This window comes from Anomaloglossus baeobatrachus, chromosome 1, assembly GCF_048569485.1.
Source record: "Anomaloglossus baeobatrachus isolate aAnoBae1 chromosome 1, aAnoBae1.hap1, whole genome shotgun sequence".
Taxonomy (NCBI): domain Eukaryota; kingdom Metazoa; phylum Chordata; class Amphibia; order Anura; family Aromobatidae; genus Anomaloglossus; species Anomaloglossus baeobatrachus.
In genome coordinates, this window is record NC_134353.1 from 966581748 (window position 1) to 966846830 (window position 265083).

At 48.1% G+C, this 265083-nt stretch overlaps 1 protein-coding gene across 1 annotated transcript; it reads right to left on the bottom strand.

Moving 5' to 3' along the window:
- Positions 1-83663: 83663 nt before the first annotated feature.
- LOC142263653 (uncharacterized) lies at positions 83664-236038 on the bottom strand. Its single transcript, XM_075332241.1, is given in 18 exon segments — positions 83664-85880; positions 121453-121561; positions 149774-149871; positions 150546-150624; positions 150702-150799; positions 151035-151155; positions 156083-156256; positions 156326-156407; positions 156579-156603; positions 183558-185180; positions 197118-197232; positions 204201-204298; positions 204984-205062; positions 205140-205237; positions 205474-205594; positions 233738-233911; positions 234199-234335; positions 235952-236038. Coding segments are annotated over 17 exon segments (5292 nt in total). The 5' UTR covers positions 234271-234335; positions 235952-236038; the 3' UTR covers positions 83664-83754.
- Between the last annotated feature and the right edge of the window lie 29045 nt (positions 236039-265083).

Sequence of the window (265083 nt, forward strand, 5' to 3'; positions counted from 1 at the left end):
ACAGTTCATGTAGGAGGATCACCGGGGTTTCCTGGAGATCCACCGCTGGGATGAACTCTTCACCTTACTCACCTCTCTGCAGTCTCCTGGGTCACATCCGATGGGCTTCAAGACCCGCCGGTAAGCAGCTGATTGTTTACGTTCAGCGGTGAAAAGCCTGCCGGCTTTTTAACAAGCAGATGATGAATCAGCTGATCTTCGCTGAACTTAAACGATCAGATGATGCTATCAGGTGATAGCATCAGCTGCTTACCAGCGGGTCCTAGAGCCCATGGGACTTTTAAACAATCAGCTGATGTGTAATCTGATTCAGGTCCTTGAACCTGTCTCAGGTTCAAAGACCTGAATCCAATATAATCTGATCGGAAGGCAAACCAATCAGATGATGTGTCATCATCTGATCAGTTTGCCTTCCGATCAGATGATATTGGATCCGGATTGGACATCGCGGGACCCTCGACCCAGGACTACGGCGGAGGGGGGTTCTTTAGTTCAATAAAGATGGAGTCACTAATTGTGTTGTGTTTTATTTCTAATAAAAACTATTTTTCTCTGTGTTGTGTTATTATCTTTACTAGAAATTCATGGTGGCAATGTCTAATATTGGCAGAACACCATGAATTTCAGGCTTAGGGCCAGCTGATAATACAAAGCTGGCCCTAACAGTATTATTACCCAGCGAGCCACCCGATACCAGGGCAGCTGGAAGAGTTGGATACAGCGTCAGAGGATGGCGCTTCCTATGAACGCGCCATTTTCTAGGGTGGCTGCAGACTGCAATTCGGGGGGGGGGGCAGAAAGCTTGGGCCACCCTGTGCTGCGGATTCCAGTCCCCAGCTGCCTAGTTGTACCTGGCTGAACTGAAATTCATTTTTTAATTATTTTATCAAATTCATGAAATAATTAAAAAGAAGGGCTTCCCTATATTTTTGGTTCCCAGCTGGGTACAAATAGGCAGCTGGGGGTTGGGGGCAGCCCGTACCTGCCTGCTGTACCTGGCTGGCATACAAAAATATGGCGAAACCCATGTCAATTTTTTTGTTTTATTTTTTTTTTTAAATTCATTAAAAAAAAAATAAAAAAAACAAACACATCACCCAAAAGGGTTAGGGGTAAAGAAAAAAAATGCGTAGGCTCCCGCTGCATTTTCTATTGCTAGCTAAGGATAACCCAAACGGCTACTAGCTGCTAACCCTTACTGCTTGGTGTTACCTTCACTGGCAATGGAAAATCCAGGGAAGCCATTTTTTCTTGAGTTTTTTTGCCAAAAATCTAAAAAAAATGACGTGGGCTTCGCCCAATTTTTGTGTCCATCCAGGTACAACAAGACAGCTGGGGACTGGAATCCGCAGCGCAGAGTGGCCCAAGCTTTCTGAGCCCCCTGCTACGTATTGCAGTCTGCAGCTGCCCCAGAAAATGGTGCTTTCATAGAAGTGCCATCTTTTGGCGCTGTATCCAACTCTTCCAGCAGACCAGGTGCCGGGTGGCACGCTGGGTAATAAGGGGTTAATACCAGCTTTGTTTTACCAATTGGTATTAAGTCCGAGATTTTTAATGTCAGGCCAAGTTTGACCCGGCCATTTAGAATCTCCAATAAAGAGTTAAAAAAAGACACCACACAGAAAAAATACTTTATTAGAAATAAATACAGAGACACACTTAGAGACTCCATCTTTATTACTCCCTCTCACCTCTCCTCGATCCTGGTCTTCTGTCACCGATCTAGCTCTGCTACATCAGAAAGCACGGGGGAGGAAGAACGCTTCTGCTCCTCGTGCTGTCTAATCACTCAATGAGTGAGCAGAGACTGCGGGTTGGTAAGCGGTGACATCACCGCTGCCACCGTTGCCATAGTAACCTAATGAGCGAGTTAGTATAGCAACAGTGATCTCTGAGTACCTGATTCCCGGCGCCGCTATTCACCTGCATGAGCCGGTGAATTGCAGCGCTGGTAAACGATCTAATGGATCGTCATTTTCCTGTCACTTTTATTCCAAAATGGAGATTGAAGAAAATGGGTTGAATAAGGAAATAACATCAGAACACTTTTTTTTTTCACATCCAACTTTAATGAGCTGAAACAAGCATTCAATAGTAACAAAAAAAGCATGAAAAGAAGCATGAAAAAGAGCAGGAAAACAAGCATAAAAAGAAGCATGAAAAAAGCAAGAAAAAAAAGCATGAAAAGAAGCATGAAAAGAGCAGGAAAAAAGCACGAAAGCATGAAAAGAAGCATAAAAAAGCATGAAAAGAAGCATGAAAAAAAGCAAGAAAAAAAGCATGAAAGCATGAAAAGAAGCATGAAAAAAAGCATGAAAAGAAGCATGAAAAAAAGCATGAAAGCATGAAAAGAAGCACAGAAAAAAGCAGCTTTTTTTGTGCTGGAAAAAAAAGCACCGTGGGCACATAGCCTAAACAAGAACATGCTTAATTGGGTGTTAGAAAAAGGTTTATTCCGTCTGGAAACGTCCGGCTGCATTGTGACCACGCCCCATCACGTGACAAATTACCTCATCCCTGGATGGAGCCCGTACACTCTACATACAACGTGGGAAGAAATGTCTGCTACAGCTACAGGACCTGTGATGATGTCACTGTCATGTGATCGGGGCGGAACTCAGGAGAAGCTTTTGTGAACGGAATCACTGTATCTCTTCAGCCACGCCCCTGATCACATGGTGCTAGCGTCCTCACACGCCCTTTACTGCTTCTTGTGAGCTCTACCCCTGATCACATGACAGTGACGTCATCACAGGTCCTTCAGCGACAACAGTGGAGCAGATCTGTTCTGTGTGCTCAGCTCTTGTTCTCTGTTATCAGCCAACAGCACATTCCTGCAATTCAGGTGAGGTGACAGCGGAGGGTTTGGTGCAGTGTTGTTGTGAATCTTTGAGGAGAGTGCGGAGGCTCCTGTGGCTGCGGGCCGAGCCGTTTCCCCGCGCGGAGGCTCCTGTAGCTGCGAGCTGAGCCGTTCCCCCGCGCGGAGGTTCCTGTGGCTGCAGGCCGAGCCGTTCCCCCGTGGAGGAGGCTCCTGTGGCTGCGGGCCGAGCCGTACCCCCGCGAAGGAGGCTCCTGTGGCTGCGGGCCGAGCCGTTCCCCCACGGAGGAGGCTCCTGTGGGTGCGGGTCGAGCCGTTCCCCCGCGCGTGGGCTCCTGTGGCTGCAGAGCGAGCCGTTCCCCCTGCGGAGGCTCCTGTGGCTGCGGAGCAAGCCGTTCCCCCGCGCGGAGGCTCCTGTGGCTGCGGGCCGAGCCGTTCCCCCGTGGAGGAGGCTCCTGTGGCTGATGGCCGAGCCGTACCCCCGCGAAGGAGGCTCCTGTGGCTGCGGGCCGAGCCATTCCCCCACATAGGAGGCTCCTGTGGGTGCGGGTCGAGCCGTTCCCCCGCACGTGGGCTCCTGTGGCTGCGGAGCGAGCCGTTCCCCCTGCGGAGGCTCATGTGGCTGCGGGCCGAGCCGTTCCCCCGCGCGGAGGCTCCTGTGGCTGCGGTTCTCACTATTCTTCCGTCCAGGCTCCTGCAATATTTGTGGTTTTCGTCATTCTCCTCTCTTCTGATTTGCAGCTTCTCTTTTATCACAGACCCCGGCAGCACGAGATCCCTGCAGCTGATCCAGTTTTCCTCCTTCTCCTGAATGATCCCGAGGATGGATGAGAATGAGATCAGCAGAAGATTATTAACCCTCTCCCTGAAGGTCATCTCCCTGCTGAGCGGAGAGGTAACTCCTCCACATTTCTATCAGGATTTCATTATATATCTGGGATTTAGTGATTTGTCACTTGTCTCCATCCACAGGATTACACAATAGTGAGGAAGACACCGGGGGACTGTGTGACTCCCATCATCCATCTCCAGGAGTCAGGAGGGCGGAGCCCGAACCCCATCACAGCCCCTCCCCCGATACATGAGAGGAGCAAGAAGACGATCCTAAAGCTCAGCAACAAGATGATTGAGCTGCTGACCGGAGAGGTGACTGCTGGGATATTATACAGGAAGCACTGGAGAATTCTGGGTGATGAGGGGAGAGGTGACTGCTGGGACATTATACAGTAAGCTCTGGAGGATTCTGGTTGATGAGGGGAGAGGTGACTGCTGGGACATTATACAGGAAGCTCTGGAGGATTCTGGTTGATGAGGGGAGAGGTGACTGCTGGGACATTATACAGGAAGCTCTGGAGGATTCTGGGTGATGAGGGGAGAGGTGACTGCTGGGACATTATACAGGAAGCACTGGAGGATTCTGGGTGATGACCGGAGAGGTGACTGCTGGGACATTATACAGGAAGCACTGGAGGATTCTGGGTGATGAGGGGAGAGGTGACTGCTGGGACAATATACAGGAAGCACTGGAGGATTCTGGGTGAGGAGGGGAGAGGTAACTGCTGGGACATTATACAGTAAGCTCTGGAGGATTCTGGGTGATGACCGGAGAGGTGACTGCTGGGACATTATACAGGAAGCACTGGAGGATTCTGGGTGATGAGGGGAGAGGTGACTGCTGGGACATTATACAGCAGGCACTGGAGGATTCTGCGTGATGAGGGGAGAGGTGACTGCTGGGACATTATACAGGAAGCACTGGAGGATTCTGGGTGATGAGGGGAGAGGTGACTGCTGGGACATTATACAGGAAGCACTGGAGGATTCTGGGTAATGAGGGGAGAGGTGACTTCTGGGACATTATACAGGAAGCACTGGAGGATTCTGGGTGATGAGGGGAGAGGTGACTGCTGGGACATTATACAGGAGGCACTGGAGGATTCTGGGTAATGAGGGGAGAGGTGACTGCTGGGACATTATACAGGAAGCACTGGAGAATTCTGGGTGATGACCAGAGAGGTGACTGCTGGGACATTATACAAGAAGCACTGGAGGATTCTGGGTGATGAGGGGAGAAGTGACTGCTGGGACATTATACAGGAGTCACTGGAAGATTCTGGGTGATGAGGGGAGAGGTGACTGCTGGGACATTATACAGGAAGCATTGGAGGATTCTGGGTGATGAGGGAAGAGGTGACTGCTGGGACATTATACAGGAAGCACTGGAGGATTCTGGGTGATGAGGGGAGAGGTGACTGCTGGGACATTATTCAGGAAGCACTGGAGGATTCTGGGTGATGAGCGAAGAGGTGACTGCTGGGACATTATACAGGAGGCCCTGGAGGATTCTGGGTGATGAGGGGAGAGGTGACTGCTGGGACATTATACAGGAAGCACTGGAGGATTCTGGGTGATAAGGGGAGAGGTGACTGCTGGGACATTATACAGGAAGCACTGGAGGATTCTGGGTGATGAGGTGTTAAAAAATATACTCTTAAATATATTTTTCTTCAAATACGTAAAGGCGCATGAAAGAAAGAACTTCAAAAATGTAAGAAATAAATGTATTTTATCTATTTAAAAATGGTTGCCAGGGTTCAGTTACAGAAAGGAAAAATAATATACTTCATTAGCTTACGGAAAAAGAGTTCATTTAGTCCATACTGATCAATAGAAAATCTTCACCCTTCTCTCCTTGGTTTCTGAATGGCAAAGCAGGGGTGATATCCCTTAGGCTGGACAGCATGTGTTCATCTTGCAGCCTCGGAGTCTTCTGGCAGCAGGCAACGTGCAGGAGCGAGCCAGTAGCCCCCTCCATCGTGTGTTATATGACAACTGTCCAGTCCATATAGGGTGTTTTAGTTGAACATAGTTCCATATGACATAATCTTCTAGAAGCTTCTAGAAGATTTATATATATCCTTCCATGTCAGTACTCGAGTATATTCAATATGGATATTTTAATATCTATTCCTTATAAGAACTTTATTAATAAACTATGCCCTACAACATAAATAGAACTGTGAACTTATATGTCCTACTATAAAATATTTGATAACTAGATGTATTAATTTTAATGTTTTTACAATCCCCCCTTGAAGCGGGTGAAGTATCCCCGAAAATTAATTAATACATCATTAAAATAACAAATCTTCTTTCCTTATTTGGCGATAATGGATTAATATCAATAATAATGATGAATAATAATTAATTTGCATTATTCATGTTGTAAGTTCAATAATATAATAATGTGAATTCATGTTATAATAGGCCGTGACTGATCACTCATATAAAAATATATAACTATACTTCGCTAGACCTAAAAAGAAATGCAAAAAAAACAAATCCGGTCACCATATGATGTCCTCTGAGTTGATGTCTTCTTATCTCCGATGTAATCTGGCATAAACACAGTCTCTTAGAAATAAATCCTTTGATAAAAATGAATGGTTATCAATTTAAACAGTCCCGTATTGTGTTTATCATCGTTAGATCAAGTCCATAAACTTTATTCTTTATTACAAAGTCCATAGCCAATGTTGATAAACCACAGTTCATGAGTGTAGAAGAATAGCAGAAGTCTTTGATGTCTGTGCAGTGTAATTTACATTAGTCACCTTTATCCTCCATGCTGCCTGTTGTCAAATCCTGGAACAGATGTTAAGACGTTCTTGGTCAGCACGACAGGGGTTAACTTTAACACGTCATTGCTCTTCTTAGTATCTGTAGTGAGGTCTTACTGCACAAACCATGTGTCATTGTCCATCCTGGAACCATAGGATCACTGTGTTTCTGAGGTGCAAACACGGTAAGTGTATTGTATGTTTCACAGTCTCATTTGAGACGTTACCTTTTGGACCTTTTTGCAGAATCCCTTTTAACTTTAGGAAAATTATAAAGTCTTTTTATCTTCTGTAATCTTGATTGAAGACTTCATTCCCTAATCTAGATACCAAATATGGCAATAACTATCACTAATAAATGTCACAGCGTATCATAACTTTAATACTATAATACCATGTCATTATTATTATCGTAGAAGTATTAATATAATTGATACTTAGAATGATGTAATAATACTGCATAATGGTATAGACGATAGTATTTCATGTAATAACCTTTTTGTCATTGGTGTATTACCCTTCCAAACCCATAGGTGGCAATGTGTTGAATGTAACCAAAATAAAATATAAAATATGGAACAATATAATAATAAATAATAATAATAATAATCTTTATTTCTATAGCGCCAACATATTCCGTAGCGCTTTACAATTCAGGAGGATCATATACAAACAAGTAACAGTTATAGAAATACAATATTTAGAGGGGAAAAAAAAAATACAACCCTGCTCGTGAGAGCTTACAATCTACAATGAGATGTGTACCTATAACATGTATCATATTATAAATATGAAAGGCAACAATGTGGCTTATTTAGTTAGATCATTTGTAAAATTATAAACCAAAGCAAATAACCTTTTAGAAAAGACTGGATGATTCCATCAAAACACAATAATACCCATTATAAATTATTATTGATTAAAAATATAATATTAATATTATTTGCAAATATAGGAAGGTAAACCTAGATGTACCTCGATCTTCCATCTTTATTACTCTAATTTAATTTATTTGATTTGTCTATTATTTATTAAATAACCTACTATAAGAAAATGTGTAACTATAAATAATATTTCATCCTTATTGTGTTAACATATTAATATAAACATAATGTATTACTAGGAAGTAAACAATTGTATATATTGATGAAGGAAGTATCTTTTCTTCTAAAAAATGGAACTTTCCCCTTTTTATATGATTCATATTTAATAAAGTAATATTCTTATATTAGATATTACTTAACTAAATATTGAAGTGTTTTCTCAATTGAGATATTTAAAATTTGAAGAAAAAATAAAAATTGTAGAATTAAAATTTTGATTAAAAATGTGAATATTAAATAATAATTAATATAAAAAATAGTTATATAAAGAAAAATGAAAATCGGAATAAAAATAAAAATTGAAATAAAAATAAGGCCTTCTATGTATATAACACCTATGTCTTTAATAATACATAACCTTAATGTTACCAGTATCTTATAGGATTTCCATAACCATCATATCAGTAACCTATAAATAATTAAGTCATGTAACCTTGCAAATAATACTCTTCTCTTAGTATATAAATGCATTATGATATACTTCAAATATATTTTTTATTCCCAATTCTTCCCTTATGCTTGAAATAGTAATTATTAAAGTATCCTGTAAACACATATATTTATCAAATATAAATGTGTGATTGAGACCAAACCTTTCCCTTTCAATATCATGAAATATGATATTATAAAAATTAATATGTCAAGATTAAATTAAATTAAAATTTATGTTATATATCTTCAAGACCATATAAAAAAATGATTACCAAAAGGAAGTAACTCATAACTGTATAAAAATCAAAAGTTAAAACCTTATTCTAGAATGTAATCCTTCAAAATAAACCCTTAATAAAAAATCCTAACATCTCTATACTAAAGAAATGTGTCTAAGAATAAGATATATTCAGTATAAGTTCCTTCATTATTTATACTTATGTACTATAACTTATTTATTCTAATAATATACATACATATTATAACCTCGGAGTTAAAACAAAAATTCCCTTTTTTTTTTTTCTGGATCCAAGTACTCGACATTGGCAGCTGCTCAGACAATCAATCATTCATAGACACATCTATGCACACAAGACTGTCATGGTTCTTTAACATATACTTCTACATAGAAACATTGACAGACACATATCCCTTTTTCCAATTATTCTATGCGCATTTCAAAAATTATGTTACTAATTTGAAGTACTTCTTGAAAATACAAATTCCAATGTATTACATACTGTACATTTGACCATAGAACAAACATTTATTATTAGCTTTAGTAATTCAAAAGTCACATGCTCTGGTCACGTGCAAAGAACACCATTCCAGAACAGCAAGCAGTTTACTACACTCCAAAGCTCAGATTACATTTCTAATAACTCTAAAGAAGATATATATATTCATAAAAGAAACATTAAAATAATAGTTCTCTGGCAATTGGTACCTGAGAAAATAATAATTATTATTAATCATGCTTTCGCGATTAACCTTACACAATAAGATATATGTTACCTGATTGAGGACAAGAACAAATGTATAAATAAAAAGTTAATACTTCGTCAATCTGCTTTACTGATAAATTCTGAGGGAAATAAAAGAATAAAATTATTATCATATTTATGATAAAAATGAAACACTTAGAATCTGTTACTTTCTCTTATTATTTCACTTTAAATATTATTATTCATATACAGAGATCAAATTATTAATTTATAACATTAAACTATCATTTTACTAAATGAAAATATGACCTTGATTTACTATCACTACTTTTAATATATATATATATATATATATGCATAGATTCACTGTATATGAATAATAATATTCATCAAACAATAAAATTAATTTACCCAGAAATCCACTTTGTTTAGCTGAAGACCAAACCTAAATGTTTCTTCAAAGATTCGTTGTAACTCAAGTTTTGTTCTTAAATGAGAAGGAACGTCTCCCAGCTGTCGCTGGCTATCGAATTCTAACCCAGGGAAAGAATCTGCACAAGATACCTGTTTCTGTCTTTCAAAGCTTTTACTCATCATTTGTCTGGGACCATCAATATCTGATCCTGTGACCAATCTCTTCACTGAAGACAAGGGAAACAAAGGTTTTTCCTGTGGAAAAAGATTTTTAGATGATAATAATTGGGATGGATTGTATGGTTTATAACACGTATGCATTTTCCTGCGAATTTCATACATCCTGTCACAGAAATATCTGGATCTGGGAGACACTGTTGGTTTTTCACAGAAACTCTCCCTTTTTCGTGTTGGTTTTTCAGAATTAATTAATTTCTGTTTTGATTGACTTTTCATAACAAAATCGATAAATATCGTACATTCGAATAGGGACTTTTTATTTAATGCCACCGCACAAGCTGCATTATCAAGGAAATTCAATTTCTTGATGAATAAACGTATCATTCCATCCAATCTGACATTTGGAATGACCGCCCTATACAAACGTTCGAAAACGGACATAAATGAGAACGTACTCTCATTCTGTTCAATTTGTAATTCCTTTAACATCTCATAATTTGGATCAGATTCATTCCTTGCACAGAAGATGAGATTTTCAGCCTTATGATATTGTTATCATTTGAACAATCAAATGTCTCATTGTCAGAAGACTTTTTTAATGCCAATTGTCTAAAGAAATGCTGAGGTATCCACATACGGAATAACTGATTCGTCTCACTATTGGTTAAATTTAACTTCTCAACGGAACTTTCAAATATCTCTGAATTTCTGCAAACATGTATTTTAGGATTATATGCGGGAATTAATTTGCATATGTCCAATAGACTCTTTCTAAGTTTAATTCCTAACTTAGTCTGTTCTATTTTTTTAAACTGATCGTCGCCATTTTCTCTCTGCACGTGTCCTTCTCTGACAACTTTCTGCACGTGTCCCACTCTGGCTCCTCCCCCTTCTGGCTTCACTACGTCATTTCCTGCTTCTTTCTCAGTATGCTGAAAGTCACCTTGATTAGGTAGCACGTGTCTGTCGCCATTGTCAAGGTTCTGATTTGAATTACAGTCTAAATCTGACTTTTCATTTCCAACATTACAGTCTGAATTCACAATATCACTGACTGACATTCCAGGTTCTAAGCAGTCTTTGGATCTCTCTGTCACTAACTCTCCTGACAATTCAGGTTGTCTATTTCCACCATTTTTACATTTTTCTACGATTAACTTGTGAAAATCATAGACTAAATGACAGACATTTCTGATTTTCTGTTTCTCTCTACTAAAAGACCTTGCACATTCTATACGTGAATTCTCAAGTTCACACTCCCCATAAAAGCGTAACCAAATCTCCTCCACATTAGAAATATCTGAATAAGTGAACTGAATTTTACTTTGCTTAACATATGAAGAGATAAAATCCATTTTCTTACCTGAAATGATCAGATGATCTGATGGATGATCCTCTAAGACTTGATTCACCTTGCCCAGCACGTCCAATACTTCTTATGGACTGACTTTATCTTTCTTGCTCAAAAAATACGTCAAAAGTTAACTTCTGTGGCTTTGTAAAGACTTTAAAGTTCATTAAAAAAAAAACATTCATGCAACTTGACTTCTACGTATTTCCTAGGTTCTGCGTGATTTTTATAAATTGTCGATTCCTGATCCTTTGCAGGAGATACTTGAGATACTTATTACTTCGACCCCCCTTATGCAAAGTGAAGGAACAACAAAAAACGTAAAAAAAATCACGAATGACTGAGCTCGCCAAATGTTAAAAAATATACTCTTAAATATATTTTTCTTCAAATACATAAAAGCGCATGAAAGAAAGGACTTCAAAAATGTAAAAAATAAATGTATTTTATCTATTTAAAAATGGTTGCCAGGGTTCAGTTACAGAAAGGAAAAACAATATACTTTGTCAGCTTACGGAAAAAAAGAGTTCATTTAGTCCATACTGATCAATGGGAAATCTTTACCCATCTCTCTCTGGGTCCTGAATGGCAAAGCAGGGGTGTCATCTCTTAGGCCGGACAGCGTATGTTCATCTTGCAGCACTGGAGTCTTCTGACAGCAGGCAATGTGGAGGAGCGAGCAATAGCCCCCTCCATCGTGTGTTATATACCAACTGCTCAGTCCATATAGGGTGTTCTAGTTCATGTGACATAATCTTCTAGAAGCTACCAGAGGATTTATATATATCCTTCCATGTCAGTACTCAAGTATATTCAATATGGGCATCTTAAAGTTTATTCCTTATAAACTTTATTAATAACCTATGCCCTCCAACATAAACAGAACTATGAACTTATATGTCCTACTATAAAATATTTGATAACTAGATGTATTAATTTTAGTGCTTTTAACACGAATGGGGAGTGATTTGAACTTAGGTTTTTTTTTTTAGTTTATTAAAACTTTTTTTTTTAACTAGTCCCCCTAAGGGGCTATAGGGATCAGCAGTCTGATTCATTTCTGTTGATCAGAGCAGCACAGCTCTGATCAGCAGATATCCTGCGTTCCTGTTAGTGCCGCTGCTCTGTTAGCTGTAAGAACTACGTCATGATAGTGACAGGATTCATCACATGATCCTATTCTACCATGGCAACCATCGGCTCCCAGTGATCGCGTCACAGAGCCTCTGACGGTGAGGAAAGGCGCATTCCCTACTGCGGCCATTAAAATCACGCTGTCACATTTTGACAGCGTGATTTAAGGGGTTAACAGGTGTGGGTGGATTGTGGATTCACCCGCACCTGATAGCCACGTCTGCTGTTCAAATCAGCAGACATGTGCAGGGATCGCCGCCGGCTCACTGCAGCAGCCGGTGGTGATCACCCCTTCATGGTTTAGGACGTACTGTTACGTCCTAGATCCTGACGGAGTTAAATGAGTACACCCCCCTTTAAAAGTAAAATTTTAATTAATATCTCACTGAACAAGAACTATTTCCAAAATGTTGACATCTCTTCTTTTCATAGAACATTATTTTTTTAACCCCTTAACGACCGGGGGCAGTAATATTACGTCCTAGCGGTCATAATGTTACTGCCCGCGGTCTGCCGCCGGCAGCATGCCGCGATCGGCACACGTCAGCTGATTTTCACAGCTGACATGTGTGCCTGCAAGGCACGAGCAAAATCGTTATCTGCTCGTGCCGTTTAACCCGTTAAATGGTGCTGTCAATATGTGACAGCGCCATTATAATGGCATCGGCGGTAAAGTTTTACTTACCGCCAGATACCGGAAGTCACTTGACATGATCACGTGACTTCCAGTGGTTGTCATGGTAGCACAGGGTCATGTGATGACTCCTGTAGCTCACATGAATTGCTTTCAGTTTCGCTCGGCCCGGAGCCGAGGGGAGCAAAAAGTGAGTGTATCTGCTGTTTACAATTGTATAGCTGTGATCAGCAGATAGGGCAGAGCCATCAGACAGCTAATCCATGTAGCCCCCTAGGGGGACTAGTAAAATTAAAAAAAAAGTAAAAAGTTTTAAAAAAATTAAAAAAAACCCCTAAAAGTTCAAATCATCCCCCCCTTTCGCCCCATTGAAAATTAAAGGGTTAAAAATATATATATATATATACAGTTAGGTCCAGAAATATTTGGACAGTGACACAATTTTCGCGAGTTGGGCTCTGCATGCCACCACATTGGATTTGAAATGAAACCTCTACAACAGAATTCAAGTGCAGATTGTAACGTTTAATTTGAAGGTTTGAACAAAAATATCTGATAGAAATTGTAGGAATTGTACCCATTCCTGGGTAGCTTTGGCTGTATGCTTGGGGTCATTGTCCATCTGTACTATGAAGCGCCGTCCGATCAACTTTGCGGCATTTGGCTGAATCTGGGCTGAAAGTATATCCCGGTACACTTCAGAATTCATCCGACTACTCTTGTCTGCTGTTATGTCATCAATAAACACAAGTGACCCAGTGCCATTGAAAGTCATGCATGCCCATGCCATCACGTTGCCTCCACCATGTTTTACAGAGGATGTGGTGTGCCTTGGATCATGTGCCGTTCCCTTTCTTCTCCAAACTTTTTTCTTCCCATCATTCTGGTACAGGTTGATCTTTGTCTCATCTGTCCATAGAATACTTTTCCAGAACTGAGCTGGCTTCATGAGGTGTTTTTCAGCAAATTTAACTCTGGCCTGTCTATTTTTGGAATTGATGAATGGTTTGCATCTAGATGTGAACCCTTTGTATTTACTTTCATGGAGTCTTCTCTTTACTGTTGACTTAGAGACAGATACACCTACTTCACTGAGAGTGTTCTGGACTTCAGTTGATGTTGTGAACGGGTTCTTCTTCACCAAAGAAAGTATGCGGCGATCATCCACCACTGTTGTCATCCATGGACGCCCAGGCCTTTTTGAGTTCCCAAGCTCACCAGTCAATTCCTTTTTTCTCAGAATGTACCCGACTGTTGATTTTGCTACTCCAAGCATGTCTGTTATCTCTCTGATGGATTTTTTCTTTTATTTCAGCCTCAGGATGTTCTGCTTCACCTCAATTGAAAGTTCCTTAGACCGCATGTTGTCTGGTCACAGCAACAGCTTCCAAATGCAAAACCACACACCTGTAATCAACCCCAGACCTTTTAACTACTTCATTGATTACAGGTTAACGAGGGAGACGCCTTTAGAGTTAATTGCAGCCCTTAGAGTCCCTTGTCCAATTACTTTTGGTCCCTTGAAAAAGAGGAGGCTATGCATTACAGAGCTATGATTCCTAAACCCTTTCTCCGATTTGGATGTGAAAACTCTCATATTGCAGCTGGGAGTGTGCACTTTCAGCCCATATTATATATATAATTGTATTTCTGAACATGTTTTTGTAAACAGCTAAAATAACAAAACTTGTGTCACTGTCCAAATATTTCTGGACCTAACTGTATATATATATACACACATTTGGAATAGTAACTATTCGTACTGGGATAATGCTTACCGAATACCGAGGACTATTCCAGTGTTTGTCACTGCAAGAGAAATGCTCGGGTTCCCCAGTGACTTACATTAGGTTCGTTATTTGTGATAAATACCGGAGAAGCGCTTTAGGAGTCGTTACGAATAATCTGAATACAAATACTCACTATTCGCTCATCACGATTAAAAATAGAACTTTCATTACAAAATCTCCAGTTTTACTCAGATTAGTTGATGAAATAATGAGTACACCCCACGTCAAAGCTGCTACATCTCGTGCTTTGTATGGCCTCCATGGTTTTGTAAGACGGCGCCATTTCTTCTCAGCCTGGAGTGAACACGTTGGTGACATTTTGCAACATCTATCATTTTTTACCCTTCTTCAAAAACAATCTGTTTTAAAGGCAAAGTGTCAGGTCCCCCGCGCCCCCAGACCACCAGCAGCTGTGTGCACCTGTCTACATTCCCTGCCTTACACTCCCTTTATTACATTGCACATAAACAGATCTTTAGAAAAGGTATTTCTAAACTCCATTTATGATTTCTAATTACCCCCTAGACAAGTCGAGGGGGAGTTAGTTCCTCAGAGTAGTCAGCCCACCGAGCATGTTATCACGCCCTTCTGAATGTGATAACGCCTTACAAATTGTGATGGGTGGACTCGCAGAATTTTGGGAGCTGGGGGTCCAAAAAAAAAACCTGGTTTGGGCCCGGAATTGATCCCGGATATCAGGCTGGACCCCTGTCCCCATTTCAGTTTATGGGGACCGGAATCTGGCTCTTACAAATTATGGTAGAAGGGATCGGGGGGATAGGAGCAGTCGCACTGAACCTACCGAGTCTCCAGCACGGCTCACCCCCACCCTGTGTCTGGCTGCTGTCAATCAGTCCACGGCTACAGGCTGCAGCCCCCAGCTGTGCACTTATCTTGGATGTGTATCAAAATAGGAGGAACCGAATGCAGCTTTCTAAAAATTACTTCACAAGAAACTATATCGTACAGGAGATTTGTGGGGAGATTTGTGACCGTAACGGAGCGCGGATGACATTATTATAATTTATTATTATAGCGCCATTTATTCCATGGCGCTTTACATGTGAACTGGGTATACATAATAAGGATAAGTACAATAGTCATAAACAATACAAGGCACAGACTGGTACAGGAGGAGAGAGGTCCCTGCCTGAGAGGGCTCACAGTCTACAGGAGAGAGGACCCTGCCCGCGAGGGATCACAGTCTACAGGAGGAGAGGGGACACTGCCTGAGAGTTACTGCAGGTTGTAGGCTTGTCAGAAGAGGTGGGTGTTCAGGTTCCTTTTGAAGGTTTCCAAGGTTGGCGAGAGTCTGATATGTTGGGTAAGAGAGTATGGGGGAGGCATGGGAGAAATCCTGTATGTGTAAGGATGGGATGGTGAGATGAGAGAGGAGTAGAGAAGGAGATCTTGTGAGGATCTGAGGTTACGTGCAGGTAAGTACCGGGAGACTAGGTCACAGATGTAAGGAGGAGACAGGTTGTGGATGGCTTTGTATCTCATGGTTAGGATTTTGACCTTGAGTCTTTGGGCAATGGGAAGCCAGTGAAGAGAATGGCAGACAGGAGAAGTCGGGGAGTAGCAGATTAATCAGGCATCATAGTGTACAATAGATTGTAGGGGTGCAAGAGTGTTAGAAGGGAGGCCAGAGAGCAGGAGGTTGCAGTAGTCCAGGCGGGAGATGATGAGGGCATGCACTAATGCTTTGCTGATTTTTGCTTATTATCAAAATTTACATCACAAAAGTGATAAAAGACATTGAGCCTGAAGAATAGACCTGCGTAGTCTGGAAAGCTGCTATTATTACCATCTTTTCAGTTAGCCATTAAAAGGTATCAACCACTGAGGACTTCAGTTCTTTTAAACAATTTTTCATCACAAAAGTGACATAAGTGGCAACACATCCGCCCTGCAGAGCCCCGAACACCGCACTCATAGTGCACATCATGACTACTGTCGGCCACGCTCTGTGACTCTTCTCCCCGCGAGGCTCCATCTGCTCTTCACAGATGTCAGTGCCGCGGCCAGGACTGGTAAAGTCACATTCAGGCTAAACTTCACAATCAGCACTGGAGGTGATTACTGATCTCACAAATATAGAGAAGGGGGCCTTCAGTGAGGAGATCCCGGAGTCAGCTCCAGTGTGGAGGCCTCAGTGAGGAGATCCCGAAGTCAGCTCCAGTGTGGAGGCCTCAGTGAGGAGATCCTGGAGTCAGCTCCAGTCTGGAGGCCTCAGTGAGAAGATCCTCAAGTCAGCTCCAGTGTGGAGGCCTCAGTGAGGAGATCCTGGAGTCAGCTCCACTGTGGAGGCCTCAGTGAGGAGATCCCAGAGTCATCTCCAGTGTGGAGGCCTCAGTAAGGAGATCCCGGAGTCAGCTCCAGTGTAGAGGCCTCAGTGAGGAGATCCCGGAGTCAGCTCCAGTGTGGAGGCCTCAGTGAGGAGATCCCGGAGTCAGCTCCAGTGTGGAGGCCTCAGTGAGGAGATCCCGGAGTCAGCTCCAGTGTGGCGGCCTCAGTGAGGAGATCCCAGAGTCAGCTCCAGTGTGGAGGCCTCAGTGAGGAGATCCTGGAGTCAGCTCCAGTGTGGAGGCCTCAGTGAGGAGATCCCGGAGTCAGCTCCAGTGTGGCGGCCTCAGTGAGGAGATCCCGGAGTCAGCTCCAGTGTGGAGGCCTTCAGTGAGGAGATCCCGGAGTCAGCTCCAGTACTGAGGTCTCAGTGAGGAGATCCCGAAGTCAGCTCCAGTCTGGAGGCCTCAGTGAGGAGATCCCGGAGTCAGTTCCAGTGTAGAGGCCTCAGTGAGGAGATCCCGGAGTCAGCTCCAGTGTGGAGGCCTCAGTGAGGAGATCCCGGAGTCAGCTCAAGTGTGGATGCCTCAGTGAGGAGATCCCAGAATCAGCTCAAGTGTGGAGGCCTCAGTGAGGAGATCCCGAAGTCAGCTCCAGTGTGGAGGCCTCAGTGAGGAGATCCTGGAGTCAGCTCCAGTCTGGAGGCCTCAGTGAGAAGATCCTCAAGTCAGCTCCAGTGTGGAGGCCTCAGTGAGGAGATCCTGGAGTCAGCTCCACTGTGGAGGCCTCAGTGAGGAGATCCCAGAGTCATCTCCAGTGTGGAGGCCTCAGTAAGGAGATCCCGGAGTCAGCTCCAGTGTTGAGGCCTCAGTGAGGAGATCCCGGAGTCAGCTCCAGTGTGGAGGCCTCAGTGAGGAGATCCCGGAGTCAGCTCCAGTGTGGAGGCCTCAGTGAGGAGATCCCGGAGTCAGCTCCAGTGTGGCGGCCTCAGTGAGGAGATCCCAGAGTCAGCTCCAGTGTGGAGGCCTCAGTGAGGAGATCCTGGAGTCAGCTCCAGTGTGGAGGCCTCAGTGAGGAGATCCCGGAGTCAGCTCCAGTGTGGCGGCCTCAGTGAGGAGATCCCGGAGTCAGCTCCAGTGTGGAGGCCTTCAGTGAGGAGATCCCGGAGTCAGCTCCAGTACTGAGGTCTCAGTAAGGAGATCCTGAAGTCAGATCAAGTGTGGAGGCCTCAGTCATGAGATCCCAGAGTCAGCTCCAGTGTGGAGTCCTCAGTGAGGAGATCCCAGAGTCAGCTCCAGTGTGGAGGCCTCATGAGGAGATCCCGGAGTAAGCTCCAGTTTTGAGGTCTCAGTGAGGAGATCCCAGAGTCAGCTCCAGGCTAGAGGCCTCAGTGATGAGATGTCTAGAATGGAGCAGATCCAGTGATGACCTGACTGCAGTGTCTGAACTGTGCGGAGAGGAGGCGGCGGGAGGTGCTGACAGAATGAACGCCAAACTACAGAGGTAACAGCTAAATCCCCTAAGGCTACATTCACATGACCGTTCCATTTTTGCGGTTCGCAAAAAACGGTCCTGTTTTTCCACGGATGCATCCGTGTAGTATCTGTATGACAACCGCATCTGTTCTGTTCCATTCCGTATATGGTCCGTGTGACTTCCGTCTTTTTTTGCGGACCGCAAACAAAACGGAAGGAGAGTTACATACAGTCCAGGGTATCTGTCCAGATGCTGCTTCTCATATAAAGTCTATGGGGAACAGAGTCTTGCACAAAGGGGTAGGAGCAAGCGCTACATACTCACCAATCAATGGCGAGGCTGTCATACTGCTCCTGCGGCAGCTCTTTGTTCTTCCTGAGCTGGCCGCTCATTAGGCCCATACATATTCACTGTCTGTGATTGGTTACAGTCAGACGCGCCGCCATGCTGAGTGACAGCTGTCTGACAACCAATCAAAGTTGCAGTGCGGGGAGATGATGACATTGCAGTGAGGGCAGGTGCTGACACGCTGTAGTGTAGGCAGATGATGACATTGCAGTGCGGGCAGATGATGACACTGCAGTGCGGGCAGGTGCTGACACGCTGCAGTGCGGGCAGGTACTGACACGCTGCAGTCTGGCCAGATGATGACATTGCAGTGCGGGCAGATTATGACATTGCAGTGTGGGCAGCCGCGGGGCTGGCAGGGAGTGGGACACAGACTGCATGGGTACCCGACGGAGGTCACATGGAAGTGCTTCTGTGTGGCTTTTGGGGATTTTGCGGAGCCATTGACTTGTATTGAGTCATGGTCCGTTATTACAGAACAGAATAGGACATGTTCCATAATAACGGAACGGACATACGGCAGCCCAGGTGTTTTTTTGTAAGACCGGACGGAAGTGCTTCTATGTGCATCTGATCCTACACAAAAGACATTGTAGAGATGGTCCTGTCCGTGGGTCCACAAAAAACAGGAACTGAACGGGACAAACCGAGCGGGACAAACCGAGCGGGACAAACCGAGCGGGACAAACCGAACGGGACAAACCGAACGGGACAAACCGAACGGTTGTCTGAATGAGACCTAAGGGAAGAGCCTAGAATGTACGGGCTTCTTTCAGATTAGTGGGCGTGACCAACGTGGTTAGGGGCGTGGCGGTTTCCTTCCGTCCACTTTAATCATGCAGGCCCCGGCCCCAATTGTGGTCCCATCCCCACTTCTATTATAAACCACTCCATGCTCAAGTGGACTTAGGCTGCTTTCACACATCAGTTTTTTGCCATCAGGCACAATCCGGCAAAAACATGAAAAAACGGATCCGGCGTCTGTTGCCGCCGGATTCGTTTTTTCCCCTATAGACTTTCATTAGCGCCAGATTGTGCCTGATGGCCTTGCATTTCATCCGTTTTTTGCAGAAATTTACTTGTCTGGCGGCTGGATGAAACGTTGAAGTGAACGTTTTTGTGTCCGGCAAAAAAAAGGACCGCGCCAGATCTGGCGCCGTACGGCATGTTTTATAATGGAAGCCTATGGACGCCGGAACCGGCGTAATGCGGCTACAACAGATCCGGCTGCCGGATCCGTTTTTTTTAACTAAGAATGCTCAGAATCACACCGGATCTGTCAAAAAACTGAAGGAACTGATTTAAAAAACTGATGCAACTGATCCGTTTTTTCGCCAGATCCGTCGCATCAGTTTTTTCGCCAGATCGTGCCTGATGCCAAAAAACTGATGTGTGAAAGCAGCCTTAGGCTAGTTTCACACTTGCGTTGAACAGCATTCGTTGCATTGCGTTGTGTGACGGATGCAACGGATGTGTTGCATCTAGTGGCACAACGGATGCAACAGATCGTACAAAACAACGGAATCTGCTTTTTTTTTTTTCTTTACAGTTTTACCGGCGGCAGACTATTGTGAACGATCAGATGATCACCCAGCCGCCGGGTGATCAGCTAATCGCTCACAGCAGCCGACCGGCGGGTGATCAGCTGATCGCTCACAGCAGCCGGTCGCCGGGTGATCAGCTGATCGCTCACAGCAGCCAGGCACCGGATGATCAGCTGATCGCTCACAGCAGCCGGCCGCCGGGTGATCAGCTGATTGCTCACAGCAGCCGGGCGCCTGGTGATCAGCTGATCGCTCACAGCAGCCGGCTGCCGGGTGATCAGCTGATCGCTCACAGCAGCCGGCCGCCGGGTGATCAGCTGATCGCTCACAGCAGCCGGTCAGCGGGTGATCAGCTGATCATTCGGCTGCCGAGAATGTCTGCAGGGGGCGGAATGCGGGGGGCAGAGTGCGGAGTTGGTGGAGCCGAGCGGGGCCATGGCGCTGAGGACGTCAGTGTCGCGGGGACTGCATCGCTGTGGACAGGTGTGTGTACATGAGAGTGCGGGAGGGGGCGGAGCCGAGCGGGGAAGTGTCGGGCTCCCTGCACACGTAGCCAGGGTAAATATCGGGTAACTAAGCAAAGCACTTTGCTTGGTTACCCGATATTTACCTTGATTACCAGCATACACCGCTTAGCGCTGGCTCCTTGCACACGTAGTCAGGGTAAATATCAGGTAACTAGGCAGAGTGCTTTGCTTAGTAACCCGATGTGTACCCTGGTTACGTGTGCAGGGAGCCAGAGAGACCATGCGCAGTGAAATCCTAAGGATTCTGCTGCTCAAAAAACGTTACATGCTGCGTTCCTTCCGCCCGGCGGAAGCAACGGAGCGTCAGCCAGCGGAAGCAACACAGGTACTTTTGGCACAATCCGTCATCCATACAAGTCTATGGGAAACAGCGGAATCCGTTAATGGATTCCGCTGTTTTCCAAAAAGGCTGATTGCGACTGAAGGTAATTAACGCAAGTGTGAAACTACCCTACGTTGTATGTAGAGTGTACGGACTCCATCCAGAGATGAGGAAATTCCAGACGAAATAAACCTTAGTCCCAAGTAGGCATGTACTTGTTTATAACAGAAGCGGGGTGGGCGGGGTGAGACCAGATGATTGGGCGGAGCCTGCATGATTATAGTAACCATGAGCAACATCGCCATGCCCTCAACCAAGCCGGTGACGCCCACTAACCTGGAAGGAGCCCGTACATTCTAGGCTCATCTCTCAGGTGATTTCTCAGTTACCTCTGTAGTTTGGCGTTCATTCTGTCAGCACCTCCCACCGCATCCTCTCCGCACAGTTCAGACACTGCAGTCACTTCCTCACTGGATCCGCTACACTCTACACATCTCCTCACTGAGACCTCCACACTGGAGCTAACTCTGGGATCTCCTCACTGAGGCCTCCAGACTGGAGCTGACTCCGGGATCTCCTCACAGAGTCGTCCAGCCTGGAGGTGACTGTGGCATCTCCTCACTGAGGCCTCCACACTGGAGCTGACTCCGGGATCTCCTCACTAAGGCCTCCAGACTGGAGCTGACTCCGGGATCTCCTCACCGAGGCCTCCAGACTGGAGCTAACTCTAGGATCTCCTCACTGAGGCCTCCAGACTGGAGCTGACTCCGGGATCTCCTCACTGAGGCCTCCCGACTGGAGCTGACTCTGAGATCTTCTCACAGACACTGGAGCCGACTCTGGGATCTTGTCACTGAGGACTTTAGACTGGAGCTGACTCCGGGATCTCCTCACTGAGGCCTCCAGACTGGAGCTGACTCCGGGATCTCCTCACTGAGGCCTCCAGACTGGAGCTGACTCTGGGATCTCCTCACGGAGGCCTCCACACTGGAGCTGGCTCTGGGATCTCCTCACTCAGGCCTAAAACTGGAGCTGACTCCGAGATCTCCTCACTGAGGCCTCAAGACTGGAGCTGACACCGGGATCTCCTCACTGAGGCCTCCAGACTGGAGCTGACTCCGGTATCTCCTCACTGAGGCCTCCACACTGGAGCTGATTCCGGTATTCCCTCACTGAGGCCTCCAGACTGGAGCTGACTCCGGGATCTCCTCACTGAGACCTCCACACTGGAGCTGACTCCAGGATCTCCTCACTGAGGCCTCCAGACTAGAGCTGACTCCGGGATCTCCTCACTGAGGCCTCCAGACTGGATCTGATTCCGGGATGTCCTCACTGAGGCGTCCACACTGGAGCTGACTCCGGGATCTCCTCACTGAGGACTCCAGACTGAAGCTGACTCCGGGATCTCCTCACTTAGGCCTCCAGACTGGAGCTGACTCCGGGATCTCCTCACTGAGGCCTCCAGACTGGAGCTGACTCCGGGATCTCCTCACAGAGTCCTCCAGCCTGGAGGTGACTGTGGCATCTCCTCACTGAGGCCTCCACACTGGAGCTGACTCCGGGATCTCCTCACTAAGGCCTCCAGACTGGAGCTGACTCCGGGATCTCCTCACTGAGGCCTCCCGACTGGAGCTGACTCTGAGATCTTCTCACAGACACTGGAGCCGACTCTGGGATCTTGTCACTGAGACTTCCAGACTGGAGCTGACTCCGGGATCTCCTCACTGAGGACTCCAGACTGGAGCTGACTCCGGGATCTCCTCACTGAGGCCTCCAGACTGGAGCTGACTCCGGGATCTCCTCACTGAGGCCTCCAGACTGGAGCTGACTCTGGGATCTCCTCATGGAGGCCTCCACACTGGAGCTGACTCTGGGATCTCCTCACTCAGGCCTAAAACTGGAGCTGACTCCGAGATCTCCTCACTGAGGCCTCAAGACTGGAGCTGACACCGGGATCTCCTCACTGAGGCCTCCAGACTGGAGCTGACTCCGGTATCTCCTCACTGAGGCCTCCACACTGGAGCTGATTCCGGTATTCCCTCACTGAGGCCTCCAGACTGAAGCTGACTCCGGGATCTCCTCACTGAGACCTCCACACTGGAGCTGACTCCAGGATCTCCTCACTGAGGCCTCCAGACTAGAGCTGACTCCGGGATCTCCTCACTGAGGCCTCCGGACTGGATCTGATTCCGGGATGTCCTCACTGAGGCATCCACACTGGAGCTGACTCCGGGATCTCCTCACTGAGGACTCCAGACTGAAGCTGACTCCGGGATCTCCTCACTGAGGACTCCAGACTGGAGCTGACTCCGGGATCTCCTCACTGAGGCCTCCAGACTGGAGCTGACTCTGAGATCTCCTCACTGAGGCCTCAACAATGGAGCGGATTCCGGGATTGCCTCACTGAGACCTCCACACTGGAGAGGACTCTGGGATCTTCTCACTGAGGCCTCCACACTGGAGCTGACTCCGGGATCTCCTCACTGAGGACTCCACACTGGAGCTGACTCCGGGATCTCCTCACTGAGACCTCCACACTGGATCTGACTCCGGGATCTCCTCACTGAGACCTCCACACTGGAGCTGATTCCGGGATCTCCTCACTGAAGCCTCCAGACTGGAGCTGACTTTGGGATCTCCTCACTGAGGCCTCCAGACTGCAGCTGACTCTGGGATCTTCTCACTGAGGCCTCCACACTGGAGCTGACTCCGGGATCTCCTCACTGAGGACTCCAGACTGGAGCTGACTCCGGGATCTTCTCACTGAGGCCTCCAGACTGGAGCTGACTCTGGGATCTCCTCACTGAGGCCTCCACACTGGAGCTGACTCTGGGATCTTCTCACTGAGGCCTCCACACTAGAGCTGACTCCGGAATCTCCTCACTGAGGCCTCCACACTAGAGCTGACTCTGGGATCTCCTCACTGAGGCCTCCAAACTGGAGCTGATTCCGGGATCTCCTCATTGAGGCCTCCAGACTGGAGCTGACTCCGGGATCTCCTCACTGAGGCCTTCACACTGGAGCTGACTCTGGGATCTCCTCACGGAGGCCTCCAAACTGGAGCTGACTGCGCGATCTCCTCACTGAGGCCTCCAGACTGGAGCTGACTCCGGGATCTCCTCACTGAGACCTCCACACTGGAGCTGACTCCGGGATCTCCTCACTGAGACCTCCACACTGGAGCTGACTCCGGGATCTCCTCACTGAGGCCTCCAGACTGGAGCTGACTCCGGGATCTCCTCACTGAGGCCTCCAGACTGGAGCTGACTCCGGGATCTCCTCACTGAGGCCTCCAGACTGGAGCTGACTCCGGGATCTCCTCACTGAGGCCTCCACACTGGAGCTGAATCTGTGATCTTTTCACTGAGGCCTCCACAGTGGAGCTGACTCTGGAATCTCCTTACTGAGGCCTCCAGACTGGAGCTGACTCCGGGATCTCCTCACTGAGGCCTCCAGACTGGAGCTGACTCCGGGATCTCCTCACTGAGGCCTCCAGACTGGAGCTGACTCTGAGATCTCCTCACTGAGGCCTCAACAAGGGAGCGGATTCCGGGATTGCCTCACTGAGACCTCCACACTGGAGAGGACTCCGGGATTGCCTCACTGAGGACTCCACACTGGAGCTGACTCCGGGATCTCCTCACTGAGACCTCCACACTGGATCTGACTCTGGGATCTCCTCACTGAGACCTCCACACTGGAGCTGATTCCGGGATCTCCTCACTGAAGCCTCCAGACTGGAGCTGACTTCGGGATCTCCTCAGTGAGGCCTCCAGACTGGAGCTGACTCCGGGATCTCCTCACTGAGGCCTCCAAACTGGAGCTGACTCCAGGATGTCCTCACTGAGGCCTCCACACTGGAGCTGACTCCGGGATCTCCTCACTGAGGACTCCAGACTGGAGCTGACTCCGGGATCTCCTCACTGAGGCCTCCACACTGGAGCTGACTCTGGGATCTTCTCACTGAGGCCTCCACACTAGAGCTGACTCCGGAATCTCCTCACTGAGGCCTCCACACTAGAGCTGACTCTGGGATCTCCTCACTGAGGCCTCCAAACTGGAGCTGATTCCGGGATCTCCTCACTGAGGCCTCCAGACTGGAGCTGACTCCGGGATCTCCTCACTGAGGCCTTCACACTGGAGCTGACTCTGAGATCTCCTCACGGAGGCCTCCAAACTGGTGCTGACTGCGCGATCTCCTCACTGAGGCCTCCAGACTGGAGCTGACTCCGGGATCTCCTCACTGAGACCTCCACACTGGAGCTGACTCCAGGATCTCCTCACTGAGGCCTCCAGACTAGAGCTGACTTCAAGATCTCCTCACTGAGGCCTCCACACTGGAGCTGACTCCGGGATCTCCTCACTGAGGCCTCCACACTGGAGCTGACTCCGGGATCTCCTCACTGAGGCCTCCACACTGGAGCTGACTCCGGGATCTCCTCACTGAGGACTCCAGACTGGAGCTGACTCCGGGATCTCCTCACTGAGGCCTCCAGACTGGAGCTGACTCCGGGATCTCCTCACTGAGGCCTCCAGACTGGAGCTGACTCTGGGATCTCCTCACGGAGGCCTCCACACTGGAGCTGACTCTGGGATCTCCTCACTCAGGCCTAAAACTGGAGCTGACTCCGAGATCTCCTCACTGAGGCCTCCACACTAGAGCTGACTCTGGGATCTCCTCACTGAGGCCTCCAAACTGGAGCTGATTCCGGGATCTCCTCACTGAGGCCTCCAGACTGGAGCTGACTCCGGGATCTCCTCACTGAGGCCTTCACACTGGAGCTGACTCTGAGATCTCCTCACGAAGGCCTCCAAACTGGTGCTGACTGCGCGATCTCCTCACTGAGGCCTCCAGACTGGAGCTGACTCCGGGATCTCCTCACTGAGACCTCCACACTGGAGCTGACTCCAGGATCTCCTCACTGAGGCCTCCAGACTAGAGCTGACTTCAAGATCTCCTCACTGAGGCCTCCACACTGGAGCTGACTCCGGGATCTCCTCACTGAGGCCTCCACACTGGAGCTGACTCCGGGATCTCCTCACTGAGGACTCCAGACTGGAGCTGACTCCGGGATCTCCTCACTGAGGCCTCCAGACTGGAGCTGACTCCGGGATCTCCTCACTGAGGCCTCCAGACTGGAGCTGACTCTGGGATCTCCTCACGGAGGCCTCCACACTGGAGCTGACTCTGGGATCTCCTCACTCAGGCCTAAAACTGGAGCTGACTCCGAGATCTCCTCACTGAGGCCTCAAGACTGGAGCTGACTCCGGGATCTCCTCACTGAGGCCTCCAGACTGGAGCTGACTCCGGTATCTTCTCACTGAGGCCTCCACACTGGAGCTGATTCCGGTATTCCCTCACTGAGGCCTCCAGACTGGAGCTGACTCCGGGATCTCCTCACTGAGACCTCCACACTGGAGCTGACTCCAGTATCTCCTCACTGAGGCCTCCAGACTAGAGCTGACTTCGGGATCTCCTCACTGAGGCCTCCAGACTGGAGCTGACTCCGGGATCTCCTCACTGAGGCCTCCAGACTGGATCTGATTCCGGGATGTCCTCACTGAGGCGTCCACACTGGAGCTGACTCCGGGATCTCCTCACTGAGGACTCCAGACTGGAGCTGACTCCGGGATCTCCTCACTGAGGCCTCCAGACTGGAGCTGACTCCGGGATCTCCTCACTGAGGCCTCCAGACTGGAGCTGACTCTGAGATCTCCTCACTGATGCCTCAACACTGGAGCTGACTCCGGGATCTCCTCACTGAGACCTCCACACTGGAGCTGACTCCGGGATCTCCTCACTGAGACCTCCACACTGGAGCTGATTCCGGGATCTCCTCACTGAAGCCTCCAGACTGGAGCTGACTTCGGGATCTCCTCACTGAGGCCTCCAGACTGGAGCTGACTCCGGGATCTCCTCACTGAGGCCTCCAAACTGGAGCTGACTCCAGGATGTCCTCACTGAGGCCTCCACACTGGAGCTGACTCCGGGATCTCCTCACTGAGGACTCCAGACTGGAGCTGACTCCGGGATCTCCTCACTGAGGCCTCCAGACTAGAGCTGACTTCAAGATCTCCTCACTGAGGCCTCCACACTGGAGCTGACTCCGGGATCTCCTCACTGAGGCATCCACACTGGAGCTGACTCCGGGATCTCCTCACTGAGGACTCCAGACTGGAGCTGACTCCGGGATCTCCTCACTGAGGCCTCCAGACTGGAGCTGACTCCGGGATCTCCTCACTGAGGCCTCCAGACTGGAGCTGACTCTGGGATCTCCTCACGGAGGCCTCCACACTGGAGCTGACTCTGGGATCTCCTCACTCAGGCCTAAAACTGGAGCTGACTCCGAGATCTCCTCACTGAGGCCTCAAGACTGGAGCTGACTCCGGGATCTCCTCACTGAGGCCTCCAGACTGGAGCTGACTCCGCTATCTTCTCACTGAGGCCTCCACACTGGAGCTGATTCCGGTATTCCCTCACTGAGGCCTCCAGACTGGAGCTGACTCCGGGATCTCCTCACTGAGACCTCCACACTGGAGCTGACTCCAGGATCTCCTCACTGAGGCCTCCAGACTAGAGCTGACTTCGGGATCTCCTCACTGAGGCCTCCAGACTGGAGCTGACTCCGGGATCTCCTCACTGAGGCCTCCAGACTGGATCTGATTCCGGGATGTCCTCACTGAGGCGTCCACACTGGAGCTGACTCCGGGATCTCCTCACTGAGGACTCCAGACTGGAGCTGACTCCGGGATCTCCTCACTGAGGCCTCCAGACTGGAGCTGACTCCGGGATCTCCTCACTGAGGCCTCCAGACTGGAGCTGACTCTGAGATCTCCTCACTGATGCCTCAACACTGGAGCTGACTCCGGGATCTCCTCACTGAGACCTCCACACTGGAGCTGATTCCGGGATCTCCTCACTGAAGCCTCCAGACTGGAGCTGACTTCGGGATCTCCTCACTGAGGCCTCCAGACTGGAGCTGACTCCGGGATCTCCTCACTGAGGCCTCCAAACTGGAGCTGACTTCAGGATGTCCTCACTGAGGCCTCCACACTGGAGCTGACTCCGGGATCTCCTCACTGAGGACTCCAGACTGGAGCTGACTCCGGGATCTCCTCACTGAGGCCTCCAGACTGGAGCTGACTCTGGGATCTCCTCACTGAGGCCTCCACACTGGAGCTGACTCTGGAATCTTCTCACTGAGGCCTCCACACTAGAGCTGACTCCGGAATCTCCTCACTGAGGCCTCCACACTAGAGCTGACTCTGGGATCTCCTCACTGAGGCCTCCAAACTGGAGCTGATTCCGGGATCTCCTCACTGAGGCCTCCAGACTGGAGCTGACTCCGGGATCTCCTCACTGAGGCCTTCACACTGGAGCTGACTCTGGGATCTCCTCACGGAGGCCTCCAAACTGGAGCTGACTGCGCGATCTCCTCACTGAGGCCTCCAGACTGGAGCTGACTCCGGGATCTCCTCACTGAGACCTCCACACTGGAGCTGACTCTGGGATCTTCTCACTGAGGCCTCCACACTAGAGCTGACTCCGGAATCTCCTCACTGAGGCCTCCACACTAGAGCTGACTCTGGGATCTCCTCACTGAGGCCTCCAAACTGGAGCTGATTCCGGGATCTCCTCACTGAGGCCTCCAGACTGGAGCTGACTCCGGGATCTCCTCACTGAGGCCTTCACACTGGAGCTGACTCTGGGATCTCCTCACGGAGGCCTCCAAACTGGAGCTGACTGCGCGATCTCACTGAGGCCTCCAGACTGGAGCTGACTCCGGGATCGCCTCACTGAGACCTCCACACTGGAGCTGACTCCGGGATCTCCTCACTGAGGCCTCCACACTGGAGCTGACTCCGGGATCTCCTCACTGAGGCCTCCAGACTGCAGCTGACTCCGGGATCTCCTCATTGAGGCCTCCAGACTGGAGCTGACTTCATGATCTCCTCACTGAGGCCTCCATACTGGAGCGGATTCCGGGATCGCCTCACTGAGGCCTCCACACTGGAGAGGACTCCGGGATCGCCTCACTGAGACCGCCACACTGGAGCTGAATCCGGGATCTCCTCACTGAGACCTCCACACTGGAGTTGACTCCGGGATCTCATCTCTGAGACCTCCACTCTGGAGCTGACTCCGGGATCTCCTCACTGAGGCCTCCAGACCTGAGCTGACTCCGGGATCTCCTCACTGAGGCCTCCAGACTGGAGCTGACTCCGGGATCTCCTCACTGAGGCCTCCAGACTGGAGCTGACTCCGGGATCTCCTCACTGAGGCCTCCACACTGGAGCTGAATCTGGGATCTCCTCTCTGAGGCCTCCACACTAGAGCTGACTCTGGGATCTCCTCACTGAGGCCTCCAGACTGGAGCTGAATCTGGGATCTCCTCTCTGAGGTCTCCACACTGGAGCTGACTCTGGGATCTCCTCACTGAGGCCTCCAGACTGGAGCTGACTCTGATATATTCTCACTGAGACACTGGAGCTGACTCTGGGATCTTGTCATTGAGACTTCCAGACTGGAGCTGACTCTGGGATCTCCTGACAGCCTGCAGTCTGGTGGAATAGGAATTCTTCATCTCTAGATTTGTGATATCAGTAATCCCCTCCAGCGCTGATCGTTCAGTTTTGTCTGAATGTGACTTTTCCTGTCCTGGCCACTGACATCTGTGAAGAGCGGACGGAGCCTCGCGGGGAGAAGCGTCACAGAGCGTGGCCGACAGTCGTCATGATTGGGGTCGCCATGTCCGGGGCTCTGCAGGGCGGATGTGTTGTCACTTATGTCAATTTTGTGATGTAAATTCTGATAATAACCAAGAATCAGCAAAGCATTAGTGCATGCCCTCATCATCTCCCGCATGGACCACTGTAACCTCCTGCTCTGTGGCCTCCCTTCTAACACTCTTGCACCTCTACACTCTATTGTACACTATGCCGCCTGATTAATCCACCTCTCCCCTCGCTACTCCCCGACCGCTTCTCTCTGCCAATCCCTTCACTGGCTTCCCAATGCTCAAAGACTTCAATTCAAACCCCTAACTATGACATACAAAGCCATCCATAACCTGTCTCCTCCTTACATCTGTGACCGAGTCTCCTGATACTTACCTGAATGTAACCTCACATCCTCACAAGATCTCCTTCTCTGCTCCCCTCTCATCTCCTCTTCCCACAATCGTATATAAGATTTCTCCGGTGCCGCCCCCATACTCTGCAATGCTCTACCCCAACATATCAGATTCTAACCTACCATGTAACCTTCAAAAGGAACCTGAAGATCCACCTCTTCCGACAAGCCTACAACCTGCAGTAACCCAATATACTGCTGCACAACCAACTCTGTCCTCACCCATCTCTTGTAGACTGTGAGCCCTCGCAGACAGGGACCTCACTCCTCTTGTAGACTAAATAAAAAAAAAAGGGATATCTGGCTGGTTTCTGTGTTGAGACTCCTAACAGAGGCTCCACGGACTTTTTTGATTTGCATATTTCCCAGGGGGCAATGTACCTAGGATTTCACTGTCTTGAGCGCCCTCGCTGGCTGCTGGCAGTGTTTTCTCTGGCTGGTCACGATCAAAGTATGGGGTGTCTGATCTGGCCCATACTTTGCACTGACGAGGGGCAAGCACCCCGAAACACCGTGTCTGTAAATTGGGATTCTGATCTGGCATATATATCCTGAGTCATATTGCAAAGGATTGTTAAAAATCCACTTGTGACTTTTAGGATTGCTACTTCCAATAGGTGGCGATGCGCTAGAGTTTGTCTCCTTTACTGGAGAGACAATTTGAATATTTCCCAGAGGGGCGTGGCAGCTATAAGTCCCCTTACTGGCAGCCAGACAGACTGGCTTCCAAAGTCTCCTTAAGGAGAATAGTGTTCTTCGTGGTCCCCACATAGCTTTCTCATGAGCCAGATCAGACACCCCATACTTTGCACTGACGAGGGGCAAGCACCCCGAAACACCGTGTCTGCAAATTGGGATTCTGATCTGGCTATATATCCTGAGTCATATTGCAAAGGATTGTTAAAAATCCACTTGTGACTTTTAGGATCGCTACTTCCAATAGGTGGCGCTGTGCTAGAGTTTGTCTCCTTTACTGGAGAGACAATTTCCATATAATGGTAACAATTATGACTCTCTTCATAGCCTTATAGATCTATAGTAAAACTCTGCACAGTACAGGCACAATACACACATATACACAGACACACCCACTGATGGCACAGCGACAACAGACACACACACACACACACAGAATGATGGCACAGCACATGGACAACAGACACACACACAGTGATGGCACAGCACAGAAGTAACAGACACACACACACACCGTGATGACAGCACAGGAGCAACAGACACACACACACACAGTCATGGCACCGCACAGAAGCAACAGACACGCACAGACACACACACCATGATGGCACAATACAGGAGCAACAGACACACACAAACACACACATGCATAGTGATGGCACAGCACAGGAGTAACAGACACACACACGGTGATGGCACAGCACAGGGGCGATACACACACACACACAGACAGAGTGATGGCACAGGGGCAACAGACACACAGAGTGATGGCACAGCACATGGGCAAAACACACACACAAACACTGATAGCACAGCACATGGGCAAAAATATACACACACACACACACACTGATGGCACAGCACATGGGTAACGCAAACACACTGATGGCACGGCAACACACACACACACACTGATGGCAAAGCACAGAGGCAACAGACACACAGAGTGATGGCAAAGCACAGGGGCAACAGAGACACACACACAGTGATGGCACAGCACAGGGGTAACAGAGACACACACGCACACACACACACACACATACACACACTTATGGCAAAGCAAATGGACAAAACACATACAAACACTGATGCCACAGCACATGGGCAAAACACACAGTGATGGCACAGCACAGGGGCAACAGACACACACACACAGTGATGGCACAGGGCCGACACATACACACAGAATGATGGCACAGCACAGAGGCAACAGACACACGCACACAACAAAATGATGGCACAGCACAGCGCAGTTTTTCTGTAGTGTTACAGGCAGACATTTGTACATCATAATACTCACCTGCTCCTGTGTTGTGACAGATGATGATAGTGGCTCCGGCCTTCCTGTTGCATGCACTTCCTGTCTCTCCTCCTGGCTGATCCTTCTCTCCTCTGCTTTTTCTTTCTATTCCTTCTGTTCTCCGCTGCTCACTCACTGTTTTTCTGCTCTCTGTTTGCTTTTCTCTCTTTTCTGTGGTCTATACCGCTCCTCTACTCCAGCAATGTTTTCCTTTTCATCATTTCATTCTCCCGCGCTGAACTGAACAAGTTCAGCCCCTTTTCCTGATTGGCTGTTCTCCTCCTGGCATCTCTGCCAGCTCTCTGATTGGAGGAAGAAGCTGCCTGGCCACTTTCTCCTCTTCAGCACAGGCCGCGCACAGTATGCAGTGTGGACGCGTCTGCATCTCTGCGTTGGCTAGTCTGCAGCTATACAAGCAGTGTTGGCACCCAGCGGCGTTAATCAGCTGCTAGGTGACGGCCCAGGGGCATGATGCATGAACGTGAAAACACACACATTGTAGGTAGCCGCCCCGGGCCCCTCCAGCTCACAAGCCCCGTAGCCGTGGCGTGGTCTGCCTCTATTGACGGTACGCCACTGGGCGGCACACGTGTTACTGAGGGGCGGCACACGAGTTACTGAGGGGTGGCACACGAGTTACTGAGGGGCGGCACACATGTTACTGAGGGGTGGCACACGTGTTACTGAGGGGTGGCACACGTGTTACTGAGGGGTGGAACACATGTTACTGAGGGGTGGCACACGTGTTACTGAGGGGTGGCACACGTGTTACTGAGGGGTGGCACACGTGTTAATGAGAGGCGGCACACGAGTTACTGAGAGGCGGCACACGAGTTACTGAGAGGCGGCACACGAGTTACTGAGAGGCGGCACACGAGTTACTGAGAGGCGGCACACGAGTTACTGAGAGGCGGCACACGTGTTACTGAGGGGTGGCACACGTGTTACTGAGGGGTGGCACACGTGTTACTGAGGGGCGGCACACGAGTTACTGAGAGGCGGCACACGAGTTACTGAGAGGCGGCACACGTGTTACTGAGGGGTGGCACACGTGTTACTGAGGGGTGGCACACGTGTTACTGAGGGGTGGCACACGTGTTACTGAGGGGCGGCACACGAGTTACTGAGAGGCGGCACACGAGTTACTGAGGGGTGGCACACGTGTTAATGAGAGGCGGCACACGAGTTACTGAGGGGCGGCACACGAGTTACTGAGAGGCGGCACACGAGTTACTGAGAGGCGGCACACGAGTTACTGAGAGGCGGCACACGTGTTAATGAGAGGCCAGCATACAAGTTACTAGGAGCCAGTGGGGGGCATACAAATAACTGAGGGTAGCTTACATGTTTAATGGGGTTTTTGTTGTTTTTTATTTCAACAAACCATTATTAAATCAAACAATGGGAACAAGAGATTCATGCAAAAAATATTTTTAATAAGATTTTAATGATACAAAGTAAACAAACATCACAAACAGAAACACTTCCTTGAAGAACTGAAATGTTTAATGGGGGTACGAGTTACTGGGGGGGGACACAGGGCCGGCTCCAGGTTTTTGTGGGCACCGGCCGGAAGAGTCCCAGTGGGCCCCATCCACACGCAGACACACATACACAGATACGTACATTTACATATACATATTTAAAGACAAACTCACAAAAATACATATAAACAGACAAATCTATACAGTCATACTGACATACATAGATACACATTATACATACATGCATACAAACAGACACACACAGCTCTGCTGCATACAGACAGACACACACAGCTCTGCTGCATACAGACACACACACAGCTCTGCTGGATTTATAAACACATAGACACACACAGCTCTGCTGGATTTATAAACACATAGACACACACAGCTCTGCTGCATACATACAGACACACAGCTCTGTTGCATGCATACAGACACACACAGCTCTGCTGCATACAAACAGACACACACAGCTCTGCTGCATACATACAGACACACACAGCTCTGCTGCATACATAGACACACACAGCTATGCTGCATACATGCAGACAGACACACAGTTCTGCTGCATACATACAGACAGACACACACAGCTCTGCTGCATACATAGACACACACAGCTCTGCTGCATACATACAGACACAAAACAGCTCTGCTGCATACAGACACACACAGCTCTGCTGCATACATACAGACACACACAGCTCTGCTGCATACATACAGACACACAGAGCTCTGCTGCATACATAGAGACACACACAGCTCTGCTGCATACATACAGACACACACACAGCTTTGCTGCATACATGCAGACAGACACACACAGTTCTGCTGCATAAATACACACACAGCTCTGCTACATACATACATACAAACACAGCTCTGCTGCATACATACAGACACACTGATCTGCTGCATACATACAGACAAACACATACTGCTCTGCTGCATGAATACAGACAAACACACGCTGCTCTGCTGCATACATACAGACACACTGCTCTGCTGCAAACATACAGACACACTGCTCTGCTGCATGCATACAGACACACTACTCTGCTGCATACATACAAACACAGCTCTGCTACATACAAACACACACAGCTCTGCTATATACATACAGACACACACAACTCTGCTACAAACATTCAGACACACACGCGGCTTTAGGGGGCCTACACACGTGGCTCTGGGGGCTCATACATGCGGCTCTGCGGGGCCCACACATGAGGCTCTGCGGGGCCCACACATGAGGCTCTGCGGGGCCCACACATGAGGCTCTGCGGGGCCCACACATGAGGCTCTGCGGGGCCCACACATGAGGCTCTGCGGGGCCCACACATGAGGCTCTGCGGGGCCCACACATGAGGCTCTGCGAGGCCCACACATGAGACTCTGCGGGGCCCACACATGAGGCTCTGCGGGGCCCACACATGAGGCTCTGCGGGGCCCACACATGAGGCTCTGCGGGGCCCACACATGAGGCTCTGCGGGGCCCACACATGAGGCTCTGCGGGGCCCACACATGAGGCTCTGCGGGGCCCACACATGAGGCTCTGCGGGGCCCACACATGAGGCTCTGCGGGGCCCACACATGAGGCTCTGCGAGGCCCACACATGAGACTCTGCGGGGCCCACACATGAGGCTCTGCGGGGCCCACACATGAGGCTCTGCGGGGCCCACACATGAGGCTCTGCGGGGCCCACACATGCGGCTCTGCGGGGCCCACACATGAGGCTCTGCGGGGCCCACACATGAGGCTCTGCGGGGCCCACACATGCGGCTCTGCGGGGCCCACACATGAGGCTCTGCGGGGCCCACACATGAGGCTCTGCGGGGCCCACACATGAGGCTCTGCGGGGCCCACACATGAGGCTCTGCGGGGCCCACACATGAGGCTCTGCGGGGCCCACACATGAGGCTCTGCGGGGCCCACACATGCGGCTCTGCGGGGCCCACACATGCGGCTCTGCGGGGCCCACACATGAGGCTCTGCGGGGCCCACACACGAGGCTCTGCGGGGCCCACACATGAGGCTCTGCGGGGCCCACACATGAGGCTCTGAGGGGGCCCACACATGAGGCTCTGCGGGGCACACACATGAGGCTCTGCGGGGCCCACACATGAGGCTCTGCGGGGCCCACACATGAGACTCTGCGGGGCCCACACATGAGGCTCTGCGGGGCCCACACATGAGGCTCTGCGGGGCACACACATGAGGCTCTGCGGGGCACACACATGAGGCTCTGCGGGGCCCACACATGCGGCTCTGCGGGGCCCACACATGAGGCTCTGCGGGGCCCACACATGAGGCTCTGCGGGGCCCACACACGAGGCTCTGCGGGGCCCACACATGAGGCTCTGCGGGGCCCACACATGAGGCTCTGCGGGGCCCACACATGAGGCTCTGAGGGGGCCCACACATGAGGCTCTGCGGGGCCCACACATGCGGCTCTGCGGGGCCCACACATGAGGCTCTGCGGGGCCCACACACGAGGCTCTGCGGGGCCCACACACGAGGCTCTGCGGGGCCCACACACGAGGCTCTGCGGGGCCCACACACGAGGCTCTGCGGGGCCCACACATGCGGCTCTGCGGGGCCCACACATGAGACTCTGCGGGGCCCACACATGAGGCTCTGCGGGGCCCACACATGAGGCTCTGCGGGGCCCACACATGAGGCTCTGCGGGGCCCACACATGCGGCTCTGCGGGGCCCACACATGAGGCTCTGCGGGGCACACACATGCGGCTCTGCGGGGCCCACACATGAGGCTCTGCGGGGCCCACACATGAGGCTCTGCGGGGCCCACACATGCGGCTCTGCGGGGCCCACACATGAGGCTCTGCGGGGCCCACACATGCGGCTCTGCGGGGCCCACACATGAGGCTCTGCGGGGCCCACACACGAGGCTCTGCGGGGCCCACACATGAGGCTCTGCGGGGCCCACACATGAGGCTCTGCGGGGCCCACATACGAGGCTCTGGGGGGGGGGCAGGGCATACATCTCGGCTGGGGGGGGAGAAGCCCAGACAGCTCACTGGGGCCCACACATACAGATCGATTGCGGGGGTGCAGCACATAGCACTCAGGTCACAGTGGAGAGAGGGCCCACATAGCGCCGTGTCTGACGCTGCAGAGCCCCCACCCGAACAGTACAAGCAAACACCAATGGCTGCTGCCTGCATCTGAAGCGCCCCTCTCTGGCGGGTACAGCCGGGGGGCGTGTCATTCACATACACGTTCAGCCAGAGAAGCAATAGAGCAGGAAGGGTTTCTGCGACTAACGGCGCTGAAGTGACACCCAGCCTGGCTGTCTGCCTGAGCCTGGATTGAATGATCATCATGAAACTAAAATGAGTGCCCCCCCTCAGCTCACGGGCCCCCTAGCATCACGGGCCCCTAGCATCACGGGCCCCCTAGCATCACGGGCCCCCTAGCATCACGGGCCCCCTAGCATCACGGGCCCCCTAGCATCACGGGCCCCCTAGCATCACGGGCCCCGTAGCATCACGGGCCCCCTAGCATCACGGGCCCCTAGCATCACGGGCCCCGTAGCATCACGGGCCCCCTAGCATCACGGGCCCCCTAGCATCACGGGCCCCGTAGCATCACGGGCCCCCTAGCATCACGGCCCCCTAGCATCACGGCCCCCTAGCATCACGGCCCCCTAGCATCACGGCCCCCTAGCATCACGGCCCCCTAGCATCACGGCCCCCTAGCATCACGGCCCCCTAGCATCACGGCCCCCTAGCATCACGGCCCCCTAGCATCACGGGCCCCCTAGCATCACGGGCCCCCTAGCATCACGGGCCCCGTAGCATCACGGGCCCCGTAGCATCACGGGCCCCCTAGCATCACGGGCCCCGTAGCATCACGGGCCCCCTAGCATCACGGGCCCCGTAGCATCACGGCCCCCTAGCATCACGGCCCCCTAGCATCACGGGCCCCGTAGCAGTGGCGTGTAGTGATGGGCAGTCCGGCTCTCGGCTCATTCGGCTCACCAAAAAGAATCGGCTCTTTCGGCTCAAAAAACGGCTCTTTTTTTTTAAAAACCCCTCTGCTCCACCTTGTGGTGATACAGAACCTCCCCTGTACATTGGGAACCTCATTGTACACCTTGTATGTATCTAGTGAAGCAGTAAAAACAGTTTTCAGCATTATTGTTTCCGTTTCCTCAGATTGTCAGCTCTTCTGGACAGGGCCCTCGCTCCTCTTTTATGTGGTGTTTTTTGTACATGTCCTTTCTACATTAGTCAGTGCTCTGATATGTGTCGCTCCTACAAAAGACTATAATTCCTGAAAATAAAGGCGAGTTGCAATTACTGTGCTGCCTGTCACTATATGTGCAACACACACACACTGTACACACTGAACACAAAGGACACACATACATACACACATTGTACACACACTGTACATACTGAACACAAAGGACACACATACACACACACATTGTACACACATACTGTACATACTGAACACAAAGGACACACATACACACATTGTACACACACACTGTACATACTGAACACAAAGGACACACATACACACATTGTACACACACACTGTACACACATACTGTACATACTGAACACAAAGGACACACATACATACACACATTGTACACACACACTGTACATACTGAACACAAAGGACACACATACATACACACATTGTACACACACACTGTACATACTGAACACAAAGGACACACATACACACACACACTGTACACACACACTGTACATACTGAACACAAAGGACACACATACATACACACATTGTACACATACTGTACATACTGAACACAAAGGACACACATACACACACACATTGTACACACACACTGTACACACTGAACACAAAGGACACACATACATACACACATTGTACACACACACTGTACATACTGAACACAAAGGACACACATACACACACACATTGTACACACACACTGTACATACTGAACACAAAGGACACACATACATACACACATTGTACACACATACTGTACATACTGAACACAAAGGACACACATACACACATTGTACACACACACTGTACATACTGAACACAAAGGACACACACACACACATTGTACACACATACTGTACATACTGAACACAAAGGACACACATACACACACACATTGTACACACACACTGTACATACTGAACACAAAGGACACACATACACTGTACACACACTGTACACACACACTGTACATACTGAACACAAAGGACACACATACACACACACATTGTACACACACACTGTACATACTGAACACAAAGGACACACATACACACACACATTGTACACACACACTGTACATACTGAACACAAAGGACACACATACACTGTACACACACTGTACACACACACTGTACATACTGAACACAAAGGACACACATACACACACACATTGTACACACATACTGTACATACTGAACACAAAGGACACACATACACACACACATTGTACACACTGAACACAAAGGACACACATACACACATTGTACACACACACTGTACACACATACTGTACATACTGAACACAAAGGACACACATACACACATTGTACACACACACTGTACATACTGAACACAAAGGACACACATACACACATTGTACACACACACTGTACATACTGAACACAAAGGACACACATACACACATTGTACACACACACTGTACACACATACTGTACATACTGAACACAAAGGACACACATACATACACACATTGTACACACACACTGTACATACTGAACACAAAGGACACACATACATACACACATTGTACACACACACTGTACACACTGAACACAAAGGACACACATACACACATTGTACACACACACTGTACACACTGAACACAAAGGACACACATACACACACACATTGTACACACATACTGTACATACTGAACACAAAGGACACACATACACACATTGTACACACACACTGTACACACTGAACACAAAGGACACACATACACACATTGTACACACACACTGTACATACTGAACACAAAGGACACACATACACACACACACTGTACACACACACTGTACATACTGAACACAAAGGACACACATACATACACACATTGTACACACACACTGTACATACTGAACACAAAGGACACACATACACACACACATTGTACACACACACTGTACATACTGAACACAAAGGACACACATACACACACACATTGTACACACACACTGTACACACTGAACACAAAGGACACACATACATACACACATTGTACACACATACTGTACATACTGAACACAAACGACACACATACATACACACATTGTACACACACACTGTACACACTGAACACAAAGGACACACATACACACATTGTACACACACACTGTACACACTGAACACAAAGGACACACATACACACACACATTGTACACACATACTGTACATACTGAACACAAAGGACACACATACACACATTGTACACACACACTGTACACACTGAACACAAAGGACACACATACACACATTGTACACACACACTGTACATACTGAACACAAAGGACACACATACACACACACACTGTACACACACACTGTACATACTGAACACAAAGGACACACATACATACACACATTGTACACATACTGTACATACTGAACACAAAGGACACACATACACACACACATTGTACACACACACTGTACACACTGAACACAAAGGACACACATACATACACACATTGTACACACACACTGTACATACTGAACACAAAGGACACACATACACACACACATTGTACACACACACTGTACATACTGAACACAAAGGACACACATACATACACACATTGTACACACATACTGTACATACTGAACACAAAGGACACACATACACACATTGTACACACACACTGTACATACTGAACACAAAGGACACACACACACACACATTGTACACACATACTGTACATACTGAACACAAAGGACACACATACACACACACATTGTACACACACACTGTACATACTGAACACAAAGGACACACATACACTGTACACACACTGTACACACACACTGTACATACTGAACACAAAGGACACACATACACACACACATTGTACACACACACTGTACATACTGAACACAAAGGACACACATACACACACACATTGTACACACACACTGTACATACTGAACACAAAGGACACACATACACTGTACACACACTGTACACACACACTGTACATACTGAACACAAAGGACACACATACACACACACATTGTACACACATACTGTACATACTGAACACAAAGGACACACATACACACATTGTACACACACACTGTACACACTGAACACAAAGGACACACATACACACATTGTACACACACACTGTACATACTGAACACAAAGGACACACATACACACACACACTGTACACACACACTGTACATACTGAACACAAAGGACACACATACATACACACATTGTACACATACTGTACATACTGAACACAAAGGACACACATACACACACACATTGTACACACACACTGTACACACTGAACACAAAGGACACACATACATACACACATTGTACACACACACTGTACATACTGAACACAAAGGACACACATACACACACACATTGTACACACACACTGTACATACTGAACACAAAGGACACACATACATACACACATTGTACACACATACTGTACATACTGAACACAAAGGACACACATACACACATTGTACACACACACTGTACATACTGAACACAAAGGACACACACACACACATTGTACACACATACTGTACATACTGAACACAAAGGACACACATACACACACACATTGTACACACACACTGTACATACTGAACACAAAGGACACACATACACTGTACACACACTGTACACACACACTGTACATACTGAACACAAAGGACACACATACACACACACATTGTACACACACACTGTACATACTGAACACAAAGGACACACATACACACACACATTGTACACACACACTGTACATACTGAACACAAAGGACACACATACACTGTACACACACTGTACACACACACTGTACATACTGAACACAAAGGACACACATACACACACACATTGTACACACACACTGTACATACTGAACACAAAGGACACACATACACACACACATTGTACACACATACTGTACATACTGAACACAAAGGACACACATACACACACACATTGTACACACACACTGTACATACTGAACACAAAGGACACACATACACACACACATTGTACACACACACTGTACATACTGAACACAAAGGACACACATACATACACACATTGTACACACACACTGTACATACTGAACACAAAGGACACACATACACACACACATTGTACACACACACTGTACATACTGAACACAAAGGACACACATACATACACACATTGTACACACATACTGTACATACTGAACACATTGTACACACATACATACACACATTGTACACACACACTGTACATACTGAACACAAAGGACACACATACATACACACATTGTACACACACACTGTACATACTGAACACAAAGGACACACATACATACACACATTGTACACACACACTGTACATACTGAACACAAAGGACACACATACACACATTGTACACACATACTGTACATACTGAACACAAAGGACACACATACACACACACATTGTACACACACACTGTACATACTGAACACAAAGGACACACATACACTGTACACACACTGTACACACACACTGTACATACTGAACACAAAGGACACACATACACACACACATTGTACACACACACTGTATATACTGAACACAAAGGACACACATACATACACACATTGTACACACACACTGTATATACTGAACACAAAGGACACACATACATACACACATTGTACACACATACTGTACATACTGAACACATTGTACACACATACATACACACATTGTACACACACACTGTACATACTGAACACAAAGGACACACATACATACACACATTGTACACACACACTGTACATACTGAACACAAAGGACACACATACACACACACATTGTACACACACACTGTATATACTGAACACAAAGGACACACATACATACACACATTGTACACACATACTGTACATACTGAACACATTGTACACACATACATACACACATTGTACACACACACTGTACATACTGAACACAAAGGACACACATACATACACACATTGTACACACACACTGTACATACTGAACACAAAGGACACACATACATACACACATTGTACACACACACTGTACATACTGAACACAAAGGACACACATACACACATTGTACACACATACTGTACATACTGAACACAAAGGACACACATACACACACACATTGTACACACACACTGTACATACTGAACACAAAGGACACACATACACTGTACACACACTGTACACACACACTGTACATACTGAACACAAAGGACACACATACACACACACATTGTACACACACACTGTACATACTGAACACAAAGGACACACATACACACACACATTGTACACACACACTGTACATACTGAACACAAAGGACACACATACACACACACATTGTACACACACACTGTACATACTGAACACAAAGGACACACATACATACACACATTGTACACACACACTGTACATACTGAACACAAAGGACACACATACACACACACATTGTACACACACACTGTACATACTGAACACAAAGGACACACATACACACACACATTGTACACACACACTGTACATACTGAACACAAAGGACACACATACATACACACATTGTACACACATACTGTATATACTGAACACAAAGGACACACATACATACACACATTGTACACACATACTGTACATACTGAACACATTGTACACACATACATACACACATTGTACACACACTGTACATACTGAACACAAAGGACACACATACATACACACATTGTACACACACACTGTACATACTGAACACAAAGGACACACATACACACACACATTGTACACACATACTGTACATACTGAACACAAAGGACACACATACACACACACATTGTACACACACACTGTACATACTGAACACAAAGGACACACATACATACACACATTGTACACACATACTGTACATACTGAACACAAAGGACACACATACACACACACATTGTACACACACACTGTACATACTGAACACAAAGGACACACATACACACACACATTGTACACACATACTGTACATACTGAACACAAAGGACACACATACATACACACATTGTACACACACACTGTACATACTGAACACAAAGGACACACATACATACACACATTGTACACACACACTGTACATACTGAACACAAAGGACACACATACACTGTACACACACTGTACACACACACTGTACATACTGAACACAAAGGACACACATACACTGTACACACACTGTACACACACACTGTACATACTAAACACAAAGGACACACATACATACACACATTGTACACACACAGTGTACATACTGAACACAAACGACACACATACATACACACATTGTACACACATACTGTACATACTGAACACAAAGGACACACATACACACACACATTGTACACACATACTGTACATACTGAACACAAACGAAACACATACATACACACATTGTACACACACTGTACATACTGAACACAAACGACACACATACATACACACATTGTACACACATACTGTACATACTGAACACAAAGGACACACATACACACACACATTGTACACACACACTGTACATACTGAACACAAAGGACACACATACATACACACATTGTACACACACACTGTACATACTGAACACAAAGGACACACATACATACACACATTGTACACACACTGTACATACTGAACACAAAGGACACACATACACACATTGTACACACACACTGTACATACTGAACACAAACGACACACATACATACACACATTGTACACACACACTGTACACACTGAACACAAACGACACACATACATACACACATTGTACACACACACTGTACATACTGAACACAAAGGACACACATACATACACACATTGTACACACACACTGTACATACTGAACACAAAGGACACACATACATACACACATTGTACACATACTGTACATACTGAACACAAAGGACACACATACATACACACATTGTACACACACACTGTACACACTGAACACAAACGACACACATACATACACACATTGTACACATACTGTACACACTGAACACAAAGGACACACATACATACACACATTGTACACACACACTGTACATACTGAACACAAAGGACACACATACATACACACATTGTACACACACACTGTACATATTGAACACAAAGGACACACATACATACACACATTGTACACACACACTGTACATACTGAACACAAAGGACACACATACATACACACATTGTACACACACATTGTACATACTGAACACAAAGGGCACACATACATACACACATTGTACACACACTGTACATACTGAACACAAAGGACACACATACACACATTGTACACACACACTGTACATACTGAACACAAAGGACACACATACATACACACATTGTACACACACACTGTACATACTGAACACAAAGGACATACATACACACACTGTACACACATACTGTACATACTGAACACAAAGGACACACATACATACACACATTGTACACACACACTGTACATACTGAACATAAAGGACACACATACATACACACATTGTACACACACACTGTACATACTGAACACAAAGGACACACATACATACACACATTGTACACACACACTGTACATACTGAACACAAAGGACACACATACATACACACATTGTACACACATACTGTACATACTGAACACAAAGGACACACATACACACATTGTACACACACACTGTACATACTGAACACAAAGGACACACACACACACATTGTACACACATACTGTACATACTGAACACAAAGGACACACATACACACACACATTGTACACACACACTGTACATACTGAACACAAAGGACACACATACACTGTACACACACTGTACACACACACTGTACATACTGAACACAAAGGACACACATACACACACACATTGTACACACACACTGTACATACTGAACACAAAGGACACACATACACACACACATTGTACACACACACTGTACATACTGAACACAAAGGACACACATACACTGTACACACACTGTACACACACACTGTACATACTGAACACAAAGGACACACATACACACACACATTGTACACACACACTGTACATACTGAACACAAAGGACACACATACACTGTACACACACTGTACACACACACTGTACATACTGAACACAAAGGACACACATACACACACACATTGTACACACACACTGTACATACTGAACACAAAGGACACACATACATACACACATTGTACACACATACTGTACATACTGAACACAAAGGACACACATACATACACACATTGTACACACACACTGTACATACTGAACACAAAGGACACACATACATACACACATTGTACACACACACTGTACATACTGAACACAAAGGACACACATACACACACACATTGTACACACACACTGTACATACTGAACACAAAGGACACACATACATACACACATTGTACACACATACTGTACATACTGAACACATTGTACACACATACATACACACATTGTACACACACACTGTACATACTGAACACAAAGGACACACATACATACACACATTGTACACACACACTGTACATACTGAACACAAAGGACACACATACATACACACATTGTACACACACACTGTACATACTGAACACAAAGGACACACATACACACATTGTACACACATACTGTACATACTGAACACAAAGGACACACATACACACACACATTGTACACACACACTGTACATACTGAACACAAAGGACACACATACACTGTACACACACTGTACACACACACTGTACATACTGAACACAAAGGACACACATACACACACACATTGTACACACACACTGTACATACTGAACACAAAGGACACACATACACACACACATTGTACACACACACTGTATATACTGAACACAAAGGACACACATACATACACACATTGTACACACACACTGTATATACTGAACACAAAGGACACACATACATACACACATTGTACACACATACTGTACATACTGAACACATTGTACACACATACATACACACATTGTACACACACACTGTACATACTGAACACAAAGGACACACATACATACACACATTGTACACACACACTGTACATACTGAACACAAAGGACACACATACATACACACATTGTACACACACACTGTACATACTGAACACAAAGGACACACATACACACATTGTACACACATACTGTACATACTGAACACAAAGGACACCCATACACACACACATTGTACACACACACTGTATATACTGAACACAAAGGACACACATACATACACACATTGTACACACATACTGTACATACTGAACACATTGTACACACATACATACACACATTGTACACACACACTGTACATACTGAACACAAAGGACACACATACATACACACATTGTACACACACACTGTACATACTGAACACAAAGGACACACATACATACACACATTGTACACACACACTGTACATACTGAACACAAAGGACACACATACACACATTGTACACACATACTGTACATACTGAACACAAAGGACACACATACACACACACATTGTACACACACACTGTACATACTGAACACAAAGGACACACATACACTGTACACACACTGTACACACACACTGTACATACTGAACACAAAGGACACACATACACACACACATTGTACACACACACTGTACATACTGAACACAAAGGACACACATACACACACACATTGTACACACATACTGTACATACTGAACACAAAGGACACACATACACACACACATTGTACACACACACTGTACATACTGAACACAAAGGACACACATACACACACACATTGTACACACACACTGTACATACTGAACACAAAGGACACACATACATACACACATTGTACACACACACTGTACATACTGAACACAAAGGACACACATACACACACACATTGTACACACACACTGTACATACTGAACACAAAGGACACACATACACACACACATTGTACACACACACTGTACATACTGAACACAAAGGACACACATACATACACACATTGTACACACATACTGTACATACTGAACACAAAGGACACACATACATACACACATTGTACACATACTGTACATACTGAACACAAAGGACACACATACACACACACATTGTACACACACACACTGTATATACTGAACACAAAGGACACACATACATACACACATTGTACACACATACTGTACATACTGAACACATTGTACACACATACATACACACATTGTACACACACTGTACATACTGAACACAAAGGACACACATACATACACACATTGTACACACACACTGTACATACTGAACACAAAGGACACACATACACACACACATTGTACACACATACTGTACATACTGAACACAAAGGACACACATACATACACACATTGTACACACATACTGTACATACTGAACACAAAGGACACACATACACACACACATTGTACACACACACTGTACATACTGAACACAAAGGACACACATACACACACACATTGTACACACATACTGTACATACTGAACACAAAGGACACATACATACACACATTGTACACACACACTGTACATACTGAACACAAAGGACACACATACATACACACATTGTACACACACACTGTACATACTGAACACAAAGGACACACATACACTGTACACACACTGTACACACACACTGTACATACTGAACACAAAGGACACACATACACTGTACACACACTGTACACACACACTGTACATACTAAACACAAAGGACACACATACATACACACATTGTACACACACAGTGTACATACTGAACACAAACGACACACATACATACACACATTGTACACACATACTGTACATACTGAACACAAAGGACACACATACACACACACATTGTACACACACTGTACATACTGAACACAAACGACACACATACATACACACATTGTACACACACAGTGTACATACTGAACACAAACGACACACATACATACACACATTGTACACACATACTGTACATACTGAACACAAAGGACACACATACACACACACATTGTACACACACACTGTACATACTGAACACAAAGGACACACATACATACACACATTGTACACACACACTGTACATACTGAACACAAAGGACACACATACATACACACATTGTACACACACTGTACATACTGAACACAAAGGACACACATACACACATTGTACACACACACTGTACATACTGAACACAAACGACACACATACATACACACATTGTACACACACACTGTACACACTGAACACAAACGACACACATACATACACACATTGTACACACACACTGTACATACTGAACACAAAGGACACACATACATACACACATTGTACACACACACTGTACATACTGAACACAAAGGACACACATACATACACACATTGTACACATACTGTACATACTGAACACAAAGGACACACATACATACACACATTGTACACACACACTGTACACACTGAACACAAACGACACACATACATACACACATTGTACACATACTGTACACACTGAACACAAAGGACACACATACATACACACATTGTACACACACACTGTACATACTGAACACAAAGGACACACATACATACACACATTGTACACACACACTGTACATATTGAACACAAAGGACACACATACATACACACATTGTACACACACACTGTACATACTGAACACAAAGGACACACATACATACACACATTGTACACACACACTGTACATACTGAACACAAAGGACACACATACATACACACATTGTACACACACACTGTACATACTGAACACAAAGGACACACATACATACACACATTGTACACACACATTGTACATACTGAACACAAAGGGCACACATACATACACACATTGTACACACACTGTACATACTGAACACAAAGGACACACATACACACATTGTACACACACACTGTACATACTGAACACAAAGGACACACATACATACACACATTGTACACACACACTGTACATACTGAACACAAAGGACACACATACATACACACACTGTACATACTGAACACAAAGGACATACATACACACACTGTACACACATACTGTACATACTGAACACAAAGGACACACATACATACACACATTGTACACACACACTGTACATACTGAACACAAAGGACACACATACACACATTGTACACACATACTGTACATACTGAACACAAAGGACACACATACATACACACATTGTACACACACACTGTACATACTGAACACAAAGGACACACATACACACATTGTACACACACACTGTACATACTGAACACAAAGGACACACATACATACACACATTGTACACACACACTGTACATACTGAACACAAAGGACACACATACATACACACATTGTACACACATACTGTACATACTGAACACAAAGGACACACATACATACACACATTGTACACACACACTGTACACACTGAACACAAAGGACACACATACATACACACATTGTACACACACACTGTACATACTGAACACAAAGGACACACATACATACACACATTGTACACACACACTGTACATACTGAACACAAACGACACACATACATACACACATTGTACACACACACTGTACACACTGAACACAAACAACACACATACATACACACATTGTACACATACTGTACATACTGAACACAAAGGACACACATACATACACACATTGTACACACACACTGTACACACTGAACACAAACGACACACATACATACACACATTGTACACATACTGTACATACTGAACACAAAGGACACACATACATACACACATTGTACACACACACACTGTACACACTGAACACAAACAACACACATACATACACACATTGTACACATACTGTACATACTGAACACAAAGGACACACATACATACACACATTGTACACACACACTGTACACACTGAACACAAAGGACACACATACATACACACATTGTACACACACACTGTACATACTGAACACAAAGGACACACATACATACACACATTGTACACACACACTGTACATACTGAACACAAAGGACACACATACATACAGACATTGTACACACACACTGTACATACTGAACACAAAGGACACACATACATACACACATTGTACACACACACTGTACATACTGAACACAAAGGACACACATACATACACACATTGTACACACACACTGTACATACTGAACACAAAGGACACACATACATACACACATTGTACACACACACTGTACATACTGAACACAAAGGACACACATACACACATTGTACACACACACTGTACATACTGAACACAAAGGACACACATACATACACACATTGTACACACACACTGTACATACTGAACACAAAGGACACACATACATACACACATTGTACACACACACTGTACACACTGAACACAAACGACACACATACATACACACATTGTACACACATACTGTACATACTGAACACAAAGGACACACATACATACACACATTGTACACACACACTGTACATACTGAACACAAAGGACACACATACATACACACATTGTACACACACACTGTACATACTGAACACAAAGGACACACATACATACACACATTGTACACACACACTGTACATACTGAACACAAAGGACAAACATACATACATACATTGTACACACACACTGTACATACTGAACACAAAGGACACACATACATACACACATTGTACACACACACTGTACACACTGAACACAAAGGACACACATACACACACACATTGTACACACACACTGTACATACTGAACACAAAGGACACACATACATACACACATTGTACACACACACTGTACATACTGAACACAAAGGACAAACATACATACATACATTGTACACACACACTGTACATACTGAACACAAAGGACACACATACATACACACATTGTACACACACACTGTACATACTGAACACAAAGGACACACATACACACATTGTACACACACACTGTACATACTGAACACAAAGGACAAACATACATACATACATTGTACACACACACTGTACATACTGAACACAAAGGACACACATACATACACACATTGTACACACACTGTACATACTGAACACAAAGGACACACATACATACACACATTGTACACACATACTGTACGCACACAAAAATATGGAAGCATAGGATACTGAATAGCAAAATCAGTTTATTTCAACACAACCTGGAACAGAAATGTTTAAATGCTAACATAGCATGGGTCCAACTTCTGCTGGTGGTGCACAGCACTACAAATTCCAGCAAGTGGATCACAATATGGCAATGCAACACTAGTTACATACCAACTTTTTTAACAGTTAAGTGACAATAAATGTCATTGAGGTAGTATTGCACATAAAACAAATGTATAGAGGTTGTGTGCAGATGTCAGATCTATTTACATCTAAAAATACCAGGATTTGTTAACAGAAATAGAAAAAAAGTCTTAACTGCGAGAATTGTGACACCAGAATGCCACAGACACATGCATATAGAGGCTAATGAATATGTTGTATGTAGTCACCAAACTAGTAAAAAAATATCAATTGTGGTCACAAAAAAAAAATAACACACACACACACATATATATATATATATATATATATATATATATATATACTAGAAGGTGGCCGGATTCTACGCATCGGGAATTCTAGAATTTACGTATTGTGTAGTTCATGTATGATTTTTGTTATATATATAGATGTTGTTGTGTGTAGTTACCAAGTGTTTGTGTAGGGCGCTGTGCATGTTCTGGATGTTGTCTGGGTGTGGCGGGGGGTGAGAGCGGTGTTGTTTGTGTGTTGCGTTGTTTGTGGAGCGCTGTGTGTCTGTAGCGTTGTGTGTGTGTTGCGCGGTTTGTGTGTGTGTGGTGTGTTTTGGGGGGAGGTATGTTTTGTGCAATGTGTGTGTTGTGCGGTATGTGTGTATATTTGTGTGTGCAGCGTTGTCTGTGTGTGTGGGTGTCTGTGTAGGGCAGTTGTTTGTGGTTCCCAGTGTGTGTGTGTGGTGTGTTGTGCAGTGCGCGCGCGCGTGTGTGTGTGTGTGTTGGGGGGAGGTGTGCACTTCCCATCGTGCTCCATCCCCCATGCAGCGCACTCCCCATCGTGCTCCATCCCCCATGCAGCGCACTCCCCATCGTGCTCCATCCCCTATGCTGCGCACCTCCCATCGTGCTCCATCTCCCATCCTGCGCACTCCCAAACGTGCTCCATCCGCCATGCTGTGCACTCCCAAACGTGCTCCATCCGCCATGCTGCGCACTCCCAAACGTGCTCCATCCGCCATGCTGCGCACTCCCTATCGTGCTCCATCCCCCATGCTGCGCACTCCCAAACGTGCTCCATCAGCCATGCTGCGCACTCCCCATCGTGCTCCATCTCCCATGCTGCGCACTCCCAAACGTGCTCCATCCGCCATGCTGCGCACTCCCAAACGTGCTCCATCCGCCATACTCCGCACTCCCCATCGTGCTCCATCCCCCATGCAGCGCACTCCCCATCGTGCTCCATCCCCTATGCTGCGCACCCCCCATCGTGCTCCATCTCCCATGCTGCGCACTCCCAAACGTGCTCCATCCGCCATGCTGCGCACTCCTAAACGTGGTCCATCCGCCATGCTGCGCACTCCCAAACGTGCTCCATCCGCCATACTCCGCACTCCCAATCGTGCTGCATCCCCCATGTTGCGCACTCCCAAACGTGCTCCATCCGCCATGCTGCGCACTCCCAAACGTGCTCCATCCGCCATGCTGCGCACTCCCTATCGTGCTCCATCCCCCATGCTGCGCACTCCCAAACGTGCTCCATCCGCCATGCTGCGCACTCCCCATCGTGCTCCATCTCCCATGCTGCGCACTCCCAAACGTGCTCCATTCGCCATGCTGCGCACTCCCAAACGTGCTCCATCCGCCATGCTGCGCACTCCCAAACGTGCTCCATCCGCCATACTCCGCACTCCCCATCGTGCTCCATCCCCCATGCAGCGCACTCCCCATCGTGCTCCATCCCCTATGCTGCGCACCCCCCATCGTGCTCCATCTCCCATGCTGCGCACTCCCAAACGTGCTCCATCCGCCATGCTGCGCACTCCCAAACGTGGTCCATCCGCCATGCTGCGCACTCCCAAACGTGCTCCATCCGCCATACTCCGCACTCCCCATCGTGCTGCATCCCCCATGCTGCGCACTCCCAAACGTGCTCCATCCGCCATGCTGCGCACTCCCAAACGTGCTCCATCCTCTATGCTGCGCACCCCCCATCGTGCTCCATCTCCCATCCTGCGCACTCCCAAACGTGATCCATTCGCCATGCTGTGCACTCCCAAACGTGCTCCATTCGCCATGCTGCACACTCCCAAACGTGCTCCATCCGCCATGCTGCGCACTCCCCATCGTGCTCCATCCCCCATGCTGCGCACTCCCAAACGTGCTCCATCCGCCATGCTGCGCACTCCCCATCGTGCTCCATCTCCCATGCTGCGCACTCCCAAACGTGCTCCATCCACCATGCTGCGCACTCCCAAACGTGGTCCATCCGCCATGCTGCGCACTCCCAAACGTGCTCCATCCGCCATACTCCGCACTCCCCATCGTGCTGCATCCCCCATGCTGCGCACTCCCAAACGTGCTCCATCCGCCATGCTGCGCATTCCCAAACGTGCTCCATCCGCCATGCTGCGCACTCCCAAACGTGCTCCATCCGCCATGCTGCGCACTCCCAAACGTGCTCCATCCGCCATGCTGCGCACTCCCAAATGTGCTCCATCCGCCATGCTGCGCACTCCCAAACGTGCTCCATCCGCCATGCTGCGCACTCCCAAACGTGGTCCATCCGCCATGCTGCGCATTTCCAAACGTGCTCCATCCGCCATACTCCACACTCCCCATCGTGCTGCATCCCCCATGCTGCGCACTCCCAAACGTACTCCATCCGCCATGCTGCGCCAGCATCAGCCTCTCTACCCGCAGCATCAGCCTCTCTGTCCCCAGCATCAGCCTCTCTGTCCCCAGCATCAGCCTCTCTGTCTCCAGCATCAGCCTCTCTGTCTACAGCATCAGCCTCTCTGTCTCCAGCATCAGCCTCTCTGTCTCCAGCATCAGCCTCTCTCCTCCCAGCATCAGCCTCTCTGTCCCCAGCATCAGCCTCTCTGTCCCCAGCATCAGCCTCTCTGTCTCCAGCATCAGGCTCTCTGTCCCCAGCATCAGCCTCTCTGTCCCCAGCATCAGCCTCTCTGTCCCCAGCATCAGCCTCTCTGTCCCCTGCATCAGCCTCTCTGTCTCCAGCATCAGCCTCTCTGTCCCCAGCATCAGCCTCTCTGTCCCCAGCATCAGCCTCTCTGTCTCCAGCATCAGCCTCTCTGTCCCCAGCATCAGCCTCTCTGTCTCCAGCATCAGCCTCTCTGTCCCCAGCATCAGCCTCTCTGTCCCCAGCATCAGCCTCTCTGTCCCCAGCATCAGCCTCTCTGTCTCCAGCATCAGCCTCTCTGTCCCCAGCATCAGCCTCTCTGTCTCCAGCATCAGCCTCTCTGTCCCCAGCATCAGCCTCTCTGTCCCCAGCATCAGCCTCTCTGTCTCCAGCATCAGCCTCTCTGTCTCCAGCATCAGCCTCTCTGTCTCCAGCATCAGCCTCTCTGTCTCCAGCATCAGCCTCTCTGTCCCCAGCATCAGCCTCTCTGTCCCCAGCATCAGCCTCTCTGTCTCCAGCATCAGCCTCTCTGTCCCCAGCATCAGCCTCTCTGTCTCCAGCATCAGCCTCTCTGTCCCCAGCATCAGCCTCTCTGTCTCCAGCATCAGCCTCTCTGTCTCCAGCATCAGCCTCTCTCCTCCCAGCATCAGCCTCTCTGTCCCCAGCATCAGCCTCTCTGTCCCCAGCATCAGCCTCTCTGTCTCCAGCATCAGGCTCTCTGTCCCCAGCATCAGCCTCTCTGTCCCCAGCATCAGCCTCTCTGTCTCCAGCATCAGCCTCTCTGTCCCCAGCATCAGCCTCTCTGTCCCCAGCATCAGCCTCTCTGTCTCCAGCATCAGCCTCTCTGTCCCCAGCATCAGCCTCTCTGTCTCCAGCATCAGCCTCTCTGTCCCCAGCATCAGCCTCTCTGTCCCCAGCATCAGCCTCTCTGTCCCCAGCATCAGCCTCTCTGTCCCCAGCATCAGCCTCTCTGTCTCCAGCATCAGCCTCTCTGTCCCCAGCATCAGCCTCTCTGTCCCCAGCATCAGCCTCTCTGTCCCAGCATCAGCCTCTCTGTCTCCAGCATCAGCCTCTCTGTCTCCAGCATCAGCCTCTCTGTCTCCAGCATCAGCCTCTCTGTCCCAAGCATCAGCCTCTCTGTCCCCAGCATCAGCCTCTCTGTCTCCAGCATCAGCCTCTCTGTCCCCAGCATCAGCCTCTCTGTCTCCAGCATCAGCCTCTCTGTCCCCAGCATCAGCCTCTCTGTCCCCAGCATCAGCCTCTCTGTCCCCAGCATCAGCCTCTCTGTCCCCAGCATCAGCCTCTCTGTCCCCAGCATCAGCCTCTCTGTCTCCAGCATCAGCCTCTCTGTCTCCAGCATCAGCCTCTCTGTCCCAAGCATCAGCCTCTCTGTCCCCAGCATCAGCCTCTCTGTCTCCAGCATCAGCCTCTCTGTCCCCAGCATCTGTCTCTCTGTCTCCAGCATCAGCCTCTCTGTCCCCAGCATCAGCCTCTCTGTCCCCAGCATCAGCCTCTCTGTCCCCAGCATCAGCCTCTCTGTCCCCAGCATCAGCCTCTCTGTCTCCAGCATCAGCCTCTCTGTCTACAGCATCAGCCTCTCTGTCCCCAGCATCAGCCTCTCTGTCCCCAGCATCAGCCTCTCTGTCTCCAGCATCAGCCTCTCTGTCTCCAGCATCAGCCTCTCTGTCTCCAGCATCAGCCTCTCTCCTCCCAGCATCAGCCTCTCTGTCCCCAGCATCAGCCTCTCTGTCCCCAGCATCAGCCTCTCTGTCTCCAGCATCAGGCTCTCTGTCCCCAGCATCAGCCTCTCTGTCCCCAGCATCAGCCTCTCTGTCTCCAGCATCAGCCTCTCTGTCCCCAGCATCAGCCTCTCTGTCCCCAGCATCAGCCTCTCTGTCTCCAGCATCAGCCTCTCTGTCCCCAGCATCAGCCTCTCTGTCTCCAGCATCAGCCTCTCTGTCCCCAGCATCAGCCTCTCTGTCCCCAGCATCAGCCTCTCTGTCCCCAGCATCAGCCTCTCTGTCCCCAGCATCAGCCTCTCTGTCTCCAGCATCAGCCTCTCTGTCCCCAGCATCAGCCTCTCTGTCCCCAGCATCAGCCTCTCTGTCCCAGCATCAGCCTCTCTGTCTCCAGCATCAGCCTCTCTGTCTCCAGCATCAGCCTCTCTGTCTCCAGCATCAGCCTCTCTGTCCCAAGCATCAGCCTCTCTGTCCCCAGCATCAGCCTCTCTGTCTCCAGCATCAGCCTCTCTGTCCCCAGCATCAGCCTCTCTGTCTCCAGCATCAGCCTCTCTGTCCCCAGCATCAGCCTCTCTGTCCCCAGCATCAGCCTCTCTGTCCCCAGCATCAGCCTCTCTGTCCCCAGCATCAGCCTCTCTGTCCCCAGCATCAGCCTCTCTGTCTCCAGCATCAGCCTCTCTGTCCCAAGCATCAGCCTCTCTGTCCCCAGCATCAGCCTCTCTGTCTCCAGCATCAGCCTCTCTGTCCCCAGCATCAGCCTCTCTGTCTCCAGCATCAGCCTCTCTGTCCCCAGCATCAGCCTCTCTGTCCCCAGCATCAGCCTCTCTGTCCCCAGCATCAGCCTCTCTGTCCCCAGCATCAGCCTCTCTGTCTCCAGCATCAGCCTCTCTGTCTACAGCATCAGCCTCTCTGTCCCCAGCATCAGCCTCTCTGTCCCCAGCATCAGCCTCTCTGTCTCCAGCATCAGCCTCTCTGTCTCCAGCATCAGCCTCTCTGTCTCCAGCATCAGCCTCTCTGTCCCCAGCATCAGCCTCTCTGTCCCCAGCATCAGCCTCTCTGTCCCCAGCATCAGCTTTTCTGTCTCCAGCATCAGCCTCTCTGTCCCCAGCATCAGCCTCTCTGTCCCCAGCATCAGCCTCTCTGTCCCCAGCATCAGCTTTTCTGTCTCCAGCATCAGCCTCTCTGTCCCCAGCATCAGCCTCTCTGTGCGTGTGTGTATTTTCCGCCGCTGCAGGACCTTGATGTGTGGATGCGATGTGATGTGTGTGTGAGGTTTGTATGAGAGTGAGTGTGAGCCGGTGTACACTGGTAACTATGATACACATCGGGTAACTAAGGGACCTTAGTTACCCGATGTGTATAATGGTTACCAGCTTTCACGGCCTCCGTCAAGATCCCAGCATCGCAAGGTTATGTCTGGCGCTGCTGGGATCCTGACGGAGCCGGTGTAGAAGCAAGCGATATCCCAGGATGTTGTGATGTGTGAGGTGTGTGTGAGAGTGAGTGTGAGAGTGAGTGTGATCTGATGTGTGTGTGTGTACTCACCTGGGAATCGGAGCTCCGTGTCAGTTGGGCCAGAGCGAGCGTGCATTGCGTGAGGGGGGCGGGGCCTGCAGAGAGCCGGGGCGAGAGGCCAATCCGTGTGGGGGGGCGGGGCCATGGCGAGCCCAGCGGCCTATCAGCTTTGTGTCACCGTAAGGACACAATTTCGGAGCATGACAGACAGACAGACAGATAGACAGACAGACAGACAGACAGACAGACAGAATAAGGCAATTATATATATAGATACACACACACACACACACACACACACACAGCAGCTTCCACTAAACATTGAAGGAATGGAGACATGGCTTATTATCAATGATTTTCTCTTTTTTATGCCAGAAAAAAAACCTTACAGGGTTAAATGAACATGTCAGGGGTCATCTGTGCTGTGCACACACTGGACACTAAGTGCTGACTTCTATTACTAACTCTATACAATGATTGAAGCTGTATACACTTCTTTACATATGTTTGGTCTAAAATGCTATTACTTACCCAACAACTGGCCAGGTCTTTACTGTAGTGGTCCTGAACCCTGACTATAATACCTAGAGAAGATGATCATTGTTATCAGCAAACAAGCTGAGCCCCTCTCCTCCTACACATTACCATATGTGCCAGTCGAGGTCAGAAAACTTAACCCTAGCACATCATTCCCTGGTACTCAATTGTGCCCACTGAACTAAGGAAGAACCACTATGTGTGTATAGCTTTAAGTGTCAGCTCCTGCCCAGAGCTTGTGTTTACTTTACTCTTCTCCTTATCTCCTGCTTCCCCCTGAAGCAGAGAAAAAAAAAAAAAGCAGCTCTTTATGGCTCGTTCACTTTGATGATTCGGCTCATATCGTTCACTTCAAAGAATCGGCTCGTTCGCGAACGACACATCACTAGTGGCGTGGTCTGCCTCTATGGACGGTACGCCACTGGCGTGATAACATGCTCGGTGGGCTGACTACTCTGAGGAAATAACTCCCCATCCACTTGTCTAGGGGGTAATTTGATATCGTAACTGGAGTTTACAAATACTAAATATCTGTTTATGTGCAATGTAATAAAGGGAGTGTAAGGCAGGGAATGTAGATAGGTGCACACAGCTGCTGGTGGTCCGGGGGCGCGGGGGACCTGACACTTTGCTTTTAAAACAGATTGTTTTTGAATAGGGAAATTCTAGATGTAATTCATCACCAACGTGTTCACTCCAGGCCGAGAAGAAAGGGCGCCAACTTACAAAACCATGGAGGCCATACAAAGCACGAGATGTAGTAGCTTTGATGTGGGGTGTACTCATTATTGCATCAACTAATCTGAGTAAAACTGGAGATTTTGTAATGAATGTTATATTATTAATAGTGATGGGCGAATAGTGAGTATTTGTATTCGGATTATTCGTAACGAATCCCAAAGTATTATTCCTGTAGTCATCACGAATTGCGAACTTAAAGCAAGTCACTGGGGAACCCGAGCATTTCTCTTGCCGTGATGAACACTGGAATAGTCCTCAATATTCGGTAAGCATTATCCCAACACGAATAGTGACTGGATCAGGTGCTTATAATGTTAACCCTTTGCGATCTTCTAGGTGTCGCGATCAATAGCGATTGCGGCACATAGAAGGTAATGTAATCTATTCTACACTATGCTGCCTGGCTAATCCACCTGTCCCCCCGCTACTCCCCGACCTCTCCTCTCTGCCAATTCCTTCACTGGCTTCCCATTGCCCAACAATTCCAGTTCAAAACACTAACCATGACATACAAAGCCATCCACAACCTGTCTCCTCCATACATCTCTGATCTAGTCTCCTGGTACTTACCTGCACGTAACCTTCGATCCTCGCAATATCTCCTTCTCTACTCCCCTCTCATCTCCTCTTCCCACCATCGCATCCAAGATTTCTCCCGTGCCTCCCCCATACTCTGGAATGCTCTGCCCCAACATATCAGACTCTCGCCTACCTTGACAAGCTTCAAAAGGAACCTAAAGACCCACCTCTTCCGAGAAGCCTACAACCTGCCGTAACCCTCAGTCTGATATACGCTGCACAACCATCTCTATACTAACCCACTGTACCCTCAACTATCCATTGTAGACTGTAAGCCCTCGCGGACAAGGACCTCTATCCTCCTGTACCAGTCTGTGCCTTGTATTGTTTATGATTATTATACTTGTGCCTATTATGTATTTAATACATATTATTATGCCCTTTCACATGTAAAGCGTCATGGAATAAATGGCGCTAAAATAATAAATAATAATAATATCAATAATAATAAAAAGCAGAGCTTCTCTTACCTCTCCAGCTCCCTCGTGGCAAGATTGTCATTGCAGCAGGAAATAACATGATTACCGCCGGGGCTGCCATGTACGGTGGCCTGTCAGATCCAGCGTGCAGCAAGGACATGCGATCTGTCAGCCTGACACTAACAGTATAATGTATCACCATGCTGCTGCTCCATGAGAATGCATTGTGCCAGCAATCAGACTAAGGAAAACTAAAGTCCCATATAGGGACTAAGTAAAAAACAAATCTAGGAAAAAAAATATACCGAAAAATTATAAAAACAAACATTAAAAAAAGTACACGTATTTTGTCCCACCTGTTCTATAAATCTGTCACGTTATTTAACCCCTCCAGTGAACAGGTTAAAAAAAATAAAAACGTGGCAAAAAAACTGTTTTTTCATCATACTGCAAAAAAAAGTGGACGAAAACACAATGAAAAAGTTGAACAGAACTAAAAATGGTATCACAGAAAATGTCTTGTACCGCAACCACAAGTCACCACACCGCTCCAGCAGCAGAAAAATTAAAAAAAGTTATAGTCTGAGAATACAGAGATGCAAAAAATTAATTTTTCTAAAAAAAAGTCTGTTTAAAAGCATCGAAACATAAAAAAAAAATGATATTTGTGGTATTGCTGTAATCGTACGGACCCGAAGAATAAACCTGTGTTGTGATTGTGTTATGGACAAGATTATGAACTATTAGGAGTATATATAAAAGTCATATGAAGATATCCAAAAACCAGGAATTAAGATGTTGTCTGAACTGTACCACACCTATATCTGCATTTAGACATAAGACTCATCAGTCTGGACGTTCATGTGACAAGTGAATCATGTTGACATAGCTTAATATAATGAGGAAGCAAGCACATTACAGTATATTGTATATCACAGAATAAGCTCTATGATACTTTATCCAATAGGAGACGTGTTACATATTATTGGCTCCTAGCCAACTGATTCCCTTTAAATGTCTGTCCACTTCCGTATTAAACTGGTCTTATTTCCTATACAGATCCGGGTCATATCTCTGGCCTGTATGGGATAATGGTATGCATGCTACTACAAATGACTCATGATTTGGATGCAGACAGGGTTAAGGTAGATGCACAATTAGATTGCATCACTGTAAATTTATGACCGCCTTAACAAATGGCGCCCAATGAACCTTAGGACGGAATCTGGAGGACGGACGGCCATGCTGACACCTTGATTCGAAAAGGCAACTACACGAGAGGGGAGATTTGCGCACTCCACAAAATGCAGGTGAGAAAATTTGTCTAATCTCTAAGTGTCACGGTTTAATAGCAGCTGTTTCCTTGGGTGAAGGAAAAAAATAAAAAATGTGTACTTTGTAAAGTTAACTGTACATGTGGCAGTAAATAGACTGTAGTATACACTTATGAGTGAAGTGTCATCAATAATTGATGTTTGTTGATAAGGCCCGGGAGCCTGGTCCTCGAAAAAAAGAGAATTTGAAAGGGGGGGTTTTAAGGTACTGGTGCAGAGTTATAAAAAGTGGGTGAAAGAGCCCTGACTGTTACTTGGTACGGTTTCTGCTAAGCAGTGAGTTGAACGTTTGTACACTGGGTCATTTGTTTTTGCTTGGTGGATGGCGATGTATTTTAAGAAATACATTAGTAGAATCCTTAACCTTGGCCTTAATCAGAGTTATTGAGTACTTGGATGGACCGTCCTCTTGAGGTGTATGTAGTGTGAACAGAGTTTACTAGTACTTCAGATATCAATAAAAGCCATACGGTGACGGTGAATGTAATTTCTTATCACCCACGTGACACTTCTTCCTGGAAGCGGTAGAAAAACCTGTTTGTGTTGTGGACTGAGATAGAAATCTTTGTATTCGGTGGCTGTGTATAGTTGCTGGTGCAGAAGAGAAGTGTATTACTGCATGGACCAGGCATCCAGGTTGAAGTGTTGGTTTTAGGTTGTTTGCCCTTTGAAGATGGGGTCTAATCAGTCCTCGCCTGTCAAGCTTACGGCAGATGAGTTAGTAAGTGAGCGAGAAGGGAGGAAGTACGGTAAAAAATATGAAGTCTCTCCTCAAGGTGGCAGGGATTACTGCCAGGAAAGGGAGATTAGAGGAGCAAGAATTGAAAGATGTCTTATTGAATAAGCAAGGGGTTTTGAAAGACAAAGATCTCCTTATGGATGCTGAGGCATGGTATAGGACGTCTAAAGATGTTAAAAAATTGGCATGGAAAGAGGAATGTGATGGAGATGGCAGATATTTCTATATTGCATCAGCTCAGAAAATGGCACCTCAGGAAGTGGCCAAGCCCATTAGGAAGCAATGCCCCCCTCCTTATAAGTCGTCCCCAGAGGGTTGGACTTGTCTAACGCCCTCCCTAGCCTCTCTAGACGCCAATTCAGGTCGGGCCGCACCTAGTTCCTCTTCAGCAGCCATCTTAAGTCCCAAGGCCACTGGCTTATTTATTGCTGCAGAAGACACCGAGGGGGGGGGGCAGGAAGACAATGAACTTACATCCACACACAACCTCCAAATTAGTGCAGAGGCCAAACCAACAACCTCCCGAGAAAAACCACAGGTGCTGTCCTTATTTGAGGACGTCAGCCCACACACTGCACCACCCCTTGATCACGATAGACCCAGACAAGGACGCCCCAGATATGTGACATGGAAGCCCCAGGAGGCTACAGTCCTTGTGAATTCTCTCCCTGATCCTGATTTGCATCCAATGCCTTTTTATAGGAAGATGTGCCAAATCCAGAAAACCCACTCTGCCACATATGCTGATTTGTATGGGCTCACCCAAATTAAAGCTGGGGATTCTTTCTAGCCAGTAATGGAACCAGGTTTACAGTGAGGGTGAGTGTACTTTATTATCACCCACGTGACACTGGTGCTATATTTCTTCCTGGAAGACGTTTGTATGTATAATGTACGCAGTTTCTGGTGTGGAACACCGTAGCAAAGTTGAAACTGGAAAAAGGAGAAGTGTTAGTTTTCTATTTGAAAAACTGTGAATGAAGTCATATTAGACCAGCAAGTTTAATTGTAATGACACACGTATGTTTAAAAAGAGAATTCTCCCAAGGGGGGGAGATTAGATGAGAATTGATTGAAGGTACAGGATGTGATATTGAATGTCAATATAGTGAATGTATTGAGATGGTTTGAAGAAATGTAATTCTGAATCTAGTAACTACACTATGTGTATTTTACCTGTCTGTGAAAATGGCTTCTCCAGGCCCATTATTAGAAGCAACGCCCTCCACCCTATAAGCTGTCCCATAGGGTGGACTTGTATACTGTCTGTGGAGCACTGTGTCCACGTAAGCCCACCCCATTATTTCCTGTCCTGAATATAGATTTCTTTCTGTCACTCTGTGTTTTGCCCAGCCCTGGGTGGGGTATGCTATAGGGATAGTTATCAGGGTCTGACAGGAGATAGGGATACGCTGGAGGCTCGACATTGACCACGATTAGGTCTACCGTTGAGATGAGGGTGAGTACAGGGTCCCTAGTTACAGGGTCAGCCCAGGGGTCCCTATATAATCCATATTCCCAGTAACAGATTGAATACCCCCTGAATGTTGATGGCACAACCCATGTCTCTCCCTCCCAGGCCTCTTCAGACGTCATTTTTGGCCAACACCTACTTCCTCTTTTAGCGGCTGTTTCTTATTGGTAATTATCTTTAGCGGCCGTTTTAACTCAGACACTACATAGTTCCTCTTTTGACGCCATTTTAGTCTGGCCGATACCTAGTTCCCTTTTCCAGCCGCCATCTTAGGACCCAAAGCCACTGCTCTGTTTATTGCTAATGCAGCAGAGGCTGCAGAGGAGGGACATAGGGACCTGAAATACACACTACGTTTTTTGTCATATATGCAGTTGTGCCCCATTGTGTTCCCACTAATGAACCTTAACAAAGGACATTGCTGATAGTCCTGTGGAAACCTTTTCCCTTCACTTTTGCATGTTTGTTTTTGCTGTATCTAGTATACAATTTAGGAGACCATATAGACTGCTCACTATTAGTCCTGGTGGACAGTGAATATTTTTCTGCCTATGGCAGTTGTTACTTAGCCTAGTTTTGAGATATTCTCACTTGTATGTTATCCTGCCTGGTATCTTGCACAAGAGTTCCCTGATAGAGAGGGTGGAGGATCAGGTGCTCCTAAGGGGACTTTGATCATCAGGAGTTGGCATATATTAGGGTTTTTGTTGGCAGCACCCAGTAATCCTTTGTGTCTTAGTTTGAAGGGTCTGACAGGAGATAGGGATACGCTGGAGGCTCGGCCCTGACCACCATCAGGTCTACCGTTGGGATGATGGAGAGTGCAGGGTCCCCAGTTACAGGCTCAGCACAGGAGAGGTAGAGTAGGCACGCTGCACTACTATTTCTAGTTGTGTGTGTATATAGTCAGGGGGTGCTGCTTGCTAGTTTCCAAACCCTCTTGTGCTCTTTTATTTTTCCCCCGGGGTTTTAGGGGATCTTAGTTTTTAGAATTTCAGTGTTCTCCTGACCCCAATTTACACCCATTGCTCTTTCTTACAAACCTGGGTATAGTCCTTTGTGTCAGGTCTCCGAGAGCCCATATGCAAACTACAGCTGGTAACACCTCATTACAGAGTGAAGAACCAACACACCTTCCTTTAAGTGGCAAGACGTATGGAGATGAATCTAACAGCTTACAAGATCACCCCACATACAGATGTGCTGCATTCACAGTCACTTGAAGAGTATCATCAGGTCATCTCCAGCCCAGAGGTCATTCTACCTGTTTGTCATGGAGGAAGACCGCAGCCCTTTGAATACTACTCAGCAAGATTGAACACCTACCTAAACCACCAGTTGAAGATCAATTCCCGTATGACATCACTGCTCCCTGACAAAGTCACCATCTCCCGGTGTGCGGTCTTTAATCCTGCTAAACTTCTCCCTCTTCCAAGGGGGGAGTGTCCCATCTCTGACACCTTGGTGGTAGTCGACTCTGGCATAGCTGAAGCAGAAAACTCTGGAACCGATACAGTGACGGATACACCTTTGGACCCTGACTTAACCCCTTTGCGGATGGATCAAGATGTGCATCAAGAAGACGGTTCCACATGGGTATGGTGGTGGTAGCACAGAACACTGTGCTGATAGAGCAGTCGCTACCCGCATCTCTTAATATAGACAAAAAAGACTGACTGCACTGTGTGAACAGGTGCATAACTGAACATGACATAAAATACAAAAAAAGACAGTTTGCACCCTGATAATGCTAAAGTATGGAAACCATGAATGTGTGAACATGGACCTGCATTACTGCTAAGGTAAATCTAAGAAAAATTATTATTATTATTATTTATTATTATAGCGCCATTTATTCCATGGCGCTTTACAAGTGAAAGAGGGTATACGTACAACAATCATTAACAGTACAAGACAGACTGGTATAGGAGGAGAGAGGACCCTGCCCGCGAGGGCTCACAGTCTACAGGGAATGGGTGATGGTACAATAGGTGAGGACAGAGCTGGTTGCGCAGTGGTCTACTGGGCTGAGGGCTATTGTAGGTTGTAGGATTGTTGGAAGAGGTGGGTCTTGAGGTTCCTCTTGAAGCTTTCCACGGTAGTGGAGAGTCTGATGTGCTGAGGTAGAGCGTTCCAGAGTATGGGGGATGCACGGGAGAAATCTTGTACACGATTGTGGGAAGAGGAAATAAGAGAGGAGCAGAGAAGGAGATCTTGTGAGGATCTAAGGTTGCGTGCAGGTAGGTACTGGGAGACTAGGTCACAGATGTAGGGAGGAGACAGGTTGTGCATGGCTTTGTATGTCATGGTTAATGTTTTGAACTGGAGTCGTTGGGCGATGGGAAGCCAGTGAAGGGATTGGCAGAGTGGCGAGGCTGGGGAGTAGCGAGGGGAGAGGTGGATTAAGCGGGCTGCAGAGTTTAGGATAGATTGGAGGGGTGCAAGAGTGTTGGAAGGGAGGCCAGAGAGCAGGAGGTTGCAGTAGTCGAGGCGGGAGATGATGAGGGCATGCACTAATGTTTTTGAAGATTCTTGGTTAAGGAAAGCACGGATCCGGGAGATATTTTTGAGTTGTAATCGGCATGAGTTGAAGAGGGCTTGGATGTGTGGCTTGAAGGATAGAGCAGAGTCGAGGGTTACTCCAAGGCAACGAGCTTGTGAGACTGGGGTGAGTGAGCAACCATCAAGTTTGATGGAAAGGCTTGTTGGAGGAGGTGAGTGAGGAGGAGGAAAGACAATAAACTCTGTTTTGTCCATGTTAAGTTTTAGGAATCGTGCAGAGAAGAAGGATGAAATAGCAGACAGACATTGTGGGATTCTGGTTATTAGAGAGGTGATGTCAGGTCCAGAGAGGTAGATCTGTGTGTCATCGGCATAGAGATGATACTGGAAGCCGTGGGACTCTATGAGCTGTCCCAAAAATGAGATATTTAGCATATATAAATGGCTACCCGCATCTCTGTCTGCAAAAGAAGCAGAGGTATGTGCTCTCACTGAAGCCTGCAAGATGGCAGCCAACATCTACTCTGTATGGAAGACAAGAGACTTGATCACCGCCAATGGAACTGTACGCAACCATGAGGCCATAGAAGAACTGATGGAAGCTTTGCTATTGCCAGACAGAGTCGCGGTGAGCAGGGTTGAGGCCTACATTGGAGGAATCGAGAGGAGCAGTAAAAAGTGCCCTCACTGACAGAACATCCAAAGAAGCCCCAAGACCACTTACCAAAGAAACAGTCAGTCAATCTGTGTTTTTTTAATGACCCCAATGTGAAGAAGCAAGGAAAGATGGAAAGTCTTGAGAAAACATGGTCCTGACCCTACAAGAGCAAGTCTCAGAAGAAGAAGAGGACTGAGATAGGGTGCGGCTGTGGGCTCCCAGAGACCATGGAAAGTGGCTAGTCACCTGTTTCTACTGCCAGCCAAAGAGATATGGCAGACCTTAGACACAGAACTGACTCTACACACCCCAGACCAGCCACAGAATAGAGGGAAGGTGGGGAGGATGGGGCAGTGTAGAAGGCAAGGGCATGAGAGTCTTTTCCTTGCATTGTTCAGTGTCAGACACACCCCAGCAGGTACCACTAAGCTGAGGCCCTATGAAATCCTGTTTAGAAGAACCCCCAGACACTTTAACTAAACTTGTTTGTTTAACTAAACATTTGCCTAATATACGTTTTTGAGTTTTCTCCTCCAGATCCAGATTTTTCTCTTTTTCTGTCTTTATCTCTCTCTTTCCTCTTTTCTCTCTCTCTTTCTCTCTTCCTCTCTTCTCAATCTTTCTCTCTCTCTCTTCTTATCTCTTTCTCTCTCTCTCCTCAATCTTTCTCTCTCTCTTCTTCTTTCTTTCTCTCTCTCTCCTCAATCTTTTTCTCTCTCTTCCTCTCTTCTCACTCTCTCTTCTCAATCTTTCTCTCTCTCTTTCTTTGTCTCTCTCTATCTTTTTCTTTCTGACAAAGATCCATGCATTCCACTACAAGAGATGTCATACTTGAGACCAGGAGATGGCTGTCTTCCCTCTTCTACCCGGTACTTTGTGCCAAGACGATGATATCCAAGCCTGTGGACCAGAAGATGATTGTGCATCCCACCTTTGATGATGTCCCACCATTACCGCCTGAGGACTGAGGAGCATGAGACTCTGAGTGAAGCCAACCCTGATAAATATGAGCTGATTAGAGGACTACCGCCACATTCCCCTTCCTGAATAACGTGTGCCAGCGTGGATCATAGCCATGAGGACAGTCAAGAGGATACGGTCAGGATCTGACTTCCTATGCATAGTCTGTTGGGTAGGGAGATTCATCCACAAGGGATGGGTTATCTCGTATGTGAGTGAGGTAACCATCGGCATTAGGACAGATCAATAGACTCGGAAAAAGTAAGGAAAGACTTTTGGCTATCTCCAAAGGGGGGAATGTTATGGACAAGATTATGAACTATTAGGAGTATGTATGAGTTATATGAAGATATCCAAAAACCAGGAATTAAGATGTTGTTTGAACTGTACCACACCTATATCTGCATTCAGACATAAGACTCATCAGTCTGGACGTTCATGTGACAAGTGAATCATGCTGACATAGCTTAATATAAATGAGGAAGCAAGCACATTACAGTATATTGTATATCACAGAATAAGCTCTATGATACTTTATCCAATAGGAGACGTGTTACATATTATTGGCTCCTAGCCAACTGATTCCCTTTAAATGTCTGTCCACTTCCGTATTAAACTGGTCTTATTTCCTATGCAGATCCGTGTCATATCTCTGGCCTGTATGGGATAATGGTATGCATGCTACTACAAATGACTCATGATTTGGATGCAGACAGGGTTAAGCTAGATGCACAATTAGATTGCATCACTGTAAATTTATGACCGCCTTAACAACTGTTACCAAATAGTGAACAGCGTAAATATAATCCCAAAAAACAATTCCCCAATTGACGTTTCATGTTCATTCTACCTCCCAAAAATAATAATAAAAAACAATACAAAAATGTTATGTGCCCAAAAATGGCACCAATAGAAATGTCACCTCCTCCAGCAAAAAAACAAGACCTCACATGACTGTCAGCAGATATCTAGAAAATGTATAGCTCAATATATGTTGATGCAAAAAGATTTTAAGCATTTTTAGTGTGTGACAGCAGCCAAATATTAAAAACTATAAAAATCTGATATCGCACTGACAAGAAGAATAAATCTAATTACTTATAGTGCACAGAAACAGCGTAAAATATAGATAAAAGCGATTCTTGATCTGCTGTTGATTTGTTTATTCTGCCTCCCAGAGATTGCAGTATGGTGCGGCTCACATTTATCCTGCGCTCTACACTGAGCGATTACACTGGGGATTATGTGTAAATCTCTGAAAAATGTGATTCAGATGAAACTCTGGGCTGAACATTTCCTATAATGAGGTAGTAGGAGTCTTTTCGGACTGTGTCTACCTATGATCTGGCGGCATCCGTCTCAGTGGTGCATAAAAGTGCGGTCAACCAATTTTGTGCTCTTCTGAAAAGGACAACACTGTACAGAGGCCAGACAGAGTATTGAATGTGATTGATTGTGTGGACAGGGGTCTTTTATACAGGTAATGAGATCAAACAGGTGCAATTAATACAGGTAAATTGTGCAGAGTAGGAGCTTCTTACAGAAAAAATAACAGGTCTGTGAGAGCAGAATTCTTGCTGGTTGGTCGGTGATCAAATACTTATTTCATGCAATAAAATGCAAATTAATTATTTAAAAATCATACAATGGGATTTTCTGGATTTTTTTATTCTGTTGCAGGTGAAGTTAACTATGATAAAAATTACAGATCTCTTCATTCTTTGTAGGTGGGAAAATGTGCAAAATCGGCAGAGGATCAAATACTTATTTTCCCCACTGTAGATACTGCTGTCGCAACTGACAAGGGGTTATTGTGCCTTGATCGACTTCAAAACCAGTCGGAGCTAATGCACGCAGGTTTCGCCTGTCATGTACATGGTCACCATGGGAAATTCATCTATTCACTTATTCCTCAGCTCTATTAAAAATCAGTGCTGAGGAATAAGTACCGTGAACAACCGTCATTAATAGGTGTAGGTGTAAGGGGTTAAAGGAGTTTGTTCCCTGAATATTATTTTCTTCATCCTCGCCTCACCTCCGGTGTCAGTCAATGGAGGTTTGGAGAACATTCAGTGTATAAAGACCCGACTAAAACGCTGCTAATACGACGTATAATGAGACACCGATTAATCACCGAAAACAATTTAACAACAAAAATTACATTACAAATATCACAAAGAACAAACCAAAACAGAAACAAAAACCCTTATTCCTCTCCTATATTTCTTTCTCTTTCTCTGCAGTCTTCTCACGCTGATTATGGACTGAGCCCAAGGGGTACTTTGCACACTGCGACATTGCTAGGCAATGCTAGCGATGCCGAGCGCGATAGGCCCCGCCCCCGTCGCACATGTGATATCTTGTGATATTGCTGCCGTAGCAAACATTATCGCTACGGCAGCTTCACACGCACTTACCTGCCCTGTGACGTCGCTCTGGCTGGCGACCCGCCTTCTTCCTAAGGGGGTGGGTCGTGCGGCGTCACAGCGACGTCACACGGCAGGTGGCCAATAGAAGTGGAGGGGCGGAGATGAGTGGGACGTAAACATCCCACCCACCTCCTTCCTTCTGCATAGCCGGTGGAGGCAGGTAAGGAGATGTTCCTCGCTCCTACGGCTTCACACACACACATGTGTGCTGCCGCAGGAACGAGGAACAACATCGTAACAGCAGTCGATCCGACATTATGGAAATGACCGACGCTACACAGATCACCGATTTACGACACTTTTGCGATCGTTTATCGGCGCATCTAGGCTTTACATGTTGCGACGTCGTTACCGGCGCCGGATGTGCGTCACTTTCGATTTGACCCCGACGTTATCGCAGGTGGGATGTCGCAACGTGCAAAGTACCCCTAAGTCCTAGAAGTAGCTCTTATTCCCTCCTCAGAATAAGGCTGCTTTCACATTAGCGTTTTTTTGCCGGTCGGCAAAAAAACACAAAACGCATATGACTGGATCCTTTACAAATGCGTTGTCATTTCAATGCATTTGCAATGGAATTGCGGCAACATGCGTTCACTTGCGGTTGCGTGCGGCACACTCTGGATCCAGTGAGATGCAGTATTTTGTCTGAGGTAAAATACTGTATCTCATCGGATCCTTCATATTGCGGCGGTACCTGCAATGCTTTTCAATGAGCCGGATCGTGCTCTACCGGAAGTCACCTCATTCTGGTAGGCAGGATCCTGTTTTCAGTACTGAGCATGCGCAGAAAGCAGTTCCTCCCCCGTGCTTTCTAGTGCAGCTGCATTAGTTGAAGAAAGAAGACAGAAGAAAGAAGACCAGGATCGTTGAGGGGTGAGAGGGAGTAATAAAGATGGAGTCCCTGATGGAGTCCCTGAGTGTGTCTGTGTATTTATTTCTAATAAAGTGTCTGTCTATTTATTTCAAATAAAATATTTTTTCTCTGTGTGGTGTCTTTTTTTAACCCTTTATTGGAGATTCTTAATGGCTGGGTCAAACTTGGCCTGACATTAAGAATCTTGGGCTTTATATCAGCTGGTAAAACAAAGCTGGTATTAACCCCTTATTACCGAGGGCCGCTGGGAGAGTTGGATACAACGCCAGAAGATGGCGCTTCTATGAAAGCGTCATTTTCTGGGGTGGCTGCAGACTGCAATTCGCAACAGGGGGAGCAGAAAGCTTGGTCTAACCTGTTCTGCGGATTCCAATCACCAGCTGCTTAGTTGTACCTGGCTGGATACAAAAATTGGGCGAAGCCCACATAATTTTTTTTTTTTTAATTTCATGAAATTCATGAAATAATTAAAAAAGGGCTTCCCTATATATTTGGTTCCCAGCCGAGTACAAATAGGCAGCTGGGGGTTTGGGGCAGCCTGTACCTGCCTGCTGTACCTGGCTAGCATACAAAAAATATGGCAAAGCCCACGTCTTTTTTTTTTTTTTGGCCAAAAAAAAAGGCTTCCCTGGATTTTACATCGCTAGTGAAGGTAACACCAAGCAGTGGGGATTAGCAGCCAGTAGCTGCTTGGGTTACCCTTAGCAACAGAAAATGCAGCGGGAGCCCACGCATTTTTTTTTTTACCCCTAACCCTAGGGTTAGGGTTATGTGTTTGTTTTTTTTATTTTTTTAATGAATTAAAAAAAAAATAGACAAGGGCTTCACCCATGGAGCATTTTACTGCTCACTCATCCCTACTCCTGACCACAGAGCCAGCAGAACAAGTAATCAAATCAGTTGACTCCAGTGTCGGACGATTACTTGTTCTGTGTCCTCCTGTATCAACCGCAGCGTGTGCGGGCTGTGGAATTCAGCTGAGTTTGGCCGGCACTGGAGTCGGCTGATCTGAACTCAGCTGACCTCACAGCTCCAACACTCTGCGATGGATGCAGGAGGACACATAACAAGTAGTCGGCTGACAGTGGAGTCAGCTCATCTGAACTCAGCTGAACTCCAGACCACACACGGTCACAGGTGATCGGCAGCAGGCGGTGACTGCTGTTAACCTGCATCGATCGCAGCATGTGCGGGCTGTGAGATCAGGAGTCAGCTGACTCCCGATCAGCTGACTCCAGTGCCGGCCAATAAGGAGGATCTGGTAAAATAACAATTGCGGTTGCATGCTATGCACATGCAATCCACAGGATTCAGTCATTTGCGTTTTGCGTTTTTTTGCCGACCGGCAAAAAAAAGCTGATGTGAAACCAGCCTAAGATGTTTCATTATCTACGTTTCTCTCCAGATTTCTAAGCTGCTCGTATTTGCAGTTTTTAAGAAAACAAATATCTCATGGTCTTAACTTGCTTGTGATGAAACCGTCCTCTCTTCTAGAACCCGTCACCTTTCCTTCCATCCTCTGAGGCCGGCCTCTCTCTACAGCAATCCAGCGGGAGGACTTTCTTTTCAGAAGCCCCGTGCACTGTTTCAGCTTCGACCCAGGGAGGTGAAGGACTGTTGGGTTCTGGTTCGAAGGACCAAGTCGTTAGAGAAATTATTTCTTGAGGCACAAATTTTGTGCAAAATGCAATAACAGGCGATCAAAACGTAGCATCTGCGCAAAAATGGTACCATTAAAAAAGTCAGCTCGAGATACATAAATAAGCTATCACTGAGCCATAGATCCCAAAAAAAGAGAACGCTACGGGTTTCGGAAAATGGCGCAAAACGTATGCCACTTTTATTGGACAAATTTTTTTTAACCCATTAGATACAAGTAAACCAATACATGTTTGGTGTCTACAAACTCGCACCGACCGCAGGCATCACAATGACACATCAGTTTTACCATATAGAGAACTCGGTGAATAAAATACCCCAAAAACTATTGTGCGATCACAGATTTTTTGCAGTTTTTCTACACTCGGAATTTTTTTGCTGTTTGCCAGTACACTATATGGTAAAACTTATGGTTTCATTTAAAAGTACAACTCGTCCCGCAAAAAGCAAGCCCTCATATGGCAAGATTGACAGAAAAATAAAAACGTTATGGCTCGGAAGAAGGGGAGCAAAAAAACCCACGGAAAAACGGAAACCGCCCGGGGGCTGAAGGGCTTAAGCACTATAGATTGTTGCTTCATTTATCCCAGAAAATTGGCAGCATTTATTATCCTTGTTCCTTTGTGCAATACTATATGGTCTGTGCAATTTATTATTATTATTATTTATTATTATAGCGCCATTAATTCCATGGCGCTTTACAAGTGAAAGTGGGTATACGTACAACATTCATTAACAGTACAAAACAGACTGGTATAGGAGAGAGGACCCTGCCCGCGAGGGCTCACAGTCTACAGGGAATGGGTGATGGTACAATAGGTGAGGATAGAGCTCGTTGTGCAGTGGTGTACTGGACTGAGGGTTATTGTAGGTTGTAGGCTTGTTGGAAGAGGTGGGTTTTGAGGTTCCTCTTGAAGCTTTCCAGGGTAGGGGAGAGTCTGATATGCTGAGGTAGAGCGTTCCACAGTATGGGGGAGGCACGGGAGAAATCTTGTACGTGATTGTGGTAAGAGAAGATAAGTGAGGAGTAGAGAAGGAGACCTTGTGAGGATCTGAGGTTGCGTGCAGGTAGGTTGCGGGAGACTAGGTCATAGATGTAAGGAGGAGACAGGTTGTGGATGGCTTTGAATGTCATGGTTAATGTTTTGAACTGAAGTCGTTGGGCAATGGGAAGCCAGTGAAGGGATTGGTAGAGTGGTGAGGATGGGGAATAGCGAGGGGAGAGGTGGACTAAGCGGGTCACAGAGTTCAGGATAGATTGGAGGGGTGCAAGAGTGTTGGAAGGGAGGCCAGAGAGCAGTAGGTTGCAGTAGTTGAGGCAGGAGATGATGAGGGCATGTAGTAATGTTTTTGCTGATTCTTGGTTAAGTAATGCATGGATCCGGGAGATATTTTTGAGTTGTAGTCTGCATGAGGTGAAGAGGGCTTTGATGTGTGGCTTGAAGTGTTAAGGAGAGCCATAAGATGAAATACTTTCATCCACTGAAGTCAGACCCGCCCATCAACAGCAACATAGATCTCCCCATTGGCTAGCCCATGAACTGTCCCATTAAATGGGCATATCTGAACTTGTGTACGCCCCTAGCCTATATCAAGAGGACGCATGCTTGTACTCGCTCTGTTCAGTGCCATCTTTACTGTGACAAAGAAGAGATTTTACATCCGACTGTGTCTGGTGTGAATTCTTTACACATGCATTTGGTCCATATCAATTAGGCCAGGCAGTAGGCAACTAGTGATCTCTGGTTAAGAGTTCACCCCAACATTAATGGTGCCCAACGTGGGGCCAGCATAGGAGAAACTCTACAATCTTGACGACCGGCGATTGGAATGGCAGGACGTCCTAAATACCCTGAGCCAAGAGTCTGATCAGCTCTTTATACGAGAACATGGTAAGTCTGCTGATTTTTATAATCTGAAGTCTTACTTGTGTGTCTCAGGGTGTGTGACACTGATTGCCTGATCGTGTCCAGTTTTTGTGATCTCTGTGATGGCAGAAGAGTTTCTCCGCTGCTGGCCATATTTGATTGTGGAAGAACCGTCACATATTCAGTTGCCTGCTGCCTGTTTTGTGTTGTTTCGTGGGGAGATTGACTGGTAGTTAAGAGAGCATGTGGGTTTGTGAGTGGTGTCTGGAAAACGTGTAAAGTATATGGTTTGTGGTTGCCTGTGATACGGTTTGTGGTTTTCGTAGTGCCGAGCTCAGACATACTGAGTGCAGAGCTTTTTGTAGTGCCAAGCTCAGACTGAGTGCAGAGCTTTTTGTAGTGCCAAGCTCAGACTGAGTGCAGAGCCAGATGTAAGTGCCAAGATCAGGTAGACTAAGTGCAAAGCCATATGTAAGGGCCCAGCTTGGCTAGACTGGGTGCAGAGCCTTACGTTATACATAAATTAACCTTTTTAAAGTGTTTTCCTGGAGTGAATCGCCTGGTATAGACACCTTGTAGCCAGGGTTGACAACATTGGTGTCTTTGTGAATTACAGAAATTAAAAAAGAACAAATCAGACAGGGACCACATGACAGAGTAAGGAAGAATTTGGAAGTGTATGCTGCACACCCTAGGTTTTCTTTAGTGTTTCAGTTGTGAGTCATCTCCCCATCTCTTTGTTTGTCTGTTGTTCTTATCTTGGTCTGCATAGAGAAAGATTGTTCGGTGTTGTTTATCTTGAGAGAAAGATGGAGAAATTGATGAAGTTGTGTCAAGTTGTGCCGGAAAAATCCGGATGAGAGTGGACTTTGTTGACATGTGGGGACTCTAGGCCGCAATCCTGTGATAAACCATGTGCTATTTTTGGTGGCAGCCATTTTAAGTCAGATTTTAAAATGGTGGATGAAGCACATGGTGGCGAGGCATGCATGGTTTAAACAAAGAAAAGGAAGTGAGTCGGGGGATGTGTGAAGAAGATTATGTGCTCTGTAAATGTTTGAACAATGGATTGGATGGAATACTATATACTTAGACAGAAAAATAAGTGTTTTTATCTATAATTAGACTTAGATCGTGGACGTGTGTGTGTGTATATATATGTAGAAGTACAGACTATAGAAAAGAGGGGAGAAAGAGTTTGAGCAGATGTGAGGTCAGTTTTCCCTTTCTCTGCCACATGCTCCTACAGATGCAAAATGGTGGACGAAGCACATGGCTGAGGCATGATTGAGACAAAGACAGAGAGTGAGTAGGGGGATGTGTAAAGTAACCAGAAGACCATCGGTTGTATGAAAGTCTGAACAATGGATTGGATGGAGTAGTACATACTTAGACATAAAAAGGAGTGTTTTTAACTGTAGTTAGACCAAGGCTGTGGATATGTAAATCTTTGTGTATATGTATAAAGTATGGAATAAAGGCAGAAGTGTTAGTAAAAGCTTATAGTACTAAAAGATGGAATATTGAATGATTGGGTAGTTGTGGAAGACACTTACTATAGATCCAGTGTGCAGGTTGGATTGACTCAGGACAGTCACAAGGAGCAATGTCTTATTAATTAGTAAGCAATAAAAGAATAAGAGAAAAACCTTAAAATAAACGTACCTTAAAACAGATCTGATGAAAATAATACATATTCCAATTATGAATGTGGCGAATAAATCCTGAGAGTTGCATGTTTTAGGAAAAAAAATAAAGAAATAAATAATAAAAAAAAATCCAACAGAAGGAGGGAGATTTCACTTGTGTCCAGGGAAAATGAACAGTGTGCTTCTGGTTTTTGGGGGAAGGAGCAACCTTTAGAAAAAAAACAAAAACCTGTAGAGCAGGATTTTTATCTCACCTTGGATCTATTGTGAGTCAGCGGTGAAAAAAACCCCAGGCCAAACATGGGGGATTTATCCACATTTAATTCATTGTAAATTGTATTGGAAAACATAATTGAAACTATTTTTTTATTTTTACTAATTTTATCCCAATAATTACAATAGTTTGGTTTAAGGCATGTGGATGATTTATGGCATTATTGAATCATCTGTTTTCTTTTTATAGAAAGAAAGAAGAAAGATTGTAATGCAGATTTCTGTGGTTCAAGCGAAGGTTGAAAAGCCATTGAAATAGTTTTCCATTATAAGGTTACACGATATTTATGGTGTTCCCGATTAGATACAATAGACACATTGTGACTTTTATGCCTAAATGTAGAGCTCCGGGGCCACACACACTTTTTGAATCTAATTATGCTTTGGATAATAGATTCAAAAACGGGGGAAAGATGATGTGGAAAGTCACACATATTGTTAAGTTTTTAATTTGTTCATCGATTGGGTTTTTCTATTGTTTTCTTTATATTTTTAACTGTAAGGAGGATACAGCAGACATACATATATCTCATGATTGCTCTGATGTAACAAGAATTGTCAGGTTTTGAACATGTCTGGGATGAGCCCATTGCTAATGCAAATTTTGAGTTTTTCCGTAGATGGATCCAGATACCAAGATGCTGGTTGATTCTGCACTGGATATGCTGAGGTTACGCAACATGAGGTAATAAAAATCAAACAACTTGCTCCTCTCCCATCGGAATAGGAGAACGAGATGAAGATTTGCGATCGCTGTTGTTCGTAGAGCGGAGGGGGGTAAGATAGAAAAATGTGCATATAGGCAGCGGATCTTTTCTAGTGTAACGTGATAAATCTATAAGGACCGTAGAGAGTGTGTATGAGCCAAGGTGGAGGCGCTCTCCTGTTATCAAAGGAGTCGGTGACTGATGGAGCAGACAACAAAGACGCAGTGAACGGGCCTAGAGTTGAGAGTCCTTTACCAATGCAGAACAGTACCAGTACCTCGGTGGCTCCTGTCACGTCTTCCATGACATCTGTCACTCCTTGTGTTCTTAAATCCTTACAGGAACAAGTTATTCAGCAAGGAATGGAGTGTGAGACGCAGGGAGCCAGTGACTGAGGACGGTCTGTGGATAAAGGGCGGTAAGCTATCTCTGCCATGAGCGCTCTACTCAATAATGGCCCAGGTAACACATGTGACAAAGGTGTTGGGATGGACAAGATATGGGCAGCACCACTGCTCAGTACCCACGTGGCCAGACTCACCCAGTTTTGTAAGACGTGTGCCTATTAAGGTAGATATACTGTAAAGACCTTGTAGCAACACCCCCCTCATCTGCTCTACTGCTCCGGTGATTGCAGATTAGTCATATACATCTACCATGAGTAGGTTTATATGAGTTTTGTGTGTGTTGTATGAATTTCTTTTCAGGCCTACTCTGAAACATATCCAGTATGGAAAACGTTACTGCTGAAAAACTCATGATGCTGGTGGTATGTAAGAATGCAGTTCCTAAAAAAGTGGTAAAAGTGCATATTCTGTAGCAGAGGTCATTATAGAGATCATACAGTATCTGGGGATGCCCCTGATGAACCCCTGTCTGCCACTGTGAAGAGGGGAGAAACGCGTTGGGATTCTTTCAAGCTAAGTGTCTGATAAATATGCTTTTATTATTATTAGCCTGAGTGTGAATTGGACGGTGGAGGGTCTGCGATTGGACAAGATCTCCTCATGACTTTACCTGGCCTTATTATTATATTTATACAGTGGGTATATTTTACACATGTGAGATATTTAATTTCTTTTAGGGTTTGCTCCTTGAATTTGCTGTGTCATATTGATTTAAGCTACAAACAGCTATGTAAAATACAGAATTTGAATATTTAATCTTTGGGAATGAATTGGATATATATAATTGCATATTGACGCCTCCTCACGGTTTCTATATTCCCTCACTGACATTAGCAGCACGTATTAGCTTAGCAGTGTAGGGATAGAGAGGGTGAGCCATCAGTGAGCGGGGGCGCCAATTCGCCTTATAGGGTGCCGACCTCCGCTGTGAGGTAGGGAGAGTTTAGGGCTATTGCCCCAATCCCTGCCCCCTTTCTTTATTGGAATATCTAATTGTGTCTATAGTTACTCACATGGGTGTAAGTTTGGAATTTTAATGATTATAACATAAACATGTAACAATCCACAAGATAATGGTGGACGCTGGCAAATCATGTAACAAATGTTCGTTTTCCTTAATAATTAGATCTTTACATAAGATATTTTTGGTTTAGTACCTACAATGTGATTATATTTCTCACAGATACTGCAGATACAGTGTGATATCCTGACCAGTGATGTATGAGCCGTATACAACTGCCTATATAGTGTGTTAAACATGTGTATCCTCCAATTTCAGATCTTAAATCAGTGTCAGGAGCATGTGGTCTCAAGACAGGAGACTGGGTGATCCTAAAAAGATAAGTTAGAAAGAGCCATGAGTCAAAATCAGATGGGCCGATTCAGCTTCTCCTGACCACAGCAACTTCCATGAAGCTTGAGGGAAAACCCATCTGGAGAGTCCATCATACCAGCAGATTGAGGGTCACAACACACATAGTGCTGGATTATCTCACATAGAACCTTATGGAGAATTTCTAGATTGGGGAGGAAACATAGGAAATAACCATGGTAAGGGAACAATGGGTACAGGAAGATTAAACAAATAAGGGCTCATGGTGGGAAAAATATTATCTGACCTGAACCAAACAATTTTTTTAAGGGTTTAAGTGACTTTTTAAGGATAACATACACTTGTAGGTAACTGGTATTGTCTTATTTGTTGGTACTTGAAGCCGTAAAAGTGCTACTCTGTGTTACTGAAGGTAATCGGATCCATGTGTAAGGGAAATCTTGTTAAAGGCCTCCTGGTGGCAGATTATGGACCTGAGACAAGAAGAGATCCATTAGTGTTGTGATACAATCAGGTGTATTCAGGTAGAAAAGTCTCGAAGGCACGGACAGCACTCGGATGTTGACTGAGAATCAGTCTTTCAGAACCAGTAATGCTAAAAGCTGCAGCATAACGATAAGAACCTTATTCTTACAATTGCCTTACTCTTTCTAATCGATTAATCTCAAAATCTGGGTGAGCTCTTCGGCATTAAATATTCTGTTCTAACGACTGGGACGTTACCTGTGCGTCTGTGAACTGTGTGTGCGGGATGTGATCAACTCTCTGATCAACAGTCTGTACCAGTGGGGGCAAAGGCTTAGCATTGCTTGTATAGCGGATAGCAAAACGAAAAAAAAAAAAAGTTGCAGTTAAAGCATTAGAGCGAATGTGTTAGAGGACCACGGTAGGGTCAGAAGGTTAATAAAGTATTTAGGGGGGACTGTTGAGGAGAGCCATAAGATGAAATACTTAATTAACCTCTGGACATAGAGCACTGTGAGAAGTGTGTTCAATGAAATGAATTCTCTATATATAAGCCAGTCAGTTTTCAGAGGAACCCAAAAGATGGCCCCCGATGACATCACAGACCCTACCATCAGCAAGGATCCACCAGATGATGTCCCTCCCATCACCATCATCATGGATTCATCCACTGAAGTCAGACCCGCCCATCAACAGCAACATAGATCTCCCCATTGGCTAGCCCATGAACTGACCCACTATATGGGCATATCTGAACTTGTGTACGCCCCTAGGCTATATCAAGAGGACGCATGCTTGTACTCGCTCTGTTCGGTGCCATCTTTACTGTGACCAAGAAGAGATTTTACATCTGACTGTGTCTGGTGTGAATTCTTTAGGCATGCATTTGGTCCATATCAATTAGGCCAGGAAGTAGGCAACTAGTGATCTCTGCTTAAGAGTTCACCCCAACAGAAGGATAGAGCAGAGTCGAGGGTTACTCCAAGGCAACGAGCTTGTGAGACTGGGGAGAGTGAGCAGCCATCAACTTTGATGACTAGGCTTGTTGGAGGAGTTGAATGAGGAGGAGGAAAGACGATGAATTCTGTTTTGTCCATGTTAAGCTTTAGGAATCACACAGAGAAGGATGAAATAGCAGACAGACATTATTTGGCTTTCTATAGCATATTTTTTCCATGCCGGGTTGGGGCAATATTTTTTTCTGGACTGTGCAATAAATATTAGGGTTTTCCTTTTTTTATGATACATTTGCACTAGTTCAGACCCCTTTTTTCCTTCTTTTTCACAACAGTGACCTCTATTGGTTACACCTGAGAATTGTATCTTTAGGTAGATAATCTTTTGTCAGCATTTTGTGGGCATCTGTTTCCTGACGCATTTGCACATGTGGATAGGTGCAATAATATTTGAATTATCACTGTTGTGATATTTTTCACCCCATCCTGTATACAGGAATATTTAGATCAACCGTCTGTATTTAGTTTCTCATAAAAAATGTTTTTGGTTTTTTTGCACGAATTGTGACTTCTATTGACCTGTGTCAATATATTCTTTATATTCTGAAAAAACGATTTTTTTTTTTTTTTTTAACATCTTTTGATATTTGTATGCTGCACATTGAAATGTTTTTCCTGATGTAAACATGTGCTTATATGGATGATATAATGAGGAGGAATGTTCTACGCATATCCCCATTCTTTTTTGTAAATTATTTGACTTATTTTTAAAACTTTTCAATAAAGAATATTATTGTTTTTAAATCAAATCATTTTTATTAAACTTTTAATTTGATATAACAAATAAATTCCACATACACGCAGGTATGCAAAACAATCCCCCCCCCAAACCCAATCCCCTATTCTTTCAACAATCAGAATATTCGTTTGTATGTTTCACAATCAAAGACAATTACAAAAAATACAGTTAGGCTCGACCGGTAATCCGCCAACAGCTAACATGTAACTGACCAGAGCGCCTACACTCCCTGATGTTTTGAACCACTCAAAATAATTTAGATTTTAAAGAAAAAGTATTTATTTCGGCTTTAAACCCAGTTTGGTGTATAGGCTGATGAAGGGCTAGCAATTGCTAATTTGATGTGGCTAATTTTCTTTATCTAAGGCACAGGTGTGCAGATATCATACATTCTACAAATTCAAGGACGTAATTTACATTCTTGCTCATCTCTATCCTAAAGGGGGTGTCACACATAGCGACGCAGCAGCGATCACGACCAGCGATCTGAACTTATCAGGATCACTGCTGCGTCGTTACATGTTCGCTGGTGAGCAGTCAAACAGGCAGATCTCACCAGTGACCAGCCCCCAGCCAGCAGCGACGCGTGTAAGCGTAACTAAGGTAAATATCAGGTAACCAAGGAAAGCACTTCTCTTGGTTACCCGATATTTACCTTAGTTACTAGCGTCCGCTGCTCTCACGCTGCCAGTGCCGGCTCCCTGTTACTCGAAGCTCCACAGGCTGCCAGACGCTGGCTCCCTGCTAGCTTCAGTTCGTCGCTCTCTCGCTGTCACACACAGCGATGTGTGCTTCACAGCGGACGAGCGTCGAGCAAAAAATGAAGCAGGACATTCAGCAAAGACCGGCGACCTCACAGCAGGGGCCAGGTCGTTGCTGGATGTCACGCACAGCGACAGCGACGGGACGTCGCTGCTACGTCACAGAGAATGGCGACTTAGCAGCAACGTCGTTGTCGTCGTCGCTATGTGTGACACCACCTTTAGTTCTAAGCATAAACATTCAAAATACATTTTGTTACAACTTTTAACTCTTGATGTTCCTAACAGTCTCTTGATCTGACGCCAAACACCTATGGGGAATTGTGAAGGGACAAGTTGTGCTTCACTCTCCATCCGGCATCCAGGCTCTAAAAGAGCTCTTTCTTGAAGGGAAAAAAGATGGACGTTGTAATGCTGCCCCAACTCGTTCATTCCAGGCCTAGAAGACTTAGTGCTGTTCTTAAAAATCATGGAGGCCTTTGCGGGTCAGGAGGATCTGTGAGACTCGAGCCTATGAGCCTTTTGGAAGAGATGTGGACTCTTGAAACCCCTCCCCCTTCCCTCCTACTTCTCCCTTCCCCTCTTAATCCCCCTTATCTGTCTTGTCATTGTCTAGTTTTGAAGTTTATTGATTCATATTGGTGTTCTTTGGCAATCAATACCATTGGTAAGGTGTTCCTCAGGTCGCAGCAGCTCCGTCCTACGGCCTGGGGTTACTCAAGGCTATGGGGTAGGAGTGGTGGCATGGTTTATTATCACTAGATATTGCAACATTATTCATGATATTTATCTTATCTGGGGAAATGTGTCTTAAGAATTGTGAATTTTACGTTTTATTTTATGCATGTAAACTGAAAATTTCAATAAAAATTCAAAGTTAAAAAAAAATCTCATGGATGCCATCCAAAATAGTACATGTAGTAGTTTTGATGTGGGATGTACTTTTTTTTTTTTTGCATTAATTAGTTATATTATTAACATTATTTTCAAGTTATTAGTGAAAAAATGTTTTGTGTTGTAAACATTGTTGAAATTGTTTTTCTATTAAGTGAGATATTAATTAAAATCTTGCCTCTCAAAGGGGGTGTACTCATTTAAGCTTAGCACTGTTTATTTACAATTATAAAACATAATTACATTTTTTTTTTACTGTATGTCTTTTCTCATGTCAAACAAGATGGGATTTATGTATAAAAGATTTCCCCCATTGTAAACATGACTATGGCTTCTCTCTTTTGTGACTTTTCATATGTCTCACAAGATGTGATTTATCTATAAAGCCTTTTTCACATTCTGAACACGAATACAGCTTCTCTCCTGTGTGTCTTTTTATATGTCTCACAAGATTTGATTTATCTGTAAAGCCTTTTCCACATTCTGAACATGAATACAGCTTCTCTCCTGTGTGAATTCGCTTGTGTATTGCAAGACCTGATTTACTTGTAAAAGATTTCCCACATTCCGAACATGAATACGGCCTCTCTCCAGTGTGAATTCGCTCGTGTATCACAAGACCTGATTTACTTGTAAAAGAATTCCCACATTCTGAACATGAATACAGCTTCTCTCCTGTGTGAATTTGCTCGTGTATCACAAGACTTGGTTTATATATAAAAGATTTCCCACATTCTGAACATGAATACGGCCTCTCTCCTGTGTGACTTCGCTTATGTATCACAAGACTTGATTTATGTATAAAAGATTTCCCACATTCTGAACATGAATACGGTCTCTCTCCTGTGTGACTTCGCTCGTGTATCTCAAGACCTGATTTAATTGTAAAAGATTTCCCACATTCTGAACATGAATATGGCCTCTCTCCTGTGTGACTTCGCTCGTGTATCTCAAGAACTAATTTACTTGTAAAAGATTTCTCACATTCTGAACACGAATATGGCTTCTCTTCAATGTGACTTAGCTCGTGTGTCACAAGACTTGATTTATGCATAAAAGATTTCCCACATTTTGAACATGAATACGGCCTCTCGCCTGTGTGACTTCGCTCGTGTGTCACAAGATTATATTTACCTGTAAAGCATTTCTCACAGTGTGAACATGAATATAGCTTCTCTCCTGTGTGAATTCTCTCATGTCTCACAAGACTTGATTTATATATAAAAGATTTCCCACATTCTGAACATGAATACGGCCTCTCTCCAGTGTGACTTAGCTTGTGTTCCACAAGACTTAATTTCTTTGCAAAGCATTTCCCACATTCTGAACATGAATACCGCTTCTCGCCTGTGTGAATTCTCTGATGTGTAAGAAGATTATATTTGTTTTGAAAACCCTTTCCACATTGCAAACATGAAAATAATTTCTCCCCTGTGTGAATTCTCTGATGTGCATTAAGATTTGATTTCTTTTTAAAACATTTCCCACATTCTGAACATGAATATGGTCTCTCTCCTGTGTGACTTCGCTCGTGTATCTCAAGACCTGATTTAATTGTAAAAGATTTCCCACATTTTGAACATGAATACGGCCTCTCGCCTGTGTGACTTCGCTCGTGTGTCACAAGATTATATTTACCTGTAAAGCATTTCTCACAGTGTGAACATGAATATAGCTTCTCTCCTGTGTGAATTCTCTCATGTGTCACAAGACTTGATTTATGTATAAAAGATTTCCCACATTCTGAACATGAATACGGCCTCTCTCCAGTGTGACTTTGCTTGTGTGCCACAAGACTAAATTTCTGTGCAAAGCATTTCTCACATTCTGAACATGAATACGGCTTCTCGCCTGTGTGAATTCTCTGATGTGTCAGAAGATTATATTTGTTTTGAAAGCCCTTTCCACATTGCAAACATGAAAATAATTTCTCCCCTGTGTGAATTCTCTGATGTGCATTAAGATGTGATTTCTTTTTAAAACATTTCCCACAATTTGAACATGAATACAGCTTCAATCCTGTATGAATTCTCTGATGTCTAGCAAGAGTCCCTTTATCTGTGAAGGCTTTCCCACATGGTGAACACAAAAACAGCTTTTGTCCTGTGTGAATTCTCTCATGTCTAGCAAATTCTGAATTATTTATAAAGCATTTCCCACATTCTGAACAGGAGTATGGCTTCTCTTTGTGCTTTGTTTGTGTTACAAAATGTGAGCTTTTAGTAATTTGCTTGTCACACTGAAATCTTGTCTCCTCTTTCTCACCTGGAATTGTGGTATTAATCTGAGATTGCTCAGGAGAGGGTTCCTCATGAGCAGGGGGATTATATAATAGTGAAGTATGAAGTCCAGGATGTACATGAAGGGTAATGAGGTTTACTTCATTAGAGGGATTCCCGGTATCTTCTTTTTTACAATTTAGTGACAAACTGTTATTCTCACAAGGATTTCCTATAAGGATGAAATATAGACTGAGTGTGATTTTTTTTTTTCTACCACACAAAAAGAAACTTCCACATTTAGATAGAATAGACAAAGAAAATGGTCTACTCTACCACGGTCTAAAGGGTGCTTTACACGTTGCGACATCGCTAGCGATCTCGTTAGCGATGTGACACGCCATATCGCAGATGCGATCTGCCGAGATCACACATGTGACCGGCGCTATAAAAACAACCTATGTGCGATCTCGGCAGATCACATCTCTGATATGGCGTGTCACATCGCTAACGAGATCGCTAGCGATGTCGCAACGTGTAAAGCACCCTTTACAAACCAAATGTTGCCAAAGAGAATAAAGTTCATTTTCGCCCAGTTGCGTTTTTGCAGGCATTGGGCAGGTAATAAATGCAGATTAACCACATCTATGCAAGTTAATAGCATTATCTCTGAGGACAGGTTCCCTTTATCTTTAATGATTTGGTCGTTATGAATAGGGGTTGACCTGTTCCAGGTTTATCATGGACCAGCATGGACACACAAGTCTCTCTTGTTCCTTCCTTCCTCTGTTCTCTCCCTCACCCATGACTTTGAAATTAGAATTTACAGTTATTATTACTTTGGCAGATAATGAGGCCAGCTTCCAGAAGTACAACCAGACATGAGGAAAGCTCTAATAGAAGCTACCCGTCCCTGTTCCTACAGGACCAGAGCCTCAGTTATTGCAAATGAGAAATATATGAATGCCAGTTTGCTCTATAAATAAAAAAGTAATTTGCTAAAGGCAGCTTTAGAGAAAGCAGTGAAGGAAAAAACTATCCTCCAGATGAAGGGAAACAGAGATACTCAAACTTAAGCCATTTTTTTCTAAAAAAGAGAATTTTGTTACTTACCGTAAATTCTTTTTCTTATAGTTCCGTATTGGGAGACCCAGACCATGGGTGTTTAGCTTCTGCCTCCGGAGGACACACAAAGTACTACACTTAAAAGTGTAGCTCCTCCCTCTGAGCTTATACACCCCCTGGTAACCAGTCCTAGCCAGTTTAGTGCAAAAGCTGAAGGAGAATAGCCACCCACAAGTAGAACCGAGTAAGAACCGGAACAACCGGAGACTCTGTCCACGACAACAGCCGGTGATAACACACGGAACAAGAAAATTGCCAACAGGCAACAGGGAGGGTGCTGGGTCTCCCAATACGGAACTATAAGAAAAAGAATTTACGGTAAGTAACAAAATTCTCTTTTTCTTTATCGTTCCTTTGGTAGATCCAGACCATGGGACGTTCCAAAGCAGTCCCTGGGTGGGAATAAACAGAAAAAACTAAGAAGTAGGCGGAGCCTAACTTCACAAGTGGGCGACAGCCGCCTGAAGGATGCGTCTGCCCAAGCTCGCATCTGCCGAAGCATGAGCATGCACTTGGTAGTGCTTCGAAAAGGTATGCAGGCTAGTCCAAGTGGCAGACTGACAGACTTGTTGAGCCGTAGCCTGGTGCCTAAAAGCCCAAGAGGCACCGACAGCTCTGGTCGAGTGTGCTTTGATCCCCGGCGGGGGAGGCACCTGAGTACTCTGGTAGGCGTCCGAAATGGTCGATCTAATCCAACGGGCCAAGGTCGGCTTAGAAGCAGAGAGACCCTTGCGCCGCCCTGTGGTTAGCACAAAAAGAGAGGTGCACCGCCTAAGCGCAGCGGTGCGAGACACATAGATCCGGAGAGCACGCACCAGATCTAGAGTATGCAGCGCTTTCTCAAAGCGATGAACAGGGGCCGGACAGAAGGAAGGCAAGGAAATATCCTGGTTAAGGTGGAAGGGAGAGACCATCTTAGGAAGAAAGTCCGGGGTCAGACGGAGAACTACCTTGTATTGGTGAAAAACCAAAAAAGGTGACTCCGAGGAGAGCGCAGCCAAATCAGAGACTCTCCTGAGAGAAGTTATGGCAACTAGAAAGGCCACCTTTTGAGAAAGACGATACAAAGAAACCTCCCTAAGGGGCTCGGAAGGGGGTTTCTGCAATACCGTGAGGACCAAGTTAAGGTCCCAGGGATCCAAGGGCCGCCGGTAAGGCGGAATGATGTGAGACGCACCTTGCATGAAGGTGCGGACCTGAGCCAGCCGGGCGAGACGCCGCTGGAACAGCACTGATAGAGCTGAGACTTGTCCCTTGAGAGAGTTGAGGGACAGTCCTAGCTGCAGACCGGACTGTAAAAAAGACAGAAGGGTCGGCAATGAGAATGGCCAAGGAGAATGGCCGGAAGAGCGACACCAGGACAGGAAAATTTTCCAAGTCCTGTGATAGATCTTGACGGAGGAAGACTTACGGGCCCGAGTCATAGTGGAGATGACTTCAGGAGGAATACCAGAAGCCGTCAAAATCCAGGACTCAAGAGCCACGCCGTCAATTTGAGTGCCGCAGAATTCGGGCGTAAAAACGGACCTTGCGAGAGCAGGTCTGGACGGTCCGGAAGATGCCACGGCATCTCTACGGACAGTTGGAGCAGGTCCGGATACCAAGCTCGCCTGGGCCAGTCCGGTGCAATGAGGATGACTCGACGGCCCTCCATTCTGATCTTGCGCAGGACTCTGGGCAAGAGAGCTAGAGGGGGAAACACGTAGGACAGACGAAACTGGGACCATTCTTGAACCAGAGCATCCGCGGCGAAGGCCTGAGGATCGTGGGAGCGAGCCACGTAAACCGGAACCTTGTTGTTGTGATGCCATTAGGTCCACGTCCGGAGTGCCCCACTTGCGGCAGATTGACTGAAACACTGCCGGGTGCAGGGACCACTCGCCACCGTCCACGGATTGACGGCTGAGATAATCTGCCTCCCAGTTTTCTACGCCAGGGATGTGGACTGCGGATATGGTGGACTTGGAGTCCTCCGCCCATTGAAGAATGCGTTGGACCTCCAACATTGCCAGGCGGCTGCGTGTCCCGCCTTGGTGATTGATGTAGGCAACCGCTGTCGCGTTGTCTGACTGGACTCGAATGTGCCTGCCCACCAACAGGTGGTGAAAGGCTAGGAGAGCTAGAAGCACAGCTCTGGTTTCCAGCACATCGATTGAAAGGGCTGACTCGGACGGAGTCCAAGTGCCCTGTGCTCTGTGGTGGAGATGTACCGCTCCCCAGCCGGATAGGCTGGCATCCGTGGTGAGAATCACCCAGGACGGAGTCAGGAAGGAGCACCCTTGGGACAGGGAGAGGGGTCGAAGCCACCACTGAAGAGAGCTCCTGGTCCGTGGCGACAGAGCCACTAACCTCTGTAAGGAGGAAGGCCGCTTGTCCCAACAGAGGAGAATGTCCAGCTGCAGAGGACGCAGATGGAACTGGGCAAAGGGAACCGCCTCCACGGAGGCTACCATTTGACCCAGCACCTGCATCAGGCGCCTGAGGGTATAACGGCGGGGCCTCAGGAGAGAGCGCCCGCCAACCGGAGTGACAGCTGTTTGTCTAAGGGCAACTTCACAAGTGCCGGCAAAGTCTCGAACTGCATCCCTAGGTACGTGAGACTCTGGGTCGGAGTCAGAGTGGATTTGGGAAGATTGACAATCCACCCGAATTGGGCTAGGGTGGCGAGAGTGAGCGAAACACTCCGCTGACAGTCTGCGCTGGATGTACCCTTGACCAGAAGGTCGTCCAGATAAGGAAGCACTGCTAACCCCTGGAGGTGCAGGACCGCAATCAATGCCGCCATGACCTTGGTGAATACCCGAGGGGCCGTGGCTAACCCGAAGGGGAGAGCCACGAATTGGAAATGATCCTCTCCTATCGCAAAACGTAACCAACGCTGATGTGACACTGCGATTGGCACATGTAGATAGGCATCTCTGATGTCGATGGACGCCAGGAACTCCCCTTGGGTCATAGAGGCAATGACTGATCGCAGAGACTCCATGCGAAAATGCCGCACCCGGACATGCTTGTTGAGAAGCTTGAGATCCAGGATGGGCCGGAAGGTACCGTCCTTTTTTGGAACTAGGAAGAGATTTGAGTAAAAACCTCTGAACCGTTCCTGAGCGGGAACTGGGACAATCACTCCGTTTGCCTGCAAGGACGCCACGGCCTGCGAGAAGGCGGCGGCCTTGGAGCAGGGGGGAGTTGAGAGAAAAAATCTGTTTGGAGGGCTGGAAGAGAATTCTATCCTGTAGCCGTGAGATAAGATGTCTCTCACCCACTGATCGGAGACTTGCTTTAACCAAGCGTCGCCAAAGTGGGAGAGCCTGCCACCGACTAAGGACGTGGCTGGAGCGGGCCGAGAGTCATGAGGAAGCTGCCTTAGTGGCAGAACCTCCTGCGGTCTTCTGCGGACGCGCTGTTGGGCGCCAGTTGGATTTCTGATCCTTGGCTGAGTTAGCGGACGAGGCGGAAGGCTTAGAGGATGACCAGTTGGAGGAACGAAAGGAACGAAACCTCGATTGATTCCTACCCTGGGCGGGTTTCCTGGTCTTGGTTTGTGGCATGGAAGTACTCTTCCCGCCAGTAGCTTCTTTAATGATTTCATCCAGCTGTTCACCAAACAGCCGTGAACCAGCAAAAGGGAGCCCAGCAAGAAACTTCTTGGAAGAAGCATCTGCCTTCCACTCTCGAAGCCACAAAATTCTGCGGATAACAAGAGAATTAGCTGAAGCCACTGCAGTGCGGTGAGCAGCCTCTAGCATGGCAGACATGGCATAGGATGAAAAAGCTGAAGCCTGAGCAGTTAAGGTAACCATCTCAGGCATAGATTCCTTGGTGAGGGAATGCATCTCCTCTAGAGAAGCAGAGATGGCTTTGAGAGCCCACACTGCTGCAAAAGTCGGGGAAAACGCGGCCCCCGCAGCTTCATACACAGATTTGGCCAGAAGGTCAATCTGAGAGGTCAGTGGAATCCTTAAGTGAGGTGCCGTCAGCCACCGACACAACGGTCCGGGCTGAGAGCCTAGACACCGGGGGGTCTACCTTTGGGGAGTGAGACCACTCCTTGACCACCTCAGGTGGAAATGGAAACCGGTCATCAGAACCACGCTTTGGAAAGCGTTTGTCAGGGCAGGCCCTGGGTTTGGTCACAGCGGTCTGAAAACTGGAGTGGTTATAGAACACACGCTTCAGTCTCTTAGGCGAGGTAAACTGATGTTTTTCTGCCAAAGAGAGTTGCTCCTCTGACACTGGCAGATTGAGATCCAGCACAGAATTAATAGAAGCAATCAAATCACTAAGATCTGAGTCACCCTCAGAGAAATCGAAGGGATACATAGCCTCCGAGCCCCCAGTGAGGGCATCCTCCTCATCTTGAGAGTCAGCTCTTGAGACAGAGCCGTGGGATGGGGAGGGGGAGGAAACCCTGCGCCTTCTCTTAGAAGGACGGGGTCTGGGATCAGATGATGAATCCTCCGTGAGCTCCGATGGACGGAGGTCAGAGGATAGGAGTCCTCTGTCAAGAGTATTAGAGGCACCCTGTGAGGGGGGCTGATGCATATTCATCAAAGTCCTGGACAAAAGCCCCATGGACTCAGCAAATGACTGGGATATGGACCTAGAAAAGGACTCTACCCAAGTCGGGGGTTCAATCACAGGTGCAGCAGCAGCCTGAGAGACCACTGTGGGGTGAGACTCCAGGCTGTGGCACCGCCAAGTTAGAGCAGACATCACAATGTGGATAGGTGCTCGGCTCAGGCAGCAGGAGCCTACATGCAGTGCATGCAGAATAAAGCTTTGTGAGCCTTGCTCCTTGTGTGAGACATGCTACTTGCAGAGAATGAACCCCAGGGAGAATATACAGAGGTCCACAACCGGAGACCGGCTGTGACTTACCAGACCGCTGAGCGCGGTGTTGTGTGCCCTCCAGATCCCGAAGCCCGGTCCCCCAGTCGCAGCACCTCAGCAGAGATGCAGAGTGCAGGATGTCCCAGAGCAGAGTGAACTCTGCCTGAGAAGAGGGCGTTCCTATAAAAGAGCGGGAACTGGAGGGCTATAGAGACCTGCAGGGAAGGAGGGACGCCCCAGCAGTGGGGAGTGTCCCTCCCCTGTGTAGAACGGCCGCCGGGAGGAGCCGAACCTGTCCCTCTGCATGAGTGACATGCGAGGGCAGGAAAATGAAACTAGGCCTCCGGCGAAGCCGGGGCCTAAATTTAAGCGGCGAGGCCGACAAGCAGGCACCATCGGCGCGGTTCTCAGGCAAAAGCTAGAGAACCCGCCGGAAAAGTTAAAACAATCACATACAGCATACTCTCCCCTTACAATAAAGAACCGGGACCCCCAACATAAACGTCTCAGGTACTTAGCTGCTGAGACGCAGGGCCATGTCCCTGGGGATGAGTGCTCCGGTCCAACAGAATCCTCAAGGGGCTGTGGATGGAGACCGGACTCCTGCCAGGCATGGAGACCGTGCTGGCTCCCACTTCAAGCCAGAGCCCAGAAGGGATGGTGAAGGAGCGCGGCATGTAAGGCTGCAGCCTTGTAAATCAACCTTAACAACACTGCCGACACAGTGGGGTGAGAAGGGACATGCCGGGAGTCCAGACATGGACCCGCTTTTCTTCAAACTCTTTCCAAAAGTCAAAAAAATCATATGAGAATGCATGTGTGGATGTATGCCTCCTGACACAAAGCAGTAAACTGGCTAGGACTGGTTACCAGGGGGTGTATAAGCTCAGAGGGAGGAGCTACACTTTTAAGTGTAGTACTTTGTGTGTCCTCCGGAGGCAGAAGCTAAACACCCATGGTCTGGGTCTCCCAAAGGAACGATAAAGAAAACTGTTTAAAATAGTATTGCCTCTTCGACCATAATGACCGCCTCGTCCCACCGTTATCTCCGCCTCATCCCACCGTCATCTCCACCCTGTCCCACTGTCATCACCGCCTCGTCCACCATCAATTTCTTTTGCCCATGGCAGTGAGAACAATTGTTTTGACAGCCCCTTGAGGGAGAGGCTTCAGCTTTTTTTCCCTCACGATTTTGCTCCTGTGTAAAAAGTATCCAACTATAACTTGAGTGAAAAAATGTACCTCATTCCTTCCCCCCCAAAAATCCAGCAGGGCTAATTGCATTAAGGACAAAGTATCACCTCCCTGCAAGAGGAGGAAAATACTGGTCCTTTTTGCAATTAGCTACGCTGGATTTTATTTTTTTTAAGTGCAACGAAGTAATGCTTCCACCGTTATCTCCGACTCCACCATCAACAAGCTTTTCTGCTCCTGGTGGTGAAAACAGTTGTTTTGACAGTCCCTTGAGGGAGAGGCTTCAGCTTTTGTCCCCACCATAAAATGTACTTCATTCCCTCCCCAGAAAATAGCAGCCGGGCTAATTGCAAATAGGACCAGCTGCTTTCCTCCTGCCGGGAGGTTGTACTTGATCCCTCACCCCTTACAAAAAAAGAAAAATCAATAAAGTTTATGGTCGGGTGATTTAGCAGATTTAAGGCCGGGTGTTAGGGAGGTTCCATTCTGCTCCTGATCTTCCCAATGTTCTGAAGTTCCTGAGGGATTCACTAGAGGCCTGAAGCTGAATGCGCTGAGGGTCCATTTCTCAGCGATTAATTCTCTTTTTGAGAGTCCATTATCAGGAAGTCAGCTACTAACAAGATTTTTTATAGCAATTAAAAATCTTTGAATGTCAATAAAGACTATATCTCCTCTTTGGGACCTTCCTACAGTATTGACGGCATGGTACATCCTCCCTTTGAACCTCTAGAGCAGAGGTCTCAAACACGCGGCCCCTGAGGCTGCTTCTTGTGGCCCGCAGGCCCATGGACCCAGTAACAATCGCGGCTGGTGCAGGGACCGCAGCTGTCAGAGCTTTATTTCAGATGATCATTTTGCCAATGCTGCGGAGTCAATCTTTCTCTGCACAATTCAATGTCTGCCGCCGCCCAAGCAAGTGACACTTATGACCTCAGCTGCTCACCCTTAATATGCCAGCCGCTGATATTAAGTTGTGCAAAGAGAACTTGAATCAGCGCACTGCGCACGCCAGCAAAGCTTTCACCTGAATCTCAGACGAAGCGCTGACAGTGGCTGCGATCCTTACCGGGTGCATGTGCCTGCCGGCCGCAAGATGCAGGTAATGAGACGCCGAGGTCACGGAGAACAGGTGAGAAGAAAGTTTTGGTGCGTGTGTGTGTGTCTGTGGCTGCACAGGGCAAGCCGTGTGTGTGTGTCTGTGGCTGCACAGGACAGGGCGTATGTGTGTGTGGCTGCACAGGGGAGGGTGTGTGTGTGTGTGTGTGTGTGTGTGTGTGTGTGTGGCTGCACAGGGAAGGGTGTGTGTGTGTGTCTGCACCGGGCAGGGTGTGTGTGTGTGTGTGTGTGTGTGGCTGCACCGGGCAGGGTGTGTGTGTGTGGCTGCACAGGGAAGGGTGTGTGTGTGTCTGCACCGGGCAGGGTATGTGTGTGTGTGTGGCTGCACAGGGAAGGGTGTGTGTGTGTCTGCACCGGGCAGGGTATGTGTGTATGTGTGTGGCTGCATAGGGCAGGGTGTGTGGGTGTGTGGCTGCACAGGGCAGAGCAGAGTGGGTGTGTCTATATAGTGGCACAACAGGGGACCAGGATGACCAGGGGACCCCAAAAGAGGTCCAGTATAGGGGACCTTACTACAAGAGGACCAGTAAAGGGAACATTACTACAAGAGGACCAGGATGGGGACATTACTACAAGGGGACCAGGATGGGGACAAGGATGTGGATATTACTACATGATGAGGACCAGGATGGGGACATTATTACAAGATGGGGACAAGGATGTGGACATTACTACAATATGGGGACAAGTTTGGGGCATTACTACAAGAAGGGGACAATGATGGGGGCATTACTAAAAGATGAGGACCAGGATTGGAGACATTCCTACAATATGTTGGCCAAAATTACTATATGGTGCTAATTGTAGAACTGTATTACTTAAATAAAATGTAAAAAAAAAGGAAAAAAAAAACAACAAAAAACCATTAATCCTTGCAGAGGGGTGCATCATTCTGGGAGGACTCACGACAGAGCCCCAGAGTGACCATATTTGCATATCTATGGATATTAATATTTTTGGGCTCCATTGAAAAACACTTGGAAGCTTCCTGAGGGAGAAACACGTCGAGGCGGCTATATTTGAAGTAAGATGGTTTTTGGAAGGACAAACTACAACAAGGGATACCAGCATCCCTGATATCAATGGATGCGGCTGGTTCATTGGGGTGATATCCCCGGACGTCCTTCTGTATTTCAGTCTTTATGGAGAAATTGGTAGGATAAGATATAGACTCATTACTGGATGGTCTTTCGGCCCTATGCTACCGGAAGCTCTGAATGATGGGCCATATTCCATCCGTGTGACTGCGATTCACCTATACACTGTCTTGGAACTAAAAATGGTCTCTCTGAAAGATTTCCTGTATGTTAGTGCCTTACAGCTCTCAAGGCTTTGTATATCCTTTAAGGATCACTAAGGCCGATTTCACACTTGCGTCGTGAGGCATCCGTCACAGTGCATTGTGTGACGCATGTGATAGATGCGTTGCAAATAGTGTGCTAATAAAGGTAACGGATTCCTTTAAAAGAACGTTTTGCGTTTTTTTTTTTAATGTTTCACCGGGAAAAGGAGATTTGCGGTCGGGAGAAGAGAGAGCGAGGTGACCGCAAATCCCCGGCTCTCGGGTGGAGGACTGCAGCTGTGGCGGCGGGTCACCTGAGTGACGGCACAGCTGATCGTGCAGCTAACTGCAGTCACTCAGGTAACCCGCCACCACAGCAGCAGTCCTCCACCCGAGAGCTGTGTCCGCAGGTCACCTGAATGAGGGCACAGCTTATCGCGTGACTCACTTAATTTGCTGCGTGGAGCTGATAGAGAGCGGTCGTGTTCTACGGCCACTCCTGTCAGCTTCATGTAGCAGAGCTGAAAGAGTCGCGGGACCACGTTTGGATTACGCCAGACTTGGAGGGGTATTTGGGGATTAATAAAGTGGGGAAAGAGGGTGATTTTTTGTCTTTTATTCCAAATAAAGGATTTTATCGGGTGTTTGTGTTTATTTACTTTCACTTACAGGTTAATCATGGAAGGTATCTCGGGGAGACGCCAGCCATGATTAACCTAGGACTTAGTGGCAGCTATAAGCTGCCATTTAACTCCTTATTACCCCGATTGCCACCGCACCAGGGCAATTCGGGATGAGCCGGGTAGAGTCCCGGGACTATCGCATCTAATGGATTTTAGGCTCAGAATAGGGAGTAATTACACATATAAAGTACAAAAATTATCTTTATTAAATCTCATAACAAGACAAACAATTACACATATATGCGAGTTAAAAGCATGTAAAAAGGACAAAGTATACAGTGTACAAAGCACATTTGTGGAGTATAGACACCAATAATGATAGCACAGTCGCTGGCTGACATGGCATATATACTCTAGAAGCTATCTGAACTTTTTTGTGTGATTAATAAACAGTATACTATAAGTTTTAAGCAAAAGACACAGTAAAATACTGAGTACAAATCCTGAAATGTATCTGTATAGAAATCACAGTTTAGGTTCACAGTCCACACTTAATTGTGTCTAAACTGTTATATGAACACCAAATGTTTAATGTTTCAATTCGATTATTGCTGAACCATTGTATAAACACATCTGAGTTTCCAAAAACAGCAATCTTTAGGCTATGTGCGCACTAGAGCAAAATACCCGCGGATTTACCCGCGGATTTGCCGCGGAAATTTCTTGAGAAATGTCTGCAATCTTTGTGCAGACATTTCCCATGAAATTCTATGAGAAAAAAAAAAAGCTGTGCGCACTGGTGCGGATTTTTCTCAAGAAAGTTTCTTGAGAAAAGTTTCTCGAGAAAGTTTCTTGAGAAAATGAACATGTCCATTAAATCCGCAGGTATCCCGCGGATTTCTGCAGTACAGACTGCAAAAATCCGCAGGGAACCACCCGCGGGAAAATCGCGGCAAATCCGCGGTAAATCCGCGGCTAATCCGCGGCAAATCCGCATGCGGTTTTGCCGCGGATTTTTTCCGGAGGTCAGCAAATCTTTCACTCCCAGAAGTTTCTCGAGAAGATTTTCTCGAGAAACTTCACATCTCTAGTGCGCACATAGCCTAAGTGATACTTAATACAGGGATTCAAAGCCTACATTGCTGGGTTGAAACCATGCAGGCTTCCACCCACTCTCACCTCAAACCCAGCGGGCCATACAGTTAGGTCCAGAAATATTTGGACAGTGACACAAGTTTTGTTATTTTAGCTGTTTACAAAAACATGTTCAGAAATACAATTATATATATAATATGGGCTGAAAGTGCACACTCCCAGCTGCAATATGAGAGTTTTCACATCCAAATCGGAGAAAGGGTTTAGGAATCATAGCTCTGTAATGCATAGCCTCCTCTTTTTCAAGGGACCAAAAGTAATTGGACAAGGGACTCTAAGGGCTGTAATTAACTCTGAAGGCGTCTCTCTCGTTAACCTGTAATCAATGAAGTAGTTAAAAGGTCTGGGGTTGATTACAGGTGTGTGGTTTTGCATTTGGAAGCTGTTGCTGTGACCAGACAACATGCGGTCTAAGGAACTCTCAATTGAGGTGAAGCAGAACATCCTGAGGCTGAAAAAAAAGAAAAAATCCATCAGAGAGATAGCAGACATGCTTGGAGTAGCAAAATCAACAGTCGGGTACATTCTGAGAAAAAAGGAATTGACTGGTGAGCTTGGGAACTCAAAAAGGCCTGGGCGTCCACGGATGACAACAGTGGTGGATGATCACCGCATACTTTCTTTGGTGAAGAAGAACCCGTTCACAACATCAACTGAAGTCCAGAACACTCTCAGTGAAGTAGGTGTATCTGTCTCTAAGTCAACAGTAAAGAGAAGACTCCATGAAAGTAAATACAAAGGGTTCACATCTAGATGCAAACCATTCATCAATTCCAAAAATAGACAGGCCAGAGTTAAATTTGCTGAAAAACACCTCATGAAGCCAGCTCAGTTCTGGAAAAGTATTCTATGGACAGATGAGACAAAGATCAACCTGTACCAGAATGATGGGAAAAAAAAAGTTTGGAGAAGAAAGGGAACGGCACATGATCCAAGGCACACCACATCCTCTGTAAAACATGGTGGAGGCAACGTGATGGCATGGGCATGCATGGCTTTCAATGGTACTGGGTCACTTGTGTTTATTGATGACATAACAGCAGACAAGAGTAGCCGGATGAATTCTGAAGTGTACCGGGATATACTTTCAGCCCAGATTCAGCCAAATGCCACAAAGTTGATCGGACGGCGCTTCATAGTACAGATGGACAATGACCCCAAGCATACAGCCAAAGCTACCCAGGAGTTCATGAGTGCAAAAAAGTGGAACATTCTGCAATGGCCAAGTCAATCACCAGATCTTAACCCAATTGAGCATGCATTTCACTTGCTCAAATCCAGGCTTAAGACGGAAAGACCCACAAATAAGCAAGACCTGAAGGCTGCGGCTGTAAAGGCCTGGCAAAGCATTAAGAAGGAGGAAACCCAGCGTTTGGTGATGTCCATGGGTTCCAGACTTAAGGCAGTGATTGCCTCCAAAGGATTCGCAACAAAATATTGAAAATAAAAATATTTTGTTTGGGTTTGGTTTATTTGTCCAATTACTTTTGACCTCCTAAAATGTGGAGTGTTTGTAAAGAAATGTGACAATTCCTACAATTTCTATCAGATATTTTTGTTCAAACCTTCAAATTAAACGTTACAATCTGCACTTGAATTCGGTTGTAGAGGTTTCATTTCAAATCCAATGTGGTGGCATGCAGAGCCCAACTCGCGAAAATTGTGTCACTGTCCAAATATTTCTGGACCTAACTGTATATATAAAGATCCTGTTCTAACGGCCAATTTGAGCCCAGTTATAGTCAGTATTACTAGTCAGCTCCCTGCTGATCTGACTGGCTCCACAATGTAACCGCCTGTGCACCCCAAGTAAAAAAGTTCGGATAATGCTCAGCAGTCCGTACTATGAAATCTTACCCATGTTGGTTTTCAAATCAGGTGTCACCTCCTATGCCCCGATGCGCATTTCACATCGAGCTTCCTCAGGGGGCTCAGCTGAGGAAGCTCGATGTGAAATGCGCATCGGGGCATAGGAGGTGACACCTGATTTGAAAACCAACATGGGTAAGATTTCATAGCACGGACTGCTGAGCATTATCCGAACTTTTTTACTTGGGGTGCACAGGCAGTTACATTGTGGAGCCAGTCAGATCAGCAGGGAGCTGACTAGTAATACTGACTATAACTGGGCTCAAATTGGCAGTTAGAACAGGATCTTTATATATATGGCCCGCTGGGTTTGAGGTGAGAGTGGGTGGAAGCCTGCATGGTTTCAACCCAGCAATATAGGCTTTGAATCCCTGTATTAAGTATCACTTAAGATTGCTGTTTTTGGAAACTCAGATGTGTTTATACAATGGTTCAGCAATAATCGAATTGAAACATTAAACATTTGGTGTTCATATAACAGTTTAGACACAATTAAGTGTGGACTGTGAACCTAAACTGTGATTTCTATACAGATACATTTCAGGATTTGTACTCAGTATTTTACTGTGACTTTTGCTTAAAACTTATAGTATACTGTTTATTAATCACACAAAAAAGTTCAGATAGCTTCTAGAGTATATATGCCATGTCAGCCAGCGACTGTGCTATCATTATTGGTGTCTATACTCCACAAATGTGCTTTGTACACTGTATACTTTGTCCTTTTTACATGCTTTTAACTCGCATATATGTGTAATTGTTTGTCTTGTTATGAGATTTAATAAAGATAATTTTTGTACTTTATATGTGTAATTACTCCCTATTCTCAGCCTAAAAGCGTTTAATGGAGTTAGCATACTAATATTTATGGAAAATGAAAAACTGTTTTTTATTTATTTTACTGCACGATATAGACCCATCCCCCGGTGGCTGTGATTGGTTGCAGTGAGACAGCTGTCACTGAGCGTGGGGGCGGGTCTGACTGCAACCAATCATGGGCGCCGGTGGGCGGGGAAAGCAGGGAATACTGGATGGAATGAGCGGCCGGCATTTTCAAAAGAGGAAAAGCCGCCGGAGCAGTGTGACAGCCGTGCAGTGCCACGCCAGTGATCGGGGAGTATGAGAGAGTGGGGGAGAGGGGGGAGAGAGACCAGGAGTGATTTTAAATGCTTTAGATCGTTCTGCTGGACATGCTGAGCATGCTCAGTAGAACGTGACGGGAACAGTCAGTGGATTCCGCCGCTTAGCGCATTGCGGCGGAATCCGCTGCCATAGACAATCATTACACACCTTGGCGGATACTAACAGAATCCGTTATGGTGCGATATTTTAACAACACAAAAAACGCTACATGCAGCGTTCCCTCCGCTAGACGCAACGTCAAAATACAGTGCTTCGTCCATACAAGTCTATGGAAAATAGCGCAGTGCGTTAACGGACTGCACTATTCTCCATAGTGGCAGATTGTGCTGAACGCAGGTGTGAAACCGGCCTAAGGCATTGGTATAATATTCTGGTGGCCATTAATGAACCCATGACTTAGCTTAGTGACGCCCAGGCTCCTACAGACGCACTACATGGGAAGTGAATAATAATTGTCAAATATTTGTTTTGTCTCACTTGACTCACTTTCTGTAATGACGGACGATTATAACATCACCCCCCTTTTTTACACCTATACCCCAGCTCAACAGGACTATCTCCTTTGTTTATTGTTGATACATAGGGTGATTAAAGGGTAAGAATAGGGAAAGCCACTGTGGAGCGGGGAGACGACAATAACATCAGGGTGGTCTCCGCTGGTAGACAGGAGAGAACAGGGAAAGAAGGATCGATGGATACCTCATTGTGTATACTGACATCTCTTAATATTTGTGGAATAGATCCCTTATATGAGCACCTGGAAACTTCACTTGGGGGTGTTTGTAATTTTAATATTTATGATTAAAAGTTATTTTACAATTGGAGTAAATAAAATAAATCCTCTTTTCTGAGTCTGTCTGATGACTCCAACATATTTATCATATTGATAATGAATTTTTTCTACCAACAAAAATGGTGTAAATATAGTGTGATATATATATATATATATATATATATATATATATATATATATTTATATATATATACACATATATACATACACACACATACACACAGTACAGTCCAAAAGGACACACCTTCTCATTCAAAGAGTTTTCTTTATTTTCATGTTCAGTTGTTTCATACTTTTTTGTTAAGTATTTCATTCCACATGTTTTCATTCATAATTTTGATGCCTTCAATGTGAATCTACAATTTTCGGAGTCATGAAAATAAAGAAAACTCTTTGAATGAGAAGGTGTGTCCAAACGTTTGGTCTGTACTGTATATATAATACACACACACACACACACACACACACACACACACACTAGCTGTAGTACCCGGTGTTGCCCGGGATAGTAACTGTGTCTGTCTCCAGGTTCTGTCTCTCTCTCTCGCTCTCTCTATCTCTGTATCAGTGTCTGTGTCCATCTCTCATGGATACGCACCTACAGCATTGACTGTGCAAAACGTTCGCTTTTTACACGGACGTGTTAAGGAGGACTAAAGCTTTACATAAGTGTGTTTAGCATTCATATATTTTTTTTAATTGAAAAAAAATGTAATTTATCTTCCCGTTTATTCAGTTTCCAGGAAACCCTCCACGACAGCACACAGGAGGTTAACTCTCCCCCCGATTAGGGACAGAAAACACAAAGAGGTTAAATAACCCCTCCCCACCGCCCATCTCCAGTGTTTTCTTCAAGTACCACCAACAAATCATGGATGGTTTAAAGCTTTTATTTTCAGAAATAACCCATTAATATGCATGCGAATACGTGGAAAGGGAGGGATATGTGTGCGGTCGTGGAGGGTTTCCTAGAAATCGAATTAACGGTAACATAAATTCCATTTCCTCCAGTCACCCTCGACGACAGCACACAGGAGGAGAACAGGCTAGGCTAGGGAGAGACAACAGCCTGTAGGACTTTACGTCCAAAGGCCAAACCTCTATTGGAAAACCAGTCCAATCGGGAATGTCTAACAAAAGTATGGACAGAGGACCAGGTCGCTGCTCTGTAAATCTGTTCAATTGAAGCATCAGCCCTCTCAGCCCAGGAAACTGACATAGATCGAGTAGAATGTGTGGTCAAGTGATCCGGAGGAAGGAGGCCTTGGGCAGCATATGCCTCTTTAATAGCGTTTTTTATCCAGTTGGAAACTGTGCTCTTGGCAGCCTTCTTTCCAGCATTCTTACCAACAATCTGTACAAAAAGATTGGAATCCTTTCTGAAGGACTCCGTTTTCTGAAGGTATAGCATGACTGCCCTACGGACATCGAGGGAAAGAAAGTCCATCTCCTTTTGTTTAGCTGGATTTTGACAAAAATATGGCAGAATAATGTCTTAGTTCCTATGAAAGTCCGCCATCACTTTCGGGAGAAAGGAAGGATCCTGACGGAAGACGATTCGATCATCCAGAATCGTCGTATAGGGCTCTCAGACGGTAAGAGCCTGGATTTCATCCACACGCCTGGCCATAGTAATCGCGATCAAGAATGCCGTTTTCCAGGCCAGACACCTTATGGTAAAGGAAGCCAGAGGTTCAAATGGAGCCTGAGTCAACCCCTGAACAACCAAGTTAAGATCCCAGGGGGGAACTATTGCCAGCGGTTTAGGACGGGCTCTAACCGCTGAAGAGAGGAATCGCTTCACCCAGCAATGGTTTGCCAGGTCCTGATCAAAATACGCACTTAAAGCTGGTACTTGGACTTTGAGAGTGCTGGGGCTGAGACCTTTTTCAAGACCCAACTGTAAAAAGTCCAGGATGTAAGCCACATTTGGATGGAACGGGTCAGGAGTCTGAGAACTGCACCAGTTGGTAAAGGTCTTCTAGATTTTAAAGTAGATTAGATTAGTGACAGACTTACGGCTTCTCTGTAGCTTGTCAATGACCCTCTCAGACAGACCCCTAGCTCTCAAAATGATGGCCTCAGAAGCCACGCAACCAGGTTCAGTCTCTTGAGGTCTGGGTGAAAGAGCGGACCTTGATGGAGAAGATCTGGGATCTGAGGCAATAGGAAGGGTCCAGCCTGAGCCATGGATACTAGGGCCACGAACCAGCTGCGTCTGGGCCAGAGTGGCACGAACAGGATGGTAAGAACCCTGTCTGATCTGACTTTCTAAAGAGTCCTTACCAGTAGCGGGATTGGTGGAAAGGCGTATGCCAGTTGAAACCTCCAAGGATGGGAGAAGGCATTGTGACGGGGTGTACAGCAGAGCAAGGAGAGACAACAGGCCGAGGAACGATCCAACAGGTTTATTCACAAGAACACTGGAACAGCACACGATAAGTCCACGTAAAACAGATTCGGGGGCCCTTCCCGACAATCCTCGGACCGGATTACAAAGCAATCGTCCTTACAGTAGTCCAAAGAGTTCCACACAATCCCACGGGCCGCCACACAGGCCTAGCTCCGTCCGTGTCCACAGCCACACAGGCTGGAGCTCCTGCTCCCTTCAAGTTTCAGCTCACTCTGCCTGAATCTCCCAGGTAAGCAGAGTTTACACTAGTTGGACTCTAGGCCCACCTCCCCCTACTCCCAGGGATGGAAGTGCCTCAAGAGGATATAACCTTGCATTTTAGGGGGGTGATTACCTACAACAATAGAAAGGTACACAGAAGTAGTTCAAATAAGACAATGAACCCAGCTTGAAATAGGAATCTGTACAGCATATACAGTGAGAGGGTAAATTACATCTTCACAATCCCTCCCCCTCCCAACTTGTGTACGTACTAGGGACCTCTACAGGTCACTGGTTAAGTACACACAGGCAGAGCGTTACTTACATGTGGCTTCATGCAGCCACGAATTGGCATCGTAGCTCTCCCACATCATTGCCCAGGAGAACAGCTGCAGGCAGACCACCCATCACCCCAACCACGCATCGCCTGACCCCAAAACCAAAGTTCAGATCCACAGTGGCTGTGGGAATAGTCCTCCATTGTCCACCAGCCAGTTCAATAACAATCCCAGGTCCTCTATGGATTGCCTCAGGCCGAACCACTCGGGGATCAGCCAGTGTGAGGAAAGCACCCGAGTCACAGAATTCGTACAAGTCTCTGTCCATCCAGCACAACCTCCTGCAAGTGCTTACCTCGATGAGCAGAAGTCGTCATAACTGCAGGTCGCACCCCGTAAACTCCTGGTGGTGCAACATGGGGGGCTGAGTCACTAGGCCAGTCCTCACATAACGGTGCCACATCTTCCTCCATGGCACTGGGCTGTAAATAATTAACAATCCGATTGGGTGCAGGATCAGTCCTCATTTGAACAGCTGGGCAGGAGACTTGCCGATGCCCTGGCTGTCCACATTGATAGCATCTGAGCTGGGTCTCCCTACATCCAAGGCGTCCTCTTGGGTAAGGGGTAGGGGAACTTTGAGGCCGGCTCCCACCTGAAGGTGCTGTAGGGGTTTGAGGATGATTCCTCCATGGCCTGGCTGGGCATGAGGCCTGCAAATGCCCGGGATGCCTACAAACATAACACCTGCGCTCTGTTACTTCCTCTCCCCGGCGTATTCCAGAAAGTGCAGTAGAAGCAACTGGAGGCACATTAACACGGGTATCAACATGTGGTGGCTTAGAGGAACGGGGAACAATGGGGACAGAATAACTGGGGGCATCCGGTGTTGTGGAGCTGTTAGGCGTCTCTCCATCCTCCAACAGAACCCTCCACTGAGGCTTGATGGTGAGAGCCTCATCAGCGAGAGCAGCAGCTTCCTCCACTGTCGCTGGTTTTCTCTCACGCACCCATTCCCGGATCTCAGCGGGGCACTGGGCAAAGAATTGTTCTTTTAGGATGACCTGCAGGAAGGTCTCCCAAGATAAGGCCTCCTCTGCCTCCAGCCAGCGATTACATATTTGTTTGAGTCTATGAGCATATATCTTAAAAGACACTTCCCCATCACAGGCTAAAGCACGGAACTGAGTCCTGTAAGTGTCTGGGGTCACAGCATAATGTTTTAGAATAGTCTGTTTAATCTCAGCATACTCACAGTTCCACCGAGGGTCCATAGCTCTATAGGCTTCAGCAGCTCCCCCCTCTAGGAGCCCAACCAGATGCCGGACACGCTCCCTGTCCGGGACTTCCATTAAATCGACACTGATGCTCAAAGTCCTGGAAGAAGCCCTCAATGTCGCCTGCAGCCTCATTGAACGGCTTAAAGTCTTTGCGGGACACCCTGGGAAGTTCCCTTATGATGGGTGCTGGGGTTACAGTCTGTCTGGAACCTCTCGCGGCTTCCACAGCGAGCTCCTTATCCAGCAGTGCCATCTCCTCCATCCTGCGCTCCTTCTCTTCAGCTCCACGCATGGCCTCCCTCTTATCTTCTATGGTGGCCTCATCTCCAAGCAGTGCCATCTTTTCCTTGTACCACACAATCCATTGACTTTTTTGGGTATTTACCTCCAGCTCCCGTCTTTCCTCCCTTTGCTGTGAGGATCCTTCCTCCACGTCATTTTGCGAGCAGACTCCTTCTAGCGCCTCAATCAGCTGCTCCTTGGAGAGTCCTTTGAAACGAACTCCTACTTCACGGGCCTTTGATTGCAGGCTCCCCAAAGTCCAGGTCTTGTACTCTGCAGTGCTGGTTCCTGATGTTGAGCCATTGTCCTCCATTCCTTCTGCTCTGATCCCAGCGCTGCCAACCAGTTTGTGACGGGGTGTACAGCAGAGCAAGGAGAGACAACAGGCCGAGGAACGATCCAACAGGTTTATTCACAAGAACACTGGAACAGCACACGATAAGTCCACGTAAAACAGATTCGGGGGCCCTTCCCGACAATCCTCGGACCGGATTACAAAGCAATCGTCCTTACAGTAGTCCAAAGAGTTCCACACAATCCCACGGGCCGCCACACAGGCCTAGCTCCGTCCGTGTCCACAGCCACACAGGCTGGAGCTCCTGCTCCCTTCAAGTTTCAGCTCACTCTGCCTGAATCTCCCAGGTAAGCAGAGTTTACACTAGTTGGACTCTAGGCCCACCTCCCCCTACTCCCAGGGATGGAAGTGCCTCAAGAGGATATAACCTTGCATTTTAGGGGGGTGATTACCTACAACAATAGAAAGGTACACAGAAGTAGTTCAAATAAGACAATGAACCCAGCTTGAAATAGGAATCTGTACAGCATATACAGTGAGAGGGTAAATTACATCTTCACAGGCATCCACTGCCATCGCTGGATCCCTGAGATTTAGAAAGAAAAATTGACATACACTTGCGTTTTGCCGAGTTGCAAAGAGATCCACCTCCGGTGTGAGCTGCACGTGTTGGAGAAGCAATTGGGCAGAAGGGGCCACTACCAGGAAGTCGTTGTGGTAGGGGATTATACAAACGTTTTGACCCCGCAGGAATGCTACCACCTCCCCCATCATTTTGGTGAAAACCCGAGGTGCACGTGAGAGACAATAATAATACCGCAGATGCCCCTTGTGGAAAACTGCAAAGCGAAAAAATATTTTGTGGGCGTGAAAGAGCGAGAAATGGTAGTACGCATCTTTTAAATCTATAGTGGCCACAAAAAATCCCGGACCGACAAGGGGCGTGGTGGACCTGACCGACTCCATTTTGAAACGCCGGTAGATAATGTGGCAATTTAAGGGTTTTAGGTTACTTATTAACCGAGGGGTGCCGTTCTTTTTTTTTATCAAGAAGAGACAGGAGTAATGGCTAAACCCCCCCTCCGACTCTGGTACGACCAATACTACCCCTATTTTTTGGAGGTTTTGAATACAGCCCATGAGAGTGACATGACTTCCCCGGGAGGGAGAGGAAGTGACCCGAGTACAGTGAGGAGGATAAGTGGAGAACTCCACCTTGAGACCCTCTTTGATGGTGCTAAAGACCCATGGGTTTAATGATACCTCCTGCCACTGACTTAGGAATGCTGACAGCCGACCTCCAATATTGATGGCGTCATTGCTTGTCTTGCTGCTGCCTCCGATCTTCAGACCTTTGGGATTGAAAGATGCTCCTTCCTCTGCCCCCTTTCTGGTAACTCCAAGGGGGCGTTTTAGCCTTCCCTCTGTAATGGGTAGATGGATTCTGGGAGGGGAGACGAAAAATTTTCTTATGTGGTCTGTCTTCGGGCAACAGCCTTCTTATCCGTAGCCTTCTCCAGAATCTCTTCTAGAGCTGGACCAAAAACATGCGCCCCCTCGGAACGGTAGAGAACAGAGATTCACTTTTGAGGCCGCATCACTGCTCCAAAGCATAAGCCAGAGAGCTCTTCTCACCGCATTAGAAAGGACCCCACTTCGTGCTGTTACACGGACAGACTCCGCAGAAGCATCAGCCAGAAACCCTGTTGCCTTCTGGAGTAGTGGCAGGGAAGCCAGGATATCTTCCTTGGGGGTCTCTTGAATGAGATGTTCCTCCTGCTGTCCCAGCCATCTGAACAAGGCGCGGGCCACACAGGTTGAGGCGACCTCTGTCTTTTGAAGAACCGCGGATGCCTCTCAGGATTTCCGAAGGAGGCTGTCCATCTTACGGTCAATGAGATCTTTGAGTTGAGACGAATCTTCAAATAGGAGTGTTGTCTTCCTTGCCACTCTGGTGACCTTAAAGGGGTGGTTCACCCATTTTTTTTATTTTCTGTATGAGTTCTACTTACCATTCTAGGCGTTTTCTCCATTGGCTTGTATTTCCAGTTCTGGCACTAAGCGGCGCTATCCTGCACGCTCAGTGCCTGTCACATGACCCCCTGGAGCTGTGGCCGCCAGTACCCTCTGACGTCCCGGCAATTCCGGGCTCTCAAACTTGTCGTGTACGTCAGAGGAGGCTGGCACCACTGAGATTGAGTGACAGGGCTGTGGGCGGTGACTACCGCACGTCACAGCCCAGCATCGAGGGGAGGAGCCGGAGGACGTCAGTGTGGAGCCGGCTAAGCGTCCTGCAGATGGTGAGGCACGGGGCGCCAGTGTGCAGTACAGGGGGGGTGTTCTTCAGCTGAAATCCCCCCCTGCACGTAAGTATCTGATCACACTCTCCACCCGCCCGCTCTGCTGCGATGTCAGGAGAGCGGCCGGTGTCGGGCAGTGTGATCATGTGCTCCTCCCAGCAGCACTGCAGGACGCAGCAAGACACTGACAGGCATGTCACCGCTGTGCTCTGCCACCTGTCCTGCTGCATGGGACCAACTGTCTGCACTCTGTCACCTGCACCACAAGTCACAGAGTGGAGACAGTTAATGACAGAGCACCTTTGCCCCCCCCTCTTCTTTCCCCACTCTCTTCTCTCCCCACTCTCTTCTCTTCCCCCCACTCTTCCCCCTCTTCTCTGCCTCCCTCTTATCCCCCTCTCCCCCCCTCTTTTCCCTCGTTCTCTTTTCCCTCGCTCTCTCTCTTTTCCCTCGCTCGCTCTTTTCCCTCGCTCGCTCTCTTTTCCCTCGCTCGCTCTTTTCCCTCGCTCGCTCTTTTCCCTCGCTCTTTCCCCCATCGCTCTTTCCCCCTATCGCTCTTTCCCCCATCGCTCTTTTCTTCCCCCCCCCCTCGCTCTCTTTTCCTCCCCCCCTCGCTCTCTTTTCCTCCCCCCCTCGCTCTCTTTTCCTCCCCCCCTCGCTCTCTTTTCCTCCCCCCTCGCTCTCTTTTCCTCCCCCCTCGCTCTCTTTTCCTCCCCCCGCCTCGCTCTCGTTTCCTCCCCCCGCCTCGCTCTCGTTTCCTCCCCCCGCCTCGCTCTCTTTTCCTCCCCCCCTCGCTCTCTTTTCCTCCCCCCGCCTCGCTCTCGTTTCCTCCCCCCGCCTCGCTCTCATTTCCTCCCCCCGCCTCGCTCTCATTTCCTCCCCCCGCCTCGCTCTCATTTCCTCCCCCCTTGCTCTCTTTTCCTCCCCCCCTCGCTCTCTCCTGGCATGGTCAGTACAGAAATCTCTCCATCGTGGAGGGGTGAGAGGGAGTAATAAACATGGAGTCCCTACTGTGTCTGTGTATTTATTTCTAATAAAGTATTTTTCTCTGTGTGTTGTCTTTTTTTTTTTTTTTTTTAAACCCTTTATTGGAGATTCTTAATGGCCAGGTCAAACTTGGCCTGACATTAAGAATCTCGGTCTTTATACCAGCTGGTAAAACATAGCTGGTATCAACCCCTTATTACCCAGCGTGCCACCTGCCACCAGGGCCACTGGAAGAGTTGGATACAGCGCCAGAAGATGGCACTTCTATGAAAGCGCCATTTTCTGGGGCGGCTGTGGACTGCAATTCGCAGCGGGGGGCCCAGAAAGATTGGGCACCCTGCACTGCGGATTCCAATCCCCAGCTGCCTAGTTGTACCTGGCTGGACTCAAAAATTCGGCGAAGCCCACGTCATTTTTTTTTTTAAAATTATTTCATGAAATTCATGAAATAAAAAAAAAAAAAGGGCTTCTCTATATTTTTGGTTCCCAGCCGGGTACAATTAGGCAGCTGGGGGTTGGGGGCAGCCCGTAGCTGCCTGCTGTACCTGGCTAGCATAAAAAAATGACGTGGCCTTCGCCATATTTTTGTAAAAAAGTTTTCAGGCAAAAAACATTAAAAAAAAAAAAAAAAAAAAATGCTTCCCTGGATTTCTATTGCCAGTGAAAGTAACACCAAGCAGCGAGGGTTAGCAGCCAGTAGCTGCTTGGGTTACCCTTAGCAATAGAAAATGCAGCGGGAGCCCACAAACAATGTGATTTTTTGTTTTTTTTAATTTGTAATGAAGTTTTTAAAAAAAAATCCACATGGGCTTCGCCCATCGAGCACCAGAGCATTTCACTGCTCAATTCATCCCAAGTAATCAGATGACTCCAGTGTCGGCCGATTACTTGTTCTGTGTCCCCCTGCATCCATTGCAGCGTGTACGGGCTGTGAGGTTACCTGAGTTCAGTCCAGCACTGGAGTCAGCTGATCTGAACTCATCTGAACTCCAGCCCGCACACGCTGTGATGGATGCAGGGGGACATAGAACAAGTAAGGTCTAAGCCACACGGCGAGAAAAACAGTGCGAGTGGAGTGCGATAAAACATCGCATTCCACTCGGACCAATATTAGCCTGTGTGTCAGCACACGAGCGATTATTTTCTCAGCCCTAATTGGACCGAGAAAACAATCGCAGCATGCTACAACTGTAATGCAAGACTCTCTCTTTTACCCATTCAAGTGTATGTGGTGAGAGAAAAATCACACTGCACTTGCGGTACATCGGTGGACTACGGAGGAGAGAGGGAGAGAAATCCCTCCCACCCCTCCTCAGTGCTGGCCCACCCCTCGAGTGCCGGTCCACCCCCGCTGCTGAGGTCTGCTCGCAGAGTCGGACCTCAGTCGCAGGGACACACGCATGACACTCAGCTCTGCTGTACTGAGCGTGAGCCGAGTGTAATGCGAGGGGATCGCAGTAATCCCCGTGTGGTCCCAGCCTGATCGGCCGACACTTGAGTCAGCTGATCGGAACTCAGGTGAACTCCTGTACACACAGCCCGCACACACAGCCCGCACACGGTCACATGTGATCGGCAGCATGCATCCTAGTGGCATCCGTGTGACATCTGCGTACCTTCCGTTTTTTTTGCGGACCACAAAAAACGGAAGCAGCAAGAAAGATAAATAGATGAGTAGATATAGAGATGGATAGATAGATATAGAGACAGAGGGATAGAGGGATGAATGAATGAATGGAGGGCTGGATAGATAGATAGATAGATAGATAAAGAAAGACATATATAATGTCCTACCCCCTGCATATTCTAAGCTGGCACCCTTTTGTGACTTTCATGTGGCACTAAGGTGCTTAGTCTTGTAATTAGCCAAAAAATAAATAAATAATAAAAAAAAATGACATGCGGTCCCCCTATCTTTTGTAGCCAGCTAGGGTAAAGCAAACGGCTGCAGCCTGCAAACCACAGCTGGCAGCTTCACCTTGGCTGGTAATCCAAAACAGAGGGCACCCCATGCTGTTATTTTAAATTAACTAAATAATTTAAAACAAAAAACACGGGGTCCCCCGAAATTGGATCACCAGCCAGGGTAAAGCGGACAGCTGTGGTCTGGTATTCGCAGACTAGGGAGGTTCACCATTATTGGACACTCCCCAGCCTAAAAATAGCAGGCTGCAGCCGCCCCAGAAGTAGCGTATCCATTAGATGTGCCAGTCCTGGTGCTTCGCACCAGCTCATCCCGTTGCCCTGGTGCGGTGGCAAACGGGGTAATATATGGGGTTAATACCAGATGTGTAATGTCACCTGGCATCAAGCCCTGGAGTTAGTGATGTCAGGCGTGTATCAGATACCCGACATCACCAACCCAGGCAGTAATAAAAAAAAAAAAAATAGACAACAAACACATTTTTATTTGAAAAAACACTCCCCAACACATTCCCTCTTTCACCAATTTATTAGAAAGAAAAACAAATCCAGGTCTGGTGTAATACAAGGGGGTCCCACGATGATCCATACCATAGTCAATGTCCCAGTCAATGAAGAACAGAATGTTCCCTATTTGCTGGGAGAGCCGTGCAGTGACCTGAGCTAACATCAATAGGTCAGCCCAGGTCACTGCAGGGCATGACGAGTGCTGCTATCAGGAGGTTAGCGAGGTATATTACCTGCGATGATCGCTGAACTCCTGACAGCAGCGCTGTCACCGAGTTCAATGACCGCCGCCTTCACAAACCAAGTATCGCGAGCGGCCCGTGACGTCACCACTAGTCACAGTCTCGGGTCGACAGCGAGAGGTGACTAGGATCCGGTAAAATAACGGTTGCATGCGCTGCACATTTAATCCACAGGATCCGGTCATATGCGGTTTGCGGATGATACGGACGACACACAGACTAGGCAAGAGGGAAAAAAGCAATCATCACCCCGTCACTTTTTTTTTCCCCAATTATTTTTTTCACATGTTGCGCCGGCTAATGAAGGGAATTTTGTTACTTACCGTAAATTCCTTTTCTTCTAGCTCTTATTGGGAGACCCAGACGATTGGGGTATAGCTACTGCCCTCCGGAGGCCACACAAAGCACTACACTAAAAAGTGCAAGGCCCCTCCCCTTCTGGCTATACCCCCCCGTGATATCACGGGTTCTCCAGTTTTAGTGCCAAAGCAAGAAGGAGGAAAGCCAATAACTGGTTTAAACAAATTAACTCCGAGTAACATCGGAGAACTGAAAAACCGTTCAACATGAACAACATGTGTACCCGCAAACAACAAAAAAATCCCGAAGGACAACAGGGCGGGTGCTGGGTCTCCCAATAAGAGCTAGAAGAAAAGGAATTTACGGTAAGTAACAAAATTCCCTTCTTCTTCAGCGCTCTATTGGGAGACCCAGACGATTGGGACGTCCAAAAGCTGTCCCTGGGTGGGTAAAGAAATACCTCATGTTAGAGCTGCAAGACAGCCCTCCCCTATGGGGAAGCCACTGCCACCTGCAGGGCTCTTCTACCTAGGCTGGCGTCCGCCGAAGCATAGGTATGCACCTGATAATGTTTGGTGAAAAAATGTGCAGGCTCGACCAGGTAGCTGCCTGGCACACCTGTTGAGCCGTAGCCTGGTGTCGTAATGCCCAAAACGCACCTACGGCTCTGGTAGAATGGACCTTCAGCCCTGAAGGAACCGGAAGCCCCGCAGAACGGTAGTCTTCAAGAATTGGTTCTTTGATCCATCGAGCCATGGTGGCTTTAGAAACCTGCAACCCCTTGCGCGTACCAGCGACAAGGACAAAAAATGCATCAGAGCGGCGCATGGGCGCCGTGCGGGAAATGTAGATTCTGAGTGCTCTCACCAGAACTAACAACTGTAAATCCTTTTCATACCGGAGAACCGGATGAGAACAAAAGGAAGGAAAGGGTATATCCCGATTAAGAAGAAACGCGGATACAACCTTAGGGAGAAACTCCTGAATAGGGCGCAGCACTACCTTGTCCTGGTGGAACACTAGGAAGGGAGCCTTGAATGACAGAGCCGCCAGCTTAGACACTCGCCGAAGCGACGTGATCGCAACCAGAAAGGCCACTTTCTGTGACAGGCGCGAAAGGGAAACTTCCCTCAGAGGCTCGAAATGCGGCTTCTGGAGAGCAACTAGTACCCTGTTCAGATCCCATGGATCTAACGGCCGCTTGTACGGGGGCACAATATGACAAACCCCCTGTAGTAACGTGCGCACCTTAGGAAGACGTGCTAGACGCTTCTGAAAAGAACACGGATAGTGCCGAGACTTGCCCTTAAAGGGAGCCGAGCGACCAACCTCTTTCCCAACCAGATTGCAGGAGGGAAGGCAAAGTAGGCAATGCCGATGGCCAGGGAGACCCTCCCTGAGCAGAACACTAAGATAAGAATATCTTCCACGAGTTGTGGTAGATCTTGGCAGACCGCGGCTGGCTAGCCCGTCTCATGGTGGCAATGACGTCGTGCTCACGGTCGACCGACGGTGAGATGCCACAGATCACGGTACCACGACCTCCCCGGCCAGTCTGGGGCGACGAGGATGGTGTGGCAGCAATCGGTAGCTGGAATTGTGACCAATCCTGAGCCAAGGCGCCTGTCGCCAGAGCTCTTTGATCGTAAGACCGCGTCATGAAAATCGGGACCCTGTTGTTGCCGAGAAGCCATGACGTCGACGTCCGTCTTCATCCTGCGTCTACAGAATTCTTGCAAACAAACGGGTGCAGAGCCCATTCCCCTGCGTCCACGCCCTGGCGACTGAGGAAGTCTGCTTCCTAGTGTCGTACGCCCGGGATGTGAACAGCTGATATGGTGTATGCTCTGTCTTCTACCCATAGCAGAATCCGCCGGACCTCTTGGGAGTCTTGTCGACTGCGTAGTCCGCCTTGGTGGTTGGTGTATGCCACCGCTGTGGATAGTCCGACTGAATTCGGATCTATTTGCATTCCAGCCACTGCAGGAAGGCTTGCAGTGCAAGATACACTGCCCAGAGCTCCAGACGACTGAGTTGAAGAGTGGACTCCTCTGAAGATGGTCTTTGACCGTCTGGAAAAGCTAAAACTCGCCTCTGGATGAGGCGCCTCCTTGAAGGAGAGACTGTCCCCTCGTCTGTAGTGAACGCTGTTTGTCCAGCGGAAGCTTCACTATCGCTGAGAGAGTGTGAAAACTCTCCAGGAGATGCCAGCGATTGGGTTCAACCTTGACAAGTTGAAGACCCACCCGAAACTCTGGGAAGGGTCCAGCGCCATGTTCAGGTTGTGTTGGCATGCTTGTAAAGGAGAGTGCCTTGACCAGTAGATTGCCCAAGTAAAGGATCACAGAGTGACCGTGAGAGCGCGGGACTGCTCCCTCTGCTGCCACGAACTTGGTGAACACCCGTGGGGCTGTCGCCAGCCAAAGGGTATGGCTACGAAACGAAATATTCTCGTCTTTAATAACGAATCGTAGCCAACGCCGGTGCCTCGGAGCAATCGGCACGTGTAGATAAGCATCCTGATGTCTATTGAAGCTAGGAAAACTCCTTGAGACAGAGAGGCAATGACGGAGCGGAGTGATGCCATCCGGAACCGCCTGGTTTTCACGTGCTCGTTAAGCAGTATAAAGTCCCGAACGGGACGGAAGGAGCCGTCCTATTTTGGCACCACGACCAGGTCGGGGCAAAATGCGTATCTGGTTCCTGAAGAGGAACAGGGATTACGGCTCTTTCTGCCTGCAGAAGAGCCTCGGCTCGGTCGGTGCGGTAGTTTGAAAACAAACTGACTCTCACTCACAGGCCCTCAACCTGCGGTAGGTAAATGCCGCTAAAGCGGGGGAGTCTGCCCCCCCGCGGTTGCGGAGTGAGAGGGCTGAAAATTATGAGGAAAACGCTTTGGTAGCGGATCCTCCGGCTGCCTTCCCCGGGCGTGAATTGAGCCCGCTAGGAATCTATGCCCTTCTGGGCTTTTTGAGTCGTCTTGGATAGTTGAATGATTTCATTCAACCCTTACCAACAGACTATCACTAGATAAAGGCAACCTGGTTAAGCACTTCGTTGGAAGCAGCCTCTGTTCCAATCTCTCAACTACTAGCCTCTGCGTAAAAACACGGAGTTGGCGGATGCCACTGACGTCCGGCTCGTAGAGTCTCGGACAGCAATAACAGCATGATTCGCCATGCCGACATTGCGAGTTAAAGACGCTGCTGGGACCGAGAGTACCTGTGACAGCGACCCTCTGCGCAATACTAGCTGAAATAGCTTGGAGTGCCTTCACGGCTGCGACTGCCGGAGCAGCCGACCTGCCGATAGCTTCATAGACAGATTGCAACCAGAGGCCAATCTGCCTGTCAATGGCCTTTTGAAGTGAAGTCCTATCCACCACTACAACTATAGATCTAGCTGCAAGCATGGAGATTGGGGGATCCACATTTGGATACTGGGTCTAGCGCTTGACCACGTCAGGGGGAGCGACACGTGTCTCATTAATACGGTCGGAGAAACGCTTATCGTGATAAGCGTGTCGTTTCTGGACTGCGTCTCTGGAGTCAGAGTGCTAAACAAGTACTCAATATATAGAGATTTCTCTTGCTGTGAAGCTGACCCCTCCACTGGAGGAGTTGAGGGAGAAATACCCAACCTTTCGTTGATGGACGCAATAAGATTATTCACTATAGCGTCACCATCCGGTGTATCCGGATTGAGAGCGGTGTCAGGAACAGAGTCCTGAACAGCTACGTCTGCCTCATCGTACAGAGAGTACTCCAGCTGGGACCTTGCCCAGTGATGTAGTCGAGGGCTAATGCCAGCGAGCCCGCTGAGGCCATCTGGGACTGTCGACCGTGTCGGATGCCTGCTCTCTGGGATGCCTGGAATCACTCTGGCGCCTTGAGATGCTCCAGATCAGGGTGGCCAGGGTCATTGCAACCATATTGCCCACGGTCTGCTTGGGGTGCAAAGTCTGTAAGATGTCAGTCATAGTCACAGACAATATATAAGCGGAAAAACTGCAACTTCGTCCCTGTCTCTGGACAGAGATCACAGGTGGTTCCTTTGGCCACATATAGCAGAGACCCCGCTTGAGCAATTGCACGCACTGGGGGTCCTGAAACCGTATGACATGCAGTACAAGCAGCATAGAAAGCCCGTGCATTGGCAACTTGTCTTTTTCTGCTGTTGTTGTCTAGCTATCTAAGAGCCTAGCCGAGGATAGCGACCGTACAGTGAATAGTCATACAAGCATGAAGTACAAATAAACACTTCAGTACATGTAGTACACGCAGCATTGAAAACTTGTGGCTTGGCACATTTGCTCTTCTGCTGCTGTTGTCTATTTATCTAGGAGCATGAGACAAGGATAGCGACATACAGTGAATGTATAGCATACAGCATGACAGTAAACACTGCAGCCCATGCAATCCAAGCAGCATTGAAAGCTTGCGCGTTAGCACCCTAGCCTTTCTGCTGCTGTTGTCTATTTATCCAGGAACATTAGCCAAGGATAGCGACATACAGTGAATGTATAGCATACAAGCATGACAGTAAACACTGCAGCCAATGCAAGTCAAGCAGCATTGAAAACTTGTGCCGTAGCACCATTGCTCTACTGCTGCTTTTGTCTGTTTATCTGGGCGCATTAGCCAAGAATAGCGACATACAGTGAATGTATATCATAACAATAAACCGTGCAGCACATGCAAGCGAAGCAGCATTGAAAGCTTGTGCCTTAGCACAAATTGCTCTACTGCTGCTGTTGCCCAATCTGACAGTAAACACTGCAGCACATGCAAACGAAGAAGCATTGAAAACTTGTGCCTCAGCAGCATTGCTTATTTGCTGCTGTTGCCCAGAATAGCGACAGTACAGTACAGTGCATAGCATATCAGCACACAGCCCAAAAGCCCACTTCAGCATTAGTGGTGTCAGTTGCTTACCGCCCGCACAAGAGCGGGTGCGAGGTCGCCCAAAAACCTGTGACTGGTTCCGTTCTCCCAGAGTGGAAACCATAATGGCTGCCGGCTTCTCTTCCCCGTCCTGTGCAGAGGGGCGGGCCGTGGGCGAGCCCCAGCCAAGAGCGGGAACCCGGCGTCTCACTGTGTTCAGTGAGAGGGGGCTGGAGAATGCAAAGCAGACTCCAGCTCCCTGCGCTGAGCTTCTGTACAGCGTCCCGCCCCTCCTCTGACTGGCAGGGCTGGGGCGGGAACGAAACGAAAACTAGGCCGCAAAGCCGGGGACTCTAGTAATAAGCGCGGCCGTCCCATGTGCACGGCCGACGCCGAAGTCCCCCGGCGCACCACAAGTCCCAGCCGCGCCACAATGTAAAAAACAACCAGCAGCGGCCGGCGCGGCCGTTTTCAATACATAAATTCACTCAGCAAAGCTGCAGTGAATAATAGCACCAGCGCTCCGCGCTGTTGTCCCCGGCGCACTAACACTCCCAGCAATGCTGGTGTGTGTGGGCGCGATGTGCATGGGAACACAGAGTACCTTGATGTAGCAGGGCCCTGTCCCTGACGATACTCAGCTCCATATCCAGCAGGTTCTTTTGGGTCTGTGGATGGAGCTCGGTCTCTGTGCCTGGAGACCGGTAAGATCCCACTTCACCCAGAGCCCCTCATGGGGATGGGGAAGGAAAACAGCATGTGGGCTCCGGCCTCTGTACTAGCAATAAGTACCTCAACCTTACAACACCATCCACGGGTGAGAAGGGAGCATGCTGGGGGCCCTATATGGGCCCTCTTTTCTTCCATCCGACATAGTCAGCAGCTGCTGCTGACCAAAATCTGTGGAGCTATGCATGGATGTCTGACCTCCTTCGCACACAAAGCTAAAACTGGAGAACCCGTGATATCACGGGGGGGTATAGCCAGAAGGGGAGGGGCCTTGCACTTTTTAGTGTAGTGCTTTGTGTGGCCTCCGGAGGGCAGTAGCTATACCCCAATCGTCTGGGTCTCCCAATAGAGCGCTGAAGAAAATCATAATTTCTGTACACACACTCTCACACACACTCACAGACACTCACAAAAACACACACACACACACTTTCTTCCCCTGGTTGTGCAGAGCTGGGAGCTGCTGCTGTCTCTGTGTGATTTCTCTCAGTGCATCCACACAGGGAAGAGGCAGGGAGGAGGCTTTGGGTGGAGAGGAGAGTGGGGGTGTTACACACAATGGGTGTGTTAGATAAGCTAGACACCGCCCTAGAGCCACAAAGAATTCTGGGACTTGTAGGAACTGAACACAGGAAGTCAGAGGAGAGATTAACCCCATCAGAGCTGGAGCCAGCAATGAGCATGTGCTGCTAGTGCACAATAAAAGGTAATTTTGCTGAAAAAACATAATAGATGTGTTGAGGTGCACATAATAGCAAGATTTATCAGAAAAAAAAAAAATCAGTTTTGGTAACTGGACAACTTCTTTAATATCCACCTTAGGTATATCCCAGCAACAGCTGGAATCTTCTTCCAGCGGGAACCTATTTCTCAATTCACGGGAAATGGTAAGGCATTTCTCAGGGTCTCTCCACGCCTGTAAAACCATTTCTCGGATTAATTCGTGGACCGGAAATCCCAACTTCTTACGGGTCCTAAGGCCCCCGAACATTTCGTCTTGTAGATTTTTCCTCTTCTACCCCCACAGTCTCCCTTACCGCATCTAAAAGTTCATCCATATCCTCCATTGAGAAAAAATACCTGGCTTCAACTTTATCCGAAGAAAAGCCATCATCCTCGTTAAACATCTCTTCAGGGGCCGAGGAGGGCCCCTTCATGGAATCTGACTCCGAGTCCTTCACCGGGCTGATTTTTCTTCTATTAGGTGCAGAAGGCGCAGAAAGTACAGCAGTGGGGGGTTGTGAAAGGGACGCCAGGGAGGACTAAATCTCCTGATGGACCATATTTTTAAGTTCCTTCCTTACTACCTGATCGGTACCGAGCGGACATCGCTTCTGGGGATGTTCAGCAGGAAGCTTTTTATTGAGTATCATGCACCTTTTGATAGATGGCTTCTCCTACTCAAAGAACCGGGGGCTGAACTTGGCTCTACAGACGCAGAGCTAGTAGAACGAACTCCTTCCATCCTAGCCTGGAGAGTGCTCTTACCTGGGTCCGTTATGCGGTCTGGGTTATATCCAGCCATGGGTGACTCTTCCTCCTCTATTGGTTGGGGGGGCGCAGGCTTCCCCCGGAGCGAGTACCGTCATGCACAGGCAGCAACGGCGCGTGTGGTCCACAGTGGAACGCATGAACCTGGAAGTGACGTCATCACTTCCGTGCACCATCGCCACCACGTGTGGGAGAGGAGGAGGTGCCATGGAGCTGCCGGAGGTCCATGGAAGTCAGTCAGCCCAGCTTTACCTCGCGGAGGGGCAGACCAGTCCCGAGTCCAAAGGAGACGGGAGCAGCGCCGGAGGGGGAAGGAAGCAACTTGGCCCCGACCTCAGCTGCCCGATAAGTAACCTAACGCCGCGCTCTCATCACCGGCCATGAGAGCACAGCTGTAACCTCTCATGTCCCATAAGGACAGGAAACAACACTGGAGATGGGAGGTGGGGAGGGGTTATTTAACCCCTTTGTGTTTCCTGTCCCTAATAGGGTGGAGAGTTAACCTCCTCTGTGCTGTCGTGGAGGGTGACTAGAGAAAACATAGGCTCTGTTCTTGTGCAAACAGACATGGGCAGCTTCTAGTAGGGCTTTGCACACGCTAAATTTAGGAGGTCTGTATAAGGTCTGGTTGTAATTCTGGAAGCTGGCCTCATTACCTGGAAAAGAAGCGACAACTGTGAAACCGAAATTGAAAGTCATCATAAGAAAGTAGAAGCGGGTTCAATGCCACATGGGGACATTGATGAATGGAAGCATTCCATGTCTGGGGGGAGAGTGTGGGGGGGAGGGAGGTAAAAAAGAGAGAGGGGGTAAAAAAAAAAAAAAAGAGGGAAAAGAGGGGGGAAAGAGGAAAGGGGAAACGGGCAAAAAAGGGAAAAAGGGGAAAAAAATGGAGAAGGGGAAAAAAAAGGTAGAGGGGGAAGGGAAAAGAGGAAAAAAGGGAGAAGGGGAAGGGAAAAAGGGGGGAAAGGGGGAAGGGAGAAGGGAGAAAAAAAAGGGAGAAAAGGAAAAACGTGAGTAAAGGAAAAAAAGGGAGAAAAAGAATAAAAAAAAGGGAGAAAAAGGATAAAAAAAGGGCGAAAAGGAAAAAAAGGGCGAAAAGGAAAAAAAAGGCCAAAAAGGCGAAAAGGAAAAAAAAGGGCGAAAAGGAAAAAAAAGGGCGAAAAGGAAAAAAAAGGGCGAAAAGGAAAAAAAGGGCGAAAAGGAAAAAAAAGGGCGAAAAGGAAAAAAAAGGGCGAAAAGGAAAAAAAGGGCGAAAAGGAAAAAAAGGGCGAAAAGGAAAAAAAAAAGGGCGAAAAGGAAAAAAAAGGGCGAAAAGGAGAAAAAAGGGCAAAAAGGAAAAAAAAAGGGCGAAAAGAAAAAAAAAGGGTGAAAAGGAAAAAAAAAGAGAGTAAAGGAAAAAAACAAGGGGCGAAGGAAACAGTGAATAAGTATGAAGGATAATGAGGAGCCCTTATAGCAGCGTGGAGACTCAGTAAGTATAATGTACCTGCTCCAATCACTGAATCCCTTCTACCTACATTTTTAAGCAATGGATTCTGGTACCCATAGACTTATATGGGAACTTATATAATTTTTGAAAACTTTTGGGGTGTAGGCTTCGATGTCCTCTAGGAACCCTGAAAGTTTTGGGACAATGGGGAAACAGACATTGGAAAGGGGACTTGTTCATAGGCCTAACATGCAGGTGTCTGAGCTGCCTCATTTCTCGGGGTAAAGGGGGCCACGTGTTATACAACCGAGGGGGAATACGGCGCTGGAGGTATCACATCTGTCTGTACATACAAGCTCATAATCTCTTTAATGGTAAAGCCTCCCCCCACCCAGGCACAGAAAAGTGACTCAACCTTTGTCATGTGCTGTCACCTCCCCGGATCCCTCCGCTGCCTCCACCTGAGACCTGTGTGCTGGTTCTTCCTACATCCCACATGTCCTCCATAGCGGCACAGGGACGACAGCCGCACGTCTGATCCAGACCTCCATAGCTTCTGACTTACCATAGGGCTGTGGAGGCAGAAGGAGCAGAACGCCGGCCTCAGTGTGGGGGGAAACAGAGGGGACAGGTAGGACGAGTCTACATGTGACATGTCAGTGCCGGGGCAGAGAGCGGCCACATCACTGAGGTCCACAGGACGGGGAGCGTCACAGCCGCCAACACCAGCTCAGACATTTATATGTACGAGGGTAAGGAAAAGATGGAAGTAACGGATGGAAGAGATAATAAAAGAGGAGAATCAGGAAAATTACACATCTGCTTCCTAAATCATTAAGCAGAGGTGCGGAGGCCGCGATATTCCCCAGTGCTCAGCCGGACTCTGCACAGGAGCAGCTGCGCCATCAACGGATGCTTCTGCTGTGATGTGGACGGCGGATAAAGCTTTACTGCAAGCATCGGAGACTCACACACACGATATCAACCGCCCGTCCTCACCCCCCGCCTGGCCATCTTCACCCCCTGCCCGGCCATCATTACCTGCCCATCATCACTCCCCGCCCGGCCTCACCCCCCCCCCCCCCCCCGCCCGGCCATCATTACCTGCCCGTCATCATTACACACCTGTGGAAACCTCTCCTGGATTCTCCTCCTTCCTGTCACTCACACTCGGCTGATCCCCCCTCGTCATCGCTTCTTCTTCCTCCACTTTAATATTAGTGGGATCTTCCCCCTGATATATCAGATGTAACAATCAGCACAATACAAGAAACCTCCAATATCTATGACACTTACGACCGCAGGAGTAGAAATGTTCCCGATATACAGTTGTGCTCAAAAGTTTACACACCCCGGCAGATTTTTTGCTTTCTTGGCCTTTTTTCAGAGAATATGAATGATAACACACAATCTGTGTCCCACTCATGATTAGTCGTCGGGTGAAGCCATTTCTTGTCATCTACTGTGTTTTCTCTAATGACAACCAAAAACATCCAAATGACCCTGATGAAAAGTTCTCACACCCTGGTGATATTGGTCTGATAACATGCACGGAAGGTGACACAAATGGGAGAGAATGGCTAATAAAGGTGACATCCTCACCTGTGACCTGTCTGCTTGTAATCAGTGTGTGCATAAAAGCTGAGTGAGTTTCTGGGGTCCAGACAGACTCTGGCATCTTTCCTCCAGCCACTGACGTTTCTGGATTGTGAGTCATGGGGAAAGCAAAAGAATTGTCAAGGGATCTATGGGAAAAGATAGTTGTACTGTATAAAACAGGAAAGGGATACAAAAAGATATCCAAGGAATGGAGCAGTGTTCAAAACTGTGATTAACAAATGGAAAATCAGGGGCTCTGTAAAAACCAAACCACGATCAGGTAGACCAACAAAAATGTCAGCCACAACTGCCAGGAAAATTGTTCAGGATGCAAAGAAAAACCCAGAAACAACATCAGCTGAAATCCAGGAGTCACTGAAAACTCACGGTGTGGCTGCTTCAAGATGCACAATAAGGAGGCACTTGAAGAAAGATGATAATTACTTACCGGTAATTGGATTTTCCAGAGCCATGATAGCACCGCACGTGAGCGAGTGTATTCGCCACCAGGCACAGAAAACCTTTCTGACAAATAAAAGGGGCGGCACCTTTCCAAAATCCCAGTGTGTTTATAGAACTGTAGGGGTAACCGCCTTATTAATAGACATATCCATCACCAAACAGGAGATGCCCCCTTGTGCTGTACATAGCTCGTACACCATGAGATCTATAATAGAGATAGGTGTTGTTTGCCGTTTTTATTGTTTTTATTGTTAATAACATACTTATAAAAGCAGGGAGGGAACTAGCACGGTGGAAAATCCAATTACCGGTAAGTAATTATCTTTTCCTATCCCATGACGGCACCGTACATGAGAGAATAAAATAGAAGCATGCCAGGGTGGGACCACCGCCGATAGCACCTCTCTACCAAAGGACAGATCTGAAAGCCCCAAATCCAAACAGTAGTGCTTGAAAAAGGTGGAGGGTGATGACTACACTGCGGCCTTACAGATCTGCCCCACTGAGGCATTTGCCCTTTCTGCCCAGGAAGTAGATATAGCCTTAGTAGAATGGGTCCTAATCACCTGAGGAGGGGGCTGTCCTGACTGAGTATGCCCAACTAATGGCCTCCCTTACCCATCTAGCAATAGTGGACCTGGTGGCCGCTCTCCCTTTATTCGGACCGCCAAAGAGAATAAACATGGAGGAAGATTTCCAAATACCTGAGGACACTTCTCCTGACGTCTAAGGAATGGAAGACCTGCTCCCCCTGTGAGCTAGGATGTTCACTGAAGGAAGGCAAAACAATCTCCTGCCCCCTATGAAATTTGGAATTGAAGGCTGGGTCTGGCTTAAATACTATCCTGTCATCCAGAATAGTGATAAATGGAGGGGAAATGGAAATGGATTGCAATTCACAAATACGCCTGGCTGAGGTTAATGCCACCGATAAAGCTACCTTAAGGGTGAGGAATTTGATGGAGGCCGAAGTGATGGGTTCAAATGGGGGTCTTGTGAGGGTATTCAGTACCAAATTAAGATCCCAGGGGGCTATCTTAGGACCCACCAGTGGCCTAGATGTAAATGCGGCCCTGATGAACCTGCGCAACCAAGGATGATCAGCAACTTTCCTGTCAAAGAGTGCGCATAAAGCTGATACTTGTACTTTTAGTGTACTGGTAGACAGACCCCTTCCAAGGCCTTTTTGCAGAAATTCCAACACGTCCGACAGAGGGACCTGTTGCGCCTGCCCCAATAGTCTACGTCCCGAGAATTCAAGGAATTTCTCCCACACTGCAGCATATTTGGTAGAGGTTACTTGTTTCCTGCTACTGAGAAGCCTGGACACTAAGATTGGTGAGAACCCCCTGGCCATCAGAAGGCCCCTTTCAAGTTCCAGGCTGTTCGGTGTAACCTTTCCACTTGAGGATAAAGGGTCGGCCCCTGAGAGAGAAGATCGTGTGTGTCTGGCAGAATCCAGGGTCTGATACAGACAGTATTCTCAGCCATGTAAACCAGGCCCATCTGGGCCAGAAGGAGGCAATCATGATGACTCTCGCCTTCTCCCTCTGAATTTTCCTTGACACTAGTGGAAAGGATGGAAAGGCGTATGCCAATTGGAAGTCCCATGTCTGCAGAAGTGAGTCTATTCCCTCCGGTCCTCCCCTCAGACCTATGGTAGAGGAAGCTCTGCTACACTGGTGTATAGGTGCTCAGAGGTAATAATAGCAAAAGAAGGGAATTTTGTTTACTTACCGTAAATTCCTTTTCTTCTAGCTCCAATTGGGAGACCCAGACAATTGGGTGTATAGCTATTGCCTCTGGAGGCCACACAAAGTATTACACTTAAAAGTGTAAGGCCCCTCCCCTTCTGGCTATACACCCCCAGTGGGATCACTGGCTCACCAGTTTTAGTGCCAAAGCAAGAAGGAGGAAAGCCAATAACTGGTTTAAAGACCAATTCAATCCGAGGAAACATCGGAGAACTGAACCATACCACATGAACAACATGTGTACCCGAAAAAACAGAAAAACCCCGAGAAAACAGGGCGGGTGCTGGGTCTCCCAATTGGAGCTAGAAGAAAAGGAATTTACGGTAAGTAAACAAAATTCCCTTCTTCTTTGTCGCTCCATTGGGAGACCCAGACAATTGGGATGTCCAAAAGCAATCCCTGGGTGGGTAAAAGAATACCTCATGATAGGGCCGTCAAACGGCCCTCTCCTACAGGTGGCCAACCGCCGCCTGAATGACTTATCTACCTAGGCTGGCGTCTGCCGAAGCGTAGGTATGCATCTGATAATGCTTGGTAAAAGTAAGTAGACTCGACCAGGTGGGTGCCTGACACACCTGCTGAGCCGTAGCCTGGTGCCGTAATGCCCAGGATGCACCCACGGCTCTGGTAGAATGGGCCTTCGGCCTTGAGAGAACCAGAAGCCCAGTAGAACTGTAGGTTTCAAGAATTGGTTCCTCGAGCCCCCGAGCAAGGGTGGATCTGGAAGCTTGCGACTGTTTACGCCGACCAGCGACAAGGACAAAGAGTGCATCCGGGTGGCGCAGGAGCGCCATGCGGGAAGTAGAACCTGAGTGCTCTCACCAGAACCAACAGATGCAAATCTTTCTGAAATTGATGGACTGGACGAGGACACAAAGAAGGTGAGGTGATATCCTGATTGATATGAAAATGGGATACCACCTTAGGGAGAAATTCCGGAACCGGACGCAGAACTACCCTGTCCTGGTGAAGGACCAGGAAGGGAGTTTGTATGAGAGCGTTGCTAGCTCGGAAACTCTCCTAAGAGACGAGACCGTTACTAGAAGGCCACTTCCCGTGAAAAACGGGAAGGGAGACATCCTTCAAAGGCTCGAAAGGCGGCATCTGGAGAGCAATTAGAACCTTGTTCAGATCTCAGGGCTCTAACGGCCGCTTGTACGGAGTGCTGAGAAGACAAACTCCCCGTAGGAACGTGCGTACCTGAGGAAGTCGTCGTTTCTGAAAAAATACAGATAGCGCTGAGACTTGTCCCTAAAGGGAACTGAGCGACAACCCATTTTCCTACCTAGATTGCAGGAAGGAAGGAAACATAGACGATGCAACCGGCCAGGGAGAAACACCCTGCGCCGAGCACCGAGATAAGAACATCTTCCACGTCCTGTGGTCAATCTTGGCGGACGTTGGTATGCTAGCCTGTCTCATGGTGGCAACCACGTCCTGAGGTAATCCTGACGACACTAGGTTCCAGGACTCAATGCCACACCATCCGGTTGAGGGCCGTAGAATTCAAATGGAAGAATGGCCCTTGAGACAGCCAGTCTGATTGGTCTGGTAGTGCCTCCGGTTAGCCTACCGTGAGGCACCACAGAACCGAGTACCACAACATCCTCGGCCAATTTGTAGCGACGAGGATGGCGCGGCCGCAGTCGGTCTTGATCTAGCGCAGTACTCTGGGCAACAATGCCAGAGGTGGCACCTAAGGTAGCTGGAACTGCGACCAATGCTGAACTAAGGCGTTTGCCGCCAGAGCTCGATGATTGTGAAACCGTGCCATGAAGCTGGCACATTGTTGTTGTGCCGTGACGCCATTAGATCGACGTCCGGCCTCTGTCAGCGGCGCCAGATTTCCTGAAACCCGTCCGGGTGAGGAGACCATACTCTTTCGGCCACACCTCAGCGACTTAGGAAGTCAGCTTCCTAGTTTCCACACTTGGGATGTGAATTGTGGATATGGTGGATGCCGTGTCTTCCACCCACATCAGAACCTGCCGGACTTCCTGGAAGGCTTGCCGGTTGCGCGTTCTTCCTTGGTGGTTGATGTATGCCACCGCTGTGGAGCTGTCCGACTGAAGTCGGATATGCTTGCTTTCCAGCCGCTGTTGGAAGGATTGTAGGGCAAGATACACTGCTCTGTGTTCAAGAACATTGATCTGAAGAGTGGACTCTTGCTGAGTCCACGTACCCTGAGCGCTGTAGTGGAGAAAAACTGCTCCCCACCCTGATAGACTCGCGTCTGTCGTAACTATCGCCCAGGACGGGGATAGGAAGGACCTTCTTTTTGACCAAGAGGTGAGAAGAAGCCACCACCGTAGAGATTCCTTGGCCGCCTGAGAAAGAACGACGACTCTGTTGAGGGACGTCGACTCCTCGTCCCATTGGCGGAGAATGTCCCATTGTAGTGGACGCAGTAAAACTGCGCGAAAGGAACTGCCTCCATTGCTACCATCTTACGTAGGAAGTGCATGAGGCGTCTCAATGTGTGCGACTGGTTCTTAAAGAAGAGCTTGCAGCCCGTAGTGAATGCTGTTTGTCTAGCGGCAGCTTCACTATCGCTGAGAGAGTAAGAAACTCTATGCCTAGATATGTTATCGATAGGGTCGGGGTCGGATCTGACTTTAAAAAGTTGATGATCCACCCAAAACTCTAGAGAGTCTCCAGCGCAACGTTCGGGCAGTGTTGGCATGTTTCCTAAGAGAGTGCCTTGACAAGTAGATCGTCTAAATACGGGACCACAGAGTGACCCTGAGAGTGCAGGACTGTGACTACTGCTGCCCTGACCTTGGCGAAGACCAGTTGGACTGTCGCTAGCCGGAAGGTAGAGCTACGAACAGAGGGTGTTCGTCTCCTATAACGAAGCGTAGAAACGCTAGTGCTCTGGATCAATCGGCACGTGTGGATAAGCATCCTTGATGCCTAATGATGCTAGGAAATATCCTTGGGACCTTGAGGCGATGACATGGCGGAGGGATTCCATCCGGAACCGCCTGGTGTCCACGAGCTTGCTGAGCATTTTTAGATCCAGAACGGGACGGAACGGCCCGTTGTTATAGGTACCGCAAAGAATTTGGGGTAAAAACCGTGACCTTGTTCCTGAAGAGGAACGGGGGTCATCACTCTTTCTGCCTATAGAGTGCACCCTGTTTGCAGAAGAGCAGCGGCCCGGCCGGGAGGTGGAGAAATTCTGAAGAATCGAGTTGGAGGACGAGAAGTGAGCTCTATCCTGTACCCGTGAGACAGAATGTCTCACACTCAATGGTCATTGACCTATGGCAGCTAAATATCGCCAAGGCGGGAGAGCCTGCTACCGACCGAGGCCGCAAGTCATGAGGAAGCCGCCTTGGAAGCGGGTTTTCAGACTGTCGCTTTTTTGGGCGAGACTGAGCCCGCTAAGAATCTTAGCTCCTCTGATCCTTTTGAGTCCACATTGGACGAGGAAAAATGGGACCTGCCCGAGCCTCGAAAAGGCCGAAAACCCCGACTGCCTCTTGCTCTGTTGGGGTTTGTTGTGTCCGGGCTGAGGAAAGGATGAATCCTTACCCCTGGACTGTTTGATGGTTACATCCAACGCTCACCAAACAGTCGGTCAGCAGAAAAAGGCAACTGGTTAGGCAACCTTTTTTGGAAGCAGAATCTGCCTTCCATTCACTTAACGAGCAGACCAGGCTCTGCTTAAAAACACGGAGTAGCGGAGGCTACCGCCGCACGGTTCGCAGAGTCCAGGACAACCTGAATCGCGTAAGAAACAAATGCAGACATTTGAGAGGTTAAGGATGCCACCTGCGGCACAGATGTACGTGTAACCGTGTCAATCTGTGTAAGACAAGCTGAAATAGCTTGGAGTGCCCCAAGGGAGAGAATGCCGGAGCCAACGGTGCGCCGACAGCCTCATAGATGGCTTTCGACCAGAGATCCATCTGTCTGTCAGTGGCATCTTTGAGTTTGCAGTTCCATCTCCCACTGCAACTATGGATCTAGCTACAAGCCTGGAGATTGGAGGATGCCGCTCGGGACATTGGGTCCAGTCCTTGACCAAGTCAGGGGACAGGGATAACGTGTATCCTAAGCCGTTTGGAGAAGCGCATATCTGGATAAGCGTGGTGTTCCTGGACTGCCTCTCTGAAGGCAGAGTGGTCCAGAAAAATACGTGAAGCTGACTCCTCCACTGGAGGAGCTGTGAGAAATAACCCACATTCTATAGATGGACGCTATAAGATTATTTACTATGGCGTCACAATCAAGTGTATCCAGATTGAGAGCGGTCTCAGGATCAGAATCCTGAGCCGCTACTTCCGCCTCATTACACAGCGAGTCCTTCTGTTAGGACCCTGATGAAACCGAGGCCGCTCATAGCGAGCCCACTTAGGCTGTCTGGGACTGACGTCCGTGCAGAGCCGTGACTCTGGGATGCGTGTGACATTCCCAGAGCTGTTAGTTATTCACACTGAGGGGGGCCATGGATCAATGATTCAACAGTGCCCATATTGTGAGAGACATGTCCGGACTGCTAGGCTTCTAGTATCATAGCCATAGTCTCAGAAAAACTGTCAGTAAATACTGCAGACACCGTCCTCATCCCCTGGCCATTAGTGCATACAATGGGAGTGTATGTAACCTGCCGGCCGTATAGCCGTACATGCTGTACCAGCTGTATAGAAAAACATGTGGTTCTGCACCTTTGTTTTACACAGAGAATATGCTGATAACTCCTCCGCATAATCCAGGAGGGTATATACAACGTGCGACCAAACAGTGCAATGTATATAGTACAAGCATATCTATAAGTGCACTTCTGCACTAGTGGGGTTAGCACCACAGGTGCTGCTTAACGCCTGTTACAGCGATTGTGTGACTATCAGAATGCCAGGGTCTTCCACACTTGTCTCTGTATCGTACAGAAACTGACACTAATGGCTGCCGGTGTCCTTGTAGAGAAGGAAGCCGTGGGCGTGCCTGAGAAAGTGCGGGAATCCGGATTCACAGTGCACACAGTGAGAGGGGTGGAGTATGCAAAACATACTCCAGCTCTCAGCTCTGCTCTATGCAGCGTCACGCCCCTACCCTGACTGTCAGGGCTGTGGGCGGTAACGAAGGGAGACTAGGCCCAGAAGCCGGGGACTCGAGTTAACAGCGCGGCCGCCGTAAAAGCGCGGGCCGCGCTGAAGTCCCCGGCGCACCACAAGTGCCAGCCGCGCCGCAGTTCCAGCGGCCGGCGCGACCGATTCATAGAAGTGGCCAGCGTCCCGCCCCTCTCCTGACTGGCAGGTCTGGGGGCGGGAACGAACGGAAGCAGGCCGCAAAAGCCGGGGACTCTAGTTATCAGCGCGGCCGCCGTAAAAGCGCGGGCCGCGCTGAAGTCCCCGGCGCACCACAAGTGCCAGCCGCGCCGCTGCCAGCGGCCGGCGCGACCGATTCCTGGAAGTGGCCAGCGTCCCGCCCCTCTCCTGACTGGCAGGTCTGGGGGCGGGAACGAACGGAAGCAGGCCGCAAAAGCCGGGGACTCTAGTTATCAGCGCGGCCGCCGTAAAAGCGCAGGCCGCGCTGAAGTCCCCGGCGCACTACAAGTGCCAGCCGCGCCGCAGTCCCAGCGGCCGGCGCGACCAATTCCCATAAGTGAGCCTGCTTCAGCAAAGCTGAATGAGGCCATGGCACAGGCGCCGCAGCGCTGATGTCCCCCGGCGCACTACAACACCCAGCATGCTGCGGTGTGAGCGCCAAATGCACGGGGACACAGAGTACCTTGAGGAAGCAGGGCCATGTCCCTGATGTACTCCGCTCCATCCAGCATCTTCTCCAGGGGCTGTAGATGGAGCACGGTCTCAGTGCCTGGAGACCGGTAAATCCCACTTCACCCAGAGCCCTGTAAAAAGGGATGGGGAAGGAATCAGCATGTGGGCTCCTGCCGCCGTACCCGCAATGGGTACCTCAACCTTACAAACACCTCCGACATACAGTGGGGTGAGAAGGGAGCATGCTGGGGACACTATATGTGTCCTCTTTTCTTCCATCCGACATAGTCAGCAGCTGCTGCTGACTAAAAAGTGGAGCTATGCGTGGATGTGTTGCCTCCTTCGCACAAAGCACAAAACTGGTGAGCCAGTGATCCCACTGGGGGTGTATAGCCAGAAGGGGAGGGGCCTTACACTTTTAAGTGTAATACTTTGTGTGGCCTCCAGAGGCAATAGCTATACACCCAATTGTCTGGGTCTCCCAATGGAGCGACAAAGAAATAGAGGATAACCTCGGCACACTAAATCTCCCAATAAGAGTAAAAAGTCACACTGGATAGTATGCAAAATAATTCTTTATTAGTCCTTTTTTGAAAAAGTTACATATATGTTTTGTGTCCAAATCAAAATACAAGTTGACGTTTCGGCCTGAGCCTTCGTCAGATTGGACTCATCAGATATACATATAGTTGCAATAAATGCGTCAATCAAGAGAGCTGAACAATGCAAAACAGCTTATTCTGTAGTGTACATCGCTGTAGCTAGATGGCCTACTAAGGTAATTAGGTACTGTCGATAACTGGTCAAGTGCTAAAATGTCACAGCCTAGGAGTACTGGGAAGGAGCGTCTATTGTGAATCACGCTGTGTAGTATCCTTGCTAGGTATAGCACTGTCACACGTACTGTATAAGGATTGCTAGGACGTTTTCTACAGTATGCACCTATGGGTAGTGTGCTATGTAGACGGCCAAAGGTGAAACAGCCGGTAACATTGGCTGGACAATGCAAAGCAGCTTATTCCGTTATGTATATCGCTGTTGCACTGCACAGGAGCACGCCAGCACTGAACGCACGTCCACAGCGGCGAGGACCTTGGCCTGTAACCCCTCCGGTGCTACCGGCTGTATACACCCTTGGCCATCTGCATAGCGTATTACTCATAGGGCATACTGTGGAATACGTCCTAAGCAATCTCTCACAGCACGAGTGACAGTGTCATATCAAGCAAGGCGACTACACAGCGTGGTCCACACTAGACGCTTCCTATTCATCCTCCCCAGTACTCCTAGGCTGTGACCTTACAGCACCTGATCAGTATTGTCAGTGCTATATTATCTTTACAGACCATCTAGCAACAGCGATATACATAACGGAATAAGCTGCTTTGCATTGTCCAGCCAATGTTACCGGCTGTTTCACCTTTGGCCGTCTACATAGCACACTACCCATGGGTGCATACTGTAGAAAACGTCCTAGCAATCCTTATACAGTACGTGTGACAGTGCTATACCTAGCAAGGATACTACACAGCGTGATTCACAATAGACGCTCCTTCCCAGTACTCCTAGGCTGTGACATTTTAGCACTTGACCAGTTATCGACAGTACCTAATTACCTTAGTAGGCCATCTAGCTACAGCGATGTACACTACAGAATAAGCTGTTTTGCATTGTTCAGCTCTCTTGATTGACGCATTTATTGCAACTATATGTATATCTGATAAGTCCAATCTGACGAAGGCTGAGGCCGAAACGTCAACTTGTATTTTGATTTGGACACAAAACATATATGTAACTTTTTCAAAAAAGGACTAATAAAGAATTATTTTGCATACTATCCAGTGTGACTTTTTACTCTTATTGGGAGATTTAATGTGCCGAGGTTATCCTCTAGTTCTCCCCTCAGACCTAGGTAAAATAATCTGTCTGTCGATTCCCTTGATTTGCAAACAAATCTATTTCTGGTGCACCCCAGAGTAGGAAGATCTGATGAAAAACGTCCTGGTTCAAAGTCCATTCTGTTTGGCTTAATCTGTGACGGCTCAGGTAGTTGGGTACGATGTTGTCTGAACCCTTGACATGACGTGCCTTGAGTGGTCGCAGGTTCTCCTCTGCTCTCCTGAAAATCTTCTGTCTCCATCATCAGAGATCTCGACCTGGTGTCACTTTGATGATTCAGATAAGCCACGACCGTGCTGTTGTCTGACAAGATAAGTACATTTTCTCCTGCAATGTCTTCCAGAACTACCTGTATCACTTTAACTGCTGTCAGCTCCTTCAAGTTCGAGGAGCCGTCCCTGAAGGCTAGGTCCCACTCCCCCTGTATGTATTGATCTTTCAGATGGTCTCCCCAACCCATTGGGCTTGCGTCCGTGGTGATAACTACCGGATGTTTGTCGTTCCAGGGAACTCCGATACTCAGGTTCCGCTCGTCCCGCCACCAATCCAGCGATATGAGGACCTGGTCTGAAAGGAGGAACTTGAGTTCCAGGTCCAGTCCCACTGCTTGAACAGCCAAGATCTGCCCCTGAAGGCTTCTGGTGTGGAACTGAGCCAATTGGACTGCAGGAATCGTGGATGTTAAGGATCATAGCAAAGACATTGCTAGCCTCAGTGACATGTTCGGCCGTTCCTGTGCTGATAGGGCCTTTTGTTTTAGTTTTATTATCCTTTCCGTCGGGATGAAACACTATTGAACACAAAGTCCAGAGTGATGCCCAAAAATAAAAACTTAGGCGGGGTGCCATTTTGATTTTGCTTCGTTTATTAGCCATCCGAGATCGGATAGGACTGAGGAGACTTGGTTGACGGCCACCAAACACTCCCTTTCTGACTTTCCCATGATTAAAAAGTCGTCCAGGTAAGGGACTATTAGAATATCCTCTTTCCTCAAACAGAATGCTACATCCGCCACCATCTTGGTGAAAACCCTCGGGGCTGCTGAAATGCCGAACGCGAGGCACTGGTACTGCAGGTGAGTCAGTTCCCCTATTATGGTTACTGCCAGCCTTAGATATTTTTGGTGTTCTTTGTGGATCGGGAAGTGACAGTACGCATCTGTCAGGTCTACCATCGCCATGTAGCAGAGGAGGAATAGTAGTCCCACTGCTGACTTCAGGGTCTCCATCTTAAACCTCTCCACTACCAAATAGCGGTTCAGAGATCTTAAATTGAAGATGGTCCGAAAGGACCCATCGTGGGTTTTTTAGTTATCAGGAATAGGTTGCTGTAATACCTCGCTCCCCAATCTGACTCTGGCACACTGATTAAAACCTATTTTTCCAATAAGGAGAGGACTTCCCGTTCTAGTGCGACCTGGTTTTTTGGGGCTACCTGGGAACTTATTACCCATTGTAGAGGGAGGGAAGAAAAGGTCAGCCTGAGACCCAGGGAGACAGTATGTAGAACCCAAGCCAAGGCCAAAAGAGCCTTCCACGGGGGAAAAAGTGACTTAACCTTCCTCCCACCTGGGACTTGGCGCCATTGCCTCTTATGGGGCCTCTTATGGTTCCTTTATGGGAAGGCTTGTTGAATAGAACATCTTTTGTCTGGGCCTTATCTTGTGCCCAAGGGCGCCCCCTGTTATCCTTTTGGCTCTTCCTACCCCCTCTCCCTCCTGAACTCCGAAAGGAACCTCTGACCCTGGACCAAGAGAGGGCGGGGTATGGTTTCTTTTTGTCCGCTGCCTTTTCCAGGATCTCATCTAAGGCCACTCCAAATATATACGCTCTTGGCACCCCATTCATTTTTGATTGGAAGAGAGAGGGGAGCCAGCACAATCTGAAATTGGCATGCATCATATAAAAAGTTAAAATTCCCAGATTTATTCCAACTGTACTATAATGAAAAAAATGAGATTTTTAGCAAATAATTGATCAATTTTTTGAGCCACCCCTGCCAACGTCACGGCAAATCTCAATAGGGGGGTCCTACTCTATATTCTGTATTTCATGTGCCATGCGGCCTCCTAGATAAAGTTAAAAGCAGAACCATAATGGAGCAAACATACCTGTAACCTGTATATAACCGCTTCTATGTTGCAAAAGAGGCAATTGTGGATAGAGGCCAGCCCAGGTCCCAGCATGTGGAGCAAGCTCTACACATACCAGGACTATATCACAACTGACCCTCCCAGTGCCAGACTGCAACCATTGATAAAGCTTTTAACTTTATCTAGGAGGCCGCATGGCACATGAAATACAGAATATAGAGTAGGACCCCCCTATTGAGATTTGCCGTGACGTTGGCAGGGGTGGCTCAAAGAATTGATCAATTATTTGCTAAAAATCTCATTTTTTTTTTTTATTATAGTACAGTTGGAATAAATCTGTGATTTTCCCTTTTTATATGATGCATGCCAATTTCAGATCGTGCTGGTTCCTTTTTTTCTCTGTTTTGACCGTAGTTATGCTACAATCTGGTGACTGACCATCACTATACCATGCACGCCTGATTTTGGTTTGCAATGTATTCCTCCTGTTGGTAGCTGTTCAGATTCAGTTACCTCACCCCTTTCCACAGGCAATGCTAATTAAGCACCATTCTTGGATCTGGTCCGCTTTTATCAATGGTTGCTGTTTGGCACTAGGAGGATCAGTTGTGATATAGTCCTGGTATGAGTGGAGCTTGCTCCACATGCTGGGACCTGGGCTGGTCTCTATCCACAATTGCCTTCTTTGCAACATGGAAGCGGCTATATACAGGTTACAGGTATGTGTGCTCCATTATGGTTCTGCTTTTAACTTTATCTAGGAGGCCGCATGGCACATGAAATACAGAATATAGAGTAGGACCCCCCTATTGAGATTTGCCGTGATGTTGGCAGGGGTGGCTCAAAAAATTGATCAATTATTTGCTAAAAATCTCATTTTTTTTATTATAGTACAGTTGGAATAAATCTGTGAATTTTCCCTTTTTATATGATGCATGCCAATTTCAGATCGTGCTGGCTCCTTTTTTTCTCATTTTTGATTGGAAGTCTGCGTTCCAAGTTTAAGCCATAAAGCCCACCTACTGGAATTAAAAACTGCACAGGTGGCTAATCTGACCCCATCCACCAAAGCATCGGCAAGGAAATTTGCTGCCTTCTTAATAGTGGGCAGGGCCTCTAATAATCTTCCTCTAGCATCTGTCCCTAATCTGAACCTCCAACTCCTGGAGCCATTTCACGAGGGACCTTGCGGTACAGGTGGCAGCAGTGTTAGGTTTGAATGTTCCCGCTGCAGCTTCCCAGGTTCCTTTAAGGAAAGCATCTACTTTCTTGTCCAGAGGATCTTTAAGGGAACCTAAATCTTTGAATGGCAGAGCTATAGTTTTCAAGATCTTGGCAATCGCAGCGTCTATTTTGGGCGCTTTTTCCCAAGACTGGCATAACTCCTCAGGGAAGGGGTAAGTCCTTTTAAGGATTTGGGGGACAGATACCTCCCTGATCGTTTTTTTTCCATTCCTTGTTAAGCCGAGTAGATTTTTATGGACTGAGATGACTCCATGCTTACGCTCCTCTACATTGCTAAACATGGAGTCCTGGACTGATTGCTGCTTTTCGGGGATTCCACCCCCATAGTAGCTCTTCTGATTTTTAGGATTTTGCCCGTGTCCTCTGCCAGAAAGCATGGTTGATCGTACTCCTCATCAGGTGATGATGACTCAGATGTGGACACCAATTCTCCCGGCTCCTCCCTGTCTTCCTGAGAGCTATCTTCAGATGGAGACTGAGCTTTACTGGTGGATGCGGCGGGGGCTCCTACAAGACTCAGCTCCCTCTTCACTGTATTTTTAACCTTGTCCTTGATTAAGGACCTAATTTCCTGCAACATGCCCGGATATTCCTCCGCCACTGTCTTTTCAATACATGGCTGGCAGAGCTTCTTTTCGGATGATTGTGGTCGGGACTTCTTGTACAAACACACATGTCCTATGTGTGGTCTTTGTTACTGCTTTCTTGACCTGAATTTATTAGGGACAAAAAGAAAGAGGGGGAGGGGGAGGGTCAGTACATGTCGTGGGAGATCACACTTACCCGTCCTGAGCTCGGGCTTTTACCGCTGTAGGAGCAGGTTTGGGGTATTCTGCAGCAACGCTAGGCGATGAGGGAGGTTCCAACTTGGAGGCCACGTCACCAATAATGCCACAGGAACACGAGGATCTTTGATTCCCACCTGTTTTGAATCTGACAGGCTCCGCCTCCGATCTAGGAGATGGCCTGTGACATCATCCCTGGTGTGCACCGTCACATCCGCTCCCATGAGCCCTCACCTCACTGGAAGTGGTAGCTGGGTTCGCGCCTGCACACACGGCCGAGTGCTTCCCCCGGCGCATGACAGTGCCTGTGGCTCTGCCCTCCTGATCTCTCGAAGCGGCCACGGTGTCACTGCTCCAGCTGCCCACATGGAGGAACAAGCCCCGGCCCGCGACTCCCGCCCCGCAGGCAACCCGTGGCTCCACTGCCCAATAGTTTCCCAGGGAACCCCTGGTTCGAGAGACGCTGGGCATGAGGAAGGAGCCGTGCATGCGACCAGCGTGGTTCGTGACACCAGGATCCCAGAGACCTCCTGACACCCGAGACCCGATCATCTGGAGAAGTCCAGGTAACATGTATCCTCTTTCAGGAACAGGAAACCACACTGGGGTGTTGGAGAGGTGCCGCCCCTTTTATTTTTCATAAAGGTTTCCTGTTCCTGGGGAGGATACACTCCCTCACATACGGTAAATGGGCTGCATGGTCGAGTCGCCAGAAGAAAGCCATTACTGCGCAAATGTCACAAAGTATCTCGCTTACAATATGCCAAACAGCCCAGAGACAAGCCTCCAAACAGCCCAGAGACAAGCCCCCAAACAGCCCAGAGACAAGCCCCCAAACAGCCCAGAGACAAGCCCCCAAACAGCCCAGAGACAAGCCCCCAAACAGCCCAGAGACAAGCCGCCAAACAGCCCAGAGACAAGCCGCCAAACAGCCCAGAGACAAGCCGCCAAACAGCCCAGAGACAAGCCTCCAAACAGCACCGAGACAAGCCTCCAAACAGCCCAGAGACAAGCCTCCAAACAGCCCAGAGACAAGCCTCCAAACAGCCCAGAGACAAGCCTCCAAACAGCCCAGAGACAAGCCTCCAAACAGCCCAGAGACAAGCCTCCAAACAGCCCAGAGACAAGCCTCCAAACAGCCCAGAGACAAGCCTCCAAACAGCCCAGAGACAAGCCTCCAAACAGCCCAGAGACAAGCCTCCAAACAGCCCAGAGACAAGCCTCCAAACAGCCCAGAGACAAGCCTCCAAACAGCCCAGAGACAAGCCTCCAAACAGCCCAGAGACAAGCCTCCAAACAGCCCAGAGACAAGCCTCCAAACAGCCGAGAGACAAGCCGCCAAACAGCCCAGAGACAAGCCGCCAAACAGCCCAGAGACAAGCCGCCAAACAGCCCAGAGACAAGCCGCCAAACAGCCCAGACACAAACCTCCAAACAGCCCAGAGACAAGCCTCCAAACAGCCCAGACAAGCCTCCAAACAGCCCAGACACAAGCGTCCAAACAGCCCAGACACAAGCGTCCAAACAGCCCAGAGACAAGCCTCCAAACAGCCCAGAGACAAGCCTCCAAACAGCCCAGAGACAAGCCCCCAAACAGCCCAGAGACAAGCCCCCAAACAGCCCAGAGACAAGCCCCCAAACAGCCCAGAGACAAGCCGCCAAACAGCCCAGAGACAAGCCTCCAAACAGCACCGAGACAAGCCTCCAAACAGCACCGAGACAAGCCTCCAAACAGCCCAGAGACAAGCCTCCAAACAGCCCAGAGACAAGCCTCCAAACAGCCCAGAGACAAGCCTCCAAACAGCCCAGAGACAAGCCTCCAAACAGCCCAGAGACAAGCCTCCAAACAGCCCAGAGACAAGCCTCCAAACAGCCCAGAGACAAGCCTCCAAACAGCCCAGAGACAAGCCTCCAAACAGCCCAGAGACAAGCCTCCAAACAGCCCAGAGACAAGCCTCCAAACAGCCCAGAGACAAGCCTCCAAACAGCCCAGAGACAAGCCTCCAAACAGCCCAGACACAAGCCTCCAAACAGCCCAGAGACAAGCCGCCAAACAGCCCAGAGACAAGCCGCCAAACAGCCCAGAGACAAGCCGCCAAACAGCCCAGAGACAAGCCTCCAAACAGCCCAGAGACAAGCCTCCAAACAGCCCAGAGACAAGCCTCCAAACAGCCCAGAGACAAGCCTCCAAACAGCACAGAGACAAGCCTCCAAACAGCACAGAGACAAGCCTCCAAACAGCACAGAGACAAGCCTCCAAACAGCACAGAGACAAGCCTCCAAACAGCCCAGAGACAAGCCTCCAAACAGTACAGACACAAGCCTCCAAACAGCACAGAGACAAGCCTCCAAACAGCACAGAGACCAGCCTCCAAACAGCACAGAGACAAGCCTCCAAACAGCACAGAGACAAGCCTCCAGACAGCACAGAGACAAGCCTCCAAACGTCTGGAACAAGGTAATTTGGAGTGATGAGACCAAAATTGACATTTTGGTCACAACCAAAAATGTTACATTTGGAGAGTTACAGTGCTGGCCAAAAGTATTGGCACCCCTACAATTCTGTCAGAGAATACTCAGTTTCGTCCTGAAAATGATTGCAATCACAAATTCTTTGGTATTATTATCTTCATTTAATTTGTTTTCAATGAAAAAAAGAAGTCAAAAAGCCAAATTGGAGATAATACCACACCAAACACAAAAAAGGGGGTGGACAAAAGTATTGGCACTGTTTGAAAAATCATGTGATGCTTATGTAATTTAATTAACAGCACCTGTAACTTACCTGTGGCACCTAACAGATGTTGGCAATAATAAATCACACTTGCAGCCGGTGACATGGAGTAAAGTTGACTCAGCCTCTGTCCTGTGTCCTTGTGTGCACCACATTGAGCATGGAGAAAAGAAAGAAGACCAAAGAACTGTCTGAGGACTTGAGAATCCAAATTGTGAGGAAGCATGAGCAATCTCAAGGTTACAAGTCCATCTCCAAAGACCTGAAAGTTCCTGATTCTACGGTGCGTAATGTCATCAAGAAGTGTAAAGCCCATGGCACTGTGGCTAACCTCCCTAGATGTGGAAGGAAAAGAAAAATTGACGAGAGATTTCAACGCAAGATTGTGCGGATGGTGGATAAATAGCCTCGACTAACATCCAAACAAGTTCAAGCTGCCCTGCAGTCCGAGGGTACAACAGTGTCAACCCGTACTATCCGTCAGCGTCTGAATGAAAAGGGACTGTATGGTAGGATACCCAGGAAGACCCCACTTCTTACCACGAGACATAAAAAAGCCAAGCTGGAGTTGCCAAAACTTACCTGAGAAAGCCTAAAACATTTTGGAAGAATGTTCTCTGGTCACATGAGACAAAAGTAGAGCTTTTTGGGAAAAGCCATCAACATAGAATTTACAGGAAAATAAAAAAGAGGCATTCAAAAAAAAAGAATTGAAAAAATCCAGCGGAACGCAGGCTTCTGTAAAATTTAACTTACGTCTTTATTTTTCCATTTTAAAATATCCACATCGCAGGTGGGATCCACAAGCAAGGCATTTAGAAAATTATTTCATCCAACATGTTTCGACACCAAACAAGGTCATAAAGTCTTATTCATGGATGCACTGAGAAGATTCTGATACCTCTATATAGCTACTTTAGAATCCCCATCATGCAGTTTGAGCTTGATTAGCTTGATTATCACACATGAGGTATAAACCTGCGCAGAAATGGGGACTCTAATGCTATAATTTGTGAACATATAAACATTAAAAACAATACATGATCATTTTATGAAAGAAACTATACTAAAAAAATATATACATGAATAAATCAATTGTATTGGACAATCATGTCCTGTCTTATATTCAAACCATGTGGAATACGTGTATTTAATTTAAATATCCAAAAGGATTCTCTGTTCAGGACTTTACGTTGGAAATCTCCCCCCCTGGCCATTTGTTGAACTTTTTCTATAGCTCTGAATTTAAAACCAGATATATTACCACCATGACAGATCGTAAAATATCTAGAAACCGCTGAGGAACCGCATATTTGTGTTTTACCTATATCTGAGATATGGCGTCTTATGCGGACCTTCAGCGGTCCCACTGTACAGCCCACATACTGTTTCTGGCATATAATACAGTCTATCAAATATATTACACCCTCACTAATACAATTCAAATGTCTATGGATTTTATATTGTACTCCCGTGGAAAAGGAGGTAAACGTATCTCCCTTCTCCACGTATGTACACACCTTGCAGGGAATATGACCACATCTAAAAAAACCTCTGTATGTTAACCATGTGTATTCTTTTTTTATAGAATTTCTAGAAAAAAAAAACTGGGAGATAAAATGTTACCCAGGGTAGTAGCACGTTTAGGTACAAAGCGTATTAGATGTGAATTTATTATTCTAGAAAAAGTGGTATTCTGGTGTAAAATGGGCAAATATTTTTTAATAATTTGTGTAATTTGAAAAAATTGTGGACTATATCTGGTTGAAAATGTTACTGGGACAGAATAAAAATGATCATATGGTTTATTGTATTTCCTACGTTTGCCATTTTTTAACAAATCTTGTCTATCAATTTTATCAACACTATTTATAGCTTTAGTAAGTGACCAATTAGAATATCCCCTATCCTGTAGACGTTTACATACCACAACTTTCTCTTCCTCAAACTTTTCTGGATTACTACAATTTCTTTTAGTTCGTATTATTTCTCCTATAGGTATATTATTAATAATGTGATTAGGATGACACGAACTAGCATGAAGAATATCATTATTATTAGAAGGTTTACGATAAGGACTAATATAGTAGTTGCTATTTGGGAGGAACAGAATATTATTAATATAGATAATCCCTTTAAGGACAACATTATACTATATGGACGCTATATAGACGATATAGTAATGATATGGGAGGGTGATTGTCATTTATGTGATCAATTTATTAAATATATCAACCATAATTCTTTCAACCTCAAATTTACTCACAATTTTCAAAAAGATGAAATTTACTTTCTTGATATTACTTTAAAAGGGCATATAGAAAAAGGTATAATAGAGAGAAGTCCTTATCGTAAACCTTCTAATAATAATGATATTCTTCATGCTAGTTCGTGTCATCCTAATCACATTATTAATAATATACCTATAGGAGAAATAATACGAACTAAAAGAAATTGTAGTAATCCAGAAAAGTTTGAGGAAGAGAAAGTTGTGGTATGTAAACGTCTACGGGATAGGGGATATTCTAATTGGTCACTTACTAAAGCTATAAATAGTGTTGATAAAATTGATAGACAAGATTTGTTAAAAAATGGCAAACGTAGGAAATACAATAAACCATATGATCATTTTTATTCTGTCCCAGTAACATTTTCAACCAGATATAGTCCACAATTTTTTCAAATTACACAAATTATTAAAAAATATTTGCCCATTTTACACCAGAATACCACTTTTTCTAGAATAATAAATTCACATCTAATACGCTTTGTACCTAAACGTGCTACTACCCTGGGTAACATTTTATCTCCCAGTTGTTTTTTTTCTAGAAATTCTATAAAAAAAGAATACACATGGTTAACATACAGAGGTTTTTTTAGATGTGGTCATATTCCCTGCAAGGTGTGTACATACGTGGAGAAGGGAGATACGTTTACCTCCTTTTCCACGGGAGTACAATATAAAATCCATAGACATTTGAATTGTATTAGTGAGGGTGTAATATATTTGATAGACTGTATTATATGCCAGAAACAGTATGTGGGCTGTACAGTGGGACCGCTGAAGGTCCGCATAAGACGCCATATCTCAGATATAGGTAAAACACAAATATGCGGTTCCTCAGCGGTTTCTAGACATTTTACGATCTGTCATGGTGGTAATATATCTGGTTTTAAATTCAGAGCTATAGAAAAAGTTCAACAAATGGCCAGGGGGGGAGATTTCCAACGTAAAGTCCTGAACAGAGAATCCTTTTGGATATTTAAATTAAATACACGTATTCCACATGGTTTGAATATAAGACAGGACATGATTGTCCAATACAATTGATTTATTCATGTATATATTTTTTTAGCATAGTTTCTTTCATAAAGAAGGGAATTTTGTTACTTACCGTAAATTCCTTTTCTTCTAGCTCCTATTGGGAGACCCAGACGATTGGGTGTATAGCACTGCCTCCGGAGGCCACACAAAGCATTACACTAAAAAGTGTAAGGCCCCTCCCCTTCTGGCTATACACCCCCAGTGGGATCACTGGCTCACCAGTTTTAGTGCAAAAGCAAGAAGGAGGAAAGCCAATAACTGGTTTAAACAAATTCACTCCGAAGTAACGTCGGAGAACTGAAAACCGTTCAACATGAACAACATGTGTACCCGAAAAACAACCAAAAATCCCGAAGGACAACAGGGCGGGTGCTGGGTCTCCCAATAGGAGCTAGAAGAAAAGGAATTTACGGTAAGTAACAAAATTCCCTTCTTCTTCGGCGCTCCATTGGGAGACCCAGACGATTGGGACGTCCAAAAGCTGTCCCTGGGTGGGTAAAGAAATACCTCATGTTAGAGCTGCAAAGACAGCCCTCCCCTACGGGGAGGCAACTGCCGCCTGCAGGACTCTTCTACCTAGGCTGGCGTCCGCCGAAGCATAGGTATGCACCTGATAATGTTTGGTGAAAGTGTGCAGACTCGACCAGGTAGCTGCCTGGCACACCTGTTGAGCCGTAGCCTGGTGTCGTAATGCCCAGGACGCACCCACGGCTCTGGCAGAATGGGCCTTCAGCCCTGATGGAACCGGAAGCCCAGCAGAACGGTAGGCTTCAAGAATTGGTTCTTTGATCCATCGAGCCAGGGTGGCTTTTGAAGCCTGCGACCCCTTGCGCTTACCAGCGACAAGGACAAAGAGTGCATCCGAGCGGCGCAGGGGCGCCGTGCGGGAAATGTAGATTCTGAGTGCTCTCACCAGATCCAACAAATGTAGATCCTTTTCATACCGATGAACTGCATGCGGATAAAAGGAAGGCAAGGAGATATCCTGATTAAGGTGAAAAGAGGATACCACCTTAGGGAGAAACTCCTGAATGGGGCGCAGCACTACCTTGTCCTGGTGGAACACCAGGAAAGGAGCTTTGGATGACAGCGCTGCTAGTTCAGACACTCTCCGAAGAGACGTGACCGCTACCAGAAATGCCACTTTCTGTGAGTCGAGAAAGTGACACATCCCTCAGGGGCTCGAAAGGCGGCTTCTGGAGAGCAACAAGGACCTTGTTTAGATCCCACGGATCTAACGGCCTCCTGTACTTAGGTACGATATGACACACCCCCTGCAGGAACGTGCGCACCTTAGAAAGTCGCGCTAGACGCTTCTGAAAAAACACGGATAGTGCCGAGACTTGCCCTTTAAGGGAGCCGAGCGACAAGCCCTTTTCCAACCCAGATTGCAGGAAGGAAAGAAAGACAGGTAACGCGAATGGCCAGGGGGATACTCCTTGTGCAGAGCACCAGGATAAGAATATCTTCCACGTTCTGTGGTAGATCTTAGCAGACGTGGGCTTCCTAGCCTGTCTCATGGTGGCAACGACCCCTTGGGATAATCCTGAAGACGCTAGGATCCAGGCCACACAGTCAGGTTCAGGGCCGCAGAATTCCGATGGAAAAACGGCCCTTGGGACAGTAAGTCTGGTCGGTCTGGTAGTGCCCACGGTTGGCCGACCGTGAGATGCCACAGATCCGGGTACCACGACCTCCTCGGCCAGTCTGGGGCGACGAGTATGACGCGGCCGCAATCGGATCTGATCTTGCGTAACACTCTGGGCAAGAGTGCCAGAGGTGGAAACACATAAGGGAGCCGGAACTGCGACCAATCTTGCACTAAGGCGTCTGCCGCTAGAGCTCTTTGATCGCGAGACCGCGCTATGAAGGTCGGGACCTTGTTGTTGTGCCGAGACGCCAGTAGGTCGACGTCCGGCACCCCCCAGCGGCGGCAGATTTCCTGAAACACGTCCGGGTGAAGGGACCATTCCCCTGCGTCTATGCCCTGGCGACTGAGGAAGTCTGCTTCCCAGTTTTCTACGCCCGGGATGTGAACTGCGGATATGGTGGATGCTCTTTCCTCCACCCACATCAGAATCCGCCTGACTTCCTGGAAGGCTTGCCGACTGCGTGTCCCTCCTTGGTGGTTGATGTATGCCACCGCTGTGGAGTTGTCCGACTGAATTCGGATCTGCTTTCCTTCCAGCCACTGCTGGAAGGCTAATAGGGCAAGATACACTGCCCTGATTTCCAGAACATTGATCTGAAGGGTGGACTCCTGCTGAGTCCACGTCCCTTGAGCCCTGTGGTGGAGAAAAACTGCTCCCCACCCTGACAGACTCGCGTCTGTCGTGACCACTGCCCAGGATGGGGGCAGGAATGATCTTCCCTGTGATAATGAGGTGGGAAGAAGCCACCATTGCAGAGAGTCCTTGGTCATCTGAGAAAGGGAGACTGTCCTGTCTAGGGAAGTTGTCTTCCCGTCCCATTGGCGGAGAATGTCCCATTGAAGTGGGCGCAGATGAAACTGCGCGAACGGGACTGCCTCCATTGCTGCCACCATCTTCCCTAGGAAGTGCATGAGGCGCCTTAAGGGGTGCGACTGACCCTGAAGGAGAGACTGCACCCCAGTCTGTAGTGACCGCTGCTTGTCCAGCGGAAGCTTCACTATCGCTGAGAGAGTATGAAACTCCATGCCAAGATACGTTAGTGATTGAGTCGGTGCCAGGTTTGACTTTGAAAAGTTGATGATCCACCCGAAAGTCTGGAGAGTCTCCAGCGCAACATTCAGGCTGTGTTGGCATGCCTCTTGAGAGGGTGCTTTGACAAGTAGATCGTCTAAGTAAGGAATCACCGAATGTCCCTGAGAATGCAAGACTGCTACCACCGCCGCCATGACCTTGGTGAACACCCGTGGGGCTGTCGCCAGACCAAATGGCAGAGCTACGAACTGGAGATGGTCGTCTCCTATCACGAAACGTAAAAAAACGTTGGTGCTCTGTAGCAATCGGCACGTGGAGATAAGCATCTTTGATGTCTATTGATGCAAGGAAATCTCCTTGAGACATTGAGGCAATGACGGAGCGGAGGGATTCCATCCGGAACCGCCTGGTGTTCACATGCTTGTTGAGCAGCTTTAGGTCCAGAACAGGACGGAACGAGCCGTCCTTTTTTGGAACCACGAAGAGATTGGAGTAAAAACCTTGTCCTTGTTCCTGCAGAGGAACAGGGATCACCACTCCTTCTGCTTTTAGTGAGCACACCGCCTGCAGAAGGGCATTTGCTCGGTCGGGATGTGGGGAGGTTCTGAAGAACCGAGGCGGAGGATGAGAACTGAATTCTATCCTGTACCCGTGAGACAAAATGTCTGCTACCCACCGGTCTTTGACCTGTGGCAGCCAAATGTCGCAAAAGCGGGAGAGCCTGCCACCGACCGAGGATGCGGAGGGATGAGGCCGAAAGTCATGAGGCAGCCGCCTTGGAAGCGGTACCTCCGGTTGCTTTCTTGGGGCGTGAGTGAGCCCGCCAGGAATCTGAGCTCCTTTGCTCCTTCTGAGTCCCTTTGGACGAGGAGAATTGGGTCTTGCTGGAGCCTCGAAAGGACCGAAACCTCGACTGCCACTTCCTCTGTTGAGGTTTGCTTGATCTGGGCTGGGGTAAGGAGGAGTCCTTACCCTTGGACTGTTTAATGATCTCAGCCAATTGCTCACCAAACAGTCTGTCTCCAGATAGTGGCAAGCTGGTTAAACATTTCTTGGAAGCAGAATCTGCTTTCCATTCCTTTAACCACAAGGCTCTGCGCAAAACCACAGAGTTGGCAGACGCCATTGAGGTACGGCTCGTAGAGTCCAGGACAGCGTTGATAGCGTAAGTCGCAAACGCAGACATTTGCGAGGTTAGGGACGCTACTCGCGGCACTGCTGGACGTATGATAGAGTCCACCTGTGCCAGGCCAGCTGAAATAGCTTGGAGTGCCCACACGGCCGCGAATGCTGGAGCAAACGACGCGCCGATAGCTTCATAGACAGACTTTAACCAAAGGTCCATCTGTCTGTCATTGGCATCTTTAAGTGAAGCCCCATCTTCCACTGCAACTATGGATCTAGCCGCAAGCCTGGAGATTGGGGGGTCCACCTTTGGACACTGGGTCCAGCGTTTGACCACGTCAGGGGGAAAGGGATAACGTGTATCCTTAAGACGTTTGGAGAAACGCTTGTCCGGATAAGCATGGTGTTTCTGGATTGATTCTCTGAAGTCAGAGTGGTCCAGAAAAGTACTCAATTTACGCTTAGGATACCGGAAATGGAACTTCTCCTGCTGTGCAGCTGCCTCCTCTGCTGAAGGGGCTGGGGGAGAAATATCCAACAGTCTATTGATGGCCGCTATAAGGTCATTTACCATAGCGTCACCATCAGGGGTATCTAGATTGAGAGCGGTGTCAGGATTAGATTCCTGATCACCCACCTCTGTCTCCTCATACAGAGCCTCGTCTCGCTGAGACCCTGACCAGTGTGATGACGGCGAGGGTCTTTCCCAGCGAGCCTGCTTAGGCTGCCTGGGACTGTCATCCGAGTCAGAGTCTTCAGCCTGTGATGCCTGGGACCCCCTTGAAGTACGGATTAGTTCCAACTGAGGGGGACCGGGGAGCATAGACACAGCAGTGTCCATGGTCTGAGAAACTGGCCTGGACTGCAAGGTTTCCAGGATTTTTGTCATAGTCACAGACATCTTATCAGCAAAAACTGCAAATTCTGTCCCCGTCACCGGGGCAGGGTTCACAGGCGTCTCTGCCTGGGCCACTACTACCATAGACTCTGGCTGTCGAAGTGGCACAGGGATTGAACATTGCACACAATGGGGGTCATTGGAACCTGCCGGTAGATTAGCCCCACATGCGGCACAAGCAGTGCATACCGCCTGTGCCTTGGCACCCTTGCGTTTTGCGGATGACATGTTGTTCCAAATAACACTGTGGCACTAGTGGGGCCAGCACTTATGTGCAGCTTACCGCCCGCATAAACGCGGGTGTGTGGTCGCCAGAGTCCCTTGTCTGAGTCCCCCAGAGCCTGTGTCCGTTCTCCAGCCAGACTGCATGCAGGAATGGCTGCCGGCGTCCTGTGGAGAGGGGCGGGCCCTGGGCGTGTTGAGACCAAGAGCGGGAAACTTGCGTCCCCACTGTGCCCAGTGAGAGGGCTGGAGTATGTAAATAAGACTCCAGCCCTCGGCGCTGGCTATAGAACAGCGTCTCTCCCTTTCCCTGATTGACAGGGTGGGGGCGGGAACGAAGCAGAGCTAGGCCGCAAAAGCCGGGGACTAGATTTATGAGCGCTGCCGCCGTAAAAGCGCGGGCAGCGCGAGTCTCCGGCGCACTACAAGTCCCAGCGGCGCCGCCGCTCCCGGAGCGGCCGGCGCGGTAGTTCCCAAGACATAAAGTCACTCAGCTAAGCTGCAGTGACTCTAACCCGAGCGCGCAGCGCTAGTGCCCCCGGCGCACTAGCACACCCAGCAAGCCTGGAGTGTGCGTGGCCTGTCTGTGCGGGGACACAGAGTACCTGAACGTTGCAGGGCCTTGTCCCTGACTGTACTCAGCTCCTCCAGCAGGGTCTCTGGGTCTGTGGATGGAGCTCGGCCTCAGGGTTTGGGGGCCGGTAAGATCCCACTTCCACAGAGCCCCTCAGGGGGATGGGGAAGGAAAGCAGCATGTGGGCTCCAGCCTCCGTACCCGCAATGGGTACCTCAACCTTACAAACCGCAAGTGGGGTGAGAAGGGAGCATGCTGGGGGCCCTATATGGGCCCTCTTTTCTTCCATCCGATAGAGTCAGCAGCTACTGCTGACTAAACAGTGGAGCTATGCGTGGATGTCTGACCTCCTTCGCACAAAGCAGAAAACTGGTGAGCCAGTGATCCCACTGGGGGTGTATAGCCAGAAGGGGAGGGGCCTTACACTTTTTAGTGTAATGCTTTGTGTGGCCTCCGGAGGCAGTGCTATACACCCAATCGTCTGGGTCTCCCAATGGAGCGCCGAAGAAATGATCATGTATTGTTTTTAATGTTTATATGTTCACAAATTATAGCATTAGAGTCCCCATTTCTGCGCAGGTTTATACCTCATGTGTGATAATCAAGCTAATCAAGCTCAAACTGCATGATGGGGATTCTAAAGTAGCTATATAGAGGTATCAGAACCTTCTCAGTGCATCCATGAATAAGACTTTATGACCTTGTTTGGTGTCGAAACATGTTGGATGAAATAATTTTCTAAATGCCTTGCTTGTGGATCCCACCTGCGATGTGGATATTTTAAAATGGAAAAATAAAGACGTAAGTTAAATTTTACAGAAGCCTGCGTTCCGCTGGATTTTTTCAATTCTTGTCTACATTGGAACCATTGCTCTGGACTTTCCGTGCAGGAACAGGTGTGTAGGTTCTTTGGTCTGCATTTAAAGGAGTGCTGGAAGCATATATCTTCTTCTGGTCAAAAAAAAAGAACACGGTCCCTACAGTCAAACATGGCGGAGGTTCCCTGATGTTTTGGGGTTGCTTTGCTGCCTCTGGCACTGGACTGCTTGACCGTGTGCATGGCATAATGAAGTCTGAAAACTACCAACAAATTTTGTAGCATAATGTAGGGCCCAGTGTGAGAAAGCTGGGTCTCCCTCAGAGATCATGGGTCTTCCAGCAGGACAATGACCCAAAACACACTTCAAAAGGCACTAGAAAATGGTTTGAGAGAACGCACTGGAGACTACTAAAGTGGCCAGCAATGAGTCCAGACCTGAACCCCATAGAGCACCTGTGGAGAGATCTCACAATGGCAGTTTGGAGAAGGCCCCTTCACATCTCAGAGACCTGGAGCAGTTTGCCAAAGAAGAATGGTCTAAAAGTCCAGCAGAGCATTGTAAGAAACTCATTGATGGTTAGCGGAAGCGGTTGTGCGCAGTTACTTGGGCTAAAGGTTGTGCAACCAAGTATTTGGCTAAGGGTGCCAATACTTTTGTCTGGCCCATTTTTGGAGTTTTGTGTGAAATGATCAATGGTTTGATTTTTGTTTCATTCTCTTTTGTGTTTTTTCAGTGCAAGCAAAATAAATGAAGACGATACCAAAGAATTTGTGATTGCAATCATTTTCAAGAAGAAACTGAGTATTATCTGAAAGAATTGCAGGGGTGCCAATACTTTTGGCCAGCACTGTATCAACAAGGCCTATGATGAAAGGAACACCATTCCTACTAAACAGCACGAAAGTGAATCGCAGATGACGTGTGAGCTACAAAGGCACAGGAAACTTGGTCAAAGTTGAAGGAAAGATGAATGCAGCACGTTATCAGCAAATACTGGAGGCAAATTTGCACTCATCAGCCCGGAAGCTGCGCATGGGACGTACTTGGATGTTCCACCATGACAATGATCCAAAACACAAGGCCAAGTCGACCTGTCATTGGCTACAGTAGATCAAAGTGAAGGTTCTGGAGTGGCCATCTCAGTCTACTGACCTCAATATTATTCACTCTGGGAGAACTCAAGCAAAGCGCAGTTCATGCAAGAAAGCCCAGGAATTTACAAGAACTACAGGCGCCAAGAAGAATGGGCAGCTTTACCACCTGACCAAGAAGAATGGGCAGCTTCACAATCTGACCAAGAAGAATGGGCAGCTGACCATCTGACCAAGAAGAATGGGCAGCTTCACCATCTGAGAAAATAAAGAGCCTCATCTACAACTACCACAAAAGACTTCAAGCTGTCATTGATGTTTGAGAGGGCAATACACGGTAGTAAGAACTGGGGGATGGGAACTTTTGAGCACAACTGTACAGATCTGGTCCAGGGCTCGGCGCCATCTACCTGAGGAGTCTCCGGGATATTGTACTTCTCCTCTGGACAGTCCTGGGGATACAGAGGATGGGGACATCTCGCTGGGGGATTTGTTTCCATGAGTCCATCTGTAGGAAACACACAGTGAAGGAACAGATAGATGATGGGGTACTACCGTGTTTTCCCCAAACAGAAGACCTACCCCAAAAATAAGCCCTAGTTGCAGTTTATCATACTAAAAGAATCCTGTATAAGCCTTGGACGGCCATTGCAGGATATGTAACTTTTACTGCTGGACGTTTCCCCATTGTTTGTGTAAGCCCCGGACATTTACACATGCCGGCTAGTGAATGTAATGAATATTCACCCTTTCTCCCGCTCAGCCCTCTGCGCTGTGTAAGTGATTCAGCCAGGCTGCCATATTACTGCCCGAGAATAGCAGCGCTATGCTCACACTAGCCGGCGGCTTTTTTCCCCCGAGCGTGTCAGTGTGTATTTCTATGCAGAAAACTCGCTCAGGTGAGGAGCCACCGGCCGCTCTGAGGATCGCGATACCATCCTTACCAGTGATACGGCCGCCTGATTGAATCACAGGGAGGAATGCGGAAGAAGGGTGTGAATATTCATTTTACATTAAAAGGTGACCCAAACACTGAGACAAATAGAAAATATAGAACATCCCCAGAAAATAAGGCCTAGAGCAACTTTTAGAACCAAAAGTAATATAAGCCCCTGTCTCATTCTCAGAGGAAACACGGTAGTAGGCGACCACAGAACAGACAGGACCGTCTCCCCTCCTCACCCTGCGGATCGGCCCATATAGCGAGCGCCTCCTGTGCTCCATGTATAACGGCAACCTGAATATCCATCAGATCTTCACCCTGAGAAGAAACATGTCAATGAGCTCCGGTCCAATCACTTTATGGTCAGATGTTGTGGAGACGTCAGCGCCATCTACCTGATGAGTCTCCAGGACATTGTGCTTCTCCTCTGGACCGTCCTGGGCACACAGAGGACGGGGACATCTCTCTGGGGGATTTCTCCTCCTGGATCCATCTGTGGAGTCACAAAGAGACGGAAAACACAGAGTCATGTGATGAGGAGATGATGGGAGCAGTAACCAGAGAAGACTGCGATGGAGGAGGATATTGTGTATTTCTATTCTCTGTAAATTGCTTCAAAATATTCTACAATCAGAAAGCGGAAAATTCTTCTAATGATCGTAAAATAGAACGACGCGTCAGAGACGTCATCACATCAACCGGAGCCAACAAGAAGCCGCGCCCCTCACCTGATGTCACCGACCGCTGCTCCTCCATCACCACCTCCTCGTACCGCTCCTTGTGTCCTTCCAGATACTCCCACTCCTCCATGGAGAGAAAGACAGCGACGTCCTGACACCTTATAGGAACCTGACAACAACGACACCGACATCACCCAGAATCCTCCAGTGCCTCCTGTATAATGTCCCAGCAGTCACCTCTCCCCTCATCACCCAGAATCCTCCAGTGCCTCCTGTATAATGTCCCAGCAGTCACCTCTCCCCTCATCACCCAGAATCCTCCAGTGCCTCCTGTATAATGTCCCAGCAGTCACCTCTCCCCTCATCACCCAGAATCCTCCAGTGCTTCCTGTAAAATGTCCCAGCAGTCACCTCTCCGGTCATCACCCAGAATCCTCCAGTGCCTCCTGTATAATGTCCCAGCAGTCACCTCTCCCCTCATCACCCAGAATCCTCCAGTGCTTCCTGTAAAATGTCCCAGCAGTCACCTCTCCGGTCATCACCCAGAATCCTCCAGTGCTTCCTGTATAATGTCCCAGCAGTCACCTCTCCGGTCATCACCCAGAATCCTCCAGTGCTTCCTGTATAATGTCCCAGCAGTCACCTCTCCCCTCATCACCCAGAATCCTCCAGTGCCTCCTGTATAATGTCCCAGCAGTCACCTCTCCCCTCATCACCCAGAATCCTCCAGTGCTTCCTGTATAATGTCCCAGCAGTCACCTCTCCCCTCATCACCCAGAATCCTCCAGTGCCTCCTGTATAATGTCCCAGCAGTCACCTCTCCCCTCATCACCCAGAATCCTCCAGTGCTTCCTGTATAATGTCCCAGCAGTCACCTCTCCCCTCATCACCCAGAATCCTCCAGTGCTTCCTGTATAATGTCCCAGCAGTCACCTCTTCCCTCATCACCCAGAATCCTCCAGTGCCTCCTGTATAATGTCCCAGCAGTCACCTCTCCCCTCATCACCCAGAATCCTCCAGTGCTTCCTGTATAATGTCCCAGCAGTCACCTCTCCCCTCATCACCCAGAATCCTCCAGTGCTTCCTGTATAATGTCCCAGCAGTCACCTCTCCCCTCATCACCCAGAATCCTCCAGTGCCTCCTGTATAATGTCCCAGCAGTCACCTCTCCTCTCATCACCCAGAATCCTCCAGTGCTTCCTGTATAATGTCCCAGCAGTCACCTCTCCCCTCATCACCCAGAATCCTCCAGTGCTTCCTGTATAATGTCCCAGCATTCACCTCTTCCCTCATCACCCAGAATCCTCCAGTGCCTCCTGTATAATGTCCCAGCAGTCACCTCTCCCCTCATCACCCAGAATCCTCCAGTGCTTCCTGTATAATGTCCCAGCAGTCACCTCTCCCCTCATCACCCAGAATCCTCCAGTGCTTCCTGTATAATGTCCCAGCAGTCACCTCTCCCCCTCATCACCCAGAATCCTCCAGTGCTTCCTGTATAATGTCCCAGCAGTCACCTCTCCCCCTCATCACCCAGAATCCTCCAGTGCTTCCTGTATAATGTCCCAGCAGTCACCTCTCCCCTCATCACCCAGAATCCTCCAGTGCTTCCTGTATAATGTCCCAGCAGTCACCTCTCCCCTCATCACCCAGAATCCTCCAGTGCTTCCTGTATAATGTCGCAGCAGTCACCTCTCCCCTCATCACCCAGAATCCTCCAGTGCTTCCTGTATAATGTCCCAGCAGTCACCTCTCCCCTCATCACCCAGAATCCTCCAGTGCTTCCTGTATAATGTCCCAGCAGTCACCTCTCCCCTCATCACCCAGAATCCTCCAGTGCTTCCTGTATAATGTCCCAGCAGTCACCTCTCCGCTCATCACCCAGAATCCTCCAGTGCTTCCTGTATAATGTCCCAGCAGTCACCTCTCCGCTCATCACCCAGAATCCTCCAGTGCTTCCTGTATAATGTCCCAGCAGTCACCTCTCCCCTCATCACCCAGAATCCTCCAGTGCTTCCTGTATAATGTCCCAGCAGTCACCTCTCCGCTCATCACCCAGAATCCTCCAGTGCTTCCTGTATAATGTCCCAGCAGTCACCTCTCCCCTCATCACCCAGAATCCCCCAGTGCCTCCTGTATAATGTCCCAGCAGTCACCTCTCCCCTCATCACCCAGAATCCTCCAGTGCTTCCTGTATAATGTCCCAGCAGTCACCTCTCCCCTCATCACCCAGAATCCTCCAGTGCTTCCTGTATAATGTCCCAGCAGTCACCTCTCCCCTCATCACCCAGAATCCTCCAGTGCCTCCTGTATAATGTCCCAGCAGTCACCTCTCCCCTCATCACCCAGAATCCTCCAGTGCCTCCTGTATAATGTCCCAGCAGTCACCTCTCCCCTCATCACCCAGAATCCTCCAGTGCCTCCTGTATAATGTCCCAGCAGTCACCTCTCCCCTCATCACCCAGAATCCTCCAGTGCCTCCTGTATAATGTCCCAGCAGTCACCTCTCCCCTCATCACCCAGAATCCTCCAGTGCTTCCTGTATAATGCCCCAGCAGTCACCTCTCCCCTCATCACCCAGAATCCTCCAGTGCTTCCTGTATAATGTCCCAGCAGTCACCTCTCCCCTCATCACCCAGAATCCTCCAGTGCTTCCTGTATAATGCCCCAGCAGTCACCTCTCCCCTCATCACCCAGAATCCTCCAGTGCTTCCTGTATAATGCCCCAGCAGTCACCTCTCCCCTCATCACCCAGAATCCTCCAGTGCTTCCTGTATAATGCCCCAGCAGTCACCTCTCCCCTCATCACCCAGAATCCTCCAGTGCTTCCTGTATAATGTCCCAGCAGTCACCTCTCCCCTCATCACCCAGAATCCTCCAGTGCTTCCTGTATAATGTCCCAGCAGTCACCTCTCCTCTCATCACCCAGAATCCTCCAGTGCTTCCTGTATAATGTCCAGCAATCACCTCTCCCCTCATCACCCAGAATCCTCCAGTGCTTCCTGTATAATGTCCCAGCAGTCACCTCTCCAGTCATCACCCAGAATCCTCCAGTGCTTCCTGTATAATGTCCCAGCAGCCACCTCTCCCCTCATCACCCAGAATCCTCCAGTGCTTCCTGTATAATGTCCCAGCAGTCACCTCTCCCCTCATCACCCAGAATCCTCCAGTGCCTCCTGTGTAATGTCCCAGCAGTCACCTCTCCCCTCATCACCCAGAATCCTCCAGTGCTTCCTGTATAATGTCCCAGCAGTCACCTCTCCCCTCATCACCCAGAATCCTCCAGTACTTCCTGTATAATGTCCCAGCAGTCACCTCTCCCCTCATCACCCAGAATCCTCCAGTGCCTCCTGTATAATGTCCCAGCAGTCACCTCTCCCCTCATCACCCAGAATCCTCCAGTGCTTCCTGTATAATGTCCAGCAGTCACCTCTCCCCTCATCTCCCAGAATCCTCCAGTGCTTCCTGTATAATGTCCCAGCAGTCACCTCATCACCCAGAATCCTCCAGTACTTCCTGTATAATGTCCCAGCAGTCACCTCTCCCCTCATCACCCAGAATCCTCCAGTGCTTCCTGTATAATGTCCCAGCAGACACCTCTCCCCTCATCACCCAGAATCCTCCAGTGCTTCCTGTATAATGTCCCAGCAGTCACCTCTCCCCTCATCACCCAGAATCCTCCAGTGCTTCCTGTATAATGTCCCAGCAGTCACCTCTCCCCTCATCACCCAGAATCCTCCAGTGCTTCCTGTATAATGTCCCAGCAGTCACCTCTCCGGTCATCACCCAGAATCCTCCAGTGCTTCCTGTATAATGTCCCAGCAGTCACCTCTCCCCTCATCACCCAGAATCCTCCAGTGCTTCCTGTATAATGTCCCAGCAGTCACCTCTCCGGTCATCACCCAGAATCCTCCAGTGCTTCTGTATAATGTCCCAGCAGTCACCTCTCCCCTCATCACCAGAATCCTCCAGTGCTTCCTGTATAATGTCCCAGCAGTCACCTCTCCCCTCATCACCCAGACTCCTCCAGTGCTTCCTGTATAATGTCCCAGCAGTCACCTCTCCCCTCATCACCAGAATCCTCCAGTGCTTCCTGTATAATGTCCCAGCAGTCACCTCTCCCCTCATCACCCAGAATCCTCCAGTGCTTCCTGTATAATGTCCCAGCAGTCACCTCTCCCCTCATCACCCAGAATCCTCCAGTGCCTCCTGTATAATGTCCCAGCAGTCACCTCTCCCCTCATCACCCAGAATCCTCCAGTGCTTCCTGTATAATGTCCCAGCAGTCACCTCTCCCCTCATCACCCAGAATCCTCCAGTGCTTCCTGTATAATGTCCCAGCAGTCACCTCTCCCCTCATCACCCAGAATCCTCCAGTGCCTCCTGTATAATGTCCCAGCAGTCACCTCTCCCCTCATCACCAGAATCCTCCAGTGCTTCCTGTATAATGTCCCAGCAGTCACCTCTCCCCTCATCACCCAGAATCCTCCAGTGCCTCCTGTATAATGTCCCAGCAGTCACCTCTCCCCTCATCACCCAGAATCCTCCAGTGCCTCCTGTATAATCTCCCAGCAGTCACCTCTCCGGTCATCACCCAGAATCCTCCAGTGCTTCCTGTATAATGTCCCAGCAGTCACCTCTCACCTCATCACCCAGAATCCTCCAGTGCTTCCTGTATAATGTCCCAGCAGTCTCCTCTCCCTCATCACCCAGAATCCTCCAGTGCTTCCTGTATAATGTCCCAGCAGTCACCTCTCTCCTCATCACCCAGAATCCTCCAGTGCCTCCTGTATAATGTCCCAGCAGTCACCTCTCCCCTCATCACCCAGAATCCTCCAGTGCTTCCTGTATAATGTCCCAGCAGTCACCTCTCCCTCATCACCCAGAATCCTCCAGTGCTTCCTGTATAATGTCCCAGCAGTCACCTCTCCCCTCATCACCCAGAATCCTCCAGTGCCTCCTGTATAATGTCCCAGCAGTCACCTCTCCCCTCATCACCCAGAATCCTCCAGTGCTTCCTGTATAATGTCCCAGCAGTCACCTCTCCCCTCATCACCCAGAATCCTCCAGTGCCTCCTGTATAATGTCCCAGCAGTCACCTCTCCGGTCAGCAGGTCAATCATCTTGTTGCTGAGCTCTAGGATCCTCTTCTTGCTCCTCTCATGTATCGGGGGAGGGGCTGTGATGGGGCTCTGGCTCCGCCCTCCTGACTCCTGGAGATGGATGATGGGAGTCACACAGTCCCCCGGTGTCTTCCTCACTATGGTGTAATCCTGTGGATGGAGACAAATCACTAAATCCCAGATATATAATGAAATCCTGACAGGAATGTGAGGAGTTACCTCTCCGCTCAGCAGGGAGATGACCTCCAGGGAGAGGGTTAATAATCTGCTGCTGATCTCATTCTCATCCATCCTCGGGGATCATTCAGGAGAAGGAGGAAAACTGGATCCGCTGCAGGGATCTCGTGCTGCCGGGGTCTGTGATAAAGGAGAAGCTGCAAATCAGAGGAGAACCACAAATATTGCAGGAGCCTCCGCACTCTCCTCACAGATTCACTACAACACTGCACCGAACCCTCCGCTGTCACCTCACCTGAACTGCAGGAATGTGCTGCTGGCTGATAACAGAGAACAAAAGCTGAGCACACAGGACAGATCTGCTCCACTATTGTCAGTAAAGGACCTGTGGTGACGTCACTGTCATGTGATCAGGGGTGGAGCTAACAAGGAGCAGTGAAGGACCTGTGATGACGCTCCACCATGTGATCAGGGGCGGGGCTGAAGAGATACAGTGATATCCGATCACAGGAGCTTCCTCTCGTCTGTTGGGCTCCGCCCCGATCACATGACAGTGACGTCATCACAGGTCCTGTAGCTGCAGCAGACTCTTCTTCCTACGTTGTATGTAGAGTGTACGGGCTCCATCCAGAGATGAGGTAATTTGTCACGTGATGGGGCGTGGTCACAATGCAGCCGGACGTTTCTAGACGGAATAAACCTTTTTCTATGGCCCTGTGCGCACTTACCGGATTTTGCCGCGGATTTTTTGCGGTTTTGCTGCATGTTTCGCTGCAGAAAATGTTCATAACATCTCTGCAGTGAATCACCAGCAAATCCTATGGGCAAAAAAAATCCTGTGCACACTGGGCGGAATTTGAAGCTGCATGTTTTGCTGCGGGAATCCCACAGCAAAAACAAGTGCATGTCACTTCTTTTCCGCACATCGCTGCGGGATTTCACTCCATTGACTCCAATGTTAATCATGAAATCCCGCAGGGAATAACGCAGGCAGCAAATTCTGTGCGGTTCACTGCGTTTTCCTGCGTTATTCCCTGCGGTATTTCGCGGTTTACCTCCGGTAATGTACATTGCTTGTCTGCGGTTTTGCAGGGAAGTGATGTCATTACAGGAAGAGGAAGCAAAGCAGAGAGTAAACACACACACACAAATCACACACACACACAGATCACACACAGACACATAGAACACACAGACATCACACACACACACACAGACATCACACACACACAGACATCACAGACACACACACACACACAGACATCACACACACACACACAGACATCACACACACACACACAGACATCACACACACACACACACACAGACATCACACACACACACACACACACACATCACAGACATCACAGACACACACAGACATCACACACACACACAGACACACACACACAGACACACACACACAGACATCACACACACACACAGACATCACACACACACACACACACAGACACACACACACAGACATCACACACACACACACAGACATCACACACACAGACACACACACACAGACATCACACACACACACACACACACACACAGACATCACACACACACACACAGACATCACACACACACACACACAGACATCACAGACACACACACAGACATCACACACACACAGACATCACACACACACACACACACACACACACAGACACAGACATCACACACACACACACAGACATCACACACACACACACAGACATCACACACACACAGACATCACACACACACACACACACACAGACACAGACATCACACACACACACACAGACATCACACACACACAGACATCACACACACACACACACACACACAGACACAGACATCACACACACACACACAGACATCACACACACACAGACATCACACACACACACAGACATCACACACACACACAGACATCACACACACACACACAGACATCACACACAGACATCACACACACACACACACACACACACATCACACACACACAGACATCACAGACACACACACACACACACAGACATCACACACACACACAGACATCACACACACACACAGACATCACACACACACACACAGACATCACACACACACACAGACATCACACACACACACACACACAGACATCACACACACACACACACACAGACATCACACACACACACACAGACATCACACACACACACACAGACATCACACACACACAGACATCACACACACACACAGACATCACACACACACACACAGACATCACACACAGACATCACACACACACACACACACACACACACACACACATCACACACACACACAGACATCACAGACACACACACACACAGACATCACACAGACATCACACACACAGACATCACACACACACACACAGACATCACACACACACACAGACATCACACACACACACAGACATCACACACACACAGACATCACACACACACACAGACATCACACACACACAGACATCACACACACACACACAGACATCACACACACACACAGACATCACACACACACACAGACATCACACACACACACACACACACAGACATCACACACACACAGACATCACAGACACACACACACACACACACAGACATCACACACACACACAGACATCACACACACACACAGACATCACACACACACACACAGACATCACACACACACACAGACATCACACACACACACAGACATCACACACACACACAGACATCACACACACACACAGACATCACACACACACAGACATCACACACACACACAGACATCACACACACAGACATCACACACACACACAGACATCACACACACACACACAGACATCACACACACACAGACATCACAGACACACACACACACACACACACAGACAGACATCACAGACACACACAGACATCACAGACACACACAGACATCACACACACACACACACACACACACAGACATCACAGACACACACACACACACACACAGACATCACAGACACACACACACACAGACATCACAGACACACACACACACACACACACAGACACACACAGACATCACAGACACACACACACACACACAGACATCACACACACACAGACATCACAGACACACACAGACATCACAGACACACACACACACACACACAGACATCACACACACACACAGACATCACACACACACACAGACATCACACACACACACACAGACATCACACACACACACAGACATCACACACACACACAGACATCACACACACACACAGACATCACACACACACAGACATCACACACACACACAGACATCACACACACAGACATCACACACACACACAGACATCACACACACACACAGACATCACAGACACACACACACACAGACATCACACACATCACAGACACAGAACACACACAGACATCACACACACACACACACAGACATCACACACACACACACACACAGACATCACACACACACACACACAGACATCACACACACACAGACATCACAGACACACACAGACATCACACACACACACAGATCACAGACACACACAGACATCACAGACACACACACACAGACATCACACACACACAGACATCACAGACACACACAGACATCACAGACACACACAGACATCACAGACACACACACAGACATCACACACACACAGACACACACAGACATCACAGACATCACAGACACACACAGACATCACAGACACACACAGACATCACACACACACACAGACATCACAGACACTCACAGACACACACACAGACATCACACACACACAGACACACACAGACATCACAGACATCACAGACACACACAGACATCACACACACACACACAGATCACAGACACACACAGACATCACAGACACACACACAGATCACAGACACACACAGACATCACAGACACACACAGACATCACAGACACACACACACACACAGATCACAGACACACACAGACATCACAGACACACACACACACACAGACATCACACACACACAGATCACAGACACACACAGACATCACAGACACACAGACATCACAGACACACACACACACACAGACATCACAGACACACACACACACACACACACAGACATCACACACACACAGACATCACAGACACACAGACATCACAGACACACACACACACAGACATCACACACACACACAGATCACAGACACACACACACAGACATCACACACACACACACAGATCACAGACACACACACACACACACACAGACATCACACACACAGATCACAGACACACACAGACATCACAGACACACACAGACATCACAGACACACACACACACACAGACATCACACACACACACAGATCACAGACACACACAGACATCACAGACACACACACAGACATCACACACACACAGATCACAGACACACACAGACATCACAGACACACACAGATCACAGACACACACAGACACACAGACATCACAGACACACACACACACACACACACACAGACATCACACACACACACAGATCACAGACACACACAGACATCACAGACACACAGACATCACAGACACACACACACACACACACACACACACAGACATCACACACACACACACACAGATCACAGACACACACAGACATCACAGACACACACACACACACAGACATCACACACACACACAGATCACAGACACACACAGACATCACAGACACACACACACACACACACACACAGACATCACAGACACACACACAGACATCACACACACACACAGATCACAGACACACACAGACATCAGACACACACACACACACACACACAGACATCACAGACACACACAGACATCACAGACACACACAGACATCACAGACACACACACACACAGACATCACAGACACACACACACACAGACATCACACACACACACAGACATCACAGACACAGAACACATCACAGACACAGAACACACACACATCACACACACACACATCACAGACATAGAACACACACACAGACATAGATCACAGACACATAGAACACATAGAAAGAAAACGGAAATATAGGAAACAAAGAACGTGGGCTCCGCTGCATATTCACCTTCCAGCCGAGGTAAGCACACAGCGGCGGCCCGGTATTCTCAGGCTGGGGAGGGAGAGGGGCAGGGGTAATGTCCACCACCTCACTCCCCCTCCGGCAGCCGAGAATATCAGCCGCAGCTGCCCCGACACTGTCGCATGCATTATGCGGCAGCACCGGAGTGTCCCCGGCTCTTCCTGCCGCCGTGTAGCAGTGGCAGCAAGGTAATACAAGGGGTTAATGGTGGCGGATCACCGCCATTAACTCCAGGCTTGATCATGGCAGCGTCTATGTGACAGCTGACATGATCAACCCGTAAGTAAAGTGAATAAATACACACAGAAAAATCCTTTATTTTAAATAAAACAAACAAGCCTCGTTCACCCTTTTATTAACCCCTCCCGCACCAAAGCTCCGACGTAATCCACACAGCTCCGGCTCCGACGTCCTGCACTGCTGACATCCAGCCGCGACTGTCAAAGACACAGCGCTGAATGAATGCAGCAGACAGCAGAGGTAATTACCAGTCATTTCCCACGAATGGTAATGTGAACTCACTGCCGACCGTGGGAAATGCAGCGATCTGTCATCTATCTATCTATCCCTCTGTCTATTCTTCTGTCTCTTTATCTATCTATCTATCTATCTATCTATCCCTCTGTCTATTCTTCTGTCTCTTTATCTATCTATCTATCTATCTATCTATCTATCCCTCTGTCTATTCTTCTGTCTCTTTATCTATCTATCTATCTATCTATCTATCTATCCCTCTGTCTATTCTTCTGTCTCTTTATCTATCTATCTATCTATCTATCTATCTATCTATCTATCTATCTATCTATCTATCCCTCTATCTGTCTGTCTATCCCTCTATATATCTATCCCTCTATCTATTCTTCTGTCTATCTATCTACTATCTCAGAATTAAATGACTTTTTTTTTTTTCAATGTGGTTTATTGCATTGAATGCAATAAAGCACATCCCAACCCGCACGCGGCAAAACCTCGGCAATACCGCAGTGAAACCGCAGCAAACCACGGCAAACGGGTGCGGTTTGCCGCGTTATTTTACCGCGAGTGCGGTAATCTTTGAGAGCATGCGGAATTTTCTCAAGAAAATTCCATTTCCCAGTGCGCACATAGCCTAAACCTTTTTCTAACACCTAATTAATCATGTACTTGTTTATAACAAGCAGGGGGCGGGGCCTGCATGATAATAGTGGACGGGAGGAAACATTGCCACGCCCCCAACCAAGCCGGTCACGCCCACTAACCTGGAAGGAGCCCGTACATTCTAGGTTCATCTCTCGGTGATTTCTCAGTTACCTCTGTATTTTGGCGTTCATCCTGTCAGCAGCTCCCGCCTCCTCCGCACAGTTCACACCCTGCAGTCACGTGCTCACTGGATCCGCTCCACTCTACACATCTCCTCACTGAGGCCTCCACACTGGAGCTAACCCCGGGATCTCCTCACTGAGGCCTCCACACTGGAGCTGACTCCGGGATCTCCTCACTGAGGCCTCCACACTGGAGCTGACTCCGGGATCTCCTCACTGAGGCCTCCACACTGGAGCGTACTCCGGGATCTCCTCACTGAGGCCTCCACACTGGATCGGACTCCGGGATCTCCTCACTGAGGCCTCCACACTGGAGCGGACTCTGGGATCTCCTCACTGAGGCCTCCACACTGGAGCTGACTCCGGGATCTCCTCACTGAGGCCGCCACACTGGAGCTGACTCCGGGATCTCACTGAGGCCTCCACAATGGCGCTGACTCCGGGATCTCCTCACTGAGGCCTCCACACTGGAGCTGACTCCGGGATCTCCTCACTGAGTCCTCCACACTGGAGCTGACTCCGGGATCTCCTCACTGAGGCCTCCACACTGGAGCTGACTCCGGGATCTCCTCACTGAGGCCTCCACACTGGAGCTGACTCCGGGATCTCCTCACTGAGGCCTCCACACTGGAGCTGACTCCGGGATCTCCTCACTGAGGCCTCCACACTGGAGCTGACTCTGGGATCTCCTCACTGAGGCCTCCACACTGGAGCTGACTCCGGGATCTCCTCACTGAGGCCTCCACACTAGAGCTGACTCCGGGATCTACTCACTGAGGCCTCCACACTGGAGCTAACTTCGGGATCTCCTCACTGAGGCCTCCACACTGGAGCCGACTCCGGGATCTCCTCACTGAGGCCTCCACACTGGAGCTGTCTCCGGGATCTCCTCACTGAGGCCTCCACACTGGAGCTGACTCCGGGATCTCCTCACTGAGTCTTCCACACTGGAGCTGACTCCGGGATCTCCTCACTTAGGCCTCCACACTGGAGCTGACTCCGGGATCTCCTCACTGAGGCCTCCACACTGGAGCTGACTCCGGGATCTCCTCACTGAGGCCTCCACACTGGAGCTGACTCCGGGATCTCCTCACTGAGGCCTCCACACTGGAGCTGACTCCAGGATCTCCTCACTGAGGCCTCCACACTGGAGCTGACTCCGGGATCTCCTCACTGAGGCCTTTACACTGGAGCTGACTCCGGGATCTCCTCACTGAGGCCTCCAGACTGGAGCTGCTTCTGGGATTTTCTCACTGAGGCTTCCACACTGGTGCTGACTCCGGGATCTCCTCACTGAGACCTCCACACTGGAGCTGACTCCGGGATCTCCTCACTGAGGCCTCCACACTGGAGCTGACTCTGGGATCTCGTCACTAAGACCTCCACACTGGAGCTGACTCTGGGATCTCCTCACTGAGGCTTCCAGACTGGAGCTGACTCCGGGATCTCCTCACTGAGGCTTCCAGACTGGAGCTGACTCCGGGATCTCCCAACTGAGGCCTCCACACTGGAGCTGACTCCGGGATCTTCTCACTGAGGCCTCCACACTGGAGCTGAATCCGGGATCTCCTCACTGAGGCCTCCACACTGGAGCTGACTCCGGGATCTCCTCACTAGACCTCCACACTGGAGCTGACTAGGGTATCTCCTCACTGAGGCCTCCACACTGGAGCTGACTCTGGGATCTCCTCACTGAGGCCTCCAGACTGGAGCTGCCTCTGGGATTTTCTCACTGAGGCCTCCAGACTGGTGCTGACTCCGGGATCTCCTCACTGATACCTCCACACTAGAGCTGACTCCGGGATCTCCTCACTGAGGCCTCCACACTGGAGCTGACTCCGGGATCTCCTCACTGAGGCCTCCACACTGGAGCTGAATCCGGGATCTCCTCACTGATGCCTCCACACTGGAGCTGACTCCGGGATCTCCTCACTGAGGCCTCCACACTGGAGCTGACTTCGAGATTTCCTCACTGAGGCCTCCACACTGGAGCTGACTACGGGATCTCCTCACTGAGGCCTCCACACTGGAGCTGACTCCGGGATCTCCTCTTTGAAATCTCCACACTGGAGCTGACTCTGGGATCTCACTGAGGCCTTCACACTGGAGCTGACTCTGGGATCTTCTCACTGAGACCTCCACACTGGAGCTGACTAGGGGATCTCCTCACTGAGGCCTCCACACTGGAGCTGACTCTGGGATCTCCTCACTGAGGCCTCCAGACTGGAGCTGCCTCTGGGATTTTCTCACTGAGGCCTCCAGACTGGTGCTGACTCCGGGATCTCCTCACTGAGACCTCCACACTAGAGCTGACTCCGGGATCTCCTCACTGAGGCCTCCACACTGGAGCTGACTCTGGGATCTCGTCACTAACACCTCCACACTGGAGCTGACTCCGGGATCTCCTCACTGAGGCCTCCACACTGGAGCTGACTCCGAGATTTCCTCACTGAGGCCTCCACACTGGAGCTGACTACAGGATCTCCTCACTGACGCCTCCACACTGGAGCTGACGCGGGGATCTCCTCTTTGAAATCTCCACACTGGAGCTGACTCTGGGATCTCACTGAGGCCTTCACACCGGAGCTGACTCTGGGATCTTCTCACTGAGACCTCCACACTGGAGCTGACTAGGGGATCTCCTCACTGAGGCCTCCACACTGGTGCTGACTCTGGGATCTCCTCACTGAGGCCTCCAGACTGGAGCTGCCTCTGGGATCTCCTCACTGAGGCCTTCACACCGGAGCTGACTCTGGGATCTTCTCACTGAGACCTCCACACTAGAGCTGACTCCAGGATCTCCTCACTGAGGCCTCCACACTGGAGCTGACTCTGGGATCTCGTCACTATGACCTCCACACTGGAGCTGACTCCGGGATCTCCTCACTGAGGCCTTCACACTGGAGCTGACTCCGGGATCTCCTCACTGAGGCCTCCACACTGGAGCTGACTCCGGAATCTCCTCACTGAGGCCTCCACACTGGAGCTGACTCCGGGATCTCCTCACTGAGGCCTCCACACTGGAGCTGACTCCGAGATCTCCTCACTGAGGCCTCCACACTGGAGCTGACTCCGGGATCTCCTCACTGAGGCCTCCACACTGGAGCTGACCCCGGGATCTCCTCACTGAGGCCTCCACACTGGAGCTGACTCCGGGATCTCCTCACTGAGGCCTCCACACTGGAGCTGACTCCGGGATCTCCTCACTGAGGCCTCCACACTGGAGCTGACTCCGGGATCTCCTCACTGAGGCCTCCACACTGGAGCTGACTCCGGGATCTCCTCACTGAGGCCTCCACACTGGAGCTGACTCCGGGATCTCCTCACTGAGGCCTCCACACTGGAGCTTACTCTGGGATCTCCTCACTGAGGCCTCCACACTGGAGCTGACTCTGGGATCTCCTCACTGAGGCCTCCACACTGGAGCTGACTCCGGGATCTCCTCACTGAGGCCTCCACACTGGTGCTGACTCGAGGATCTTTTCACTGAGGCCTCCAGACTGGAGCTGACTCCGGGATTTCCTCACTGAGGCCTCCACACTGGACCTGACTCGAGGATCTTCTCACTGAGACCTCCACACTGGAGCTGACTCCGGGATCTCCTCACTGAGGCCTCCACACTGGAGCTGACTCCTGGATCTCCTCACTGAGGCCTCCACACTGGAGCTGACTCTGGGATCTCCTCACTGAGGCCTCCACACTGGAGCTGACTCCGGGATCTCCTCACTGAGGCCTCCACACTGGAGCTGACTCCGGTATCTCCTCACTGAGGCCTCCACACTGGAGCTGACTCCGGGATCTCCTCCCTGAGGCCTCCACACTGGAGCTGACTCCGGGATCTTCTCACTGAGGCCTCCACACTGGAGCTGACTCCGGGATCTCCTCACTGAGGCCTCCACACTGGAGCTGACTCCGGGATCTCCTCACTGAGGCCTCCACACTGGAGCTGACTCCGGGATCTCCTCACTGAGGCCTCCACACTGGAGCTGACTCCGGGATCTCCTCACTGAGGCCTCCACACTGGAGCTGACTCCGGGATCTCCTCACTGATGCCTCCACACTGGAGCTGACTCCGGGATCTCCTCACTGAGGCCTCCACACTGGAGCTGACTCCGGGATCTCCTCACTGAGGCCTCCACAATGGAGCTGACTCCAGGATCTCCTCACTGAGGCCTCCACACTGGAGCTGACTCCGGGATCTCCTCACTGAGACCTCCACCCTGGAGCTGACTCCGGGATCTCCTCACTGAGGCCTCCACACTGGAGCTGACTCCGGGATCTCCTCACTGAGGCCTACACACTGGAGTTGACTCCGGGATCTCCTCACTGAGGCCCTCACACTGGAGCTGACTCCGGGATCTCCTCACTGAGGCCTCCACACTGGAGCTGACTCTGGGATCTCCTCACTGAGGCCTCCACACTGGAGCTGACTCCGGGATCTCCTCACTGAGGCCTCCACACTGTAGCTGACTCCGGGATCTCCTCACTGAGGCCTCCACACTGGAGCTGACTTTGGGATCTCCTCACTGAGGCCTCCACACTGGAGCTGACTCTGGGATCTCCTCACTGAGGCCTCCACACTGGAGCTGACTCCGGGATCTCCTCACTGAGGCCTCCACACTGGAGCTGACTTTGGGATCTCCTCACTGAGGCCTCCACACTGGAGCTGACTCAAGGATCTTTTCACTGAGGCCTCCAGACTGGAGCTGACTCCGGGATCTCCTCACTGAGGCCTCCACACTGGACCTGACTCAAGGATCTTCTCACGGAGGCCTCCACACTGGAGCTGACTCCAGGATCTCCTCACTGAGGCCTCCAGACTGGAGCTGACTCCGGAATCTCCTCATTGAAACCTCCACACTGGAGCTGACTCCGGAATCTCCTCATTGAAACCTCCACACTGGAGCTGACTCTGGGATCTCCTCACAGCCTGTAATCTGGAGGAATATGAATTCTTCATCTCTAGATTTGTGATATCAGTAATTCCCTCCAGCACTGATCGTTTAGTTTTGTCTGAATTTTACTTTTCCCATCCTAGGCGCGGCACTGACATCTGTGAAGTGCAGATGGAGCCTCGCGGGGAGAAGCGTCACAGAGCGCGGCCGACAGTTGTCATGAGTGGGGCCGCCATGTCGCGGGCTCTGCAGGGTGGATGTGTTGTCATTGATGTCACTTTTGTGATGTAAATTCTCATAATAACCAAGAATCAGCAAAGCATTAGTGCATGCCCTCATCATCTCCCGCCTGGACTACAGTAACCTGCTCTGTGGCCTCCCTTCTAACACTCTTGCACTCCTACAATCTATTGTACACTATGCCGCCTGATTAATCCGCCTCCCCCTGCTTCTCCCCGACCGCTCCTCTCTGCCAATCCCTTCACTGGCTTCCCATTACCCAACAACTCTAGTTGCTCAAAGACTGCAATTCAAAATCCTAACTGTGACATACAAAGTCATCCATAACCTGTCTCCTCCTTACATCTGTGACCTAGTCTCCCGATACTTACCTGTACGTAACCTCAGATCCTCACAAGATCTCCTTCTCGACTGCTCTCTTATCTCCTCTTCCCACAATCGTATACAAGATTTCTCCGGTGCCGCCCCCATACACTGCAATGCTCTAACCCAACATATCAGATTCTAACCTACCGTGTAACCTTCAAAAGGAACCTGAAGATCCACCTCTTCCGACAAGCTTACAACCTGCAGTAACCCACTACACTGCTGCACAACCAGCTCTGTCCTCACCCATCTCTTGTAGACTATGAGCCCTCGCAGACAGGGACCTCACTCCTCTTGTAGACTGTGAGCAGTCATGGGCAGGGACCTCACTCCTCCTGTAGACCGTGAGCCCTCACAGGCAGGGTCCTCTCTCCTCCTGTAGACTATGAGCCCTCGTAGACAGGGACCTCTCCCGTAGACTGTGAGCCCTCGTAGGCAGGGACCTCTCTCCTGTAGCCTGTGAGCCCTCTTGGGTGTGGTCCTCTCCTCCTGTAGACTGTGAGCCCTCGCAGGCAGAATCCTCTCTTCTCCTGTAGACAGTGAGCCTTTGCAGGCAGAGTCTTCTCTCCTCCTGTAGACTATGAGCCCTCGTAGACAGTGACCTCTCTCCTGTAGACTATGATCCTTCGCAGGCAGGGATCTTTCTCCTGTAAACTGTTAGCCCTCACAGGCAGAGTCCTCTCTCCTCCTGTAGACTGTGAGCCCTCGTAGGCAGAGTCCTCTCTACTGTAGACTGTGAGCCCTCGCAGGCAGGGTCCTCTCTCCTCCTGTAGATTGTGAGCCCTTGAAGGCAGAGTCCTCTCTCCTGTAGACTGTGAGCCCTCGTAGGCAGGGTCCTCCCTCCTCCTGTAGACGGTGAGCCCTCGCAGGCAGAATCCTCTCTCCTCCTGTAGACTGTGAGCCCTCGTAGGCAGGGTCCTCCCCCCTCCTGTAGATTGTGAGCCCTCACTGGCAGAGTCCTCTCTCCTCCAGTAGACTGTGAGCCCTTGTAGGCATAGTCCTCTCTCCTCCTGTAGGCTGTGATTCCTCGCAGGCAGGGTCCTTTCTCCTCCTGTAGACTGTGAGCCCTCGCGGGCAGGGAACTCTCTCTTCCTGTAGACTGTGAGCCCAAGCGGGCAAGGACCTCTCTCCTGTAGATTGTGAGCCCTCGCGGGCAGGGACCTCTCTCCTCCTGTAGACTGTGAGCCCTCGCGGGCAGGGACCTCTCTCCTCCTGTAGATTGTGAACCCTCGTGGGCAGGGACCTCTCTCCTCCTGTAGACTGTGAGCCCTCGCGGGCAGGGTCCTCTCTCCTCCTGTACCAGTATATGCCTTGTAGTGTTTATGATTATTGTACTTGTTCCTGTTATGTATACACCTTTTCACATGTAACGTGCCATGGAATAAATGAAGCTATAATAAATTATAATAATGTCATCCGCGTTATGGTCACAGATCTCCTCTACGATATAGTTTTTTTTTATGTTATTTATTTAAGTAATTTTAAAAAGCTGCATGCAGTTCCTCCTATTTTGATACACAGCCACGCTTTATCTGTACTGGGTATCATAATATGGGGGACCCTACACCAAATGTTTATTTTTACACCATAATAGGGAAGCACATAGCGTCTCTTATTGAAAGCAGTTAGATGCTGTTACACAGAGTGGGGGTGTGGTCTGACTGCAACCAATCAGACATGGGGACTGCCAGTGGGCGGGGGAAGCTGTGCATATGCATGATGTTAATGAGCAGCCCTGTAAGTGGCATTAGAGCCACGCCGGAGATTCGGTAAGTATAATGCGCCAGCTCCACTACCCCTATCCCTTCTACCAGCATTTTAACCCCTTCACGACCGCGGGCAGTAAAATTACGTCCTATTTTAACGTGACTTAACGACCAGGGACGTAATTTTACTGCCTAAACTTCATTTGATTGCCGTGGCCATAGCAACGGCTTTCAAATGATGTCCCCTGCTGTTTCTTACAGCAGGGGACCTTTGCTTGACCCCAGGGGGGGTGGCATCGCCACCCCCTATCGACGATCGATGTGATTGGCTGTTCAAATCTGAACCGCCAACCACATCGATCGCACTAATTTCGGCAAAAATAATGCCCGAATTAGTGCGATCCTGTGAGATCCAGCTATGAGATGCCGCAGCTGCTGCAGCATATCATAGGTGGACCTCAAACATGCCGCCCCCAGCCCCTGCAGCACTGATTGGAGCGATCGTGCTATGACGCGCAATCGCTCCAATCAGTGTGCAGTGGGGCGGTCTGATCTGCCGGTGGCCGCCCTCCCCAGGCCTGTACTGCTCTGGGGACCCTCCCCCAACATGGCTGCAGCGTGGAGTGGCTGGTACTTTTGGTACCACGCCACCGCTGCTGCCGCCGCAGACGCCGCCTCTGCTGTCACCGCGCCAGCTCCAAAGGTAAGTATTGTGCTCCGGCGATGGCCCCTGCGCGCTCCCGTGAAGGCCCCTGCGCGCTCCCGTGAAGGCCCCTGCCCGTGCCCCCCCAGATCTGCCCCCCTACGCCCCGATCTGCCCCCCTACGCCCCGATCTGCCCCCCGGCATCCCGATCTGCTCCCCACGCGATCTGCCTGCCTCCTCTGTCATCTGCTTCCAAGGTTCCTTCCTTCTGCCTTTGCTTCTCCGCCCCCTCTGCTCTCCCTCTAACCCCCCCCCATCTGCCCCCCCCTCTCCCCATCCCCCCCCCCTCTCCCCATCCCCCCCCCTGCCCCCCCCGACGTCCTCTTACCTGCCTTCACGGGTCGTCCGAGGTCTTCACTGGCCCGATCACATCTGCCTCCATCTGGGTCCTTCTGCTGATCTGTCCAACGTCCTGCCTGCTGCTGGTGTAAAGCTGTCTATCTCACTGCCTTCTTGTTCCTCTGCAACTCTTCTGGTCAGTGATCCTCTTGGTACTGTGAGTATAACTTTTTTTTTTTTTTTTTATTGTATCTTGTCCATTTTTACACTTCATCTGTCCGTGCGTCCCGCCAAGCGCTGATCAGGGATGCAGATAACGGATCTGCATCCGTGGTCAGTTTTTGGCATGACTTTTTTCCGTATTCGCGACGCTTTTTGTATCGCGTCCGTCCGTGCGTCCCGCCGAGCGCTGATCAGGGATGCAGATAACGGATCGGCATCCCTGCTCAATTTTTGGCGTGACTTTTTTCCGTATTCGCGACAATTTTTGTATGGCATCAGTCCGTGCGTCCCGCCGAGCGCTGATCAGGGATGCAGATAACGGATCGGCATCCCTGCTCAATTTTTGGCGTGACTTTTTTCCGTATTCCCGACGCTTTTTGTATCGCATCCGTCCGTGCGTCCCGCCGAGCGCTGATCAGGGATGCAGATAACGGATCGGCATCCCTGCTCAATTTTTGGCGTGACTTTTTTCCGTATTCGCGACAATTTTTGTATGGCATCCGTCCGTGCGTCCCGCCGAGCGCTGATCAGGGATGCAGATAACGGATCGGCATCCCTGCTCAATTTTTGGCGTGACTTTTTTCCGTATTCCCGACGCTTTTTGTATCGCGTCCGACCGTGCGTCCCGCCGAGCGCTGATCAGGGATGCAGATAACGGATCGGCATCCCTGCTCAATTTTTGGCGTGACTTTTTTCCGTATTCCCGACGCTTTTTGTATCGCATCCGTCCGTGCGTCCCGCCGAGCGCTGATCAGGGATGCAGATAACGGATCGGCATCCCTGCTCAATTTTTGGCGTGACTTTTTTCCGTATTCGCGACAATTTTTGTATGGCATCCGTCTGTGCGTCCCGCCGAGCGCTGATCAGGGATGCACATAACATATCTGCATCCATGGTCAATTTTTGGCGTGACTTTTTTTTTTATGTATCCCCGACGCTTTTTTTATCGCATCCGACCGTGCGTCCTGCAGCGACCGATCAGTGCACTGCGTCTGTGCGTTTGAAAAGTCAAATGGCGCTCCTTCTCTTCTGAGCCCCGCCATGCGCCCAAACAATTACTTTCCACCACATATGAGGTATCTGCGTACTCAGGAGAAAATGCACAATACGTTTTATGGTGCATTTTTTCCTGATAGCCTTGTGAAAAAAAAAGCTACCTAGTTGAAGCAACCGTTTTGTGGTAAAAAAATTTTTTTTCTTTTCACGGCTCAACGCTATAAACTTCTGTGAAGCCCCCAGGTGTTCAAAGTGCTCACCAAACATCTAGAAAAATTATTTGAGGGCTCTAGTTTCCAAAATGGTGTCACTTGTGGGGGAGCTCCACTGTTTAGGCACCATAGGGGGTCTCCAAACGTGACATGGCGTCCGCTAATGATTCCAACCAATTTTGCTGTCAAATGGCGCTCCTTCTCTTCTGAGCCCCGCCATGCGCCCAAACAATTACTTTCCACCACATATGATGTATCTGCGTACTCAGGAGAAAATGCACAATACATTTTATGGTGCATTTTTTCCTGTTACCCTTGTGAAAAAAAAAGCTACCTAATTGAAGCAACCGTTTTGTGGTAAAAAAATTTTTTTTTCTTTTCACGGCTCAACGCTATAAACTTCTGTGAAGCCCCCAGGTGTTCAAAGTGCTCACCAAACATCTAGAAAAATTATTTGAGGGCTCTAGTTTCCAAAATGGGGTCACTTGTGGGGGAGCTCCATTGTTTAGGCACCTCAGGGGGTCTTCAAACCTGACATGGCGTCCGCTAATGAGTGCAGCTAATTTTGCATTTAAATGGCGCTCCTTGCCTTCCGAGCACTGCCGTGTGTCCAAACATTTGATTTCCACCACATATGAGGTATCTGCGTACTCAGGAGAAAATGGACAATACATTTTATGTTGCATTTTTTCCCGATACCCTTGTGAAAAAAAAGCTACCTAGTTGAAGCAACAGTTTTGTGGTAAAAAAAATTTTTTTTTCTTTTCACGGCTCAACGTTATAAACTTCTGTGAAGCCCCCAGGTGTTCAAAGTGCTCATCAAACATCTAGAAAAAATATTTGAGGGCTCTAGTTTCCAAAATGGGGTCACTTGTGGGGGAGCTCCATTGTTTAGGCACCTCAGGGGGTCTTCAAACCCGACATGGCGTCCGCTAATTAGTGCAGCTAATTTTGCGTTCAAAAATTCAAATGGCGCTCCTTGCATTCCGAGCACTGCCGTGTGTCCAAACATTTGATTTCCACCACATATGAGGTATCTGCGTACTCAGGAGAAAATGGACAATATATTTTATGTTGCATTTTTTCCCAATACCCTTGTGAAAAAAAAGCTACCTAGTTGAAGCAACAGTTTTGTGGTAAAAAAAAATTTTTTTCTTTTCACGGCTCAACGTTATAAACTTCTGTGAAGCCCCCAGGTGTTCAAAGTGCTCATCAAACATCTAGAAAAAATATTTGAGGGCTCTAGTTTCCAAAATGGGGTCACTTGTGGGGGAGCTCCATTGTTTAGGCACCTCAGGGGGTCTTCAAACCCGACATGGCGTCCGCTAATTAGTGCAGCTAATTTTGCGTTCAAAAATTCAAATGGCGCTCCTTGCATTCCAAGCACTGCCGTGTGTCCAAACATTTGATTTCCACCACATATGAGGTATCTGCGTACTCAGGAGAAAATGGACAATACATTTTATGTTGCATTTTTTCCCGATACCCTTGTGAAAAAAAAAGCTACCTAGTTGAAGCAACAGTTTTGTGGTAAAAAATTTTTTTTTTCTTTTCACGGCTCAACGTTATAAACTTCTGTGAAGCCCCCAGGTGTTCAAAGTGCTCATCAAACATCTAGAAAAAATATTTGAGGGCTCTAGTTTCCAAAATGGGGTCACTTGTGGGGGAGCTCCATTGTTTAGGCACCTCAGGGGGTCTTCAAACCCGACATGGCGTCCGCTAATGAGTGCAGCTAATTTTGCGTTCAAAAATTCAAATGGCGCTCCTTCCCTTCCGAGCTCCGCTGTGCACCCAAACAATTGATTTTTACCACATATGGGGTATCGGCGTACTCAGGAGAAAATGCACAATAAATTGTATTGTGTACTTTCTCTTTTCTCCCTTGTGAAAATGAAATTTTTATGGCTAAAGTAACATTTTTGTGTTAAAAAGTAAAATTTTCATTTTTTCCTTCCACATTGCTTTGGTTCCTGTGAAGCACCTAAAGGGTTAATAAACTTTTTGGATGTGGTTTTGAGCAGAGTGAGGGGTGCAGTTTTTAGAATGGGGTCACTTTTGGGTATTTTCTGTCACCTCGGTCTCTCAAAGTCACCTCAAATGTGATGTGGTCCCTAAAAAAAATTATTTTCTAAATTTTGTTGGAAAAATGAGAAATTGCTGATGAACTTTGACCCCTTCTAACTTCCTAACGAAAAAAAAATTTGTTTCGAAAATTGCGCTGATGTAAAGTAGACAAGTGGGAAATGTTATTTAGTAACTATTTTGTGTGACATATTTCTCAGATTTATGGGCATAAATTTTCAAAGTTTGAAAATTGCGAAATTTTCAAAATTTTCGCCAAATTTCCTAAATTTTCACAAATAAACGCAAAAAATATCGGCCTAAATTTACCACTGACATGAAGTACAATATGTCACGAAAAAACAATCTCAGAATCGCCAGGATCCGTTGAAGCGTTCCAGAGTTATAACCTGTCAAAGTGACACTGGTCAGAATTGCAAAAAATGGCCCGGTCATTAGGGTGTTTTAGTGGCCGGGGGTGAAGGGGTTAAAGCTGCGGATTCTGGTCCCCATAAACGTATATGGGGTCCGGCCGGGATCAATTCCGGGCCCGAATCTGGTTGGATCCATGAATCCCGGGTATCTGCGCAATTCTGCCCATCACTATTTCTAAGGCGTTATCACATCCACAAGGGCGTGATAACATGCTCGGTGGGCTGAATACTCTGAGGAAATAACTCCCCATCGACTTGTCTAGGGGGTAATTTGATATCGTAACTGGAGTTTAGAAATACTAAAGATCTGTTTATGTGCAATGTAATAAAGGGAGTGTAAGGCAGGGAATGTAGATAGGTGCACACAGCTGCTGGTGGTCCGGGGGCGTGGGGGACCTGACACTTTGCTTTTAAAACAGATTGTTTTTGAAGAAGGGAAATTCTAGATGGAATTTGTCACCAACGTGTTCACTCCAGGCCGAGAAGAAAGGGCGCCAACTTACAAAACCATGGAGGCCATACAAAGCACGAGATGTAGCAGCTTTGATGTGGGGTGTACTCATTATTGCATCAACTAATCTGAGTAAAACTGGAGATTTTGTAATGAATGTTATATTATTAATAGTGATGGGTGAATAGTGAGTATTTGTATTCAGATTATTCGTAACGAATCCCAAAGTATTATTCCTGTACTCATCACGAATAGCGAACTTAAAGCAAGTCACTGGGGAACCCGAGCATTTCTCTTGCCGTGATGAACACTGGAATAGTCCTCAATATTCGGTAAGCATTATCCCAACATGAATAGTGACTGGATCAGGGGGCTTATAATGTTATTCCTTTGCGATCTCCTAGGTGTCGTGATCAATAGCAATCGCGGCACATAGAAGGTAATGTAATCTATTCTACACTATGCTGCCCGGCTAATCCACCTGTCCCCCCCGCTACTTGCCGACCTCTCCTCTCTACTACTAAGAAATCCCATTCCCCTCTCCACCCATGCCTCAACGTTCAGTCAGGCAGGATTTCCCAACAGATCTTTCTTCCTCTTTTCCTAAGGGAACACAGTACCCTTAGTATTTGGAAATGGCAGAAGTAAGTCAAGGGGGGACTGTTGAGGGTACGAATTGAGTAACCTAAAATACTTAATTCAGCCATTTCATAGACCCAAAAATGTGGTTTGGTTAATGTAATCTAACCATTTACAAATGTTTTTGTCTCCTACTAACTCATATGAATATATTCAGTGATTTTCCTTAATATAAAATACTAGTTATGGATTCTCTCATCTCGGGAAAAGTTTTGGAAGAGCCTATCCCATCAGGCTGGTGTCTCCCCGGCCTAGTCTGCTGAGCACTGGTAATGACACGCGAGTTGACGTCACATCTCAGAAACCAATGGACCCGACACAATCGAAGCAGAAAGCGGCCCCTATTCAACCCATTATCCCAGAAGGTTTTTCCAAGTCTGTGCCACAAACTGTTCACATGAAGCCTCATCATGTTTTGTTTTGGGGTTTTTTTATCAAGTGCAGATTATCCAGGTTCACAAAGTGGCCATAAGTGGACTAGCACTGACTAAGCATCCTTGTTTTTGTTTCATATCCGGAAAGAAGAACCAGGGACAATTTCCAAATGTCCTTTTGTTTTTTTTTGTTTTTTAATTATGTGCTAATTTTTAAATAAGGTTTAGATTCAATTTTTCTTAATCAGGATAATGTGCCCTAATGAGAGTAATAACGCCAATTCTAATAGCCCCTATAGATCATAGAGTTATGTTTAATAAATAAAAATAAGTATTTAAGGGGGGGAGCTAAAGCCTATAGTGTTAAATTAAACAACAATCCCATAGAAAGCCCACATATATAGATATGGATATAATTAAAGTCCCAAATAATAAAATATATCTAACTGGGGAACATTTTTAAATTTAAGGTTAATAATATTCACAGATATTTTATTAAGGGGGGGACTGTGGAGGTCACCTGAGCTGTAGTATGTTTGTTTAAACGTAATAAGAATATCTGTGTATATAACTAATCAAAATGTAGATGTAGATGCAAAATTATCTGTCTGTCTATGTAGCAATTGCACAGACCTAAAGTATAATTCAAAGTTGTATAGTCATGAAGGAGTTAACCAAAGATAATGAAGCCAAAATGTGAAGCTATATTATCTTATCAGTAGTGTCCACACAGAAAGAATGTTTTAATGAACAGATGTATTGTACAAATGTTGGGAGAAAATGGCACTCCTTTTTAACTTCAAGGTTATTCATGCTTACAGTATAATTGGATCTATCTTATTAAACTAGTTCAGTTGGTGACGCTGGCTGAAAAGAGAGCATGTCTGTGTTCTTTGTCTTATATACATTGATATATATATATTGGCACTGATATACAGCTAATACGGCATCGTCTCTGGATATCCCAAATGAAGACTCCATTAGCAGTCTTCAACGCAAATTCCTCCCTTGACACCACCTCTTCCGACAAGCCTACAACCTGCCGTAACCCTCAGTCTGATATAACGCCGCACAACCAGCTCTACCCTAACCTACTGTATCCTCACCTATCCCTCGTAGACTGTGAGCCCTCGCGGACAGGGACCTGTATGCTCCTGTACCAGTCTGTGCCTTGTATGGTTTATGATTATTGTACTTGTCCCTATTATGTATACCCCTTTCCCATGTAAAGCGCCATGGAATAAATGGCGTTATAATAATAAATAATAATAATAAAAAGCAGTGTGCTCCTTCTCTTACCCCTCCAGCTCCCTCATGACAAAATTGTCATTGCAGCTGGAGGTCACATGATGACCTCTGGAGCTGCCATGTACAGTTGGCTGTCAGATCCAGCGTGCAGCAGCAAGGACATGCAATCTGTCAGCCTGACAATAAGGGGTACTTTGCACACTACGATATCGCAGGTGCGATGTCGTTGGGGTCAAATCGAAAGTGACGCACATCCGGCGTCACTGTCGATATCATAGTGTGCAAATCTTTTATGATACGATTAACGAGCGCAAAAGCGTCGTTATCGTATCATCGGTGTAGTGTCCGACATTTTCATAATGCCGGTGCAGCGACAGGTACGATGTTGTTCCTCGTTCCCCTGCGGCAGCACACATCGCTGTGTGTGAAGCTGCAGGAGCGAGGAACATCTCCTACCTGCGTCACCGCGGCTCACGCCGGCTATGTGTAAGTAAGGAGGTGGGCGGGATGTTTACGTCCCGCTCATCTCCGCCCCTCCGCTTCTATTGGCCGCCTGCCGTGTGACGTCGCACGACCCGCCCCCTTAGTAAGGAGATGGTTCGCCGGTCAGAGCGACGTCGCAGGGCAGGTGAGTGCATGTGAAGCTGCCGTAGCGATAATGTTCGATACGGCAGCAATCACAAGATATCGCGACGGGGGCGGGGACTATCGCTGCAGCGTCGGTAAAAAAACCCACAAAATGCATGACTGGATCCTTTACAAATGCGTTGTCATTTCATTGCATTTCCAATGGAATCGCGGCAATATGCGTTCACTTGCGGTTGCGTGCGGCACACACTGGATCCAGTGAGATGCAGTATTTTGTCTGAGGTAAAATACTGTATCTCATCGGATCCTTCATATTGCGGCGGTACCTGCAATGCTTTTCAATGAGCCGGATCATGCTCTACTGGAAGTCACCGCATTCTGGTAGGCAGGATCCTGTTTTCAGTACTGAGCATGCCCAGAAAGTAGTTCCTCCCACGTGCTTTCTAGTGCAGCTGCATTAGTTGAAGAAAGAAGACAGAAGAAAGAAGACCAGGATCGTTGAGGGGTGAGAGGGAGCAATAAAGATGCAGTCCCTGAGTGTGTCTGTGTATTTATTTCTAATAAAATATTTTTTCTCTGTGTGGTGTCTTTTTTTAACCCTTTATTGGAGATTCTTAATGGCAGGGTCAAACTTGGCCTGACATTAATAATCTTGGGCTTTATATCAGCTGGTAAAACAAAGCTGGTATTAAACCCTTATTCTCCAGCGTGCTACCCGGCACCAGGGCCGCTGGAAGAGTTGGGTACAGCGCCAGATGATGACGCTTCTATGAAAGCGTCATTTTCTGGGGTGGCTGCAGACTGCAATTCGCAGCGGGGGGGGGGGGCAGAAAGCTTGGGCTACCCTGTTCTGCGGATTCAAATCCCCAGCTGCCTAGTTGTACCTGGCTGGATAAAAAAAATTTGGCGAAGCCCACATCTTTTTTTTTTTTTTTTATTTCATGAAATTTATGAAATGTTAAAAAAGGGCTTCCCTATATTTTTGGTTCCCAGCTGGGTACAAATAGGCAGCTGGGGGTTGAGGGCAGCCCGTTCCTGCTTGCTGTACCTGGCTAGCACACAAAAAATATGGCGAAGCCCACACTCCTTTTTTTATTTTTGTTTTTTGGGCAAAACAAAAACAAAACAAAAGGCTTCCCTGGATTTTCCATTGCCAGTGAAGGTAACACCATGCAGTGGGGGTTAGCAGCCAGTAGCTGCTTGGGTTACCCTTAGCAATAGAAAATGCAACAGGAGCCCACACTTATTTTTTTACCCCTAACCCTAGGGTTAGGTGTTTTTTTTTGTTTTTTTTTAATGAATTAAAAAAACAAATAGACATGGGCTTCGTCCGAGCATTTTACTGCTTACTCATCCCTACTCCTGACCACATAGCCAGCAGAACAAGTAATCAGATCAGCTGACTCCACTGTCGGCTGATTACTTGTTCTGTGTCCCCCTGCATCAATCGCAGCGTGTGCGGGCTGTGGAATTCAGCGGAGTTCGGCCAGCACTGGAGTCAGCTGATCTGAACTCAGCTGACCTCACAGCCCGCACACGCTGCAATGGATGCAGCGGGACACAGAACAAGTAATCGACCGACACTGGAGTCAGCTGATATGAACTCAGCTGAACTCCAAACCACACAGCCCGCAAATGGTCACTGGTGATCGAAAGTAGGCAGAGACTGCTGTTAACCTGTATCAATCGCAGTGTGTGCGGGCTGTGAGATCAGGAGTCAGCTGACTCTAGTGCCGGCCAATAAGGAGGATCTGGTAAAATAACAATTGCGGTTGCATGCGTTGCACATGCAATCCACAGGATTCGGTCATATGCGTTTTGCGTATTTTTGCCGACCGGCAAACAAATGCTGATGTGAAACCAGCCTAAGATGTTTAATTATCTCCGTTTCTCTCCAGATTTCTAAACTGCTCGTATTTGCAATTGTTTAGAAAACAAATATCTCATGGTCATAACTTGCTTGTGATGAAACCGTCCTCTCTTCTAGAACCCGTCACCTTTCCTTCCATCCAGTGAGGCCGGCCTCTCTCTACAGCAATCCAGCTGGAGGACTTTCTTTTCAGAAGCCCCATGCACTGTTTCAGCTTTGACCCGGGGAGGTGAAGGACTGTTGGGTTCTGGTTTGAATGACCAAGTCGTTAGAGAAATTATTTCTTGAGGCACAAATTTTGTGCAAAATGCAATAACAGGCGATCAAAACGTAGCATCTGCGCAAAAATGGTACCATTAAAAAGTCAGCTCGAGATGAAAAAATAAGCCATCACTGAGCCATAGATCCCAAAAAATGAGAACGCTACGGGTTTCGGAAAATGGCACAAAACGTATGCCACTTTTATTGGACAAGCATGTGAAATTTTTTTTAACCCCTTAGATACAAGTAAACCAATACATATTTGGTGTCTACAAACTCGCACCGACCTCAGGCATCACAACAACACATCAGTTTTACCATATAGAGAACACGGTGAATAAAATACCCCAAAAACTATTGTGCGATCAGTTTTTTTGCAGTTTTTCCACACTTGGAATTTTTTTGCTGTTTCCCAGTACACTACATGGTAAAACTTATGGTTTCATTTAAAAGTACAACTCGTCCCGGAAAAAAACAAGCCCTTATATGGCAAAATTGACGGAAAAATAAAAACGTTATGGCTCGGAAGAAGGGGAGCAAAAAAACAACGGAAAAACGGAAACCGCCCAGGGGCTGAAGGGCTTAAGCAATAGAGATTGTTGCTTTATTTATCCCAGAAAATTGGCAGCATTTATTATCCTTGTTCCTTTGTGCAATACTATAGGTTCTGTGCAATATATTTATCATTATTATTATTTATTATTATTATTATTATTTATTATTATAGCGCCATTAATTCCATGGCACTTTACAAGTGAATAAGGCTATACATAAAAACTAGTATAACAATCATTAACAGTACAAAACAGACTGGTATAGGAGGAGAGAGGACCCTGCCCGCGAGGGCTCACAGTCTACAGGAGGAGAGGTTAGGGTACAATAGGTGAGGACAGAGCTGGTTGTGCAGTGCAGTACTGGACTGAGGGTTATTGTAGGTTGTAGGCTTGTTGGAAGAGATGGGTCTTGAGGTTCTTCTTGAAGCTTTCCACGGTAGGGGAGAGTCTGATATGCTGAGTTACAGCGTTCCAGAGTATGGGGGAGGCATGGGAGAAATCTTGTATGTGATTGTGGGAAGAGGAGATAAGAGAGGAGTAAAGAAGGATATCTTTTGAGGATCTGAGGTTCCCTTCAGGTAGGTACCAGGAGACTAGGTCACAGATGTAAGGAGGAGACAGGTTGTGGATGGCTTTGTATGTCATGGTTAATGTTTTGAACTGAAGTCGTTGGGGGATGGGAAGCCAGTGAAGGGATTGGCAGAGTGGTGAGGATGGGGAATAGCGAGGGGAGAGGTGGATTAAGTGGCCTGCAAAGTTCAGGATAGATTGGAGGGGTGCAAGAGTGTTGGAAGGGAGGCCAGAGAGCAGGAGGTGGAAGATGATGAGGGCATGTAGTAATGTTTTTGCTGATTCTTGGTTAAGTAATGCACGGATCCGGGAGATATTTTTGAGTTGTAGTCGGCATGAGGTGAAGAGGGCTTTGATGTGTGGCTTTAAGGATAGAGCAGAGTCGAGGGTTACTCCAAGGCAACGAGCTTGTGAGACTGGGGAGAGTGAGCAGCCATCAACTTTGATGGATAGGCTTGGTGAAGGAGTTGAATGAGGAGGAAAGACAATGAATTCTGTTTTGTCCATGTTAAGCTTTAGGAATCGCGCAGAGAAGAAAGATGAAATAGCAGAGACACATTATTTGGCTTTCTATAGCATATGATTTCCATGTTGGGTTGGGGCAATAATTTTTCCTATTTATTAGGATACATTTGCACTAGTTCAGACCCCTTTTTTCCTTCTTTTTCACAACAGGGACCTCTAGTGGTTACACCTGAGAATTGTATCTCTTTAGGTAGATAATCTTTTGACAGCATTTTGTGGGCATCTGTTTCCTGACGCATTTGCACATGTGGTGCAATAATATTTGAATTATCAGTGTTGTGATATTTTTCACCCCAACCTGTATACAGGAATATTTGGATCAACCGTCTGTATTTATTTTCTCATAAAAAATGTTTGGTTTTTTTGCACAAATTGTGACTTCTATTGTCCTGTGTATGCACTTTATATTCTGAAAAAAAACAATTTTTTTTTTTTTTTTTAACATCTTTTGATTTTTGTATGGTGGACATTGAATTGTTTTTCCTGATGTAAACACGTGCTTATACGGATGATATAATGAGGAGGAATGTTCTACGCATATCCCCGTTCATTTTTGTAAATTATTTGACTTATTTTTAAAACTTTTCAATAAACAAATTTTTTTTAATCAAATAATTTTTATTAAACTTTTAATTTGATATAACAAATAAATTCCACATACACGCAGGTATGCAAAACAATCCCCCCCCCCCCCAAACCCAATCCTCTATTCTTTCAACAATCAGAATATTCGTTTGTATATTTCACAATCAAAGACAATTACAAAAAATACAGTTAGGCTCGACCGGTAATCCGGCAACAGCTAACACATAACGGACCAGAGCGCCTACACTCCGACCCGACGTTTTGAACCACTCAAAATTATTTAGAATTATTTAAAAGAAAAAGTATTTATTTCGGCTTTAAACCCAGTGTGGTGTATAGGCTGATGAAGGGCTAGCCATTGCTAATTTGATCTGGCCAGTTTTCTTGGTTTACCTAAGGCACAGGTCTGCAGATATCATACATTCTACAAATTCAAGGACGTAATTTACATTCTTGCTCATCATAGTATCATAGTATCATAGTTTTTAAGGTTGAAGGGAGACTCTAAGTCCATCTAGTTCAACCCGTAGCCATCTCTATCCTAAGTTCTAAGCATAAACATTCAAAATACATTTTGTTACAACTTTTAACTCTTGATATTTCTAACAGTCTCTTGATCTGATCCCAAACACCTATGGGGAAATTGTGAAGAGACAAGTTGCGCTTCACTCTCCATCCGGCATCCAGGCTCTAAAAGAGCTCGTTCTTGAAGGGAAAAAAGATGGAAGTTGTAATGTTGCCAACTCGTTCATTCCAGACATAGAAGACTTAGTGCGGTCCTTAAAAATCATGGAGGCCATCCAAAATAGTACATGTAGTAGTTTTAATGTGGGATGTATTTTTTTTTTTGCATTAATTAATTTAAGCAAAACTGAAGATTCTGTAATTAGTTATATTATTAACATTATTTTCAAGTTATTAGTGAAAAAATGTTTTGTGTTGTAAACATTGTTGAAATTGTTTGCGTTGAGATATTTATTAAAATCTCACCTATCAAAGGGGGTGTACTCATTTAAGCTTAGCACGGTTTATTAAAATCTACAAAACATAATTACATTTTTTTTTTACTGTATGTCTTTTCTCATGTCTAACAAGACGGGATTCATGTATAAAAGATTTCCCCCATTGTAAATATGGCTATGGCTTCTCTCTTTTGTGACTTTTCATATGTCTCACAAAATTTGATTGATCTGTAAAGCCTTTTTCACATTCTGAACATGAATACGGCTTCTCTCCTGTGTGAATTCGCTTGTGTATCACAAGACATGATTTACTTGTAAAAGAATTCCCACATTCTGAACATGAATACGGCCTCTCTCCTGTGTGACTTCGCTCGTGTATCACAAGACTTGGTTTATATATAAAAGATTTCCCACATTCTGAACATGAATACGGCCTCTCTCCTGTGTGACTTCGCTCGTGTATCTCAAGACCTGATTTAGTTGTAAAAGATTTCCCACATTCTGAACATGAATACGGCCTCTCTCCTGTGTGAATTCGCTTATGTTCCACAAGATTTGATTTCTGTATAAAAGATTTCCCACATTCTGAACATGAATACGGACTCTCTCCTGTGTGACTTCGCTCATGTTTCACAAGACCTGACTTACTTGTAAAAGATTTCCCACATTCTGAACATGAATATGGCCTCTCTCCTGTGTGACTTCGCTCGTGTGACACAAGAACCGATTTATCTGTAAAACATTTCTCACAGTGTGAACATGAATATGGCCTCTCTCCTGTGTGACTTCGCTCGTGTCTCTCAAGTCCTAATTTAGTTGTAAAAGATTTCCCACATTCTGAACATGAATATGGCTTCTCTTCAATGTGACTTTGCTCGTGTGTCACAAGACTTGATTTCTGTATAAAAGATTTCCCACATTCTGAACATGAATACGGCTTCTCTCCTGTGTGAATTCTCTCATGTGTCACAAGACTTGTTTTATGTATAAAAGATTTCCCACATTCTGAACATGAATACGGCCTCTCTCCAGTGTGACTTTGCTCGTGTGCCACAAGACTTGGTTTATTTGTAAAGCATTTCTCACATTCTGAACATGAATACGGCTTCTCTCCTGTGTGAATTCTCTGATGTGTAAGAATATAATATTTATTTTGAAAGCCCTTTCCACATTGCAAACATGAAAATAATTTCTCCCCTGTGTGAATTCTCTGATGTTTATTAAGACGTGATTTCTTTTTAAAACATTTCCCACATTCTGAACATGAATACGGCTTCAATCCTGTATGAATTCTCTGATGTCTAGCAAGAGTCCCTTTATCTGTGAAGGATTTGCCACATGGTGAACACAAAAACGGCTTTTGTCCTGTGTGAATTCTCTCATGTCTAGCAAATTCTGAATTATTTATAAAGCATTTACCACATTCTGAACAGGAGTATGGCTTCTCTTTGTGCTTTGTTTGTGTTACAAAATTTGAGCTTTTAGTAAGTTGCTTGTCACACTGAAATCTTGGCTCCTCTTTGTCATCTGGAATTGTGGTATTAATCTGAGATTGCTCAGGAGAGGGTTCCTCATGAGTAAGGGGGTTATATGATAGTGAAGTATCATGAAGTCCAGGATGTAAATGAAGGGTAATGAGGTTTTCTCCATTAGAGGGATTCCTGATATCTTCTTTTTTACAATTTAGTGACAAACTGTTATTCTCACAAGGATTTCCTATAAAGATGAAATAGACTGAATGTGATTTTTTTTTCTACAACATAAAAAGGAATTTCCACATTTAGATAGAATAGACAAAGAAAATGGTCTACTGCGGTCTAACACACCAAATGTTGCCAAAGAGAATAAAGTTCATTTTCGCCCAGTTGCGTTTTTGCAGACACTGGGCAGGTAATAAATGCAGATTAACCACATCTCTGCAAGTTAATAGCATTATCTCTGAGGACAGGATCCCTTTATCTTTACTTAATTGGTCGTTATGAATAGGGGTTGACCTGTTCCAGGTTTATCATGGACCAGCACGGACACACAAGTCTCTCTCGTTCCTTCCTTCTTATGTTCTCTCCCTCACCCATTACTTTCAAATTAGGTTTCACAGTTAGGGTTACTTTGCACACTACAACATCGCTGCTGCGATGTCGGTGGGGTCAAATCGAAAGTGACGCACATCCGGCGTCGCAGTCGATATCGAATGTTTATGATACGTTTAACGAGCGGAAAAGCGTCGTAATCGTATCATCGGTGTAGTGTCCGACATTTTCATAATTGCGCTGCAGCGACGGTACGATGTTGTTCCTCATTCCCCTGTGGCAGCACACATCGCTGTGTGAGAAGCCGCAGGAGCGAGGAACATCAGCTTACCTGCGTCACCGCGGTTCACGCCGGCTATGCAGAAGGACGGAGGTGGGAGGGATGTTTACGTCCCGCTCATCTCCGCCCCTCCGCTTCTATTGGCCGCCTGCCGTTTGACGTCGCTGTGACGCCGCACGACCCGCCCCCTTAGGAAGGAGGCGGGTCGCCGGCCAGAGCGACGTCGCAGGGCAGGTGAGTGCATGTGAAGCTGCCATAGCGATAATGTTCGCTACGGCAGTGATCACAAGATATCGCAGCTGCGACGGGGGCGGGGACTATCGCCCTCGGCATCGCTACCATCGGCTTGCGATGTCGCAGCGTGCAAAGTACCCCTTATTGTTTCTTTGGTAGATAATGAGGCCAGCTTCCAGAAGCACAACCAGACATGAGCAAAGCTCTAATAGAAGCTACCCGTGCCTGTTCCAACAGGATCAGAGCCTCAGTTATTGCAAATGAGAAATATATAAATGCCAATATGCTCAATTAGAGCTCTATAAAGAAAGGTCATTTGCTAAAGGCAGCTTTAGGCTTCTTTATCAAAGGTGCGTTTTCCCCTCCGTGTGCCGTGTTTATGGCACACGTGTGTTCTCCGTGTGTTATCCATGATAACACACGGAGAACGGGAACTTTCTACTCACCTGTTCCTGGCGTCGCTGTCCGTGGTGCGGATCTTCGGTCTCCGGTCCTGCCGACTCCCCTCTGCTGCTGCTTCCAGACGCAGTGAAGTGAATATTCAATGAGCATAATGAGCGGCGGTCGGCAACAAGTGACAGCAGCGGCAGAGACAGGAGGGCAGGAGAAGGTGAGTAATGTTTTGGGGTTTTTTTTCGCAGACACATGTCTTTTCTCCAGTGGGTGTCACGCGGAACACTTCCGTGTGGTCCGTGTGTGTTACCTGTGACCCGATTGCGTTCCGTGTGACACCCGTGATGCCGGAGATAAAACGGACATGTCGGCATGAGAAATAAACGGACACATATGTACGGAACAGACACACGTTCTGTGCGAAAATACATACATGTGTTCGATACTATAGGAAGGTCTACGTGTGTGTACGTGTCTCCGGTACGTGAGGAAACGGACCATACACGTACCGGAGGCACGTACATGTGAAAGAGGCCTTAGAGAAAGCAGTGAAGGAAAAAAACTATCCTCCAGATGAAGGGGAACAGAGCTATTCAAACTTAAGCCATTTTTTTCTAAAAACGGTCCAAAACAGTATTGCCTCCTCCACTATAATGATCGCCTCACCCCACCATCATCTCCGCTTCGTCCACCACCACCAATTTCTTCTGCCCCTGGCGGTGAAAACAATTGTTTTGACAGCCCCTTGAGGTAGAGGCTTCAGCTTTTTTCCCTCACGATTTGCTCCTGTGCAAAAAGTATCCAACGATAACTTGAGTGAAAAAATGTACCTCATTGCTTCCCCAAAACAATTCCATCCAGGCTAATTGCATTAAGGACAAAGTATCACCTCCTGCAAGAGGAGGAAAAACCTGGTCCCTTTTGCAATTAGCTATGCTGGATATTTTAGGGACATGGTGTGTAGGATCAGATTTGTTTTCCTCCTTTTGGAGGGAAGTGATACTTTGCCCAGCTGGATTTTTTTTGGGTGATGCAAACCCAGAAACCTCAGAGCCTCAGTTATTGCAATTAAGAAATATATGAATGCCAAATACTCTCATCTACAGCTCTATAAATATAGGACATTTTCTTAAGGCAGATTTAGAAAGACCAGTGAGGATAAAAACTATCCTCCAGATTAAGGCTCTGTGCCCACGTTGCGTATTTGCATGCAGTTACGCTGTGTATTTAACTGCAGCGCAACTGCATGCGTCCTGCATCCCCAGCACAATCTATGAAGACTGTGCATAATCCATGCGCACGTTGCGTTTTAGAATGCAGAGTTTCGGCTGCTGCCAAGACGCTGCGTTCTAAAAAGCAACATGTCACTTCTTTTGTGCATTTTGGTTGCAATGTCGGTCTCTCTGTAGATTGTAGATTGTAATTGTAGAACTGTATTACTTAAAAAAAGGGAATAAAATGTGAAAAATAGGAAAAAAAAAAACAACAAACATTAATCCTGGCAGAGGGGTGCGTCATTCTGGGAGGACTCACGACAGAGACCCAGAGCGACCATATTTGCATATCTATGGATATTAATATTTTTGGGCTCCATTGAAAAACACTTGGAAGCTTCCTGAGGGAGAAACGCGTCGAGGCGGCTATATTTGAAATAAGATGGTTTTTGGAAGGACAAACTACAACAAGGGATACCAGCATCCCTGATATCAATGGATGCGGCTGGTTCATTGGGGTGATATCCCCGGACGTCCTTCTGTATTTCAGTCTTTATGGAGAAATTGGTAGGATAAGATATAGACTCATTACTGGATGGTCTTTCGGCCCTATGCTACCGGAAGCTCTGAATGATGGGCCATATTCCATCCGTGTGACTGCGATTCACCTATACACTGTCTTGGAACTAAAAATGGTCTCTCTGAAAGATTTCCTGTATGTTAGTGCCTTACAGCTCTCAAGGCATTGTATATCCTTTAAGGATCACTAAGGCCGGTTTCACACTTGCGTTGTGAGGCATCTGTCACAGTGCATTGTGTGACGCATGTGATGGATGCGTTGCAAATAGTGTGCTAATAAAGGTAACGGATTCCTTTAAAAGAATGATTTGCGTTGTTTTTTTTTTTAATGTTTCACCGGGAAAAGGAGATTTGCGATCGGGAGAAGAGAGAGCGAGGTGACCGCAAATCCCCTGAGTGACTGCAGTGAGTCGCGCGATCAGCTGTGCCGTCACTCAGGTGACCCGCGTCCACAGCTGCAGTCCTCCACCCGAGAGCTGTGTCCACGGGTCACCTGAATGAGGGCACAGCTGATCGCGCAGCTCACTTCATTTGCTGTGTGGAGCTGATAGAAAGCGGTCGTGTTCTACTGCTGCTCCTGTCAGCTTCATGTAGCAGAGCTGAAAGAGTCGCGGGACCTCGTGTGGATTACGCCGGACCTGGAGGGGTATTTGGGGATTAATAAAGTGGGGAAAGAGGGTGTTTTTTTTGTCTTTTATTCCAAATAAAGGATTTTTTCGGGTGTTTGTGTTTATTTAATTTCACTTACAGGTTAATCATGGAAGGTATCTCGGGGAGATGCCTGCCATGATTAACCTAGGACTTAATGGCAGCTTATAAACTGCCATTTAATTCCTTATTACCCAGATTGCAACCGCACCAGGGAAATTCGGGATGAGCCGGGTTGAGTCCAGGGACTGTCGCATCTAATGGATGCGGCAATTCCGGGCAGCTGCTGGCTGATATTGTTAGGCTGGGGGGATCCCCATAACATGGGGCTCCCCATCCTGAGAATACCAGCCTTCAGCCGTGTGGCTTTTTCTTGGCTGGTATCAAAATTGGGGGGACGGTATGTCATTTTTTTTCTTAATTATTTATTTATTTTACTGCACGATATAGACCCGCCCACCAGCAGCTGTGATTGGTTGCAGTGAGACAGCTGTCACAGCATGGGGGCGGGTCTGACTGTAACCAATCATAGGCGCCGGTGAGCGGGGAAAGCAGAGAATACTGGATGGAATAATGAGCGTCCGGCATTTTCAAAAGAGGAGCAGTGTGACAGCCGTGCAGCGCCGCGCCCGTGATCGGTGAGTTTGAGAGAGTGGGGGAGAGGGGGGAGAGAGACCAGGAGTGATTTTAAACACTTTAGATGTTTCTGCTGGACATGCTGAGCATGCTCAGTAGAACGTGACGGGAACAGTCAGTGTTAGCGCATTGCGGCGGAATCCGCTGCCATAGACAATCATTACACACCTTGGCGGATACTAACAGAATCCGTTAAGGTGCGATATTTTAACAACCCAAAAAACGCTACATGCAGCGTTCCCTCCACCCGATGCAGTGTGAAAATACAGTGCTTCGTCCATACAAGTCTATGGAGAATAGCGCAGTGCGTTAACGGACTGCACTATTCTCCATAGTGGCAGATTGCGCTGAACGCAGGTGTGAAACCGGCCTAAGGCATTGGTATAATATTCTGGTGGCCATTAATGAACCCATGACTTAGCTTAGTGACGCCCAGGCTCCTACAGACGCACTACATGGGAAGTGAATAATAATTGTCAAATATTTGTTTTGTCTCACTTGACTCACTTTCTGTAACGACGGACGATTATAACATCGCCCCCCTTTTTTACACCTATACCCCAGCTCAACAGGACTATCTCCTTTGTTTATTGTTGATACATAGGGTGATTATAGGGTAAGAATAGGGAAAGCCACTGTGGAGCGGGGGACGACAATAACATTAGGGTGGTCTCCACTGGTAGACAGGAGAGAACAGGGAAAGAAGGATAGGTGGATACCTCATTGTGTATACTGACATCTCTTAATATTTGTGGAATAGATCCCTTATATGAGCACCTGGAAACTTCACTTGGGGGTGTTTGTAATTTTAATATTTATCATTAAAAGTTATTTTACATTTGGAGCAAAAAAAATAAATCCTGTTTTCTGAGTCTGTCTGATGACCCCAACATATTTATCATCTTCATAATGAATTGTTTCCACCAACAAAAATGGTGTAAATTCAGTGTGATATATATACAGTACAGACCAAAGGTTTGGACACACCTTCTCATTCAAAGAGTTTTCTCTACCACTTATTAATCCTGGCAGGGCACACCTGTGAAGTGAAGACCATTTCCGGTGAATACCTCCTGAAGATCATCAAGAGAATGCCAAGAGTGTGCAAAGCAGTAATCAAAGCAAAAGGCGGCGACTGTGAAGAACCTAGAATATAAGACATATTTTCAGTTGTGTCACACTTTTTTCTTAAGTATTTCATTTCACATGTGCTAATTCATAGTTTTGATGTCTTCAATGTGAATCTACAATTTTCAGAGTCATGAAAATAAAGAAAACTCTCTGAATGAGGTGTGTCCAAACTTTTGGTCTGTACTGTAATATATTTTATATATTTTATATTTATCAGTGTCTGTGTCCATGTCTCTCTCTCGCTCTCTCTATCAGTGTCTGTGTCCGTCTCTCATAGACATATATACGCACCTACGGCACTGACCGTGCAAAACATTCGCTTTTTTACGTGACCGCCGAACAATCCCTCCTTCAAGGGGGAGGTGCGTTCGGCGTCGCAGCGACTTCGCTGCACATGTATGTGCGTGTGACACTGCCGTAGCGATAATGTTCGCAACGGCAGCGATCACCAAATGTCGCACATACGACGGGGCGGGTGCTATCGCTAGCGATGTCGCAGCGTGTAAAGTACCCTTTAGTGTGACCTGCACGTGTTGAAGGAGCAATTGGGCAGAAGGGGCCATTACCAGGAAGTCGTCGAGGTAGGGGATTATACAAACGTTTTGACCCCGCAGGAATGCTACCACCTCCCCCATTATTTTGGTGAAAACCCGAGGTGCACATGAGAGACCGACCGGGAGGGAGTTGAACTGATACTCCATTTTGAAACGCCAGTAGATAACGTGGCGATTTAAGGGTTTGAGGTTATTAACCGAGGGGTGCCGTTGGGTTTTTTATCAGGAAGAGATAGGAGTAATGGCCGAACCCCGCCTCATACTCTGGTACGACCGATACTACCCCTATTTTTTGGAGGTTTTGAATATAGCCCATGAGAGTGGCATGACTTCCCCGGGAGGGACAGGAAGTGACCAGAGTACAGTGAGGAGGATAACGGGAGAACTCCACCTTGAGACCCTCTTTGATGGTGCTAAAGACCCATGGGTTTAATGATACCTCCTGCCACTGACTTAGGAATGCTGACAGCCGACCTCCAATATTGATGGCGTCATTGCTTGTCTTCCTGCTGCCTTCGATCTTCAGACCTTTGGGACTGAAAAATGCTCCTTCCTCTGCCCCCTTTCTGGTAACTCCAACGGCCTTGTTTTACCCTTCCCTCTGTAGTGGGTAGATGGATTCGGGGGGGGGGCGAAAAACTTTCTTATGTGGTCTGTCTTCTGGCAACAGTCTTCTTATCCGTAGCCAACTCCAGAATCTCTTCTAGGGCTGGACCGAAAACATGCGCGCCTCGAAACGGTAGAGAACAGAGTTTCACTTTGGAGGCCGCATCACTGCTCCAAAGTTTAAGCCAGAGAGGTCTTCTCACCTCATTGGAAAGGACTCCACTTCGTGCTGTTACACGGACAGACTCCGTAGAAGCATCAGCCAGAAACCCTGTTGCCTTCTGGAGGCGTGGCAGGGAAGCCAGGATATCTTCCTTGGGGGTGTCTTGGGTGAGATGTTCCTCCAGCTGTCCCAGCCATCTGAACAAGGAGCAGGCCCACAAAGGGGGAGGCGACCCCTGTCTTATGAAGAACCGCGGATGCCTCCCAGGATTTCCGAAGGAGGCTGTCCATCTTACAGTCAATGAGATCTTTGAGTTGAGACGAATCTTCAAATAGGAGGGTTGTCTTCCTTGCCACTCTGGAGACCTGAATATCCACCTTAGGTATATCCCAGCAACAGGTGGAATCTTCTTCCAGTGGGAACCTATTTCTCAATTCATGGGAAATGGTACTTACCTGTTGTACGTATACCCTCTTTCACTTGTAAAGCGCCATGGAATAAATGGCGCTATAATAATAAATAATAATAATACCTGGGTCCGTTATGCGGTCCGGGTTATATCCAGCCGTGGGGGACTCCTCCTCCTCTATTGGTTGGGGGGGGGGCAGGCTTCCACCGGAGCGAGTGCCGTCATGCACAGGCAGCAACGGTGCGTGTGGTCCACAGTGGAACACATGAACCTGGAAGTGATGTCATCACTTCCGCGCACCATCGCTACCACGTGTGGGAGAGGAGGAGATGCCATGGAGCTGCCGGAGGTCCATGGAAGTCAGTCTCCCCGCTTTACCTCGCGGAGGCGCAGAAGGGGCAGACCGGTCCCGAGTCCCAAGGAGACGGGAGCAGTGCCGGAGGAGGAAGCAACTTTGCCCCGACCTCAGCTGCCCGGTAAGTAACCTAACGCCGCGCTCTCATCACCGGCCATGAGAGCACAGCAGTAACCTCAGGAAACAACACTGGAGATGGGAGGTGGGGAGGGGTTATTTAACCTCTTTGTGTTTCCTGTCCCTAATAGGATGGAGAGTTAACCTCCTGTGTGCTGTCGTGGAGGGTGACTAGAGAAAACGTAGCTTCTGTTCTTGTGCAAACAGACATGGGCAGCTTCTAGTAGGGCTTTGCACACGCTAAATTTAGTAGGTCTGCATAAGGTCTGGTTGTAATTCTGGAAGCTGGCCGAATTACCTGGAAAAGAAGCAACAACTGTGAAACCGAAATTGAAAGTCGTCATTAGAAATTAGAAGCGGGTTCAATGCCACATGGGGACATTGATGAATGGGAGCATTCCATGTCTGGGGGGAGAGTGTGGGAGAAGCTAGGTAAAAAAAGAAGAAGGGGGGAAGAGAAAAGAGCGGGGAAGGGTGAAGGGCAAAAAAAGGGAGAAGGGGAAAGGGAAAACAGAAAAAAAGGGAGAAGGGGGAAAAAGGGAGAAAAGGGAAGGGAAAAGGGGGAAAAAGGGGGAAGGGAGAAGGGAGAAAAAAGTGAGAAGGGGAAAAAAGGGAGAAAAGGAAAAAAAGGGAGAAATGGAAAAAAAAGGGAGAAAAGGAAAAAAAGGGAGAAAAGGAAAAAAACAAGGGCAAAGGAAACAGTGAATATGTATGAAGGATAATGAGCAGCCCTGATAGCAGCGTGGAGACTCAGTAAGTATAACGTACCTGCTCCAATCACTGAATCCCTTCTACCTACAATTTTAAGCAATGGATTCTAGTACCTATACACTTATTTGGGGACTGGCGTCCGGACAGATATCTGGGATGAATTCCGGGCCCCAACCAGGGTTTTGGAACTTTTTTTGCGAGTCCGCCCATCACTAATGACATTTTTTGCGGTTTTTTTGTTTGTTTGTTTTTTTCACTTACTCAGTTTCTATGGGTGAAAAAAAATGCTTCAAAAACACAAAGTTTTCCAGTTCAGTCAGAGAAAAAACAAAACGAAGTGTGTGCATGGGGATTTCTGAAATCTCAGAGCCTTTATTGGTACAGTACTGTAAAAAGCAACTTTTATAGGGAATCTGTCAGGTGATTTTCTAGTACAATACTAATGGTATCCTAGTATAGGGCTTCAGCCGCCCTTTCAGGATCAGTAACTATCATTGCTCTGCCTTCTCCTGTTATCTTATTGTGAGTCCAGAGAACTCAGCGTGCTGTAGTTACTAGTGAAGTGTATGGAAATAGAGTGAATGTGCGCTGCTCCCCGAGCCCTATGTAAGTATATCATTAATATTGTACTAGAAAATCACCTGACAGATTCCCTTTAACAAAAAAAAAAAAAAGAAAAAAAAACAACACACAAAAATGCAATGTGTGAATAAGGCCTTGATCACACAGCAAAATTTCTACTACATAAAAAAATCTGCAGCAGAATCCTCTGGAAAATATGGAGCATTTGGTGCGGATCTGTAGATGTCACCTTTTCAATTGGAATTTATTTGCACCAGATCCACACCATAGGCCCTGTGCACACGCTGCATTTTTCTCACTTTTTTGAGTGCAGATTTGTCACAAAGTCAGTGAGAATCCTTACGCCTCGTGCACACGTTACGTCCTGGCAGATTTGGTGCAGAAAATAATCTGCAGCGTCAATTCTTCCTGCGTTTTTCCAGTATTTCACCCCAGAAAGCTAGAAAAGCTCAAATGAAAACACATCAGAAACGCAGGTTTTGCCGCTGCAGGTTTCCTGCCAAGAGATGCGGAAATGGTGCAGAAATTTCTGCAACCAAATACTGAAGAAGGTGTGCACATGGCCGAATGCTCCACATTGTGCAGCGGCTTCTGCTGCAGAGGTTGTGGGATCACAAGCAGCCGACCCCTGACGATCAATGATTGGTCTCTGCAGCTGCAGACACATCCCATGATAATTAGGTTTCCCCTTTGGACTCAAAATAAAAATCACACCTGCAAAGTGTTAGGAAAAAAAAAAGCCCAACAACTATAAGAGTTTTACTCAACTTTTTTTTTACATATACATTTTGCAGGCCTAAAATTTTGTTTTGAGGTCACAGGGGAACCTAATTATTGGGGGTGTGTTGTGAATGTTTTCCAGTTTGGGGCTCCCTCTTGTGGTCAGTGCTGGTGGTGCAGTTGACGTGTGGAATGAAAGCCACACACCTGTAGAGGACTGGAAATCAGGGTCAGACTGGGACTATATAACGGAGTAGTTTTCTCCTGTTACTTGCCGGTGCTCAATGGTCTCCTGTGTGTTAAGGACATTCTGTAACCAGCTCTGCTTACTACCAGAATGTCTCTCAGATAAGTGGTCTTTATACCTCTGCTGTTTGTTTTCCACTTTCTTGTTGTTTATTTCTGCTTTGTTACTATGCTTGATTTCTATTTTGTCTGTGTGGAGTTCTTGGTGGAATAGGATCATTCCCTGCTGGGAGTGTCTGTATACTTAGCTCCATGATTCTGCAAGGTATTGTGTTTGTCATGCTTGGTATTAATTCAGTCCCTCATCTGTATTAGTGTTTTTGGATCCCAGTAACATCAGAGTGCTGATACAATGGGGGAGAGGTTCTGTGACCTCAGTATTATTCCATATCAGAAGTGCTGGTATTTATTAGGGGTTTTTTTTACGGTTGTAGACAGTACTCCTTCCTATCCTTTCCTATAAAGATAGTTTGGGCCTCATCTTTGCTGAATCTGTCTTTTCTAGCTTTGTATTGTGTTTTTCTATATCACCGTAGCCTTTACATGTGGGGGGCTATCTATCTTTGGGGACTGCTCAGAGGCAGATTACCTTTCTTATATCTCTATCTGTGAGAATATTTAGTTCTACGGCTGTGTCGAGACGACTAGGTCATCGTAGGCTCGTCCCACAGCTACTTCTAGTTGTGTGTCAGAATTAGGTCTACAATCCGTTAAGGTTCCAGCCACTCTGTTACTATATGGGATTCCACATTTTTTGATCCTCCTCGGTCCCTGAATCATAACAGGAATGTGTGACTCTGCAGCAGCTGAAGGGACAGAAGTTTCTCACCCCATCAATAGTTGATCATCAAAGGCAGGGGCATCGCTAGAGTCAAAGGTCCAGGGCACCAGCGCTGAACTTCATGCACGGAGCTCCGGATCTTCTGCAACCACCGCATTCAACTGTGTCAGTGTCATGTTGCCACCGACAGAGTTCAATCATGTGACAGAACGGAGCCAAAGCCAAGGCCTCCATCACTGCCCATCTCCTAAACCGCACACCGCTATAGACCTGCGACTTACAAAATTCCACTGTGACCAGGGATGCGGAGCCGGGGACCACGATTAGGCGAGTGTAAACGTGTGTGTCTGTGTGTGTGTGTGTGTGTGTGATGTGCGGGGGCTCCTGCAGTATACAGGGGACTGTGTGCGGGAGGCTCCTGCTGTATACAGGGGACTGTGTGCGGGAGGCTCCTGCTGTATACATTATATATATGGTAGATATATGGTGGTATTACATCTGTGATGTGCTGTCACCTCCCCGGTGCCCTCCGCTGCCTCCACCTGAGACCTGTGTCCTGGTTCTTCCTACATCCCACATGTCCTCCATAGCGGCACAGGGACAGCATCCGCACGTCTGATCTGGACCTCCATAGCTTCTGACTTACCATAGGGCTGTGGAGGCAGAAGGAGCAGAACGCCGGCCTCAGTGTGGGGGGAAACAGAGGCGACAGGTAGGACAAGTCTACATGTGACATGTCAGTGCTGGGGCAGAGAGCGGCGACATCACTGAGGTCCACAGGACGGGGAGCGTCACAGCCGCCAACACCAGCTCAGACATTTATATGTACGAGGGTCAGGAAAAGATGGAAGTAACGTATGGAAACGATAATAAAAGAGGATAATCAGGAAAATTACACATCTGCTTCCTAAATCATTAAGCAGAGGTCGCGATATTCCCCGGTGCTCAGCCGGACTCTGCACAGGAGCAGCTGCGCCATCACCGGACGCTTCTGCTGTGATGTGGACGGCGTAAAAAGCTTTACTGTGAGCACCGGAGACTCACACACGATATCAACCGCCCGTTCTCACCCCCCCGCCTGGCCATCTTCACCTGCCCATCATCACTCCCTCCGCCAGGCCATCGACACCCCCCCGCCCGGCCATCGTCACCTGCCCATCATCACCCCCCGCCTGGCCATCGTCACCCCCTGCCCGGCCATCGTCACCTGCCCATCATCACTCCCCCGTCCGGCCATCATTACCCGCCTGTCATCATTACAAACCTGTGGAAACCTCTCCTGGACTCTCCTCCTTCCCGTCACTCACACTCGGCTGATCCCCCCTCGTCATCGCTTCTTCTTCTTCTTCCTCCACTTTAATATCAGTCGGATCTTCCCCCTGATATATCAGATGTAACAATCAGCACAATACAAGAGACCTCCAATATCTATGACACTTACGACCGCAGGAGCAGAAATGTTCCCCATATACAGTTGTGCTCAAAAGTTTACACACCCCGGCAGATTTTTTGCTTTCTTGGCCTTTTTTAAGAGAATATGAATGATAACACACAATCTGTTTCCCACTCATGATTAGTGGTCGAGTGAAGCCATTTATTGTCATCTACTGTGTTTTCTCTAATGACAACCAAAAACATCCAAATGACCCTGATGAAAAAGTTCTCACACACTGGTGATATTGGCCTGATAACATGCACGGAAGGTGACACAAATGGGATTGAATGGCTAATAAAGATGACATCCTCACCTGTGACCTGTCTGCTTGTAATCAGTGTGTGCATAAAAGCGGAGTGAGTTTCTGGGATCCAGACAGACTCTGGCATCTTTCCTCCAGCCACTGACGTTTCTGGATTGTGAGTCATGGGGAAAGCAAAAGAATTGTCAAGGAATCTATGGGAAAAGATAGTTGTAGTGTATAAAACAGGAAAGGGATACAAAAAGATATCCAAGGAATTGATAATGCCAGTCAGCAATGTTCAAACTGTTATTAACAAATGGAAATCAGGGGCTCTGTAAAAACCAAACCACGATCAGGTAGACCATCAAACATTTCGGCCACAACTGCCAAGAAAATTGTTCAGGATGCAAAGAAAAACCCACAAATAACATCAGCTGAAATCCAGGAGTCACTGAAAACTCACGGTTGCTGCTTCAAGAGACACAATAAGGAGGCACTGGAAGAAAGATGATAATTACTTACCGGTAATTGGATTTTCCAGAGCCACGATAGCACCGTACGTAGGAGAGTGTATCCGCCCCCAGGCACAGAAAAGGGGCGGCACCTCTCCAAAACCCCAGTGTGTTTATAGAACTGTAGAGGTAACCGCCTTATTAATAGACATATCCATCACCAAACAGGAGCAGCCCCCTTGTGCTGTACATAGCTCATACACCATGAGGTCTATAATAGAAATAGGTGTTTGTTTTTTTGTTGTTTTTTTTGTTAATACCATACTTATGAAAGCAGGGAGGGAACTAGCATGCTGCGGTCAGGGCTCTGGAAAATCCAATTACCGGTAATTATCTTTTCCTATCCCATGACGGCACCGTACGTGAGAGAATAAAATAGAAGCATGCTAGGGTGGGACCACCGCCGATAGCACCTCTCTACCAAAGGACAGATCCAAAAGCCCCAAATCTAAACGGTAGTGCTTGAAAAGGTGGAGGGTGATGACCACACTGCGGCCTTACAGATCTGCCCCACTGAGGCATTTGCCCTTTCTGCCCAGGAAGTAGATAAAGCCCTAGTAGAATGGGCCCTAATCACCTGAGGAAGGGGCTGTCCTGACTGAGTATGCCAAACTAATGGCCTCCCTTACCCATCTAGCAATAGTGGACCTGGTGGCCGCTCTCCCTTTATTCGGACCGCCAAAAGAGAATAAACAGGGCGGAAGATTTCCAAATACCTGAGGACGCTTCTCCTGACATCTAAGGAATGGATGACCTGCTCCCCCTGTGAGCTAGGATTTTCACAGAAGGAAGGCAAAACAATCTCCAGCCCACTATGAAATTTGGAATTGAAGGCTGGGCTGGCTTAAATACTATCCTGTCATCCAGAATAGTGATAAATGGAGGGGTAATGGAAATGGATTGCAATTCACAAATACGCCTGGCTGAGGTTCATGCCACCAATAAAGCTACCTTAAGGGTGAGGGATTTGATGGAGGCCAAAGTGATGGGTTCAAATGGGGGTCTTGTGAGGGTATTCAGTACCAAATTAAGATCCCAGGGGGCTTTCTTAGTACCCGCCAGTGGCCTAGATGTAAATGAGGCCCTGATGAACCTGTGCAACCAAGGATGGTCGGCAATTTTCCTGTTAAAGAGTGCGCATAAAGCTGATACTTGTACTTTTAGTGTACTGGTAGACAGATCCCTTTCAAGGCCTTTTTGCAGAAATTCCAACACTTCCGACAGAGGGACCTGTTGCGGCTGCCCCAATAGTCTACGTCCCGAGAATTCAAGTAATTTCTCCCACACTGCAGCATATTTGGTAGAGGTTACTTGTTTCCTGCTACTGAGAAGCGTGGACACTAAAATTGGTGAGAACCCCCTGGCCGTCAGAAGGCCCCGTTCAAGTTCCAGGCTGTTCGGTGTAACCTTTCCACTTGAGGATGAAGGGTCGGCCCCTGAGAGAGAAGATCGTGTGTGTCTGGCAGAATCCAGGGTCTGATACAGACAGTATTCTCAGCCATGTAAACCAGGCCCATCTGGGCCATAAGAAGGCAATCATGATGACTTTGGCCTTCTCCCTCTGAATTTTCCTCGACACTAGTGGAAAGGATGGAAAGGCGTATGCCAATTGGAAGTCCCATGTCTGCAGAAGTGAGTCTATTCCCTCCGGTCCTCCCCTCGGACCTAGGGAAAAGTATCTGTCTGTCGGTTCCCTTGATTTGCAAACAAATCTATTTCTTGTGTACCCCAGAGTAGGAAGATCTGATGAAAAACGTCCTGGTTCAAAGTCCATTCTGTTTGGCTTAATCTGTGACGGCTCAGGTAGTTGGGTACGATGTTGTCTGAACCCTTGAGATGACGTGCCTTGAGTGGTCGTAGGTTATCCTCTGCTCTCCTGAAAATCTTCTGTCTCCATCATCAGAGATCTCGACCTGGTGCCGCTTTGATGATTCAGGTAGGCCACGATCGTGCTGTTGTCTGACAAGATAAGTACATTTTCTCCTGCAATGTCTTCCAGAACTACCTGTATCACTTTCACTGCTGTCAGCTCCTTCAAGTCCGAGGAGCCGTCCCTGAAGGCTAGGTCCCACTCCCCCTGTAGGTATTGATCTTTCAGATGGGCTCCCCAATCCATTGGGCTTGCATCCGTGGTGATAACTACCGGATGTTCGTCGTTCCAGGGAACTCCATTCCTCAGGTTCCGCTCGTCCCGCTACCAATCTAGCGATATGAGGACCTGGTCTGAAAAAAGGAACTTGAGTTCCAGGTCCAGTCCCACTGCTTGAACAGCCAAGATCTGCCCCTGAAGGCTTCTGGTGTGGAACTGAGCCAATTGGACTGCAGGAATCGTGGATTTTAGGGAACATAGCAAAGACATTGCTAGCCTCAGTGACATGTTCGGCCGTTCCTGTGCTGATAGGACTTTTGTTTTAGTTTTATTATTCTTTCCGTCGGGAGGAAACAATATTGAACACAAAGTCCAGAGTGATGCCCAAAAATAAGAACTTAGGCGGGGTGCCATTTTGATTTTGCTTTGTTTATTAGCCATCTGAGATTGGATAGGACTGAGGAGACTTGGTTGACGGCCACCAAACAATCCCTTTCTGACTTTCCCACGATTAAAAATTTAATCAGGTAAGGGACTATTCGAATATAATTTCTCCTCAAACAGAATGCTACATCCGCCACCATCTTGGTGAAAACCCTCGGGGCTGCTGAAATGCAGAACGCGAGGCACTGGTACTGCAGGTGAATCAGTTCCCCTTTATGTTTACTGCCAGCCTTAGATAATTTTGGTGTTCTTTGTGGATCGGGACGTGGTAGTACGCATCTGTCAGTCTATCACCGCCATGTAGCAGAGGGGGAATAGTAGTGCCACTGCTGACTTCAGGGTCTCCATCTTGAACCTCTCCACTACCAAATAGTGGTTCAGAGATATTAAATTGACAATGGTCTAAAAGGACCCATCGGGTTTTTTTTTTCCTTATCAAAAATAGGTTGCTGTAGTACCTCGCTCCCCAATCTGACTCTGGCACACTGATTAATACCTATTTTTCCAATAAGGAGAGGACTTCCCGTTCTAGTGCCCCCTGCTTTTTTGGGGCTACCTGGGAACTTATTACCCGTTGTAGAGGGAGGGAAGAAAAGGTCAGCCTGAGACCCAGGGAGACAGTATGTAGAACCCAAGCCGAGGATAAAAGAGCCTTCCACGGGGGAAAAAGTGACTTAACCTTCCTCCCACCTGGGACTTGGCGTCATTGCCTCTTATAGGTTCCTTTATAGGAGGGCTTGTTGAATAGAACATCTTTTGTCTGGGCCTTATCTTGTGCCCAAGGGCGCTCCCTGTTATCCTTTCAGCTGTTTCTACTCCCTCTCCCTCCTGAACTCCAAAAGGAACCTCTGACCCTGGACCCAGAGAGGGCGGGGAATTTTTGCTTTTGTCCGCTGCCTTTTCCAGGATCTCATCTAAGGCCACTCCAAATATATACTCTCCTTGGCACGGCACCATGCAGTACAGGAGGCAGCGATGGTAGGTTTGAACGCTCCCGCTGTCGCCTCCCAGGTTCCTTTAAGGAAAGCATCTACTTTCTTGTCCAGAGGATCTTTAAGGGAACCTAAATCTTTGAATGGCAGAGCTAAAGTTTTCAAGATCTTGGCATTCGCAGCGTCTATTTTGGGCGCTTTCTCCTAAGACTGGCATAACTCCTCAGGGAAGGGGTAAGTCCTTTTAAGGATTTGGGGGACAGATACCTTCCTGATCGTTTTTTTTTCCATTCCTTGTTATGCTGAGTAGATTTTTATGGACTGGGAAGACTCTATGCTTACGCTCCTCTAGATTGCTAAACAAGGAGTCCTGGACTGATCGCTGCTTCTTCGGGGATTCCACCCCCATAGTAGCTCTTATGATTTTTAGGAGTTTGCCCGTGTCCTCTGCCGGAAAGCATGGTTGATCATACTCCTCATCAGGTGATGATGACTCAGATGTGGACACCAATTCTCCCAACTCCTCCCTGTCTTCCTGAGAGCTATCTTCAGATGGAGACTGAGCTTTACTGGTGGATGCGGCGGGGGCTCCTACAAGGCTCATCTCCCTCTGCACTGTATTTTTAACCTTGTCCTTGATTAAGGACCTAATTTCCTGAAACATGCCCAGATATTCCTCCGCCACTGTCTTTACAATACATGGTTGGCAGAGCTTCTTTTCGGATGATCGTGGTCCGGACTTCTTGTACAAACACACATGCCCGATGTTTGGTCTTTGCTACCGCTTTCTTGGCCTGAATTTATTAGGGACAAAAAGAAAGAGGGGGGAGGGCAGGGTCAGTACATGTCGTAAAAGATCACACTTGCCCATCCTGAGCCCAGGCAGCTACTGCGGTAGGAGCAAGTTTGTGGTCTTCTGCAGCAATGCTAGACGATGAGGGAGGTTCCATCTTGGAGGCCACTTCACCAATAATGCCACAGGAACATGAGGATCTTCGTTTCCCACCTGTTTTGAATCTGACAGGCTCCGCCTCCGATCTAGAAGATGGCCTGTGACGCCATGAATGGTTTGCACCGTCACATCCGCTCTCACGAGCCCTCACCTCACTAAAAGTGGTAGCTGGGTTTGAGCCTGCGCACACGACCGAGTGCTTCCCCCAGCGCATGACGTTGCTTGCGGCTCTGCCCTCCTCATCTCTGGAAGCGGCCACGGTGTCACTGCTCCAGCCGCCCACATGGAGGAACAAGTTCCGGCCAAGACTCCCGTCCTGAAGGCAACTCGTGGCTTCACTGCCCAATGGTTGCCCAAGGAACCCCCGATTCGTGAGACGCTAGGCATGTGGAAGAAGCCGCGCATGCGACCAGCGCGGCTCGTGACACCAGGATCCCAGAGATCTCCTGACCCCCGAGACCCGATCATCTGGAGAAGTCCAGGTAACAGGTAACCACACTGGGGTTTTGGAGAGGTGCCGCCCCTTTTATTTTTCAGAAAGGTTTCCTATTCCTGGGGGGATACACTCTCTCACGTACGGTGCGGTCATGGGATAGGAAAAAATGGGCTGCATGCTCGAATCGCCAGAAGAAAGCCATTACTGCGCAAATGTCACAAAGTATCTCGCTTACCATACACCAAACAGCCCAGAGACAAGCCTCCAAACAGCCCAGAGACAAGCCTCCAAACAGCCCAGAGACAAGCCTCCAAACAGCCCAGAGACAAGCCTCCAAACAGCCCAGAGACAAGCCTCCAAACAGCCCAGAGACAAGCCACCAAACAGCCCAGAGACAAGCCTCCAAACAGCCCAGAGACAAGCCTCCAAACAGCCCAGAGACAAGCCTCCAAACAGCAAGAGACAAGCCTCCAAACAGCCCAGAGACAAGCCCCCAAACAGCCCAGAGACAAGCCCCCAAACAGCCCAGAGACAAGCCTTCAAACAGCCCAGAGACAAGCCTCCAAACAGCCCAGAGACAAGCCTCCAAACTTCTGGAACAAAGTAATTTGGAAACATGAGACCAAGATTGAAATTTTTGGCCACAACCGTAAACGTTACTTTTACGAGAGAGGTTTTGAGAGGTGTCAAAAAAGCCTATGATGAAAGGAACAGCATTCCTACTAAAAAGTACGAAAGTGGATCGCTGATGATGTGTGAGCTAAAAAGGCACAGGAAACTTGGTCAAAGTTGAAGGAAAGATGAATGCAGCACGTTGTCAGCAAATACTGGAGGCAAAATTGCACTCATCAGCCCGGAAGCTGCGCATGGGACGTACTTGGATGTTCCAACATGACAATGATCCAAAACACAAGGCCAAGTCGACCTGTCATTGGCTACAGCAGATCAAAGTGAAGGTTCTGGAGTGGCCACCTCAGTCTCCTGACCTCAATATCATTCACTCTGGGGGAACTCAAGCAAAGCGCAGATCATGCAAGAAAGCCCAGGAATTTACAAGAACTAGAGGCGCCAAGAAGAATGGGCAGCTTACTATCTCACCAAGAAGAATGAGCAGCTTACCATCTGACCAAGAAGAATGGGCAGCTTACCATCTGAGAAAATAAAGAGCCTCATCCACAAAAACCACAAAAGACTTCAAGCTGTCATTGATGTTCCAGAGGGCAATACATGGTAATAAGAACAGGGGGATGGGAACTTTTGAGCACAACTGTACAGATCTGGTCCAGGGCTCAGCGCCATCTACCTGAGGAGTCTCCGGGACATTGTGCTTCTCCTCTGGACAGTCCTGGGGATACAGAGGACGGGGACATCTCGCTGGGGGAATTATTTCCATGAGTCCATCTGTAGGAAACACACAGTGATGGAAAAGATAGATGATGGGGTACTACCGTGTTTTCCCCAAACAGAAGACCTACCCCAAAAATAAGCCCTAGTTGAGGTTCATCATACTAATAGTATCCTGTATAGGCTTTGGACGCTCCTATCAGGAGATGTGAACGTTACTGCTGTACGTTGCCCCATTATGTTTGTGTAAGCCCCGAACATTTATGGTTACATGCCAGCTAGTGAATGCAATGAATATTCACCCCCCTCCCCCGCTCATCCCTCTGCGCTGTCAGTGATTCAGCCAGGCTGCCATATTACTGCCCGAGGATGGCAGCGCTATGCTCACACTAGCCTGCGGCTCTTCTCCCCCGAACGTATCAGTGTGTATTTCTATGCAGAAAACTCGCTCAGGTGAGGAGCCACCGGCCGCTCCGAGGATTGCGATACCATCCTTGCCAGTAATACGGCAACTGAGTGAATCACTGACGCGGCACAGAGGGGAGGTAGAAGGGCATAAACATTCATTTTACATGAAAAGGCAACCCAAACACTGAGACAAATACAAAATATAGAACATCCCCAGAAAATAAGGCCTAGAAAATCTGTTACAGCCAAAAGTAATATAAGCCCCTGTCTCATTTTCAGAGGAAACACGGTAGTAGGCGACCACAAAACAGACAGGACCGTCTCTGCTCCTCACCCTGCGGATCGGCCCATATAGCGAGCGCCTCCTGTGCTCCATGTATAACGGCAACCTGAATATCCATCAGATCTTCACCCTGAGAAGAAACATGTCAATGAGCTCCGGTCCAATCACTTTATGGTCAGATGTTGTGGAGACGTCAGAGCCATCTACCTGATGAGTCTCCGGGACATTGTGCTTCTCCTCTGGACAGTCCTGGGGACACAGAGGACGGGGACATCTCTCTGGGGGATTTCTCCTCCTGGATCCATCTGTGGAGTCACAAAGAGACGGAAAAGATTGTGTCATCTGATAAGGAGATGATGGGAGCAGTAACCAGAGAAGACTGCGATGGAGGAGAATATTGTGTATTTCTCTTTTCTGTAAGTTGCTTCAAAAAAATTCTACAATCAGAAAACGGAAAATTCTTCTAATGATCGTATAATAGAACGACGCGTCAGAGACGTCATCACATCAACCGGAGCCAACAAGAAGCCGTGCCCCTCACCTGATGTCACCGACCGCTGCTCCTCCATCACCACCTCCTCGTACCGCTCCTTGTGTCCTTCCAGATACTCCCACTCCTCCATGGAGAGAAAGACAGCGACGTCCTGACACCTTATAGGAACCTGACAACAACGACACCGACATCACCCAGAATCCTCCAGTGCTTCCTGTATAATGTCCAAGCAGTCACCTCTCCGGTCATCACCCAGAATCCTCCAGTGCTTCCTGTAAAATGTCCCAGCAGTCACTTCTCTCCTCATCACCCAGAATCCTCCAGTGCTTCCTCTATAATGTCCCAGCAGTCACCTCTCCCCTCATCACCCAGAATTCTCCAGTGCTTCCTGTATAATGTCCCAGCAGTCACCTCTCCCCTCATCACCCAGAATCCTCCAGTGCCTCCTGTATAATGTCCCAGCAGTCACCTCTCCCCTCATCACCCAGAATCCTCCAGTGCTTCCTGTATAATGTCCCAGCAGTCACCTCTCCCCTCATCACCCAGAATCCTCCAGTGCTTCCTCTATAATGTCCCAGCAGTCACCTCTCCCCTCATCACCCAGAATCCTCCAGTGCTTCCTGTAAAATGTCCCAGCAGTCACCTCTCCGGTCATCACCCAGAATCCTCCAGTGCTTCCTGTATAATGTCCCAGCAGTCACTTCTCTCCTCATCACCCAGAATCCTCCAGTGCCTCCTGTATAATGTCCCAGCAGTCACCTCTCCCCTCATCACCCAGAATCCTCCAGTGCTTCCTGTATAATGTCCCAGCAGTCACCTCTCCCCTCATCACCCAGAATCCTCCTGTGCTTCCTGTATAATGTCCCAGCACTCACCTCTCCCCTCATCACCCAGAATCCTCCAGTGCCTCCTGTATAATGTCCCAGCAGTTACCTCTCCGGTCATCACCCAAAATCCTCCAGTGCTTCCTCTATAATGTCCCAGCAGTCACCTCTCCCCTCATCACCCAGAATCCTCCAGTGCTTCCTGTATAATGTGCCAACAGTCACCTCTCCCCTCATCACCCAGAATCCTCCAGTGCTTCCTGTATAATGTCCCAGCAGTCACCTCTCCCCTCATCACCCAGAATCCTCCTGTGCTTCCTGTATAATGTCCCAGCACTCACCTCTCCCCTCATCACCCAGAATCCTCCAGTGCCTCCTGTATAATGTCCCAGCAGTTACTTCTCCGGTCATCACCCAAAATCCTCCAGTGCTTCCTGTATAATGTCCCAGCAGTCACCTCTCCCCTCATCACCCAGAATCCTCCAGTGCTTCCTGTATAATGTCCCAGCAGTCACCTCTCCCCTCATAACTCAGAATCCTCCAGTGCTTCCTGTATAATGTCCCAGCAGTCACCTCTCCGCTCATCACCCAGAATCCTCCAGTGCTTCCTGTATAATGTCCCAGTAGTCACCTCTCCGCTCATCACCCAGAATCCTCCAGTGCGTCCTGCATAATGTCCCAGCAGTCACCTCTCCCCTTATCACCCAGAATCCTCCAGTGCTGCCTGTGTAATGTCCCAGCAGTCACCTCTCCCCTCATGACCCAGAATCCTCCAGTGCCTCCTGTATAATGTCCCAGCAGTCACCTCTCCCCTCATCACCCAGAATCCTCCAGTGCTTCCTGTATAATGTCCCAGCAGTCACCTTTCCACTCATCACCCAGAATCCTCAAGTGCTTCCTGTATAATGTCCCAGCAGTCACCTCTCCGGTCATCACCCAGAATCCTCCAGTGCTTCCTGTATAATGTCCCAGCAGTCACCTCTCCCCTCATCACCCAGAATCCTCCAGTGCTTCCTGTATAATGTCCCAGCATTCACTTCTCCTCTCATCACCCAGAATCCTCTAGTGCTTCCTGTATAATGTCCCAGCAGTCACCTCTCCCCTCATCACCCAGAATCCTCCAGTTCTTCCTGTATAATGTCCCAGCAGTCACCTCTCCCCTCATCACCCAGAACCCTCCAGTGCTTCCTGTATAATATCCCAGCAGTCACCTCTCCCCTCATCATCCAGAATAATCCAGTGCTTCCTGTATAATATCCCAGCACTCACCGCTCCCCTCATCACCCAGAATCCTCTAGTGCCTCCTGTATAATGTCCCAGCAGTCACCTCCCCCCTCATCACCCAGAATCCTCCAGTGCTTCCTGTATAATGTCCCAGCAGTCACCTCTCTGGTCATCACCCAGAATCCTCCAGTGCCTCCTGTATAATGTCCCAGCAGTCACCTCTCCCCTCATCACCCAGACTTCTCCAGTGCTTCCTGTATAATGTCCCAGCAGTCATCTTTCCCCTCATCACCCAGAATCCTCCAGTGCTTCCTCTTTAATGTCCCAGCAGTCACCTCTCCCCTCATCACCCAGAATCCTCCAGTGCTTCCTGTATAATGTCGCAGCAGTCACCTCTCCCCTCATCACCCAGAATCCTCCAGTGCTTCCTGTATAATGTCCCAGCAGTCACCTCTCCCCAAATCACGCAGAATCCTCCAGTGCTTCCTGTATAATGTCCCAGCAGTAACCTCTCCCCTCATCACCCAGAATCCTCCAATGCTTCCTGTATAATGTCCCAGCAGTCACCTCTCCCCTCATCACCCAGAATCCTCCAGTGCCTCCTGTATAATGTCCCAGCAGTCACCTCTCCCCTCATCACCCAGAATCATCCAGTGCTTCCTGTATAATGTCCCAGCAGTCACCTCTCCCCTAATCACCCAGAATCCTCCAGTGCTTCCTGTATAATGTCCCAGCACTCACCGCTCCCCTCATCTCCCAGAATCCTCCAGTGCCTCCTGTATAATGTCCCAGCTGTCACCTCTCCCCTCATCACCCAGACTTCTCCAGTGCTTCCTGTATAATGTCCCAGCAGTCACCTCTCCCCTCATCATCCAGAATAATCCAGTGCTTCCTCTTTAATGTCCCAGCAGTCACCTCTCCCCTCATCACCCATAATCCTCCAGTGCTTCCTGTATAATGTCGCAGCAGTCACCTCTCCCCTCATCACCCAGAATCCTCCAGTGCTTCCTGTATAATGTCCCAGCAGTCACCTCTCCCCAAATCACGCAGAATCCTCCAGTGCTTCCTGTATAATGTCCCAGCAGTCACCTTTCTGCTCATCACCCAGAATCCTCCAGTGCTTCCTGTATAATGTCCCAGCAGTCACCTCTCCCCTCATCACCCAGAATCCTCCAGTGCTTCCTGTATAATGTCCCAGCAGTAACCTCTCCCCTCATCACCCAGAATCCTCCAATGCTTCCTGTATAATGTCCCAGCAGTCACCTCTCCCCTTATCACCCAGAATCCTCCAGTCCCTCCTGTATAATGTCCCAGCAGTCACCTCTCCCCTCATCACCCAGAATCCTCCAGTGCTTCCTGTATAATATCCCAGCACTCACGGCTCCCCTCATCACCCAGAATCCTCTAGTGCCTCCTGTATAATGTCCCAGCAGTCACCTCCCCCCTCATCACCCAGACTTCTCCAGTGCTTCCTGTATAATGTCCCAGCAGTCATCTTTCCCCTCATCACCCAGAATCCTCTAGTGCTTCCTCTTTAATGTCCCAGCAGTCACCTCTCCCCTCATCACCCAGAATCCTCCAGTGCTTCCTGTATAATATCGCAGCAGTCACCTCTCCCCTCATCACCCAGAATCCTTCAGTGCTTCCTGTATAATGTCCCAGCAGTAACCTCTCCCCTCATCACCCAGAATCATCCAGTGCTTCCTGTATAATGTCCCAGCAGTCACCTCTCCGGTCATCACCCAGAATCCTCCAGTGCTTCCTGTATAATGTCCCAGCAGTCACCTCTCCGCTCATCACCCAGAATCCTCCAGTGCTTCCTGTATAATGTCCCAGCAGTCACCTCTCCGGTCATCACCCAGAATCTTCCAGTGCCTCCTGTATAATGTCCCAGCAGTCACCTCTCCGGTCATCACCCAGAATCCTCCAGTGCTTCCTGTATAATGTCCCAGCAGTCACCTCTCCCCTCATCACCCAGAATCCTCCAGTGCTTCCTGTATAATGTCCCAGCAGTCACCTCTCCGCTCATCACCCAGAATCCTCCAGTGCTTCCTGTATAATGTCCCAGCAGTCACCTCTCCGGTCATCACCCAGAATCTTCCAGTGCCTCCTGTATAATGTCCCAGCAGTCACCTCTCCGGTCATCACCCAGAATCCTCCAGTGCTTCCTGTATAATGTCCCAGCAGTCACCTCTCCCCTCATCACCCAGAATCCTCCAGTGCTTCCTGTATAATGTCCCAGCACTCACCGCTCCCCTCATCTCCCAGAATCCTCCAGTGCCTTCTGTATAATGTCCCAGCAGTCTCCTCTCCGCTTATCACCCAGAATCCTCCAGTGCTTCCTGTATAATGTCCCAGCAGTCACCTCTCCCCTCATCACCCAGAATCCTCCAGTGCTTCCTGTATAATGTCCCAGCAGTCACCTCTCACCTCATCACCCAGAATCCTCCAGTGCCTCCTGTATAATATCCCAGCAGTCACCTCTCCCCTCATCACCCAGAATCCTCCAGTGCTTCCTGTATAATGTCCCAGCAGTCACCTCTCCGCTCATCACCCAGAATCCTCCAGTGCTTCCTGTATAATGTCCCAGCAGTCACCTCTCCGGTCATCACCCAGAATCTTCCAGTGCCTCCTGTATAATGTCCCAGCAGTCACCTCTCCGGTCATCACCCAGAATCCTCCAGTGCTTCCTGTATAATGTCCCAGCAGTCACCTCTCCCCTCATCACCCAGTGCTTCCTGTATAATGTCCCAGCACTCACCGCTCCCCTCATCTCCCAGAATCCTCCAGTGCCTTCTGTATAATGTCCCAGCAGTCACCTCTCCACTCATCACCCAGAATCCTCCAGTTCCTCCTGTATAATGTCCCAGCAGTCTCCTCTCCGCTTATCACCCAGAATCCTCCAGTGCTTCCTGTATAATGTCCCAGCAGTCACCTCTCACGTCATCACCCAGAATCCTCCAGTTCCTCCTGTATAATGTCCCAGCAGTCACCTCTCCCCTCATCACCCAGAATCCTCCAGTGCTTCCTGTATAATGTCCCAGCAGTCACCTCTCACCTCATCACCCAGAATCCTCCAGTGCCTCCTGTATAATATCCCAGCAGTCACCTCTCCCCTCATCACCCAGAATAATCCAGTGCTTCCTGTATAATGTCCCAGCAGTTTCCTCTCCGCTCATCACCCATAATCCTCCAGTGCTTCCTGTATAATGTCCCAGCAGTCACCTCTCCCCTCATTACCCAGAATCCTCCAGTGCTTCCTGTATAATGTCCCAGCAGTCACCTCTCCCCTCATCACCCAGAATCCTCCAGTTCCTCCTGTATAATGTCCCAGCAGTCACCTCTCCCCTCATCACCCAGAATCCTCCAGTGCTTCCTGTATAATGTCCCAGCAGTCACCTCTCACCTCATCACCCAGAATCCTCCAGTGCCTCCTGTATAATATCCCAGCAGTCACCTCTCCCCTCATCACCCAGAATAATCCAGTGCTTCCTGTATAATGTCCCAGCAGTTTCCTCTCCGCTCATCACCCATAATCCTCCAGTGCTTCCTGTATAATGTCCCAGCAGTCACCTCTCCCCTCATTACCCATAATCCTCCAGTGCTTCCTGTATAATGTCCCAGCAGTCACCTCTCCCCTCATCACCCAGAATCCTCCAGTGCTTCCTGTATAATGTCCCAGCAGTCACCTCTCCCCTCATCAGCCAGAATCCTCCAGTGCTTCCTGTATAATGTCCCAGCAGTCACCTCTCCCCTCATCACCCAGAATCCTCCAGTGCTTCCAGTATAATGTCCCAGCAGTCACCTCTCCCCTCATCACTCAGAATCCTCCAGTGCTTCCTGTATAATGTCCCAGCAGTCACCTTTCCGGTCATCACCCAGAATCCTCCAGTGCTTCCTGTATAATGTCCCAGCAGTCACCTCTCCCCTCATCACCCAGAATCCTCCAGTGCTTCCTGTATAATGTCCCAGCAGTCACCTCTCCCCTCATCACTCAGAATCCTCCAGTGCCTCCTGTATAATGTCCCAGCAGTCACCTCTCCGGTCATCACCCAGAATCCTCCAGTGCTTCCTGTATAATATCCCAGCAATCACCTCTCCCCTCATCACCCAGAATCCTCCAGTGCTTCCTGTATAATGTCCCAGCACTCACCGCTCCCCTCATCTCCCAGAATCCTCCAGTGCCTTCTGTATAATGTCCCAGCAGTCTCCTCTCCGCTTATCACCCAGAATCCTCCAGTGCTTCCTGTATAATGTCCCAGCAGTCACCTCTCACGTCATCACCCAGAATCCTCCAGTTCCTCCTGTATAATGTCCCAGCAGTCACCTCTCCCCTCATCACCCAGAATCCTCCAGTGCTTCCTGTATAATGTCCCAGCAGTCACCTCTCCCCTCATCACCCAGAATCCTCCAGTGCTTCCTGTATAATGTCCCAGCAGTCACCTCTCACCTCATCACCCAGAATCCTCCAGTGCTTCCTGTATAATGTCCCAGCAGTCACCTCTCCCCTCATCACCCAGAATCCTCCAGTGCTTCCTGTATAATGTCCCAGCAGTCACCTCTCACCTCATCACCCAGAATCCTCCAGTACCTCCTGTATAATATCCCAGCAGTCACCTCTCCCCTCATCACCCAGAATCCTCCAGTGCTTCCTGTATAATGTCCCAGCAGTCACCTCTCCGCTCATCACCCAGAATCCTCCAGTGCTTCCTGTATAATGTCCCAGCAGTCACCTCTCCGGTCATCACCCAGAATCTTCCAGTGCCTCCTGTATAATGTCCCAGCAGTCACCTCTCCGGTCATCACCCAGAATCCTCCAGTGCTTCCTGTATAATGTCCCAGCAGTCACCTCTCCCCTCATCACCCAGTGCTTCCTGTATAATGTCCCAGCACTCACCGCTCCCCTCATCTCCCAGAATCCTCCAGTGCCTTCTGTATAATGTCCCAGCAGTCTCCTCTCCGCTTATCACCCAGAATCCTCCAGTGCTTCCTGTATAATGTCCCAGCAGTCACCTCTCACGTCATCACCCAGAATCCTCCAGTTCCTCCTGTATAATGTCCCAGCAGTCACCTCTCCCCTCATCACCCAGAATCCTCCAGTGCTTCCTGTATAATGTCCCAGCAGTCACCTCTCACCTCATCACCCAGAATCCTCCAGTGCCTCCTGTATAATATCCCAGCAGTCACCTCTCCCCTCATCACCCAGAATCCTCCAGTGCTTCCTGTATAATGTCCCAGCAGTCACCTCTCCCCTCATCACCCAGAATAATCCAGTGCTTCCTGTATAATGTCCCAGCAGTTTCCTCTCCGCTCATCACCCATAATCCTCCAGTGCTTCCTGTATAATGTCCCAGCAGTCACCTCTCCCCTCATTACCCAGAATCCTCCAGTGCTTCCTGTATAATGTCCCAGCAGTCACCTCTCCCCTCATCACCCAGAATCCTCCAGTTCCTCCTGTATAATGTCCCAGCAGTCACCTCTCCCCTCATCACCCAGAATCCTCCAGTGCTTCCTGTATAATGTCCCAGCAGTCACCTCTCACCTCATCACCCAGAATCCTCCAGTGCCTCCTGTATAATATCCCAGCAGTCACCTCTCCCCTCATCACCCAGAATAATCCAGTGCTTCCTGTATAATGTCCCAGCAGTCACCTCTCCCCTCATCACCCATAATCCTCCAGTGCTTCCTGTATAATGTCCCAGCAGTCACCTCTCCCCTCATCACCCAGAATCCTCCAGTGCTTCCTGTATAATGTCCCAGCAGTTTCCTCTCCGCTCATCACCCATAATCCTCCAGTGCTTCCTGTATAATGTCCCAGCAGTCACCTCTCCCCTCATTACCCATAATCCTCCAGTGCTTCCTGTATAATGTCCCAGCAGTCACCTCTCCCCTCATCACCCAGAATCCTCCAGTGCTTCCTGTATAATGTCCCAGCAGTCACCTCTCCCCTCATCAGCCAGAATCCTCCAGTGCTTCCTGTATAATTTCCCAGCAGTCACCTCTCCCCTCATCACCCAGAATCCTCCAGTGCTTCCTGTATAATGTCCCAGCAGTCACCTCTCCCCTCATCACTCAGAATCCTCCAGTGCTTCCTGTATAATGTCCCAGCAGTCACCTTTCCGGTCATCACCCAGAATCCTCCAGTGCTTCCTGTATAATGTCCCAGCAGTCACCTCTCCCCTCATCACCCAGAATCCTCCAGTGCTTCCTGTATAATGTCCCAGCAGTCACCTCTCCCCTCATCACTCAGAATCCTCCAGTGCCTCCTGTATAATGTCCCAGCAGTCACCTCTCCGGTCATCACCCAGAATCCTCCAGTGCTTCCTGTATAATATCCCAGCAGTCACCTCTCCCCTCATCACCCAGAATCCTCCAGTGCTTCCTGTATAATGTCCCAGCAGTTACTTCTCCCCTCATCACCCAGAATCCTCCAGTGCTTCCTGTATAATGTCCCAGCAGTCACCTCTCTCCTCATCCCCCAGAATCCTCCAGTGCTTCCTGTATAATGTCCCAGCAGTCACCTCTCCCCTCATCACCCAGAATCCTCCAGTGCTTCCTGTATAATGTCCCAGCAGTCACCTCTCCCCTCATCACCCAGAATCCTCCAGTGCTTCCTGTATAATGTCCCAGCAGTCACCTCTCCCCTCATCACCCAGAATCCTCCAGTGCTTCCTGTATAATGTCCCAGCAGTCACCTCTCCACTCATCACCCAAAATCCTCCAGTGCTTCCTGTATAATGTCCCAGCAGTCACCTCTCCCCTCATCACCCAGAATCCTCCAGTGCTTCCTGTATAATGTCCCAGCAGTCACCTCTCCCCTCATCACCCAGTATCCTCCAGTGCTTCCTGTATAATGTCCCAGCAGTCACCTCTCCCCTCATCACCCAGAATCCTCCAATGCTTCCTGTATAATGTCCTAGCAGTCACTTCTCCCCTCATCACCCAGAATCCTCCAGTGCTTCCTGTATAATGTCCCAGCAGTCACTTCTCCCCTCATCACCCAGAATCCTCCAGTGCTTCCTGTATAATATCCCAGCAGTCACCTCTCTCCTCATCACCCAGAATCCTCCAGTGCTTCCTGTATAATCTCCCAGCAGTCACCTCTCCCCTCATCACCCAGAATCCTCCAGTGCTTCCTGTATAATGTCCCAGCAGTCACCTCTCATCACCCAGAATCCTCCAGTGCTTCCTGTATAATGTCCCAGCAGTAACCTCTCCCCTCATCACCCAGAATCCTCCAATGCTTCCTGTATAATGTCCCAGCAGTCACCTCTCCCCTCATCACCCAGAATCCTCCAGTGCCTCCTGTATAATGTCCCAGCAGTCACCTCTCCCCTCATCACCCAGAATCCTCCAGTGCCTCCTGTATAATGTCCCAGCAGTCACCTCTCCCCTAATCACCCAGAATCCTCCAGTGCTTCCTGTATAATGTCCCAGCAGTCACCTCTCCCCTCATCACCCAGACTTCTCCAGTGCTTCCTGTATAATGTCCCAGCAGTCACCTCTCCCCTCATCATCCAGAATAATCCAGTGCTTCCTCTTTAATGTCCCAGCAGTCACCTCTCCCCTCATCACCCAGAATCCTCCAGTGCTTCCTGTATAATGTCGCAGCAGTCACCTCTCCCCTCATCACCCAGAATCCTCCAGTGCCTCCTGTATAATGTCCCAGCAGTTACCTCTCCCCTCATCACCCAGAATCCTCCAGTGCTTCCTGTATAATGTCCCAGCAGTCACCTCTCCCCTCATCACCCAGAATCCTCCAGTGCTTCCTGTATAATGTCCCAGCAGTCACCTCTCCCCAAATCACGCAGAATCCTCCAGTGCTTCCTGTATAATGTCCCAGCAGTCACCTCTCCGCTCATCACCCAGAATCCTCCAGTGCTTCCTGTATAATGTCCCAGCAGTAACCTCTCCCCTCATCACCCAGAATCCTCCAATGCTTCCTGTATAATGTCCCAGCAGTCACCTCTCCCCTTATCACCCAGAATCCTCCAGTCCCTCCTGTATAATGTCCCAGCAGTCACCTCTCCCCTCATCACCCAGAATCCTCCAGTGCTTCCTGTATAATGTCCCAGCAGTAACCTCTCCCCTCATCACCCAGAATCCTCCAATGCTTCCTGTATAATGTCCCAGCAGTCACCTCTCCCCTCATCACCCAGAATCCTCCAGTGCCTCCTGTATAATGTCCCAGCAGTCACCTCTCCCCTCATCACCCAGAATCATCCAGTGCTTCCTGTATAATGTCCCAGCAGTCACCTCTCCCCTAATCACCCAGAATCCTCCAGTGCTTCCTGTATAATGTCCCAGCACTCACCGCTCCCCTCATCTCCCAGAATCCTCCAGTGCCTCCTGTATAATGTCCCAGCTGTCACCTCTCCCCTCATCACCCAGAATCCTCCAGTGCTTCCTGTATAATGTCGCAGCAGTCACCTCTCCCCTCATCACCCAGAATCCTCCAGTGCTTCCTGTATAATGTCCCAGCAGTCACCTCTCCCCAAATCACGCAGAATCCTCCAGTGCTTCCTGTATAATGTCCCAGCAGTAACCTCTCCCCTCATCACCCAGAATCCTCCAGTGCTTCCTGTATAATGTCCCAGCAGTCACCTCTCCCCTCATCACCCAGAATCCTCCAGTGCTCCCTGTATAATGTCCCAGCAGTCTCCTCTCCCCTCATCACCCAGAATCCTCCAATGCTTCCTGTATAATGTCCCAGCAGTCACCTCTCCCCTTATCACCCAGAATCCTCCAGTCCCTCCTGTATAATGTCCCAGCAGTCACCTCTCCCCTCATCACCCAGAATCCTCCAGTGCTTCCTGTATAATATCCCAGCACTCACGGCTCCCCTCATCACCCAGAATCCTCTAGTGCCTCCTGTATAATGTCCCAGCAGTCACCTCCCCCCTCATCACCCAGACTTCTCCAGTGCTTCCTGTATAATGTCCCAGCAGTCATCTTTCCCCTCATCACCCAGAATCCTCTAGTGCTTCCTCTTTAATGTCCCAGCAGTCACCTCTCCCCTCATCACCCAGAATCCTCCAGTGCTTCCTGTATAATATCGCAGCAGTCACCTCTCCCCTCATCACCCAGAATCCTCCAGTGCTTCCTGTATAATGTCCCAGCAGTCACCTCTCCCCAAATCACGCAGAATCCTCCAGTGCTTCCTGTATAATGTCCCAGCAGTAACCTCTCCCCTCATCACCCAGAATCATCCAGTGCTTCCTGTATAATGTCCCAGCAGTCACCTCTCCGCTCATCACCCAGAATCCTCCAGTGCTTCCTGTATAATGTCCCAGCAGTCACCTCTCCGCTCATCACCCAGAATCCTCCAGTGCTTCCTGTATAATGTCCCAGCAGTCACCTCTCCGGTCATCACCCAGAATCTTCCAGTGCCTCCTGTATAATGTCCCAGCAGTCACCTCTCCGGTCATCACCCAGAATCCTCCAGTGCTTCCTGTATAATGTCCCAGCAGTCACCTCTCCCCTCATCACCCAGAATCCTCCAGTGCTTCCTGTATAATGTCCCAGCACTCACCGCTCCCCTCATCTCCCAGAATCCTCCAGTGCCTTCTGTATAATGTCCCAGCAGTCTCCTCTCCGCTTATCACCCAGAATCCTCCAGTGCTTCCTGTATAATGTCCCAGCAGTCACCTCTCCGCTTATCACCCAGAATCCTCCAGTGCTTCCTGTATAATGTCCCAGCAGTCACCTCTCACGTCATCACCCAGAATCCTCCAGTTCCTCCTGTATAATGTCCCAGCAGTCACCTCTCCCCTCATCACCCAGAATCCTCCAGTGCTTCCTGTATAATGTCCCAGCAGTCACCTCTCACCTCATCACCCAGAATCCTCCAGTGCCTCCTGTATAATATCCCAGCAGTCACCTCTCCCCTCATCACCCAGAATCCTCCAGTGCTTCCTGTATAATGTCCCAGCAGTCACCTCTCCGCTCATCACCCAGAATCCTCCAGTGCTTCCTGTATAATGTCCCAGCAGTCACCTCTCCGGTCATCACCCAGAATCTTCCAGTGCCTCCTGTATAATGTCCCAGCAGTCACCTCTCCGGTCATCACCCAGAATCCTCCAGTGCTTCCTGTATAATGTCCCAGCAGTCACCTCTCCCCTCATCACCCAGTGCTTCCTGTATAATGTCCCAGCACTCACCGCTCCCCTCATCTCCCAGAATCCTCCAGTGCCTTCTGTATAATCTCCCAGCAGTCTCCTCTCCGCTTATCACCCAGAATCCTCCAGTGCTTCCTGTATAATGTCCCAGCAGTCACCTCTCACGTCATCACCCAGAATCCTCCAGTTCCTCCTGTATAATGTCCCAGCAGTCACCTCTCCCCTCATCACCCAGAATCCTCCAGTGCTTCCTGTATAATGTCCCAGCAGTCACCTCTCACCTCATCACCCAGAATCCTCCAGTGCCTCCTGTATAATATCCCAGCAGTCACCTCTCCCCTCATCACCCAGAATAATCCAGTGCTTCCTGTATAATGTCCCAGCAGTTTCCTCTCCGCTCATCACCCATAATCCTCCAGTGCTTCCTGTATAATGTCCCAGCAGTCACCTCTCCCCTCATTACCCAGAATCCTCCAGTGCTTCCTGTATAATGTCCCAGCAGTCACCTCTCCCCTCATCACCCAGAATCCTCCAGTTCCTCCTGTATAATGTCCCAGCAGTCACCTCTCCCCTCATCACCCAGAATCCTCCAGTGCTTCCTGTATAATGTCCCAGCAGTCACCTCTCACCTCATCACCCAGAATCCTCCAGTGCCTCCTGTATAATATCCCAGCAGTCACCTCTCACCTCATCACCCAGAATCCTCCAGTGCCTCCTGTATAATATCCCAGCAGTCACCTCTCACCTCATCACCCAGAATCCTCCAGTGCTTCCTGTATAATGTCCCAGCAGTCACCTCTCCCCTCATCACCCAGAATCCTCCAGTGCTCCCTGTATAATGTCCCAGCAGTCTCCTCTCCCCTCATCACCCAGAATCCTCCAGTGCTTCCTGTATAATGTCCCATCAGTCACCTCTCCCCTCATCACTCAGAATCCTCCAGTGCTTCCTGTATAATGTCCCAGCAGTCACCTTTCCGGTCATCACCCAGAATCCTCCAGTGCTTCCTGTATAATGTCCCAGCAGTCACCTCTCCCCTCATCACCCAGAATCCTCCAGTGCTTCCTGTATAATGTCCCAGCAGTCACCTCTCCCCTCATCACTCAGAATCCTCCAGTGCCTCCTGTATAATGTCCCAGCAGTCACCTCTCCGGTCATCACCCAGAATCCTCCAATGCTTCCTGTATAATATCCCAGCAGTCACCTCTCCCCTCATCACCCAGAATCCTCCAGTGCTTCCTGTATAATGTCCCAGCAGTTACTTCTCCCCTCATCACCCAGAATCCTCCAGTGCTTCCTGTATAATGTCCCAGCAGTCACCTCTCTCCTCATCCCCCAGAATCCTCCAGTGCTTCCTGTATAATGTCCCAGCAGTCACCTCTCCCCTCATCACCCAGAATCCTCCAGTGCTTCCTGTATAATGTCCCAGCAGTCACCTCTCCCCTCATCACCCAGAATCCTCCAGTGCTTCCTGTATAATGTCCCAGCAGTCACCTCTCCCCTCATCACCCAGAATCCTCCAGTGCTTCCTGTATAATGTCCCAGCAGTCTCCTCTCCGCTCATCACCCAGAATCCTCCAGTGCTTCCTGTATAATGTCCCAGCAGTCACCTCTCCCCTCATCACCCAGAATCCTCCAGTGCTTCCTGTATAATGTCCCAGCAGTCACCTCTCCCCTCATCACCCAGAATCCTCCAGTGCTTCCTGTATAATGTCCCAGCAGTCACCTCTCCCCTCATCACCCAGAATCCTCCAGTGCTTCCTGTATAATGTCCCAGCAGTCACCTCTCCACTCATCACCCAAAATCCTCCAGTGCTTCCTGTATAATGTCCCAGCAGTCACCTCTCCCCTCATCACCCAGAATCCTCCAGTGCTTCCTGTATAATGTCCCAGCAGTCACCTCCCTCCTCATCACCCAGAATCCTCCAGTGCTTCCTGTATAATGTCCCAGCAGTCACCTCTCCCCTCATCACCCAGTATCCTCCAGTGCTTCCTGTATAATGTCCCAGCAGTCACCTCTCCCCTCATCACCCAGAATCCTCCAATGCTTCCTGTATAATGTCCTAGCAGTCACTTCTCCCCTCATCACCCAGAATCCTCCAGTGCTTCCTGTATAATGTCCCAGCAGTCACTTCTCCCTTCATCACCCAGAATCCTCCAGTGCTTCCTGTATAATATCCCAGCAGTCACCTCTCTCCTCATCACCCAGAATCCTCCAGTGCTTCCTGTATAATCTCCCAGCAGTCACCTCTCCCCTCATCACCCAGAATCCTCCAGTGCTTCCTGTATAATGTCCCAGCAGTCACCTCTCATCACCCAGAATCCTCCAGTGCTTCCTGTATAATGTCCCAGCAGTAACCTCTCCCCTCATCACCCAGAATCCTCCAATGCTTCCTGTATAATGTCCCAGCAGTCACCTCTCCCCTCATCACCCAGAATCCTCCAGTGCCTCCTGTATAATGTCCCAGCAGTCACCTCTCCCCTCATCACCCAGAATCCTCCAGTGCCTCCTGTATAATGTCCCAGCAGTCACCTCTCCCCTAATCACCCAGAATCCTCCAGTGCTTCCTGTATAATGTCCCAGCACTCACCGCTCCCCTCATCTCCCAGAATCCTCCAGTGCCTCCTGTATAATGTCCCAGCAGTCACCTCTCCCCTCATCACCCAGACTTCTCCAGTGCTTCCTGTATAATGTCCCAGCAGTCACCTCTCCCCTCATCATCCAGAATAATCCAGTGCTTCCTCTTTAATGTCCCAGCAGTCACCTCTCCCCTCATCACCCAGAATCCTCCAGTGCTTCCTGTATAATGTCGCAGCAGTCACCTCTCCCCTCATCACCCAGAATCCTCCAGTGCCTCCTGTATAATGTCCCAGCAGTTACCTCTCCCCTCATCACCCAGAATCCTCCAGTGCTTCCTGTATAATGTCCCAGCAGTCACCTCTCCCCTCATCACCCAGAATCCTCCAGTGCTTCCTGTATAATGTCCCAGCAGTCACCTCTCCCCAAATCACGCAGAATCCTCCAGTGCTTCCTGTATAATGTCCCAGCAGTCACCTCTCCGCTCATCACCCAGAATCCTCCAGTGCTTCCTGTATAATGTCCCAGCAGTAACCTCTCCCCTCATCACCCAGAATCCTCCAATGCTTCCTGTATAATGTCCCAGCAGTAACCTCTCCCCTCATCACCCAGAATCCTCCAGTGCTTCCTGTATAATATCCCAGCAGTCACCTCTCCCCTTATCACCCAGAATCCTCCAGTCCCTCCTGTATAATGTCCCAGCAGTAACCTCTCCCCTCATCACCCAGAATCATCCAGTGCTTCCTGTATAATGTCCCAGCAGTCACCTCTCCGGTCATCACCCAGAATCCTCCAGTGCTTCCTGTATAATGTCCCAGCAGTCACCTCTCCGCTCATCACCCAGAATCCTCCAGTGCTTCCTGTATAATGTCCCAGCAGTCACCTCTCCGGTCATCACCCAGAATCTTCCAGTGCCTCCTGTATAATGTCCCAGCAGTCACCTCTCCGGTCATCACCCAGAATCCTCCAGTGCTTCCTGTATAATGTCCCAGCAGTCACCTCTCCCCTCATCACCCAGAATCCTCCAGTGCTTCCTGTATAATGTCCCAGCACTCACCGCTCCCCTCATCTCCCAGAATCCTCCAGTGCCTTCTGTATAATGTCCCAGCAGTCTCCTCTCCGCTTATCACCCAGAATCCTCCAGTGCTTCCTGTATAATGTCCCAGCAGTCACCTCTCACGTCATCACCCAGAATCCTCCAGTTCCTCCTGTATAATGTCCCAGCAGTCACCTCTCCCCTCATCACCCAGAATCCTCCAGTGCTTCCTGTATAATGTCCCAGCAGTCACCTCTCACCTCATCACCCAGAATCCTCCAGTGCCTCCTGTATAATATCCCAGCAGTCACCTCTCCCCTCATCACCCAGAATCCTCCAGTGCTTCCTGTATAATGTCCCAGCAGTCACCTCTCCGCTCATCACCCAGAATCCTCCAGTGCTTCCTGTATAATGTCCCAGCAGTCACCTCTCCGGTCATCACCCAGAATCTTCCAGTGCCTCCTGTATAATGTCCCAGCAGTCACCTCTCCGGTCATCACCCAGAATCCTCCAGTGCTTCCTGTATAATGTCCCAGCAGTCACCTCTCCCCTCATCACCCAGTGCTTCCTGTATAATGTCCCACCACTCACCGCTCCCCTCATCTCCCAGAATCCTCCAGTGCCTTCTGTATAATGTCCCAGCAGTCTCCTCTCCGCTTATCACCCAGAATCCTCCAGTGCTTCCTGTATAATGTCCCAGCAGTCACCTCTCACGTCATCACCCAGAATCCTCCAGTTCCTCCTGTATAATGTCCCAGCAGTCACCTCTCCCCTCATCACCCAGAATCCTCCAGTGCTTCCTGTATAATGTCCCAGCAGTCACCTCTCCCCTCATCACCCAGAATCCTCCAGTGCTTCCTGTATAATGTCCCAGCAGTCACCTCTCACCTCATCACCCAGAATCCTCCAGTGCCTCCTGTATAATATCCCAGCAGTCACCTCTCCCCTCATCACCCAGAATAATCCAGTGCTTCCTGTATAATGTCCCAGCAGTTTCCTCTCCGCTCATCACCCATAATCCTCCAGTGCTTCCTGTATAATGTCCCAGCAGTCACCTCTCCCCTCATTACCCAGAATCCTCCAGTGCTTCCTGTATAATGTCCCAGCAGTCACCTCTCCCCTCATCACCCAGAATCCTCCAGTTCCTCCTGTATAATGTCCCAGCAGTCACCTCTCCCCTCATCACCCAGAATCCTCCAGTGCTTCCTGTATAATGTCCCAGCAGTCACCTCTCACCTCATCACCCAGAATCCTCCAGTGCCTCCTGTATAATATCCCAGCAGTCACCTCTCACCTCATCACCCAGAATCCTCCAGTGCCTCCTGTATAATATCCCAGCAGTCACCTCTCACCTCATCACCCAGAATCCTCCAGTGCTTCCTGTATAATGTCCCAGCAGTCACCTCTCCCCTCATCACCCAGAATCCTCCAGTGCTCCCTGTATAATGTCCCAGCAGTCTCCTCTCCCCTCATCACCCAGAATCCTCCAGTGCTTCCTGTATAATGTCCCATCAGTCACCTCTCCCCTCATCACTCAGAATCCTCCAGTGCTTCCTGTATAATGTCCCAGCAGTCACCTTTCCGGTCATCACCCAGAATCCTCCAGTGCTTCCTGTATAATGTCCCAGCAGTCACCTCTCCCCTCATCACCCAGAATCCTCCAGTGCTTCCTGTATAATGTCCCAGCAGTCACCTCTCCCCTCATCACTCAGAATCCTCCAGTGCCTCCTGTATAATGTCCCAGCAGTCACCTCTCCGGTCATCACCCAGAATCCTCCAATGCTTCCTGTATAATATCCCAGCAGTCACCTCTCCCCTCATCACCCAGAATCCTCCAGTGCTTCCTGTATAATGTCCCAGCAGTTACTTCTCCCCTCATCACCCAGAATCCTCCAGTGCTTCCTGTATAATGTCCCAGCAGTCACCTCTCTCCTCATCCCCCAGAATCCTCCAGTGCTTCCTGTATAATGTCCCAGCAGTCACCTCTCCCCTCATCACCCAGAATCCTCCAGTGCTTCCTGTATAATGTCCCAGCAGTCACCTCTCCCCTCATCACCCAGAATCCTCCAGTGCTTCCTGTATAATGTCCCAGCAGTCACCTCTCCCCTCATCACCCAGAATCCTCCAGTGCTTCCTGTATAATGTCCCAGCAGTCTCCTCTCCGCTCATCACCCAGAATCCTCCAGTGCTTCCTGTATAATGTCCCAGCAGTCACCTCTCCCCTCATCACCCAGAATCCTCCAGTGCTTCCTGTATAATGTCCCAGCAGTCACCTCTCCCCTCATCACCCAGAATCCTCCAGTGCTTCCTGTATAATGTCCCAGCAGTCACCTCTCCCCTCATCACCCAGAATCCTCCAGTGCTTCCTGTATAATGTCCCAGCAGTCACCTCTCCACTCATCACCCAAAATCCTCCAGTGCTTCCTGTATAATGTCCCAGCAGTCACCTCTCCCCTCATCACCCAGAATCCTCCAGTGCTTCCTGTATAATGTCCCAGCAGTCACCTCCCTCCTCATCACCCAGAATCCTCCAGTGCTTCCTGTATAATGTCCCAGCAGTCACCTCTCCCCTCATCACCCAGTATCCTCCAGTGCTTCCTGTATAATGTCCCAGCAGTCACCTCTCCCCTCATCACCCAGAATCCTCCAATGCTTCCTGTATAATGTCCTAGCAGTCACTTCTCCCCTCATCACCCAGAATCCTCCAGTGCTTCCTGTATAATGTCCCAGCAGTCACTTCTCCCCTCATCACCCAGAATCCTCCAGTGCTTCCTGTATAATGTCCCAGCAGTCACCTCTCCCCTCATCACCCAGAATCCTCCAGTGCTTCCTGTATAATATCCCAGCAGTCACCTCTCTCCTCATCACCCAGAATCCTCCAGTGCTTCCTGTATAATCTCCCAGCAGTCACCTCTCCCCTCATCACCCAGAATCCTCCAGTGCTTCCTGTATAATGTCCCAGCAGTCACCTCTCATCACCCAGAATCCTCCAGTGCTTCCTGTATAATGTCCCAGCAGTAACCTCTCCCCTCATCACCCAGAATCCTCCAGTGCTTCCTGTATAATGTCCCAGCAGTCACCTCTCCCCTCATCACCCAGAATCCTCCAGTGCCTCCTGTATAATGTCCCAGCAGTCACCTCTCCCCTCATCACCCAGAATCCTCCAGTGCCTCCTGTATAATGTCCCAGCAGTCACCTCTCCCCTAATCACCCAGAATCCTCCAGTGCTTCCTGTATAATGTCCCAGCACTCACCGCTCCCCTCATCTCCCAGAATCCTCCAGTGCCTCCTGTATAATGTCCCAGCAGTCACCTCTCCCCTCATCACCCAGAATCCTCCAGTGCTTCCTGTATAATGTCGCAGCAGTCACCTCTCCCCTCATCACCCAGAATCCTCCAGTGCCTCCTGTATAATGTCCCAGCAGTTACCTCTCCCCTCATCACCCAGAATCCTCCAGTGCTTCCTGTATAATGTCCCAGCAGTCACCTCTCCCCTCATCACCCAGAATCCTCCAGTGCTTCCTGTATAATGTCCCAGCAGTCACCTCTCCCCAAATCACGCAGAATCCTCCAGTGCTTCCTGTATAATGTCCCAGCAGTCACCTCTCCGCTCATCACCCAGAATCCTCCAGTGCTTCCTGTATAATGTCCCAGCAGTAACCTCTCCCCTCATCACCCAGAATCCTCCAATGCTTCCTGTATAATGTCCCAGCAGTCACCTCTCCCCTTATCACCCAGAATCCTCCAGTCCCTCCTGTATAATGTCCCAGCAGTCACCTCTCCCCTCATCACCCAGAATCCTCCAGTGCTTCCTGTATAATGTCCCAGCAGTCACCTCTCCCCTCATCATCCAGAATAATCCAGTGCTTCCTGTATAATATCCCAGCACTCACGGCTCCCCTCATCACCCAGAATCCTCTAGTGCCTCCTGTATAATGTCCCAGCAGTCACCTCCCCCCTCATCACCCAGACTCTTCCAGTGCTTCCTGTATAATGTCCCAGCAGTCACCTCTCTGGTCATCACCCAGAATCCTCCAGTGCCTCCTGTATAATGTCCCAGCAGTCACCTCTCCCCTCATCACCCAGACTTCTCCAGTGCTTCCTGTATAATGTCCCAGCAGTCATCTTTCCCCTCATCACCCAGAATCCTCCAGTGCTTCCTCTTTAATGTCCCAGCAGTCACCTCTCCCCTCATCACCCAGAATCCTCCAGTGCTTCCTGTATAATGTCGCAGCAGTCCCCTCTCCCCTCATCACCCAGAATCCTCCAGTGCTTCCTGTATAATGTCCCAGCACTCACCTCTCCCCTCATCACCCAGAATCCTCCAGTGCTTCCTGTATAATGTCCCAGCAGTCACCTCTCCCCTAATCACGCAGAATCCTCCAGTGCTTCCTGTATAATGTCCCAGCACTCACCGCTCCCCTCATCTCCCAGAATCCTCCAGTGCCTTCTGTATAATGTCCCAGCAGTCTCCTCTCCGCTTATCACCCAGAATCCTCCAGTGCTTCCTGTATAATGTCCCAGCAGTCACCTCTCACGTCATCACCCAGAATCCTCCAGTGCTTCCTGTATAATGTCCCAGCAGTCACCTCTCACCTCATCACCCAGAATCCTCCAGTGCCTCCTGCATAATATCCCAGCAGTCACCTCTCCCCTCATCACCCAGAATAATCCAGTGCTTCCTGTATAATGTCCCAGCAGTTTCCTCTCCGCTCATCACCCAGAATCCTCCAGTGCTTCCTGTATAATGTCCCAGCAGTCTCCTCTCCCCTCATCACCCAGAATCCTCCAGTGCCTCCTGTATAATGTCCCAGCAGTCACCTCTCCGGTCATCACCCAGAATCCTCCAGTGCTTCCTGTATAATGTCCCAGCAGTCACCTCTCCTCTCATCACCCAGAATCCTCCAGTGCCTCCTGTATAATGTCCCAGCAGTCACCTCTCCGGTCATCACCCAGAATCCTCCAGTGCTTCCTGTATAATGTCCCAGCAGTCACCTCTCCCCTAATCACCCAGAATCCTCCAGTGCTTCCTGTATAATGTCCCAGCACTCACCGCTCCCCTCATCTCCCAGAATCCTCCAGTGCCTCCTGTATAATGTCCCAGCAGTCACCTCTCCCCTCATCACCCAGACTTCTCCAGTGCTTCCTGTATAATGTCCCAGCAGTCACCTCTCCCCTCATCACCCAGAATCCTCCAGTGCTTCCTGTATAATGTCCCAGCAGTCACCTCTCCCCTCATCACCCAGAATCCTCCAGTGCCTCCTGTATAATGTCCCAGCAGTCACCTCTCCCCTCAACACCCAGAATCCTCCAGTGCTTCCTGTATAATGTCCCAGCAGTCTCCTCTCCCCTCATCACCCAGAATCCTCCAGTGCTTCCTGTATAATGTCCCAGCAGTCACCTCTCCCCTCATCACCCAGAATCCTCCAGTGCCTCCTGTATAATGCCCCAGCAGTCACCTCTCCCCTCATCACCCAGAATCCTCCAGTGCTTCCTGTATAATGTCCCAGCAGTCACCTCTCCCCTCATCACCCAGAATCCTCCAGTGCTTCCTGTATAATGTCCCAGCAGTCACCTCTCCCCTCATCACCCAGAATCCTCCAGTGCTTCCTGTATAATGTCCCAGCAGTCACCTCTCCCCTCATCACCCAGAATCCTCCAGTGCCTCCTGTATAATGTCCCAGCAGTCACCTCTCCCCTCATCATCCAGAATAATCCAGTGCTTCCTCTTTAATGTCCCAGCAGTCACCTCTCCCCTCATCACCCAGAATCCTCCAGTGCTTCCTGTATAATGTCGCAGCAGTCACCTCTCCCCTCATCACCCAGAATCCTCCAGTGCCTCCTGTATAATGTCCCAGCAGTTACCTCTCCCCTCATCACCCAGAATCCTCCAGTGCTTCCTGTATAATGTCCCAGCAGTCATCTCTCCCCTCATCACCCAGAATCCTCCAGTGCTTCCTGTATAATGTCCCAGCAGTCACCTCTCCCCAAATCACGCAGAATCCTCCAGTGCTTCCTGTATAATGTCCCAGCAGTCACCTCTCCGCTCATCACCCAGAATCCTCCAGTGCTTCCTGTATAATGTCCCAGCAGTAACCTCTCCCCTCATCACCCAGAATCCTCCAATGCTTCCTGTATAATGTCCCAGCAGTCACCTCTCCCCTTATCACCCAGAATCCTCCAGTCCCTCCTGTATAATGTCCCAGCAGTCACCTCTCCCCTCATCACCCAGAATCCTCCAGTGCTTCCTGTATAATGTCCCAGCAGTCACCTCTCCCCTCATCATCCAGAATAATCCAGTGCTTCCTGTATAATATCCCAGCACTCACGGCTCCCCTCATCACCCAGAATCCTCTAGTGCCTCCTGTATAATGTCCCAGCAGTCACCTCCCCCCTCATCACCCAGACTCTTCCAGTGCTTCCTGTATAATGTCCCAGCAGTCACCTCTCTGGTCATCACCCAGAATCCTCCAGTGCCTCCTGTATAATGTCCCAGCAGTCACCTCTCCCCTCATCACCCAGACTTCTCCAGTGCTTCCTGTATAATGTCCCAGCAGTCATCTTTCCCCTCATCACCCAGAATCCTCCAGTGCTTCCTGTATAATGTCCCAGCAGTCACCTCTCCCCTCATCAACCAGAATCCTCCAGTGCTTCCTGTATAATGTCGCAGCAGTCCCCTCTCCCCTCATCACCCAGAATCCTCCAGTGCTTCCTGTATAATGTCCCAGCACTCACCTCTCCCCTCATCACCCAGAATCCTCCAGTGCTTCCTGTATAATGTCCCAGCAGTCACCTCTCCCCTAATCACGCAGAATCCTCCAGTGCTTCCTGTATAATGTCCCAGCAGTAACCTCTCCCCTCATCACCCAGAATCCTCCAGTGCTTCCTGTATAATGTCCCAGCAGTCACCTCTCCCCTAATCACCCAGAATCCTCCAGTGCTTCCTGTATAATGTCCCAGCACTCACCGCTCCCCTCATCTCCCAGAATCCTCCAGTGCCTTCTGTATAATGTCCCAGCAGTCACCTCTCCGCTTATCACCCAGAATCCTCCAGTGCTTCCTGTATAATGTCCCAGCAGTCACCTCTCACGTCATCACCCAGAATCCTCCAGTTCCTCCTGTATAATGTCCCAGCAGTCACCTCTCCCCTCATCACCCAGAATCCTCCAGTGCTTCCTGTATAATGTCCCAGCAGTCACCTCTCACCTCATCACCCAGAATCCTCCAGTGCCTCCTGCATAATATCCCAGCAGTCACCTCTCCCCTCATCACCCAGAATAATCCAGTGCTTCCTGTATAATGTCCCAGCAGTTTCCTCTCCGCTCATCACCCAGAATCCTCCAGTGCTTCCTGTATAATGTCCCAGCAGTCTCCTCTCCCCTCATCACCCAGAATCCTCCAGTGCCTCCTGTATAATGTCCCAGCAGTCACCTCTCCCCTCATCACCCAGTATCCTCCAGTGCTTCCTGTATAATGTCCCAGCAGTCACCTCTCCCCTCATCACCCAGAATCCTCCAATGCTTCCTGTATAATGTCCTAGCAGTCACTTCTCCCCTCATCACCCAGAATCCTCCAGTGCTTCCTGTATAATGTCCCAGCAGTCACTTCTCCCCTCATCACCCAGAATCCTCCAGTGCCTCCTGTATAATATCCCAGCAGTCACCTCTCACCTCATCACCCAGAATCCTCCAGTGCCTCCTGTATAATATCCCAGCAGTCACCTCTCACCTCATCACCCAGAATCCTCCAGTGCTTCCTGTATAATGTCCCAGCACTCACCTCTCCCCTCATCACCCAGAATCCTCCAGTGCTTCCTGTATAATGTCCCAGCAGTCACCTCTCCCCTAATCACGCAGAATCCTCCAGTGCTTCCTGTATAATGTCCCAGCAGTCACCTCTCCCCTCATCACCCAGAATCCTCCAGTCCTTCCTGTATAATGTCCCAGCAGTCACCTCTACCCTCATCACCCAGAATCCTCCAGTGCTTCCTGTATAATGTCCCAGCAGTCACCTCTCCCCTCATCACCCAGAATCCTCCAGTGCTTCCTGTATAATGTCCCAGCAGTCACCTCTCCCCTCATCACCCAGAATCCTCCAGTGCTTCCTGTATAATGTCCCAGCAGTAACCTCTCCCCTCATCACCCAGAATCATCCAGTGCTTCCTGTATAATGTCCCAGCAGTCACCTCTCCAGTCATCACCCAGAATCCTCCAGTGCTTCCTGTATAATGTCCCAGCAGTCACCTCTCCCCTCATCACCCAGAATCCTCCAGTCCTTCCTGTATAATGTCCCAGCAGTCACCTCTCCCCTCATCACCCAGAATCCTCCAGTGCTTCCTGTATAATGTCCCAGCAGTCACCTCTCCCCTCATCACCCAGAATCCTCCAGTGCTTCCTGTATAATGTCCCAGCAGTAACCTCTCCCCTCATCACCCAGAATCATCCAGTGCTTCCTGTATAATGTCCCAGCAGTCACCTCTCCAGTCATCACCCAGAATCCTCCAGTGCTTCCTGTATAATGTCCCAGCAGTCACCTCTCCCCTCATCACCCAGAATCCTCCAGTCCTTCCTGTATAATGTCCCAGCAGTCACCTCTCCCCTCATCACCCAGAATCCTCCAGTGCTTCCTGTATAATGTCCCAGCAGTCACCTCTCCCCTCATCACCCAGAATCCTCCAGTGCTTCCTGTATAATGTCCCAGCAGTAACCTCTCCCCTCATCACCCAGAATCATCCAGTGCTTCCTGTATAATGTCCCAGCAGTCACCTCTCCAGTCATCACCCAGAATTCTCCAGTGCTTCCTGTATAATGTCCCAGCAGTCACCTCTCCCCTAATCACCCAGAATCCTCCAGTGCCTCCTGTATAATGTCCCAGCAGTCACCTCTCTCCTCATCACCCAGAATCCTCCAGTGCTTCCTGTATAATGTCCCAGCAGTCACCTCTCCCCTCATCACCCAGAATCCTCCAGTGCTTCCTGTATAATGTCCCAGCAGTCACCTCTCCCCTCATAACCCAGAATCCTCCAGTGCTTCCTGTATAATGTCCCAGCAGTTACCTCTCCCCTCATCACCCAGAATCATCCAGTGCTTCCTGTATAATGTCCCAGCAGTTACCTCTCCCCTCATCACCCAGAATCATCCAGTGCTTCCAGTATAATGTCCCAGCAGTCACCTCTCCCCTCATCACCCAGAATCATCCAGTGCTTCCTGTATAATGTCCCAGCAGTCACCTCTCCCCTCATCACCCAGAATCCTCCAGTGCTTCCTGTATAATGTCCCAGCAGTCACCTCTCCCCTAATCACGCAGAATCCTCCAGTGCTTCCTGTATAATGTCCCAGCAGTCACCTCTCCCCTCATCACCCAGAATCCTCCAGTCCTTCCTGTATAATGTCCCAGCAGTCACCTCTACCCTCATCACCCAGAATCCTCCAGTGCTTCCTGTATAATGTCCCAGCAGTCACCTCTCCCCTCATCACCCAGAATCCTCCAGTGCTTCCTGTATAATGTCCCAGCAGTCACCTCTCCCCTCATCACCCAGAATCCTCCAGTGCTTCCTGTATAATGTCCCAGCAGTAACCTCTCCCCTCATCACCCAGAATCATCCAGTGCTTCCTGTATAATGTCCCAGCAGTCACCTCTCCAGTCATCACCCAGAATCCTCCAGTGCTTCCTGTATAATGTCCCAGCAGTCACCTCTCCCCTCATCACCCAGAATCCTCCAGTCCTTCCTGTATAATGTCCCAGCAGTCACCTCTCCCCTCATCACCCAGAATCCTCCAGTGCTTCCTGTATAATGTCCCAGCAGTCACCTCTCCCCTCATCACCCAGAATCCTCCAGTGCTTCCTGTATAATGTCCCAGCAGTAACCTCTCCCCTCATCACCCAGAATCATCCAGTGCTTCCTGTATAATGTCCCAGCAGTCACCTCTCCAGTCATCACCCAGAATCCTCCAGTGCTTCCTGTATAATGTCCCAGCAGTCACCTCTCCCCTCATCACCCAGAATCCTCCAGTCCTTCCTGTATAATGTCCCAGCAGTCACCTCTCCCCTCATCACCCAGAATCCTCCAGTGCTTCCTGTATAATGTCCCAGCAGTCACCTCTCCCCTCATCACCCAGAATCCTCCAGTGCTTCCTGTATAATGTCCCAGCAGTAACCTCTCCCCTCATCACCCAGAATCATCCAGTGCTTCCTGTATAATGTCCCAGCAGTCACCTCTCCCCTCATCCCCCAGAATCCTCCAGTGCCTCCTGTATAATGTCCCAGCAGTCACCTCTCCCCTAATCACCCAGAATCCTCCAGTGCCTCCTGTATAATGTCCCAGCAGTCACCTCTCTCCTCATCACCCAGAATCCTCCAGTGCTTCCTGTATAATGTCCCAGCAGTCACCTCTCCCCTCATCACCCAGAATCCTCCAGTGCTTCCTGTATAATGTCCCAGCAGTCACCTCTCCCCTCATAACCCAGAATCCTCCAGTGCTTCCTGTATAATGTCCCAGCAGTTACCTCTCCCCTCATCACCCAGAATCATCCAGTGCTTCCTGTATAATGTCCCAGCAGTTACCTCTCCCCTCATCACCCAGAATCATCCAGTGCTTCCAGTATAATGTCCCAGCAGTCACCTCTCCCCTCATCACCCAGAATCATCCAGTGCTTCCTGTATAATGTCCCAGCAGTCACCTCTCCCCTCATCACCCAGAATCCTCCAGTGCTTCCTGTATAATGTCCCAGCAGTCACCTCTCCTCTCATCACCCAGAATCCTCCAGTGCTTCCTGTATAATGTCCCAGCAGTCACCTCTCCCCTCATCACCCAGAATCCTCCAGTGCTTCCTGTATAATGTCCCAGCAGTCACCTCTCCCCTCATCACCCAGAATCCTCCAGTGCTTCCTGTATAATGTCCCAGCAGTTACCTCTCCCCTCATCACCCAGAATCCTCCAGTGCTTCCTGTATAATGTCCCAGCACTCACCGCTCCCCTCATCTCCCAGAATCCTCCAGTGCCTTCTGTATAATGTCCCAGCAGTCTCCTCTCCGCTTATCACCCAGAATCCTCCAGTGCTTCCTGTATAATGTCCCAGCAGTCACCTCTCCCCTCATCACCCAGAATCCTCCAGTGCTTCCTGTATAATGTCCCAGCAGTCACCTCTCCCCTCATCACCCAGAATCCTCCAGTGCTTCCTGTATAATGTCCCAGCAGTCACCTCTCCCCTCATCACCCAGAATCCTCCAGTGCCTCCTGTATAATGTCCCAGCAGTCACCTCTCCCCTCATCACCCAGAATCCTCCAGTGCTTCCTGTATAATGTCCCAGCAGTCAACTCTCCCCTCATCACCCAGAATCCTCCAGTGCTTCCTGTATAATGTCCCAGCAGTCACCTCTCCCCTCATCACCCAGAATTCTCCAGTGCTTCCTGTATAATGTCCCAGCAGTCACCTCTCCCCTAATCACCCAGAATCCTCCAGTGCCTCCTGTATAATGTCCCAGCAGTCACCTCTCTCCTCATCACCCAGAATCCTCCAGTGCTTCCTGTATAATGTCCCAGCAGTCACCTCTCCCCTCATCACCCAGAATCCTCCAGTGCTTCCTGTATAATGTCCCAGCAGTCACCTCTCCCCTCATAACCCAGAATCCTCCAGTGCTTCCTGTATAATGTCCCAGCAGTTACCTCTCCCCTCATCACCCAGAATCATCCAGTGCTTCCTGTATAATGTCCCAGCAGTTACCTCTCCCCTCATCACCCAGAATCATCCAGTGCTTCCAGTATAATGTCCCAGCAGTCACCTCTCCCCTCATCACCCAGAATCATCCAGTGCTTCCTGTATAATGTCCCAGCAGTCACCTCTCCCCTCATCACCCAGAATCCTCCAGTGCTTCCTGTATAATGTCCCAGCAGTCACCTCTCCTCTCATCACCCAGAATCCTCCAGTGCTTCCTGTATAATGTCCCAGCAGTCACCTCTCCCCTCATCACCCAGAATCCTCCAGTGCTTCCTGTATAATGTCCCAGCAGTCACCTCTCCCCTCATCACCCAGAATCCTCCAGTGCTTCCTGTATAATGTCCCAGCAGTTACCTCTCCCCTCATCACCCAGAATCCTCCAGTGCTTCCTGTATAATGTCCCAGCACTCACCGCTCCCCTCATCTCCCAGAATCCTCCAGTGCCTTCTGTATAATGTCCCAGCAGTCTCCTCTCCGCTTATCACCCAGAATCCTCCAGTGCTTCCTGTATAATGTCCCAGCAGTCACCTCTCCCCTCATCACCCAGAATCCTCCAGTGCTTCCTGTATAATGTCCCAGCAGTCACCTCTCCCCTCATCACCCAGAATCCTCCAGTGCTTCCTGTATAATGTCCCAGCAGTCACCTCTCCCCTCATCACCCAGAATCCTCCAGTGCCTCCTGTATAATGTCCCAGCAGTCACCTCTCCCCTCATCACCCAGAATCCTCCAGTGCTTCCTGTATAATGTCCCAGCAGTCAACTCTCCCCTCATCACCCAGAATCCTCCAGTGCTTCCTGTATAATGTCCCAGCAGTCACCTCTCCGGTCAGCAGCTCAATCATCTTGTTGCTGAGCTCTAGGATCTTCTTCTTGCTCTTCTCATGTATCGGGGGAGGGGCTGTGATGGGGCTCAGGCTCCGCCCTCCTGACTCCTGGAGATGGATGATGGGAGTCACACAGTCCACCGTTGTCTTCCTCACTATTGTGTAATCCTGTGGATGGAGAGACACTTAGGAAGGAGATTTCCTCCCTGACTCCAGATCTGACAATCAGTATAAATCCCGGGATCAATAACCGTCTCCTGTAATCGGAATATTATTAGACTCAGGACAGACATTCAGGCCCCTTTACAACTCATATAGCGAGATCACTATGACAACTCCTCCTGGCAGAGGGCTCCAGTGTCACTGCTCTTACAGTAGAGAATCCTTTCCTTGCTATTCTGGATTTCCTCTCCCCAATGTCACATATCACAATGATAGGAATGTGTAGGAGTTACCTCTCCGCTCAGCAGGGAGATGATCTCCAGGGAGAGGGTTAATAATCTTCTGCTGATCTCATTCTCATCCATCCTCAGGGATCATTCAGAGGAGGAGGAAAACTGGATCCGCTGCAGGGATCTCGTGTTGCCGGGGTCTGTGATAAAAGAGAAGCTGCAAATCAGAGGAGACGAGAACCACAAATATTGCAGGAGCCTGGACGGAAGAATAGTGAGAATCACAGGAGCCTCCGTGCGGGGAGAACGGCTCGGGACGCAACCACAGGAACCTCCGCGCAGGGGGAACGGCTCGGGACGCAGCCACAGGAGCCTCCGCACGGGGGGAACGGCTCGGCCCGCAGCCACAGGAGCCTCCGTGCGGGGAGAACGGCTCGGCCCGCAGCCACAGGAGCCTCCGTGCGGGGAGAACGGCTCGGCCCGCAGCCACAGGAGCCTCTGTGCGGGGAGAACGGCTCGGCCCGCAGCCACAGGAGCCTCCGTGCGGGGAGAACGGCTCGGCCCGCAGCCACAGGAGCCTCCGTGCGGGGAGAACGGCTCGGCCTGCAGCCACAGGAGCCTCCGTGCGGGGAGAACGGCTCGGCCTGCAGCCACAGGAGCCTCCGTGCGGGGAGAACGGCTCGGCCTGCAGCCACAGGAGCCTCCGCGCGGGGGGGAGAACGGCTCGGCCCACAGCCACAGGAGCCTCCGCGCGGGGGGAATGCTCGGCCCGCAGCCACAGGAGCCTCCGCGCGGGGGGGAACGGCCACAGGAGCCTCCGCGCGGGGGGAACGGCTCGGCCCACAGCCACAGGAGCCTCCGCGCGGGGGGAACGGCCACAGGAGCCTCCGCGCGGGGGGAACGGCTCGGCCCACAGCCACAGGAGCCTCCGCGCGGGGGGAACGGCTCGGCCCACAGCCACAGGAGCCTCCGCGCGGGGGGAACGGCTCGGCCCACAGCCACAGGAGCCTCCGCGCGGGGGGAATGCTCGGCCCACAGCCACAGGAGCCTCCGCGCGGGGGGAACGGCTCGGCCCACAGCCACAGGAGCCTCCGCGCGGGGGGAACGGCTCGGCCCACAGCCACAGGAGCCTCCGCGCGGGGGGAACGGCTCGGCCCACAGCCACAGGAGCCTTCGCGCGGGGGGAATGCTCGGCCCACAGTCACAGGAGTCTCCGCGCGGGGGAATGGCTCGGCCTGCAGCCACAGGAGCCTCCGCGCGGGGGGAACGGCTCGGCCCACAGCCACAGGAGCCTCCGCGCGGGGGGAACGGCTCGGCCCACAGCCACAGGAGCCTCCGCGCGGGGGGAATGCTCGGCCCACAGCCACAGGAGCCTCCGCGCGGGGGGAACGGCTCGGCCCACAGCCACAGGAGCCTCCGCGCGGGGGGAACGGCTCGGCCCACAGCCACAGGAGCCTTCGCGCGGGGGGAATGCTCGGCCCACAGTCACAGGAGTCTCCGCGCGGGGGAATGCTCGGCCCACAGTCACAGGAGCCTCCGCGCGGGGGGGGGGGGGGGGGAACGGCTCGGCCCGCAGCCACAGGAGCCTCCGCGCGGGGGGGGGGGGGGGGGAACGGCTCGGCCCGCAGCCACAGGAGCCTCCGCGCGGGGGGGGGGGGGGGGGGGAACGGCTCGGCCCGCAGCCACAGGAGCCTCCGCGCGGGGGGGGGGGGGGGAACGGCTCGGCCTGCAGCCACAGGAGCCTCCACGCGGGGGAACGGCATTCTCCTCACAGATTCACAACAACACTGCATTGCACCCTCCGCTGTCTCCTCACCTGAATTGCAGGAATGTGCTGCTGGCTGATAACAGAGAACAAGAGCTGAGCACACAGAACAGATCTGCTCCACTATTGTCAATAAAGGACCTGTGATGACGTCACTATCATGTGATCAGGGGTGGAGCTCACAAGAAGCAGTGAAGGACCTGTGATGACGCTCCACCATGTGATCAGGGGCGGGGCTGAAGAGATACAGTGATTCCGTTCACAGGAACTTCCCCTCGTCTCTTGGGCTCCGCCCCGATCACATGACAGTAACGTCATCACAGGTCCTGTAGCTGTAGCACTCATTTCTTCCTACGTTGTATATAGTGTACGGGCTCCATCCAGGGATGAGGTAATTGGTCACGTGATGGGGCGTGGTCACAATGCAGCCGGACGTTTCCAGACGGAATAAACCTTTTTCTAACAACCAATTATTAAGCATTGGTCAAGGTGGGATTCCAGCCCAACAGAAATATTCCACCTGGAATTCTGTAAGCCCCTTCTCCAGGTCCATCGAAGCACCTCCAACAGCGCCTGTCGAGCTGAGCTGGGCAGATTCCCTCTACACCTAGCAGCTCTGAAGAGGTCACTATCATTTCAGGCTCACCTACAGAGGAGCAATCCAAGCTCCCATCACCACAAAGCTCTGATACATATACGTGGGCCAGATGAACCAGGACCCCTGGCACAGCTCTCCCAAACCCAACTGGACAAAATAACCAATCACAGCAGCCTGACAAGAACCAGAATCAGGAAGATGGTAGACGAGGGCCAGGAGAGGTACATCAGTGACTGGAGGACCGACATCAACACCTCACAGAAACTGACCACGTACCAGAGACTACAGAGAGACTACAGACTGGCCCCATATCTGGAGAAACTCCCGGACCCCAGAGACCGCAGGACCCTGAGCCGATATAGACTCAGTGCCCACAGTCTAGCCATCGAATCCGGTCGTCACAAGCAGAGCTACAAGCCCAGGGAGGACAGACTGTGCCAACACTGTGACCTGGAGGCCCTGGAGGATGAAACCCACTTCCTGCTACACTGCACCAAGTACTCAGCAGTGAGGGACACTCACTTCAGGAGACTCTCACATCTCTTCCCGGATTTCAGCTCCATGAAGGAGGAAGAGAAAATATATATCCTGCTGGGGGAAGAAGAGAGCGCAGTGGAGATAGCAGCGCAGTATGTGAGCGAATGTCATAGACTTCGAGAAAGAGAACTATGATAAGCCATGGACTTCCATAGCCCCCCATCCCAGATGTGGCCCCCCAATCCCCACCCTGGATGTGCCCCATCCATCCTTCCTACAGTCCCCACCCACCGTCCCCACAGCCCCAGTCCCTAATGTACACTTGCTTTGGCAAAACTAATTTGTATTTCCTGCCAATAAAGCTTATTTGATTTGATTTGATTTGATAGATAGATAGATAAATAGATAGATACATGGATAGATAGATAGATAGATAGATACATGGATAGATAGATAGATAGATAGATAGATAGATAGATAGATACATGGATAGACAGATAGATAGATAGATAGATAGATAGATAGATAGACAGACAGATAGATGGACGGATAGATAGATAGATAGATAGACAGACAGATAGATAGATGGACGGATAGATAGATAGATAGACAGATAGATAGATACATGGATAGATAGATAGATAGATAGACAGATAGATAGATAGATAGATAGATAGAGGGATAGATAGATACATGGATAGATAGATAGATAGATAGATAGATAGATAGATACATGGATAGATAGATAGATAGATAGATAGATAGCTAGATAGATAGATAGATAGAGGGATAGATAGATAGATACATGGATAAATAGATAGATAGATACATGGATAGATAGATAGATAGATAGATAGATAGATAGATCCCGCCCACCATTCCTAGGAGTAAGCAGCATTGAAGATGAGCTCCTGAGTTTTTCATCATTTATACCTTGTAATGAGCAAACAGTAAGACAAAACCTGGAAAAATTGGACTCTGTGGAACAGGAAAGTGAGCTGGACTGAGCTGGACTAAAGATTTTTATGAAAAAAGAGGAAATAGAGGATTTAAAGGACATAAGAAAAAACGTGTTGAAGGACAGATCACATACAACAGGAGGACTCCAACAAACTGACACCCAGAGATCTGCACATCCAAAGGTAGGACCATCCTCCATCCATACCACAACCTACAGACAGTGCTGTAATTACATCTCTGATAAATAAGGATTATTATAAAAATGGAAGATATAAATGTAGAACAAGTAACTGGGCAGAGAGCAGAGCTGGAGACACGGGACACCAGGAGGTCACACACTCTGGAAATCACATACTCTGAAGGGCAGAAAAGCATTCATGCGCAAAAAGCCATAAAACATGCAAAGATTAGAGAAGATCCAGAGACCCTCTTTTCTGATTTTACCTCTAAAGAGAAAGATAAAAGGAAAACCAATTTATTATTTTTCACAGACCAACCCTTAGCCTGGCACACCGCTCTGTGCAATCAATATAAGTATATATCCAAGAACGGCATTAATAAGGGCCGGCAGATCAGAATTAGAAACCAAAAAGAAGACGAGACCAACTCACTGACCATAAACGTGTACAATAACGGCATAATCATGGTACAAGGGGCTGAGGAAAACTTACAGAAATTTGAAGACAGCTTTTCTCAAATTAAACTCCAAGCACAAAATTGCAAAGAACAACAAACCCCAGCAGCCACCATCACCTCTACAGAGATCTCCAGAGACAGAACTGCAGCCCCCAACACCTCACGCCATTCACCGGAGACCCTCAGAGACTGTTTATCTCAACTAGAAAGAGACTTTGTACAATTTAAAGAAGAACTTCAAAGAAACCTTGATGACAGAAATGCAAATGACCAAGTAATGAATGAGATAAGCAAACTGAGATGTGAATACAGGTTGACCCTGCAGGAAATAAGAAGCAAAATGTGTGAACTGCAGCAAGAAAATGCCCAACTGAGACAGGAGATAACAGAGCTGAAGACTCCTGGACACCTGAAACAGGAGGACGCCATAGAAACACAGAGGAGTGAAGACAACATGGCCTCCACTGGCCAGGGGGGAGCTATGGTAACTAACACCAGTACAGACACCATGGCCTCCACTGGCCAGGAGGGAGCTATGGTAACTAACACCAGTACAGACACCATGGCCTCCACTTGGCAGGAGGGAGCTATGGTAACTAACACCAGTACAGACACCATGGCCTCCACTGGCCAGGAGGGAGCTATGGTAACTAACAACAGTACAGACACCATGGCCTCCACTTGGCAGGAGGGAGCTATGGTAACTAACACCAGTACAGACACCATGGCCTCCACTGGCCAGGAGGGAGCTATGGTAACTAACAACAGTACAGACACCATGGCCTCCACTGGCCAGGACACTGAGATACCAAATAACTCCAACAATATGAATGCTCCTGAAAATAACATAAGTGAACCACAAACCAGAGATATAGAAAAGAGAAGAGAACCAGCCACCAGCAAAATCTCCAGCACAGACCCCCAGCTTCACCCACGTACCCCACCCGTGACCTCACAACGTTTTGATACCATCCTAATAATGGACTCAAATGGGAAATACCTGAAAACATGGCGACTATTTCCAGGAAAAAGGGTAAAAAAAAATCCACTGTGCAACAATTGAGCAGGTGACAGCCGTCATCAATACCCCACGGTTTACAAGCCCAAATCATATTTTTATACACACAGGAACAAACAATCTGCCAGCCCAACACCAGCAGATCGCAGGACAACTGACCCAACTAGCAAAGACGGCAAAACTAAAATTCCCAGACAGCAAAATAATTCTATCATCTCTGCTCCCAAGAAATGATGTATCCAGCCAAACTACCCAGAGCATCAACACGGACCTGACCACCAGAATCAAGGCTGTGCCCGACGTGATCCTGGCACAACACCCCTCCATAAAACACCAACACCTCTATGACGACAAGCACCTAAACAAACAAGGGGTCAGCCTACTGGCCAAAGAGCTGAAGGACATTATACTAAACAGAGACCCCATGCCTGGACTCAACAACAACCAAAATCCCATGGAAAGACCCCCAACAATAAAAAGACAGGAAACCCCAATTTCATCACAGGAGGCCAGAAACAAAGCCCTTCACCCAACATCGGGCCATCAGAGGAGGAGACCACCATGGAGGGGACCATCAGCCCCACACAGAGACATGCAGGGCAGAGATATGGAAGAGATTAGAACCCTGCTCAGCACATTGTGCAGGAAACTAACACACCTATAAACCAGTCGTAAATCCAGAGTGTCTTACACAGCCGCACTCATTACAAGGTATATACACATGAGGTATATAGAAAAAAAAAAAAATGACCTCATTCACAATCAGCAGCTGGAACATCCAAGGCCTGAGCACCTCGGCCTTTGGATGTAAAACAAATGACCCCGACTTTATTCAAAGACTGAAGAATATAGACATTCAGATCCTCCTGGAAACATGGACCAGAGCTGAAAACGAATCTCTGGTGCCAATCGGATACAGGGAAATCTCTGTCCCTGCCCTTAAAAATAAAAACACCAAACAGGGCCGCTGCTCAGGAGGAATATTGATCTGGTATAAAGAAGAGCTCCACCAGTACATCAAACCAGTGAAGAGAGGAGGCAGCCACATATGGATCAGAATCAGCAGCTCCATCCTCACCTCTCAGTCCGATGTCTACCTCTGCACCACCTATATACCACCGCCAGAGTCCCCCTACTTCAATCCAGACAGCTTTGAGATCTTACAAGAAGAAGCCACCCATTATCAGGTCCTGGGCAAAGTTCTCATCTTTGGAGACCTCAATGCAAGAACAGGGAGAGAAAAAGACTTTCTGACCACAGATGGAAACATCTACATATTTGGGGCAGAGAACGACAGTCACGACTCAGAACACTCAGAGAGAAACAGCTATGACAGTACAGTCAACAAAAGTGGCAAAAAGCTCCTGAACTTATGTAAAAGTTTAGGTCTTCATATTCTTAATGGACGTACAAAAGGAGACTCACTGGGAAGATATACACTAAACTCCCATGTAGGAAGGAGTGTAGTAGACTACGCCATTACAGATATGGACCCGGCAAATATTAGCGCCTTCATAGTCACCCCACAAACGCACCTGTCAGACCACAGCCAACTTCTCCTGTACATGAAATCTACAGAGAAACCATCCACACAAAAGCCACAGCAGAGCAGCCTCTACAACCGACCTCCATCCTATAAATGGTCCAAGACGTCAGAAATAAAATATAAAGAGGCTCCCAACAGGCCAGAATTACAGGAGATGCTCCACAACTTCTACAGCTACAAGTACAAGTCAAACCCAGAAGGAGTGAATCAAGCTGCAAAAGACCTCAACAAAATATTCCACACCATGGCCAAATTGTCCGACCTCAAACAAGTCAACTACAAGAGGCCAAAAGAAAAGCAGATCAATGGTGGGTTTGACAAAGAGTGTAAAGCGTTCGAAAGACCCTGAGAACAGCCTCAAACAATAAACACAGAGACCCCAACAACCCAGACCTGAGGGAAGCCTATGACACCATACAAAAGCAGTACAAAACCATCCTCAGGAGGAAGAAGCAGAGCTACATCTCTACCAAACTTAGCCAACTCCAAGACGCCCTCCAAGACAACTCCTTCTGGGAAATATGGAACCACATGGACACAAAGAGCAAGAAAAAGAATGACACCCATATCCAAAATGGCAACATCTGGCTCCAGTACTTCAGAGACCTCTACAAAGACATCCCAAAAGAAGGACTAAGCCAAGAGCAGGAAAACATAACATCAAAACTAAAGGCAATGGAAGAGAAAATCAAAAACTTCCAAAACCCACAGGACACACCAATTACATTACAGGAAGTTGCAGAGAAAATCACTTCCATAAAGTGTAAAAAATCTAGTGGTCTGGATGGAATCCCCCCAGAGATGCTGAAGTACAGCCCACCAGAAATTCAAGCTGCAATGGTTAAACTGTTCAACATTGTGCTGAGTGGTGGTTACTTCCCTCGTACCTGGAACCAAGGACTCATTACACCGATCCACAAGAGTGGGGACAGGTATGACCCTGCCAACTACAGAGGCATATGTGTCAGCAGTAACTTGGGAAAACTGTTCAACAGCATCCTAAACAAAAGGATCATCAGTTTCCTTACCGAGCACAATGTCCTGAGCAAAAGCCAAGCAGGATTCGTGCCAAACCACCGCACCACGGACCACATCTACACCCTGCACAGTCTCATTCAGAGCCACGTCCACAATACAAAGCATGGGAAGATATACGCCTGCTTTGTAGACTTTAAAAAGGCCTTTGACTCAGTGTGGCACCCGGGCTTGTTCTTAAAAATGCTGGAAAGCGGAATAGGAGGAAAGACCTACGATGTCATCAAAAGCTCCTACACCGAGAACCTCTGCAGTGTGAGTGTGAACGGTAGAAGAACGGCTTATTTCCAGCAGAGCCGAGGAGTCAGACAGGGCTGCAGCCTAAGTCCAACGCTCTTCAATATTTACATCAATGAGCTGGCTACTGCTCTAGAATCTTCAACTGCTCCAGGTCTCACACTCCATGACGCCCAGGTGAAATTCTTGCTCTATGCAGATGACCTACTGCTGGTGTCACCAACTGAGAAAGGTCTCCAAGACAACCTACAAATTTTGGAGAAATTCAGCTCCACATGGGCACTACCGATCAATCTAAAGAAAACCAACATCATGGTGTTCCAGAAGAGAAAAAGAAGATTTGACCAGCATCCTTCATTTGTCGTAAACGGCTGCACTCTAACAGGAACAGACAAATACACCTACTTGGGCCTGGAAATTCACCAGTCAGGGAGCTTCAAACAAGCCATAGAGACCCTGAAAAACAAGGCCTGCAAAACCTTTTATGCCATCCGAAGGAAATTGTATCATCTGAAGCCACCAGTGAGGGTCTGGCTAAAAATCTTCGATTCCATCATTGCCCCAATCCTCCTGTACGGCAGCGAAGTCTGGGGCCCTCACACTTACCCAGATTGGTCAAGGTGGGATTCCAGCCCAACAGAAATATTCCACCTGGAATTCTGTAAGCACCTTCTCCAGGTCCATCGAAGCACCTCCAACAGCGCCTGTCGAGCTGAGCTGGGCAGATTCCCTCTACACCTAGCAGCTCTGAAGAGGTCACTATCATTTCAGGCTCACCTACAGAGTAGCAATCCAAGCTCCCATCACCACAAAGCTCTGATATATATACGTGGGCCAGATGAACCAGGACCCCTGGCACAGCTCTCCCAAACCCAACTGGACAAAATAGCCAATCACACCAGCCTGACAAGAACCAGAATCAGGAAGATGGTAGACGAGGGCCAGGAGAGGTATGTCAGTGACTGGAGGACCGACATCAACACCTCACAGAAACTGACCACGTACCAGAGACTACAGAGAGACTACAGACTGGCCCCATATCTGGAGAAACTCCCGGACCCCAGAGACCGCAGGACCCTGAGCCGATATAGACTCAGTGCCCACAGTCTAGCCATCGAATCCGGTCGACACAAGCAGAGCTACAAGCCCAGGGAGGACAGACTGTGCCAACACTGTGACCTGGAGGCCCTGGAGGATGAAACCCACCTCCTGCTACACTGCACCAAGTACTCAGCAGTGAGGGACACTCACTTCAGGAGACTCTCACATCTCTTCCCGGATTTCAGCTCCATGAAGGAGGAAGAGAAAATATATATCCTGCTGGGGGAAGAAGAGAGCGCAGTGGAGATAGCAGCGCAGTATGTGAGCGAATGTCATAGACTTCGAGAAAGAGAACTATGATAAGCCATGGACTTCCATAGCCCCCCATCCCAGATGTGGTCCCCCCAATCCCCACCCTGGATATGCCCCAACCACCGTTACTACAGTCCCCACCCTGGATATGCCCCATCATAAGCCATGGACTTCCATAGCCCCCATCCTAGAAGTGCCCCCACAGTCCCCACCCTGGATGTGCCCCATCCATCCTTCCTACAGTCCCCACCCACCATCCCCACAGCCCCAGTCCCTAATGTACACTTGCTTTGGCAATGTACACTTGATTTGATTTTATTTGATTTGATAGATAGATAGACAGACAGACAGACAGACAGACAGACAGATAGATAGATAGATAGATAGATAGAGGGATATATAGAGGGATAGATAGATAGATAGATAGATAGATACATGGATAGATAGATAGAGGGATAGATAGATAGATAGATAGATAGATAGATAGACAGACAGATAGATAGATAGATAGATAGATAGATAGATAGATAGATAGATAGAAAGATAGATAGATAGATAGATAGATAGAGGGATAGATAGATAGATAGATAGATAGAAAGATAGATAGATAGATAGATAGATAGAGGGATAGATAGATACATGGATAGATAGATAGATAGATAGATAGATACATGGATAGATAGATAGATAGATAGATAGATAGATAGAGGGATAGATAGATACATGGATAAATAGATAGATAGATAGATAGATAGATAGATAGATAGATAGATACTGCATCTCTTTGTAGGTGAAGGAGTCAGATTCATTTGTACCCATAAAACTACGATAAAGAAATGTGGAAAAAATACAAAATTATTTTTTATTTTTTTTTCACCAACTTGGATTGGAACCAGCAACTTTCAGACAGCAGCCTCCTGGCTTTCCTGGCTGCTCTAGCTTTCCTGGCTGCTCTAGCTTTCCTAGCTGCTGTAGCTGTTGAGCCACTAGGATAGACAACATCAGATAGAGGATTTTATATGACTGAACCTACAATGCAGCCTCTTACACAGCAGATTACACAGGACACAGCTACATTGTACAGAGCAGCATCTCTATTTCCTGTTTTCTAGAGGGAGAGGAAAAGAGATTTTTTTTTTCTTTTAATAAAATTACTAAAAATAACAAAAAAATAGAATAATGTAACTTTATTGCACTTTTTTCTAAAATAATAAACATCAGAAATCAGCAAATAACATGGACATATTTGGTGTCCCTGTAATCGTAACGACCCGAACAACGCAGCGATCAGATTATTTATGGGGATCGGTAAATGGCGGCAAAAAAATGGCGCAATTTATTATTTTTCTTTATTAAAACCCATAAAAAATGTAATAAAAATGTATCACTGAGGCCGTGTTCACACGTATCAGAAATGCTGCATTATTTCTGCAGGTGTCCGCACCACGAGCGCAATAACAATCTCCTCTGATTATTGCGTGTCTGCGGTATTTTTTATGCATTGTCCCTTATTTGATACATGTTTGGTGCAGATGTGAATCCTGAAGATTATAAAGAAAAAAACACCAAAACTACACAGATCAGAGGCGTCTTCAGACGTAAAAGGGGCGGAGATTTCAGGACGTCTCATCCACTTTGCTTGGACATTTAGTCCATGTTCACATGTAGTGTAAATGCTGCAGTTTTTTTCTGCTTTTTTTTTTCACATTTATTCCGCTGTGTTTAATTATCCAAGTAAAGTGGATGTGATTCCACGAGACGACGTCACTGAACTCTGCAGTTTTGGTTTTTTTTTTCCTCTGGAGGTTTCTATGTGGAGCTTCAAAAAATGCAGGAAAGAGCTTCTCAGTACAATAAAAACACTTAAAAACGCCGATTCACATCTGACCCAAAAACACATTAAATAATGGAGAAAAGGCAGAAAAAATGGAACAATCAGAGAAGATTGTTATTGTGTAGTTTTGTGCAGACAGCGGCAGAAACAAACAGAATTTATACAACATGTGAACACGGCCTTATAGGCACAAATAAGCAATGTCATATAGTGACACATAGAAATATAAGAGAATTCTGGCTGCTATGACTATTAACGAACAGTCCGGGGCATCTGCTGAATGACCCTTACTGACAAATGAATGGGGATAGGGGTGTGGCTAGGGGCGTGGTCAAATTTTGCCACGGCGCGCTAAGCGCGCCGCTTACTTTGTCCCTCTTTCCTTTCTTCAAAAGTTGGGAGGTATGCTGAGTCACGTCCTCACTGGATCCGCTCCACTCTACACATCTCCTCACTGAGGCCTCCAGACTGGAGCTGTAAGGAGTATGCTGGGCTCACTACTATATACCTGGTGCTCAGGAGAAAAAAAGTCCATATACACAAAGAGAATCCCGGCACACAGTATGGAAGGAGGAAAATAGTCAATGATTCTTGTTGTATGTTGTAGTTTTATTCAAGAAAAAGTTCTCACAGCAAGTTGTAATACAGTCTTTTCATGACAATAGGAAATTGTATTAAAGTCCGACGTTTCGGCTCTTAATTAAGCCTTCATCAGGGACCAAAAGATACTGGATATGAACAGACAAGATCACAGAAGACATAATTACAATAATATCATGTTCTGAATAAAAACATAGCAACAGAGTTTTATCAGGTAATGTGATACAAAAAAACGTGAAAACAGTGTACGTGAGGCTAAGTGAGTCAGATGTACATCCAATGGAAGGGAGGGGAGGAAAAGTGGGGAAGGAGAAGAGGAAAAAATGAACATGAGACAAAGCAGGAACAAAAAAGAGAGGAAAAGAAGGTAGAGAGAGAAAGAAAAAGAGAAAGAAGGAGGAAGAAGCAACGGAGGAGAAAGAAGGGAAAATAAAACATACCCGTACTGATGTTGTCATAAAAGAGTCCTATTAACAACACTAGGGATTGAAACGCTGATGAAAGAGGAAAATGAAAATTATAGTCACCCAGATGTGATAAAAAAATTTTTGTTAGTCTATGAGACAGAAAAATGGCCAATGGACTTACATTCAGAAAAATATGGATCTTCCAAAATGGAGAACTTCGGTTATTAAATGTAGATTAATATAAGATGCGGCTACTGGATAAAAAGGGAGGGGGGAAAGATAGGAAAAGAGAAGAAAAAAGGAAAATTTTAACAAAGGGCATTATGCGTTAAGGTTAGTAGAAACGGGAAATAAGAATTCAGGGACACATACCCGTGAAAATCACCTTATCATATGGGTAGGTGACGGCTCATATATAATCAAGGAATAGAGTATACTCTTGGTACGTATGTGTAGTCGCTATAATAGAATAAGGGGCAGAAAAACGAAGATGAAAGGAATTGTACTGTAATGAAACCATATGAGACAGAATGTAACAAACTGCAGACATACCGCTGTAAGTGGAGGGATTATCTCAGGGTAGACGTAGGGGGACGCTTATTTTGATCAAGCAATGGGTTAAATGCCCAATGAAGGAAGAAGGTAGCTGCAATATAACATGACACTATTAGAGATTCATGAATCAAGTAGTATATAGTATGGGCACCAGTGGTCACATACCTAAATTGTCCGTGAAATACTTGAGAAACCGAGGTAAAGTCCACCAATCATATAGATGTGCGGTGACCCATATAGGTTACCATATATAACATGTAGGGACATATATATATATATATATATATATGTATTTTGCCACTATAGGAAAAAAGGGGGAAGGGAGGAAATTAGTAACAATAGTGAAGAGCGAACCCTAACGTATACAGGAGGGTGAAAAAAACATACCGCAGTATGACAGGACACTGCTTCAAGGTTGGAGCTCCATGTCAGTGCAGTAAATTGGGTGCACAATAAAATGACAAAAGAAGAAAATATTGTAGCCTAATCAGTGGGAAGATAGATATAGTATAGTATGGAGCCACGGTCACATACCTAGGCTGGCAGTGAAATGGTTGGGACCGGAGGAAAAAGCCAATGCCCTAGAGGAGATATAAATATGTATAGGAAAAAAGAAGGAAAACATGGATAATAGATATCACAGCAGGGCCACAGAAAGGACGTTACCTTGAAGCGCCTATGGATCACGGTGTGGGAGCCCAGGGATAGAGTGTGAGGGCCCGGTATATAAAGGGGATGTGTGAGACGGCGTCTGACGTCATATCCGGGTCAGGGAATGCTGGGAGGTGATGACGTGGGGGCGCATGCGCATTGCGCCGTACTCGCTCTGCCATCCGGACTTGGGAAAACAGATGAGCGATGCGCAATGTACGCATGCGCAGTGTGTACGGTGACAGGCAGTTCAACACATAGGTGTAAAGTCCAGAATTACGTAGAGGCAGTAGAGGCTTTTTTCTTCTCTTTTCCTATCTTTCCCCCCTCCCTTTTTATCCAGTAGCCGCATCTTATATTAATCTACATTTAATAACCGAAGTTCTCCATTTTGGAAGATCCATATTTTTCTGAATGTAAGTCCATTGGCCATTTTTCTGTCTCATAGACTAACAAAAATTTTTTTATCACATCTGGGTGACTATAATTTTCATTTTCCTCTTTCATCAGCGTTTCAATCCCTAGTGTTGTTAATAGGACTCTTTTATGATAACATCAGTACGGGTATGTTTTATTTTCCCTTCTTTCTCCTCCGTTGCTTCTTCCTCCTTCTTTCTCTTTTTCTTTCTCTCTCTACCTTCTTTTCCTCTCTTTTTTTGTTCCTGCTTTGTCTCATGTTCATTTTTTCCTCTTCTCCTTCCCCACTTTTCCTCCCCTCCCTTCCATTGGATGTACATCTGACTCACTTAGCCTCACGTACACTGTTTTCACGTTTTTTTGTATCACATTACCTGATAAAACTCTGTTGCTATGTTTTTATTCAGAACATGATATTATTGTAATTATGTCTTCTGTGATCTTGTCTATTCATATCCAGTATCTTTTGGTCCCTGATGAAGGCTTAATTAAGAGCCGAAACGTCGGACTTTAATACAATTTCCTGTTGTCATGAAAAGACTATATTACAACTTGCTGTGAGAACTTCTTCTTGAATAAAACTACAACATACAACAAGAATCATTGACAATTTTCCTCCTTCCATACTGTGTGCCGGGATTCTCTTTGTGTATCCAGACTGTAGCTGACTCCGGGATCTCCTCACTGAGGCCTCCACACTGTAGCTGACTCCGGGATCTCCTCACTGAGGCCTCCAGACTGGAGCTGACTCCGGGATCTCCTCACTGAGGCCTCCACACTGGAGCTGACTCCAGGATCTCCTCACTGAGGCCTTCACACTGGAGCTGACTCCGAGATCTCCTCACTGAGGCCTCCACATTGGAGCTGACTCCGGGATCTCCTCACTGAGGCCTCCACACTGGAGCTGACTCCGGGATCTCCTCACCGAGGCCTTCACACTGGAGCTGACTCCGAGATCTCCTCACTGAGGCCTCCACATTGGAGCTGACTCCGGGATCTCCTCACTGAGACCTCCACAATGGAGCTGTCACAGAGCGCGGCCGACAGTCGTCATGATTGTAGCCGCCATGTCCGGGGCTCTGCAGGGCGGATGTGTTGTCACTTAGGTCACTTTTGTGATGTAACTTCTGATAATAAAGAATCAGCAAAGCACTAGTACATGCCCTCATCATCTCCCGCCTGGACTTTTGCAACCTCCTGCTCTGTGGCCTCCTTTCTAACAGTCTCGCACCCCTATAATCTATTGTACACTATGCTGCCCGGCTAATCCACCTGTCCCCCCGCTACTCCCCGACCTCTCCTCTCTGCCAATCCCTTCACTGGCTTCTCATTACCCAACGACTCCAGTTCAAAACACTAACCATGACCTACAAAGCCATCCACAACCTGTCTCCTCCATACATCTGTGACCTGCACGTAACCTACGATCCAAACAAGATCTCCTTCTCTACTCCCCTCTCGTCTCTTCTTCTCACCATCGCATCCCAGATTTCTCCCGTGCCTCCCCCATACTCTGGAGTGCTCTGCCATGACATATCAGACTCTTGTCTAACTTGATAAGCTTCAAAAGGAACCTGAAGACCCACCTCTTCCAACAAGCCTACAACCTGCCGTTACCCTCAGTCTGATATAGCGCCGCACAACCAGCTCTACCCTAACCTACTGTATCCTCACCCATCCCTCGTAGACTGTGAGCCCTCGCGGGCAGGGACCTCTCTCCTCCTGTACCTGTCTGTGCTTTGTATTGTTTATGATTATTGTACTTGTCCCTATTATGTACACCCCTTTCACATGTAAAGTGCCATGGAATAAATGGCGCTATAATAATAATAATAATAATCATAAAAAGCAGAGCTTCTCTTACCCCTTCAGCTCCCTCGTGACATGATTGTCATTGCAGCTGGAGCTGCCATGTACGGTGGCCTGTTAGACCCAGCGTGCAGCAGCAAGGACATGCGATCTGTCAGCCTGACACGAAAGGCCGGTTTACACGCAAAGACATCGCTAACGAGATGTCGTTGGGGGTCAAGGGATTTGTGACGCACATCCGGCCTCGTTAGCGACGTACGAGCCATCACTAACGATCAAAAATACTTACCTTATCCTTGATTGTTGACATGTTCATTTCCATAAAATCGTTGCTGTTGCTGGACATAGGTTGCTCGTCGTTCCTGAGGCAGCACACATCGCTACGTGTGACACCCCGGGAACAACAAAAAACAGCGTTCCTGCATCCTCCGGCAACGAGGAAGGCGTGACTTTCCTGCGGCTACTCTCCACCCCTTCGCTTCTATTGGACGCCTGCCGTGTGACGTCGCTGTGACGCCGCACGAACCGCCCCCCCTTAGAAAAGAGGCTGTTCGCCGGCCACAGTGACGTCGCTAGCAAGGTAAGTCCGTGTGACGGGTACTAGCGATTTTGTACACCACGGGCAGCGATTTGCCCGTGACGCACAAACGACGGGGGCGGGTGCGATCGACAGCGACATCGCTAGCAATGTCGCTGCGTGTAAACCGGCCTTTACAGTATAATATATCACCATGCTGCTGCTGCATGAGAATGCATTGTGCCAGCAATCAGACCAAGAAAAACTAAAGTCCCATATAGGGACTAAGTAAAAAAGTTTAAAAAAACCTGGAAAAAAAATATACCAAAAAATACATTTATTTTAAAAACAAAAATGAAAAAATAGTACACGTATTTGGTCCGACCTATTCTATAAATCTGTCACGCTATTTAACCACTTCAGTGAACAGTTTAAAAAAATAAGTGGCAAAAAAATGCTTTTTCATCATATCGCAGAAAAAAGTGGACATAACTAAAAATGGTATCACAGAAAACATCATGTACCGCAAACAACAAGCCACCACACCGCTCCATCAGCAGAAAAATAAAAAAGTTAGACTATGTGCACACAGTGCGTTTTTCGTGGCGTTTTTCGAGTGCGTTTTTGCTCAGAAAACTGCATGACTTTGCTTCCCCAGCAAAGTCTATGAGTTTTCATTTTTGCTGTCTGCACACAGCGTTTTTTTAGCTGCGTTTTTGTGGTCCCCACAAAAACGCAGCATGTCAATTATTTTTACGTTTTTCACTGCATTTTCCACCCACTGAGTTCAATGAGATGTTCAAAAACGCAATGAAAACCGCAAATTGCAAATATAGCTGCGTTTTAGTGCGTTTCTATGACTAAAAACGCAGCTATAAACGCAAGGGGTGGGTAGTATAGTGACGTGTACAGGAAGAGGATTCCTTCTGTTAGTAAACACAGAAACGTGAATCCTCCCGGTACCGCCACCGCTGCTTCCACCTCCCGTCCTGCGCCATGTCCGGACGGGAGGTGGAAGCAGCTGCGAAATCAAAAGTGAACAGTAGAAAAAAAAAGTCATACTCGCCTCTCTGCAGACTCCCGAGACACGTCCGCTCCCAGCTCCTCTTCCCGATACCGGCATCCCTGCTCCGGCTGTGTGCAGACTTCCAGGCACGTCCGATGGCTGCAGGACCTGGCGGTGATCAGCTGATGCGGTCACCTGACGCATCAGCTGAATATATAAGTCTCGCGGTGAGGCCGGCTTTTTACTGCCCGGCCGGCTTAAACTATCAGCTGATGCCGTCAGGAGACTTCATCAGCTGATTACCGCCAGCTCCTGCAGCGATCGGACGGGAGTCTGCACAGAAGTGAGTAGTTGGGGTTTTTTTTGCACTTATGCATCAGCTGATTGTATAAATGCCGTTTATACAATCAGCTGTTGTGTGATGTGATTCACATCCTTGAACCTGACACATCATCTGATCACTTTGCCTTCCAGCAGACCGATCAGATGATATTGGATCCGGATTGGACGGCGCGGGACCCTGACCCAGGATTACTGCGGAGGGGGGTTTCTTTATTTCAATAAAGATTGAGTCACTAATTGTGTTGTGTTTTATTTCTAACAAAAATATTTTTCTGTGTGTTTTTTTTTATCTTTACTAGAAATTCATGGTGGCCATGTCTAATAATGGCATGACACCATGAATTTCGGGCTTAGGGCCAGTTGATAATATACAGCTAGCCCTAACCCCATTATTTCCCAGCGAGCCACCCGTCATCAGGGCAGCTGGAAGAGTTGGACACAGCACGAGAAGATGGCACTTCTATGAAAGCAACATTTTCTGGGGCGGCTGCGGACTGCAATTCGCAGCGGGGGTGCCCAGAAAACTTGGGCACCCTGCATTGCGGATTCCAATCCCAAGCTGCCTAGTTGTACCTGGCTGGTCTGAAATTCATAAAATAATTAAAAAAAAAAAGGCTTCCCTTTATTTTTGGTTCCCAGTCGGGTACAAATAGGCAGCTGGGGGTTGGGGGCAGCCCGTACCTGCCTGCTGTACCTGGCTAGCATACAAAAATATGGTGAAGCCCACGTCATTTTTTGGGGGGCAAAAAAACTCCTGCATACAGTCCTGGATGGAGGATGCTGAGCCTTGTAGTTCTGCAGCTGCTGTCTGCTCTCCTGCATACACTAGTGGATGGAGTATGCTGAGCCTTGTAGTTCTGCTCCCCCTGCCTCTCCCTCCAGCATACAGTCCTGGATGGAGGATGCTGAGCCTTGTAGTTCTGCAGCTGCTGTCTGCTCTCCTGCATACACTAGTGGATGGAGTATGCTGAGCCTTGTAGTTCTGCTCCCCCTGCCTCTCCCTCCAGCATACAGTCCTGGATGGAAGATGCTGAGCCTTGTAGTTCTGCAGCTGCTTTCTGCTCTCCTGCATACACTAGTGGATGGAGTATGCTGAGCCTTGTAGTTCTGTTCAACCTTGCCTCTCCCTCCAGCATACAGTCCTGGATGGAGCATGTTGAGCCTAGTAGTTCTGCAGCTGTCTGCTCTCCTGCATACACTAGTGGAGAATGAAGAACATATTGAAGAAGGAAATTACATCAGACCTTTTTTGGTTTTGTTTTTTTTTTCAACAATCTTTAATGGCATTGTTCACTCATAAAAAAAAAGCGCAGTGAACAAAAACGCAGCATAACGCAGCAAAAAACGCACCAAAACGCGGTAAAAACGTATGCTTTTTTTTGCCGCGGGTGCATTTTTTGTGGCAAAAAACGCACAAAAACGCAGCGTGTGAACTTACCCTTATGGTCTGAGAATACAGCGATGCAAAAAATTCTTCTTTCTAATAAAAAAAAGTTTGTGTAAAAGCGGCGAAACATAAAAAAAAATTGTATTTGTGATCAGGGGCAGACTGGGGTGTCTGGGGCCCACCAGGGGAATTGACTCCAGGGGCCCACCCTACAGATAAATATAAACACCCATTAGTGTTATCCCCATTATTGTGTTGCTTTGACTGTATACACAGGCGGCTCCTGCACCTCTATATTGTGCACCATATCTGGGATTTACAATTATAGTAGTTTGCAGTAATGGGGTCTTTGATGAAAACAAGTTATCACCAATCCACAGGTTCGGTTGGTGATAACTTATTGATCGGTAGAACCAGACCAGTGGAAACCGCACCGATCAGAAGATTGGGGAACTTTTTACAGCAGCAGGTGGGGTGTGTGACCGCAGCTCCATTCATCCTATGTGAGGTGCGGTGTGTGACCGCAGCTCCATTTATCCTCTGTGGGGTGGGATGTGTGACCGGAGCTCCATTCATCCTCTGTGGGGTGGGATGTGTGACCGCAGCTCTATTCATCCTATGTGAGGTGGGATGTGTGACCGCAGCTCTATTCATCCTCTGTGAGGTGGGATGTGTGACCGCAGCTCCATTCATCCTATGTGAGGTGGGGTGTGTGACCGCAGCTCCATTCATCCTATGTGAGGTGGGGTGTGTGACCGCAGCTCCATTCATCCTATGTGAGGTGGGGTGTGTGACCGCAGCTCCATTCATCCTATGTGAGGTGGGGTGTGTGACCGCAGCTCTATTCATCCTATGTGAGGTGGGATGTGTGACCGCAGCTCCATTCATCCTATGTGAGGTGGGATGTGTGACCGGAGCTCCATTCATCCTCTGTGGGGTGGGATGTGTGACCGCAGCTCTATTCATCCTATGTGAGGTGGGATGTGTGACCGCAGCTCCATTAATCCTGTGGGGTGGGGTGTGTGACCGCAGCTCCATTCATCCTCTGTGGGGTGGGGTGTGTGACCGCAGCTCCATTCATCCTCTGTGAGGTGGGATGTGTGACCGGAGCTCCATTCATCCTCTGTGGGGTGGGATGTGTGACCACAGCTCTATTCATCCTATGTGAGGTGGGATGTGTGACCGCAGCTCCATTCATCCTCTGTGAGGTGGGATGTGTGACCGCAGCTCCATTCATCCTATGTGAGGTGGGATGTGTGACCGCAGCTCCATTCATCCTATGTGAGGTGGGATGTGTGACCGCAGCTCCATTCATCCTATGTGAGGTGGGATGTGTGACCGGAGCTCCATTCATCCTCTGTGGGGTGGGATGTGTGACCGCAGCTCCATTCATCCTCTGTGGGGTGGCATGTGTGACCGCAGCTCTATTTATCCTATGTGAGGTGGGATGTGTGACCGCAGCTCCATTCATCCTATGTGAGGTGGGATGTGTGACCGGAGCTCCATTCATCCTCTGTGAGGTGGGATGTGTGACCGCAGCTCCATTCATCCTCTGTGGGGTGGCATGTGTGACCGCAGCTCTATTTATCCTATGTGAGGTGGGATGTGTGACCGCAGCTCCATTCATCCTCTGTGGGGTGGCATGTGTGACCGCAGCTCCATTCATCCTCTGTGGGGTGGCATGTGTGACCGCAGCTCCATTCATCCTCTGTGGGGTGGCATGTGTGACCGCAGCTCTATTCATCCTATGTGAGGTGGGATGTGTGACTGCAGCTCTATTTATCCTATGTGAGGTGGGATGCGTGACTGCAGCTCTATTCATCCTCTGTGGGGTGGGATGTGTGACCTCAGCTCCATTCATCCTCTGTGGGGTGGCATGTGTGACCGCAGCTCTATTCATCCTCTGTGGGGTGGGATGTGTGACCGCAGCTCCATTCATCCTCTGTGGGGTGGCAGGTGTGACCGGAGCTCCATTCATCCTCTGTGGGGTGGGGTGTGTGACCGCAGCTCTATTCATCCTATGTGAGGTGGGGTGTGTGACCGCAGCTCCATTCATCCTATGTGAGGTGGGATGTGTGACCGGAGCTCCATTCATCCTCTGTGGGGTGGGATGTGTGACCGCAGCTCTATTCATCCTATGTGAGGTGGGATGTGTGACCGCAGCTCCATTAATCCTCTGTGGGGTGGGGTGTGTGACCGCAGCTCCATTCATCCTCTGTGGGGTGGGATGTGTGACCGCAGCTCCATTCATCCTCTGTGAGGTGGGATGTGTGACCGCAGCTCCATTCATCTTATGTGAGGTGGGATGTGTGACCGCAGCTCCATTCATCCTATGTGAGGTGGGATGTGTGACCGCAGCTCCAATCATCCTATGTGAGGTGGGATGTGTGACCGGAGCTCCATTCATCCTCTGTGGGGTGGGATGTGTGACCGCAGCTCCATTCATCCTCTGTGGGGTGGCATGTGTGACCGCAGCTCTATTTATCCTATGTGAGGTGGGATGTGTGACCGCAGCTCCATTCATCCTCTGTGGGGTGGCATGTGTGACCGCAGCTCCATTCATCCTCTGTGGGGTGGCATGTGTGACCGCAGCTCCATTCATCCTCTGTGGGGTGGCATGTGTGACCGCAGCTCTATTCATCCTATGTGAGGTGGGATGTGTGACTGCAGCTCTATTTATCCTATGTGAGGTGGGATGTGTGACCGCAGCTCTATTCATCCTCTGTGGGGTGGGATGTGTGACCTCAGCTCCATTCATCCTCTGTGGGGTGGCATGTGTGACTGCAGCTCTATTCACCCTCTGTGAGGTGGGATGTGTGACTGCAGCTCCATTCATCCTCTGTGGGGTGGCATGTGTGACCGCAGCTCCATTCATCCTATGTGAGGTGGGGTGTGTGAACGCAGCTCCATTCATCCTCTGTGAGGTGGGATGTGTGACCGCAGCTCCATTCATCCTATGTGAGGTGGGATGTGTGACCGCAGCTCCATTCATCCTATGTGAGGTGGGATGTATGACCGCAGCTCCATTCATCCTATGTGAGGTGGGATGTGTGACCGGAGCTCCATTCATCCTCTGTGGGGTGGGATGTGTGACCACAGCTCCATTCATCCTCTGTGGGGTGGCATGTGTGACCGCAGCTCCATTTATCCTATGTGAGGTGGGATGTGTGACCGCAGCTCCATTCATCCTCTGTGGGGTGGCATGTGTGACCGCAGCTCCATTCATCCTCTGTGGGGTGGCATGTGTGACCGCAGCTCCACTCATCCTCTGTGAGGTGGCATGTGTGACCGCAGCTCTATTCATCCTATGTGAGGTGGGATGTGTGACTGCAGCTCTATTTATCCTATGTGAGATGGGATGTGTGACCGCAGCTCTATTCATCCTCTGTGGGGTGGGATGTGTGACCTCAGCTCCATTCATCCTCTGTGGGGTGGCATGTGTGACCGCAGCTCCATTCATCCTCTGTGGGGTGGGATGTGTGACCGCAGCTCCATTCATCCTCTGTGGGGTGGCATGTGTGACCGCAGCTCCATTCATCCTCTGTGGGGTGGGATGTGTGACCGCAGCTCTATTCATCCTCTGTGGGGTGGGATGTGTGACCGCAGCTCCATTCATCCTCTGTGGGGTGGGATGTGTGACCACAGCTCCATTCATCCTCTGTGGAGCAGCCAGATAATAACAAGCCCAGCGCTCGCAGCCACTGAGGGAATGAATGGATCAGGGGTCGAGTCGGACACGAGCTGCAGTGTAATGGGGGATAAAAGTTGCACGATCGGTGCAGGTCCCAGCAATCGGTCCACACAGATGAATAAGTTATCACTTATCCTTAGGCCACGTTCACACGTTCAGTATTTGGTCAGTGTCTTACATCAGTATTTGTAGCCAAATCCAGCAGTGGGTGATAAATACAGGAGTGGTGCCTGTGCTTCTATTACACTTTTTCTCTGATTTTACCGCTCCTGGTTTTGCTTCAAATAATGAGGTAAAAAACTCACACTGAATACTCAGTGTGTGAACGTGGCCTTAGTAAAGGTGATTACTTGTTTTCACTGGAGAACCTCTGTAAGTGCATATTTACTGCAGTGTAATAGTCACAGGACAGGGAGGGGTTAAATGTCTAAGTATTTAACTTCTACTGGAAATAATCTCCCCCTTATAGAGAGAAAAAGTGACCTCCATACACAACACAATCCACTATACCAAAATCAATAATACTATATACAAGGGGGAAATACCGCCACACCGTGACCAGACAACATATTACCACCCCATAGTGACCGAATACAACCCATACAAGGGATAAATACCGCCACTCAGTGATCAGACAACCTATTACCACCAAACAGTGACCAAATACAGCCACATACAAGGGAGAAATACCACCACACCATGACCAGACCACATATTACCACCAAACAGTGACCAAATACAGCCACATACAAGGGAGAAATACCACCACACCGTGACCAGACCACAAAGTGACCGAATAATACCATATACAAGGGAGAAATACCGCGACACTATGACCAGATAACATGCTACCAACACATAGTGATCAAAAGCAAGCACATACCAGAGAGTAATACCACCACATCATAATTAGACCACACAGTAACTGAATATTACCACATACAAGGGAGAAATACCGCAACACTATAACCACATCACATAATGACCGACTATAACTACATACAAGCAAGTAATACCGCCACACCATAATCAGACCACATAGTGACCGAATACAACCACATACAAGGAAGAAATACCGTGACACTTTTACCACACTATATAATGACCAAATAATACCACACACGAGACAAATATCAGTACAACATGACCAGGCGACATATTACTACCACACAAGGAGATATAATACTATAATAATGATCATGAATAAAAACTACAATGCTATTAACACTAATATTATCATCAGTGCCATAATGCACATGAGCTCTGTATATAGTGTATAGGTAATACAGTGATCACAAGTGACATTATACACAGGAGCTCTGTATACAGTGTACAGTATAGTGTGTGTGTGTGTGTGTGTGTGTGTAATATACTGACTTACCAGTGACGTCTCTATCTGACTTTATTCATCTTCGCTTTTTCTCTTCATCCGGTGCTGACCGTCATCACTTCTTCCTGCCATGACGCGACTCTGCAGAAAATAACAGTCACCTATAGCCGATCACTCCCAGAGCATATTCCTCACTATTTCCCCAATTTCTACACCACGTCAGACTCTTGTTCCCCCATTGCAGACAGTATCCTCAAAATAAAACTTATATTTCATCAGTAATAATGCCCCCTAATTTGCCCCTACAGTAATTATGCCCCAAGTTGCCCCATAAACCAGTGATGTATGTCCCTCATTCTGGCCCCATATGGTAATTATGTCCCTGATTCTGGCCCCATATAGTAATTATGTCCCTCATTTTGGCCCCATATGGTAATTATGTCCCTCATTCTGGCCCCATATAGTAATTATGTCCCTCATTTTGGCCCCCATATGGTAATTATGTCCCTCATTCTGGCCCCATATAGTAATTATGTCCCTCATTTTGGCCCCATATGGTAATTATGTCCCTCATTCTGGCCCCATATAGTAATTATGTCCCTCATTCTGGCCCCATATAGTAATTATTGTCCCTCATCCTGGCCCCATATGGTAATTATGTCCCTCATTCTGGCCCCATATAGTAATTATGTCCCTCATTCTGGCCCATATAGTAATTATGTCCCTCATTCTGGCCCCATATAGTAATTATGTCCCTCATCCTGGCCCCATATAGTAATTATGTCCCTCATTCTGGCCCCATATAGTAATTATGTCCCTCATCCTTCTGGCCCCCATATAGTAATTATGTCCCTCATTCTGGCCCCATATAGTAATTATGTCCCTCTTTCTGGCCCCATATAGTAATTATGTCCCTCATTCTGGCCCCCATATAGTAATTATGCCCCAAGTGGCCCCATAAACCAGTCATGTATGTCCCTCATTCTGGCCCCATATGGTAATTATGTCCCTCATTCTGGCCTCCATATAGTAATTATGTCCCTCATCCTGGCCCCATATAGTAATTCATGTCCCTCATTCCTGGCCCCATATAGTAATCATGTCCCTCATTCTGGCCCCATATAGTAATTATGTCCCTCATCCTGGCCCCATATAGTAATTATGTCCCTCATCCTGGCCCCATATAGTAATTATGTCCCTCATCCTGGCCCCCCATATAGTAATTATGTCTTTCATTCTGGCCCCATATAGTAATTATGTCCCTCATTCTGGCCCCATATAGTAATTATGTCCCTCATCCTGGCCCCATATAGTAATTATGTCTTTCATTCTGGCCCCATATAGTAATTATGTCCCTCATTCTGGCCCCATATAGTAATTATGTCCCTCATTCTGGCCCCATATAGTAATTATGTCCCTCATCCTGGCCCCATATAGTAATTATGTCCCTCATTCTGGCCCCCATATAGTAATTATGTCCCTCATCCTGGCCCCCATATAGTAATTATGTCCCTCATCCTGGCCCCATATAGTAATTATGTCCCTCATTCTTGCCCCATATAGTAATTATGTCCCTCATCCTGGCCCCATATAGTAATTATGTCCCTCATTCTGGCCCCATATAGTAATTATGTCCCTCATCCTGGCCCCATATAGTAATTATGTCCCTCATTCTGGCCCCATATAGTAATTATGTCCCTCATTCTGGCCCCCATATAGTAATTATGTCCCTCATTCTGGCCCCATATAGTAATTATGTCCCTCATTCTGGCCCCATATAGTAATTATGTCCCTGATTCTGGCCCCATATAGTAATTATGTCCCTCATTTTGGCCCCATATGGTAATTATGTCCCTCATTCTGGCCCCCATATAGTAATTATGTCCCTCATCCTGGCCCCATATAGTAATTATGTCCTCTCATTCTGGCCCCATATAGTAATTATGTCCCTCTTTCTGGCCCCATATAGTAATTATGTCCCTCATTCTGGCCCCATATAGTAATTATGCCCAAGTGGCCCCATAAACCAGTCATGTATGTCCCTCATTCTGGCCCCATATGGTAATTATGTCCCTCATTCTGGCCCCATATAGTAATTATGTCCCTCATCCTGGCCCCATATAGTAATCATGTCCCTCATTCTGGCCCCATATAGTAATTATGTCCCTCATCCTGGCCCCATATAGTAATTATGTCCCTCATTCTGGCCCCATATAGTAATTATGTCCCTCATCCTGGCCCCATATAGTAATTATGTCCCTCATCCTGGCCCCATATAGTAATTATGTCTTTTCATTCTGGCCCCATATAGTAATTATGTCCCTCATTCTGGCCCCATATAGTAATTATGTCCCCTCATCCTGGCCCCATATAGTAATTATGTCTTTCATTCTGGCCCCATATAGTAATTATGTCCCTCATTCTGGCCCCATATAGTAATTATGTCCCTCATTCTGGCCCCATATAGTAATTATGTCCCTCATCCTGGCCCCATATAGTAATTATGTCCCTCATTCTTGCCCCATATAGTAATTATGTCCCTCATCCTGGCCCCATATAGTAATTATGTCCCTCATCCTGGCCCCCATATAGTAATTATGTCCCTCATCCTGGCCCCATATAGTAATTATGTCCCTCATTCTTGCCCCATATAGTAATTATGTCCCTCATCCTGGCCCCATATAGTAATTATGTCCCTCATTCTGGCCCCATATAGTAATTATGTCCCTCATCCTGGCCCCATATAGTAATTATGTCCCTCATTCTGGCCCCATATAGTAATTATGTCCCTCATTCTGGCCCCATATAGTAATTATGTCCCTCATTCTGGCCCCAATATAGTAATTATGTCCCTCATCCTGGCCCCATATAGTAATTATGTCCCCTCATCCTGGCCCCATATAGTAATTATGTCTTTCATTCTGGCCCCCATATAGTAATTATGTCCCTCATTCTGGCCCCATATAGTAATTATGTCCCTCATCCTGGCCCCCATATAGTAATTATGTCTTTCATTCTGGCCCCATATAGTAATTATGTCCCCTCATCCTGGCCCCATATAGTAATTATGTCCCTCATTCTGGCCCCATATAGTAATTATGTCCCTCATCCTGGCCCCATATAGTAATTATGTCCCTCATTCTTGCCCCATATAGTAATTATGTCCCTCATCCTGGCCCCATATAGTAATTATGTCCCTCATTCTGGCCCCATATAGTAATTATGTCCCTCATTCTGGCCCCATATAGTAATTATGTCCCTCATCCTGGCCCCATATGAGTAATTATGTCCCTCATTCCTGGCCCCCATATAGTAATTATGTCCCTCATTCTGGCCCCATATAGTAATTATGTCCCTCATTCTGGCCCCATATAGTAATTATGTCCCTCATTCTGGCCCCATATAGTAATTATGTCCCTCATCCTGGCCCCATATAGTAATTATGTCCCTCATTCTGGCCCCATATAGTAATTATGTCCCTCATTCTGGCCCCCATATAGTAATTATGTCCCTCATTCCTGGCCCCCATATAGTAATTATGTCCCTCATCCTGGCCCCATATAGTAATTATGTCCCTCATCCTGGCCCCCATATAGTAATTATGTCCCTCATTCTGGCCCCCATATAGTAATTATGTCCCTCATTCTGGCCCCATATAGTAATTATGTCCCTCATTCTGGCCCCATATAGTAATTATGTCCCTCATCCTGGCCCCATATAGTAATTATGTCCCTCATTCTGGCCCCATATAGTAATTATGTCCCTCATCCTGGCCCCAATATAGTAATTATGTCCCTCATCCTGGCCCCATATAGTAATTATGTCCCTCATCCTGGCCCCAATATAGTAATTATGTCCCTCATTCTGGCCCCATATGGTAATTATGTCCCTCATTCTGGCCCCATATAGTAAATTATGTCCCTCATTCTGGCCCCATATAGTAATTATGTCCCTCATTCTGGCCCCATATAGTAATTATGTCCCTCATTCTGGCCCCAATATAGTAATTATGTCCCTCATCCTGGCCCCATATAGTAATTATGTCCCCTCATTCTGGCCCCATATAGTAATTATGTCCCTCATTCTGGCCCCATATAGTAATTATGTCCCTCATTCTGGCCCCATATAGTAATTATGTCCCTCATTCTGGCCCATATAGTAATTATGTCCCCTCATTCTGGCCCATATAGTAATTATGTCCCTCATTCTGGCCCCATATGGTAATTATGTCCCTCATCCTGGCCCCATATAGGTAATTATGTCCCTCATTCTGGCCCCATATAGTAATTATGTCCCTCATTCTGGCCCCATATAGTAATTATGTCCCTCATTCTGGCCCCATATAGTAATTATGTCCCTCATCCTGGCCCCAATATAGTAATTATGTCCCTCATTCTGGCCCCATATAGGTAATTATGTCCCTCATTCTGGCCCCATATAGTAATTATGTCCCTCATCCTGGCCCCATATGGTAATTATGTCCCTCATTCTGGCCCCATATAGTAATTATGTCCCTCATTCTGGCCCCAATATAGTAATTATGTCCCTCATTCTGGCCCCATATAGTAATTATTGTCCCTCATCCTGGCCCCATATAGTAATTATGTCCCCTCATTCCTGGCCCCATATAGTAATTATGTCCCTCATTCTGGCCCCATATAGTAATTATGTCCCTCATTCTGGCCCCATATAGTAATTATGTCCCTCATTCTGGCCCCATATAGTAATTATGTCCCCTCATCCTGGCCCCCATATAGTAATTATGTCCCTCATCCTGGCCCCATATAGTAATTATGTCCCTCATTCTGGCCCCATATAGTAATTATGTCCCTCATTCTGGCCCCATATAGTAATTATGTCCCTCATTCTGGCCCCATATAGTAATTATGTCCCTCATCCTGGCCCCATATAGTAATTATGTCCCTCATTCTGGCCCCCATATAGTAATTATGTCCCTCATTCTGGCCCCATATAGTCAATTATGTCCCTCATTCTGGCCCCATATAGTAATTATGTCCCTCATTCTTGGCCCCATATAGTAATTATGTCCCTCATTCTGGCCCCATATAGTAATTATGTCCCTCATTCTGGGCCCCATATAGTAATTATGTCCCTCATTCCTGGCCCCCATATGGTAATTATGTCCCTCATTCTGGCCCCATATAGGTAATTATGTCCCTCATTCCTGGCCCCATATAGTAATTATGTCCCTCATTCTGGCCCATATAGTAATTATGTCCCTCATTCTGGCCCCATATAGTAATTATGTCCCTCATCCTGGCCCCATATGGTAATTATGTCCCTCATTCTGGCCCCATATAGTAATTATGTCCCTCATCCTGGCCCCATATAGTAATTATGTCCCTCATTCTGGCCCCATATAGTAATTATGTCCCTCATTCTGGCCCCATATAGTAATTATGTCCCTCATCCTGGCCCCATATAGTAATTATGTCCCTCATTCTGGCCCCATATGAGTAATTATGTCCCTCATTCTGGCCCCCATATAGGTAATTATGTCCCTCATTCCTGGCCCCCATATAGTAATTATGTCCCTCATTCTGGCCCCATATAGTAATTATGTCCCTCATCCTGGCCCCATATGGTAATTATGTCCCTCATTCTGGCCCCATATAGTAATTATGTCCCTCATTCTGGCCCCCATATAGTAATTATGTCCCTCATTCTGGCCCCATATAGGTAATTATGTCCCTCATTCTGGCCCCATATAGTAATTATGTCCCTCATCCTGGCCCCATATAGTAATTATGTCCCTCATTCTGGCCCCATATAGTAATTATGTCCCTCATTCCTGGCCCCATATAGTAATTATGTCCCTCATTCTGGCCCCATATAGTAATTATGTCCCTCATTCTGGCCCCATATAGTAATTATGTCCCTCATTCTGGCCCCATATAGTAATTATGTCCCTCATTCTGGCCCCATATAGGTAATTATGTCCCTCATTCTGGCCCCCATATAGTAATTATGTCCCTCATCCTGGCCCCATATAGTAATTATGTCCCTCATTCTGGCCCCATATAGTAATTATGTCCCTCATTCTGGCCCCCATATAGGTAATTATGTCCCTCATTCTGGCCCCATATAGTAATTATGTCCCTCATCCTGGCCCCATATAGTAATTATGTCCCTCATTCTGGCCCCATATAGTAATTATGTCCCTCATTCTGGCCCCATATAGTAATTATGTCCCTCATTCTGGCCCCATATAGTAATTATGTCCCTCATTCTGGCCCCATATAGTAATTATGTCCCTCATCTCTGGCCCCATATAGTAATTATGTCCCTCATTCCTGGCCCCATATAGTAATTATGTCCCTCATTCTGGCCCCATATAGTAATTATGTCCCTCATTCTGGCCCCATATAGTAATTATGTCCCCTCATTCTGGCCCCATATAGTAATTATGTCCCTCATTCTGGCCCCCATATAGTAATTATGTCCCTCATCTGGCCCCATAGTATTATGTCCCACTCATCTGGCCCCATATAGTAATTATGTCCCTCATTCTGGCCACCATATAGTAATTATGTCCCTCATTCTGGCCCCATATAGTAATTATGTCCCTCATTTCTGGCCCCATATGGTAATTATGTCCCTTCATTCTGGCCCATATAGTAATTATGTCCCTCATCCTGGCCCCATATAGGTAATTATGTCCCTCATTCTGGCCCCAATATAGTAATTATGTCCCCTCATTCTGGCCCCATATAGTAATTATGTCCCTCATTCTGGCCCCATATAGTAATTATGTCC